Genomic DNA, 288,358 nt, shown 5'->3' on the forward strand with positions numbered 1-288,358 from the left:
TATGCTGTTTGTGAACCTAGAAATAATACAGACTGCAGAGACTTGTATTTATTGTCGTGAAATACATTACCCAGTTAACAAGATAACATTCCTGCAATATTGTAGAAACATACACACTTTACTGCAGTAATGTTGTATTGCAGCAGCGCTCCATGGTGAGCACGCAAGAATGTTACTGCAGTGATGCTTAAAATATTGCAGTGCAACATTACTGCAGCACTGAGGTAATATTACTAAGGACACCAGTCATATTTAAAAATGTCTTTACTATAAAAGCAGAAAAATGAACAAATCTGATACATGTTAGAACCTTTTATTTACAAATATAAACATCATGTAAGATTAATTGCAAAGTAATAATTAAATCAGTCAGATTCTGGATGAGCAGACAGCTAATTGATAGCTGTAGCAAAAACGAAATAGTTAACATAATAAAATAATTATTAGATATTTTGCCATGAAAATCTAATATATCAAAAAAGTTACTTTTCCATAATAACGAATAGTTTATAATTATAAAATGCATATATGCATTTTTTTACCTTGCGTCTGCATTTTAATGGAGAGTGTTTCTAAGACACTCCGCAATGGCGTTTCTGTGGTGTGCACAACAGTTTTTTTATCAGCCAGCTTGTATGCTTCTGTAACAGACAATATTTATACATGCATGTAATATACATTCATGTTAAACAATTTAAAATACTACATAAATATTTATAATATATTAGATAATGAATGGTTGGGGATAGAACTCTGGGTACACCACTATGCTATGTGAATTATCATATTACTGAAAAATGAAAATAAAATCATTACAGTATCATCAGTAGTAAAAAAGCAAATGTATGCTGGATGCGAGCAGAGCCCATAAAGCTGAGAAGTAAATTTCAAGCCACCATGAAAAGTTGATTTGAACTACACTTGTATACTTACTGGCAACTGCATTATAGGCAGACGGGTTTAGGAAGGCCTTCTTCAGTTATCTTCCTTTTAGGCTATACCCTGCCCACGCTTCATCAGTGGCCAGTTAATAAAGCATGCCCCTAATTGTTGCCTTCATATAGCATCCACCCAGTGATGTAAGATATAGCACGTGTAATAAAAATTATGATGACAATGTGCTGTGAAGACAGACTAAAAATTTATATAAACACTTCATACTTCCTCAGCTTTGTAAATAAATGCAATTCATCATATAAAACCCAATAGGCAGACTATACTACCTAGTAATAAATATAAATAATTCTATAATTGAACCTGCCTTGCGATATGTCTGTAAAAATGAAACAGTTTTTCGTATTAAGCTAAATTCACTTTGAAAATATGATGTGTAAACGTAGTACCATTCTTTTGAAAAAATCCTGATCTTCCAATTTGAAATTCAGTGTGTCAAATTCTGCTTGACGTTTTGCTGGTTGAGGTACGACATCTTCCAACTCACTGTTAGCTATCTGAGAGCCACTCCCCACCAGTACTCTATGCATTAAAGCAAGCAACTATCGTTACCTTCTTCAAGAGTACTTGCATCTTTGCTAAGACCTTGTGTTGAAATGTTGCAATTTATAGAATTACGATATATTAATTAGTAATTACAACATATCCACGCTGCACAATGAGAGCGAGACTGTTATAACATTATTCATATATTTTATAGTTTTATGCTATAATGTGCTGAATTATTAATCACTCCCACGACAGATAGGTTAAAATTTTGTTGTGTTGTATACGTAACATAGCTAAATTTATTACTATACTCAACTAACTACTACTAGTAAAATTACTGACATGTTGCAGATGCAGAAGGTATTGATCCTAAGGTGGACGCACCAGGGTCTAGAGACTGCCTCTTGGGAATACTGTTATCTGACGACGAATCCAGTGATCTTTTCTTAGGTTCTAAAACAAAAATGATTCAACTGAATATGTAGGAATGTATGGTAAGAACTGTATCATTGTCTTTATTGACAATATATATTTTTCATATAAATACATGTTTAGATACATGTCTAATTAAGATAAGTTTTGCAGTAGGTATTTTAAGTAAAGCTTTGTGACAGTTCGTACTTGATATTGGTGTAGTGGCTTGTGCATGAGTCAGTGTGCGTCTAGCCTGAACTGGAGGCGGAGACAGAAGTGTTGGAATCTCAAGGTCTCTGGCAACATCACTGTCGTCACCTTCGTTTACAGTTAAAACAAACAGAATTACCTATTTTAATTACAAACACAGTTGTTTTTTCCACTGAAACTTAAATTCTAATATTATGAGCTAGCAAAATAACCTACCATCCCCTTCGAACTCATTGGAAGAGTCACTTAGCTGATGTTGATACCTGACTGGTGGCACAACGGCCCTTGGCTAGCTTTCTAGATCGGTTTCTCTACTGGACGTAAACTGTGCCTTGCTAGTCTTCATTACAGCCTTTTAATAAGAAGCTAGAAAACAAATTGTACAAATATATACCAACATGTATATATTTATCAGCTTTCAGACCACTCAGACTTGATGCAGTATGTAATCATTCAAGACAAAAACATATCGGTTATGACAGTGATAATATTACCAACATGTTCTTGAAGAGAATCACTTGATAAACATTTGTGCTATTGTCATGATGGATTACACAAAACTGATGACAGTAACTTTAGATTGTTTAAACATGTTTTATATTTGTGAGCTCTAAATCTATAACTGTTTGATCAGTAACCTGCATATCCAAACACTCGTCCCTCATACTTTCTCCATTTTTCTTTGTCTGGCATGGCAGCCACCTTTGCTAACTTGTTTTTCTTTGTCACATCTGGATAGAACGTGTGTGTAACCTGTAGAAAAATGGCCAAAATATAATAAATGACAAAAATTAAAGGTAAAGGATAAAAACCAAGTCATGGCGGTCCATATTAAGATAAATTGTGTAGCAGGTTGTTTTTTTATTTAATGCACTAAAAATAACACTACTATATATATCCTAACAGTTTTCCACAATAGTGCAATTTTTGAATCAGAATAACATTCCATCACTTCAAAACACACAGCAGCGGTCCATGTCATGTGCAACAATCAACATGAGTGTAAAAAAGCCAGTTTACCTGCTTTGCTGGTACCACTTTATCCAGCCAACTCACGGGTACAAAAGCCACTGTCCCATTATCTGATCCTTCATGAAACTTAACCACAGCAAATATCTTGGGCTTCTCACAACTCATGGTTGAAAGTGTATTCACAAATTTTTGCTGACTCTGTGTATTTGATTCAAGTTAATCATTTAGCTAATTAATGTAACAATGTTATTATTGTCAATTAACACTACTTGTAAAAAACGTGTACCACTACCCCTACATGCAACTTACCTTATAACTTATCTAATATTGATGGGAATAATAGGTCTCCATTTAGTTCCATCATAATCGCCTGTTGTTGCAGGTCTGTCACAGGAATCTTCTTCAAATATGCGTGTCTTGCTTTGACCTTGTATATTCCAAGTAAGGTGGAATCACAAGGCTTTGTGGGCCAGGCATGACCAAGCGTGTTAAGGCGTACGAGTCGTAATCTGAGGGTCGCGGGTTCGCATCACTGTCGCGCCAAACATGCTCGCCCTTTTAGCCGTGGGGGTGTTATAATGTGACGGTCAATCCCACTATTCGTTGGTAAAAGAGTAGCCCAAGAGTTGGCGGTGGGTGGTGATGACTAGTTGGCTTCCCTCTAGTCTTACACTACTAAATTAGGGACGGCTAGCACAGATAGCCCTCGAGTAGCTTTGCGCGAAATTCAAAAACAAACAAACAAACAAACAGAAGGCTTTGTGAATGCAGGTCGTCTATTACTAAATACATGATATAAGTACAGTTCTCTTACATCATCAGCAATATGAAGCAAGCTATGCACATTATAAACAAGGAATGTAAGTCTATATAAGGATTTTGCCTGCTTTACAAAGTAAATGAAAGCTTAGCAGCATAATTAATATACATCTGAACAAGATTTGGATTGACTAATATTGATATTGTAACTCTTAAAACGACAAAGTTATGGTACAAGTTGTCCCACAAAAGTCCTTTTAGCACAAATTTACTTGTATAAAGCAAAAACTGCCTAAGCTCAGTGGTCTTCCAGTACTTCAACTCTTCAAGACTCCTGGGCTTCTAATGTAAAGGAAACGAGTGCTTGCTTCCTTGATTTATTATGCCGACATTTTTAATATATTTGGCTTACATGTCCACAAAAGCAGCAGCCTTTTTATAACGCCTAAACAAATCTGATGCATATAATCAAATGGAAAACGTTTGACCATGTCAATATGTAAATCTATAAATGGAGAAATTGTATGGTGATGTTCCTCTTGAAACTGTAGTCTGAATGAGTGAACAGTTCTGAGAGACAAGTTATGTCATTCTTTTCACCCTTCTGGTCACACCTGTAACAGCCGTTATCCAGAATACAATTTGACACCTTTCACCATGGTTTTGGCTGGTGCATCGCATATAATGCATTTAAGCTTTATCTGTAAAACTTCACCATTAAACTCTAGTCCATCTGTCATAAGTGACTTTAATTCCTTCACTGTGTTACAGATAAAATCCAAGTCAGTCGGCTTGCTACTGCCATAAGCAAGGGCAACAGGAAACACCTTAGTAGTTTTGACCAGTTTTATGCCACACAGGGTGGGCCATAAGACCATGTTATTGCATTTGAAGAAATACAAACCGTCAATATTTAGAGTGAGGCATAACTTATCACGCACTGTGTCATAATTTTGAATGTATTTAACTAAAGTATCTTTTAGCCCTAGAAAAATATATTCACTTCCTGATTTGTCGATTGGCTGGACAACTCTGAGAGTCTTCAACAAAGTTCTTGCTGTAACAGGCAAAGGAGACTTCACACGAGGCTGCAAGCATTTCAGAAGATCATCTATGGTAGTATGTTTGACATCATGACTTCTGGCCTATTGTGCAAGTTCATCAGCAAGTGATGTTGGTTGGCTGTCATTGCTATCATATTCAGAATCTGAAAACAGTTCAAAATTATTTGACTCATCAATCAATTTCCATTGATTTTCTTGATCATCTGTCAAAGTAAGCTCTGTATCACTATTAGCAGATTCTTGTTCTGCCGTTTGTTCTTCTTTTGACACAACAGGGTCATTGTACTCGTATCCCTGAACATAACTACCGGTTCCAGTGTCAATTTCCTCCCAATCACTATCAGAGTTGTTGCTAACGTTATTTTAAGTCAATGCTTTCCTTGCTGCCTTCCACCTTTGTCTATATTGCAAACGATGGTACTTGCGCAAGTTTTGAAACATTGCGAAATTAATTTTGTAAATGAATAAATTTAAGATTCTTACAACTAACATGTAGATTATTCACTGAAACTAACAAACATGCAATTTTTTGTCAGTGTTGAAGTTAGATCTATACACACCAGATGGTGTCATGCAGCTGATGGCACATGCTTATTCATAAACCTTTGCAAATGAATCCTTTAAAAATGGATCTTATTTATGCATTATGTCATAATAAAGAAATTAAGGGGGTACCATGCTTATGTTCAAGTTATATGAGATTTTGTAAACCACCTTTATGGTTCAAAGATGCTGATTATAGTTACTTTTTTACAAGGATATGCGGATCCTATACCACTTCACGTCTTGCTTTATCATTTATATACTTGGCTAAAACAGGCAAAACGTGACACTGAGCAAAAGCATATTAAAATTTTGCAGCTATTCTACATTAATTCATGACGGATTTCACGCCTTTTACAATATTTATTAGTTTTATAAAGCAAAGATTCATGCTCCTTTATTCATTTAGTGAATAATATATTTAATACCTATATTACCGTCTCCAATTATCACTCATAAAGTTTGCGCCAAAACCCGCTTGCAGTTTCCCTAATTTAATATTATATTAGGGAAACTGTAAGTGGGTTTTGCGCGAACTTTGTGAGCGATAATTGGAGACGGTAATTTTGTGGCACTTTTTAGTAAAGAAATATTGATTAAAGAAAATTAAGACATTAAACATTATCAACTTACTTATAAAATACCAACCTTAATCGTCCTAGTAATGGCTAAGTCAGTATCGTTGTAACAAGTCTGAGTCTGTAATACGTAATACGAACACCTCGCTTGCCGATCCGCAGAGTGTACGCATGTGATGAATGATGTCCAAATCAGAGTGCCCAACTGCCATATATTATTATATCTCGTCTAATTAAAAATAATTATTTATATTATAATTCATAAACGGCTTATATACATATATAATTATATGAAAACAAATATGGCCACACTCAACGGTCTCTGGTATCAGCTGCCAGCATAGCCATATACTATATATATATATTATTGACATGAAATATATCAAACAGATACATATGTAATATATATATGTACATATTATTCTCTGTGCTGCCACTTTAGATATCCTCATTAGCATTGCAATTTGCCTATTTATGTAATAATTTAATTGTGTGTTTCAAAAATACTATATAGCAGCAGCAGTTCTCTGAAATAAAATTTTTAGAAAACTACAAAGAATACTGAAGCAACATTGTACCAAAATTTCTTTGTAATACATTCTCGTGTGTCCTGAACGTCATTCACAGCATTTAATGAGTAATCTGTTTAATATTGAATCAATATTGCTCAAATTAAAACTTGTAATACTGAATTTCTACAATGTTTAGCAAATGTTGCAGGAATGTAACAAATCATGCAACACTCCTGCAACCCTCTTGTAATGTTGCAGGAACATTATGTGTTTGCTGAGTAGATACTTTTATACAAAAAGAAAAGACGAAGGAGAAAATGATAAATTGTTAATGCAGATTCGTGAAAAAAGTTTCTTTCTTTGGAGAAAAAATGAATTAGTTGTGTAAAAAGTACGTGAAGTTTTATTTACTTTTATTCATACTGTCAGTATATTTATAGTTAAGGATTGGTATTACAAACTTAAAAAGTTTTGCTCTGTCGAAAAAGACGCCATTTGATATTTTGTAAAATACCTTGTATCAATGCTATATTTAGATATTTTTTCCTTGGAAATATGTTTGAACTAAATCTTATTCCTGGAAGATGTCCATCCTGAATTAAAATACATTGGAGATTTGGAATTCTTTGATATCATTTTTGGTTTTGTTATTTTACTTCTCAATGTTATAGACCTGACGTTATTATGTTTAGTCAATGAAAAACTCAGTGCGAAACGCTTGTACTGCAAACATTTCACAAGCTGTAGCCATTTGGTGTTTGTATTTACATTAGTTGATTTGTTGCTGATAATGTTTATTTGGAATGTAAACCTTAAACACCAGTTGTTTAATAACATAGCATGGATGTTCTTTCCAATCAAATTTTGTGAACAAAATAATGGCACCAAATTTATCCAACTCGCCAACTTTATGACACCACCGCAAAAACTATAAGAGTACACTTGCTAAGAATAGTTTATAATTTACCAACAGAAATTTATCTAATTAAAATTTGAAATTTGATAGACTGGCATTCGCAAGGTGGCGTTGAAAACCTGATACAATCTTACAATAATGGAACAATGGCGTGATCGTCTAAACACTTACCTATATATGTCAATAAACTATTACGTATAGTGTTGCCATTTGTTACACTAAAATACAATAAGATTTCAAAGTCAGAGTTGGTTAACGAGGCTCGTGAAAGTGGCGCAATTAATTGAATTGCACCTCAAACAATATCCATCACAAAAATTTAACATTTTGACTATCCAAGAACCAGATAGTAAGAAAAATAACTATGATATATGCAGCAACCATTTCTTTATAATCGAATACAATTTTAACTAAAGGTAATTTCCTCACAACAAGAACATGACTTTCTCTAAGACTGTACGTCAGAGTATGATTACATCTTTATTGATATTAATTTTAAATTCAGTAATAGAAAACGGAGTTTCGTTTTATTAAAAAAACTTTATTTTTAAATAAATGGTAGAACGTTTATAATGTACAAGCATAACAGTTTATATTAGTAAAATTTATTAAAATTTAAACTCTGTACATTGAATTATTTTGTTGACATAAATTTTGCATAAGTACAGAGTGCAGTGTGGAAACTTTTGCTTTGCAGCACTTTCTAGACAATAAACAAATAAAGTAAAATACTTTTTAAGAAAATGTTCACTTTTTCAGTTTTTACAATGAGGTATGAATACTACGATTAGCAGTTAGTAACACAAACATCCGCTTGTATGGCACATATGTCAGGGTTTTAAGATGAGTGATCTTGAATCATTTACAGTAGGTGTCTGTGTCTTGTTGGCGATAAATTCGTACAGTATACGGACAGCATAAATCCATTTTTTTTAATAATATATTCAAAATATGCCAAACATATGTACAAACATTCTGTACACTATAAAAAAATCACAGTTTTGTCTAAAACTCCAAATAATTATCTTTTCTTGTCAAAGGCCCACACAGGCTGATTCAATTACTTTAGAAAGCTATTGACAAGACGCACTATTTTTCTTTGTAGTGAATAATTTGCGTATGTTACCCAGTGGGGTACCACAGTTGTATCCTGAATTTCAAATGCTTTTCGTCAATGTCCACAGAGACAGGCTCACTTAGTTAAAAATACCCTTTGAAAAGACAAAATATCCTTTTTTATCTAGTAAAGTGTGAAACTCACGTTAAAATATGCCTGTTAAGTTATAGTTTTCTAACTTTTTCTGATTGAACTTTGTTTTCGCTATTTTCTTCTTTGGTTATTATTCACTTGTGCTTGCTTTGTCGCCTCTTTTTATATTTCGTTCACTGAAGCCTCTAATTTTCTATAACCTACAATGTAAGGTAACGAGAAAAATACCCAAAATTCGAGTAAGTTGGCGGCAACAATACTACAACAACTGAGTCGTACACGCAACGCACGACTCTTACCGAGCTGTACAAACCTGTTATAACTAACGCATTTAAAATAATTACCTTTTGACTCACTTGTTATGAAACGTAAATAATCGTTAAATATCAACTCATAAAATAATTTAATAACACCTGCACCAAACAGTCTTGTTTATTTTACAACATAATAATCTAGATTGAATCGCTTAGTCGTTTTCAGTTCGACAGGTTAGGAAGAAAAGGGACCAAGGGAAAGTAAGAATATCAAGGCCAATCTTATTGAAGTCAAATACACGGATATAGATTGAAATGACTACTCTCCATTCCTCATAAAAACATTTTTAGATGACTATTCGGTGCTTTACAACTTTTTGTCTGAATTTAATGATTTTACCCCAAGATATTCACCTCAATCTAATATGGCTAGCTTTCAATTGTAAATGGAAACAGCTGTCCACAGTAGTATATGGTAATCTTAGTGGTTCGAAAGGCTTTGCTAATGGTATCTAGAGGAATAACCCTTTTGCTCAGTTAGTTAAATACTTGCATGGTGTATCAGAAGTCTAAGGTTTAACTCTGAGACACACCCTAAGGATAAGAGGAGAATAATGTAGTAGTTTAAGCTGAAAATCAAAGAGGTTTACTAGAAGTAACTTGAAATTTAGCCCCTTATCTCAGTCTGTATAAGCCATGAGAAAGAGCTATTTTTCTGAAATAATTTGTTAATATGTTTACCTGACACACTCATTGATGATGCTTCCATTTCTTTTCTTTGGAGTTGTATTTTTTTCTTGCGAAAATTAGAATTTGTTTGTTTTGAATTTTAGATAAAACTACTCTTGGCCATATGCACTAACCATCCCTAATTTGGAATTGATACGTTAGAGAAAATTCAGCTATCAACACCACCTACCACCATCTCTTTACCAAAGAATGCCATCACATAATAATGTCCCCAGAGCTGAAAGGGTAAGCACATTCGGGCTGGGACTCTCAATTTGTGAATCGAGTGTCCAAACCATTGGGTCATGCCAAGTTTCGTTAAAGGCAAAATTTATATCGTTGTTTGCTTGTATTTTAAGCACAAAACTATATAACTGGCTATCTGTGCAATGCCGACCATGGGTATCGAAACCCCGTTTCTAGCATTGTAAATTCACAATGTGACAAATCTACTATTATATATCTATTTTAGTATTAATATTTAAGTTAAATTTACAGTTAGAAATGTACATAACTTATACTGTTAAATCTGTATTGCGAAATTCCTGCCTAGTCACTAAAATTGTAAAAAAATTTCGCGAGTGTAAGAATCAACAATACACATGTATAATATAAACACTGGTGTTTCGTTTGTATTGTTGTGCAGGCTAAAATTTCGAGAAACTCTCTTCGTGCTTATAAATATAAGCAACGTGACTCGCCATGAGAAAGTGTATATTATTGGTTTGCTATAATTCGGTTGCTATAAATCTAGAAAGCTATAACTTTGATATCTGACTGGGGACTTTTATAGATTTCGTATTTTATAAACCATTAACTTCAGTAGATTCCCAGCGAACATTAGTGTTTTTACCACTGGCCCGGCATGGCCAAACGTGTTAAGGCGTGAGACTCGTAATCTGAGGGTCGCGGGTTCGCATCCCCGTCACACCAAACATGCTCGCCCTTTCAGCCGTGGGGGCTATAATGTGACAGTCAATCCCACTATTCGTTGGTAAAAGAGTAGCCCAAGAGTTGACAGTGAGTGGTGATGACTAGCTGCTTTACCTCTAGTCTTACACTGCTAAATTAGGGACGGCTAGCACAGATAACCCTCGAGTAGCTTTGTGCAAAATTCAAAAACAAAACAAAACAAAATTTTACCAAAACGTTATATAACTTCAGAAATGGATAACTCGGCGTGTAGCCGGCGAAGAATACAGAGCTATCTAGCTCCTTGTTGAGTGAATTATATCTATATCAACTCAGAATTAATTCGCTCATTATGAATTCTCGGCCTGGCATGGCCTAGCGCGTAAGGCGTGCGACTCGTAACCCGAGGGTCGCGGGTGCGCGCCCGCGTCGCGCTAAACATGCTCGCCCTCCCAGCCGTGGGGGTGTATAATGTGACGGTCAATCCCACTATTCGTTGGTAAAAGAGTAGCCCAAGAGTTGGCGGTGGGTGGTGATGACTAGCTGCCTTCCCTCTAGTCTTACACTGCTAAATTAGGGACGGCTAGCACAGATAGCCCTCGAGTAGCTTTGTGCAAAATTCCAAACAAACAAACAAACAAACATTATGAATTCTCAATAGAAGACTCAATATTATTTTTGAGTTTATAAAACTTTTCAACATGGATCATTATTTACAATAATCGTTATTGTAAATTGTATTATTGTTTGCATATTAAAATATATTTGTATTAAAAATGCGTGTATCAATCTTGTTGATAAGTATCATAAATTAGATACATATTGACATATATTTAACTTCTAAATCTAAATTACAAAGTTATAGTACGTTACGTAATAATATAGAGACATGTCTGGGATAAGTTGTAACTCGTAACAGCAAGCATACCGCAGTGCCAGTGAACCTGTTGTTTGACTTGAAGACGCTTCTATTTTGCATATCTCTTATATTGCACGATAACGTACTAAGTTATTAATGTTGTACTAATTTTACTGTACTAGCATAAATGCATTTAAAGGAAGACCTTATTTTAATATTAAATTAGTAGGCATTCATATGTGTTGTTGAATAGGGGATATAGTTAGCGAGTAAGATGATCTAAGAAGGTAGAAACGTTCTGTACTTTATTTTAATTAAAGTGCTAACACCCATACCAGTTGTCTTGAGAATACATTTTTATTTCAAGTGGGTTTCTCGTCATCACGAAAAACAAATACAGCAAAATATGGTAAATAAGTTTTGTTTTTCTGTCAAATAATTATTTAAAATGCTTCTCTCGCTAAATAAAAGCTGAAAACAGAATTGTCAAGATATGTGGTCCAACTTTGACATTTTGTATTTAGCAGGTTTATTTGTTGTTTTTCTGCATATATGGTCTTCATAATAGCATTTTGTTGGAGCTTATTCATATACGTTTTCAACCTGCAAGTATTTAAAATTAATAAAATCCTGAAATATTCTAGAGGTTGTTTTCTAACATTTCCTTTCATTTTCCTTTATATATTGTGATAAAAACACTGGTTTGGGTTTCAAGGGTTTCCACTTTTCCAATTTTTGTAGTCTCTATTTACGCATGTCTGAAAGAAATAAACAGAAAATAAAAGTAGTGACAAAATACTTATCTTTAAATCATAAGCATGTAATTTTTTATTATTGTTTCATTTAGTCAAACTTTGAAATATAATTAAAGAACAAAATTTCCTGATAGTATTAAAAGTTCCAAATGTTCTCCAACAGTAGAACGTATTTAAATACATTTCTAGCACAAAAGAAGAAGAGATGAGGTCATTATGAGACCCTGAATTAGATACAAGTGAGTTAAAATACCAAAATATTTTTTGTGTTCTTTAAGTTTTATAATTAATGGAAAAAATCAACTTATTTTATCAGTCTGCAGTTGATTTATTTTTTAGAGTAAAGCATTTATAATGTGTTATAGGTGTCTTTAACAAATTAAAATAAATGTTGGATTAATTGCAATAAACTCACCTTAACTTTCTGATATTCATCAGTTTTATGATCCTGAAAAAAAATATGTGCTAGATGATAACAGTGTTCTCACAGTGGCATGGAAAGTCGAATATAGCAAAACTTTTTACTAATAAGTAATATCCAAAATATAAAATGTGAGTTTTCAATCTTTAAATTTTTATATGCCTGTTTTATTCTTTAAGTCATAAGTGTTTGGTCCAAATAGTAACCTACTTCACATTATTCTAGGCACATAACCTGGGAATGATGCATTTAAGTAACAGTATATCTCAAACTTACCTTATCCCATGTTGATGGTACACAAAGTTATCTGTCAGTTTCAGCATCATTGGCTATCCAGCAATTGTTAAACGTGCTTTGATACTGAGATGTAGAGAAAAACAAAATACGCATGTATTTAACATAACATAAGACAGGAAGAGATCACCGACAACCCATACAGAGCACTAAATGAAAGTATTAATAAAGAAGTTTATTCTAAGAAATATTTAATCTCACTCTTTTTATATTTTTATTGTTTACATTTTCTGTTAATTATTCCAGAGCTTATCAAATTATGCAATGTTTAAACAGTGAGATAAGTGTTGAATGACAATTTTCTTATAACTCTGTGTTACAAAACAGACAATCATTTATTAAACATATTTGTTTTGTTTAGCATAGCATAACAATGTTTTGGGACAATACAGGGCACATTGGTTCATCTTGGCTATGCCATCCTCTAAACATAACTGTTACTATGACAAATAAATTAATATATAAAGTCTGCCTTTATCATTAATATATTTATCATGGTTTCTGTTACTCTCACTTAAATTTACTAAATACACAACATCCAAAGGCAATCCAGTCCAAAAGCTAACTCTTCTATAAGAAAAATAAAAAACCTTGTTAACTAAAGATGACTCCTACTGTCAGAGTTTATATTTGTCTCATAGTTCTACTATTCTCACTGCTAAGTATGAAAAAAGATGATGCATCAACATTATCAGTTCTTTTTCAAATCTTAAACACCTCAATCAGACCTCATCTAACTTCTTTTTTAAGAGGAAATAATTCGATAGATTTCAATCTCTCTTCTTAAGCAACCCTTTCATCCAAAGAACCATTCTAGTAACCCTTCTCTGAATCCCTTCCAACAATTCAAAGTCCTTCCTAAGGTAAGGAAGACATGATTGAACACAATACTTTAAATGTGGCCTAACCAAAGACTCTGCCATAGTTATCTATGGCTCTGTGAGGAAATTTTAGAATGTTAATCAGTAAGTTCCTTTTTGGGCGTATTTGCCTATCTAAATGAAGTGAATGCTATAATGCAGGGTACCAGAGCAACATACTTCAAAGCTCAGAGTAAAATGGAAGCACTTCAACGTAAGCTAAAACTTTAGGGTGAATGTATACTTATGGAAGAATTTGATTGCTTCGAAAATGTCAGTGTTTTTTGTTTACTTATGAATGAAATTTCCTTAAGTAAAGATGCAAAAGTTTCAATCTTGCAGCATATATCTGATTTGTGTACAACTACTGGGGAGTACTTCCCTCCTCATTTGGAAAAATTACTATGGACTCAAAATCCCTTTGTTGACTCTGTAAATACCAATGATTTGTCTTTGAAAGAGAAAGATCAGTTTATAGAAATTTCAACTGATTACACCCTGAAAGCAAAATTAAAGCAGGAAAAAATTATACAGTTGTGGATTTAAATGGCCATGGAATACCCTGAAATAAGTAACAGAGCATCAGATGATTTTCTTGACTTCTATCAGTTTGTTTCTTCTAGATGGTGCCAACAGGAACTTATCTGTAACTTTTATCTGCTGTCCATTGTGCTAAGCATTAATTTAAATAAACATCCTTCAGTGAAGTTACTGCTATCCAGTTAACCTTATGCAAATAAATTACTGCATAGAATATTTTGCATAATATGTGTGTGAGACATATCCCATGCAGATCTACTTTTCTTTTTATCAATTACATATGTTTTTCTAAGAATTCCATTCCAGAACAGTTGATGATGTAGCTGTACATGAAATTACCAATATTTTTGTAACATGTGGAGTATGATTGAAATTTTAGAGGTGTGGTTAACCAGTTTGATCTAATTTGAGCTTGAAAGACACAATTATATATCATGTTTACTCTTTCATACTGCACTCAATGTTACATGAGAAAATTATAATTTTCATATAATGAAAATGTAGTTCCTACAAGTACTTATCACCTTTTATATTAATAGCTATTCTTGTTCAGTATTGCCCTTTATATGCAAAACATTTTTTTGCATATGTCACAAACCTTGACACTCCCACCCATCTGAAATTATTTAAATGCAAATCACCATATGACAGTCCTCCACCAATAAGAGTGCAACATACTCTCTTGATGCATGTGACTTTCTATATTCAATTCTAGTAAATTATCACTTCGAGTTTGGCTAAAAAATGGAAACGTGACAGGGTTAAGTTCCTATTGGAAATAGATTTCAGTAGAGGAAAATTATTACTTTTCATATGGTACATTACTTTCACGTAAGCTGTAAAATCCCACACTGAACATGTGGAAGGGCCAGTGTGAAGAAAAGAAAGAACCATTCGTTGAAATCTTCCAAAGAGCACTCCCAAAGCAAGTCAAAGATCATACATGGGAGGTCACACCACTTCTGTACCAGATAGTTTTTACTCACTGTAGAAAATCATTACAGATAAGGACCTAAATAGAGAATCTATGGATCTGTGACAAAATGTCCCCAAAGGGGAACAAATCCATATAAGCTATCTGCCACTGGACTGGAACCCACTAGGTTATCACTGTTACTGTTGGTGACATGCTCACCTATGTCAAATAAAACGACAAGGTTTCCTCATATAGTAAAAACTATATCTGGTACAGAAGTGGTGTGACCTCCCATGTATGATCTTTGACTTGCTTTGGGAGTGCTTTTTGGAAGATTTCAAAGAATGGTTCTTTCTTTTCTTCACACTGGCCCTTCCACATGTTCAGTAAAGGCTGAGAAGGACTAGGACAGGAAACAGAAACAGGGATTTGCTTCGGCTTCTACTTCAACAAACATGAAACCAAAGAAGAAGGGGTAGTGTGTTGATGCACAGACACCACACGTGATTCTAAAGTCTCAGATATATCTTTAAAAATATAATGCCAAAGAAAAAGGGCCATTCATAAATACCAAAGATAAGAGGGCAGTAAATGAACCTGGGACAAGGCTACATCTTGACCCAGGAGATCCCAATAACAGAGAAACCGTACATGTAAAGAAAGAAAGAGCTGAAGACAACAAGTGAAACAATGTGGAGGTAATTATGGAGAGGCTTTTCTCTGTGGATTACCCCAGAAAGTAGATGGATAGTAGATATATATCATAGAAAGGAAGCAAGGGTAAGAAAAAGGCAGGAAGACTGGGCACAGGGATAAATGCACAGAAAAATAAGGGACCACCTCTCTACACATAGATAAAATCAACTCCAACTACTAAGAGTTGAGAAATAAACAGTAAATCTGATGGTAAGCTAATGCAATCTACTTCACAGCTTGTGGTTGGCAAGGCATGCTAACAGCCTCAACCAATTTTTAAGTAAAGTGCTCAGCATGAACTCTAATATAGTTGAGGAAACCCAATATTGTGATGAAAAACTATCATGCAACAAAAAATGATGAGAATCATAAGAAATTGTGAAAAGGGACTAAAAAATAATATATCTGAGAAAATAAGTCTTAAAAATGTTATTTTAGGCCTAGCTCATTCTGCAGGTGGGGCTAGGGAAGTCATGGCAAAATCTGATGGTGGAAAAAGGCTATCAAAATCCTTGTAAACCCAAACAGGTTTGGTTTGTTCAGGAGGAAGGAGGCAAGTGCAGGAGAAGGAGAATGACCCATATAATAATCAGTTTCATGGCAGATAAATCCAATAAATGGGTGTTCTCCAACTGCAGCTTATGAGATAGTGCCAGTAAGAAGTATGATACTCGAAGTGGTAATATCAACCTCAGAATTCATTTATGAAATATATATCAAACAAAACTGTTTGAGCTACTAAAATTAAAATGAGTAAAAAAAAAAAGAAATTGTGGAAATTAATTTAATTAGATGATGATTTGCATTGATGGGAAATTGAAGGCTTGCATGCGAACATTTTATTTTTGCATAAAAAGGGCAGTAATGAACAATAATAGCTATTTATGTTAGCAGAGGTAATAAACAGTGTCAGAAACAGACCATACCAATTTATTCAATATAAGGCATGGCAGGGATGGGACATTATCCCCCCTTCTGTTTTACCTGTAAAGTTCAAGGGTGAGTATGGTCTGGGATGAAGCAAATAAATCAGGAGAATAAATATACAAGTGATCTTGTGGAACACTCCATTTCTGCAGTGTGCATTTAGTGGCAACAGAATTATAATTATTAAGTCATCATTTATAGTGCAGCTTTTACTAATTATGGTATACCTAAACATGCATTATTCAACACAGAGCAGGATACATAAAGAAAAATAAAAAGCAAATTTGCCCAGTCACACTCATGAAAGAGTGAAGAATGACAACAAGTGGATGATGGTACCCAAAAAAGGAAGAAACAGCTACCCAGAGTAGAGAATGGGACATAAATGTACCTCTAATGGGCAAGAGGTTTGATATACAGAGAAAAAGGAAGGTGTTAATTGGAGTGACGGATGCTGGGATGTGATGATGGGAAAAAAGGAATAAAAGGCCAACTGAATTGCAGTCGTAACATCTTTCTGCCTGTACTGTCATTTCAGCACATTTATACAAGATTGTTATAAAACTAAATTAATAAGTTTTTGAGTTCACAGAGCATATGAACGCATCAGTTTTTAAGGTTATGTTTGTGATTAACTTATCAATATTAGAAAAATATTTGATTAAAAATGCCTTACCTCTGGCACTTGTTAACAAAAGTATTTTTAAATATATCAATAAGGTTTACAAACTGTGATCAACATATTGTGCCTGAGATTGGCAAAAAATATTTGGTTTGGTTTTGAATTTTGTGCAAAGCTACATGAGGGCTATCTGTGCTAGCCGTCCATAACTTAGCAGTGTAAGACTGGAGGGAAGGCAGCTAGTAATCACCATCCACCACTAACTCCTGGGCTACTCATTTACCAATGAATAGTGGGACTGATCGTCATATTATAATGCCCCCATGATTGAAAAAGCAAGCATGTTTGGTGTGACGGGAATTTGAACCCACGATCTTTGCATTGCAAGTCAATTGCCTTATCTACCTCGATATGGCAAAAAAGAGAAAACTTTATCCAACAAACAAGTGTCAATGTCTACTAAATGGTTTTGAATTTGAATTTTCCTGATTTTTCAGATATAAACACCAAAACAATTGTTGGTTTAATAACATATTACTGTATAACTGTTTATATTGGAGCATTCAAAATCCAATGTGTAATGGCAAAAGGTTTATGCTATATAAATGTTATCAGTGATATTTTGTTTGGTATTCCAGTTCTGTCTAAACATACACACACATATACATGTATGGAGAATATGGGTAGGTAAGTTGATTTAAGATATTAAGTGCACATGTGTACTTCTAAATCTCTTCTTGACAGATGATTTGGTTCATGTAGAATGGGACATTCATTAAGTATATTCCATGCTTGTAGCATTTGCCTAATGGCTTAAATGGTTGTAATTTTGTTATACTGAATTATTAATTCTTAGCTTGTCCATTTAATATTGTGCATCTGCTGGTTTATACTTTTTTAATAGAAGCATTTATAAAGCTATTCAATAAGACTTAACTGCAGCAAATCAGCTAGTACATCCATTTTTCTTTTACTGAGTACTATCACATTAATATATTTGACAATGTATTCTGCTTTTTTATATTTTGCTGAAAATCAACCTTTGTTACAATTAAACCTAACATTCTGATTAACAATTTTCACTATAATACCTAATTTAATAATCTGCAATCCCCATTAACTAAGTTATTTTAATTTTGAAAGTTGGCTAATAAACAAAGTTACGTCCTAATCAAGGTCTTTACATCATCAAGTCCAATTACTTCTGAATAAAGCAGATTTCTTCTGTTTCATTTTCTCATTGAACCCTTCTATTTCTTTAGTAATTAAAGTTTTGGTTTGACATAGATCAACAATATGTTTGCTAATATTATCAAGCATAGGGTTAATATAGTGTAATTTACATTTTCCCATTGATTATCTATTTTTCTTTTTGCACATTTTCTAATTCTTGAATATCCTAGGAGGACTGAACTCCAATGTTTGAATACAATGAGGGTTACATAATTGGTTTCAGTTAATTTCAATGGGAGAAACCGAATTTCCCATTTGAGAGTTATTTGTTTATCTTTCTGCCATTTACAACAGTTATGTGAAAACTGATTTGACTCCCAGCCTTCATAATAGTAAAACATTTTAATTTCTGTTGCTCCAATCTTTTTCCCAGTTTCTTCACGGTCACTTATAGTGGGTCTTATCTATTCTATGCATAGATTATGAGAACTACCTAGGTGCCATAAAGCAAACCATTTGGTCCTACACAGTGGCATAAACAAATTTGTAGTGAGGGAGCTGATGTAAGGGCAGGGAAAAATATAGGTTTTTACGTTTTTAGTTTTCTCATTATCTCATGGAGAAAAGAGCAATAGGTAAAGCAAATGATCTGATTGGTAAATTTGACTCGTGGTTCCCTGCTCCCCTCACTCCCATTGGTTATACCACTTCTCACACATTACACAGCATAAAATGCTCAGGATGGCACCTATGGAGCTATATTTACATCCCACAAAAAACTCTCTGTGACTTTAGATAGATAAAGCAGATATACAGTCAACATTAATAACCAAAACACTATAACAATAAAAGTTGCAATAGCCTTTGAGAACAAGCATATCTGAGGAAAAAAAACTGCTTGTTAATTTTAAATGACTGAAAATATTGAAAAAGTTGTGATAAGAATATACTGTGTAAATTTCTAAGAAACAGTTTCTTCATCCTTCTAATTTTATTTTCATATAAGTGAAGGACACAACACTCTTCCCCTACCCCACCTTTCTTTAGAAGATACCAAAAACAAACTAATTACTGCCATGTACACACTTGGGAACCTGAGTCAGTACAGTGGCTGGGCTTAAACAACTATATTATAGCCTGTGTGCAGCATTCTGTATTCTCAGTAACATAATCAACTCAGAATAGTCACACCCTCCTATGAAAAGCCTACTCTGTGGAGGCATAAAGTCAGAGTTAGATTATCAATATATCATCAGGTCTTGGGTACATAATTTGTATTATGTTGCCATTAGGATACACTTGGGATCCTGGTAGAGATTAGTAAGCAATCCCTCCCAAAAATTGTGCTTTCCAGAAAAAATGAAAGAAAACACAGATTCTACCTATACCTACAAAATTCTACTTCTACAAAGTAACATAATTAGGTGGAAGACACACACTTGAATGATTTCTAGTCTTTAAAAAATTATAGTTTACAACAATACCTGAGACAAAAGTTATGCACATCCTGTCTTGAAACTCTGTAAAATAGTTTGATCTGACTTTTCTGATATCCAATATCCTCAACAAAAAACGTCAGTAGCAAAAGAAATTTCTTTAACCAGTAACAGTGATACTGTGAAATTCTTCCACCATTTCATCTTTTTTTTAAAAAATACTCTGCTCTTTCTAGTTATATGGTTTTTCTTGCAAACAGTGTGATACATCATTCCCCTAATGGTCTTTCTATTGAATTTCAGTATATCATTCCCAACAGTGAGACCACTTCCATCTAGAGCAGCTCCAACTAACTAAATTTTACCTGGTACAAGTAATGGTAGTGATTTCTTTGTAAACAGTAAGTTTTCACAAAATGCCTTTTCTAGTTAGATATTGTATATGCAAGGATAAAGGTATGAAGTGATTTGATTATTAAAAATTTGTTTAAGGTTTCATCATTATACCTCAATTTATGTGGAGAAGGGACTTTTATTTTGTCATTTGCAGTTTTATGAGTGTGTCTAAAGAGGTTCCACACCTTCATACTTTTTGCTAGGTGGTTTAAAGAATGGATATTAAAAGTCTTGCACTTTGCACTGTACAGGACTTACATCTTCATAACAAATAAAACATGTCAGCCTGGTTCACATCTGCCTTAGAACTAACTTCTGAAGAATTAGAAACATAGACTCAACACATAGATAAAAATAACTGAAATACTAATTTGAAAGGACACCCCAAAAAGCAAGGCTAAGAAAAGAAGCCAATTGCATTGCTCAATTATCTTCCAGAGCTTTTTTTTTTCTGAAACTGATCTTTGTGTTTGAGAGATAAAACTAGGGAAGTATACTTCTTTCAGATTATTAATGAACCAATGTAGATGAAGTTTAATTTCAGAATGTCAAACCATAATTCTGTTAATTGGATGGTTATACCAAGAAGGATATAGTGCATCTAGTTAAAAGGTAAACCGTGTACTTTTGAAAAATTTGTTATGTCGATGAGAAAGCTTGGTCCTTTGACTTCCCTTACAATAAGACCTTCATCAACAGCTTTTATCAGATCCTGCAACATTTCATTATCAGTATGTTCAGTGCAATTGCATACATCAATAAGATACTTCAGAGTTCTTTCAATGTTCACTCCTGGATGACAGCATAATCCACAATCCATATAACCACTAAACTAAACAGTATTTTGCATGGCAGCACACAGTGGTGCACCAACAGTACAAGAAATACTATTCAACCTACTGTGAACAACATGTTCATTGTTGTACCAAACAACACCTTCAGCTATCAGTGTCTCTGTTTCTATAACATTTTTTTTTCAAACATTCATTTTTGTCTCAGCTTTTCCAGACCAAACACCAGCTGAGATTAAGTTTACTTTTTGCACATAATTTAGGAATAATTTCATTTATCATCAAGTAAATTGGTCATAAAAAATATTTTGAAGACTTATAAAAAACACACCATTGTTATTAAACAGATATGAAAATACTTCAAGAGGTTGACCAGGCTGAGACATTTTCTGGTAAATTTCACCATCATAAATATCCTCAATAAAGTCTTGGACAATTTTATCACTTGAATTCCTGTAAGAGATATCCCTAGCAGGTTTAGGTGTCTCAAACAGAATGTTCACTTCTGATCTTTTTTTTTTTTGTAGTTACAAAAAACTATTCCCTGATATATATTTCACCATACAAAGTCTTTCAAAATGTAAGCAAGGGACATTGTCTGGTCTTGCTTGCTGATATATACATATAAGACTAAAATGATAAAGACAGTTGAGGATACTTTTATGAAATATTTTTTAGAAAAGAAATTTGGTAGAAACTAACACAGTCCATTCAAACAGTTCAATAAGCATTTGAAGTAAACAAGCTAGTGAAGCTGAAAACAATGCATATCTGATAACAAAGGACATTACATCAACAATACTTCTGTATAAGTACTTGTCTTCCTTCCCATGATGGAGTATTGAAGGTCTAATCAATATCAAACACACCCTCTTCATCTGCATTATCGCTAGAGAAGGGAGCATCACAATTACTGTCTGAATCTGATGGGTTAGTGGGGTTGGCATCACCTCTTTCATCATCATCATCACTCACCACTAAACTTTTCTAGTAATTAGAAGTAAAGCCATCATCATTGACATCAAAGTTTGATCCCTACTGTATCATCAAAAGAGATTACTGTGGAGATGGTTATGAGGTTGGCCAAATGGACTGATCCAGTTTTGACACAGGGTGGGGAAAATAACAGATAAAATGTACAGTTTTACAGAAAAACACCAAAAAACGTTTGAAATGTATTTAGGAGGTTTTCAGGATTACAAATAGTAAATCTGAGAATTTTGAGATGAAGATGAGTATTTTTAATCTTAACAGGAAAATTATTTTTCACTCAGTCTATTCAAAACAAATGCCCAATATATTCATGGACAAACCTTTATTGTAGTTTATTAAAAATACTTCACTAAAAATATGATTTTTTGTATGTGAAGACTTATAATGTCAACTGAAAGACTGCTGAATTTTGTGAAGATATGCACATTATACTGAAAGATAGAATCATTAAATCTATAAACACTTTATATTGGTACAATGAGGTCACATGGTCAGTTAAATTTACTGAATCTATGTTAAGAAAACTAACTGGAAAAAATTAATCCTGCCATTGTGAGCCTGTGCTTATATCTAAAGAAAAATAAGTTCTTGATTGACATAATTACAAGCAATTGCAGCTCACTGGCAGATAACTAACTCTTCCCTTTCACACATTTCCAAACTGGAAAAGCTTAATCTAAGAACATATAAAAACAAAGAGAGAGCTACTTCTTTAACTGGTCCAAAGTCAGATACAACTTGTTGGTAAGCTTAACTTTGATAAATTTATTATGACAAGATGAGAGGCTTTAAGCTGAAAAGGGGAAAAAGTCTAAATAAGGAAAGTTACTGGTTTGCCAAAGTCTATAATAATTTAACTTTATGCTTGCTTTTTATTCTTCCTATTAGTGTTTGTTTTTATTATGGGTCTTGCTTTTTAGGTACATCCTTTTAAGATCCCATGCACTATTTTTTTACCTTAAAGTTTGTTTGAGTTTTCATAAAGAAGATACATGAGGGCTATCTGTGTTAGCCCTCTCTAATTTAGCAATGTAAGTCTAGAGGGAAGACAGCTAATCATCACCATCCACCATAAACTCTTAGGGTATTCTTTCACCAACAAATAGTGGAATTGACCATCACATTATAATACTCACATGGCTGAAAGGACAAGCATGTATGGATTCAAATGTGCAACCCTCAAAATACAAATCAAGTTCCCTAACCACCTGGTCATGCTGAGCCTTACCATAAGGTATTCCTACTTCCTAGATACCTTAAGAGATTGTGACACAATCTCTTCATCACAATTTTCTAGTTTGACTTACTAGGTAATTAAACTTTTTGAAGTCTAAGAGTGACTAAGTATCATACATGACAGCTTCTGGAACTAGGAGAGGAACTCCTGAAACATAAAGACAGACCATATGGCCCTAAAAAAATGTTGATTGCAAGGTGAGTTTGCTAATTGGGTGATAATAGAGAATACATACATTCTCAGTCTTTGTTTTACATATACACCATCACAGATTGAGAGATTAGAAACACTATCTAACATTATTCAATTGCTGAAATATTTACCAGAATGGAATGATGCTTGAATGTTTTATGGTTATCATTGTACTTTAAGTTATTACTATCAGACACTTCATTAAGTTAATTTTTATTATAAAAGTTAAAATTATTTTACTAATATGTGCACGTAAAAAATACAAGCTACTGGCAAAAATTTATTTGATTTATAAATGATTGCATTTAAAAAGTGATCAACCTTTTTCTAATAATCAGAAATGAGCAGATAACAAATTATCAACAACTTTCACTAAGCAAGTTATTTTCATAGATCAACACTATTAATAAACCCAGTAATTAATTTAATATAGCACCCAGCTTTAATCCCATGATATTTCACAAGGTTCAGTCATTTAAGAAACTTAGGTGATTCCTAAATGCAAATACTAACCTAAGAATGAAAATAACAGTTTAATCAATATTACACTAGTGAAACCAACACTAAAGAAGCAAAGAATGTATTTCCAACCTTACATACTGATTAACTTCCTCCAGTGTTTATCTGTTTTTTTTCTTGATAGTATCCACTTGTTTGACATAAATGTTTAAAAGTTTATTTTTGACCTAAGTTTCCTTATTAACATTTTGTTGAACTTTCCATCTATAATATTCTTTTTTGGGATATAAAATAGTAAATATTTATATTTGTAAACATTATACATTGTTGTTTTCTAAATATACAGTAAAAGCATAATACCAAACAATTTTCTGAAATTAAATATGACTATTACAATGTAAAAACTGTGAAACATGTTGTGATTTTAGTTGTGATGTAGATATAACTCAAAACTTTTTCTTCTTCTTTTTTATAAATTGAATTTTATATATAAGTATTAGCTGAACATGGAGAAAGGTCCATTATGCATTTATTAACTTATTCAAATACTTGGTTCTCAGTTGTCATTGTTAAATAATGGCACATTTTTTGCTTGAGAAAGCTATGCACATAGATGAAGGACAACAGAGTTCCTGAAACAAGCATTCAAAACTATTTTAGAAAGTGTCAGCATAATATTTTAGAAAAACTCAAATACTAAAACATAAGTCAAAAACAGCTTGACAATGAAGTTCAAGGAAAATCTGAAATTATTTAAAATGGTCATCTTAGTTAGGATGTTTATTATGTAACAATCAAGAAAACCAAAGTTAAAATTTCTACACTGAGAATATATTTCAGATAGGTACTTAGTTCTACTCACATAATAGCTTCTTTCATTCAGTGCTACCCCCTATATGTGCAGATGTTTGCTCACTACTAGTCTTGAAACTCCCACCTACCTCATGTTTAACATGATTTGCTGTGTCTTCTCATATAAATAATTATGCTACAACCCTCCACCACTATCCTGATGCAGGTTACACAGTCTATATAATTTCACCAAACCTTTACTTTGTAAACTGGTACAAAAAGGCACAGAATTTGGAAGGAAAGGTAGGAAATGTGAGTACCTATCAGCTTAGATCTAATCCTTGGCCTTCTGGGAGATGATTCTCATTGGAATAGAACTCTGGATTTGATAAGATTTGTTTTCCATTATGGTAACTAGATGTGAATAACTAAATCCCATGTAATTATGGCATAATCATAAAGAAGCAATAACAGGAAACATTTTGCATCAAGTATAAAGGTCTACATCAAGAGCAAATGGTACTTATACAAAAGAAATCTTCAATAAGACTCTGGTCTTCCTTGAAAATAAAGTTGCTGCTTTTAGCAGTAAAACAGTGAACCCTAATATGGTTTTCCTGAATCAACAAGAAGAACAGAATTGACAGTAGACTGAGATTTATTCAGGGAGACAATTACAATACAACAGAGCTGGAATAATTTGTCATTGACAATGAACCTCTTCTAGTAGAAGATCAAGAACAAACGTACATAAAGATGATTCAAAAGATTGAGAAGATAAAGGTGATATAGCACTTTTAGATGCTCCATAAAGTAGAGGAAAGATATTTGTGATAAATTTGTTACTGACAAAAGTTTGTCAAGAAAGGAAAAGCAATGGCCACTGCAGCATCTAGCATAACTGCCACATTATTTGCAGGTGGTGAATAAGCTCTTTCTGCCTTAAAGTTACTTTTGAACTTAGTCCAGAACAGAAAATCTAGTCTGCAACATTACAAAAGGAACAAAACATGCAAAAGTTTTAGAAAATGTAATTTCATGCACAATGTCTCATAAGCTTGCATTTTAAGCCCTTGATCACACCATGCAGTAATTCAGAGGAGTTAACCATCTGATGAGTGGAATTACATTAATAATATATGGATACTTCCACCAAACTCTTCACATAATTCCATGTGGTATATTAGCAGATTTGTTAAATGCATGCATCAAGTCATCCTATCTCTGAAACCATGTTGTCATGTGCCACCTTTAAACCAGCATGAGAGTCATAATGCATGAAGATTACACTGCTAAACATTATGCTAATGTTGTCATTGAAATTGACAATGGAAGTTTGTCATCTACAGAAAATATAGAAATAACTTTGAAAAATAAAATATATTCAAATATAGCTCTCAATTAGAAGTGTTTGTGTGAGAGAGTGATGAAAGGAATGATGCAGACAGTATAATCAATGAACAACTGCTGAAATAAATCCTAAATCAACAACAACTCTACAAACCCATAGATACAACCATTAATTCTGATGGAGCAGAACAATATCCAATTGAGTTCCTTAATTCCTTACAACCAATAGATATGCTACCTCACAAGAAAACATTACAGACAGGCTATCAAATCATGATATTAAGAAAGTGGATGCATCCAGATTGTGCAATGATACTCAACTTTGTATAAATAGACTAATTCTGATGTCATAGGAGCAATCACACTGACTGGAAATGCAGAGAGAGAAGATACATTCATTCCTAGGATTCCCATCATTCCAAACGACATGCTATTTGAATTAAAATGTTTCCACTTCCAAGTTAAACATTGCTTCGGAATGTCTATTCATAAGTCACAGGGATAATAATTAAAATTAGCAGGCTTTGATAATCTACACCATGTTTTTCCAATGGGCAGCTATGTTGTTCAAGAGTGGGATCGGTCAAATCATTATTTATTCTTGCACCAAAATGGAAAAACTATCAAGGTTGTGTATAACTCAGCATTATAATAAACTATGTAGCCACTATTGTTAGAATTCTTGAAAACAATATATCTTTCTTTTCAGAAACAATACCTTTAAATATTGTTATTGCATTTTAAATATTTATTATATTAAGAAAAAAAATTAAACCACAATTTCTTATTCTTTCTTATAAATGAGTTTGTATTTCACTCATCTAACAGATAGGTGCTCCAGTTCGTAATTCTTATAAAATAGTGAAACTTTACCCTGCTCCACAAGGATTGTATTACAAAGCTTAATATATACATTTGGGTATCTAGCTTAACACCTAAATCAAACACCCACGAAATGGCAAGATGAGTAATTCTAAACTATGTATAGTAATGTTGGAGAAAACTAAATGGAAGTACTCCACTGTGTAAGATGGTTAGGATGTGTCAGACCATACTTGGTTTGTCAACTCTAGTCCAAAACCAGGAATCATTGAGTATTCACAATTCATATCATGATTGGAAGAGAGTCCCTGCAGTGTCTTTACCTGGATGTCTATGAGATGGAAGGGAAGATGCTGCATTCCACCAAATTAGATAAAGCATATGTGCAAATCCTAAACCAACACCTGCCATCCTGGGAACCAACATCCAATTGATGGGAGGAAGGGAAATATCTATATGATGGTTCACTCAAATCCAAAACCAACCAGATACCTGACTCCTGATTCAGCTACATATAGTACTAAAACTTACAAGTTGCAACCAGTAAGTGGTGTGCAGGGATACTCATGCCAATCAGAGTATCTGTCAATCAATCCAGCTGTTAGCAATACCAAACTCCCTAGCCTCAGCTTGATGGAAAAGGTATGTCTGGGGTTCTGCAACCAACTAATACATTGTGTCTATGGTAGAATGAGAGCTTCCAGTCACAACATGCATGAGAACTTATGCTGGCCAGTCCAGCTTAATCTAAATCTTATAGCCTGGGAACTGACATCTAGTAATGGTAGGATGAATGGTCCCAACAGAAGGGGTGAAATGCACTATGGTGGATCAACTCCAATTTCTTATTCTGTGGAAGGACCTACACCAGCAGAATACCACCACCCTACTCTCTAGTGAATGTGACTGAGCACATTTAGGAGGAAACCTCCATGACCCACCACTCTAGTGTCTAAAAACTGGTAAGTGGAAAGGTCTCCCATACTACACAGTCTGGAGACTGTGCAATGGGTGACAATGGTAACCCTATTTTGCAAAGCAGACCACCCTTTATTTATTTAACTGAAAGAACAGCAGGGATAGGCAGCTATCCCCTTTTACTCTACTCATGACAGTCCATGAGTCATTATGGTCTGGTATGAGAATAATTATGAAGCAATATACCATGAACAGAACCTACTAGTCTTATGGAACACCTCATCTCAACAGTATGACTTATACACCTAGAGAGATAGGTGTATATATATTATCAAGTCTGACCCCTGGGATTTCTTTGGTGGAGTGTCCAAGCCAACCACTCTTCTGTTCCAGCTCCTTGCTACATCAGCCTTCAGGTGCAACAGATGTAGTGCAACAGGGGTATCCCAGAAAGTCTATATACTCTTATTATGATAGGCCACCAAGTGTAGATTTTTTGGCTGATAACCAGTAAGTATACCTCTACAGGCACTGCTTTCCACTAAGCAGGATTCAGTATCTGTAAGAGATATAAGTATGCAGGGAAAAAAAGAGAAAAAAAAAGTAAAGTTATTGATTCACAATTGAACTGTAATGTGTAGAAGGGTATCAGGTGAAATATGATATCCAGACTAAGAAAAAAAATAGCCACACAACGTAGGTAATGAAAATTGAGTGTGTTTTGTGTAGTCCACTTGCCCAGTTTGATAATATCTTCCAAATAATGATGCAGATGAGTTGCTAGGGAAAGGTAAGGTGTCAAAGCTAGTGGAATGACACCTAGTATAAACTTTGGAATTAAGATATAAAAATCCATACAGTGGCCTGATAATTTTGACAAATTAAATCATAGAGAGAATGGATTCCATGGAAGAAATTACAGGGAGCAACACCTACAGAAGGAAGCCATGCAGGCAATATAGTAATGAAAAGCATGAACTGGATACAAACGCTTATACAGAAATGAAATGGTGTATAAATGTGCAATGAAAGGATTGGAAATTGGCATAGAGGAAGAGTAATCTCCATGAACTGTCAATATTTTGGGAAGGAAAGTACAATCAAGATAAAGGAAAACAGGGGTGTGATGGTAAAGTATATGAAAGGTTCAAAGGGAGAAAGGGTGAGGGTGTGGAGTACAGTATTAATATTCCAATCTAGCAATACAGTAGGATGAAAAGGATCATAAATATATTAGGTTGTTTAGAAACAAATGTCAGAATTCTCACAATGACACTTAGAAACTGAATATTGAGTAACTTACTGTTGGTTGGTTTAATCCAACATTTGTCACTTACAAGATGTCTTAATTGTCTGCTGTTTCACTCTAGTCAGAGTAAGTTTTGCAATCCCTGAGACAGCATGGACAAGATTTTCCTCTACAACTTCAAACTTGAACGAAAAGTTACTGAAATTACATGGAACATCAACCAGGCATTTTGCCATGGATCTGTTACTGAATGTACAGTTCAGCATTGGTTCCATTGGTTTTGACATGGAGATGAAAGTCATGAAGACCACAAAGGTCATGAAAGGAAGCCATCCTTAAATGAAAACACATTAAGGGAAGCAGTTGAGAAAGAGCCTCACACAACAGTATGTGAGTTTGCAGAAAAGCTAGGCACAAGAAAATCAAGCATTGTCAACCACCTGAGTGGAATTGGAAAGAGGAAAATGTTGGATAAGTGGGTTTCACATGAGCTGACTGAAGATAATGAAATTGGCATTATGAGACCTGTCAAGGATGACGTTCCATAAAACTGAATGAATGGGGAATCGAGGTTCTGCTTCATCCAACTTATTCCCCAGACTTTTTCCCTACAGATTTTCATTTTTTCAAGCACGTTGACAACTTTTTGAACAATAAACACTTTCAAAACCAGGCAACTGCAGAAGGAGCTGTCAGGGAGCTCATTAACCATAGAAACTCTGATTTCTAAAGCAAAGCCATAAACAGCATCATTACACGTTGGCAAAAATGTGTAGAAACAAATGGTGCTTATTTTGATTAAAGCATGTTTTACAACACTGGGTTATACTTCTCCAAACTTCACAGTTCAAAAATGACATTTATTTCTGGACAAACTAATACTTTCAGGTAACTGATAAAATGGAAAGTGTTATATAAGGCTGGTAAGTATTCTGCAATAGAAGATCCTGAGGAATCATGATCAAACAGGCAAGGAATTCTACAACATGAAGTACAGTCAGTCTGAAAGGACAAACCTATGACACAGAAACCATGAGTGAAAAGTCTGCCACTTTCTCTGATAAACCATGTGTAAAGGAAAGGTGAACTTAATGGGATAAAATTGATGCTACATGTGTGTATAATCCACTTTGATGATCCAACCAACAGGAACTGCTTCTTACAGAGCAACTGATGTGTTCATGTGCTAAAGAGGCAGTTGTCCATGTAATAATGGAAGTCTAAATTCTGAGCATGAAGAACTCGAGCAAAACCCCTGACTACTCAATAAAACATATAAGGTATAGACAGAGACAGTTTTATTTGTAACCATGGAAAAGCTTCTTACTCTGTTCGTTAAATGCATTAATAACAAAGTTTACAGTCTAATATCAGTTATATTTGTCTAGATTGATGATTGTTCCTGTTTTGTATGTACAAGTATGTGTTTTCCTTCCAGTAACCAACAGTTGGTAGCATATGGAATTGTACATCAGGTTCTTGACAGGAAGAGTTCTCAACACCATGAATCATCAGAGATGGCCAGTAGCCCCTGTCTGCTCTACTCATGTTAGTCTAGAAGTGTATAATCCAGGACAAATATATTTATGAGCAACAACAAACTGCAAGCAGTCCTGCAAAATATATCAACTCAATGGTGTGTGTAACATGTTATGATACTGTACTTAGATACACAAAAGAGACATAGATGAAACTGATTAACCAGCACCTAGTGACATCTGGAATTGTACATCAAGTCCATGGTAAGAAGAGCCTTAACATCACAGTCATCTAGATCAGAGGTCATACACTGTGGATTTAACACTAAGTACACCTGAGCAAACGACACTCACCAAAGAGTTGGGTCCAAATATGTGATAAAGGCCACTGCCAAGAAATGAAAAATGAACAGAGTACTTACCACCCACAGATAAACAACTACAGCACTGAAGTTTTCCCCCAAGGCAAAATGGAAATTTACAACCAGGTATATAGTAAAATGATAGGTCTGTGGGAAGAAAATATGAAAAAGGCAACAATCATGACCTCCAAATGACCTAAAAGCTTGTCTTTGAGAAGAGGAGGAGTGGAACATAGAAACTGACAGAAGAACAGAACATACTTGAATAATCCACCAAAGGTAAAATAGTTATGGGGAAGACATTCAAAATCGTTTGTTTTTGATTTTCACACAAAGCTACACGAGGGCAATCTGCTCTAGCTGTCCATAATTTAGCAGTGTAAGACTAGTCATCACCACTCACTGCCAACTCCTGGGCTACACTTTTACCAACAAATAGTGGGATTGACCATCACATTATAACATTACCACAACTGAAAGATGAGCATATTTGGTGTGATGGGGATTCAAACCTGCAACCCTTGGATTACGAGTCAAGTGCCTTAACCACCTGCCCAAGCTGGGCCAACATTCAAAATGACACATAACTAAGTGAAATATTCCAAATCCAAATTTATTGATCACTGAAAAATGTGATAACTATCAGCTTGTTTTGTTTGTTGCTTACTATGATTGTGACCTATATGGATTATTTCTGATACTAAAAGTTGTAATGGATTTAACATTACGTATTTATTTTAATACCTATGCTTGCATATGACATGTATTGTTGGATGTAGCAAGCAAGTCCCACCTGTTCTCTAAATTTGTTGAAGATTCTTGAAAGTAAGAATCAACAATATTTCTTTTACAAAAATGATAGTGTGTTTTCAAACATTTGAGAATCTTGCCTTAAATAATATATATATATACCATGCACAAAGAGACAGTTTTATTATTGTCTGTCAGTATACTGTAATCCTCAGAAGTTATAACCATGATTAATGCTTATTAATTGGAAAACTACAGAATTTGACCACAAACATTTAAAGATACCAAACATTACAAACTGTTCAACTTCAGCGAATTACTTTGAACGTTATTTCTATGAAAACATTAAATGTCTTCAGTGGAAAAAAATCATCTTGTAACTGGTGTGAGTCAACTTAAGAAAAGACAGTGGTAGCTTATATGAGGTGTAACAATATCAACTCAAAATTATTTTGCTCATCATGGACCTAGAGCATTGATACAATATTCAGTTCTACACCGCATAGAAGACTCAGTATAGTTTGTAAGTTTGTAAAATTCTTGTATATAAACAAATAACTGTAATAACCATTAATATCAATTGTATTATTATAATAATAATATATTACAATATATTTGTGTTAAAAAAGAAAATTGTGCATATGAATTTTGTTGGCAAATATCACAAATTTGATAAATATCAAAATTCAATTAACTTCTAAGTTAAAATTAAAATTCTCTGCTATTTGAAATTGTAACATGTGACATACATGACATAATAAATCAGAGACTCATCTGAAATAAATTATAATATGTAACAAAATAACAAAGATACAGTTTTAACCACATTTTAACATTCTGTTTCAAGATGTACAGATTAGGTATAAAGGTTGATGAAGGAAGATTCAGCAAATTAATATGTCATGTATCATTGCTTGGTCCTGTCAATTTGTAATTACAAAATTCAGATTTATTTATGAGAGCTGTAAGATCTTTGAGTCATAAATAATGGTTAAATAAAAGAGGACCTTATAAAAATATAATTTGCTTTCAGAATGAATGTAGAATAATTTTTTCTAGACTATACACAAAAATGACTAAATTTAGTATAAACATATAATTATGCTCATAGATGAAGTAAATATTACTGCTTGGTTTTGTACTTCTGTAGAAACATATGGAGTGTATGTCTAACACACACAAATTTATACAAATAATAAAAAAAGACACGCATTATTATGGAATATCATCAATCAAACTACTTTTATGCATGTATAATAGTAGATTACCATTAGCTTTTTATTGGCAAGCTGATTCAACTATGACCTGATTTTAAGAGACTCAGTCATCATATTTAGAAGACCTTGATGAAGATCAAGAAGATGGAGAGTCTGAAACATTCACATATTTCACAGTACATGAATGACAAGACATTGAGAAAGACACTTGCATAGAGGCAGATATAGAATCTGAAATGCTTTGTAATATGGCAACAGTTTTACATGCTTTTCAAGAAATGCATACATTCACAAATCAACAAATGTATTCAATCATGCATCTTTACTAAGAAATTTAAAGTCCAACAATGCAGTACATCTGTCTGAAAGTTAACTGTTATGATTGCAGACATGTCATTTGCTACGTAATAATACTTACGTCCAGTAAGTATTATTTGTATTCAGAAATCATCCCTTCTGCTAGAATTAATAAAGAAAAAATGACTAGAGGATGTTAGTGAAGATATGGATGTGGATAAGGAAGATAAAATATATGACTCAATTCAAGATCATGGGGACATTACGCGCAATGATTCAGCAGTGGCATCTATAGTCCATCGAACTAGAAAGCTGATAAAAATGATACAAGACCTCACTCAGACGTAGATACCAACAAGCAAGCAAAATTCACTGTATCTAAAGAATGCCTGTTTTCTTTGTCCTAGAAGGGCAGTAAATATTGTACCAAAGTAAAACAGAAATTCTTAGTTTATGAGCATTGTGATATATTACATAAAATTAAATAAAATTGCTAACTGCTGGTAATTGGTGCAATACTGACTTTCAACTTGTCTCCAATTCCTCATCATCAGTTAGAACGGAAAAAGATAGTTGTTGTGAGGTATTAAAAGAATTGGAGGATTATCATGTGAGCAGGAGTTCAATCATAGCAAATCTTTTCTGCTCTGAATTTCATGAGTATCATGTAAAAAACACATACCAACAAAGCTCCTTAAAGAAGCAGGTCTGTAAGGATGTTCTGAACTGTACCCTTGTATAGAAACCATTACAAATTATCTTAGATAGAGCTGTCAGAACTCTAACAACCTGAAAATCCTCAAATACAAATGGATATCAGTTATTTACCACATCACCAGTTGCCACAATTGGGAATTTTTCGATCATATTTATAGGTCTGATCATCAACCATTGTATGCTGAACAGTTAGTTCCAGAAAAAGAAGTGACTGACACCAGACTCTGAAGCACACAAAGAAATTAGAGATCGTTCTAAAGAAAAAATTATGTTACTTAGTGATTGATAAATATTGCATAAATAGCAGCTTTTTCCTTCTAAGGCACGATAACAGAACTTGTTATCACTGAATGGAACAACTACTTGAGCAGGCAATAAGCAGAAGTAGTGATGGCATTCTCTGCTATAGAACACATATTCAAAATGCACCTGAGACTGAGTAACAAGACAAATTATCACATCCAAGTTACATAAGTGGAGGAATGAATTGACATACAAGGTGTTCCAGCATAAAACTGGACAAAACACATATCATAAGTCTTGTCAAAGATGCCTGAAATTCCTCAGAATATTGCCACCAAAAGAGGAAATAATTAGGAAACACATAAGTGCTTCAAAACCAAGGTATTTTATTTTATACAAGTTAAACATATGCATTTTCTTGTTATACTTAGGTTTGATACATAAAATATGTTAACATTGTGGAAAAAATAACTGAATAAAAATATGTTAGTAAATTTGACAAGTCTTCATATGGTGATAATCATATTAAAAAAGCAAAATTCTATTTGATCTTGATAGAGTTCAGCTTGATATTAATATAGAGTTATTAGTGAATCTGTATATGGTGAAATGAATGACACTTTAATTTTATAATATATATTCAACTTTGTATGACATAATAGTCAAATCAAATCAATCCAAAACTAATATCACAGGGATTAGTTCACAATCTCTTGACCCCTTACAAATATTCACAAAGTCATATTGTACATAAATCTAATATATAGTACACTGATAAGTATAATTTGATGGATATTTAAAATTCTATTTTATTAGAAAAGTGGTGAACTGTGCAGATAATAATTGTAGAAAAACACTATAATGGCAAATGATTTCCCCATCCTTATGTTATTTCAGTTTCTGAACGTTATTCATAAGAAGTAAGTTTGAAACAACATATCTTGTATTGTAAATTCATGAGAAAATTTCCATTTGGAACTAGAAAAGGATAGCAAGATGTATTGTACAATATATCATTATACTTTCTAAATAAAAGATCAAAGTTGGGTTTCTTCTTCTGATATGCTGTTAATGTTAGTAGTTAATAAAATGTGCCTCACAATCAACAAACCAGATATGTAAAAGATTTTATATAAAGAACTTATCAATAAGAAGTTGATAAAAATATATATATAGAGAGAGAGGGACACAGGTACTTCATTACAATAGTCAGCATGGATATATTTTTCTGATAGCCATCACTACAGAAGAAGGGATTGGTTTTCTGTTTCTTCTTCCTAACTTACCATGTACCAAATAAATGTAATATCTATAAGCAGCAAGATATACATATCTGAAATCAACATTCACTTACTGTCATTATTGTTGTTGTTATGAACAATTCTAAAATTAATTTCATTTGTTTGGGATTGAATCACACATCTATGAACTCTGGCTCAAAATTGTACCCTTGTAATTTTACAGTACCATCCATTTTAACTATCAAACTGACACAAGTAAATGATAAATAAGTAAGTCAGCTGATACACGCCTATTTTGTTACCTCAGTTAAGCACAGGTGATGCCATTTGAAAATTCTGACACCTGATTGGCTTACAGGCTTTCACCAGCCTCAAGCAATAGCATCCCACAGTCCACAAAATACTTTAAAGTTTTCAATGTTTGCTTGTAAGTTATGTGGAAAGATGTAAATTTTTTTCTTTCCCAATGCTTGGTGGTTAATTTATTACAGTAGATACTTTGAGCATAGGTCATAAGAAAAGACACATTTTAAAGGGTTCCTTTAAGAATATATATGTTTAATGAGTTTAAAGATAGAAGCCTTGAAAAAGTTGTGGAAAAATGGCTCATAAAACTGCATTGTAAAACTATGTAACATTTAAAAAATTAAAAGTTCAATATGACATAACTTTGAGAATAGATATTGTACCATTTCCCACTGGGATAGCAGTAAGTTTATGGATTTGCAATGCTAAAGTTAGGTCTTCAGTTCCCCTCAATGGACACAGCAAATAGCCCAATGTGGCTTTACTATTATAAAATCACACATAACACACACAGAGCTGGAAGCATTTATGAATTTATGAATACATTTATCATTGAGTTGCAAATGTGTGAGAAAAGTTTGAAACTTCCATGGTTTAATTGAGAATATGATTAATAAACAGACATGAAAAATGTTCAATTTAGAAATGAAAATATATGTGACATGCCCAGTCTTTTGTTAAGGTTTATTGCCTGATGTGTGTATGGAATGTAAAAGAAAAAAATAATTCCAGCTGACTTTACAATAGTAATAATAGTTCAGTCAAAAAACAGTCTAAATAACAGTGAGGTGGGTTCAATATTCTTAAAATTCTTAGATACAAATGGACTTCATAAATAAAGCCAAGCAAGATTAATAATATTGGAAATACCCAGCTGAAATTAGACATTTATTCATTATTCAGTATTGACTTAATTATGGAGTTGAAAATCTATATTGAAAAGCAAATAACTGTTAGTGATAACAGCACCTTCTGAAGCAAAATACAGCTACCAAATTTATTGTCCATGTCTCCAAATTAAAAGCAAGTACCCATCCCCAACTAAGAAGATAATTTTTTCACATGAAATGGGCATTACAATTATTTTCTAATGCAAAGAGCCATGCATCATGCAGGTAATAGAATATGATAATCTTCCATCAGTAGACTCACTAATCAATTATGTTCACACATGATATTGATAGCAGGAATAGCCAAAAATAATAATACATATATAGTTTGAGGCACTAATTTTGATTAAGCTGAAAAATCATGAATTAATTGAGAATAATAATAAAAAACATAATAGAATTTTTTAAAGTACTTAAACAGCTGGAATAATTGATGTAAACACTAATATTGATTAGCTAGTTACTTTTGTAACATTAATACATTATCAAACATTATCAATTTGAAATATCAGGTCATCCCTTAAGTAATGTCCGATTTTAGGTTAAAAAAGAAAGGATTTCAAACGCTTTAAATGATATTTAATCAATAATGTAGTTTCATTATTATTAATTACTTCCTGCCAACGATTCACGAGCTTCTGAATGCCACTTCTATAAAATTCTTGGGGTTTGGAGGAAAAGAATGTAGAGAGGGTAATCTTAACATCTTCTTGTGTTCCAAGCTCTTTTCCATCAAGAGAGTTCTGCAGACTTTGGAATAGACGGAGAATAAGGAGGACATGGAAGATTTTTCCCAGTCTAGCTCTTCAATCTTTGCAGATGTGATCCTTGCTGTATGAGGCAGTACAACATTCAAGCGCTCTAACTGTTGACAACAGAAGTCTGATGTAATCGTTACATTGAGTAACAGCAATTCAAAGTGCATCACACCAACAGTATCCCACCAAACGCTTAACAAGACTTTCCTATGGTGGAGGTCCATTTTGGGCTGTGCTTTAGGCAGTTTACCTGCACTTAACATTTTTATAACATGCCCATTTTCATCTCCAGTCACTGACCTGTCCAAAAAAGGTAAGTTACGTTCACGTGAGTGCAGAGAAATGCAAATGTCCACTCATGCTCTAAGGTTGGCTTCTGTCAAATCATAGGAGATCAATTTTCCAAGTTTTGATGCCTTTCCAAGCTGTTGCAGATGATGGTGAACTGTTGAATGGGTTGAATTAAGCTTCTGTGCTAGTTCTTCAACTGTTACCACATAATCTTCATCAAGTGCAGTCAGCAGCAAGTCATCATTTAACTTAACAGGACGACCTAAACGTAGCTGTTGTCACCTGATCTGAACTTTTGAGTCCACCTTCGACATTTTCTTTCATTGAGAAACTCCACACCATAAACACCTTGAATGTTCTGTTTAGTTTGTACTGCACTATTTTCTTTTTTAAATTCATAAAGCATTATATGCCTAATGTGTTCCTCAGATACATCCATCTTTATAAGGGTTTATTTGATTAATGATCTGCAAAAGTAGAGTTGGGTTAGTTTCTTTTTTTGTTTGAGCATTTTTATTCATACCTTACTACATATTTTAGTCATTAAAGCTTTCTACAAAGACAGAAATGATGATGCACTTTTTGTATTAAATTTTCGGACACAACTTATGGGATGACCTGATAGACAATTATTTTTCGTGCACCAGACATTGGAAAATATTATCCTGAGTTATTGATTGTAGTGACATAGAAGTTCTGGATATTGATAGTGTCAGTGAAAGTCCTACATTCAGGAGAAAATTTCGCTTACACCTGACAACTCATTTAGACAAGCATCGCCTTTTGATGGATGATTCTCCTTCTTTATTGAATATTCTTCTAGTTGTTCAAAATGTTATTACTTTAATTACAAGAACGTAAGTGCAGTACACATTTCAAAAGACATAGCAAATTCTGCAATATAATCTCCAGTGGTTATGGCATCAAAATATACTCCTATCAACTCTTTGGTATAGTTAAATAAAAATGACTTAACCTGACTTTCTAATATCAGGAGATCTGATGAATATTAACTGAGCCATTATGTCGAATTGAATTGGACTGACCACAATGTGAATATTAAGATGCACAATCTTTATTACAAAAAATGTAGAATACAAACATAATGTGTACACTTGAATTCACGGAAAGACAGATTGTTGCTTTCATTGAATTTTTATCTTTAAGCTGCTTTTCCTTCAATCTTTTAAGGTCATTTTTCAGACCATTTAAATAAAAAGTTCCTTAATTTGCAAGAAATGCTGTATCTATCCAGAGAAAAAAAGTATCTTTTTTTTAACAAACGTCAGGCTATACCCTTTAAATATCACCTTCACTAACACTGAAGGATGTTAGCGTCTTTGCACAGTATTTAATACTGCAGCAATACTCTCTTCTGGCAGAATAGGTGTTATCTACTTCGGAATGCCAAAGGAATAAAACAGGTAGAGTGAAACCAATTTAATGGCTTGCTAAGCAACGTTTGACATGAAACCTATTAATATATATATATATATACAGATTAAATTATACATTCAAATTAAATACCACAGAATTAGAAAATCAAAAAAATACGTAATATAGTTGTAAAAAAGGAATGTTTAGTTTCATTAGCTATATTCAGTATTTGGTTCACTTTTATGTTCTATGCTTTGATCAAAAGTTAATGATAAGTTAATTATAAACAATCTTTCTGTATATTAACATAGATAATTTATAAATTAATTATCGCTTTGAACTTTTAATCTTCTTTGGCTATGTTATAATTAATTTAAAAAATCATTGATATTACAATAAATATATTATAGAATTGTTCGTTTTTGTTTTGTTTGTTTGGAAATTTCGCACAAAGCTACTCGAGGGCTATCTGTGCTAGCCGTCCCTAATTTAGCAGTGTAAGACTAGAGGGAAGGCAGCTAGTCATCACCACCCACCGCCAACTCTTGGGCTACTGTTTTACCAACGAATAGTGGGATTGACCATCACATTATAACGCCCCCACGGCTGAAAGGGCGAGCATATTTGGCGCGACGGGGATGCGAACCCGCGACCCTCAGATTACGAGTCGCACGCCTTAACACGCTTGGCCATGCCGGGCCTTACTTAACCAGTGATGATGGGTGTATTTGAATTGAGAATACTTATAGCTAACACTGCTGTTAGCCTACATTTCTTGTCATTTCTTTCTGGCCAACTAGTGCCGTAGTATTTACATGTGATGCTTTAACAATACTTTTTTAAGGCACTTTGTTTGTTCACCTCAGTCCCGCAGTAGGACAGCGGTGAGCCTTTGGAATCACAACGCTAAAATCAACGGTTTGATTCTCCTTGGTGGACACAGCAGAGAGCCCAATATTGCGCTTCCATAAGAAAACACACACACACATTTTTCTTGAAAACCATTACTGTTAACAAAGTGTTACATCCTGCATACTAGTGACATCCATGTTGGCCTACTGGAGTGTAGACAGGATTTCGATAAAATAGAACATAAGTGCTTTAAACACTGTGGAAGTCTTACAGAATCTAACAGACTACTTAGACTATAAAGTGTCATTATAAAGCAATGTTATATACCAGTATTTTACAAAACAAAACCTTAAGTTATTTAGTTTCTTAATTATATCTCTAGTAATAATAAAACATATCTGTAGGTCTGTGTGTGTATATATAGGTTATACTTTTATGCTAAAATGGGATCAGGATACATACACTATCAATCTAATAACCAGAGTGAAGCCGGCTATTTTCGGTAGTATATGTATATATAGGAGAACGAAAGACTTACTGAACATTTTTCATATAGTGCCTTAACTTCAAAAAGAGAAATTGGATCAAAATTGTGAACATGTTGGTGACTGTCACTGTTCGTTGCCGCTCATTTCACAGTCTGATACCTGGACAGTAATATTCAGTGAGATATATAACAGCAAAATTGAAAAATGAATTAGCAAGTGTAAAGATCAAATCAGTTACACCTTTGTGTAACCACCGAAGAATTCCATTTTCAAACACTTTTAAGTATAAATTATGGAATTGAAGAACTTATTTGGTCTATTCTTGTTACTGCTTCTGCTCTGACATCTATAACTGCAGGATCCTCCTATACTGAACTAAGTATAGCATTAACTCATCAAGTTGCTGAATTTAGTTGGTTAGTTCGACAACTTTGCCTTTTTGAGCGACCAACAGACGGTAGCAGAAAGGTATTACAGGATGCATATCAGACTCTCTTTGAAATAATTTCAACAACAAGTTATTCAACTTGTTGCTAATTGAGTGGTGAATGCCTTATTTCAAACAGGTTTGGAGTGGCACACGAAATGGAAGTTTTCAAAGCAAAGTTTTAGAGTAGAGGAAAGACAAGACATAAGCCTAACTTAAAGAAGATATAAGGAGACTTATTTAGATGTTCCATGCAAAATAATAGGTTAATTAGTGTGTAACCAACTGATGGGAGTCATACTGCATAAGAATAAGCGGTTTAGACTAAAGAAAGTAGTTATGCATTTTTAAGTGAAGCTCACCAGTTACAGATGGAAGTTGAAACCGTTATAATAGCAGATAACAGAAAGGAACATACAGACGTTATGGAATATCATGAGATAAATATTAAGAAAGCATCAACTCTCTATGATATTGGTCTAGAAGAACTGAAAAGACACATTAGACAATTAGTTACATAAACATAAATCACAGGACAATATGTTTTTCAACCGCAACTTAAAATAGTATATTGTCAGACAAAGCCTTTCGTTTGAGAAATCTTCTCTCAAGACGACAGAAGTAAATTAGGGACTGAAAATGTTTTAGTTATAGTTTAAAATAACATATTACTAAACATTTTTTTATTAAATATAGTAGAAGAAGAAAACTGCTAAAAGTATGTAAAGCATAGACGTGGCACCTTAAACTGTAATGAATCAGTTATCGACCTTGTTGGGATTGACGGAAATATTACAGAATTGCAGGATAAAATATTTGGCTTTGTAATGTTTGGCATTCATCCTACTGGAATGGGTCCTAAATAAAAGTATTCTGTGCGTATTGGACCACGGTATATACTCTTCACATTTCAATGTGATTAGCCGGAAAATAAAGGAGTGGGGCGCAGTTGTAATTCCTGGATCAAAAAACAAGAAAGAAAATATGAAGTACAAAATGTTTCGCTTCCTATGATGAAGACATAATTAATATAAAATACAAGCAATGCGAGCCAATCTGTTTCGTTAAGACTGTTCTTGCATAGACAAACTTGAGAAAATTAAAAGTCTAAACCCACTTTTATGTTTCACAAAATTATTGACTACTCTCCTCAACTCCTGTAAAGACGGATCTGTACTATTGCTAAAGGCATCTTATTCCATAAGTCAATCACCCTGCTAGAAAAATTAAAATGTTTAATCAAAGTCGGTCTTTTTCAAATTTTAATCTTGTGTTTTCTAGTCTTATTATATTCAGAATATAGCATAAGCAATTTCTCTATTAATCCTATGAATTTCAGTAACATCACCTTCTGCCTTACTTTTCTCAGTTTTGTGAAATATATTCCTATATAACATAAACTTTCCGTACCCAGAATGATTATAGTAGCCTACTTCTAAACTCTTTGCAATAAGTTAGTATCATTTCTTAGACAAGTATTTTAAAATTGTACACAGCGGGGGCATGTCCATTTGGTTGATATTTGTTTTGAATTTCGCTCGAAGCTACACGAGGGCCATTTGAGCTAACTGTCCCTAATTTAGGAATGTAAGGTAGTCATCACCACTCACTGCCAACGCTTGGGTTACTCTTTTACTAACGAATAATGTTATTGACCACCACATAATAACGCTCCCACGAGTGAAAGGGCGAGCATGTTTGGTGTGACAGGAATTCTAACTCATAACTCTCAGATTGCGAGTCGAGCTCCCTAACCTTCTAGCCAACTGAGAGCCGGGATCGAGAGGGAAGTTGGTATCAGTTTCATTATATTTACTCAACATATAAATGATTGCGTACAAGGTGAGTTAGCCTGGCATGGCCAGGTGGTTAAGGCATAGGCATACTCGTACTACCAAATATAGACGTCCTTTCAGCTTTGGTGGCATTATAGTGTCACGGTCTATCCAACTATTTGTGGGTAAAAGAGTAGCCCAGAATTTGGCGGTGGGTAATGATGCCTTCCCTCTAGCCTTTTAAATGAGAGACGGCTAGCGAATTAACCCCTTGTAGAGCTTTGCGCGAAATTAAAACAAACAAACAAACAAACAACCTTTCCTGTGGGTGACGAAATATAAATCAAGCTGGCCACCATGCACTAGACGCTTAAAACTAGTATAATATTCATACTTTTTTTATGTGTGTATTATTATTACTATTTTTTTCCCTTTTTCCTTCTTTCTCTTTTTCCGTTAAATATATGTATATAAGAAAAACTTTAAAAATAATAAAGTAAAATAAAAATAAAAAATAAAAGTAATAATGGAAAAAAATAAATCATAAATAAAAAAGGGCAAATCAAGACAATATGGACATTGCCCTGAAAAGGGCCGGAGTACTGTGAGTTACTCTTGTCCAAAAGCAGTACAACAACAACATAGTAGTAGTCGATGTGAAAGTTAGAGATGGAGGAAGAGGTCTTGTGCACCTGACCCTCCTGGGTATTTAAAATACCCGCAAAGAAGAAGAAAAAGTGGGTGACGTACAGATACAATTAAAGCAGCAGAAGAGTATTTAAGTATAAGATGATATGCTTTCGTACTGTCTTGATCTACTCTGTGGATATATTCCCTGCCAAAAATTTCAAGAAAAAGAGTGAGTGAGTCACGAGATAATCATGTTAAAAGGTATTGTTTAAATATTATAATACATTATTATTTTGTATTTTAATTAAGTTTTTGTTCTGTTATCCTAGATCCACTATTAGTGATTTATTAATATTTATGATAAATTATTTATTAATATTGGTGTTATGTCTTGACCACACTTTTGTTTATTAACTTTGGAATTTACTTCTAAGTGTTGTTACTGTGAATAAAATATGATTTTGTTGTTCAATCTTGACTGTATGGGCGTGTTCATTTTAGACCGTTTCATTAAGTTTCCTGATATATTTGAATAGCTCCTAAGTTCGAGTAAAGAAGACAAAGGAGGACTGTTAAATCTTCTCCCATAATCTCAGAATGAATGACAAAACAAAACGTGACAGTGAACTGATGTAACTTCGTATCCTATAATCACCTCGTTGAGTTTTTCGCTCTTATCAGTGGTAATTCTAACGCGAAGAACTACAACTTTACTACCAGTGACTATAGGTCTTCACATTTCTGAACATAATCTGGAGTAATCGCTACAAATCTTTAGCAAAGTTATTCTCAAGTAACATTTTCTATGTGAGCTTCGTAGGGAACCATGTATTCACAGAACATATTTCGGTGTATAATAATGTATAACCATGCAACTGTGTAAAGAAGAAGACACAATCTGTATTTCCTGTGTGACAGAACTAATACTACTAAAGAAATAAACGGATTTACATGTCATTTATTATGAATTTGGCATTTATAACTGAGGGCCTCATCTGCAGTAAAAACTGAGATAAGGTTTAACAATCAAATGTTGGATTTCTTTGGTTCAAATTTGGTCTCTTTATTATAGGCTGGGTGGGAGCTAGACCTAACACTTAACGTTCCTATGACCGATAAAAAAATTGCTTCTCAGGTAGGTGTGTCAATAAGCTGGATGTTTCCATGACCGATGAAAAGTTGCTTCTTATTTAGGTGGGCTATAAGAGTAGCCGTCATAGAGTACTGTTCAGTAAGATAGGCGTGGTCCAAAAGTTGAACAAGCGTGACGTTTTATACCTGCCTTTTTTCTATAATCCATCAGCTTAAAAGCATGAATGGTTTATGCAGATAGCCCTTGAGTAACAAACAAACGATCTTATTGAGAAAATATAACGTAAAGGCTAAGGGTGTAGCATTCGAGCCCAGCTCAGATGATTAGAGTACATGTTGAGTAATAAAGCAGGACTATTTTAAATTACACTTCTTAAGGAAAAACAATAAATATGAAATTGAGTGATGAAATAATGTATATTGAAAAAATGAATTATATTTCAAAATTCCTACACAATTAACTGGATATTAAGAAATAAATATAACTGTGAATGATTGTATGTCAAACTATAAATCCTTAATATCGTATTTCCACCAATAACAATTCCAAGAGGTGTTTGTAAAACTTTTCCCAGGTATCATCAACTTAAGACAGTAACTAATTAAACAGGTTGCTGTACTTTAAAACAAGAAATAAATCTTTTAAAGTTTTCTACAACTGATTTTGTGAAAACAAATCGTATTTTAAACATTAAAATATATTTATTCTTTAGGTTTCTCGAAGTTCTTATTCACGTATTGCGGCTGCAAAATACTTATATTATTTTCAAATGGCGTCATCTCAGATATTATTATTCAAAAGTTTAATTCGTAAGTGTTAAAGTGATTCGTTTTTTCAAAAGACGGCTATCTTCAAAAGTAAGGGTAAGAAAACCCAGCACACTTAAAGATGGTGTTTCCCGACAAGAAAAATATCCGAATAAAGCACGAAAAATAAAACTGAACAAGATATTTGATATTTACGATGTATTTCAACACATAAAATTTCGTCGCGTTACTAATTGGTTTTAAATATGAATTTAGTATTTCGCCCATAGAACTCCTCCAACCAATTTGTTAAAATTGTGCACAAATAAAATACACATTTCCAGCTTTTGCAGTTTCGTTTTATAAGATGCAAGGTAAATTATTTTACTTGCATGAAATAACTACTTATTAAAATTCAAAAACAGGTACCTGATTATACTAAGTTAACAGTGATGAAATATTTTTAAATGATACATTTTTCTATCTAATTTTAGGTGTTTCTGAATTTCATATTTCGTATGGTGTGGGATACCTCTAATATTTATGAACTAATTATAGTTTTTATTGATTCGACTATTCCTTTGTATTTGCATATGAAATAGTAGATAAATATTTTTTTAACAAACGTGTTATTTCAACGCTCATTTATGTAAACTGAAAAGTTTGTTTATTTTTAGAGTAAACGTATTAAGCTATCTGCTATGTCTACCATAAGGAATCGAACCGTGGATTTTAGCGTTGTAAGTTCCTGAAGTTACCGCGGTGTTATCTCACCAAGAAATAATAAGTAAAAAGATAAAACCAGGAAAGAGATTGAAAAGTGTATAAGCTCTAGCTGGAAGATTTACGGTTAAATATACCTGACCATTAAATATATATTGAAGCGGTACCCTCTTTAGGTTCTCTACTGTTTGCTACCAGAAGTGAACGTAATTAAACTTGCCATATGACAACAACTATGTGTTTGGCTGTTAAGACATCATTTCAAATTTAATATATCTACACAAAACATTTAAAGTATTCTTAAAGTAAGTGTCGATATGTTTTGAGATTACTTCAACCAAATTTTTGTAAGAGATGCTTCGAGGTTAACTAGGATTACACGAATGTGTATAAAGCATTTTTCAAGAACATCCATCCCAAACGTGTTTAATGAGAATTAAAGCATATACGGTGAACGTGCTAGACATTCCATTTGGCCAATCTACGCTTCTTTATGGAATGTTTTGCTTTACTGAAAATGTTGTGAACAGACGTTATACACAGAGAGAACTTATTGCATAAAAAAAAATTATGTGATAGAAATGTTTTAATAATCACAACATTTTGGTCTAGCATGTATTTTCTGGCACTTTCAAAGTTAAAAATCATTAGAGGAAAGGCGTTCTGCCCCGGAACTCTGTGAACACTAAAACACTTATTCAACATATTTTGTGCTATATGTTTTCTCCCTTGTTATTTAGATTTAATTGCACTGTACGACTTTGCGTCTTGAACCACTTAAATCCACTTCGCAATAGCCTGCTGTAATTGGCCACCTTCCGAGAGTTCGATGTCTTACTACATCATTGAAATATCCGAATATCTTTTCTGAAGTCTAGACTTTGTTTACGAACAAATTTAAAGCGCTTTAATATTTGTCTCACTTAAAGCCACAAATGGAATACGCTTGTATGAATAATAGTTTGTAAAATATAACGCTACTTTCGCTTTCAAAATGAATATATAATATTAAGTTTCTCTTAAATCTAAACATAATCTTTAATTCAAAAACATAAAATAAATAAATAAAGAGTTCTAGCAGTTTCATTGACTGAAATAAATTACCAGAAAAAATTACCTGACATAGCTTTATTTCTAATTTTATTTAAACTCGAATGTTCCTCATTTATTCTCACACTTGGAACTCTATGACTACTACTGACAATGGTTAGAGAAACTTTAGTTTCAGATTATTCCTTACTCTACAAATTCTGTTAGTTGTCCGTGTACTGATTCTTATTTATTTCTAAGTACTGCGAGAATTTTCATAATGGTGAAAAATGATACCATAACTGACAAAACTTCCTAAATAAATCTATGTGTTATTATGAATTAATTGCGTAACCAGTGTATTACTACCTATCACCTATTATAAAGTTAAACCACCTTTCGCTGTAATTATATTTTTGTACTCATTATGGTTTAAATTATGAAAGATGATAGCAGTAGTCTTGTTTCATTATAACTCATTCTTCAAAGAGTACAACGAATAGCCGTTAAACATATGCCAACATGGTTTGCACATTCTCAGATAAAATTAATGTACTGTACCCAGAGCAATGCTAAACAGTTATTTAAAAACAACCCCCTTTTTTCTCCTGGCATTAAGTACTTTCGATAAAGGTTATTTTTCCCCACCAACTAATGTATAACTTTAGCTTACAAATAATTCATGGAGAAAAAGTATGTTTAAAACATCTTTAACAATATTATATTTACTATATTACCTTTCACAATTTATTTTAGCCGTTAAACTTCTTATTTTTTCCCTAAACATATTATGTATTCTCTTGAAAAATAAAATAAGAATCAAATTAGCCGTTAATGAAGACAGAATTGTATCTCTCACTTAGTAACCAAATGTGATTATGTGGTATCTAAGCTTTTAATTATTTATTTTGATTTCACACTTTAGTTTCTTGGATTCTGTTGAAGCAATTCCTAGGGCGTTCATCGTCCTTTAGCCTAACGACAAGTTTTTGGTAGATGACAACTGTTTACTAACCCCCGTTGTCAGTTGCTGCTATTTTTCGATATTGTTGAAATATTCTATTTAAAAGAACTAATTTACTTTCTCTTTGAGTTTGTGTCACGAAGGCAATTTTTATTTTCAACTCTTAACAGGAGAGGTACTCTTATATGAGTTTTTTTTTTTTTTAAGTATTAAAACGACCGGAACGACATTTATAGTAATTTAAAACCCCATGGAACTTGTGACGGGTCCTTTGTTTCACTGTCATTCTGTGTTTGAAAAATCTTCATTGAGGTAAGAGTTGAAGACATGAAACGTTTCGTATATAAGAAAAGTTTTCATCGGGTGTTGTTGTACTGATTGCGCCCTCTGTGTCACTTCCTTCGCTTGAACTATGTTGAAATGCTATAGCACTTCCATTATTAGCTAGCCTCGGGACAGAAATATCTGATGAGGAGTATAACCATGGTCCATTCCTACACACAAAAAATTATGTGATAGTGAGAGACAAACAAAGAAAATAAATGGAGATTAGCAATCTTCAGTAAAAGAAGACATATAAGCTCATCATTTCTGTAAAACCAATCGGTAAGTTTTACATTTCAAACAGGGGTAATAATAATTGTACTTCAAATATACTTAACAATTAACGTAAACTTTATGAAGACTGTATCCTTCTTGTATCAATGAAGACTTTATGAAGACTGTATCAATTAGAAATAATCATTTAATTAAGTGTATCTTTTTTGTAATGTTATTTGCAATTAAATATATTTTACAGATTTTGGGTCTGTAGAATCAACAGTACGACACATCAAGTAACTGGACCAGATGATTAGATTAAACAATTTAATGTGTCTTGAGCTAGATGTTCAAATTACATCTAAATTAAACCATTCTTTGTTGTTGTAACAACCATTTAGTTTCTAGATAACGTGCATTGCTGGTTAATAAATCCCTTTTTCTCTAAACTATCTCTTATTCCTGAAATATAACAACTACTTGGGATTCATTAAAATTACATCCGGGATCTGACATTAAAACGATGAAAAACTCGAACTTCATTGTAAATTGCTTTATTAGTACTAAAGAGTAGCAATAGCTCACAAGAAGCAAAATATGGAAGTATCAAATTAAATAGTTATGAGTGAATACTTTACCTGTCAAAATCGACATTCTCTAACGCTGATAGACTACTGGCTCGATATCGAAGATCATATTCTCCTCCCAGCTGATGAAGAAAAACGATTTTGAAACATAAAACACGCAAAATGCTAATTATTTAGAAACATTTACAACATTTAGTTTCAAAAGTACCTTATTCAGAATTATCTCACTGAGTTAAGAGAGAGTGTGTTTAACTGACTGGTGTCTTTGCAACAGTTTTTTTTTTTTTTTAAAGCTGTTTGGCACGGAAACAATAGTTGTGGCTTGGCCTTGTGTTAGAACTCCGTAATTCAGCCGTACGATATTGGGTCGTAGGTGCGTTATAAGTATGATAATGAATCTCTTAGTGTGGATGGTAGGTGATAGGGTGCTGGCGACTGGCTCTTCTCTTTTTAGTGAGTTGGTTCAAAATTAGAGAGGGTAGCATATAGTCGTATTAGCATTGCCATAAATACAAAATAATGTATAGAATCTATACACTGTTTTCCGCTACATTTATTAAATATATGTAGGAGTTAAACACAGAAGTGTTTCCATATTTTATCCTAGTTAAAAATTTAAAATTATCCGACAAAAAGCTGGCTTACTGACATCAGTGTTAAAGTCTTAATTGGGGGAGATTTGAATGAAACGTTACAATTACAAACATGAGATAAAAATAAATATGTTTCTTAAGGCTACCATTTTTATTCTATAATATACTATATACTTATCTTCTAATACATATCTAAGTTATATAACAAAAAACATAAGTATACTCCTTTTAGAATTTATAACTGTTATTCCTTGGTATATTAATACATGATACACACGTAAAACCGAAGTAATTCAAACAATAACAAAAAATATTTAATGGGACCAGTTTCGTCCTTCATTGTTTATTTACTGTTTGCATTTTATTTACTCAAATGTTCTTCAAAAAGTTAATTTTATCTATAAGCGTGTCTTTCCTATAACATAATTGGATGAAAGAATAGAGGTATTACGTAGATATGTGTATAACAATGGTTCTATAAATACAAACACTACAATATAGAAGTACTTTTGTTCAATGTTATGTTTCTACTACTTAAGGTTTCATTCCACAGAACAAGAGATAAACTCAGCTGTTTCCAGACAGAGAGATAGCTATACGGCTGTATAGAAGTTGAGTCATTTGAATTAAACTATTATATACTTCTTGTAGTATACCTGCCTCCTGGACGGACGTTATGTAAGTTTATGATCAATGAAAGGTTATCTTGGAACATGAAAAGTTTCTTTCCTTATATGTACTTGTAAAAAAACGCAAAAATACCCATAAAAACACAAGATGTGAAACCAAAATTTTGTAAGTACATATGCATGGACCTAATGATCCTTCATACCAATTTTAGTGAAGATCCAAAGATTTGCAAAGTAGTTACGTGGACATGAAACAATCAGTACTACAGGGTGTTCGGAAAGTCACTGTGCAGTTTTGTCTGTTAATAAATATATAAGTGCACAGTGACTTTCCGAACACCCTGTATTATATTTATGTAGATTCAAATGAAAATGGTAAGTTGTACAAAAAAAAATATACGTAAAAATTAACGAATACAATAAGTAAATTTCAACATCATAAGTATTGATGAAGAGCACACCAAAAACATCAGCTATGGCCACACAGTAAACAAAGGATATTTAACTGTTCACGAGCTAAATATCACTCTGTATCTTAGACATTTCCAAGAACAAAATATTTTCAAGTTAGTAAAGAAAGGGAACATTACAACATGTTTGTCAAATATCTCAAACACTAATAATACCCAGAAGTGTTTCTAGTGATTACGAAGGCAATAGCTACTTAATCAATAATAATAATAAAAAAATCACTTTAGTTAAGCTTCAGATATCTTGTACTTGGCAGTGTATATCTTGGTTTGGTAAATAAAAATAAAATCAAGTTATTTTAGTAACCTATAACTAATTATAGGCCTCACTTAATGAAATAGTAGAAAGTGTATTTTGCTAATACTTCATTTCAATAATAAGCTACTTTATCAAGGAAATGGAAAATTTTCTATAATACGACGTTTGACAGACAAGCATCAAAATTGAATGAAATATTATTGCAGATTTAGACATTTTTCATGAAAAAATGTAGTTACTTGAATTTTTGAAATCCAAGTTCCAATATTTCAATGTAAAATATCATTTGAAATTGCTGTTACTAACATTTGTGATCACGCTCCGCAAATCAAATATGCGATTATAAGTCCTTTTATTCGATTAAGAGAAGCAATGTAGGCGGCGGATGTTGATAAACAGTCACCTTCCCTCTAATCTGCAGTTCAAAAATTATGAACTGCTGGTATGGGTATTAGCACTTTTACTAATATCAACTGTCTCCCCGCTAGTACAGCGGTAAGTCTACAGAATTACAACGCTAAAATCAGGGTTCGATTCCCCTCGGTTGGCTCATCAGATAGCCCGATGTGGCTTTGCTATAAAAAAACCACCCACACACTAATACCAACCGTCCGGAGATACATTTTTACTTCATGTGAGTTTCTTGTCATCAAGAATCACGAACGTTAAGAATCGGTATGCAAAAGTCTTGCTTCGAGATACTCGAATATCCTCGAGTAGCTTTGTGCGAAATTCAGAAACAATCAATTTTGCTTTTTCTGATATATAAATAATGTTGCAAATAAATAAAATCAAGACAGTCAATTCAGATGAATTAGAAGAGAGACTTCCAAACGATTTACTAAATACACCAAACAGATTGATGCACATTATAATCTTTTTATTTATAAATAAAATACCATAACTTAAACTTCTATTTAAAACCATTATCTTGTTTTATTGTGATATAAAAAGTTGTGATAAAGTATCTTCCAATTAAATTGTAGTTTTAGGTTAATAACCTCTCAGCGTGTAAGTGATCTGTTACAACTAAGAAAGACCGCATTTAGTTAAATAATTTCTAATTCTATAATGATCCAGAAAGTTCAATGGACATCATATCGGGCGAATATAGAGGCCAGTCCAGAACATTCACATTGTCGCATGTATTAGGCGCCGCTAGTGAAAATACGAAATATCTAAAGGCTTTGTATATTAATTAATGCTTTTTAGTTCTACATATAATGATTCAAAATATTAGTTTTTCAATTTTTGTCCAAACTATACTTTGGAAAAAGAAATTAGAACGTAAATCTTTAACTGCAAACATGGAGTTTTGGTTTTTGACAATTGCTAGAAAATTATCTCGTACATATATACTTAGAGGCATTCAAAACACAACAATGTACATACAGTTAAACAATTTTAATACGCTAGGTTAAACATAAGTTTTGAATGTACATATCATAAAATCATCATGTCTTTGCACTACAAAATATTCAAATTTGATTAGAAACTGCACACAAACAGTTTAATCAGAATTTGAACGTCCAGAACACTAATAACGGTTATGTTCTTCATTCGCCGCCAAAGAGCTTGGATCCTGCGTGGCATAGATATCACGAGATTATCAATCTGCCTCTGGGGCATGATGTTCCATTCTGCCAGAAGTGCTGCACGTAGTTCGGCGAGAGAGTTTGGGGCAGGATCCCGATGACGGATACGCTGATCCAGAAAGTTCAATGGACATCATATCGGGCGAATATAGAGGCCAGTCCAGAACATTCACATCGTTCTCATTCAAACAATTGGTACACACTCTTACCGTGTGCGGACGTGCATAAAGGTGCACCTCAAAGTGTGCCGCGATCCTCAATGGTGTCATCTTTGTCATTAGCATCTCGACCTCCTGATCTCTTCTTTCTTACATCAGCCGTGGAATCTTTCTTTGTGGTGAAATTAAACTTTCAAAATCCGGCATTTTATAGGCTGAAGGAACAGTATGTACTGTATACAAAACTTTTTCCATACTCTCACATTATGTACAACAGCAAAGGATGGGTAAGTTTTGACCAGTTTTAATACAGATACGTGATCACGCTGATTAAATTGATCTGAATTGTTTTCATAGAATACTCATGATTAAAACCCTTTGTACCATCATTGCTCAACCTGTACGAAACAATTCATTTTACTACTTGTTGCGTTTTTAATGCCGCTCAGTATATTTACGAATTAAATAACATTAAAATAAATTTATATATGCAAAAACGGCTCGTTTGGATTGAGAAAATATTTTACGTAGAAGAGCGAACAACGTTTCGACCTTCTTCGGTCATCGTCAGGTTCACAAAGAAAGAAAGAGGTAACTGACCGTAAGCTGACCACATGTTTGGAAGGGGTTGTGTAACTGAGTGTCGGAATGTAGAGGGCGGTGTTAGATGTTTGAATATATAATTTTATATTATTTATTTTATTATATTTAATATAGGTATAAAAGCGTTCCTTTATATTAGTTTATTTTGGGTTTAAGTTGTTGTATAAGTGAGGCTTCTTTAATTTTGCAACTAGATGCCTTCCCTCTAGTCTTACACTGCTAAATTAGATAGCCCTCGAGTAGCTTTGTGCGAAATTCAGAAACAATCAATTTTGCTTTTTCTGATATATAAATAATGTTGCAAATAAATAAAATCAAGACAGTCAATTCAGATGAATTAGAAGAGAGACTTCCAAACGATTTAATAAATACACCAAACAGATTGATGCACATTATAATATTTTTATTTATAAATAAAATACCATAACTTAAACTTCTATTTAAAACCATTATCTTGTTTTATTGTGATATAAAAAGTTGTGATAAAGTATCTTCCAATTAAATTGTAGTTTTAGGTTAATAACCTCTCAGCGTGTAAGTGATCTGTTACAACTAAGAAAGACCGCATTTAGTTAAATAATTTCTAATTCTATAATGGAAATTAATGCAAATATTTAAAACCAATTTAAGTTCCTTCTTTTTATAAAAAAATGTTTAAATGATCTTTTACTACATGAAATAAAGAAAGTGTTTAGTCAATATTTGTTCCAATAATTTATTTTTGGACACAAAATACTCTAAGTGTTACCTGTTCGATTGAATGATAATTTAACGGCAAGTAACGGTGTAACTATGTTATTAATGTAATCTTTAAAAAAAAGATTAATATGTTTCTCCTATTAAATCTTAGTTCACAATTTTCTATTTCACGTAAACAGTTGGTGCCCTACATGTTAATAATGATAAAAATAATTATTCGTTTTAAGTAAGGGACATATCTAATAACAAACAGAAATATTCATATAACTTTAAGCTACAAATAAAGCACTTTAATAATAACTTATACGTTATTTTCTCTTTTGTCAGGAAATTAACATTTACATTTAGAATAAGAAGGAACAAGTAGCAAAATAATTAAAAGAAATAAACTAGACTTGTTCTTTCAAAAATTTCGCACAAAGCTACAAAAGCAGTTCTTTATTTTAAACTGATAAAATAACAGAACTGCTGCCAGTCAACAGCACCCATCACCAATTCTTAGTCTACAATTGTCTTAGAAAACAAGAGAACTTGAGTTTCGCTGGCATATTCGGGCAATGCAGGTTTTATAAGCCAGGAGCAGTGAGCTATGAACTTTCAGATGTACAGTACGAGTACGATAGTCATTAAGCCACACCCGACTTTTATAAACTAATTTCTGAAACTTATGTTAAGAATTATTTTTGACAGTCAACAGTTTAAAACCTGAACACTATGTAATAGAAAGTATAATAAGCCGTCTTCAAAACATTTCTGTGTTATTTTTCTTTCAGTACTTTGGTTCTAGTTATGTTGGAATTAGTTTACGAAGGAGGTAATATCTTAAGTTCTTTATTATGCCTTAAATTTATAGTATTGTAGATCGGTAAAGGTCATGAATTTTAAGATCAATGATAACACAGAAAAATTAAGAGCAAAGAAACTATGATAATTGCGCATTTAAAACCAACTCTAAATCAAAATCCTTCATCGGTTTCATTACTTTCCACGCCGAAGTTTTGTAGTAGAACATACAAGTTAAACGTATTGCCTCATTTCTTGCAAATATAAATTAGTGGCCCAACGGTAAGCTTACATTTCGAAGTTCAATCCATGTAAAATTGCACTGTTCATTTTAAGTAATTGAAAAGGTGAAAGTGGGTGATGTATAATAAATACCTCCTCTTAAAATTAGGAACGGGTATCGCATATAATCCTTTCGTAGCTTTTCGCTTATATCCGAAACAAATATATTGAATACTGAGCTGTCCAGTGAAGGGATCCACCGTATTAAGAGCCAGGAACCCTCCACAACAAAGCATGAAAATTGTTGTTCAATACTAAGAAGAAGCGCCACGAGTCCACTTCATAAACAGACAAAAAAAAAGAGTGAGAATTGGTCGTGGACTGTCTCCCAGAATTGTCTTATCAAGAAATGTTTCAAAAGAAGACACACATACTCTAGAACATGACCAGATAGTCGATGTTACTTAAAACTTAGTTTATAACAAAGAAAGATTGTTTATTTAAAAAAAAAAATGTTATGGAACCTGAATTCATCAATGTATTAAATAGTTAACTTTAAAATATCCTATATATAACAAATACTGTTTAGAATATATGATATTAATCGATACTATAACTGCAAAAAATGTGTAAATAGGGTAGGATAATTATTCTAATGAATATTCTGAACGAAAATAACATGAATGTAGAATGCCTAAATCTATTGTTTATTAATTGTAACTTAATATTTTCGGTTCCAAATTGTTTCAAACGTAGAAGCGTACGATAGAAAAAAGGTAGATATAGAATTAGATAGCCAAATAAACAAAACGTAGTTTGAAAATTGTTGTTTTACCATTTAATTTGTGCAATACCTCAGTCATTGTCGGAAAATCAATTAATTGTGTCCGGTTTAAATTACTATGGCATTATTATCGTAACAACGAGATTATAATAACTTCTAAGGATGGGGAAATTTTTTTTGATGACTTTACAGAAAATGTTTTTCATTTAAAAAAAAAGTGAAATATAATACCAAACAAAAGAAATACAAGGTGCTTAACCACAAAACGTATTTCCTAAACATGTATTAAGTGAAAAGGGGTTGTCTACATATTATTTCTGTCTTACATTAAGGGTGTATTTGAAATAAAAGGATATTTGGGTGTATATTCACGCTACCTTATTTCCATGAAGTCATTTTCTCAAATTATATAAGTTGGTAAAAGAATAGCCCAAAGAGTTGGCGGTGGGTGGTGATAACTGGCTGCCTTCCCTAAAGTCTTTCACTGCTAAATTAGGAATGTCTAGCGCGGATAGCCCTCATGTATCTTTGCGCAAAATAAACTACAATATCTATGTCAAAAACGGATATTTCACAAAGTTAATTTGCTATTTGCAAATTAGTAATGATTTCATCTTAAATTTAGATAATTAACTTTTAAAGAAATTTTAAGTGTTTTATTTTGAAATAAATCCGTTTATAGAATACGATATTTCGGAATTTTATGTGATACTACAGTTACTTTTCAAGCTGTGCCGCTGTGCAAATGGCAAGTGGCTGTAAACCTTTTTTTCATTTCATAGTTGATTAATAAAGTATTTATTAAGCAAGACTCTTTTGCAACATAAAAAGTGAGCCTTAATTGTTCAGAGTGCTTTCTTTACCTTGTTAACATAACTCAATCCATTATAATACCGATTATTATAACTTTAAATGGTTCGTTAATCTACGTTAAAAAGTATTTTGTTCACCTCTGAAACATACCCAGTCAATAGAGCCGATTTCACATTGAATTATATTGGAATTACAGAAGCTTGTTATATTGTGTCTGCTGACACAATACAGTCATTAAACAAACTGGTGTAGTATTAACTATTTCAATTATTATTTGTTAAAGTACGGCTGTACCTATACTAAAATATAAGCATATTGTGACTCGACAGGGCAAATTTTAACTGGGATACCTATTGGATTATTTTGCACAGAAATAGTTATATTAATCAACTGTAAATCAATCATGATCTTTTATAAATGGCTAAAAGAAGGCGTGTTTTTAATAACTTAATGACCTGGTAGTAACGTGAAGGAGCACAAAACAATATGAAAACGTTCGCTGAATATTTGAATATGTAAATCATTCACATTTTAAGCGAACATTCAGTAAGTAATTATTATTTTATCAATACTACTATCAATATAGTTTCTAAGAGATGTTATAAAAGTAAAACGAATATTTAAATTCATAAACATACAATCGTTCTTATTAATTAATTATATCTGATTATTCAAATATATAAACAATGATGCGATTCACATGTCATTTGGTAGATGTAATAGATATTAAAAATAACTTTCATAATTCAAGAAGACAACAAGAGAAACTAATAGTGTGCATCAAACATTAACATCGACACAACGTTAACAGGACAAATTCATGAATATTGTGCAGATTTATATTTTACTTTAATTTCTCCTGGTGAACAAAATGTTTCTAAATCGAGATGTATCCAACTTTGGCTGTAAAATATGTCATTAAAGCTACATGCCTTGAAAAAAGTGCAAAATAATATCACAGCGTCAAACTATACACGTGAATACTATAATTATGATAATTTTGCGAAAGAGTTGGATAATTAAGGAAGTTCTGAGTATAATATCTGGCATATCTAGCAATCATAATAAGTCTGGAAACAACTTCCTGAATCGTTCATTGTAATAAAAAGCAGAACTAGAACTATGTTTAGTAAACTTTTAATAATTTAAAATAACTTTTGGTATTGCGTATTATGGACTTTCATCACAGTAACATTTAAACAAACAAAAAAGGTCAAATGTGTTATATAAAATAAAAATGCCCTCTTTTCACGCGAAGGCAATAAATATTGTATATTTTTTTACTTGCTTTTGGGTTAGGAACACATCCTGACATCGAGTTGCGTCTACCTTCAGCAACTTCACTGAGGAACAGAGCAGAACACATGATAGTATCTACGCAAATAATTTATATTCTGGATACTTTTATTGAATTATGAATTTCCTATTACAATATGTACAACTCTTATAACACACTGAATTAGTTATTTCTACATATCGTTCCTTTAATTTGACTTTTTTAAATTGCTTATAGCTTAAATCAGTAAATTGTTGTCACAATGTTAATTTCCTTTCATTTAACAGATTAACAGGTAAATAAGATAGAAAACAGATTTTTATATAAGCAGCATTTTAAATTCTTCAAAATGTTAAAAGTCCGGGTTTGTGATATCAGTCAAAGTAAACATTATTTATTTACATAATTTGTAAACAATGTTGCAAATACTAGCAACAAAATAACAGACATATTACCATTTCCTAACAATAACACTATAATATTGTTTTAAGCGGTGTCCTCAGCCAGTGGGGAGCGCAATGCAAAAACTTGTCAAACATTCTAGGGGGAGTAGCAGTATTCAGATAATACAGTGAAATAGCGGATTTAAATGCAAAATATACAAATTCAAGTGTATTTAACATTTGTGATTTGGAATCTACTTTTACAGTAAAGTACGGAATTAATCAATCAGACTGCTAAATTAGCTGGGTTTCACTATTCGTAAAAAAATATTTTTTTTATGCTTGTGCGTCTGCATCAAAAAGGTAGGAGGACAAAATTACAAATTTTTGTAAAGTGGGGATTGACCCAAACAAAGGTTGAGAACATTTGCTTTAAGCAATAAAAACAGTTAGTATCGCTAATCTTTCTACATTTTCTAGTAATAATGCACATTAAACTATCGTAAGAAAATAACAAATATACGATATTGGTTAGGCTATCATCGCTAATTTTATTTACACCGAGTTCAGGCTGCAAACACAGAATCACTTCTGCAGCATATCTATTGAAATCTGTATCCTGCATATGAATACAAAAATATTGTACGACAGAAATAAACCTATCCTGATCAGCGCTTGAGACCAAGCCTCTTGTACTTCATCAGACTTTTTAGGTTTATGACTTAACAGCTGGATTCCAATACCTGAAATAGATAACTAACGTTCTATCCCTAACACATAACAACAACATTCTTTTGAAGTAGGTTAAACAATTGTATTCACACAATATACTATCTACACTCTGTCTACCGCAGTGTATCGAACCCCTGGTTTAACCACTGTAAATCTGTAAACGTATCACTAACCCACCGATATATATATATACACACACGTATGCATACCTAAGTAGTTTTTTATGAAGTCATAATTATTTTTATCTAGTTTGAAAAATTCGAAATGATTTAGGGAAAGCAAAGTATCAAAGATAATCAATGGAAACTGCCCCAGATCAGAAACAGTCTCAAAGTTAATTCACCAGGATGCGTATTGAAGGATCCAAGGTTCGAGACGTGATACCGCTAAACAAGATCCATATTTTTAGTTGTGGGTGTGTTATAAAACTGGCCGTCAATCACGTTATTTGATTCACAATTTCAAACCCCAGTGGCGTCAGATGCTACTTACTGCATACCTCTTCTTTAATCAAGAATCCAAAATTATAAATGTCTACATTTAAATCCTAGCAGCCTTGAACTAACCGTTTCGATCATTACACATAAGGTATATTTCAAGTCAAAGACTGTAAGTCCCAGTACAGTAACGTGATTTCACAGTAAAAAATATAATTATAATGTTATGCAAGTCCAATTACAAATTAACTTGTTCGATCCGCCTAGGTAAACAAATGTTTATTTACTTCCGAGGGAGGAGAGTGGATATTATAACTTTTCTCGTATATATCTGTGTATTTAAAACATTTCCATAACTTTTATAATTTAGCAGAAGACAGCTGTAAGGCCACTACAAATATATCAAATATACATAAATATATGTATACATATATATATATATCTTTAGTTTCTAGAAACGATGACTTTTATTTATGATCTTATAGAATTGCAAATATGCCCCACAACTGCAACTTACGGGATTAAACAAATTAAAGTGGCTCTAGAATGAAAAGAAAATAAGCTCTATACAACATTATATAGTAAGCGGACTTGGCAACAGTTAAAAACAACCGTATAACTCTTAGACTTAAAAAACACATAGACACGTTGTAGTACCAGGTTCACACCCACTTGGAAGTATCAAGAATAAAAATACGATACAGATAAAGGTGAAAATAAGGCTTGCTATTATAAATGTGCAGTACAAACACATGATGCATACTACTTCGTATATTAACAATAACATACATTAAAAACACTTGCGTCTACAATATTACACGAGTGTTTACAATCAAAATATTTTTAGTAAAGAAATTGATTAGGTAAACCTGAAAAAAGTACTATTTTTTGGATATGTTTTTACATGTACTAGTGTAACCTGATGATGCACTTTCAATGTGCTTCATTACGTTTTAGAACTTTAGTATTTTGTCGATCGGATCTAATTCTCACATAAGTGCAACATCTTCATGAATAGATTATATTTGAAATATATCACTAACCTAAAAAATTCATAAAATAATATTTTATTTGAAATGTGTATACGTCAATTTGGTCTTGACGTATTTAAATATCTAGACAATAATGTATTTATTAAAAAGATAACAAACAAAACTTGAAAGCACATCATGCATATGGACAAACTCATGCTCAAATTCATACTTTTCACCTTTGTTTGTGCTATGACATTCTGAAGTTAACGGACAAGTTTGGCTAAGATTAGATGTAACAGTACACATGCTTTAACTAAACAAAATTTCCATGCATATGCATCACAAGTACAAAATAGTCAGACTTCACTGGAATCGCAGCAAGCCGCCGGAATAAATGCTAGACTCAGACTTCGATTTTCCATGAAAGAGGGAAAGTCACACTCTACCATAGTTATCACTGTTTTTCTTTGGGGAAGCCGACGTCCACGGGGTCCCCGGTCTCTGTATTTTGTTGGTGTATAGAGACGCTCACCAGAGGGCAGTTCAAGAGATCCGTCTGAGGTATGTCGAACAGTAGTCACCTAAGACATTATCAAGATAATTAATTACCAACATTATGTGTTAAACATAATTCAATAATTATTTCAACAATCGCAACAGTAAAAGACAACAAAAAACAAAAAACATGATTCACGGCCATTGTAATCGAAAATAAGGTCAAAAGCCCATCTCTGTCCACATTTTACAAATTCAAGCCGATGATTTCGGTAATTTGAGTATTTACAATTACGTTTTCGCACCTATACTTCGATAACAATGTCAACATAATTCAAAAGGTTTACGACTCAGTGACATATTTGGCTTTGAAGACGTTGACCCTGTTCGCCATCAGGGGCTTCAGTTCTGCAAGAGGGCTTTCTGCACTTCTCCAGTCCAGAGTTTGTACACTGAGTCTCGTGAACTTCCTATACACCTCCGCCGTTTGCAACTGTCTTTAATATACACTTTAAAACTTTAATCCTCACCACAGTATCTCATCTAGGATTGCGTTTGCCTTCCTCAGTCAGCCATGCTCTTTCAGAAAAGATGGTCTGACACTGTTCCTTTTGGCCTTCGCATCCAGGCACAGTTAGTTGAATTGGATCTGTCCTTGGGCAAAATTGCTGTATCCAACGGTCAGCCCATCCCACCATGGTTTATTACCATCCCCAAATGTGACCTTTCTTTGAGTCATCTGAACTGTACTATTTATACTGATTCGCTTAGCTCTCTACTGACCCTGGAATCACTTCACCTTAGTTCTCGCCCTGTTCTCGTCGATATTCAAAACTGACTGGCCCATTTCACTTTATCATCTATTTTATATCCAGTTAGGCGCAGGTAACCTAGTTGCTTTGCGCCATAAAACACCGAACCAATCTATCCAGTTCTTCTGGATTCCAAAACGAGCGTGAACGAGCTCGCTGACACCGCTCCGCTCTGGTGCTATCATGGCTATGCCTGTCCAATACATGAAGGCAAGGCTCAGCAGTCGACTTGGGGTAAGCAACATGATAACAAGATTTTTCGGATCGAACCACCTACTGAAATTTGGCTGTCTTGCTTCCTTAGGCTAAGCATTGGTTACATTTTTTTAATTCATTGTTTTCTTTTATCTGAGTCTGTTGCACCAATGTGTGGTCTGTGTGACACTCAAATCACAACAGCCCACATTTTACTGTGGAGCTGTCGTTACGACTGTGGGCAGTATTTGAGACATATTTTTACTATGGACTCACCCTTGACGTTGGACAGTATCATGGACGATGGTGACGCTATCTACATCAGTTGCGTTTTTAAATTTTTAAGGGCCAATGGTCTTTTTAATTTTATTTACGTTTTTAATTCGAAAACTGGACATTGTTTTGTTCTAACATGAGTCATTGTTATGTATTTTAATAAATTTACTTTTATTTTTAATTTATATAAGTTATTTAACGTGGAGAGCCTAGTTGCTTTGCACCAATAAACGTCAACCAACCACATTTCAGCAGTGTTAAGAATATGTTACGTAGTTTCATTCTATATTTAAAAACATGAACTTACTTTTACGCATCACTCTAATTATGTCGAAATGCAAGAGGAGACGAAACTAAAAACCAAATTAACAAAGTTTTTTAACAACGACAAATTAAGATAAGTTTTTAGTAACTTTTAATAGCAAGTGAATTTTATATCTCACCTGAAATATTGGGCTGTTATCTGCACTTCGTGGTCTTAAATACTTCTTTTTTTCTCCTTTCATCTTTTTATGGCTAGCTTTACTTTGGTTAAGTCTCTCATCGGCAATCGCTTTATTGATTGTTTTTAGCCATTCTGTCATCTCAGTCAGGGACTCGGCTGAGAACAGGTGCTCTTTCTAGAATTTTTGAAATCAGTTATGAGAATAAGTGCTGCTTCTAGAATATCATAGATGTCAGTAATGAGAACAAGTGTTGTTTCTAGAATATCATAAAAGTCAGTAATAAGAGAAGATGCTGTTTTTAGAATATTATAGATATCTTTAATGAGAACAGACACTACTTCTAGAATATCATATATGTCAGTCAAACATTTTCTAAAGAGACAACAAATATACAGAAACCATAAAATTCACATATTAAAAATGTTGTGTTAGAAAAGACCAACAAGTACTGTTTTTCAAACGCATAACAGACAGCTTCAAAATTTCGGAAAGCAGATAAGCATACATCTCGCACACAAATGTAATTTTATATTCAGTAACATTGGACTCGGTTCACTGATATATGTATAAACATGAGCGATACTCAATGTCATCAATAAATGGAAGTTCTATTTCATAATTTTCAAAATGTTCTACATTCTACACATTTCTTATTTAGGTGCAAATGGTTATTTTAATTTTCATTCTAATAACGTTGACATTTTTATAAAGGCAACATTGTTGAGGCACACCATCTAAACAAGCAACCATCAAAAGTGTTTGTGCCATGAAAAAATGGCCCGTCTGGCATGGCCAGATGGTTAGGGCGCTCGACTTGTAATATGAGGTTTGCGGGTTCGATTCCCCGTAACACCAAACATGTTCGCTCTTTAAGCCGTGTGAACATCATAAAATTATGGTCAATCTCACTATCCGTTGATAAAATAGTAGCCCAAGAGTTGACAGTGGGTGGTAATGACTAGCTGCCTTCCTTTCAGTCTCACATTGCTAAATTAAGGATGATTAGTTCAGATAGCCCTCGAGTAGGTTTTCACAAAATTAAGAAAAAACAAACATGAAAAGATCGGCTAACGAGCATAGATGATCCTACTAGTTACATATTTTTGTGAAAACAGCATCATGTAAAATCATAGGACGGTTTAAAATAGCATCGAGACAATTATAGGACTACTTAAAATAGCATCGAGACAATTACAGAACTGTTTAAAATAGCATCATAACAATTATAGGGCTGTTGAAAATAGTATCAGGACAATTATAGGACTGCTTAAAATAGTATCGTGGCAGTTATAGAACTGTTTAAAATTGTATGATGACAATTATAGGTCTGTTTAAAACAGTATCATTATAATTATACAACTGTTTAAAATCGTATCATGACAACTGTACGACTGTTTAGTATCGTGAAAATTACAGGGCCTAAAAATTTGCTTTTGAAAAAGCATTCTGAAGGATTAATGTTTTTATAGCTTCAGAAAGGAGAACGCAGATACATCTATTTGATGTGAAGTGTTTATGATTACTAATAATAACTTTGATTACTTAAGTTTGCTTTCACATTTTACTCAATATATAAATTACTTGCATTGAAGTTTATGTTAAGAAACTTACATTTATCTTACTAACTTAGCAGCTGTTCGCACTTGACTCTTGCCTGCGAATGCGTTTTATTATGTTATTTTTAATTAGTCCAAAAGTAAATACAAATTAGAACTAGGTTAAAGGTTGTAATTCATTAAGAAATAATAATTTGCACTTGGCATGACTCTCATCATATTTTATAAAGCTTTTACATTTCATATATCCAGCATAGATGACAAATTTTGGCATTGACGAAATGCCTCTTCAGCAGACATTTGTGGTACACATAAAGTAGATCTGAAATAATTTTTTACACCTCTGATTTTAAATCTGTAATGAATTAATTACAAGAAAAGTAACACACGTAAACAATTTTCTTTTTAATTTAGTAGTACCTTCATTTTAGTCTGTGTGTAAAATCTGGTTGAGATTTACGAAAAACGTTTGTATAAGTTGAATAAGTTTCGGAAGAAATTTTCCGTTACTTATATGCAGTTTTAAATGTATGCACGTTGTTGAATCATGATCTTGTTACACAGATGTTGTCAGACGTGAAATATCAAATAATTAACTACTGCACTTTTCTTTAATGCATAGTTGTCGCATATACTGTAATTCCGAGGTTATTACTAAATAAATACATCTGTAACACAAATTGTGATATATAAATCATTGCACTGAATGTCAGCTGGACGTTAAAATATGTGAAGTGTGTTTAATTCATATTTTAGTTTTCATGTAGTGTCACACAGGGGTACGTATCTGCGCATAGTCCTCCCTTACTTTGAGCCGATAGACTATAGTAGGGCAACTGATAACCCTAACTTGAACAAGCAGTGGGGCGGCAGAGTGGTATGTTTGCGGACTTATGCTACTAGAAACCAGGTTAAGATACCTTTGGCGAGCAGAGCATAGATAGTTTTATATGTCGCTTTCCGCTCAATAACAAAACAAATAAGCAAACAAATAGTGGGATTTGACCCTCACGTTCAAAACGCACCCACATTTCTAAAGTGTAGACAGTGTTTTTGTGGTAACAGACAACAAATAACGAACCCTTTGATTTAAAGTTCAAGCAGGCTAACTATACGGCTATATAACCTCAGATACAAACATAGGTAAAACCGTATTACGCTCACAACCGAGCTTTGTGCCTTGCAGTTCAAAACTTAAGGGGTGAGAAAAGGTTTTAAAGATACAGTTTTAATTATATATATTGTAAAGAATGTGTATTAATAACTTTATTTGAAATACTGTACATAAAGCTATAGGTTTGAGTTCAGACGAATTTTGTTGCATGAAGTCAGAAATCACGAAATTTTGCGTTGAGAAAATACATATATTCATTCTATAATGTAATTTCAACTATTATAAATGTTCATAAAAACAAACTTAAATATTCATGGCAAACTATAAACTTTTATAAACAGCTGATAATGAACAACACTTTAATGCAGAATATAATATACAACTGAAACACTTCAACAAAATTCTCAAACATAAATTAGAATATGGTGTTTGTTGGAGGTAAAATACGTCTTTATAATATTACGCCAATGGCAGAATGATTGTTTTGACAGCTTCATCAGTTAAGAAATTATACTACAAACATCATTGTGTGTTAATCTTTACAGGGGAAAACAGTTATAAACTTTACTTTTACTGTTGATACTTATCAAAATTTGTGTAAGGTACTTACATTAAAATATCCCAGGATCGAAGAGGTGATAATGAACACATTTAAAGCTCGTTTGCTTTCCTTAGTCCCTCCTTCCAAACAGAGATCGTAGTAGTCAAGATTGATAACAACCGAAGATTTTTCCGTGCCCTTACAGCCCTGCAAGATACAAGGTCAAAGTTGATCTATTAGTTATTTATCCTTTATATATGAAATTTTCTTTATCGTTTTAATATTGAGAGGCTCGAGTAGCAGACTCTGTTGAAATTCTTTACTAAGTTCATCTTCCTGTTGCAGTGCAGGGCATGGCCAAGTGGGTAGGGCGCTCGACTCGCAATCTGGTTGTTTTTGTTTTCTGTGGAAAGTATAACGCGTCTCCTGGCTAGGTCTTCTAAACATGTTTTAATTTCTAAGGTTGGAATGTACCTAGGTGCTATTGCGAATTTCAGTCCTTTGTTAAGTAGGTGTATCTCGTCTGTGTTTAATTATCGGTCAAATCTGTTAATCATGAGGTTAGTCAACGGTTTGTCGGGTTGGTGTTTTTTCTGTTGTTTGCATCTTAGTTTCTCTAGTTTTTGTTGTGGCAGATCTTTTTGTCCCTGTCGTTCCTAGCGTTGATTTGGCTGATGTTTCGTTATATAAGTCCAAATGTGAAGGTGACTAAGAAACCAAATAACCACAGCCATAAAACAATGCTCACCAGATAAAATTAACGACGAATTAGACAAAATAAAACAATACTTCATTAACATCAATAAGTTTCCACCACAAAGCGTTAAAAACATTATACGCACACACCTAGACAAAAAGAAAAATGAACCAACAAAAATAAATATATCTCACGAATCAAAAAAATCACGAAACCATATACTGCTACATACCATATATTCCCGAAATCAGCATAAAAATAACCATTTGGCAAAAACTTGTAACAACATATGACATTCCAGTTAATACCACATTTATTCAAAAACCAAGCACAAAACTAAAGTCTGTACTTTGTAAAAACTACACTGAGATACACAATGCCAACATTATTCATAAAATATAATGTGATAACTTCCACGACTTCTATATTGGAGAACCAAGTAGAATAAATGGAAACCAGATTCACAGAACACAAAAAGTCACCTTCACATGTTTTCGAACACTGCAAATCAAATAAACACAACATAACCATAGAAAACACCCAAATACTAAATATAGAAACAAACATAAACAAATGCAAAGTTAAAAAAGCCTTACTCATACAACAAATCAAGCCTTGTTTGTTTGTTTGTTTTGGAATTTTGCACAAAGCTACTCGAGGGCTATCTGTGCTAGCCGTCCCTAATTTAGCAGTGTAAGACTAGAGGGAAGGCAGCTAGTCATCACCACCCACCGCCAACTCTTGGGCTACTCTTTTACCAACGAATAGTGGCATTGACCGTCACATTATACGCCCCCACGGCTGGGAGGGCGAGCATGTTTAGCGCGACGCGGGCGCGAACCCGCGACCCTCGGGTTACGAGTCGCACGCCTTACGCGCTTGGCCATGCCAGGCCTAACAAATCAAGCCCAAAATAAACGAATACAAAGGAACGCCTTTATAGCTACATTGATAAATATAATCTAACGTCTAAGCACGCCCTCTACGCTCCTACACTGAATTACACAACCGCCTTCGAACATGTGGTCAGTTTCTTTCTTTATGAACCTGACGATGATCGAAGAAGGTCGAAACGTTTCTCGCTCTCCTACATAGTGCTTTCTCTATCCATACCAGCCGTTTTTACATATATAAACAAACTTCCTGTTGTATAATTGAAATAGATTTTATATTTGTTTACGAAATATATATGTATGTTTGTACTATCCAGTAATTTTGCACGTTTGGTGTGGTTGGGGTTAAGCTCAAAGCTACACAATGGAATATCTGTGCTCTATCATTATTGGTTCGAAACCTAATGTTTCGCGTCTTAAGCCCGTAAATTTACCTCTGAGCCACTATGGGTTAATTTCAAAGGAAAAAAAATTTTTAAAACGTTCAAAAAACATTCATGTATCTCTAACAGGAATCTTGTCTGGGTTGAAACGTATAGATGTGCTTTATTATTCACAAAGACATAATTATTTTTTTTTGTCTTCGTTTTTAAATATTACAATGTTATTGCCATCAGTTTCAAAGTTTTAATATCTCTCTCTCGATTATTGTTTCATAAAGTTTACTAAAACGTCAAATTCAAAAAGCCTTTACCTACACATTAGTAGTTTGAGTTAATTAACAGTGATGCTCCTTATTGAACTTAAACTATTATGACTCAAAATTAAAGTTAACTTAATTTCTCTAACAATTTTCGGCCTACTGGTTTTCAATAATTCACCGGCTTTCGGTGCTTAAACCATAACGTTAACACTTTGTTTATTCATAATACTGTATGAAAGCACAGTTTCTACATACATTATGAATTAGAACTCCAGTACGAGTTTGTACTTTACATAGTACTCAAGCAATTCTGAAAAACCATTTTTGTTGTACACAGTGGCCAAAGGAAGTGGAGCTGTAACAATAAGGTGAAATGAATTTTTTTCTTTGAAATCTACTATTTCTTTTTTTTGTGACCACTATCAACAGTCCAATTTTATTTGTTCTATACGTATAAAAAGAATATTAAAATTGAAAATAAAAAGAATAAAATTCATCATGATTTTACTCGCTTGTGCCGCTATTCAGTTAGCAGTATCTTAGCTAATATAATCTTCAGTATTCACTGAAAAATGAAAATACCAAACGTCCACAATACATTTCCTTTCTTTCACTATTAACAATTCCACTCACCTTTAAAGTTATTCAAATATTTTATATGTACAACAATGTTTTTAGTTAAGTCAGAATTAACTATTTATATATCTAATCTTTTCGAGAAAATCCAAATAAAATAAGCCTTTTTGGCTCTGCTTATAGTTCAACAGGACTTATGTCATCTAAGTTCATAAAATAATATATATTCTTTAAAATTTGCATTTCGTTTACCAAAATAATTTTAATATGAAAATATTTCGAACCCTCCCGGATATTAACTGCAATTGATATACTGAACAAACCACACAATTTATAGCTTTTAAAGTAAGTATGATTAGTTTTTAGAACTGATTCGACGTTTCGATCACTGGTATGGTCATTATTAAGTACATGAGTTTTTACAATAAAGAACGTTTTAGCATTTAAATCAATATTGAGAACCTTACAGTGTAGTTAAATTATAAAACTGACTGAATATCACAGAGTGATATTTTAGGGATTTGGAATAGCAGGTGGTTAAGGTGATCGACTCCTAATCTGAGGGTTACGGGTTCGAATCCCATCACACCAAATATGCTCGTTTTTCAGCCGTAGGTTTACTACAATATGATGGTCAGTCCCCACTATTCGTTGGTAAAATTGTAGCTCAAGAGTTAGCGATGGGTGGTGATGAGTAGTGGCCTTCCTCTAGTCTTTCTCTGCTAAATTGCAGGTGGCTAGGCAGACAGCCGTCGTGTAGTTTTGTGTGAAGTTCACAAAACAAATCAACAAGAAATTTTACGGGTTAATATTAACATGAACAAGTGCCTATTTTGATTAAAGTGAAATCACAAATCATCTATTCATTTTCAATTGTTGTAAGCACTCAAGTATAATAGAAGGTGAATAATTATAATATTAGGTCCTAACAATGTTTTTATTTCTTATACTGGTTAAGACTCGTTCACAATTCATAAGAGGTGAAAAATGATGATAAATAAATAAATCAACCTCATATAAAGAATTTTGTTTTAATTTTCACTTACATAACAGTATTTTGTTTGTATGTATTTATTTCTCTGTATGAAAACAGTATTGTTGTACAAGATAGTAAGCTGAAATATACACTATTATTACGATAAATTAACTAATTCGAATACATAAAAACACTAAAGGCACGTGTAAGAAGCGTATATTTACCTATGGAACGAATAAGTGCACAGTTAATTGAGACACCAAACTAATCAATAAGTTGTTGTGTTTATTATATAACAAATTAACAAATTGATGAGAAGCTCATTTTGTTTATTATCTGTACTTTATTTTCTCCTGTAGAATACAACAACAATGTTGGCCACTTTGTGCTGAAGGGCTTAAGATGTGTATACACCAACAAATTTTCGTTAAAACCTGTTCTTATTGTTTATATGAACTATACCTCGTTTTCGTAAATGTACATCTTGTTTCCATTCAGAATACAGAACCGGCGTTTCCAGGAGCCAGGGAGAAACCATGTACGTCGAATGTATTTCCTCAAATAGCCGGTTTTTCGGGGCTGAACAAAGGATGAAGGAGCAGGAATCTCACGTCGCTATTTTTAGTGAAAAACCATTCAATATTACCTCATTAGGATCAAATTTTGTGACAAAAAGTAAATAACATTACATACGTAGCGATAAAAATAAAAACAGCTTATGTATGTAAAGGAACGTAAAGTATTAAAATTACAGTGGAGCGCCGTTAAGTCGCGGTATTTGGGGGTTCAACCTGCTTAACCACGGCTTAAATGGTCCGCGGCTTAAACCTTTGTGACTGAAAAGCCGAAGTCGCCAACAGCTCCGCCGAGGAGCCTCATCCGGGCTATTGCGTGATCATTATATCGGATTATCGAATTAAAAATAATACTTTAATTATTGATCACTTTTTTTCACGGATTTACCGCGGATTAACTTTAATGTATGGAGAGGTGTGATTCGGTAACAATGGCGGCCTCCATAAAGCTGACATAGAGAGCGATAAGGTAGATTAACGGTCGATTTCTATTGTAATATATTTTATTTATTTCCCAAATTAAAGCAAATCCTTTTTCAAGTATCCCCTTGAAGTTATAAAGCCAGGATTAAATTCGTAAGCGGCGTTTTTCACGTTCTTAAATTAGCGGTGGGCCGCGATAATCCTCGCTCACATCGCTCACAAGACTTGCTACAGCGGCTTAAGCGATTTCGCGGTTTACTGGTCCGCGGCTTAATGGCGCTCCACTGTATTATTACTCAATTTGTTTGAAAATTCTAATATTTCCCTCACTGAATAATCAACTGTTCACAATAGAATAATTTAAAATGAGCATAACATAATAACATTATAAGAGCATAACAATTTTAACATTACTAATCTGGGAGCTGTTGTACATAATTATGTGTTGTTTAGTTGTATGGATTTGCCCCCAGTGGCTCAGCGGTATGTCTGCGGACTTACAACGCTAAAAACCGGGTTTTGATACCCGTGGTAGGCAGAGCACAGATAGCCCATTGTGTAGCGTTGTGTTTAATTCAAAACAACAACAACATTGTATGGATTTATTTTTCTTTTCACTTGATAACAGTGTTATACAATATATCGTGGGACTAGTGTGATTAATGCCCGTCTACTGGCATACCTATTGCGTAGTTCAACTGATATCTTTAAATTAATGAGCAAATAGTCAATACAAATCTTCACAACGATAGATTTTATTCTGAAAATGACTTTACTAATTATTCTTTTTAACAAACACTGCTGCCCGCTATCATTCGGTCGCCATTTTATCTCTGTACCATAGGGAGAAAATGGACAGTCGAACGAAAATTCTTCCTTGAGAGAAAAGCTCTTTTTAAATATACTAAATCAGGCGACACTTGAGCTTGTTAAATGCGAATCTTCGAATACAGGTTTCAAATAGAAGTGTACACCACGTGAAACAGTTCCATAGAAAAGCCTAAGTCTTGTTACAAAAAACAAAAAAACTTTATCAAAGTGTTTTTGTAAAGAAATTGTCCATGCTGTTTCGTTTCTTTTGTCAATAAACACGCCTCTCAAACGGATATGTCACATTCATGAGGTCAGTAAGCAATTACCTTTTCATAAGCGTCTGTTCTCATAACAATAATCAAACACTTTCTGTCAAATGTATATCACGAAAAAATATGTCTTAAATATTGTACGGCTAATTTTAAAATTTTGTTTTACAAATATTATGTTGATGATATATCTTTTTTATTTCCAAAATCGTGTTCTGGCGCATTCCTTCCTACACATTCCTTCCTACACATTCCTTGCCTACTAAATTCAAAATACCCAGATGTTAAGCTCACACATTAAGTTGAAAAAATTTTTTATTCATAAATACATTAAATACGAAATCCTATAAGAGTTCTACCGTTGATTGCTGTCGTAAGCCTTCATTTACTGGTTATATAAAAATTTTCAGCTATTTTCTAGACCTCATAAAATTCAGTTCACCTTTTGTTTTTAACTTAGAATAAACTAATATTGTTTGTTGCTTAGTACAAAGTTACACAATGGGTTATCTGTAATAGTTCAAACCCATGATTTTATCGTTATCAGCCCTTAAGCTTATTGCTGTGCCATAGGGGACGTGAAATAGTATCAAGAAGATATTATAAACAATGAATACTCTGTTCACCTCGTTAATTCAGTGGACAAGATGACCACGGCAAGAGGAAACAGGTCAAAATAAAAAATTATGTAAGGTAAAGTGGTAGCCAACTATTTGTCTTAAATTGACAAATTCTCAAACTAACTTTGTATAAACCTAAAAAGAAAACAATAAAACGCTTGCTTCTTGCTCGGTCATTTTTCACAGTGACGTCATGTAAGAATTCTGTTCAAGTTTAAAGAAAGGGGTACAAAAAATTCAATACTTATTCGATGTCTGTAATTAAATGTGTTTTTCTGTTTTTGAATTTCGCGCTAAGCTACAAGAGGGCTATCTGCGCTAGCCGTCCCTAATTTAGCAGTGTAAGACTAGAGGGAAGGCAGCTAGTCATCACCACCCATCACCAACTCTTGGGCTACTCTTTTACCAACGAACAGTGGGAGTGACCGTCACATTATAACGACCCCACGGTTCAAAGGGCAAGCATGTTTGGTGTGACAGGAATTCCAACCCGCGACTTTCGGATTACCAGTCGAGTACATTAACCACCTGGCCATGCCGGACCAGTTAGATTGTTTGTTTGTTTGTTTTTGAATTTCGCACAAAGCTACTCGATCGCTTTCTGTGCTAGCCGTCCCTAATTTTGCAGTGTAAGACTAGAGGGAAGGCAGCTAGTCATCACCACCCACCGCCAACTCTTGGGCTACTCTTTTACCAACGAATAGTGGGATTGACCGTCACATTATAACGCCCCCACGGCTGAAAAGGCGAGCATGTTTGGCGCGACGGGGATGCGAAACCGCGATCCTCGGATTACGAGTCGCACGCTTTAACGCGCTTGGCCATGCCGGGCCGGACCAGTTAGATGTGTCTGTCTTGTCATACTACATTCGCAATACAAAACGTTAATTACAAAAACATTTTAATATATCTTTAACCACTCTGTTAGATATTTTGTGAACCTTTTCAACCGTTCAGTTTCATATAATGACTTTTGTATTAGCTATTCAACTTACAGTGAAAAGAATAAAAATACAGGAAGCTCCTTTCATCGAAGACCTAAAATCTTCCCTCAACGAAATGTAGAATGTAAAATAATTTCTTAAGCTATGAAGCTATGTCTCAAACTTTCTTCTGGAAAAAGGATTTCAGAAAAACTATATAAGTATTCAGTTACAGAAATGAAAAATTACAAATGCTTAATCTTAAACAATTTTTCAGTTCTGTGATAGTTAATTGTATATAACGCAAATTTCTTCTGAGTCGTTGTAAGTTGAGCAAGCGGTATGCCTCCCTTTACATTGCTATTATTATTATTTATGCGCTGTTTAAGAAGAATCTTAAGAACGCAATTCATGCACATAGGATATAATGCGTGTGTGGTATTAACATTTTCAAGATGTGCGTGTGTTCTTATCACTTATTTTTCAAGTAAACCGCTTCCAGTGGCATAGCGGTATGTCTACAGACTCACATTGGTGGAAACTGGGTTTCGATACCCGTGTTAGGCAGAGCACATTGTGTAGCTTTTTACTTAACTCCAAGCAAACAAATCAAGTAAACTAGTCATGAATTCACATTGTTTGTTTGTTTGTTTTTCATTTACAACGAGAATAGAGTTGAATATTTATACCTTTTAATCTATTTGTAGTTATCGATCCAATTGCTTTTTACGCAAGTGTGTCGTCCTCAGGTAATGGGGGAAGACAATGATACCACTAGGGACAATGAAAGCATAGTTCCACAAAGCGACACCAGAAGATGTGGCACAGGGGGCACGTCGCTAGGCAGCCATAACAGGAGAACATAACAACGAAAATTGTCCGAAAAAGATGTTGCAATTTCCACGAAGTGGAACAAAAGAATGTAATAGTATAATGTACATGAATATGATATTATAGTAACAAAGTCTTAAAGTTAATAATTTAATCTAAATTTACTATGTGTTTACAGATTCGCTTTATAAGTAAATTATTATATACAACTTGCAAAGGCTAACAATCCCGTAAAGCTGCATACTGGTTTCAAGTTATGCTTTTTTTTTATTTATATATTTATTGATATTACATGTGTTTTCTAAAAGTAGGAAATGTTATCAGGGATCGTATACAAATATCAACTTACATTTAACTGCGTACGTTTTACAAAGGTGTTACTACACTTTGATAAGATAGCATGCAGGTTCAGTCACACCTGATCTTATTCTTCATTTACTTTATGTCGATAGGATAATTATGTTACTAATGTTTTTAATACACTTCTGAAAGGAATTTATCATACTTAATATTTTTATAAATATTGAACAATACAGCCGATTGCTCTTGAATGATTTAGTATACATTTAACATACAGTAGTTACCGTTTTAGTTTCTAGATTTTAGCATACATTTTACAATTATTGTTCTGAAAAGAACGGTTATTTAAATATTTTCACTTTCACTAATTTGTCTTTATCCATTTGACTATGTTCTTAACAAAATATGTCATTTCAGTTACACACTTATTACAGTTGTTATGAACCGAAGATGTTATCATTACTAAGGATGATATTAATTTAAGCAGACAATGTTCAATATGACGCCTGTTCGTTTCAATTTTACAAGTCAACAAAACAACCATTATAACATATAAATATATATCGATTATTTGAATGTGACGATTATTATAACCAACAATAGCCGCGATACTTGAAATTCTTTTAGACATGATTAGAGTAAATTAACCTATGAGACATTTTCCTTTTCATTAGCTATATGTGTGCCAGCAATACCAAGTGTTGGATGCATGTGCATGTATAACTAATTCGATTTTATTATCCATCATGATCTCTATCAATATATAGAGTTCATTCTCAAACTGAAATTCTTTGAAGCAGGATTAGAATATACTAATCTATGACTAGATCTCAAATCTTCAAGAGATGATGGACCTATGAGCTAGAAGTTCTTAACTTGAAAAAAACAAAGAACCATTCTTGAGCGACTATTTCATGGCTAACAACTTGCTTTACATAATTTTACATTCTGAAAAGGACAATTGTTTAATTGTTTATATAATTTAACACATAGTTTCACTTTATACTTAAAGGTGTTTTATACTGTGTTTCTGTAGTACAAATTATTTACTATATACACATATAGTAAAGAAAATAGCTTCAAAACTATTATTATATTAATTACATTAGTTGTAAATAGACAGTTAAGGTCGGCCATATAAAACAATAATGAATTTAATATAAATTAAGTCAAAAATAATTTTATTTTAAAATTCCATTGCCATAGTTTCAGTCGTAACATTAAAGTCATAATGGAAATTGTCAATGGTAATACCATCCAAAAGCATTGGGGATATCCTATCTATCAGACAAAATCCAAACACAGATGAAAAACTAGTTAGCATTCATGAAAAGTCAAATAAGAGTACAGTAATGTGTGCTTATAGCCACAACATCTTAACTTTTACTGCCTTTAACTGTGTGCTTGTTATAATGTTCAATGTACGATTTTACTTTGTGCTACAGCTAAATATAATGCCCCCGGTGGCGCTATAGAATATCTGTGGACTTACTACACTAGAAACCGGGTTTTGGTACCCATGATGGGCACATATGACCTTTTGTATAGCATTGTGCTTAACATCAAACAAACAAGTAAGCTAAATATAATAAATGAATGACTTGCTGTTTACCCATAAATTGTATACAGAAATTCACATGGAGATTAAAATTTATTATTCAATAGACCTCGAGATTGTCTGATGGTCAACATACAAATGGCTTGGGCACTGACGTTAACACTGTTATTTGTTAGTAGGTCGTAATGTGGTCACTTATACAAGTGGGGAGGAATATTTGACCATATTTCTGACACATAAGAGTTCAAGGCAATATTAGAATGTTTGACCTTGTGTTCGCCTAAACCGAGCAATATTTTCAATTTAAAAAAAGGAAATTACATTTCCGTGTCTTTCTTTTAAACTTATTAGTTTTCGAAATGTACATAAGGACCTTCTATTATAAATCAAAGGATTATTTCAAAGATATTTGATATCATGAATCATACAATTCAGTGTTTTTATATAAAACTCAAAAAACGTGTTGCTATTTTCATGAAGTGGAACTAGAGAATGTAATGTTATAATGTGGATGAACATGATATTATAGTAATAATGTCTCTAAACTAATAATTTAATATAATTTTATCACCATGTGTTTACAATTTCGCTTTATAAGTAAATCATTCAGTACAATTTAGAAAGGTTTACAGTCTCATAGAGATGCATATGGTGTCTCAACTTATATTACGACTCGACATAAACCAATGCACTATCATACATACTTAACAAAATAGATACTTTAGCTATCATAGCTTATAATTTTTATTGGACAGCTTCCATACAAATTATATTCATTTCAACTTAGTATGTAAGATTTTATATAGTTTATAAATGACTGTAAACAATTCGTCAAAAGTTCAGTTTGATTATCTCATGTTATAATTTCCAAAGACTCAAAAAATACAATTATAGATACGAAACATTATTACAGCTACAACTAGAATCAATGTTTTGCAAAAGTACGAAATGTTATCAAGGATTGTATACAGATTTCAACTTACATTTAACTGCGTACGTTTTACAAAGGTGTTTCTACACTTTGGTAAGAAAGCACGTAGGTTTCAGCATACCTAATGTTATTTTTCATCTACCTTATTTCGTCGTTGTTAGTAGACATAACATCCATTATTTTACTGCAAAGGATGCTCATATATTTTCATGTTTAGCTTTATGTAACAGTTGAGATTAAAATATCTATGTAAATTAAAAATACTGTTGTTACCCTATATCTAGTAAAGCTTGTTTCTTAATAACTGCTATAGATTGTATGTTACTTGGTCTCTTCTTGATATGAGTCGTGTTGGAACAGCTCAATAAACTCTGTTTTCAGAAAATATACAGGGCAGAATGTCAAGTTTTGGAAAAAGCGTGTGACGTCATATGTTGCTAGATGCGTTCGTTTGAATTTAGAGTACTCAATCTATCTCAAGGTTTTACTGAACGAAGAAGGTAATCACCATGGCGAAAACTTTTATGAAAATAAAAGTTGAACAAGACAATTATAATACACTGTTGCTATTTGTGTATTTACATTTTACTTAATATTAAAAATAAACGGTTTAAACTCAACGTAATCATATATTTCCTTTACAGCTTTTGTATGTCACATAATTTAAAAGTCAGTAAATACAGTTATTTTACTTATGTACTGATTCAAAACACTAAATGTGTATTCATACTGATTGGATGTTTACATCTCAGTTAGCATACAAATTCTGGCATACTTTTTACTCAATACTGTCCTAACATATAGCAGACGGTAAAAAATTCAGACTATTTCAGTCTGATAAGAATAATTTTTGAAAATAGAAGATTGACTAAATTCTACTTTTAATATCTACTTAGACATCACTATATGAGATTTCATCATACAAACGGTAGTAATAGAGTTAGTTGCTTCTGTTCAGTCTACAACAAAGTCTAATTTTTATTTTTAAATATTGACAAGTTTCTGATCCCATGGTATACTTATTCATCGATGTTTCAACGTGAAATCACAAACTCTAAATACGATAATTATCACACACAAACATTTATTCACAAAACTAATAAAAATATTAGACTGAAGTATTACACATACTGAAAAACTGTTAACAAAACTTCGAGATACACTAATATACTATTTAAGAAATCATTTTAGTTTATAAGTTACTGATCTATACATGTTTAGCCTAGTATTTTATGATAAATTATACTTCATGAATATCAATTTCTAATAAGTCTCAATTTGCACTTCTTAAAAAAACAACTCATGTTTCATCATAGTGCTACGATTATTATCTGTAAGTAAAATCACATACACTTTTAACATAAACACAAAATCGTTTATTAACATTTATATTTATTATTTATTTATTACCTTTCAAGATATACTAATACACTGCTGGCCAAAATCTTAAGACCAATGAGCATAAAGAAAAAATATGCATTTTGCGTTGTTAGACTCAACCACTTATTTGAGTAGAGCTTCGAAAGATGGAAATAAGAAAAGGGAAAATAAAAATAAAAAACTTTTTTACCATTTAATAGGGAAAATGTGAACACTATGAAATAAGCCAAAATACTAGCTGGTCAAAAGTTTAAAACCACACCAAAAAGAAGTCCTAAACAGGGTAGAAAATGTCCAACAAGAGGTCTCAGTAGTGAGTTGCACGGCCGTCATTGCGAATAACCTCAAACATTCGCTTTGACATGGTCGATATAAACGTTTGCAGAAGGCTGGCTAGAATGTTATTCCAAGTTGTAAAGATGGCTCCACGAAGATCATGCACTGTTTAGAATTGACGTCCATTTCTATAGACTTCCCTTGCCATCCACCCCCAAACATTTTGAATGGGGTTCAGTTTGGGTAAACATGCTGAATGGTCTAAAAGAATCACGTTTTTCGCCATGAAAAAGTCCTTTGTCTTGCGGGGATTGTGGACTGCAGCGATGTCCTGCTGAAAGATCCAGTCATTTCCACACAGAACCTTCAGTCAAAAGGATGCTCTCTCTAACATGCCAATGTAGCCAGCTGCTGTTTGACGCCTCTGTATAACCTGAAGCTCCATTGTTCCATGGAAGGAGAAAGCACCCCAGATCATGATGGAACCTCCTCCACTGTGTTATGTAGAAAATATCTCCGGTGGGATATCCTTATCATGCTAGTAACGTTGGAAGCTATCTGGACCATCCAGGTTGATTTTTTCTTATCAGAGAACGAAACCTTCGTCCACGTTTGTACGTCCCATGTTTGGTACTTCTCAGCAAAGTTTAACCGAGCTGTTTCGTGGTGTGGAAGGAGGCGTGGCCTTTGAAGACGTTTACGGTTTTTAAAGCTTTTCTCTTGTAGATGCCGTCTTATTGTTCTTGAGCTGCATTCTGCGTCCGTAAGGGCCTTAATTTGGTTCGACGATCGGCTGGTGTCTTACCAGAAAACCCGTCGAATCCTCCTGCTCAACGCCGGCGAAATTTTCTTGGGCCGACCACTTGAAATTCTCGTTCCGTATCCTTCAGGGTCTTTTAAGAAATTTGTAACAGCAGTTTTACTACGCTCAATCTCACCAGCAATGGCACATTGAGAGAGACCTTACTTTTGCAGCTCGACAATTCTGCCACGTTTAAACTCTGTTCACTTTTTAGGTTTTGCCATGTTTTTACCCAATGTAACACAGGAGATGACAGTAGGAGATGTTGACCATGCTAATGCTTGAACACAAATGACTAAATTTCGTTACATGTTTACCGATTACCACTTCGTTTCAGTATGGTCTTAAACTTTTGACCAGCTAGTATTTAGGCTAATTTCATAGTGTTCACATTTTCCCTATTAAATGCTAAAAATGTTTTTTACTTTTTATTTTCCCTTTTCTTATTTTCATCTTTCGAAACTTTACTCAAATAAATGGTTGAGTCTAACAACGCAAAATGCATATTTTTTCTTTATGTTCATTGGTCTTAAGATTTTGGCCAGTGGTGTGTACCACAAACATCTTATAATATACTGTATAAGTTTTTATACAATTTATGTATATTATACTCGTACTGGTGTTTCAGTTAAGAGTTTATATTTTTCATTTGTGTAAACAAAGTGAATTTTTCATCAGGCATTTTAACATAGATTTTGAAATAATGTTATGGTAACATATCACTTATTATCCTTTGCACTTATACAAAGAGTATCAAATATAATTTGTTTGTCAGTTACAATCTGTGCTGAATCTCAAATGTTACAGATTTTGTACAAGTACACTCAAAGCTCAACTAAATGTCAAAGATCAGATAATTATTTGTCTAGTTTAACTGTTTTTTATAAATTTGAGAGACAAGACAATTGAATATTTATGAATGCTTCTAAAACATATACATTTATCTCAACATACACGAACAATCATAAACATCAACGCCATTAACAAATTTTGTTTCACTAAAGAAGAGAAATCTTAAAAATCAAATAATAATTAATGGTGATACAAATAAATATATAAATGAAAACAAAACATAAGTTGAGACCCGTATGGTCAGCTTTTGTAAATTGTATTTAATGATTTACTTATGCAGCGAAACTGTAAACACATGGTTATGAAATTGGATTAAATTATTTGTTTTAAGACATTCTTACTGTATTATCAGCGCAGATAGCCCTCGTGTAGCTTTGCGCGAAATTGAAAAACAAACAAACTATAATATAATGTAGGTCTACATTATACTCTTTCGCCTTATGGTTTCACTTCGTGGAACTAGTAATGACTGGACATTTCTTGGACAACTTTTTCGCCATGTCCGCCTGTATGGCAGTTTAGCAACTTTCTTTCCTCTTTGGGCGAGAGGTACTTCTATAATAGGGTTTAGGATTTCGAAATTGGCAACCAGATTACAATAACGTATAGGATGCTATAAAATATCTCTCCACACATAAACTTTAAGATGTTAGTACATTATAAGTCAATCCATTCCAGTGGGTGGTAGGGTGCTACTGACTGGTTGTCTTCCATCCGCTCAGTAGTTCAAAATTAGAAGCGGTGAGAGATAGTCATAGTAACATGTTATAAATATAAATATACCTTCCTCTTTTTCTTGATGCAGTTTCATCAAACTAAAAATATTTTAAGTTGTTTTTCCATCTTTTTTTCTTAAGTGACATTTTCTTCATGAGTGAGTTATAAGTATTCACTTTCTAAACCGGGCGACTGATTTAAGAATTGTTAATAAATTAATGGTTTTTCACAAGCAAAAATAACTTTTAATTAAATAGTGAACCAGATTTCTAAAATACACGATCTTGTGATTAAACTTTTTGTCTTTGAAAAGAAGTAATTCAATAACCGTAGAAAATATGATACCAAACTATGAGAAGAACTGCATGGAATACTTGAATGAAATAAAGAGCTTAAAATATTAAAATAAAATTACTGAATTCAACCTCGTAAATAAGAAGACAATTGCAATATTATAAAAATACAGTAAATTGTTGATATATATATATATAAAGAAATATATATCAACAATTATTACTCCGAAAAGGGGAAAGAGGGCACCTGGAGAGGTCACCTGTTTAAATCACTCGCAACACTACAGAGTAGTTGTTATCTGTCAGCCAGTCAGTCACGGCCCGGCAAGATCAGGTGGTTAAAGCGCTCGACATGCAATCCGAGGGTCGCGGGTTCGATTTCCCGTCACACCAAACATACTCGCCCTTTCAGCCTTGGGGCGTTACAAATTGATGGTGAATCCCACTATTCGTTGGTAAAAGCGTAAAAATTGTAAAAGTTACAATTTAACATTGTAAATCCGTAGACTTACCGTTGTTAGACCTGGTAACAAACTATCCTCTTTTATATATATATACGTTGTTAATCAAATTTAAATCGAAACTGGTCTAAATGTTGATATGTTCTGATCCAGTAACATAATTACATATTTGGACTTTATTGTTTGAGCAGTAAAATAGCCTGATTTTGCGACTTTGTGAAGCATTGTATATACAAAAAAGTTTTTATTTTTTCCTGTTTATCAGAATCTGCCAAATCTTTTAAGATATATTTACTTTTATGGTTTTGTCGTCATACAGAATTGGAAAAAGTTTGTCACAACTTGTGTTCCTAAAAGCTTCAGAATACACATTTCTTTCAATTCCTTTTAATCATTAAACGTTATATTGTGTTTAACTTGATAATGTTTGATAACTTTTTGTTATACATATGTTTTTAAAATGGTGTATAATTTATTAATACTGCATATTGGCTCGGCATGGCCAAGCGTGTTAAGGCGTGCGACTCGTAATCTAAGGGTCGCGGGTTCGCATCCCCGTCGCACCAAACATGCTCGCCCTTTCAGCCGTGGGGGAGTTATAATGTGACGGTCAATCCCACTATTCGTTGGTAAAAGAGTAGCCCAAGACTAGCTGCCTCTCCTCTAGTCTTACACTGCTAAATTAGAGACGGCTAGCGCAGATAGTCCTCGAGTAGCTTCGCGCGAAATTCAAAACAAACCAAACTCTTACAATACAATTTTAAGAAAAGCAATGAAAACAGTATTTAGCAGCTTCTAAGAAGAGTAAATCGAGTAGGTTTTTCCTTTAATCTAAAATACATTTGAGTCTCAAAATGAAATTTTCTTAAATATTATTACAAAAAAATCACTTATTGAAAATAACATTCTAAAAATGTTGGCACGTGGTGTTTTAGAAAAGTACAATTGAGTTTAAGAGACTTCCACAATGTATTAATCTAATACGTTAATGTTTGAATTTTAATATACCGCATTGCCCCTAATTAACGTGTCTCAGGCCCACTCTAATTATAGTCCCTTGCTGGGACAAGAGTAAGCCTTCAGATTTACAACGTTAAAATCAAGGGTGCGATTCCTCTCGGTGGACACAGCTTGTTATGGCTATCCTATAAGAAAAAACACACACAATCTAATTATCGCCCCTCCCCGTTTTGTTTTATATTAAAACATACCTTATGTGATAATAATAGTAATTCAACATATAATCCTTTGTTGTAATCCAATTTATTACTATAATTTTGACAGCAATAGTCACCCTACATATAATCCACTTTTATTACAATAATTTTGATTTTAAGAAAGAAGAAAACAAACATACATACACACTTATTAGTACTGAAATCAACAAATCACATGTGAAAAATCAAATCTGGAACTCCATAAATTCTATAATTAGCGTGGCCCCTTTACAGTTTGTAGCGCCCCAGGGTGATTAATTATGGGCAATACAGCATATTTTTGGTAATAAAAACCAAATTTTCAGAGAAAAACATTTTAATATTTTTTGAGAAACTAATTGAAAATGAAATAATAATAATAATAATATATATGCAAGATTTTAGTAATTAAAGTCATAATTAAAGACTTATTAATCAAACTTACACAATAGGTATGGAGCCCCACTTGCTGGCGTTGAAAGTTCTCAAACATACCGCTGGGAGTGGCAGATAAGAGTATGAAAAACTTCGTTTCCTTAATTAATTGAAGTTCGCATTTTCTTTAGAATTAGAGTAACGGTATTGAGAAAAAAATGCTTAAAAGTTATTTATTTCCTCGTAGGTAGGAATGTAAGAAAATTATAATTAATTAGATTATTCTGATTGTCAACTTTATATTTAGTTTCGTGTTCAGTACAAAGGTTGCTCTGAGCGGAATTTAATATTACTTACGTTTGTTTCACGTATACAACTTTACAAATAATAAATATGTCAGACTGCTAAAAGTGTGTGAAAAGTAGTGACTACTCAGTCACTACTGAGCAAAATGCTCAGTACTTGGCATATGCAGTTGACACTTGTTTCCAGTGTTACGTGCTTGAGTCACAACGATCTCAAACGATCTAGTGTTTTGCGAAAGTTACATAAATTACCTCTTAAAAATCACGTGATGGCTAATCAAAAGGGAACTGGGATTTCTCTATACGTTTATGTAAAAGTGTAGGATGTGTGACACGATGTTACTTATCGACTTCGTTGGACCATCCTAACATCAATATGGTTGCAACTGCTTTAATGTAGACACTGTTACTATAACAACGCGACAGACTTAGCTGAAAGAAATGACATCGGTTTTCTTATTCATTAAAGCAGTTCATAGTTCTTGATGCAGAATTTCGCTGTGGGAGTAGGATTAATACTTTACGCAGGTGTATAGATAATTTAAAATATGCGAATCAAACCGGATCACCTACATAGAATTTCTATACCAGTTACCACGTGTCATGTATACATTTTAAGAGCGTGTTTAAACTAAATCGGCCGAATCATTCTTTTTAACGTGCTTCAATAAATAATACATTATATATATATATATATACACACACACACATATTATAGCATAAATACACAAGGAAAAACAAGCCATACTCACTGTTTTCTGCATGGCAAATTATTATATTTCCTAATATGCAGCATGTTATGTTAAAAATTCACTAAACTGTATGATTTATGAAGACAGCCAGTTGTGTTTACATAGCACTTCATACATAGGTGGTTACGTAACATTAGGCTCAATGTAGTTCTATATGAGATGACAGTCCAGATTATCCTAACGTAGCTTGAAACACTGCTTCACATCGTCCATAATACACTATCGTTCAATTTAAAGATACCGCTTAATAATATTGATCGGGAATTCAAGTACAACGTAAATTTTCTGTTAAAAAAGGCTCGAGCTTTTTTACACTAATAAATGGGTCATATTTAAAGAAATAAACGGATTTTGTGTTTAGTAGAACACCGGAAACAGTAAGATATTACACACCATCCAGGTTACCGTCAGTAACAACGGAAGCTAGCCGGCAGAGGAAAAAGGATATTAGTCAACCAATGTGTGTGTGTGTGTGAAAAAGGGGGCTGTAGACATTTAGTTGCGGAGGGGTGCACGTTGTGTAAGTAAGTGCTGTGTTGCACGTGTATTGCTTACTGTTCAGTGCTTGTGACGTAGATAGTTATTGGAAAAGTTTTTTGTCAAGCTGCTTTTCGTATTTAATTATGAATTTTGAATACAAAAGTATTTTGAATCATATTTTGAAATGTAAAAGAAATATTAATTAAACCACGATTTATTTATTCCGAGTCACAAAATTTTAAAAACTACATAAAAGCTATGTTGGTGAAAATGCACGCGGTTGGATACATAAGTGAAAATTTAATAAATATCAAGCGCCAGTTTATTGAGTCCATTATCTTCTAGTTATTCGTCTTCAGTCTCATATACTTACAAATATAACAGACATTATGTACCATTCTAAGTCATCATATCCTACAGTTGTACTAATATTATTAAAAATATATGTTACTGAACTCTTTGTGTTTTGATCTATCCATTTATGTATTCGCTTAAAAAACTCAATAATACACAAGCTTGCTTTAGAAACTGTAGTTATTTCTTCAAAATAAAGATAATTTATACGATATTATCTAGAGTGTATTAGAATTACACAAACCAACAAGAAAAAGGAAATTAGACAATACATTTCTTATATCAAAAAGCAACTTCAGAGTTAAAAACCGAGTGTTTTGTCACAAAAAGTAGATTTCAAAGTAAAATCTAGAACTCACATATCATGATGAATTACGCTTCCATACTCTATAAAAGTATACTAATAATCCGATCCTTTATACTTTTGCGTTTATTTTGGTACAAATGCATAGAACAATTTATAAGGAGTTCGAGTACGTATGAAGATTTTTATCTTGATGCCTATAAGTAAGTGTGTTTCTTATACTTGCCCAGAGGACGTTCCATCTACACAAATGTTCACAGAGGTAAAATAAATAAATAACTCGAAGGCTTTACAGATATTGAGAAAACACTGGGAAATAAGGGTTAGGAAAACACACTTGCACTCGACAAGAAAACAGCATGGAAATACTTGTTCAGACGTTACGAGGCTAGTATTGCTTTGTTCTGGACTGTAAATGTAACGTGCAAGTCAAAGAAGCATGACAGACACATTGTCAAACTCGCACAATAAGAAAACCTACTTATTTCCTTTATCTGATTATCGCTTTTAAACAAAACGGTTGAACTCAACCTCGAACATAAGTAGCTTTCCAATGCAAGGGTTAATGCAGAGATGTGACTAGAGTATCTTTCATACATTTCATTTATAAATATTAAAGCTACTACTTTCTAAAAATATCTATCACTCTTTACAAAATGAACTCTTGAAATATAATGTAGTTATATGAACATATGTGAAAATTCAAATAATATAAACTCCAATTCATGAGATATTTGTGCACAATATTACAACACAAAGCTGGCGTAAAAGCTGGTTGATCGAACTCTAACAATTATTCGCTTAAGTATTGATTATTAATTGTTAAACGGTTGTTTCAAAATTAACTACTGTTCTAAAACCCTAAAGTTTAAACGATATTTTACCGTAGGAAATAAATAAATGTATGATCAAGTTTTGCTTCAATAATTTCTGTTTGAACATAATCATACCGCCCACCGCTAATACAGCGGTATGTGTGCGGATTTACAAGGTTAAAATCAGGGGTCGATTCCCATCGGTGAGTTCAGCAGATAGTACATAATCATACTCTGCCTTTTACTTGTTCTCTTGAATGACGATTTGGTGACAAACGAGCTTGAAGCTGTGGTGTAGAGGTAAACAATAAGTTATGCTGTAATACTCGCCAATAAACTTGATTTTCTCCTATAATATTTGGAACCAGCAATACAACTGTTCCTTTGATGTTTTTTTTTTTTTTTGTACGCACGAAATCAGATACAAGTTTAACATTAACTGTTATGTGATAGACGTATTAGCTATTATGTGAGCTTACTTTTACTTGGCCCGGCATGAACAGATGGTTAAGACAATCGGCGGGTCGCGGGTTCTACTCCCTGTCACACCAAACATGTTTGCCCTAACACGTCATCACGCTGATTAAATTGATCTGAACCACTGAATTGTTTTCATAGAATAATCATGATTAAAACTCTTTGCACCGTTATTGATCAACCTGTACGAAACAACTCATTTTACTACTTGTTGGTAAGTATGCAGTGTTTGGTCTAAATTTTAGCTGCGCTACCGTGATCTTTTTTTTATTGTTGTCTGAATTACAATATTTTTAGTTGTGGTTTTTATATAGGTTCGATACATGTAGATTGAATTAAAAAAAAACAATTGAAATTCATAAAATCGTTTCTCTATAATACCGAGCCTGGCATGGCCAGGTTGTTAAGGCGCTCGATTCATAATCTGAAGGTCGCGGGTTCGAATCCATGTCACAACAAACATGCTCGCCCTTTCAACGATAAGAACGTTATCATCTTTTAGTCAATCCCACTATTGGTTGGTAAAATAGTAGCCCAAGAGTTGGCGGTGGATGGTGATGACTAGATCCCTTCCCTCTAGTCTTACACTGCTAAATTAGATAGCCCTCGAGTCGCTTTGTGCGAAATTCAGAAACAATCAATTTTGCTTTTTCTGATATATAAATAATGTTGCAAATAAATAAAATCAAGACAGTCAATTCAGATGAATTAGAAGAGAGACTTCCAAACGATTTAATAAATACACCAAACAGATTGATGCACATTATAATATTTTTATTTATAAATAAAATACCATAACTTAAACTTCTATTTAAAACCATTATCTTGTTTTATTGTGATATAAAAAAGTTGTGATAAAGTATCTTCCAATTAAATTGTAGTTTTAGGTTAATAACCTCTCAGCGTGTAAGTGATCTGTTACAACTAAGAAAGACCGCATTTAGTTAAATAATTTCTAATTCTATAATGGAAATTAATGCAAATATTTAAAACCAATTTAAGTTCCTTCTTTTTTATAAAAAAAATGTTTAAATGATCTTTTACTACATGAAATAAAGAAAGTGTTTAGTCAATATTTGTTCCAATAATTTATTTTTGGACACAAAATACTCTCAGTGTTAGCTGTTCGATTGAATGATAATTTAACGGCAAGTAACGGTGTAACTATGTTATTAATGTAATCTTTAAAAAAAGATTAATATGTTTCTCCTATTAAATCTTAGTTCACAATTTTCTATTTCACGTAAACAGTTGGTGCCCTACATGTTAATAATGATAAAAATAATTATTCGTTTTAAGTAAGGGACATATCTAATAACAAACAGAAATATTCATATAACTTTAAGCTACAAATAAAGCAGTTTAATAATAACTTATACGTTATTTTCTCTTTTTGTCAGGAAATTAACATTTACATTTAGAATAAGAAGGAACAAGTAGCAAAATAATTAAAAGAAATAAACTAGACTTGTTCTTTCAAAAATTTCGCACAAAGCTACAAAAAGCAGTTCTTTATTTTAAACTGATAAAATAACAGAACTGCTGCCAGTCAACAGCACCCATCACCAATTCTTAGTCTACAATTGTCTTAGAAAACAAGAGAACTTGAGTTTCGCTGGCATATTCGGGCAATGCAGGTTTTATAAGCCACGAGCAGTGAGCTATGAACTTTCAGATGTACAGTACGAGTACGATAATCATTAAGCCACACCCGACTTTTATAAACTAATTTCTGAAACTTATGTTAAGAATTATTTTTGACAGTCAACAGTTTAAAACCTGAACACTATGTAATAGAAAGTATAATAAGCCGTCTTCAAAACATTTCTGTGTTATTTTTCTTTCAGTACTTTGGTTCTAGTTATGTTGGAATTAGTTTACGAAGGAGGTAATATCTTAAGTTCTTTATTATGCCTTAAATTTATAGTATTGTAGATCGGTAAAGGTCATGAATTTTAAGATCAATGATAACACAGAAAAATTAAGAGCAAAGAAACTATGATAATTGCGCATTTAAAACCAACTCTAAATCAAAATCCTTCATCGGTTTCATTACTTTCCACGCCGAAGTTTTGTAGTAGAACATACAAGTTAAACGTATTACCTCATTTCTTGCTAATATAAATTAGTGGCCCAACGGTAAGCTTACATTTCGAAGTTCAATCCATGTAAAATTGCACTGTTCATTTTAAGTAATTGAAAAGGTGAAAGTGGGTGATGTATAATAAATACCTCCTCTTAAAATTAGGAACGGGTATCGCATATAATCCTTTCGTAGCTTTTCGCTTATATCCGAAACAAATATATTGAATACTGAGCTGTCCAGTGAAGGGATCCACCGTATTAAGAGCCAGGAACCCTCCACAACAAAGCATGAAAATTGTTGTTCAATACTAAGAAGAAGCGCCACGAGTCCACTTCATAAACAGACAAAAAAAAAAGAGTGAGAATTGGTCGTGGACTGTCTCCCAGAATTGTCTTATCAAGAAATGTTTCAAAAGAAGACACACATACTCTAGAACATGACCAGATAGTCGATGTTACTTAAAACTTAGTTTATAACAAAGAAAGATTGTTTATTTAAAAAAAAAAATGTTATGGAACCTGAATTCATCAATGTATTAAATAGTCAACTTTAAAATATCCTATATATAACAAATACTGTTTAGAATATATGATATTAATCGATACTATAACTGCAAAAAATGTGTAAATAGGGTAGGATAATTATTCTAATGAATATTCTGAACGAAAATAACATGAATGTAGAATGCCTAAATCTATTGTTTATTAATTGTAACTTAATATTTTCGGTTCCAAATTGTTTCAAACGTAGAAGCGTACGATAGAAAAAAGATAGATATAGAATTAGATAGCCAAATAAACAAAACGTAGTTTGAAAATTGTTGTTTTACCATTTAATTTGTGCAATACCTCAGTCATTGTCGGAAAATCAATTAATTGTGTCCGGTTTAAATTACTATGGCATTATTATCGTAACAACGAGATTATAATAACTTCTAAGGATGGGGAAATTTTTTTTGATGACTTTACAGAAAATGTTTTTCATTTAAAAAAAAAGTGAAATATAATACCAAACAAAAGAAATACAAGGTGCTTAACCACAAAACGTATTTCCTAAACATGTATTAAGTGAAAAGGGGTTGTCTACATATTATTTCTGTCTTACATTAAGGGTGTATTTGAAATAAGAGGATATTTGGGTGTATATTCACGCTACCTTATTTCCATGAAGTCATTTTCTCAAATTATGTAAGTTTTATTGGATGAGAAACTGTATATCTGTTTTAACAAAACATTGTCACTTTTCCAATTATTCATGTTTCACTGATCCTAGGCGAAGTTGCTTGTAGCACTGTAGAAGAACAACAAAACACTCGTAACAAACTGCTGAACGTCGAGTGAGATGTATGTATAAACAGTCACTGAGAATAGTTTAACAATCATGAAATAATGAGCTAGTTTAATGGTTTTCAGTCCAGATAATAAGATAGTTAAAAACATTAGAAACATTGGTTTATTCATAACACTAAGTAGAATCATAGAAATACTGTTACTCAGTTGACTAACTGCAATATTTTTTTAAAGATCTTTGGACATGAAGAGTGTAGAACAGTATTCTTAGCTCAAAGTAAAGATATATGAAGTATGTTTATTATGGTTTAATTATTTTCTATGATCCAATGCCTTATTTTAAAATATTTATTGTCTCTAGCATTTATTTTACAACTACATGGATTAAAATATAGGTTAAGATACGAGACAATTAATTATGAAGATAATCAGATAGGGGTAGTGCATTAGTATGACTTTCTTGTATAACTTGCAATGAAAATATTTGAATACTTCTATAGGAAAAACTAAGACGTTAATAGGATAGTAGAACTATTAATTTTCTGCCAATTAGGAAATGTATATTCAGCTCAGTAACTACGCCTACTATCAAAGAAAGACAAAAGCTAAAACATTTCTTCAAAACGACAATAGTTGATATTATCTATGTAAAACTGTGTTTTATTTATTAATAGCTTTATTATTATATATTTAGTTACAACAGTCTTATAGAAAGTTATTTTTTCCTACAACAAAACGATAATAATGACAGAATGTTTCATTTATTATATACTAAACATTTTAGAACCATTCCAGGTTTCAAGATTTTTCAAATCTTGACTCTTAAATTCATTTCTGTGTACATAAGAAGTAAACTGTATTTAACATTTAACTATAGCATCTGAAACAGCTCGAAGTATTTTCACGCTTTATTGCCTGTCTCGTAGATATAAATCTTTGAACATGATCATCTTAAACATTATATTTTAGATGCAGTTTTCTTCTTTTTTTTTTTGCAAAGCAAAGATGTGAGGTGTTTGCAAATATTGATAATTAATAATTTGAACACTCTATAATTAGTTGAATCAATATCTTTCATATTCAAGGTGTTTTCAACAAATTCACAGATAAGTTTTCCGCCTGTAGTTGTCTGGCGACGAAGTCTAAGTTACGGGCATCGTTCTATCTCTAGGTGTGACGCGTGGCCGAAAGCTCAGGTAGTTTGCTGTATATATGGTCATACCATGATAGACTCTGATCATCCTGGGTATTGAAAAAATGTAACATGAGAATTTTAAAGTTAATCTGTTGGATTAACACTAATATATTTAACATTACTAGTGAAAGCCTGCCAATAATAAATCTTATAAAATACAATTGGTTAACGTGTTCAGAAAGTATGTAATAAGTAATAATATGGAATCCTTGGCGTATAATTTTAGTCCCCCCATTTTTGTCTAATTAGGGAATAAAGGAACACTGCATGGAAAACACAAGCCTACAGTATTCGCTAGCCTACAAAGAAACTCATAGTTACATCATGTTAATAACGGCCATTCGTAGTCAAAATCTGAGAAGAGTTTTTCAAAATTTCTTCCTTGATTAAATATTATACATTTTGCACAACATACAAAGTTCTACACATAGATATTATTAAGCGTGTGTCCCATAAAATCATTTCATTGAACAAAATCTGTGACTTAAAAACAGCAAAACAGTGAGCTCTACGAACCTATCATGATTACAGATATTATTCTTCCAACTTTCAGTTGCCCGTCTTTCTGAACGTTCAGAGATATAAGATGCAGATAAACTTTGTTATTAGTTGATATTGTATGTTAAGTAATTTGGGAATGAAGACTAAAGCTTAATGATATAGTGGATCAGTCCTGTGTCTGTAAGCTTACAACGCTACAAACAGGATCTCGATACCAGTGGTGGGCAGAGCGCAAATAGCCAATTGTATAGCTTTGCTCTCAAAACATTTACTTATATATATTTTTTTATTTATTTGTGGTGGCTGATAAACATATATTAATATGAGAACAATACGTATGTGTATTTTTACAGCCAAGCCATATCTAGCTGTCTCCTGTATCCATCGAGAGAAACCAAATATCTAATTTTAACATCGTAAATCCGTAGACTTACCGTTGTTAGACCTGGTGACAAACTATCCTCTTTTATATATATATACGTTGTTAATCAAATTTAAATCGAAACTGGTCTAAATGTCTATATGTTCTGATCCAGTAACATAATTACATATTTGTACTTTATTGTTTGGGCAGTAAAATAGCCTGATTTTGCGACTTTGTGAAGCATTGTTTACTATTATTTAGTGTTATATACATTCTAATAAGTCACACAATAAACTGACACATAACAACCACCACTTTACTATACGAAAGCTGTCAGGAAACCTACATCTGTGTCACATCAAAGAGGACACCTAATTTCGAGAAATGATTTCTAGGAACACCGAATAACAATATTCTGACCAACTAAACCTTCTTAGTACGGTATAAGTGACATCTCACCTGCCTTGTGTTTGTTAGTGAAGCCAGTCAGTGCCGCTATGTGATCGCCGAGAAGACCCCATATTTTCCAAGCAGAAAGATATAAAAATTCGTGGTTTGCATTTCAGTAGAAAAGAGTAAAGAAAAAGCGTCTTTAGACTTATGAGTATTAACATATCAAAAAGTTGGCAAACAACGATTTATAAACACATCAAAAATGGTTTACTATTGGGGGAGTGTGTTTGTGTGTTTTCTTATAGCAAAGCCACAAAGGGTTATCTGCTCAGCCCACCGAGGGAAATCGAACCCCTGATTTTAGCGTTGTAAATCCGAAGACATACCGATGTACTAACGGGGGGCTGCTATTGGGGGAACATAACATGTTTCAACAGAATGTTCTATTAAAACGTGAAATATGTTCACCTCTTCCCCCAAAAAAATTACTTTATCGTGCTTATAAACAATTCTTTATCAACTTAACATAACGTACTACTTTACTTGAGTATTACAATAAACCTGAAATATTGTATTAGATTTTCTAACTAAGCTTCAAGAATGATTACAATCTCCTGGAATACAATGATTTCATGTTAATTCTACACTTCTAGTTAAATACATATAATATTTATATTTTCTCTGGACATATCTACAATTACAGGATTTTCTGATGAGCTACAAACATTTGCAGACGTTTCTTATGATAGCTAGTGCCTTTCTCATATTCAAAGTTGTCCGAGTGATGATGATGCAACATTGGCAGTTGAGTTGTAGCCACGGAATCGTGCTAATGATATAGAACTATGGAGTCTTAAAGAGCGACAAATTGTTTATATCTGACATTTTATTACGAAAATCGGAGACTATTTTTATAGTTAAGCCCTGTTTACATGACATTTATCACGATAAAACAATATATTTGATCTTTTAATTTTTAATTGGAATTTGTAACTGTAATGTTAAACTACTTCCAAACTTCTTGCCAACAGATACAGGTGCAGCCAGTTTCGATATGTAATGCAAGAGAGAATAGGACTATCACGTATTCTATACTCCAAATGTGACCTTTGCCATATAGTGAAACTGATCAGTACGAATGCAGAAACTACACATCAATAAATCTAGTGCTGACCGATCAGGAGAGATTCACTTAAATATCAATAATACTGCTGTCTGGAACATTATTAGCACTAGAGATGATTATTCACAATTAGAAGAAGCGATGTGGTTACTGAATACTTCAGTTATATTTTCTCAGATGTACTTGAAACATGAAGACTAAATGTAAAAAGTAAATTCATGTACAGATTGTTTCTATAATTCTTTTATTAGTATAACTTTTATTTGTACCCTGTAAATTTACTCTACAGGTGCGTATACAATGTAGCTCAGTTAGCTGTACATTGTGCGAAACCATCCTAATAAACGAAAAGCGAATGAGTTTATTTTGTTCCATATAATTTTCAACATATAATGACATATGCCTATTTAACTGAACAATAAAAGATTTAGGCACAAGGACAACATTTCCATTTAGTTGTCTCATTTTCTTTATAAATGTTTTAATGTATTTCCGAAATAAGAAATTTAAAACTTGCACGACTGTGATGTTAATAAATACCCATTCTTTATTCAAATAACTATTTACCCTCTACAGACATGATTTTCTGCCCACAAGTGATATGTTACCGATTTTACTGATATGGAAAAAAATTGTTGGTGAAGCTAATGGGAAAAAACGGTAAAGCACAAAGACAATTAGCTTTTGAAGCAGGTGATGTTGATCTAAATAAGACCCTATACATTACAGTCATTATTGATAGTGGCTAGTCAGAACGATCCTATGATCATTGCTACAGTGCAAAAACATGATCTTAAGTCATTATTGATCAACATACTGGGAAGCTTCTATATCTAGGTATTCGTAACGTGTTTTGCACTACGTGTGTTTAATTTATTACGGTGGAACTAAAACAACATGTTTGCTGGAGGAACTTAAATGGGGTCGTATATAATCGTTAAGGGCTTTTGATGTGGAGAGCACACACATGAACTGAGATACCAAAAATAAACAGAAAAAAAACTTAAACGTCTATAAAACCACCCTAGAAAAATGGAAGAACAGTTGAAAAACGGGAATGAGCAAACAATGCTGCCATGTGTTACACAAATTCGTAGATTCTCATTATTTTACAAAATATATAATAATGAAAAAGGAAAAAAAAGTGCCAGCAATACAACTAAGAGAACAACCAAATGGTTCATGTGGTTTTAGATTTCTATTTATTTTAAACTGCAAATAATCCTAAATTATTAAAACCTTTACTTCCTAGAAAACTGTCTCTTTATATGTTATTTTATCTGCATTACAAGTTCCGACCGTATAGAAGGCAGGTAAGATGTAATTTGTAATTTATAGCTTACGGTATTGCTGAAAAACTTGTTTCTGTCATGTTTAGTAAAAGCTATTTAATTGTTAAACTTTAGGCCCAGCATGACCAGGTGTTTAGGGCAGTCGACTCGTAATTTGAAGATCGCGGGCTCAAATCCCTGTTTCACCAAACATGCTCCCTTTTAGCCGTGGGGGCGTTAAAATGTGACAGTCATTTCTACTATTAATTGGTAAAAAAGTAGCCCAAGAGTTGATGGGAGGTGGTGATGAGTAGCTGCCTTCCATCTAGTGTAAGCACTGCTAAATTAGGGACGGCTAGCGCAGATAGCCCTCGTGTACCTTTGCGCGAAATTCAACAAACAAACAACCAAAACTTTAGTGTAATTTCGTGAATTCTTTATTTTGATGTATGTAGAAATAATAATTCAGAAAGTTGAATGTGTGATATATGGAAAGCTGTGTAGCTGTTTGTTTTCACTCACTAGTTTTCCCAACAAGAATGTAATTAATCATCATTAAGTTAGCCTATCTGGTAAATAAGGATAAGTAAAATAATTAAGAATAAAGATTTTGTATTATTTATTTATTTTCTTTGCTGTAGTTTAAGAAACTTTGTGTATATTCCAGGGTCCACATTTTTGTGGATATTAAGATTTAGATATAACTGATTGATATCAGTGGATCGGAATAACACAACAATACAGAACTCACCTCTAGAGTTATACACAAATAAAATGCAACATTCGTTACGGTTCATTAGTAAATCATAAATAGGTGTTTAGGTATTGGGTAAAGTATCATATTTCTACTTGTGATCATCAGTTGGTGATTGGAAAAAGTGTTGCATTTCCACGTCTCATATTTGGAAATGAGTAAAATAATAGGGATTTTTAAACTCATTATTTAGGGACAATTTGAAACATGAGTATGGAAAATTTATAGCAAGGTTTATTTCACGTGATTTCATTTTAACAAGACTTTTTTTCACCGTTTGCCTTAACTTAGATTATTCAGTATAACATTTACGCCGAATCTGTAATTGTGTTAGGAAATAATAAGGTTCTAGAGGAATTATGTTACACCGTTCGTGAAGTACCGGGCCTATTACTTCAGATAACAGTTGTTGTTGTTTTTGCTTCAATGTCATAGTCGAATGATAAAAATGAAAACATCGTGTTTGTGATGAAATACTTTACTAAGTGATTACAAATATAAACCGTCCCAAGACAGGAAGGATAAGAACTAGTTTATGGATTTATCTCAAGATGTAACATTGAGTTTGGTCAAAAAAAAACCTTATGAAATATGTAGAAGGATTAAAACAAATGTTCCTGTATTTTTTCAGACAGAATAGTAAACTCTTACACTGTATGGTGTTAAATCAGTTAACTCTGTTTATGAATATGAGTAATAACTTAGACTAGATTTGCTGCTAGTTCTCTCGGTCTGCAGGACAGACGTACATGAAGCTATTCTCATGTTAGGTTTGATGATTAAGGTTCCATTAAATATTCCAAAAATTACATTTAAAGAAGATTAGTTTTAACCAAACTTACAAATAATAAATTTGTTATCTGAGAATCACCGTTGACTGTTCACGAGTCTGTTAAAATCTGGATTCAATAATAAAATAAAAAGTTAAAAGTTTGAGTTTCATCTTAAAACTATTAAAATTAAAGTCACAAAGAGAAAGGCACATCTCAGTAGTTGAACTGGCAAAAGGTACGTGTAGCGATAATGGAAATGGGTAAAGTGAGAAAAGTAATTTATTTTTCATAGCCTGTTGCGAGATATCGTGGAAATGATCAAATTATATGAACATTCCACGAACAAGTAATATAGAAACGAAATATGTACCCTTTATGTGATCCCTGATATCGTGGTGGCAGGAGACTCTCGACAACTTGATTTTAGGAAAGAGAAACAAACACAATTTCAGCTTATGTGAAAGTGAATTTTGGAGATCAGAATAAGAAAGCCTGGTCTCAGGACTAGTTTCGATTTTAATGATATTGGAAGAATGTTTTAGGGCAGCGACACGAAAAGTAGAGAAGAAGAAGCCCTGATGCACTAGATTATTTGAAAAACTAAAATTTTAATATGTGGTAATTGTAAAAATTGCTTAATGAATTTTACAATTCAGGAAAGAGGCAATGTTATCCTCTAGCGTTTCCTATTAGTATTAAGAAATATGTGTTATGTAGAACTTTACAGTAACTTGATTTTAGCGCAGATATCCATAAATACTTTGTTATTAACAGTAGCTGCTTTGGCTGATAATTTTAATCTAGCAAAATACACTTTATACACTTTAATTTGTACTTGAACACATGTTAGGAAAATTTTTAAAGTTTATGTTAAGTGTCAGACTATATAAACTTAGGTGTTAAAGCGTGAGAAAGATAGAAAGAAATATTTTGTCCAAAGATTAAGTTAAGAATGATAATATTTTATACAAAAATTTTATACTCGACATAAAGATGTTGTTTAGTGTATACAAAGGTCACCTTTCACCTTGAAAAACAGATTGAATCTCGAAGGTTTCATTAACACGTGAAAAATCGTACAAAGTAAAGACTGGAAGGGGTATAAATATTTTAATAGCACAATAAGTTTTAGAAATACAATCTCTCCATCCAATCCAGTGGATTTACATTAGAAACTGGTTTGCGATACCGTGGTGGACAGAGCACAAATGATCCTCAGTGTAGCTTTGTGCTTAACTTCAAGCAAGCAGAAATGCAAAATTCTCATCGAGACCAGAACACCATCACTAAGCATTGTTTAAAATAGGGAATATGAGAAACAAAACTGAACTGTTCAACATTGTTTTAGACATAGGATAAGCGCACCAGAAGCGCTATCACTGAATGTTGTTTGAAACATGGGATATATGCACACGATTATCATAGAAACCTTTGATTTCTGTATTGTTGTATCAACATACGCCACTTCAATTTTGTTAAATGACTTTAAGATGTATTAAACAAAGTACACACATGCTTTCAGCTTATCAGACTCTGTTAAAATTGCATTGTATCTATATAAAGCCTTACTGCTAGTGAAGGTAATTAGGTTTGTGCAACATCATTAGATACTGCTTATTGCATTTTTGCAATGTAAAGTAAAAATAATCCACCTCTTATTGAGTTGAGGTTTGTATTGTAAGTGTTTATTATTCCAAGGGGGACAAAATGGCATGCTAAATGCAACAGTCTTTAAAAATATTATAAAATGTCGATGAATTACAAAATCGTGTACCTTGTAAATAAAGTTGATACTACATAATCTAACGTAGAAACGTCAAAAATAAAACTCATTGGTTTTATAAACCATATCAAACGCGGAACTTTCATGTACGATTATGAAGTCAATAGTTTATTGTTGTTGACAGTATGACGTGTTAATTTGATTTAATACACTTACGCTGTGACTAAGCATTCAGGATACAATTCCTGTAAAGCGAAATGCAACGACAATATGTGTTTTTTACATACAAGAAGTAAATAAGATGTGCTTAATTTTTCACTAGGTAGCGCTATTTACTTGCCTCTGTTAGAATAAATAATGAAATTGCTCTAAAATAAACTTCGTAATGTATAAGATAAAATTTCAATACAATAAAATTGATATTTCACCAATCATTTGCAATAAAATTTAATAATAATATATTCAGTTCGACAACTGGGAGACTTGTGTGAATTTTAAGATACAATTAGTATTAGAAAAAACATATTTTTCTTGTGAATCGATAGATGGCGAAGTCGTTTGACTGTGAGACTGACTGTAAAGACGCGTTTTAACTTCAACGCGCGTATGTACGAAGTGCCTTTTAAATTTTAGTAGAGTAGATTTTGCTGTTGTAGTTGGACTCATGTTATAGTTTGAAATCTTCTTTTATTTGTTTATTTGTTCTTTATTGTAGGAACTGGTAAGTATTTCTACTTCTTCAATATACATCTTTTATTGATTCTTTATCAGGCTTTCATTTCTCACAGCTTCCACGTCATTAAGCCACCACTTTCTGGTTGTTTGTTTTAGTGTTCATTTAAGTGTTTATTTTTTACATTATATGTTGTAAATAGGAAAACCATACAGACACAGTTGAATTTGGTAATTAACCTAAAATCTAGTAACGAAGAGCAACATGGAACAACACGGTAATGATTAAGAATAAAATTTATTATTTTGAATATGGTCTGCAGAAAACATATATACCACACTTCAATTTGTCATTCCCGAACTTTTCTTGCAAATTTCTCGATCAAACGCTACGAATTTCACATCGATATAAAGGCCTTTATTCAAGGAGTCGGTATTACATATTAGTTTTTCTACTCAAAATCACCTTATGTGGTTTTTGCACAGTCAAACTTTGTAATGCGACCAGTATAGTACATGAGGGCACAATGTTGTTGTCATCACGTGAAAACTGGTTTCGATTTAACTTTAGTTTTTATTTGCATTCACTCTGACAACACTTAACTCGCATGTAATCTCCTGAACAAAATTTAACATAGTACTAAATAATATTTCCTTGGACTTTCTTGTCTTATTTGTGTCTAAAATACGCATGTACACATTTCTAGTCCATGAGCTTATCACTTTATAAAAACACATTCAGATATTTTTGCACGTCAACGAAGATTTTCTTCACTACAACTTTGTATTGCAGTAATTTAGCTTCGATTCGTTTCATAGACTGATATAAACATCTCTTAACTATTTATTTTCATTATAATGTTTTTTTTTCTTATTTTTCATGTGTGCATTTGTTTCAACACCTGAAACTGTCATACAATCAAAGCTCAGAACTCTTTCATATTCTGTTCACTAATATAAATACCATTAATATACTTTTATTGTTTACCTTACGTGTAGTTTTATCAAATAAACCTACATCTACGTGATTTTATTCTCTGATTGCGTAAATTCTTTTTCAAATAGATCAGGCTTTATCGATCTAACAATAATGCTTGCATATTCGTAAAAGCTATTAACTCTATATCCATTCGTCATTTTGATATAACCCTACAAGTTATTAAATCTATATCCATTCATCGTCTTGATATACAAAAACTGATAAATATAATTGAATTAAGATTTGAATTTATTTCGAATTCGTCTCTGATTCAGATCTCAGATACAAACCCGTAATTTATTGTTACGTATTATAATTTATTTCGGACGATTTCTATGAGGACATCGTAGAAATGGTAACTGCTCAAAGTAATTCACTGAAGTTGAACGGTGTTCGAAATCTATAATCGTTCCTGGCCAAATTCTGTTGTTTTCTGATTATTACACGTTAATCACAATTACAGCTTCCTAGACCGATACCACATTGACAGTAGCTGTCCAATAATAAACTCTTTCTGGCTCTCTCTATCTGCTTTTTATGCAAATCACGCAAGACTCTAGAACGTTCACCAAATTTCGCTTGACAACAATACTGTAAATCACTACTAAACTGTTGATTCTTACACTCAAGAATCTTATACAAATTTCGAGAACAGGCAGGACTTGCACATTACACAGCTAATAAAATATGTTACAGGCAAGAAAGAAAACTATACTAAATTAAATGTACAAGAGTAAATCTGTTACAACACATGCAGATTATTAAATCTAATCCATTGATCACGTTAATATAAACATACGTGTTATTAAACATTTAGTCCAATTAAGTACGTCATTATTGACGTCATTATTTGCGTTACTTGACATGTTTTTACAACCTTTTGTTTGAATGTGCTTTATTCTGGTGAACAACAATTTTCGACCCTTCTGCGTGAAGAAATTCTTTGTCTAAAGTTCGATATATTATGACCTTGTCTCGATGTAAACATTTACGAGTTGTAATATAACTTCTTACAATTGTTTGCTTTTTGTGTATTATATCATTTACGAGTCTTTCACTTTAATCCATCACTACGACAATATCCATTTGAACAAGGAAAATCGATTAAGAACTGTAAAGTGTAAATCGATGAGGGCCTAACCAGTAATATTACTGAAGGTAAAAAAGAAGTGAGAATATTGTGCAACTGAAGAATATATTTTTAGAATTCAAATAAAATATAAAAAAAACATATGTAGCAGTGTATTTCACCAATTTGTAAGGTGAATGCATTTATAGGAGCATTGACACTTTTAAAGCTTTTTCTAATGGAATTAAAACATTCTGTTTTAAAACAGATAACAATTTATAAATCTTCTTCACGATTATTTTTAGGGCCATATTCTCTCAAAATATCCACTTAGAGTATACTCAATAAATGTCTAAATTTGAAAAATAGGGATCGGGAAAATAGTAACAGGTTGTAATATGAAACTATACGCTATACACCACGAAAAACAACGATTTTCCCAGTGGCTCAGCGGTATGTCTGCGGACTTACAACGCTAAAATCCGGGTTTCCGATACCCGTGGTGGGCAGAGCATAGATAGCCTTTTGTGTAACTTCGTGCTTAATTCAACAACAACATCTTTCCAATGTGTATCGCCCTCGTTTAAAAGCGTAAATGAACACTGCCTTCACTAGCCTATTTTTTCAATTAAAAGTTGTAAAAATAATTTATGAAAATCCCATAAATCCTATTAAAAACCAGCCCTACGATGCTTGAAAATTATTATGTAGGAAATTTTCTATAAAGGCAGTCTTTCATATTTTTGTAACTGACTAAACTGAACCATTTACATGAACACATGAAACGTTGTTTTATTTTTTAAATCATTGCAACGCAACAAAATATATAAACTCACAATTATATATTATTTTTGAGAAAGATATTAAAACACGATTAGCGTCAGTTTTGGGGGTGATTACGTTATTATTAATAGCTTTAAAAATTGATATTGCACCACGTTTTTGTGATGAAAAGTAAAATGAACACATTTTCTAAAAAGATACTCTTTATAATTCATTTTCATGTCAACGATTAGTTTATTCTCTAATAGATTCGACGAAATATATTTTTTTATTTTTGTAAAATTACAATCCTAAATGATATTAATTCAATCTACAAAGATATTTTAGTCTACATCAGATGGAGTAATGTTGATACCATAATGTCTCATGCTTGTTAAACACAAGCAGTGTAACACGTCAGATTGTCATTGTATTTAAATAAATCGTAAAACTTACATTGAAAATAATCGCAAATGGACATATAAAATAGAGGACTATGGTATCAGAGAAAAAATTGCAGAAAGACTAAAAGCTAGGTTTTTGATGTTGGTTTACGTTATATTTTCATCATGTTTAGAATAAAAGGTTCATATTCCTACTTCATTTGCACATGTTTCAATTGGATTAATTTTGAAATCTTACGCATATCGTTCTTTGTGTACATTCTAATAAACTGATGTTTAGTTTAGTGTGTTTCTGTGTGTGTGTGTGTGTGTGTGTGTGTGTGTGTGACGACTGCACATGCACAGTTTGGTGAAAATATTCTAAAACAGCTCAGATAGTGTAACTTATAAAATAATTTCCGAACAGGGTGTTTTAAATTTTTCGTACTGTTACTATAATTTCCAACTTTGTTATGTTTGTTGGTTTTTTTTTCAGAGTTTTCTTCCAAATTATACCTGTTTGTGTAATTTTATGTGTCTAGTACTTAGGCTTCCTGGAAAACAATAAACATAAAAGGAGATCAAATTATATAAGAGTCAATGTAATTGAAGGATGTGATCCTTTTACAAATTTGTCAGTGACATTATGCTAAAAAATCACTTAAAATCAAGTGTAAATCTATTAAATAATAACAATATAGTTTTTTTCAATTTTCAACTTTCAATTTTCATAGTATGTGTAATAATAATTATTTAGTTTATCCAGCATTCTCTCCTCCTACTGGAAAAAAAGTATTTTACTTTTAACAGCTTGGTCCTAAGAGAGTGGCTGCAACTTTAATCTACGAGGGCTGTTCAAAAAATACACGGACTGACGTCATAAAACAAAATGTACTTTATTTAAAAGTTACAGGTCTGGGACCCCTTCAAAGTACTCTCCTCCCCAACGCACACACTTATCCCAACGGTGTTTCCACTTGTTGAAACAGTCCTGGTACGCTTCTTTTGTAATGTCCTCCAGCTCCTTCGTCGCATTTGGCTTAAACTCGGGAATCGTCTCAAATCTTCTTCCTTTCAAGGGTCTTTTGAGTTTGGGGAACAAGAAAAAATCGCAAGGAGCAAGGTCCGGTGAGTAGGGGGGGTGGGGAAGAACAGTGATCGAGTGTTTGGCCAAAAACTCAAGAGTTCTGAGGCACAAATTTCGCAGCAACGCGGTGCATCTTCAATTTCTCGGTCAAAATCTCGTAACAAGATCCAACTGATATCCCACACTCTTCAGCAAGCTCCCTGACAGTCAGACACCGATTTGCTCGCACCAGGGTGTTGATTTTGTCGACGTGTGGGTTGTCAGTTGACGTGGAAGGACGTCCAGGACGCTCATCATCTTCAATGGACTGTCGACCATCCTTAAAACGTTTATGCCACTTGAAACATGCCGTACGTTTCATAGCAACATCACCGTAAGCCGTTTAAGCATAGCAAAAGTTTCAGTCGCAGATTTTCCAAGTTTAACACAAAATTTCACAGCAAGTCGTTGCTTCTTCAGGTCATTCATTCTGAAATCCGCCAAACGAAAAAATCGCACTTCACTTAAAACCGCGTAACTAATACACAAATGAAGATATCTGCAATCGGAAAATGGCGTCGTAATCAGCTGATCTGTGCAAACCTAGCAACACCAAGCGGATTCCCCTGGAACCAACTGGAGCCGTGCAATTCAAACAGTCCGCGTATTACTAAGAGAAAAGTGATCAGTGTAATTTGAAATGATATGCAATTTGAATGTGTGGGTAAGTTAATACGAAGTTCTTACATATCTTGAGTTATAAGGAAAATCTTACGGCGCATATCTTTAAAACATGTTTTTCACATTTTTCTAGGATTATGGCAATAAATAAAGTAAAGGTGAGAGTTATACAGATTGAATTATGATTGAAAGTCACACCTGCTCATTTCTGTTTGGGAGGAGATAGGGGAGAGTTAAAAGCAAAGACTATGCTTTGGAGTTAATTTTGGTTTATGTAAGCATAACAGTATAATAGAGACAGAATGTAGCGTCGAGAGATTACATAAAAACTATGTATAAGTATTTATTTTCTATAAATAAAAGGACGGCTTACCATACCAGGTACTTCACAATAGCGCTCTTATTTTGCTATATTAGATGTTTTTAGTAAGACGATCAATATTTTAGATGAAAAAAAATAAAATTTTCACAGTATAAAATGCTGTAAGGTAAAGTAAGTAAAACATGAAAAAATTTGTGTTCGTTGTCAAAATATGAATTATCTTTAAGTAAACAAAATCTTGGAAAGGTTGTCAAAATATTTATTTACTGTCAGTTGAGTTGCAAACGTCACAATAAAATCCTTTTGTAATTTTTTTTCCTAAACAGACAAATGAACTTTTTTCTACGAAATACCATTAATGGAAAAGTAGGTTTAAATTGCTTTCCCAGAACTTTACGTGGAAACTTTATAAATAGAACAAAATATCGGAAAATTGCAACATTTTAAAATATCTCGACAGTTGTGAGTGTCCGAGATGAGATTGTCAGGTGTATATGGAGTTTGTTTGTAATAATTGTTGTAAACGCTTGCTACATATTGACTTACGAAAAAAAACACACACACACAAACCTACCAAGAACAACATTAATTGGAAATTTCCTGTACTGTTTCAAGAGATTGGCGTGTTTGGCATGTTTTGTATTTTTCAAAACAGCGTAATGTCTGCGTTTGATATCTTTAACTAAGAGAAACAGATTAGTTACTAATAGTAAACGTTTACATTTGTACTACATGTTGATTACTGTTGATACTGAGATTACAAACAAACATTAATATATTAATGTATACTATACAATTAGTCGAAACTTTCTTATCTAAGCTGCAAATAAACTAAAGCTTTCGGTTTGTTTAGAGAGCAAACTGCGATCATTGAATAGCTATAAATGTGTAATGGGGTCAAATGAGTCACATTTAATCTTTTTTTTTTCTGAAGATAAAGTGGAAACAGGAAAAAAACTACAAATAATTGACTCTGCTTGTCTTATTCTAATATTGCAAGAATGGTGTGGGTCACGTTCTGTTTAGGAAGGTGAACAACATTTTTACTGATAATATTCTTCCATCAAAGTTGTATGTATTTCCACACTGATTTACATGAATTCTTCTAGTACGATGATGTCTGTCACAATCCATTTCCCTTTTATTGTCCAAAGTAAGACATTACAATGGCTTCAATTATCTTCATTGATTAACGCGGTCATAGAACCTCAATTTTATTGAATATTATGGAGGTGAACTTTAACTTTGTATTCCTGTACATAATCTCCTACTGACATTAATGAAACAGTTATAGGCCACACTTCTCGATGGATCTGTACAAAGTGTATGCATCCAACTCGAATACAGCCGATTATCGCGGCGAAAATTGATCAAACCTAATTTTAGGTGATAGTCCTAATAAAGTAGCCAGTAAATTCACTGTCCATTTTACGATGCTCAAGAGCTAGATAAAAGTATATCATGCTAATTTAAACTCAGCAACATAGAAGAAAAACGCGCTGACATATGGTATTATTGACTTGGATTCTTTTCTGTCAATGTTATGCTTTTATGATTTTGTGTTGATGTTTGGTTTGGTTTGAATTTCGCGCAAAGCTACACGAGACCTATTTGTGCTAGCCGTTCCTAATTTATCAGTGTAAAACAATAGGGAAGGCAACTAGTCATCACCACCCATCTCCAGCTCTTGGGCTACTCTTTCACCAACGTATAGTGGGAGTAGGATTAGTACCCGCAACCCTAAGATCACGAGTCGAGTTCGTTTACCACCTGGCCAGACCGGGCCGTGTTGATGTTAAGACGTCGCCATTTTATTATATCAGGTCGTCCCTTAAGTAATGTCCGATTTTAGGTTCAGAAAAAGAGAAAGGATTTCAAACGCTTTTAATGTTATTAATCAATAATTTATGTTCTGTTATTATTAATTACTTCCTGTCAACAATTCACAAGCTTCTCAATGCCACTTATATAAAATTCTTGGAGTTTGGAGGAAAAGAATGTAAAGAGGGTTGTCTTTACATCTTCATGTGTTCCAAGCTCTTTTCCATTAAGATAGTTCTGCAAACTACGGAATAGATGATAATCAGATGGGGCAAGTACTGGAGAATAAGGAGGATGTGGAATTTTTTCTCAGTCTAGCTCTTCAGTATTTGCAGATGTGATACTTGATTATGTGGCTGTGCATTATCCTGGTGTAACGCAACACCTTTACGATTGATCAAAGCAGGCCTCTTTTCTTTCAGTGCAGCATTCAAGCTCTCTAACTGTTGGCAATAGAAGTCTGATGTAATCGTTACATTGAGTGACAGCAACTCAAAATGGAGACTTTCCTAGGATGGACGTCCATTTTGGACTGTGATTTAGCCTGTTTACCTGCACTGAGACATTGTCTGCGGCCCTTAACATTTTTATAAAATACCCATTTTTCATCTCCAGTCACTGACCTGTCCAAAAAAGATTAGTCACGTTCACGAGAGTGCAAAGAAGTGCAAATGTCCACTATTGCTCTAAGGTTGGCTTCTGTCATATCATGGGGGACCTATTTTCCCATGTTTCGACACCTTTTCAAGCTGTTGCAGATGACGGCGAACTGTTGAATGGGTTGAATTAAGCTTCTGTGCTAGTTCTTCAACCGTTACCACATAATCTTCATATAGTGCATCCAGCAGCAAGTCATCATTTAACTCAACAGTGCGATCTGAACGTGGCGCATCACTTGAGCCATAGTTACTTGATCTGAACTTCTAAAACCACCTTTGACATTTTCTTTCATTGAGAGACCCCGCACCACAAACACCTTGAATGTTTCATGTAGTTTCTGCTGCACTGTTGCCTTTTTTAAACTGATAAAGCATTATATGCCTAATGTGTTCCTCAGACACATCCATCTTCATAAGGGTTAATTTGATTAATGATCTTAAAAAGTGGAGTTGGGTTAGTTTCTTTTATTTGTCTAAACATTTTTATATACGTCTTACTACATGTTTTAGTCATTACAGCCTTCTACAAAGACAGAAATGATGATGCACTTTTTGTATTAAATTTTCGGACATTATTTATGGGATGACCCTATAGTTCAGTTTTACCACAGAAATAATACTTGTATAGTTTCCGTCATTGTTTGTTTAATCTTTTAATTACTAATATGGATTCATCTTGTATTATCGTGTTATGATTAATAATGAGCTTTTTCATACATGGGAATGTCTGTATTTTTTTTAAACAATAAAGTAAAGTATACATAAATCGTGTTCGTCACATATCAAGTTCAATGCACGTATTGAAGCAGAATGAATAATATAAGATTTTCTTATCATATTTTTCACGCGAAGCTACATAAAGGTTCTTGATAGGCTAATAAGAAGGCAGCTAGTTAACTGCACCCACCACCGATTGTTGGGTCACTTTTGTCTTACTGAATAGTGAGATTTAACCGTCACTCTTATAGTATACCCATATCCACAAAATGTGCAACGCGTTTTTGCGGTAACGTGTTGCAAATCGTGAGTACTGACATTTACAGTTTGAAATAAATATTTTGATACGAAAATAAAACCGTAAAATTACTTGAAACCCTTGAAAACAAAGAATGATTGTTTGTTTTGATATTTGCGAAAGCTACACGAGGGCTATCTGCACTAGCCGTCCCTAATTTAGTAGTACAAAACCAGAGGGAAGACAACTAGTCATCACCATCCACCGCCAACTCTTTAGCTACTCTTTTACCAACGAATAGTGGGACTGAATGTAACTTTATAACTCTCCTTCATCTAAAAAGGCAAGCATGTTCAGTGTCTGGGTATCTTGGCTGCGTCTGTTTTAACGTTGTTAAACTCAAAAGGTTCTTGTATAACTGAGTCACGCTTCGTCATACAACTAGTAAAGCGGACTGCAGCTATAAAATTCATTACCGTCCTACTCAGTTTTAACATAAATACATAGCTAGTGCAAATATTAGAATTTTGTACAAAATGTTTTACAGAAACAGGTTGACAATATTCGCTGTAGAAGATTTTACATCTGAAGTCGATAAACCATTCTATCAGTCCTTAGCACAAATTAGTATTTTGGCACAATACTAAAGAGTAAAGGTTTTGTCAAGGGAGGCTGAAGCCCCAACGGTAATCAATACCATTTGAGCAACGAAATACGAAGATCTATTCGAATAGGTAAGTTTTAAAATTCAAACCTTCTAGTGGTATCCCAAGAAATGCCCCCACCAGCATTAATTTCAACACAAGTTATGTAATAAGCCTATAGCTCTGTTAGATGTTGACTTTTCAACACAACGCTTTCCACAGTTAATGGAGAAGAGCTTTATTGAGTGTTAAATGTTCAATCCTGCATATCCTACAATAGAGCAGAATTTTGTTAGATGTTGACTGTTCAACACTACACATTCTTAACATAAAATGTGTTGATAAAGAGCAAAGCTTTGTTTTCTTAGGTGTTCCAGTTAAACAGAACACATTCTGTATAAGGACAAACAATAGTTAAAGGTTAAGGTTCAACGCAGACTATACTGTACAACAGTAAAACTTTAGGCATTATTCGTTCAATACAGTACACGTTGTAAGAGAATAAATATTTGTTCTTTGTTGAATGCTCTTTCCTACTCATTCTATACCAGTGCAAGGCTTTGTTAGGTATTAAAAGTTTAACACGTCATATGTTGCACAATAGTAAATATTGTTAGCTATTGATTAAATATTTAAAGCGACATTTCAGAGTAAAAATGATTTTACAAGTTGAAGTATTGGTATGATACAATATATATAAGAAAAAAATTATTTAGCATGTTATTGTTAGTTAGCTTGCCCGGTCTCCGAATTCAAAGATTCGTAGCTTGCGTTTCGTCGCTATAAAAATGTACTTTACCCTTTGGAGCTGTTAGTGCACTGTAAAAGTGATGGTCGAATTCTACTGCTTGGTCAAAAAGAGTATCCAAAGAGTTAGTTGTGTTTTCTTTTCACTAAATGTTTTTCTTTCAATCTGCCAGTTAAAAAAAGAAACTCAGACATACACAATAAAACCGCCCATGCTGACGTCTTAACATGAGAAATTTTGTGCGAGTACTGTTAAGTGTTCAAGATTCAACGCAGAAAACACAGTATTGTTAGATGTTCAGTATTTAGTATGATGTATTATTGTAAAAGTAAAATGTTATTTCTTGTTGAATGTTCAACATGGTTATTATTATTTAAGGATAAACGTATTCTGAATAAGAGTAAATTATTATTATTATTTGGTCTTTCTAGGGTGTACATTTTATTTGGTATTTACGTATAGAGGAAAAGGCTTTCAATGGAATTTACCAAGCAGATAACAGAAGATTTTCAAACTTTGTTAAATGGAAAGTTATATGTAAAATGAGAAAAAAAAAGAATAAATAATATTGAAGGAAACAAAACTGTTCAAAGTTGTTCCCATTATAATCACAAAGTGCAAAACAGTATGGGGAAACAGAACACAAGCTAGAAGAAAGTATACATTATACTCACAAAGTGCAAAACAGTATGGGGAAACAGAACACAAGCTAGAAGAAAGTATACATTATACTCACAAAGTGCAAAACGGTATGGGAAACAGAACACAAGCTAGAAGAAAGTATACATTATACTCACAAAGTGCAAAACGGTATGGGGAAACAGAACACAAGCTAGAAGAAAGTATACATTATACTCACAAAGTGCAAAACGGTATGGGAAACAGAACACAAGCTAGAAGAAAGTATACATTATACTCACAAAGTGCAAAACGGTATGGGGAAACAGAACACAAGCTAGAAGAAAGTATACATTATACTCACAAAGTGCAAAACGGTATGGGGAAACAGAACACAAGCTAGAAGAAAGTATACATTATACTCACAAAGTGCAAAACGGTATGGGGAAACAGAACACAAGCTAGAAGAAAGTATACATTATACTCACAAAGTGCAAAACGGTATGGGGAAACAGAACACAAGCTAGAAGAAAGTATGCATTATACTCACAAAGTGCAAAACGGTATGGGGAAACAGAACACAAGCTAGAAGAAAGGTCGAAAATATAATCTCTTGTTAGAAACAGATAACACTAGTAGTGAAGAATCTAATTAACAAGAAATGCAACATCTCAGCCATATCGGTTCTTTACAACTTTAACACCTACACCTGCTTTTTCTCCTGACAAACTGTTTGCTTTGAAATAACTTGTAAATAATGCTGACGTTACTCTTTCCGTCTCAGTAAAAGTACCAATGTTATCTTTATCTAAATAATAATAATTACCTAAAGAAAATGAGCTACGTCTTACCAATTGTAGACAATTTAACACAAACGTTCTTAGCATTACTCTTCGACGAGAAGGAAAATTTCAATGTGTAAATAGAATTTTAAGAAACGTCTAACACATTTTCTCAAATAACTTTTTATACAAATTACCCCTGTGGCTTCCAGTTATATTACATATTTTTTCTAAAGTAGAAAAAAATCAGGTCTGTCTACCAGACCTATTTGTTTTACTGTCGGTACAGAATTTCTTTCTACCAAATGGCTAAGCGTCTTACATCCTTTCTATAACCCCTTAATGCTATCAGTTTTTATCAACAACAACTCTTTCCTTAATAAAATTAACTCTCTCCACACCTAGGAAGATTATTTTATAACCAGATTTGAGATAATTTCACTTTTTCGCAACATCCCGTTAATAAAATTATTAACATCTACCTGTATAACCTTTTTTCAAAAATGATTTGCAGCTATCAAATGGTTTTAAGTCCTAACAATTTCATCACGACACAGTTTTACTTCTCCATTTAATCGCATATGTTTTTAAAAAAGCTCAAATTTAGTTTTAATTTTATTAGCAGATTCCTCTAGAAAATATAGCTAATTACCATCTTGATCAACTAATGTACACACATAATTCAATAAGTCACTTATTTCGTGTTGACGAGAAACCCATTTGAAGTAAAAATGTATCTTATGACGGCTGGTATTAACACTTTTACTAATAAAGCAGAGAACAACGTTTCGACATTTCGAGGTCATCTTCAGGTTAAGAAAAGAAAATTATTTTTATTGAAAGAAACCTTAGATGGGACGAACAAATTTTAATGATTTCAGATAAACTTGCAAGAAAAAAATATACGTAAAAACGACTCGTTTGGGTTGAGAAAATGTTTTTACGTAGAGAACGTTTCAACATTCTTCGGTCATCGTCAGGTTATTTAAAAATCTGAATATTTGGACTAACTCTGTTTTCAGCTTATTTAAGTTCGATATTTCCTGATATTTGTGTTCATCTGGAGTAATGATTCTGTAAACCATTTTAGGTTATGTACTTTGTCACTTATCCTACATGGTTGTAACCTTGAAAAACGAATAAAGAGAAGCAGGATTTTTCCCACATTTTCACAATAAAACTGCGAATACATTTATCGTTCTCTCTATAGATATGATTAAGTGTTTTATTTATTAAATTATATTCATTTTAATATTACGTATGCTTGACTAGACTGCAGCATTTTTCTGATATATTAACAGAAAATAGCGTATTTAGTAAGACACCTATAAATAACTAACCAAAAGGCTATTTTTCTTACAGTTACTGTACGAATAAAGATTTTTAATCTTTGTAGACAGCATTAATGTGATTTTTACAATTTGTTTGGTCAAGTAAACATGTCCATAATATGTAAAATATAATTAAAGAAATGAAACATTTGCACCATCCTCTTTTATCTCGGATTTTAATTTTTGTTGTTCTTATATTAGGGGTGATCGATGAAAAAAATTTACTCAGTCACTTTCATTTGTTGTGAAAGTTTGTTTAACGATGCGTTAAACGGTTGTGGTCTGTAATCATTTTCATGACTGATGAGACATGTGGATGCGGGTACACAAATGAACGGATCTTTCCCTATTCACGCTAGATCGCGTGTCGTGATCGCGTCTTGTTGACTAAAAGCAGCACCGAGATTGTCGGTAAACTGTTTCCGGGGTCTGTATGATAACTATAGTCTGAATACTTTTATTTGTCTTGTTCTTTCACGGACTGGGCGGTTGGTCGGTATTAGTGTACCACGTCCGAATCATGACATAGGCAAACATGTGCAGCATTTGCTTTTCAACGTTATTGTAACATCAATAAAGCATATCCAGGAACTTTAATATCGTTTAACAATTAATGTGAAAAAACATAACCCTACCTGGGTGATGTTTTTGAAACAGTTTAAAGGAAAAAACAAACAAAAAATATAGCACGAAAGTAGTAAAGTAAAAAGAAAAAGAAAAAAAGAACTGGGGGAAGGGCACTCAGTAGAGCACATATCTCTAGAGATCTCCACCACGCAGCGTTCATCGTATTCGTCGCTCAAAAAATACAAAACTGTCTATATGTCCATTGTTATCAACAGAGATGGACCACTTTTGGCAAAAAAGGAGGAATAGTATTCTACATATGTACACCCAGTTTCTGTGACTGATCTATAGAGCAAAAGTACTGTGAAAAATTGGTTCCCATGTTAACAGATAGGGATTTTTTGGATTTTCGCGACCTTACTGTGACCTTGAACTCTGAGTTTAACCTTCCAAAACCTAACCACTTCTACCTTGTTGCATAATCCAAATATATATAACATCTTTCGTTTAAATTCATTCACATCTTTTCAAGATATCATGCTGAAATAATATACCACAGCACAGTCTATTACAGTAGGTACAAAACAACCACGCTCAGAGTGTTCACCTGTCTGCCCATAGTTTTACAGTAGCCATCACTTCAAAAACTAAAGGAAGTGTCTTTCATTATTTTCTAGATTTTACGATGAATCAACAAGAATCTAAGGCTGAGTTACGTTGTACCAATCTCGACGGTTCTAAGCAATCTTGAGGTTGAGGTATAGTTAGTATATATCACTTCTTCCAAATAAGCCACACTGGCTGTATAATAACGATACTGTGAATTTGTTGAACATATGACTTCTAACATGGCCCGGAATAGCCAGGTGATTAAGGCACTTGACTTGTAATCCGAGGGCCGCGGGTTCGAATCCCCGTCACACCAAACATGCTCTCCCTTTCAGCCGCGGAAGCGTTATAATGAGATGGTCAATCCCACTATTCGTTGATAAAAGAGTAGCCCAAGAGTTGGCGGTGGGTGGTGATGACTAGCTGCCTTCCCTCTAGTCTTTCACTGCTAAATTAGGGACGGCCTCTTGTAGTCCTCTTGTAGCTTTGCGCGAAATTCAAACCAAACTTATAACACTTTAATTCTAACAACAGAAAATTTCTCGATGCAGTAAGAACTGCAGCAGAACTAAACAAGTTTAAATGTTCTGTTATTATGTTCTCGATATCTTTCAAGAGCGTTATTTAGAGAAGACAGATCGTAACCAAACACTGCAACTATTTCAGCAGCTAATAATTCTTTACATGTAGGGACTCTGTACGCACTCTTACATTGGTAATGTGCACATGTTCCCTTCCAGGGCATGAAAGTTGTGTCATATTTCATGTTTAAATGATATCTGGATATATTTTATTAATTCCTGCTACTATAATGTTGATTTTATTAGATCTTGTTTGTTTTTACGCAACAGATTTATTATTCTACTTAATTTTAGGTGGGGGGTATGATGCATACAATCACTCCCCTTACAGTTTGGTCTGTTGAATTGTTTTATTGCATCACAGACCTACAAATTGTGTGTTTGTTCTTGTGATTCTCATGTTTTTACCAATCGAATTCAGTATCAGTCAGTAGGCCTGAGTATACATTCAAAGCTTGCAAGCACTATCACAGAATCTACCTACGTCTTGTACGTAGTGTAAGATTAAGTAAAATTTTCATCACAACAGATTGAACAGAGCATGAAATTCGAAAATATTCTCCCAAGCGTAAACTTCTGTGATCTAGATCTGGCAGGCCATTTGTAGCTTGTAGCTGCATCAATCTTATGCGTATATTGTTCGGTTTTTCTACGACATTTGTTCTTATGCATGTCTAGTCGGTTTTATTGTCGAACGCCTTACTCTCCTTAGCTGCCGACGTCGCTGACCATAGTGTACGTTTAGTGTACAGTTAACGACAGGTTCAGGCCGCTCCGATCCAGACGCGCCCTACATCACTCCTCTCCGCTACCTTTAGTCTGGGCCTTGAGTTTACAACAAGGCACATAAGACCTGTGTTTGTGGCCCTCATTAATCCATGAAATTTCAGATCATCACCGCCCTCTAATAAAGTGCTAGTGCTTTATGGTAAAAGAACAATATATTCTCTCATCATAGATATTAAAAATATTGTATTTTCTTGTATAATTAGAACACAAAAGGAGCGATTTCAATAGCCTGAAGCCTCTACTCGAATTGTATTGCTAGTTTTTGTTTAGGTAGTTTTATTTAATAGACGTGCTTATAGACATTATATCACCACGTGTTTGCCTTTTGATGAGCTTTAACAGGAATATAATGTATTTGTGATTGTTTATTTTTCGAGAAACTTGCAATTACTTGTGTTGTAACTAGCACACATTATTGTCCAGGCGGTCAGTCGGCTCGGTAGTCACTGTAAGGTTCGTGCGTTCGACTTAAATACATTGTACAGTTCCGACCTACTTCTATTCTGTTCTATCTTCGTTCGTTGTACGTTAGAGTTTTTCAATAAAGACTGTATTTTAGCCTGTTGAGTCATCTGGGAAACAGATTCCAATTATGACAAGGAAGCGTCTGAAAGTTTCCAATATTAGACAGTTTTGCAAGCCAGTTACTAATACTACAAGTGACAATGCAGATGCAGATAATCCAACAACCTCAAGCAAAGGAATAGAAGCTTACCATACAGAGGAAAAACCATGTTCATCAGAGGACGAGTCTGAAAATGCTTGTGCAACTATTGCACATCATGAACCACCAGATAGTTGTGAAACAAGTTTGTGCAGTAATGAAAAATCTGACACTCCACAGATACAGTGTGGAAAGCCATATCATCCAGACGCACAGAAAGCAAAATCTCAAAATATCAACTTTCAGGGCAAGTGGTTTGATGAGTTCCCATGGCTGCACTTCGACAATCAGACTCAAAAAGTCATATGCTTTCATTGTGCGAAGGCGGAAAATAGAGACCTTTTTACAGGGAAATTGGAAAGGCCAGTTGAGTATACCTTCATATCCACCGGTTTTTGCAACTGGAAAAAGGCAAAACAGAAATTCAGCGAACACCAATCCTTCTCTCAGCACAGATTCGCTATATCTCAAGAAGGTTCACTTGATGTAACTCCAGTGACTGTCCAGCTACATGATGGAAAAAAGAAGCAGCAGGAAGAATGCAACAGAAGTCTAGCCAAAATACTCAGAAGTTTACGTTTCTTGCCGCGTCAAGGTTTATCATTACGTGGACATACTGATACGGAGGAGAACTTCTTGCAGTTAATGAAGCTCCTGGAAGAGGAAGATCCTGAGTTGACGGCCTACTTGTCAAAGAAAACCACATTCGCATCACCCCAGGCTCAGAATGAAATAATGGGGATGTTCAGCCATCAAATACTGAGGAACATAGCACACGAAGTGCAGCAAGGTAAACTCTTTGCATTAATGGTTGATGACACTCAAGATGTTACAGGTACCGAACAGGAAGCAATATGTGTACGATACGTAGATGAGAACCTCGACGTCCATGAGACATTTCTTGGCTTGTACAGTGTTTCCAATACAACTGGTGAAACAATATACTCAACTATACTTGATGTACTGACTAGACTTAATTTATCACTGTCAGGATTAAGAGCACAAACTTATGATGGAGCCGCTAACATGAGTTGTGCATACAGTGGATGCCAAGCAAAAATAAAAGAGAAGCAATCATCAGCTTTGTTTTTCCACTGCGGAGCACACAAGGCTAATTTAGTAATGCAACATGCAGTTGAAGCTTGTGAATATGGTCGAGATTCTATCTAGTTGGTACATGAACTTGGTGTCTTGCTTCAGAGGTCAGGCAAATATGCAAGACAATCTTTGAAAATATTGTGTGTCAGATAGCCACAATGGTCCAGTTAAATACATCCGCCCACTGTGTCCAACATGCTGGTTGTGCCGCCTATCTGCAATTACATGTGCTAATGATCACTACAGTGACATTGTTGATTCTTTGTCTCAATTAGCAAATGAAAAATCAGATGTAGCACTGAAAGCACGAGGTTTGATGGACAGATTTGACAAAGGAAAGACAGTTTTAGGATTGTTGATGGCTCAGCATCCTTTACCAGCATTATAGGAACTAAACCGTGCATTCCAAGCAAAATCAGCGACAGTATCTGGCATGATTGAAGCATCTGCAATGACAGTTGAGCAATTGTGGGTATTGCGAACAGAGGAAAATTACAACAAGATATTTGATGAAGCTGAGAAAAAGGTAACTTCCCTGGATCTGGTGCCAATTGAACTATCACGCATTAGCAGACCCCCCAGAAGGATCACAGGTGATGGCTCAGCACAACATTCTGCAACAGCTAGAGATTACTACAGAAGCCAATATTTTGAATTTGTGGACACAGTCATAGAACATCTGACCACTAGATTCAATGCAGATAACAATGACTTGAGGCAATATCTGACACTTGAGAACATGATTACATCTGGCAAGATTGACAACTCGGTTATAAACTTCTAACCAGAAATCTCTGCACAACGGCTCGAGTTTCAAAGGAACAACAAAAGCAGTATCTCTGAAAGGTGCAAAGGATGCTTACTGTAAAATGCATGAAACAAGCCAGCAGATATTCAGTGAAGTGTTTCTTCTCAAGAAAATTTTGCTTGTATGTCCAGTATCCAGCTGCGAATGTGAACGCAGCTTTTCTGCATTAAAACTGTTGAAGACGCGGTACAGGTCAACTATGTCTCAGTGCCGCCTTAACCATGTGGCAGTTTGTCACACTCACAAAGATGAAGTCGACAAGATAAATACAGAAGAGCTTATGAAATAATTCACAAACAGATCATCACAAAGAAGGTCTACGTTTGGGAACATTTAGACTAGAGGACTAAATGAATCTTACTTCAATGAAAAGTATGAATAATTATGTGCTACATTGTATTGATGTGTAATTTTCAAGTGTTCGCAAAGACATTTTAATTATTTTTATCAAACAACATGAACAGTTTTTCAGTAATATAAACTTATCAAGGGTAATCACTAATTTTATTAATATTTGAAAACGTAATTCATGCAATGAAAGTTATTAGTAACCTTGTCAAGTATAATGACCATCTTTTATACTGTGCAGTGTGCAGGAATAAATTCATGTGGCAGTTAATTTGTGACACATTAATATTTTGAAAACTGTTCACAACACCTTACTTATACAAACCTACATGGAAACCTTGAAGTATCGTGGCAACAAGATTACTCTCTGACTACATGTTTACAGCTTTCAGATTCACGTAATCAGAGATTACCAACTTGCAAATTGAAGAGTCCACATAAGTGGTTGCAAAAATCATCCCCCACATCGGGTGTAAAAATTCTACGCCCCTGGGTGCCTGTGCTCTGCCTATCACTGGTATTGAAAACTTATTTCTAGTGCTGTAAACCCGCAGAAATATGTGTGTGCTACTGAGGGAGTTTAATTCTCAAACTAATATCAAAATTATAAAATATCAACCAAATTAGGAAGAAAACGAAACCAAACAAAACTTATAACGAAAATAATTGAATAAGAAAAGTAGTTCTTTTTACAAAAGAAGCATTATATGGTATATTCCATTATTTATTTGAAGTCCACACAAAATGGACTCGAGTACGATCAATTACATCATTCGTATTAACCACATTTCTCTTGTAACATTACCAAATACGTCAGATTTCTTGATAGCTGTTCTCTATTCTAAACATATTTTTGTATTTTGTTTAGTAAATCTTAATAATAGTTTTCAAGCAGATTTGTTTTCCTGTTTGATTTCATTGCCTATGTCCCACTTTGTGAGTAGTAGGTAAGTTTATAGACATTCTACGCAAGAATCCAGGGCTTGACTACCCCCGTTGGACAGAGTAGAGATTGCTCATTGTGTATCTCTGCACTGATAAAACAATATCATAACTTGTGATCAGTGATGTCGAGAAAACCCACTTGTAGAGAAAAATATATATGTAAAAATGGCTCGTTTGGGTTGAGAAAATATTTTACGTAGAGGAGCGAATAACGTTTCGACCTTCTTCGGTCATCGTCAGGTTCACAAAGAAAGAAAGAGGTAACTGACCGGAAGCTGACCACATGTTTGAAAGGGATTGTGTGACTGAGTGTTTGAATGTAGAGGACGTGCTTAGATGTTTCAATATATAATTTTATATTATTTATTTTATTATTATTATATATTATATAGGTATAAAGGCGTTCCTTTGTCTTGGTTTATTTTGGGCTTGAGTTGTTGTAAGGCTTCTTTAATTTTCGTTTGTTTATGTTTGTTTCTTTATTTAGTATTTGAGTGTTTTCTATGGTTATGTTGTGTTTATTTGAGTTGCAGTGTTCGAAAACGTGTGAAGGTGACTTTTTATGTTCTTTGAATCTGGTTTTCATTTTTCTACTTGTTTCTCCAATATAGAATTCGTGGCAGTTATCATATTGTATTTTATAAATAATGCTGGTGTGGTGTTTGTCAGTGTAGTTTTTACATAGTATAGACCTCAGTTTTGTGCCTGGTTTTTGAATAAATATGGTATTAACTGGAATGTCATATTTTGTTACTAGTTTTTGCCAAATGTTGGCTATTTTTCTGCTGATGTCGGGAATATGTGGTATACAGCAGTATATGGTTTTGATCTTTTGATTCATGAAATATATTTACTTTTGTTGGTTGATTTTGTTTTCTAAAGAAAAGGTGGATATTTCATTTCTCTTATTTATAACTGTTCGAATAGGTTGCTTCAATACCTGCTGTTTAACGTCAATAAATGTGCATGTAAGTGAGTGTCCCTCACGAGATATTTTAACTTCAGTGTATTTGAGAAATGTTTCTATTCAAATGAGTGGATTTATTTACTTCTTTAATTTATTATGTTTGAAGTTGAAGACATTTCTCTTATCACACACATCGACCACTCTCATTTCGTTGATCACGTTATCCTGTTTGGTTCCAAAGAGTCTATATAAAGTTCAATCCAGACAACGAATTTAAATATCGAACTTGATAGACTAGTTACTAAATCTCTCTAAATTGCTTTAACGCTTCATCAACTCCGGACCATGGGCAATAAACGGTAATGGCACCGCTTCCTGGAAAGCGCTTATTTGATATGTAAACACACATCAAAGATCCGTAAATTTTTGACTGCATATCTTCTGGAATATTACGATGGCGCACTTTCAGTGACGGATAAGCTAATTCCTGCCGTGGCTGTACGATACATTAACTCATCACGATCAAGTAATCACTTTGGTTGTCGGAAGGTAATGGTAATTGGTACTATAGAATAGACCAAATAACAAAATAATGTCTTAGTTTAAACAGTAGATAAAACCTATATTTTATTTCTACACGTATTTCAACTTAAAAAAAGTGGAGTTTTATTTAGTATCATTTATTGCCTGATGTTTGATGCTAAAAATACGAAAGCTAAAATCATTGTACTTCGACTTTATTAGAGGTGTATGTAGCATTTGAATGAAATAGTTTTTAAAACAATACCTGACATATTGGTCACCTGTGTAATTTGTTGACAATTTTAGGCTGGTGTAACTGAAAATAGATTCTGAAATACATCACTTCAGATAATGCAGTCGCACACTGTCAAGAATGCGACTATTTATCAAGATAATCCAAGTAAACTGGAAACGACAGTAGGCGAGAATCTCGACAAACAAAATACTTTTCAAGAAATAAAATAAAAAGTCCCCAAACGTTTTCCTTAGTAAGACTTTAAAGACATTTTGGTTTTTAGGATAATAGATGACAGTGTCGTGAGAAGTTTCTTGTTTCCTAGTTATACTTTGTGAGTCTTTTACAGATACTTAAAAAGCTTTCAAAGTAATTTATGCTGTAAGTCTGAAAAAACCCTGTGAGATTGTCATTATCATACCCTAGTGGAAAATACTGGGATGAAAAAGCTATCAATTTGTATTGAGAATAATGGACCCTATACGTCTTCCATTATTTTTACTAGACTTAAATCTTTTGTTACCCTTCTTATCAGTTAACTAACTAAGTGGAATATTTGACTTAATTTTTGTTTTTGAAAAGTTTAATATTTAATTGTGTGTTATTTACAAAGTTAAGATGAGTATATTAGTATAATCGAATTAATCGCACATAGGCACATGGAATTTAAATACTGACGAATAAACCTGCAAATAACAAGGCGTGAATCTAGTTTTTAATTTAATGGTTATATATCTGCTTACATTTTTCAGATTGTTGAACGCTGATAAAATAATCCGACTTAAACAAGTGATGCACTGAGTTACAACCTGCTCAATTCTACAGTTCTCTTTTTATCATTGTATCATTCATGGTTAAATTTTGATGGTCATTATTTATTTAATGTTATTATTCTAACTGAATGAAATATGGATGCGATGGTCAAAAATTTGGGATTTGCATCCTTTTCTTATTTTAAAAGCTGAAATGAGAATAAGGATTCATTTTACTACAGAGTAGAATGTATTGTCTTTAACATATCGCTCAGTGTAATTTTCAGCGTGTTCGTTCTGCATTTAGTTCCATCATTTACTTTACTGTTACATAAGCTTGACTTAAAATTCTTAAACAAGAATGTATACTTATTACGATATAAAAGAACTAGGAGAAAAAGCGATAAATTCGATCAGCATAATCTGACAAGAATAATTAAATTCTTAAAACTTTTACAAGTGAGAAACTCCATTTTTCACATGGGGAGAAACAGGCTTTTTAGACAATAGAACAGTGTTTATAGTAAAACTATTTCACTTAAGTATTGACATTAACAAGAAACAAAAATATTTTGGGGGCTATTATAAATATCTATTACACGTGTATAATGTTTAACACATTTGAAACTAAGTTGTTAATCTGAATCACACGATTTTATTATCGCTTCTTCTGAACTCTTAAGAAGAAGTATAACTTTTATGTGACTTTGCTTTTCGATTTAGTATGTTAAGTCATCTGTTTTTCTCCTGGTTTGACAATTTGACTTTAGTTTATGGCTTCTGCTTAGAAAAAAATGTTAGTATTAGTTTTGCAGTTGTGAAATATGAAATTTATTGTATGGATGAAACATAAAGTTAATTTTCAACAAGTTATCAGAAACAAATATCTTTAAAAGTAGAATATTGATAAAAGTTGTTTACTTTATCACTTGACTAGCTGAACCATCTTTAAAAAAAAACAATTTAATCACACAGCACACTTCCTACTCTGTGAATTAAAAACTAAGAATAAAATGAATACTTCATAAACTAAAATTAGTAATTCTAAATAAAATTCATTCTTTAAAAACACAGGCGAATAAAGTAATATTCATAACTAAGATTAAGAAGTAAATTTCCTACGTGGACAACAATCGTATAGTGGTTATAAACAGAACATTCTGAGATGGTAAAATAAAATAACTTCATTGTTTAGTTATTAATCAAATACTACATAAGTACTAAAAACCTGACTAAAGGCTTCCTAATATATTTTGGTCGTCTAGAACATTAAAAAACTATATTTCACGTGAAACACTAAAGCAAACTATATTTCATCTGGAACACTTAGAGAAAACTATGTTTCATCTGGAACACTAAGGGAAAACCATGTTTCACCTGGAACACTAATATAAACTGTATATTTTTCTGGAGTTCTACTAAAATTTAGATTTTGTTTGTAGAACTCATGGAGATTAACATTTTCTGAAACATTAAAAACTATATATAATTTAAGACACTAAAGATAAACTCCCAAAAACTATATTTCTTCTGGAATATTAAAGGAAGCTATAATTAATTTAAAGTAATAAAAGAAACAAGTTGGAACATTAAGGGAAGTTATATTTCAATTCGAATAATAAAAGACACTTTTCCAAGTGGAATTTTACGAGTGGAACATTTCTTTATCGCGAAGTAAAAAAATATGTGTTTAATTAATCCATAATCACGATCCTAAGGAAATGAAAAAAAATCTATTAACACATTTTCATTAACGAGTTGCTTGTTTTTCTTTTAATATTTTGATACTTGGCGTTTTATATTAATTTCACAAGAGGATGTTGTGTGCGACCTTTGCTTCAAGTTGGGACACTAAAACTACTTTCCTTTCTTTTCAAGACTGAGATACTGTAAAGTGTTTAAAACGTTTATTCTGTTATATCAAATTGTAATTAAAACTAGTTTAATTTTTTGAATAGGTAACAAATAATTTAAGTTTTATGATCTTAGTTTATATTATCTTTCGAAACGAAAAAGGTTAACATAATATGTTCTCACATAATTACATTATGTATACCATCAATGTATCGTGTTCAAAATTTATGTATGATGTCTTAACGGCGATGTTTTAATAAATCACAAAAATATTTCAGTTTTGGATCTCTTTGCTTCAGTACAGGAATTAATGTGTTGGTTTACTTATTGCAATCTTGTCATTTAACGAATTCGTTATGATCCTTCTGACACTTTTACATAAAGAGAAACTATTCTTACATCTAGACAGTAACATTATTTAAGAAGCTTTTTCTCGTGATTCTTTACAGAAGAATACGTCTAATATTCAAAAGGTGTTCACAATAAGTGTGGTGATGTGGAATAAAGTAAAAATGTAAGTCTCACATCTGTCGTGTTTCTCCTGTGAACTGTTTTCTAGAGACTCCTTTTTTTAGCAATATGATGTCTTTTAAGTATTTTGAAATGGAATCACTTCATATTATCATGTGTAAAGAAAGAGAAGTCAGTGACGAAGCCTAATGTAGACTCATGAGATGGAAGGAAAACATCAAACATTTTTCTTTGGTCTTCTGCAACTCTGAAAATTTCTAGTTCAGAGTTTTTGAATGTGAAAAACAACTTTCTTAGCAGCAGTTTACTTATCCTCTTTGGTTGGCTTTAAAACTGCTAATTACAACTAATTAAGAAATAGCGAAAGGTTTAAAGTGAGAAAAGTCATATATATATGGTATTTGAATCTTTCAACTTTCTACTGGTCGAAAAAATAAGTTGGAACATATTTACCTGTGGTAAACTTATTATTTTCATCTGTTAAAAAGTGTATATTCTAATATTTGCTCTGATAGTTTATTGGAATTCCAACAAAAATAATTTAATGTTTTTATTCCATTTTACAAGTCACATGAATAATTATATCCCTACATGTTTGTTCCTGAAGGTCCGTCATGGCCAAGCGTGTTAAGGCGTGCGACTGGTTCGCATCCCCGTCGCGCCAAACATGCTCGCCCTTTAGCTGTGGGGGCGTTATAATGTTACGGTCAATCCCACTATTCGTTGGTAAAAGAGTAGCCCAAGAGTTGGCGGTGGGTGGTGATGATTAGCTGCCTTCCCTCTAGTTTTACACTGCTAAATTAGGGACGGCTAGCACAGATAGCCCTCGAGTAGCTTTGTGTGAAATTCAAAAACAAACAAACAAACTTGTTCCTGAAAAATAAAATTGTACTCGTATATACCTTTCTTGTACTAAGTCGTCTGTTTAATGTCAGCATTCATAAAATCATGATTCATTACCATGCTACAGAATTTTGTTTAATAATGAAAAGGACGCGAGAAAATTTAAGCACTATGTAGTAACGTATTTTCAACCGATAGTTTCTACTTATAATAACGTTACTTCTACTTAATAATCACCTTTCAATTAAACAATTATTTAATATTTTTAAATGTTTCACTTACACAAAAAGTTTATAATTATTGTAATTTTGTCTGTTAAGTTTCTAACAAAGAGAAGTTTCATTATTTTTATAAAATAAAATACATAGTATTTCTTTAGAGACTGCCAAACTGAAATCCTGATTTTTTCTCTTATTCTTTCGACCAGTTGCTCAACGCAAAACAACATACATTACAATACCTGTATTGTTTCAAATTGTGGAACAGCAGAATTGCCAAGATATTCGATAGAACGAACAGAATTACTAAATGAACACATCAATTGACCTTTTAAACCTTGTGTTCCATAAAATATATGAGTTTGTTAACGAATTCTGGGGTTACTATTGGCCAATGACGATCACGTAACATTCTCGCTGCAGTCACGTATAGTGGGAAGTTAATTGGTATTCCGATCTTAGCCTTATCAATAAGTCAGATACAATATTTTTCACTTAATATAATTGCTTTGAATATAATCTAACCAGATCATAAAATTCCTATATAAGTCAAAGCACAGGCTGAGTGATTTGTTTTATCTCCATTCATACCGTAATGAGTAAAGATTTTTCATCAAATGAATGACAAAGGTCGAGCTAGTTGATCATTTTCTTTAAGTACTGAGTTACCTACTAATTTGTATTTGCATAATATTTAAATAACATTTAGTAAAACCGTACAAATGTCAGAAGTCAGTGCTTCTACTCTACCCTCGTTTTCTTTCCTGGTATATGTTTTTGACATTTAATTCATCGTTAGTGTTTTTCATTAATTTATAACTTAAAAATTTCAAATTAAACCCAAACTGCTAATACACGTTTCACATAAGTCATTTTAAAACTGAAAGACGAAATACTATTTTCTAACCAGTGTTTTTGTGAATTTTGTATCTTGAGTTATGTTTGCTCCTAGTTTGAGAGAGTTTTACGTAATTTTTTTTTTATTTCTCGAGATCAGATAAAGCAATAAGTACAAACGTGAGTGAGGTGAGACTGTACGCTTGTTTATAACGAGTAACTGGTTGCTATGTTAAAATGACGAACAAATATGTAAAGCGAAATGTTTAACACTTTCTCAAAAATAACAAATTTCTCAGATTCTTTCTCTAGAATTTTCATTTAAAGTCTTTGAAAGTTTGTAATATTTGCGCCAAAAGTTTTACTATTTGCTTATTAACCCTGTAACTCTTATATAAATCTCTAAAGTTTCTGTTTGTTGAATATTTATGCCCAATAAGTCACTTCACGCTAAGCTGCGGAACTGCTACAAAAATTCGTTTATTTTCTTTATTTGTATTTCGATATCTGAACCTTAACGAATAGATAATGATACATAGAATCAATATATCTCACTCGATATACTTGGACACTGAATATTTTGCGTATAATATACAAAGTACGAGTGAAATATTTGTTTCTTAGGAAGCACAATTTCTAACATAGTAACGTGTAGAAACCCAAGAAACTTTTACCACTTACTTTAGAAGTTAAAACGCAGAGAACAAATGATTTAATGATTATAGGTAATACAAAGTTTATATTGATTTTTACTATAATAAACAAAACTGATATCTGAGAAGGATTACTCAAAAATTAATTTTTTTATGATGTATCATACCCCAGATACACTTTCTCAGAGAAAAAAAAATCAGTTTTGTGTTTGTTTGTGTGTCAGTGTAGGGGAGGGGGTTTCGTAACCCAGGACTGCCTATTGACACTAGCCCTATTGTATGAAAAATCCTACAACTTTCTATTTCAGTTGTGGATTTCATAAAAGTAAAGATTAAAATACTGAAACACTATACAATGGGTATCATTCAATTAGGTAACTAAAACAGGAAGATATATTCATTGCTATTTCTTTACTACCTAAACGTATATGAGAGTACGTGTGTTTCTAGAAAGGGAAGGGAGAGGGGCGTTACCATTAGAATAACATATGGTTGAATATGATTTGCATTTACCAGAACAACACTCTAGGTTGGTATATGATTAATCCATCTGTACTTAACTGTTACGGTCGCCTCTGAACTATGAAAAACTTTGTGTTCTACACTGGCAACAAAAGCAATAACCGTACGCAAACTAATCAACATTACAAATGCATAATTTCGTGTGAATCCACAATATCTTTTCAAACACTTGAATAGTCTATAAAATACGTTTGTACACTCTTGCACTAAATTCGTGTAAAAGAAACAACGTTAAAAAGTTTAAAGAATCTTTTGTGTCTGTTCCTTTTAACAAAATAGTTTACTCCAGAAAATACCTTTCATCATGAGTAACACTGCATAAAGTAAAACATTATATTGATCTGGTTTTATTTTTACCTAATGAATCTCAAGGTATTTTTATTTCATTCATTTTGTTTATTTGATCTTCTTACCGGTGGCGATATCTTTAGACTATTTTACTTGCTTATTGACAAGATACTTTTACTCGTCCATAGAGATTTCGTTATAAAAGTTTAGCAATATAAACAACTATCAAGCCTTAGGTTATTCTAATCGACTAGTTGCACTATTTTGCCCTCACGTCTCACTTTTTCTTTAATCTGCTGTTGTTGTTATTTTGAATTAAGCACAAAGCTACACATTAGCTAACTGTGCTCTGCCCACCACGGGTATCGAAACCCGGATTTTAGCGTTGTAAGTCTGCAGACGTACCGCTGAGCCACTGGGGGATCTTTAATCTATGATAGTTGTACTGTAATTATTTGCCAATAAGAAATGTAAATTTTTTTTTGTATTATAATTTGTTTTGAAATTTTAAGACAGAAAAAATCCTATTAAGCCTATTTTTCAAAAAATATTTTTTTCGATATATACATATGTGTGTGCGCGCGCGCGTGCATGTGTGTTTATGTATCCGTAACATTTTATTCTGCAGTATTTGAATGCAAATTTTCAGCATGACGAAGAAAAAACATTCTGGTTGAAAACACTTGTTTTGTGTATCAAGGGATCTATTATATAGCACACCTAGTAGTGACGAAATAAAATCGTTCTTAGTGCTAGTGTAATAAGCATGCCCCCATTGTACAGGAACTTGTAAAATGCATTTTAAATATTCTTTACGTTCCACATTACAGAAGCGTGCGCCCGTGTTTGTATACTCTTTTAAAATTGACAGTACATAATAAGATAAAAAAGAGAATGAACACAAAAATTGCATAATATTATTTCAGAAAAAAATATCAGTTTACTGTGTTGGTTTAAAAAGAGATGATTTTAATTTGAGAGAAGATTCAAAACAAAAACGAAACATCAGTATGAACAAAATACAGCCTATTCATAAGATCTAATATATCTTTGCTGGGCTCTGGTTTGCTTCTGTGCAATTCTTCGGTTTGGATTGGTCGAGTTCGCTCATATCGAACTGTGACGACACCAAGATATCCAGTAGTGTTTGTTACCTTTTTACCAATTATTTAAAGATCTTTAAAATTACTAATATATATATAACATATACATACACATACACACATACATATATATATTTATAACTTGGTTTTCAGCATTTCTAAGTATCTGTATTATTGCAGAATGTTTTATAGAGATGCTCTATGTCACATGTTGCATGTTGTTTTGTTGCATGTAGATGATTAACGTTAATTCTCACTTTCCAGCTATTTGTGACAACTGTCATTTTGTGTTTGTAATTTTGACAAAAGTTTACTATATGAACAAGAACACCTTTATTTTTGAAGTGTATATCATTGGTCCCAAGCCTAATATTCTTCTATTGTCGATTCTTCATCCATCTCAGGTTCTCTGTTTTCATGCAGCGCTCGTTTATTATTTCACCTTATGGCAAATAGTTCAAAATGAAGAAGAGAATATGCTCCAAGCAACAGCCCGTTAATGATAACTAGAATGAACTGGTCCTTCCTGAACCTTCCTTAAAATGGACAAAAAATCACGACTAATAAATATAACTACTTATATAGTGTTAATATATAAGACTATATATAATATATAACATGACAGTTATATAACTTAATCAATAATTTTAATATCGTCAAAAATTAATATAACTTAAAATAATTAGCTTTCTTTTGTTTGTGGACTTACAACGCTAAAAATCGGGTTTTGATACTTGCGGTGAGGAGAGCATAGGTAATTAGTTCATTGCGAGTGTATTTAATGTTTTTTGTTTTTACTACTATGGCTATTTCTTTCTTAAGTAACATAAAGGGAAACACCGACGTAGAAGTGATCACCAAAGCAAGAATATCAGATGTATTTTATGTTTTCAAAAAGTACTGACAACCACTGAACTAGAAATATTGTTCCTAATTAACAAACGTAAAATTCAGCAGAAGTACCTCAAACTATTGAACAAATAACAAAAAGTAAGTTTTAGATGTTGTAACAAAGAGGCAATTATGTCCAGTAATAAAAACGTTTTGTGATATTTTTAAATATGGTTGTGCTTACTATTTAAAAGACATGTAAAGCAAGAGCTATCAAGCATATTTCCTGCGACCATAACACAAACCTGAAGAATATTTACAGCAAAAAGCAACTTTAACACCAACCTTAAGCATATTTCAAACAGAAAGTAACTGTGGCACCAATTTCGAGCGTATTTTCAGCAACAAGTAGCTGTTACAACAGCTTCAAACATATTCAGCAAAAAGTAACTTTAACACAAATCTAAAGTATACTTCAAACAAAAAGCAACTTTAACACTTGTATCAAACATATTTCACACAAAAAATAACTTTAATATCAACATCAAGCATGTTTCTAGCAAAGTAAAAATTATAACAACTGCAACACCAATAAAAAGCAACTTTAACACTAATCTCAAGCATGTTTCCAACAAAAAATACCTTTAACACTAATCTAAAATTTATTTCCAACAAAAAGCAACCGTAGGCAAAGTAACCTGACTCGGACACAGGAATAGCTGGTAATCTAAGTTTTTTTTTATGTTTCTAAGGTGCACGATATACCACTAGATAGTAGATTATTCTACTAAACCAACTATTTTTAAAGTGCTTTTGTTAATTTATACACAAGTACAAAGTTAAGGACATAATAATGTTGTATATATAGTTCACGAATTCTGTACAAGGGATGTTATATACAATACAAAAATATCATAATCAGAGTTCTTTTTATTTTCATTGGACAATTTAAAATGTTCAGATTTGGAGAAACGACTGTAATATGTAAAATGAACAGTTTATTTCCGCAATAAACCATTAGGAGGCAGCAAGTACAAACAAATGCATAAATCATTGAGTTACTGTATCGCTTTAATAATTCAGAGAAACTTCTCGAACTTTTTACATATATATACTGTGTAAAAAGAAGTAACTCTAGAAAATCTATTTATCCCTAACAGAAAATTTTAAGTATATTTTTACGTTTATATGTATTTTTGCTATGAGGCTTATTAATTTTATATATTAATATCAAAGATAACGTCTATCTTCCGTTGATTTCTATAGCAGAAATTGTTATTTAGACTAAAATACAAAAGCCTGAATGAACTTTTACTTGGAAGAAATGGACAGACTATTCAAGTTATTAGTGAGTTAGTAAGATAAATTATAAATAGACGATAGTTATACATATTTTTGGCGTGTAGAAGATCAGAAGTTAAATCAAATTTAGTTAAATTAAAATCTTATTAGACACGTACTGTTGTTTGTTATACATGTATAAAGCATACCCATCCACATAGGTATGCAGATTGTGTCTTCCACGTTTTATTTCTCCTTTTTACGTATTATTGATTGTCAGTTTGAAAAGTGAGATCATAACAGTGGTAAAGAGATGCCTAATGTTTTCACTTGAACAGCAGACAAGAGTGACGTACAACGGTGTAAGAAGCATTCTGCCTGAACTGTTTACTCTCCCTTCACGACACTTTTCGAAACATTATCAGTTTAACTTTAGATCTTTCACTCACACAAGTCACATAATGTTTAGTAAATAAAGTCGCCAGAATTTCTGGTACGGACTTCCGAACTAAATCACTATGCAACTGAAGAACAGAATTTTGATTTATGCAGGCAACATATTAACCGTTTATCATTACAGATAACACGCTATTTTTATCAAACAGCTTTAATGGCAATAGTAGTTTAATAATTTGCATTACAATGAGAAGTTACAATGAGAAGTTACAAAGATATATTTAATGAAATACTGTTTTGAGTTACGTAATCTGCTCCTCCACACACTTTGAACGAGATATTCAAGTATTATAATTTACGCGCATAAAATGTCACGCCACAAGAAAGATATGAAGACGAGGCTTTATGGAACAGTACCGATTTATCGGCTTACTCGAAAACCAGAAACTTATCGTAATAACGGCTTAACAAACGGAATAATTAATACGATGCAGGTCTTGACAAAGTAACAGCAGGCGTTCATCGATTTTCGTTGGGTCTGTTGAGAACTGGCCATAGGCACGGGAAATCTTTTGCGAGGTTCAGCAAAAATATCTAGCCCTATTATAAAGTTGTCAAAGTTTTAGAGTAGTTTGTTAGGAGATGGGATAAAGAAAATATTTTTTCTCCGTGACTTTATCTACTTGTTTGTTTTTTGTTTTTGGAATTTCGCACAAAGCTACACGAGGGCTATCTGTGCTAGCCGTCCCTAATTTAGCTGTGTAAGACTAGAGGGAAGGCAGCTAGTCATCACCACCCACCGCCAACTCTTGGGCTATTCTTTTACCAACGAATAGTGGGATTGATCGTCACATTATAACGCCCCCACGGCTAAAAGGGCGAGCATGTTTGGCGCGACGAGGATGCGAACCCGCGACCCTCAAATTACGAGTCGCACGCCTTAACGCGCTTAGCCATGCCGGGCCCCTTTATCTACTTTTGCACATTTTATTATTAAAGGCATAAGTGTACATTATTATATTTTGACTGATAGAGGTTACAGTGATTGACAGAGATTTCTAAACGCGTAGGTCTATAATGAAATGGTTGTTTACAAAAATCTTTAAGATCAGTTATTCGGAATTCTCTTATAAACTGATTTATACAACATTAACTTGCTTTGTTGAATTATACATTGAAAAATATACACTGGAACTATAATGGTAGTTTACAAAAATCTTTAAGATTAATTATTCTGAATTCTCTAATAAGCCAATTTATACCATTTTAACTTGCTTTGTTCAACTATACATTGGAAATTATACACTGGTACTATACACTTAACTTAAAGTTAAGCTGAAACAGTTTCTACGTTGTTATTTCTTGAATTCTGGACAATGGGTTAAAATCTTATTTTTGATTATAATTTACTTACTTGAAAGATTAAATCTTTATTTCAACTTACCGGGTAATTCTGGCGAACTAGAAGAGCTATTTCTGTCATTCTTTCTTGTATGATCGTTGAACTTGCCACCTTTTATCAATATACAAAACTAAGTAAATAACTAAATTAGAAGTAACGTAGTTGATAGCAAGTAAAGACCAATTACACATTTGATGTCACATGCTGTCATAACTCAGTCTGGGTAAGCTTAAGAGAAGGTTTGATTTTGATTTTTGAATTTCGCGCAAAGCTACACGAGGGCTATTTGCGATAGCTGTCTCTAATTTAGCAGTGTAAGACTAGATAGAAGGTAGCTAGTCATCTCCACCTACCGCCAACTCTTGGACTACTCTTTTACCAACGAATAGTGGGATTGACCGTCATATTATAATGCCCTCACGGCTGAAAGAGCGAGCATGTTTGGTGTGACGGGGATTTTAACCCTCGACTCTCGGATTACGAGTCGAGTGCTTGTCCACCTGGCCATGCCTGGCCCTTGAAGAGAAGGAAACTTGTTAAATGATATACAGTCGGTGTTGACAGTATGGGTAATTTTGTCCATTGCACTTTTTGATATGCAAGTATTCAAGATATTAATAACGTTTTAAATGAGTTTTCTGAAGTTTCGAATTTCAAAAATCCGAAAAGAAGTCAAGAATTTCTCAGTGTAGCGCATTCAACAAATGTTTTGTCTTATCTTATTTGACCCGACATGACTAGGTGGCTATGGCGCTTGATTCTCAATCTGAGGAGCGCGGTTTCGAATCCATCTTACACCAAACATGCTCGACTCTTTTGGCGTTTGGGTGTTAGAATGTCGCACACAATCCCACGGGATTCGTTGTAAAAGAGTAGCCCAAGATTTGGCGACGAGCAGAGATGGCTAGCTGCCTTTCTTCTAGTCTTACAGTACTGAATTAGGGACGGCTAACACAGATAGCGTTTGTGTGTAGATTTGCGCGAAATTAGAAACAACAACAATCAAACTTATTTTATCGTATAAAATATGTAATAACTTTAATATTTCTTATAGAAAATAATTATGGTCATGAGTGGAAAAGCTAAGATTTTTACTGTTATATCTTACAACCGAATTAGGACTACGATTCATGCATAATCTTGAAAACCTTGACTTATTTGTACTGTTAGTTTCAGATACAACATAATCCTGGTCCGGCTGACTTATTTTTATCCTTTTGTTTTTCTTCCAAAGTTTCATCAAAGTTGAGATTTAGTGTAAAAACAAAAGAGCTGTCACCAGCCCAGATTTCATGAAAGAAACATTACATAAACAATAAAAAGTCACATATGCTTGTGTGATTATGTCCAGCCCAGATTTCATGAAAGAAACATTACATAAACAATAAAAAGTCACATATGCTTGTGTGATTATGTCACAGCTTTAGAACACTCAAGTTGAAAATGTAGCAAGCAAAACCACATAAAACAAACTCGAACAAACTCGTAACTGGGAAAAACGAATACTTCCTGATAGTAATTTAGTTTTTAAGGAAAGAAAATTTTCTCAATAGGGGCGATATCCCCCTTCGTCCCGTTCCTGCTCGCGATATTGTTTTGTTATATTCATGTGATTTTTAAATTTTTGCTGGAGAAGGTTGTACGTTGCTAGTGAAATTAAAGGCTTATGAAGATAACAGAGAAGCAGAAACAAGTCTGGGAAGTTCCAAGGCCCCAGGACAGAGGCAAGGACCAAGGTCGTTTGTGACGTCGTTGAGAAGAGAAGAAACAAAGCAATAAACATTCAAGAAAGCACATCCCAGCAGTGTCACGGGATGGCTGGCATCTGTAAATCCAATTGTAACTTGAAGCTAACCTCGATGTAAAGACATCTGTTTTGGTCTTCTCTTTCTTTTTTTTTTAAAGTTAAATAAGGAAATTTTCCATGAAACTTATATCGTAGTTTGTAGAATACTACTGCTATAATATCGTTTAGTTAGGTCCAGTTTTGAAAGTATTAGGACTAAAGTATATGATTTCATGTCTAAATCAGTAAAATATAAAATATAATTACAAGAAAACAATTACTCCTTGTAAGTTGTGCTACATGCTACTTTCAACTCAGTTGTTGATTGTCTTTTGATTGAGATGACACATTTTGCACCCGAGTCAATACCAGTTAAAATATCACATTTTGTATGCAAGCGAAAATAATGTGAAACAAAAAGAGTTATGCGGGAAAGACGTCAACAACAAAATTAAACAGTGAATAGAAGTAATAAGCGAAGTGGCGTAAAGTAAAAGAGAAACATTTCGTTGGTTGAAAATGTGATTTTACCCTAAAAATAGGGTAAAATAATGGTCTAAGAAAGTGTCATTGAAAATAAAGTTACGAAACAATGCAGTTAAAGAAAACCTGGAAATTAAATTAGAAGTTTTACTACAATGAACAATAAAAAAGTAAAAATGAAGGAATAAAACTTTTTAATCAGAAAACCAACAATATAAATATTGTTGTATTGCACATCAACACATAAAGTTACGAAGAAATTAAATAGTCTAAAATTCAAAATAATATTTTTTTATCTACACTTCAAAAATAAGATCGTGAGTCATAAATAAAATAAAAAGGTTTTAAAGTGAATCCTTCTGAGTGTAGATTTGAATATCTCGACAGGAAATCTGAGAAACGTTAAAATTTAATAGAAAAATATCACTCTTACAAAGAAAATTTTAAAACCGCGAGTAAATAATAAAGTAGAAGAACCAAAAGATTCAAAATAAAAAAGTAAAATTAAAAAGTTTAAATATATTATTGACAAAACAGCTACAGAGTATAAAATATAAAGGACGTTTAGGTTTAGGAGCAAAGTAACATTTCTTTTTAATACAACAACTTCAAGAGGTAAATTATATATCAGTTCGACCAGTATATTTAATATTATTCATTTGCAATAAATCTTTAATTTAAAAAATTAATTAAATTGATAATTCCAAATCAAATACTTGCAAATGTTTCGTAGGAGCAAAATTACTTCACTTACAACATTTTGTAAAATATAACTTACATAGCATCACTTTTGGTATAATACAACAATATTTGAGGTTGTGTATATATACAAAATAATATCTTCAGGAAGTATTTCGTTAAATGGGATTAATAATCAGAGAAAATTTGAAAGAAACAGAAAAAAGAATAAATTAATAGGCACTTAAAAGATAGTATATTTCTAATACCTTTAAATATATATAAGTTAGCCTGGTAGCTTATGCTATACCTGAAACACTTTTTCACTGTCGTTCTTCTTAAAATTCATATAAAACCTACCACTTAAACCAATGGAACATATCTAGCATGGTTTTCTCACAGAATTTACTAGATAAAAAAGTATTTGAAAACTTAAATATTGCACGCATGGTTGTTGAATATCGTCTTTCCACTGACTACCGCTAGGTGCTCTAGCTAAGTTTCTCTAAGATATGAATTTACCCCGTCTATTGTCGGCGCCGCCCTCAACCGAAAACGTTGGTTTACCGACAGTCAAGTTATTGATCCATTGCTTTTTTCCTGTAATAAATATATTACATTTTTTACTCACTTATTTTTTCTTATTAAACTGACAACATTGAATTTGTTTAAAATGTATCTTCAACAAAATGACATACCTCTATAAAAGCAGTGTGAAATTAATAACTTATTACTCTTTTTCGGTGAATATTATTGAACATATTTATTTTAGTAACTAATTATTCAATAAACTAGAATAAATAAAATTTCAATTGCACTTTACATCGATCCAGCTGAACACTGAAACTTGAAACTACGGTGCGAAACTGATTATGGCTTGGAATACGATAATTACCATAAGCAAATACGTTTCACACTTCAAATGAATTTGTACATAGACAAATGTTTATCTATTACGTTAGCAGCTGTGTTTACTGCGTAACCAAAAGTCATACTTTATTTGCTCTTTGTTCACCCAACACAACTTATATACGTACCGTTTATACTTTGTAAGAAAGAGGTTGATAGTTCACCTTCATCTTGAGAAGAGAGGTGGATTTCTGTGAAATAAAGACGATGTTACATTGGTATCGCTATTTTTATTATGAGCTTTTCATCTACGTAACTGAGGTATGTTACATATTACACTAAATAAATGTGCATTCCTTATGCTAAATATAAGTATTAAATCTAAAAACTAATATGAGACTTAAAACGGAGAATTTAGAGCAAAAGATATTTCTCCCAAGACCTAATTTGACTTCATAGTTTTTGACAGCATTTTAAATTTAATATTTAATTTCAGCTTTCTCATACATCAGTAGCAAGTCTACATATCTCAGTACGTCTTGTGGTAAAATTCAAAAAAAGAAAAGGTCACAAATTAAACATCCTAAGGGTCTCTTCACACCAAACATGCTTGCTCTTTCAGCTGTGGGGGAGTTTAAAATCTTTACATCCACTGGCTATTTCTCTAGACCAATCATGACGTGAAAATTTTATTGATCGTTTTAAAATCCATAAGGAACACTCAGCCAGTATATAAACTATAAAGAGGCCGCATGACGTGTCGTTTCTGGAAAGTATTTGTTTGTGTGTGCACTTTGACATTATTTTTTTTCCATATTATTTTTTCATTGATATGGCAACAAAAGATTGTATAGATGACCGAAACTTATACTGTTACATTTCTAATAAAACTTTGATTGACTTCGGATAAATAGTATGAAAGAACAATGAGGAAAGCTAAAAAAGAAGTACAGATTGCCTTAAAGATGTTATTGACATATTTTTGGGAAACAACAAAGCCCCAAATTACGAAAATATTATCAATAACATTTTCAATAAATTCAAAGAGCTGGGGCATAATATGAGCTTAAATGTTCATTTATTACACTCACATATTGACTATTTCCCTGAAAATCTCGGTGCCATCAGCGACATACAAGGAAAAAAGTTTCTCAAGGCGCCAGGAAGATGGAGAGGATGTATCAGGGAAGGTGGAACATTACTGCTGATCATTGAAACGAGATTGCACAGAAAGGATACATAAAAGAAGGACCACAACACACAGTTTGAGACTAAAAGACGCATAAACTTCACACAAAACCAATTTGTTCATGGTGGTAAAGGAAATAATAATATAATCTAAGCCAGAGTTTAAATTTTCTTCCCGATTTGTAAAAAAAAAATCTCACGTAATAGAGAAAAATGAATATTAATTTGGAAATTTGCATAGCTGATTTATGGAAAGTATATCATTAAAACTAAAACAGCTTTTATAAAGTTTAAATTCACAGGCCTGTGTAATCTATCAGTTCAGGAGTTGATTTAAAATTCACTTTCATTTTTGCCATCCCAAATATAATAAACTTTAAAATGTTCTGATTTAATATTATTTAAAAACTGCAATAACCTTTTATGAAGATAAAAGACTTCTTGCGAAATCAATAATTACGGCCATTATTGAAGTCATCATATATATATTACTAGATGTGCATTGCTTTGAAAATATACATATTCCTCTTCAATAAACTCTTCCTAAATATACATTACAACAAAACATATGAAATCTTACAAGTACGATGATAATTTAAGATGAATCAACTTCATAGTGGATACATAATATAAATAACAGAATAATATTCAGATAGGTGTTTTCTCCGTTAGTTAACACTGTTTTATTCTACTAATACACATTTTGGTTATAAAGGACAGCACTGTTATGTTGATAATAAGTAACATATAAAATCTAATGTATTTAAAGCTGTATTAAGTTGTATAAAGAAAAAGTATAATAAGAGAAATGATGTAATGCGGTGTTTTTCATCGTTATATTAGCTTGATGGTTTTTCGTGAAAAGAAAGCAACTAGCTATTCGCGACAACGTATTTAAATAAGTGGAAGGCACCGAAATAACACAGCCCTCAGTCTGATGCTATTGTAAGCATTTATTCTGTGAGACAAAAAATATTGGCATTTAGAAAAGATAAGTACTTGGTAAATAACTGATAATTATAAACACCTGTTTTATTCATGTTTAAGGTAACCATTTGTAAATAAAAAAAATATTAATTCATATACAAAAAGAGTTTTTGGAAACTACAAAGTAAGTTCAAAAAACGTGACATAAAAGTATCAGCTTTTAACATTGTTAAAGGTTCATGCTTGTACATTGGATATAATAAAACGTGAGATTCATGCCAATTCTTATTTGTTACTTGTCAGGGCTCGGGATTTCGAGTACGAAATTTGTATAAACTCGCTGAGGACAATTTTTTCTACCTGTTTTGCATTTGTTTACTTGTTGTTTATTTTTAATATGGTATGCTATTGTTATACATAAGAGGTAAAAGTTATTAATGATCTACATTCCTCTCGTCCTGTCTTCTTTTATGACGCTACGTTATAACAGTTATAAATCACGAACTCAACTACAAATTGTTTGTTTCGTGTGTCCAAAACGGTTATAATTCTCACAAAATTTATTCCATTTCTGACTCTTATCCACAGATGAGCTTTGAATTCAGTTCGTAACAAAATTATTCTAACAATCCGTGCTAATTATTTTATTCATCGCACAAGATATTCTTCTTTATTATTTTATCACATTTCAAATGATGTTAATTTTTCAAGATTAATTACCGCCTGCCACGCTAACTGTCTACAAGAAATTAAAGGTTAAATCATATACTCTCATTGTATATAATATACTCTTCAAAAAAAGAAACGCAAAAGGCAAAATATGAGACAAATTGTTAACAAGTTTATTCCGGGTAGTTCTGTATGATGTGTGTGAAACTTTGCACATTTACTTCTGAACATCCAAAGTCTGCAAAGGCGAAGTCCACGTTCACTAGGTGAAGTTTAACGTCACTCAACGTCAATAAAGAGTATGCCCTTCGTGAGCATCAATAACTGCTTGGCATCTCCTGCCCATGGAAGCGATGAGATGACGAATCACATCCTGTGGAATGGCTGTCCACTTAGCCTGAAAAGCTGCTGCAAGTTGAGGTAGAGTCTGCGGTTGAGGTTGTCGCCGTCGCAGACGTCGGTCCAACTCGTCCCAAAGATGTTCGATGGGGTTTAAATCTGGTGATCTGGAGGGCCAGGGAAGAACGTTGATGTTGTGGTGTCTCAAGAAGACAGTGGTGAGTCGGGCTGTGTGAGAACGGGCGTTGTCATGTTGAAAAACGTCGTTGACGTTCACCATGATGGTTTGCACATGGGGCCTAAGAATCTCGTAGACGGTTGCGTACGATCTGATCGGGAATCCTACGCAGCCCTGGTATGGTTGAGGCAGTAGACGTCGCAGTGGTGGTCTTATCCCGAAGGTGACGTAACCTGATGTTGCGATCTTGTGCGGGCGTGGTCACACAAGGTCTGCCAGATCGTGGACGGTCACGAGTTGATCCATGTTGTTGGTGACGATTCCGTAGCCTTGTGATGGTGCTTGGGTGGACATTCACAGCTCTGGCAACATCTGATCGAGATTTGCCTGCTTTCAAGCGACCAATGGCGTTGTTACGTTGTGCTTCAGTCAGTCTTGGCGTAACTGTATTGCGTGTCGGTGGCTTAACACTGAGCTATGGAAACCGAGAACCCGTCACTTTTATAGGGATTTTGCACATGTTGCACTTGCAGAACATGCAGATTTCTCAAACAAATTTATTGGACACGCATGCGTTTTGGCGAAAAATCCGAGGTTTTCCTCCGTTTTCAAAGTGCACAACTTTTATTGTCATTTTGGTCTGACAATCATTGCCTTAACACGTGTAACATCACATACTCTGAACTTGTAACGTTATTACATATATTTCTCTTTAAAATAACAAAAATATTCCTTTTGCGTTTCTTGTTTTGAAGAGTATATTTAACGAATATCTGTATCTAATCGTGATGCTTCTATGAACGTTAAAGTATACTTTGTTTAAGATTTTTTGTTATTTAACTTGTTACAGAGATATATGTGTAGAAAAATGTAAATACACACACATAGATATAGATATATATACACAGAGGGAGGGAAAGTTAAGTGTTTAATGTTGAACAATATAAATAGTGTTACGTATTATAATTTATCCTGGACGAACCCCCAATTTTTATAAAGTATTACGATTTTAAATAGCTAGAAATTTGAATCTGAATATAGAAGTTAACTGAATGTCAATATGTATCAAATTTATGATATTTTCCCACAAGATTGATACACACAATTGTCTTTCTTAACACAATATATTTTAATAAGAAAACTAAATTTTTAACTGAAGTTAAACAGTTCGTATTGTTCGAAATCTATAATCGTTCCTGCTCAAATTTCTACACTTTCCCAATTAATAAGCGTTAATCACAATTATAGCTTCAGAGGTTTATAGTACACTGACTGTAGCAAACCAACATTATACAAAACTGTCTCTCCGCGTTGCGTTGGTTACCTTTTATAAGCTTCAAGGCGAGGTTCTTGAAATATTAGTTGGCAAAAATACTGGCAATCAATAGTATTAAACATACGTATAATACATTGCTGATTCTTAAACATGGGAATCTTCTACAAATTTAGACAACAGGCGGGAATCCGCAACACATATTTAACACTATAATTTGAATGCATTTATAAATATATACTAAAGTGGAGCAAATATAGATATTAAAACAAATATATACAATATGAAATATGTTACAAGCGACTGAAACTTTGTAAATAAAACCCTAATCCATTTTTCTTTTGTTGTTAATTGCTTTAACTCTCATTGATTAAAAAGTGCATAATATTTTAATTATAATACATTTGAAATTATGAAGACTAACTGCTACTGTGAGCTTAGTGTGTAGAGTTAGGACTAATCTAAACTAACTTAGTTGGCAGAAACTTGAGATTTAGGAAGAAAATATTACTAACATATAGTGCATTCAAATGATGATTCGATACCATCTAATCACTACAGGTTTAGACTGCCGGCTACTTAGCTTATAAGATTTAGCATTTTTAGTTAGTTTCTTTCTTACAACGGATCGTTTTTATTAATGCATATGCTGATTTGAATTTTTAGTTTTCCTATTTATATATCTGGCATACACTTGATTTGAAGTTCTTAATAATATTATATAACTTGGGTATGATAATAAAATAGTACAGATACTGGAACCACGAGAAACTGAAATGAAAAAAAAAACACTACAAATTTAAATTGTGACTTTAGTCAAAACATGTTGAGGACAAGAAAAGTTTTATTACCGTACAGGCGAATTGACCCTTCAGTTTCTCCGAGAGAATTTTTAGCGAAACATCTGTATTTTCCATAGTCGTCAGGCTCCACGTTTCGTATGGTTAACTTCATGTAAATCTTGTAAGATTCTTCTACGGTGCCACAGGTATATTTCATGTTTGATACAATCATAGCACCGTCTTCCTTTGTCCAATAATTTATTGGCGTTGGGAAAGCTTCAGTGTGACATTCTAATGTGATGTCACTTCCTAGAAGCGCTCCGACCAATTGATGAGGAATCCAGATTAGTGGTGGGACTATATAAAATCCAATAAACTTATTGTAACAGAAAGTCTGCGAAATGATATCATTAGAACTTAAAAATAGCAAAGATATAGGCATGATCACAACTATAACAAAAACACAATAATAGGTATAGTTTGCCGGCTTATTAGCTTATAAGGTTTAGCGTTTCTAGTTAGTTTCCTTCTTATAACGGATCGGTTTTATTAATATATATGTTTATTTAATTTTTTAGTTCTCCTAGTGAAATCAACACCATGACGATTTGCTTATTATAAGCCCCATTGCAGAGTGTTGCAGTATGTAAAAAAATTAACGCATAGATGGGTAGTTTGTATATGCAAGATTAATTTTTGTCATGTTGTATATAGGTGTGAGTTATATTATTCTCAGTAATGCTACTCGAAACAATATCTTCATAAACAGTACCATGCAAAAGTGTAAGAACAAGGAAATATTTTGTCATTCTTTCTATTTTATGGAACTAATTATTTTATGTCATTAGGTAATGTAAATTTTAACACTGTCTTAATACTTCACTGATCTTTGTTGATAGTTGAATGAACTATTCTTTAGAGTTACCATATACTTGAACCAAGGGCATGTCATACGGGTTCTGCTTGATCATACTTACGAAATATATGGTCTCAAACAGGTGTTATGGTACACCATGCAGTGTTTTAACTATATAAAAAAAGCTAGTAAGGAGCTAGCATATGGTACAGGTATATGCTAGAAAAAACCTATTTAATAACACTTCATTAATAAACCTTGACAAAAACAGCGTTTAACAATATATGTTAAGTTTTGTTGTTGTGCCAGGGACCAGAAAGCATAAAGAATTGTCTATAGAAAAGAGAGTTTGCATAAAAGTTTCATGTGATGCTGGTTGGACTCTCTGACAAATTGCTGCAGACTTGAAATACTCCCCTGTCAAGTTTGAAAAGATCCTGAAGTCTAATATTAGACTTTGTTTTAACACTTTTGCACAGTACTGTATATCTCTGTGTCGGTGTGTATATATATATATATATATATATGTATGTATTTCATTTTAAGAATTGCAGTTTTCATTGCGTAACTGGTTTTTAGTTCATATTTGATCCATATTGTGTGTAAACATATACGCACAAATCTAAACACCAGTAATATTCAATTATGGATACTAGGTTTTAGTTTAGTTTAATACCACTAGCATAAAACACCTGCACCCCACAAGCTAGGGTGTTTAAAGATCCCATTATGATTGACAAAGATCCCAATGTACCTGTAAAACCCATCCGTTATCGTTAATTACGTCTATAGCTACAAAAGGAGTCTGACCCCAAATATCTATTCGTTAGGACATTCGTCTATGTTACCCACTCACAGACCTATATCGAGTCTAGGTAAACTTCTGGATGCGGTTTAGTCCCCTCTACTTTGTACCCCAAGTAAATATGAATAGGGTAAAATGCCATATAAATAAGGACATTCCCGAGACTACCAGTTACGTTTGTTTTTGTTAGCTTCAAAAGTGTGAGAGATGTTTGCTGACAAATGCATTCACACAAAAGGTGAATTAATACAAAACATGTCGAACTAAAATTTTCTATAATATTTGTTCTTTATACCACATAAAATTATTTCATGCGAGTAAAATAAAGATCATTCTCCAGATCAGTTTTTATTTTTACTTGTGACGAAGAAGTCAAAGCGATCTGAAAGCACACATTCTGAATAAAGACAAAAATATATATATATTAACGGTTTTTATAGTGCGTTTGTGTGTATATGTTTTGTTATAGCAAAATCACATGGGGTTATTTACTGTGTCCAACAAAGGAATTCAAGTCCCTAATTTTAGTATTGTAAATCCGAAATTTTATCGCTGTTCTACCGGGTTCCGATTTCCATAGAGACATTTACTTTAATACTTATTTAATTTATTAGAACAAATATTTTTTATTATTATTTTATACAACATTTCATTACCGAGGGTTGATTACGCTTCATAGAGACATGTTTTAGATTTTGTAGTGTTCAGACTGGCATCCATAATTACACATTGTTGTTAGTCATCATAACTTTCCTGTAAGTTAAATATATAGATACTGATGATGTCCCCCATAGTGCTACGTCTCGCACTGTAGTAACACGCCTCCGAATTAAAGTGTAGATGTTGTTTTTATAAAATACGATTAACCTTCTATGTTTTTTAATTACAAAACGTTACTATTCAAAAATCCTGTCATGACAAACAAACTATGGTATTTATAAGTACAGTGCACCCTCTTTTCATGCGAAAATAATTTATTCAGCATCTCATTAAAGACCACGAAAATGAGTTTCAATTATTTAAAGAAAAGATAAAGCATTTACAATTCGATAATTACTAAGAAGGCTTAAAGCAATAAAGTGAAACAAAAAGTCAAATATATCAGTGAAGCCTGCTCTCTAGTAAATATTATTATTTTTATTTTAAAAGTTTAAGACAAAAACAAACAAACAAACAGGAAGTAGACTATGAGGATAAGTTTTGTTGTTCTTTTATATTTTGTGAGTAACAATTTTCATCACTTACAAGCAAATGAATTTGGCAAGTAATGAGGACCATAAGAAAACACAGATCTGTAATGATTTTATTCTATTGAAATGTTTACATGTTCTACAGTACATCTTGTCCACTAAATCTGAAAATGGTATTCATTTTTCTCCATCACTTACAGATTTTTCACAAAATGTCTTATGTAATTTTACCTAAGTGAACCATTTTCGTTAAACACCAATCGCGACTTGAGAATTTCATTGATTGTTTTAAAACCCACGACGAACACTTCGCTAGTATATAAACTGTTAACAGGGCACATGATGTGTCATTTCTGGATAGTATATTTTGTGCGTGCATTTCACATTACTTTTTCTTTTCAATATTATTTATTCACCGTTATGGTAAAAAGATGCTCTTTAGATTACCCAACTCAATCTGTTATATTTCTCTTAAACTTTTGTTAGGCCTCAGAGCAGGAAACTGACTTTAGATAAACAATTCGAAAGAACAATGAGAAAAGTTGGAAAATAAGCATAGATTTCCCTTTAAAATGTTATTAACAATTTTTAAGAAACAACAAGGATTCAAATTATAAAAATATTGTCAATAACATGTTCGATAAATTCAAAGAGTTAGGTTGCAATATGCACTTGAACGTTTATTTCTTACATTTACATATTGACTAATTCCCTAAAAATCTCGATACTGTCAGGGAAGAACAAGGGGAAAGATTTTATCAAGACATCAGGGAAATGAAAATGAGATATTAGGGAAGGTGTAGCATCGCAATGATGACAGATTAATGCTGGTTATTGAAACGAGATAATCCGGACGGAATACATAAAAGAAAGACCACAACGTAATTTGAGACCAAAAGTTGTAGATTTCACAAAAACATCAGGATGGACGAGGTTGCATATTCATTTTAATATGCTATCTATGCCAAACAGCCGTTAAAAAGCCAAAAAGAAATAAAATTACAAAAAGTAAAACGAAAGCAAGCTGAAAGCTAAAAATGCCCAAATATCAGGTAAACACTAAATAGATTTTGAAAGGCCAATGGCCCATTTAGATCTGAAAACACAATCAAACTGAACAGTGGCTTCATCGCCAATGACACTGTCCAACATTAGGGGGAAAACCCTTAAAAATGTCTAAAACAGTGCTGCCACTCACATTCGTAACGACGGCAAGAAAGTAAAACGTGATACATTCTGACTCTAACTCAAGAATAAGTTCTTTTTTTACTCTGTACACAACAACTTTTACTCTTTGAAATAACAGTAAAAATAATTCAAATAAAAGGTATATACCAGTGACAACGGACACTTGGTGTTATGTTTGAGCACGACTTTTACGTCATAAGACAGATGGACCATTTTACTTTATATTGAAAATTATTACTGAACCGATCATAAAAGTTACCTAGTTACAGCACTAATGTGTATGTGCTTTCAGTTATTCAGCAGAACGAAATGATAAAACGACCCTAAGTAGCCACCTACCGTTCTGCATCAAGAACTCAATACATTAACCTATAGAGATGAAAAACAATAGGAAAGTAGTCGATATTTAATACTGGAATACAATTGGCATATTATCGATTAACTTGCAGTCTCCTCACACAATGTTTAAACAAACGTTACTGGAACAGGAGCATAAGAAAACTGCACTTCTCAAGTAAATTATTATTATAAAATTTTAATTGATAAATAACAATTATTTAAAGATATGTGTGTGGGGGGAGGGCAATTTAGTTTACTTTTAAGACTCAAGCTACGTGAATTGTGTGTAGTTGATATAACATAAATTCAGCTTAATTCTTATTTTAGCAGAACAATAAGAGTAGTTTCACGGACTAGTTACAACCTCAATACTCCAAAAAAGAAATCATATTCTACCTACAAGTCGTAGAATAAATAACATATGTACAAACGTTGTGTATTCTTATTCATACCTAAGAATTGTTGAAAGTACATCTTCGTAAATTGGAGGTAAATATTTAAAAAATAAGAAAAGATATGTTGCTACTTAGTGTAGAATTGAACTTAACTTATCACTAAAATAAGTTACATTCTTTTATCGTATCTTAAATAAATTTTAAATAAGACCGAAATAGGATAAAAACAAAATATTAGTTATTTTATCTGCTTCATTACGTTGATGTAAAAACTGAAACACAGTTGTTAAAAGTTTTCTGTGTATCTTAATTTCAAAGAGCTGTTATTTCTACTGAGAAAAGAAAATAAGAATTTAGGCTAAAATTAGCTCTAGTAAAAAAGAAAAAGGTTTAAAAGTATCATTATCAATTTAAAATGCAAGATCGAGAAGTATGTGATAATTTTGTTTTAGCTGTAACATAAAACTTTCTCTTTTATAACTGATTTTAATATTAGAAATATTTCAACATTACCTAAGAATATTGTTCGTTTCTTTGTGCTCCCTCCACCACCGGCTGATGTGTCACTCAACAGGTTATTGCCACAGTCAATAATTTCTTTACCCACACACTTAACTTTTGTTTCTTTTTCAAGATCACACTTTCAAATAATTTGTTCATCCAGTAAGAAAATATTATGATGAATTCAAATTTTGCTTTAAACATTATGAAGACCCCCCTACTCTTACTGATTTTGTGTCTTATTTATGTTATTTCTTAGCCTCCCTTCCCGTCGATATAAACATAACCAAATCTTGAAATTATTTATTTCTTACATCTTATTTTTTTGTTTTTTGCATAATTTTCACCCCATAATATTTCCTGTACTATAAGAATATTATCTTCTTTCATTTGTGCTTTACATTTATCAGTCCCGTCAGTTTTTATTATTATTTTTTGTAGTTGAGCATGAAACTACACAGAGGGTTATTTGTGCCTTGCCCACTACGGGTATCGAAACCCCGTTTATAACGTTATTTATCCTCAGATATACCGCTGAGTCCTTGGGATATTTTTTTGCATCAACATAGTACTTTGTGGCAACAAAATAGAGAAATAAATCCACTGCAAACCTGTATACAGCCACTTATTTCTAAGATATTTTTTTCATCCGGTTATAATAAAGACTGAAGTATATAAAGTTTCTAAAGTCTGGAAGACTTTGCTCCGACTACACCGCTTCTGATGAAATGGTTGAATTTCTTCTAAAAATTGGCTTATCTTATAGTGTCTTGTCTATATCCAAGTCAGGTGCTTTGAACACTTCACAAAAAGACATTCTCTACATCAAGTGTATGACAACAACTATATAAACCACTGGAGAACCCCGTAAATCTAGTCAACTTCAAATCTTGATTTTTATTTCATTTAGAAACTTCGCTGTTTTTACCGACTTATACTCTTTGTATTTTTCTATAATCGTTGTTTTCTTGGTTACCTGTCCAAGCATTTTGTTTTCGCTTCTGCTTTACATTTCTAGTTCATCAGACACGACTTTTAAATCCGGTATTAAGCGATTTTTAAAGTATTTCACATGCTGATTATGCGATTCCATCATAATTAATAAAAGTAGCACAAATAAGAACAAATTATACTCAGAATATAAAAACTTAACTGCACTTAAAGAGTGGTCAGAGTGCATTAACCTGATCACCCTTGGTTAATAGTTAATTCGTAGGAAAGAATTGGATTAACTAATTAGTATTCTTCTAACATCACACAGATAATCCGATCGTTGCTATTAGATAGATTATGGACTGTGAAGCGTGACTGCTCTAGGTACCAATGTCATCCCTAATAAATAAATATATATATATATATATATATATACATGTGTGTGTGTGTGTGTTACTAACACAAATAAATAAAACTGTTTTGCCCTAAGCACTCGAAAAATTCGAAGGAATTCTTAAATTTATCAGCATTTGTTTGCCATATTGTCATATTTGGTAAATTGGCTAATCGAAGATCTAACACAATACATAACACATACAAAACTTACAACAAATTACTACATAAAAAACAATAACAAAAAAACAAAAAACACGTATATCATGACCAATTCCTATATTAACCTATTTATTTCAATACATTATTAAGTCAGAAAGCAGCAATAAACTACACAATTTTTTTATAACTAAGGGAGTTTCAAACCGCCTATATAATACAAAAATATAGGTTTAAACACTGATCAAAATCAGAAGTGTTTTGATACCAAGTGCTGCAAAACATGAATAAATACAACATTTTTATTTGGAATATAGGAGAGCCCTGTTACAAAGTATGTTTAATTTCTTTATTTTTCATTATTTGCAGTTCATAGAAACTATAAGAGATGACATAAAATGAACTTACAGTGAACCTGAAGTATGATCCTATGGCTTACTGAAGGCGGAACTCCATTGGAAGCGATGCATAAGTAGGCTCCCATGTGTAAGCGGCTTACTTTGGTAATGTTTAGTTGCGCCCCCTTAAGAACTTTTTCTGAAAGAGATTGGTCTTCGACAAACTCAGAAACTGGGTAGGTAAAAAAGCACGCTAAAATAGTTTCAAATGGTGATTGATCCCTAAAATATACAGGTACGATATCTTATACGATATACAGAAATTGGAGACCTAAATAATTAGAGGTCTATGGAGCAACCAAAATGTTCAACTTATTTCACGTTTTTGGAGGCTTTGTACTTTCAGTTTCGGTTTATATTTTAATGAACGCTCCTGAAGAAACTGTAAAGTGAAACGTTGTGTGTTTAATTAAATAAAAATAACAGTTTGGTGTTATAAGATCGTTTTTTTAGTATTTATGTATTTTTATAAACCAACATGCACTACGAAAATTAAATATTTTTAATATTGAACAGAGTGTAAGTAAACAAATACAAAGCCTTGCATTCAACACAATAAAAACTTAAACACGTAAGTTCGAGCTGTATCTAGTAGCATATAATTCAACAAATTTCAAATTTTCGTTATTCAGGAGAGCACATTTAGAACATGACGAGATACTCTAACTGTACAACAGGATTTTATCTTCCTTTACAATACTTTTATATATGCCAAATATTATACTTAATTTACACATTAAGCACCTAAAATTTGAAGATTTTGCCCTTAATCTTTTGGGATTATGAAAATCACATTGGTCACTCTTTCAAAATTTCAAATATATGCAAAACCACCACGAATGTGTAATAGTTTTATGAGTTATTTTGTTATCAAACTTTTCTTATCGGTTAGGTTCAGACGTTTTAGTTTACTTGTCAAGAAACCCACCTTTTGTCAGCAAATAACTAATGAAAGCTGATTTGTTAAAGAATTTAGATTGTCAACGCAAAAGTTTTAGTGTTTTTTATAATTTTACAACTGAAATAAAACTGGTTATTGATGCTATGTTTGAGGGTTGTTATTTTAGCCGGAAATATTTCGATTGTTTATACTGTAGGTTTTTCTAGACTTGTCTCAAGATGTGAATCATGTGGGTGTCCTGTTTTACACACAGAATAAATAAATGACTAACAAGTTTTTTAAATTCAAAATGATTAATTTTTTGTACATATTTACCTTGAATCATGTTATTAATTATTTGTACACATTTACCTTGAATCATATTATTAATTATTTGTACATATTTACCTTGAATCATAATATTAATTATTTGTACATGCTTACCTTGAATTATGTTATTCTGCCAGTTTCCAACAGCTAAAGGCTCTCCGTCTTCACGTCTCCATGTAATCGTAGGGGTGGGGTAACCCTTCGATCGGCACGTGAGCGTCACATTAAACCCCTCGCGAACCATAACATCGGAGCTACTTTCGGCTCCAATGATTTCTGGGGGCACTAAAGAGAAAAATAGGCTGGATTAGAAGTGGAACATACTTAAGTCTTAAGCTCTTCGCTAAGTTCACCAATAACCTACAATGGCGTTCATTCATATCAATATAAGATTACACGGGATTATATCATCACACAAAACGCAAGATAGTTTTACCAAGAAACTAATACAAACACGTTCTGCAAAATCACGACTGTTCGTCGAGGTACAATAACAAATATCTAATTTATCAAATAACAAGACACTCACCTCAATTCATGACGTCTCTTCGGATATAGCAAGATTATTATCAATAAATCTTAGACATCTTTATAGGTTTTGTACTTATATTTCTTTGTTTTAGAACATACCGACTTCAAAAGCTAAGGGACAACATTTTCTTTTATTCACGGCAAAACGAAGATCACATCCTGTAAGTTTGGCGAAGGTTTACTCTGAGTAGTTCATTAATTGACACTGAAACCGGATGTAATTAATGAAACTAAAATGAAGATAGATGCAAGTATACTATATTATTATTTTTAAGAGTTTAATTGTGAATGTATTTTTGATCAGATCTCTTCAAAAATTCATCTATCACTTTTACCTTAAAGTATTGTAAACAGCATATCTGAAACTTAACCATAATCAAGAAAGATCTCTTTCCTGAAATGTGTCCAATTGGGTAAGGATTGACCGAGATAAGACTTGAAGTCATACCTTTCGTTCAATCGTCGAATTGCCAGACGCAGCTCCCGCAGATTTCTGTGCGATTGGACTTCCCAACACTTACAAATAATAAAACTTTTTAATTCCATGAAGTTTCTTTAACATCTGTGTTTAATATAGTTCTTATTTAGTGTTGGATAATGTTTGCTTATGTAATCATCATAATATTATCAGGAAAATGTTGGTAGTTTTTTTTTGCATAACAATACGATAGTTTGTGGAGTTAGAGGATACAAATAAGTTGACTGAAAACAAAAAGTGAACATTAAACGTTACTTAGTGAAAAGTCCGATTACTGATACGACTTTCTAGAATAATAGTTCTGTTTGAATTTATCTAGTCTATCGCATCAAATAACAACAGAACGCAATCATATGTGACGCGTGTACCGTTAGAAACCAGGCTATCCATTTTACAGGTCTATTGTGGTATGGGTGACGGAACGATTTTTTTTTTTAATTTTTAATTTGATAAGACTAAAATTGAATTACAGATTGCCCAAAATTGTATCTTTGTCAAAGAAAGTTTGTTAAGAGGATACGGGAAATCATTACACTGTTAAGGTAAACAGAAAGCGATTACATTCGTGTATTTCTATTCATGGCAAAGCTACTATGGTCCGTTGTCGCCAGAGAGAAGGTAGCTAGTCAATAGCATTATAAGATCAACTATTCATGTTAAGAGAATGATTGTAGCTCATATAACTTACTCACAGTATAAACAGTGATTAATATCAAGCCATCCCATAAGTAATGTCCGAAAAGTTAATACAGAAAGTGCATCATCATTTCTGACTTTCTAGAAAGCTGTAATGACTAAAATATGTAGTAGGACGTGTATAAAAATGTTCAGACAAATAAAACACTAACCCAGCTCCACTTTTTCAGATCATTAATTAAATAAACCTTTATGAAAATGGATGTGTCCGAGGAGCACGAGACATATAATGCTTTATGAGTTTAAAAAAGACAATAATGCAAAATAAACTACATGAAACATTCAAGGTGTTTATGGTGCAAAGTCTCTCAATGAGAGAAAACGTCGAAGGTGATTTCAGAAGTTCAGATCAGGTTACTACAGCTTAAGTGATGCTTTATATTTACGTCGTCCTGTTGAGTTCAATGATGACTGCATATGATAAAATTTGTGCTGTAACAGTTGAAAAACTTGTACAGAAGCTTTATTGAACCCATTCAACAGTTCATTGTCATCTGCAACAGCTTAGAAAGGTGTCAAAACTTAAAAAATGGGTCCCCCATGATTTGACAGAAACCAATCTAAGAGAAAGAGTGAACGTAACTCACCTTTTTTGGACAAGTTAGTGACTGGAGATGAAAAATTGATATATTATAAAAATGTTAAGCGCCGCAGACAATGGTTCAGTGCGGGTAAACTAGCTAAAGCAAAATAGATTTCCACCCTAGAAAAGACTTTTTAAGCGTTTGGTGAAATATTGTTGGTGTGATCCACTTTGGGTTGTTGCCACTCAATGTAACAATTAGATCACACTTCTGTTGTTAACAGTTAGAGCGCTTGAATGTTGCACTGAAAGAAAAGAGGCCTGTTTTGATCAATCGTAAAGGTGTTGCGTTACACCAGGATAATGCACAGCCTCATACAGCAAGTATCACATCTGCAAAAATTGAAGAACTAGACTGGGAAAAATTTTCACATCCTCCTTATTCTCCAGACCTTGCCCAAGCTGATTATAATCTATTCCGAAGTCTGCAGAACTGTCTTGATGGAAAATAGCTTGGAACACATGTAGATGTCAAGACTACCATCTCTAAACTCTTTTCCTCTAAACCCCAAGAATTTTATAGAAGTGACATTCAGAAGCTTGTGAATCGTTAGCAGGAAGTAATTAATAATAATGGGACATACATTATTGATTAAATAATATTAAAAGCGTTTGAAATCCTTTCTCTTTTTCTGAACCTAAGATCGGACATTACCTAAGGGATGACCTGCGCCAGATTATGTATTCAGTTTTACAGCAATAAAACAACTTACCAAACACATCGAGGTAGCCAACCTGGCTCTTCATTGGGACAGTGTTAATCTGACACATGTACCCTCCCCTGTCAGATTCTTGGACATCCCGGATGTGCAGTATCCAGTTTTTGTGGTCGCTGTGACTGAGATTCACTCTATAATTCCTTGTGATCACATTCTGGTGGATGGTCAGTATAGTTTTACTCTCAACTCTTAGCCAGGCCACCTAAATAAATAGTCCAAGATATCGTAAAAACCTAGATTACATCTTGCTGTGAGTTTAACCAAATACTTTTCTAACTTATTAAAATAATTCAAGCTTATCTTTATTAATTTTACTACAACAACAAATATTTACAAAACATAATGAAAGTAAAATATTATCAAACTGAATGAGCCGAGTGTGGGTTTTAGCAAGCATCACTTGTCCAGACTGCGAATCTGAGAATTCACAGCTTGTAGCTCTTGCCGTGAATATGCGTTACACACTTTGCAGCCGGAGGTGCACTATAAGGATAATGATCAAATTTCATCAGAAAAAGAGTATCTAAATAATCAGTTGATTTTTCTGTGCGCTTGGACTATTGAAATGATCACTGTAATATGTTGACCTAGTACCCTATATTAATTATAGAAAGCGTGGTAAAAGTAGTAATGTGCTTTGAACATTGTTTAGAATGTTTAATATACTTGCATTTCATTATTATAACAATTAGTTTATATTATTACCTCAGTATTTGGATCTAGGATTAACTTCAATTTCGTAATCTGGCACATGCACCAGCCTGAAGGCGGTAACAGGTTACTACTAACGAAATGATATTAAAATTAGGTTACTGGCTATACAATGATTCGCATTTACAATATTGCTACAGCTTGCACATTATCAGTCTTATGGGAATGTACTAATATATATCGCATGAAGTTTTTCTAACCTAATACCTCACACTGCAGTTATCTAGGTCATCATATACTACATGAAGCTTATCTATTCCTCCACATAGTTTCAAGAGAATATCCAACATGATGACTATCCCGTTACGTTCACAGAGAATCATGTGACCTACACTCATTGTACCATAAGATAACACTAGCCTCCCGCATACTCTTCAACACGAGCAGTACAAGTCAGTAAAAATATCCACCAAACTACGATTGATTAATTTGATTTTTACTGTAGTCTCTGGAGCCTAGAGGAGTTTAGCACCAGTCAAAACTCAAGAGTTACCTCGCAGTACGTGTGTCAACCCGTTGTTTCTCATTCCAAACCGTCGGCAGCAATCATTTTAACTTTTTTACTTGGCCTGGCATGGCCAAGCGTGTTAAGGGTCGCGGGTTCGAATCCCGGTCGCACCAAACATACTCGCCCTTTTAGCCGTGGGGGAGTTATAAAGTGACGGTCAATCCCACTATTCGTTGGTAAAAGAGTAGCCCAAGAGTTGGCGGTGGGTGGTGATGACCAGCTGCCTTCCCTCTAGTCTTACACTGCTAAATTAGGGGCCGCTAGCGCATATAGCCCTCGAGTAGCTTTGCGCGAAATTCAAAACAAACGAACAAACAAACTTTTTTACTTTATTATTGTTTATTATTGATATTTTATTTATTAATTTATTTTATATTTGTTTTCAAGTACCCAATGTAAATAACAATATTGTAATAGTATTATATTCAGAGGAGCTTAGTGTAGACTTTGCTCCTTCTAATAATCTTCTCAAGGTTCCGTAGCATCTGTTATGTCCAGTATCTGAATGACAAGGACAAATTACTAAACCGAAATTCTTACTTTTTTTTTCTAAAACTATACTTTTAGTTTCTAAAACTAAAATTATACATTAAACTACTCATGCTATACTTTATTACACATTAAATATTACAGATATAAAAAATAACATATTGTTGAGTAGGTCTAAACACTTACGGAACTATGTATCTACTGTATTTACATAATAAAAATCCTATAACCTTAACAATGTAAAGTACAAACTAACTATGCTAAAATATCGAGAATTACTTTAGGTTTTAATGATAAATAAATTACTAAATGCACCATGAGGGTATTATTACTTATCTTATCCACGTGTGCACATCATTTAAATGAGACAAGCTAACGAAACAACACATACTAAGAAAGGTTTGGTATACACACACTAACAAAGATATCTAGAATATATCAACCTAATAACCTGAGCAAAGTCAGGCACTTTCATTAGTGATGAAATAAATAAATAAATTTAAGAAAGTAGATGAAATACTTTAGAATTCTAATATTCCTTTTATTTGAATAAAATAAGAACAAAAATACGTTTATCACCAGCTTACCTACTTATAATTTAACCTTATTATTATTAACGTGATAGTGAACATTTAAAGAAACCACAACAAGACTGATTATAAACTGGGAATTCTATAACATGTTGATATAATATACATCATTAAAATTGCCATGCGAAACCACATGAGTATTACCAGACTGATGACGCATTTTTTATTACTACCGCAAAAACATCACTAGTTTGGTGACGTTTCTCGTCTAACACAGAAAAAGCTGAAATACCTGTCAACTAACGGGGAAGGGGGTGTTTAAACTTAATTAACACACTTTACATTTAACAGTGACCGTATAATTAGAAGTAATAACTTGAGCATAAATTTCATCTCAGAATTTGAAAATATTACAAAATTTCTTTGTAAATAACATTTACAATCTGTTTTTTGTTTAGCAACAACTAAACATTTTTAGGTAATCCCACCCTACATCTCACTGACCATGGGAAAGGGGTATAAATTCAATTCTGACCCCTTTATGACATTTTCCATAATTCATAGTGCTTATATACATAAATAAAACTCTTCTTTCACCCGTTTACCAGATACTTTTTCTTTATATCGTGTCACGTTTATCATCAGCTTTGTGACTATTTTCTTAATATGGTTTACACCACACGGCAGAACAACAACAATCGCATACACACTAAAAAAGGGCACCACTCTGCTGACACGAACACGTACATCTATCTATGTAAGTAACACTCCTGTATTTTATCTGTCCAGAAATTTTCTCTCAAATGTCTCGATTAAATGCAATAAATCTCATATCGTGAGAAAGGCTTTTGTCCGAGAAGACTGGATTGTATATTGGCTTTTCAATTCAGAATCACTGTACCTGTTTCTTGCTTGGTCAGATTTTTAATGTAACGAACATGGTACACAATGGTACAATGCTATTGTCATCACGTGACGGTTGGCTTCGATTTCAACTTTAGTTTTTTTATTTACAAAGTTGTCCACAGAAACAACGCTTAAATCGGGTGTAGTATCCTAAAAAAATGAGCATTACACCAAATACAATTGATACACCTATTTAGGTTTAAAATATGCATACACAGTTCGTTCAAAACAAAATGCTTATCATTTTGGAAACACGCATTCAGATGTTCCTGCATATTTAGCTACGTCTGCCTTCATTACAACTTTACATTCAGTTTACTTTGTAAGTATACTTGTTTCGTTTCATAGACTGCTATAAATACCTGTAACTACATTTATTTTTAGTACGTATTTTGCATATATATATACTGGTTTAAGCACGAACGCAAACGTTTAACTTAATTTTTCTGTAGGATTGACAGATATTTAAAAATGTTAATACTCATCACCTAAAGTTTGATCTTGCGTTAAGAGTGTTTACACTTACCTTATCAAGGATGTAAAGTTACTGACAGGGGCGTAGATCCTGGTGAAGATGGAGGGTATACATCCCCCCTTCATTTTAGGTGGGGGGTATGGTGCATACAATCATCCCCCCCTACAGTTTGATCTGTTGAACTGTTTTATTGCATCACAGGCCCACAAATTGTGTGTTTGTTCTTCTGATTTTCGTTTTCTTACCAATCGAATTAAATAATTAAACCTAGATGAAGGCTTTTTCAGTAGCCGAAGTCTACATCTTTAATATAGGCGTGCTTCTAAGCTTTTCGATCTAAGCGATAGTTCTTAAGTATCAGTCAGTAGGCCTAAATATACATGCAAGTATCGTGGTAACAAGATTACTCTGTGACTGCATGTTTACAGTTTTCAGATTCACATAATCAGAGATTACCAATTTCCAAATTAAACAGTCCAAATAAGTGGTTGGAAAAATCATCCCCCCCCTCGGGTGTAAAAAATATACGCCCCTGGTTGCTGATGCATTTCAAAGTGTAATGTTTTTAGGGCTTATATTACAGAATTTTGGAAAAAAATTTCAATTTCTAGTGAACTAACTCATGATCACCAACTGACGGTATGAATATTATGCCTAAATCAGATCAAACATTAAATTCACGAAATATTTTTCAGATGTCTCTACGAAAATAAAAACTTTTGTAAGTTCGTAACTACGTGAAGGAAAAACAAAGCTTCATAACAGATAATAAACTGGTTGTAAAAGAGGTATGTATGTATTCTCAACCAGCTTAAGAACGAATTAGTATATTAATTAACCATTGATTAGACCTACATAGTCAATGAATCTGGCTATACATTACAACAATAATACAGGAAAAACCTATGCAATAATTGCTCTTGTTCACAAATGTAACAGTTTAATTTAATGGAAGTTACCTCAATGGTGTGGAAAAAATGAAAACAATTTGATTGGATGAAGGAGATATAAACATATATAGAACTATCTCCTCCCGCACACATTACAACTAAACTAATATTATTAGTTTTATTAGAAATAAGTTTCTTAAATTAAACTGTGTTTTAAATACATTGTATTTTAGATTCTTAATAGAAGTCTTAGCGTTTTTATCATTTTATCGCACTATTTTTATTCTCAATTTAGCGAATGAAATTATTGTTGTTGTTTTGAAGTAAGCACAAAGCTGCACAATGGACTATCTGTGCTCTGTCTACCACGGGTATCGAAACCCGGTTTTTAGTGTTGGAAGTCCGCAAACATACCGCTGAGCCACTTGGGGTGCGAATGAAATTATAAAGTAGGTACATAGTAACAAATTCGATATTTTATAAGATACGTTTTGGAACTAATTAAATTCAAAACTATGCTTTTTACATAAAATTATTGTTCTATATGTATTTCTATTATGGAATATAGTAAAATGTTTTATTGTGACACATCTAAGTTTATCTATTGCAAGGTGATTTTTCATGTAAATTAAATAGAAAAAAACCTCAACATTATAATGAAAGATTACTCTTACCAATAACTGTTTCCTACAGGTGATAACACAAGTCCTGAGATAAATATTAAATCACGACAAATCATGTGAAAGAAATTGTTTAGAGTACCTGGTACAAATGTAAAACTTTGTTTAAGACGATAAAACTGACGAATGGTACTGATGACTTGAACTACTTACATATCATAAAATCAGAAATATCAATGTGAAATAGTATGATAAAATATCTAAATAACATTATATCCACATATATGGTAAAGAGTGTTCTGATATCATTGCACAGGTGTTGTAAAAGACACCCAGTTCATAATCTAATTTCAACGTTTATTGTTTAGTTAGGCTAACTTAACAACATACAAACAGAAATGGTACAAACTAAGCGTAATATTCTGCAATGCGTGGTGCAGTTCTAGTAAATTTCACAGAATTGTTTTCAATGTTGTTTACAATATACCCTCTGGATAGTTGTTTATTTTTCATTTCAAAGTTATATTGTCATTGTTTTCACATTAATAACACAGGTACATAACTTTCATTAAAAAAAAGCCCCTAAGCGCTAATTAGTTTTCTCCACTTTGCTATAAAATCACCCCAAATAGTGATCACATTGAAAAAAATAAATAATTGTTTAAAGAAATATTGTGTTGTAGTTAAATGTTGCTGAAGCAGCAGTTACAAGGAGAGAAAGACGTAGGCTAAGCATGTATCATTCTGTGGTTAAACGATTTCTAAATATTTCAAAAAAATGGCACATTATCATGCTTGATTTTAAAACAACATTGTAACATTTACAGATCACAAGGTAAAATAAGTTTTGAAGAATACATCACTCGAAATATCTACAAGATAGGTAAGTCAACACTATTCTTGCTTCTGTTAACGTGAAAGCCAGTTGTTAAATTTCTGATGGTTTAGCGAAATGCTTAGAAACAAATGTCAATTATCAAACAAAAATCTAACTTTCAAAAATTCAACATCTTTAAGATAACTGTTCAGGAGTTTTGTTTTGTTTGGAATCAAGTATAAAGCTATATAATGGGATATCTGTGTTCTGCCTACCACGGGTATCGAAACCCGGTTTATAGCAGATTGTGTCCGCAGATATACCGCTATGCTAATAGGAAGGGAGAATAAAGAAAAGACCGTTGATCCAAATTTATCAATATTATTGTTTTCCGTAACAACTGTTCGTGGGAAAGAATGGCATTAGGTAGCAATACAATTGTTTGGATATTAAGTGTGTGTCTTGTTATGTATTAATAAACAACACAGGTGGACATTATTGAAACTATATTCACACACCAAGGGTGGGAGCCTGTGTTTTTTCTAGTTTATTGGTGGAAGTCAACTCAGGTGTTGTAAATAGATGTGGTTGTCGGCATGCTTTAGACATCTGTCATCTGCTAAGAAAGCAAAGTATTGTTTATAAAAAGATCTTGGTATAAAAGCTACAAGATAGAAACAGACGAATGGAAAACATACTATCTAATAAAAACTGCATAGATATATATTTTAATAAAAGTTTACACAAAGAAGGAAAAGGAGAAATAATAAGGAAAGAAAGTAAGTTCCCGAAACCAAGAGACTTACCCGGTATGTTCCCAAATTATCCACAACACAAAGAAGTTGTGCAGCGCGACCCACAGCGACTGTCATATTGCGGACTGGTTCGGCGAATTCAGGTTCTTTGTTGAAGCCTGTGAACAGAAAGTTCCAATTATTAAAAAATCAAATTATAGTGAAAGGAAACAGCGATGTGCAAATACATACACACACATATATATATATATAGATATACTTCCTTGTTTCGTATAGTGTTTATATGTATGTAGGACAAAGATAATAACACTAAAAGTTTTCCCCAATGTACAGGAATACGCGTCTAAGAACAGAATTAATATTAGTAATACACAATAACTTTCTTTATTATTTTAATGTTTGTCTTAATAGATACGTACATATATATTTTTGTCTAACTAAAATGAGATAATGCACAAAAAACGCTTATTTCAGAAATTTAGGTACAAAACTATAATACTGTCAATCCTGATACATCAGAAAAGCATCATAGGAGTTTTAAAGTCATATAATGACTGATAACAGTTTGAATGAACTCTCTTTCTAAGTATTAAACAGCAACAGCACACAATATATATATATATATATACAATTGTAATAGATACTGAAATATGAAAGATAGTTTTATACAGTCAAACTGAATTACTTATAATTTTCTTTCACGTTCTAACTATATTTTATCATCGGTACTTCTAATAAACACAGTCAGCTTACTTTTAGTCAATTAAGACTTTTTTGTTTATTACATGTAGCTAAATAGGTGTATGAACGATTTTTAACATAGTCTTCAACAAAATATAAAACAAATGTTTAACATTGAATAAAATACTTAACTGGTAATGGAATTTTTCATCATATTCAATAGCAAATAGTGTTGCAACACCTGAGCCACTCAAGTAGTTTCAGAAACCACCGTTAGGAACAGTGACTAATTAAAATTCTATTAAAATTTCTTTACCCTCTGTACGAAACACATGTTTATATTGATCTGAAACACTGTGGATCACAGCTTTTATTGCAATTTGAAGAAGTTATTGCTATTTTCCCAAGAAATCTTAAGTCTTTCTATCTTCTGTAGCACGGTCCGGATGTGTTGAACTGAGATAATCCACTTCATGTGTGTACAAAACAACACTGTATTCAGCACCTTCTGGTGCGAAATATTATTTTATTTAGCAGAAATACGATAATGGTATCCTGTGAACCAGAATTGTCTTCTTGTAGCACTGGTAAACCACTTAACTCCTTCAACGTGGTGTAGGTTTGCAAGTACACAAAAACTAACACCAGCCCCTTCGTTGTTGTACAGGTCTGAAAGGCAAGTACACAAAAACTAACATCAGCCTCTTCAATGTAGTGCAGGTCTGCAAGTCTACAAAAACTAACACCATCCCCTAACATAGGTATATCTCTTTCGAAAAGAGCATCTTATTCAATACGCATATTTCTGTAAAAACTACCTAAATTATTTTAAAACTCTAGTACAAGGAGAATGAGGATCCTTCAGCAGAGCAGCATAAATAGCTCTAGTTGTCTATTGTCCTTTCGACTCGTTCAAATGCCAAGGTCAGTTGTGTCTTATGATAAAATTGTAAAACATGGTCAGTTTTTTGTCTCAATGTAGACTAATTGTCCCAAGTTTCTTTTCTTGGAGAGGGGGTGGTCCTGGAGAGTACAGGTAGTGAAGTCGCTGAAATTACCAGTCAATAGTTGTTTTATTCTACCCAATTTTTTGTTTTCACTTTTACGAAAAACTGATTAATTAACAATGTCACAGAGTTATTTAGTCCAATTTATACGGCTTACATGCAAATATTAAAGTTTAGCATTTCATTGAAGATTTTGATAATCAATTGCAGAAGACATAATAGATAAATAAGATTTAAAAATTATTTAAGTTTTCAACGTATAACAATCCATCATCATGTGATCATACTATAAACATACAAAGTATGCATTGTATGATTTTAGCACAAATTTTGCCTAGTATACTGGGGAGATTTCCAACATTTTTTGAAGTTATGCTTAAATGAATTAGTGTGTTTTCTCTCTCCTGCAAAATATTGTTTGTAAAGCTCTTCTACGATGCCAAGCGTGGCAACTGCCTTCACAAACAAGTTACATTGATGCGATTTGCTTCCCAACTTTGGAGGCAATATTAAATTAGTTCATACCACATGATCCGCTCTCAGACAATCACAGTAAAGGCTATTGCTAATGGGTAGAATAATACGTATTAGGGACCAATTAATAAATCCATCTAAACTCTGATTATCAAAAAAGTAGCTTTTTATTAGATAAGGAATATTCTGGACAGTATAGAACTAAAACCTCTCTTGTTGGATATGATATGCAGTATTCATCATATATTACAATATTGAATACATATAATCATTCACATAGAAATTCATCAAAAACATGGCAAAATTGTACAGAATTTCACAATACAATGTATTTATCGCTGATTAAACACTTTTTATTGCTGATATGACACAGTGAATATTTACTGTCAAACCCAAAATTATTTTTTTGAAATAAACAATAAATAACAGGGTTCATCTTTCCCCATCGTGATTTTTCTAATTTTCTTTACTTCTATGTAAACGCTCGAAGCGTTACAAGTATCACTACATTGCATTAGTGACTGTAATATACGACTTATATGCTTGTAACTATCTGAAACTCACTGCAAAGTATGTTGGTCTGCAATTTTGAATTTTCAGTGCAGTTCTGGGTGATAAATTTAATACTAAATATGTGTGGTTTCGTTTAATAAAACATTTTCAAAGATTGCATGGACCAAGAAGTGGATAATACTAAACCATCAGGTAGATATTCCACATTAATTCATTCAGAGGTCCTCTGTTTCTTTAGTACTTGCCATAAAGGGTACAGTTATGAGTGTAGGTAGGCTGCAATATTACTAACACTCGTACCACTAGTGCTGCATGCAAACATTTCCCTTTTTAAATATCGTAAGCCCTTCATGAGATCTTGAATCTTAAACTACACACCATCAAATTCATAAGCAAACGATTACTGACGAACTGATTACTAGTGATATAAAAAAGTTAAATTATCAAATTGTTCGAAAAACAATACAACTTGGAATTTCATAATACTAGAGTAATACAATAAGATTTAACACATGTACTTAATTTCATCAAATACTTTGTTGAGCTCATTTAGGGAAAATACCTGTTCATTTGAAACGTATTTTATTCATCATCTCAAAGTGAGGTATAATATAGAAACGAGTGTATTTTGTAGTGAGGCCTAATTTCAAATGGTTTAATCATGAAACTAAATGCTTGATTTTAATACATGTAGTATACAGTTTGAAGTAAATTTGTTTCACGTGCATTTAGTGTTTCTTTACAATCTTAAGGACAGAGTAGAACAAGAATTACCAAGTAATAATAAATAAACATTACAGTTGGAGTGTGTTTTTGTTATAGCAAAGCCACAAAGAGCTATCTCCTCAGCCCACCGAGAGGAATCGAACCCCTGATTTTAGCTTTGTAAATCCGGAGACATACCGCTGTACTAGCGGGGGCCTACAGTTGGAACCTCACTGTATTTAGAATCTGTTCATAAACAGAACCTTTCTAGGTCTACTGAATTTAAAGTAAAGAAACAAGTAAAGAAAAACTAAAAAAACAAATTAAATATAAGTAAGGCTAATATCAGTTGTGCAAAAAAAAAACAGTTCAAACAATATAGTAGTGGTTGCATTTGCATTATCTTTATAACGGCACAGTTAATAATTAATATATAATAGTATATATAAAAAATATTCAATCACAACTCGGTTTTAATGTTTATTAACACTCTACTACACTGTGTGCCTGTTCTATTACGCAGGGGTGAAACAAGTGTCATTAGTAATATCTTGTTTGTATTATCTTTGATTGATATTAGCCATCCCCACATTTGCTTCCTCTTTTGATGAGTTTTTCTTTCTTTTAGAATACACATTAGACCATGCATACTCTAACCAGAGTACAATTTCCTAGATATCAACGGATCTTTAACGATTGTAGTTTATATAGATATTGTTACTTTTTTGTCAAGTTGACGTAAGTTAATGTACTGTTCTGTAGGAGTACTTCTCCTAACTCGAAAACTTATTATATGAAGAACTTCAATCTCTCATGGTGTTAAGTTGGGTTTACTTTGCGCTAGCCGCCCCTAATTTCGTAGCGTTGAATTAAAGGAAAAGCAGTTAATCAACACGATCCACCGTCATCTCTCAGACAACTCTTTTATCGACAAATATTGGCATTGATAATCATATTATAATGCCACACGACTGAAAAAAACGAGTATATTTGGTGATGGGAATTCGAACTTGTGACCTTATACTGCGAGTCGAATGTTTTAACTGTCAGGCCGGGTCTCTCATTGTGTTAAGTAACCTATTATATCGTGTTATTTATTATTTTTATTTTGAATGATTTCAACGATTTGAAGTACAATAAAACTGTATACTCACCAATGCACGCTATCAGTGGATAACGAACATTTTAGCGTGAATTAGAATGTGCAGTTTACTGTAGTTCGTAGCCTATAATCAGCTACCCACTACGTGAGACACTGCATGACGACGAGTTGCACGAAAACTTTACTGCGTCACTGAATACCCTGAGATACAGTGTTTAATAAATATATAGCATGTGTAAATAATTATTCTGTGCATATACATTTAACACAGTAACATTTCAAATATTGCGATTTTTTCAGTGCATCATGGAAACAGTCAATTGTCAAAAGAACAAGACAACTCCAGTTCAAGTTATGTGTGCAAGCTTCTGTGCCAAGAATAAAATAATTAACAAAACAGTTGCTCTAAGGTTAGAATCGAAATGAAACATGACTATTGCTTCTGTAAAATAAAATTGGATACAGACAATTGCATCAAAACTGTACTTATAAATCATAAAACTGATGCTAAATTTCTACTAGATGTACCACTCGTATAAGAAAACATGTTTGAAATACGATAAAAATAACACATTTCTAACAAGCAAGAGTGTACTGTTACAGCTAGAGCCTATTTGTTTCCCTAAATCATTAGTTTAATGCGATTCGTTTGAGTCTACCAAAGCCTATAAAGTGCACCTGACGACAGAAACCCATTCACGATATTTTCACCAAACTACATGAGCTTTTGGGTTTCATAGTTGGGCAAACTTAATACTGTGTATATTTTCGTGTGGGGAATGTTCAATTTGATTCAGCTTACAAATTGAAATTCTGTTAGGATATAAACGACTAAAGATTATCGAAGCTTCTAAGAAGAATGTTAGAAGATATGTACCTCAATGTCACAGCTCAGTAAGTCTCTATCTGAGCTCTGCAGTAAGTTTCTATATATTCTTTTAAACAAGTTACGGATCAAACTCTCAATATGAAAATGTAAAGCAGAAGAAAACACGGTTAGAAGATTAGGCCAAAATCTTATATTGAACTGAAACTCCTATTATTAACAAGTAAAAATCAATAGATAACGCTCTGCCTCACAACAGTGTTTACAGTGTTCTTATACAAGAACAAATTTTAAAAGTCAGTCTTTCGTTAAAAGCTTCTATTTTGTGTAAAAATACGCGTATATGAAATATTTACATGTAATTTCCTATTGCCTTCTTCACATTAACTCTCAATTTATTGATATATATTTTCTTATTGAATCAATACGTTACATGAAAGCGTAATGAAAACAAGAACATTTAGTAGACACATATTACGTTCCTGATCAACAGTAATAAACATATAAAATGCAGACGTAAAGGATTTGTATATCAAATGTTCTCTGTCTGGGTGATATAAAATTGCTTAGGTAGATTACTAAGCTATCAATTGAAAACTAAGATCATGAATTTATAACTGATTACGCCCTATGATGTAAATGCTTTTCTACTGCTTTAATAAAAATTGTATGGATTTTAATTATAAACTGAAAAAAAACGTTCCATAAGTAAAGTAACCATATTGAACTTGGTTCTTTTTTGTTTTCCATATATTGGATTAGAATGTTTCATAGCCATTGGTGTCAAGTAGTGCCCATATAAATTGAACTTAAAAAGGAGGACGTTATCCTCGCATACTAAAATAATATTCTAATGATTTTAAGTCCTATAATATTCTAATGATTTTAAGTCCTATAATATTCTGATACCTTAGAGACTAGCAAAGGCCAATCGACGTTTTCTTGCACTTAACTTCATAACAATTATACTTAGGATTAACTTCCATATATAAGAACGTGCTGCCCTTGGAGACTATACTTCTTCCATCGTTTAACGTGTTCATTCTAATGGGCATAGTTATGTATTATATTATTATCAGGTCATCCATACATCTATTTCTTCCATGTACATGATCACTGGCTTTTAAGACCACGTTTACACAGGAAGCGGCACAAAATAATCCATTAGAGCTCCTTCTAAAAAATTGACAGGTAAGTGATAGAATGTCATTGTTTCAATAATTACATTTTTATTTAAAAATACACCGCTAATTTAGCGCTAATTAATGTATATATTAAATGTTTTCCTCCATTAAGATTATGTTAACGGCAGATATACATTACAAGCCAAAGTATGTTATTTTGATGTTTAATATTCTTTAATATCAGACAGTACGCTCAGAATGAACACTTTCATAGCAATTATCAATGAGTTTTTACCCGTCTAGAGAGCCGAGTATGGTCTAGTAGTTATTATGCCCAATTATAGAGTTGACGTTTCGTGGCTTGCTTATCACTACAAGCACAAAGGAGAACAAAGAAAGAACTTGCTCTGAACCATAAGCTCATCGGTGCGCAAGAAACTGAGGATAAAAATCTAACTATTTGTTCTGATTAAAGTATTCAAAGAGTTGGTAGTAAATAGTGTTGGCTAGTTCCTTCCTTTTAGTCGATCATTTTAAACCTAAAGATGGCTAGCGCATCTAGTCCTTGTGCAGCTTCGTGCGAACTCCAACAAACAAAAACATTTTGTCTATAGCTGAGTTTTTAGATTTTAAAGCTTTTTCTATCATAGTACAACATTTTAGTAAAAGGTGCCGTACCTATGTTTGATACCGCTCACAACACCCATATTACGTCTTTGTGACTTACTGAAAGCCACAGTTTGAACCCAACGTGTAAACGTGATGAAACTATTCAAGAACATCTCACCATCTGTAAACAGTGTATGGTTGGGATTGGTGAGATATTTCACCCACAACTGATCTCCTGCCTTCCGAGAAGTATCATGTTTCACGTATGTTATGCACTTTGAATACCATCATATTGCAACATTTTTATCCCTTACACTCCAAGAAGTATCGTTTATGTAATCTGTTACACCTTTTTTAGAATACAGATGTATTAACGAACGTAGCATTCGTTGGCCGAAAGCACTAACAATTATGTTTAATATGATCGTTTGTAGCTTCCAGCCGATGTTTCCTGTTTCTAGTAATCATTTTTAAAGGTATATTTAAAGATAATATTCTATTTTTGCCAAAAAATTAACTAGTTTCAAAATCAAACCAGCTTAAATACATGATCTGATAACCGTGCTGTATACAGAGAAAGGGACATATTTTTTAAGCTTCTGAGTTTTAATAATTTTTTTTAAATCCCATCTTCGATATATATTTTCTAGAGGTTGAATTTTAAGGATACGTGCTTTATTTTATTGTTATTTGTTTGTTTGTTTTTGAATTTCGCGCTAAGCTACTCAAGGGCTATCTGCACTAACCGTCCCTAATTTAGTAGTATAAGACTAGAGGGAGATTTGTTTGTTTGTTTTGGAATTTCGCACAAAGCTACTCGAGGGCTATCTGTGCTAGCCGTCCCTAATTTAGCAGTGTAAGACTAGAGGGAAGGCAGCTAGTCATCACCACCCACCGCCAACTCTTAAGCTACTCTTTTACCAACGAATAGTGGGATTGACCGTCACATTATACGCCCCCACGGCTGGGAGGGCGAGCATGTTTAGCGCGACGCGGGCGCGAACCCGCGACCCTCGGATTACGAGTCGCACGCCTTACGGGCTCGACCATGCCGGGCCCTAGAGGGAAGGCAGCTAGCTAGTCGTTACCACCCACCGCCAACTCGTGGGCTACTCTTTTACCAACGAATAGTGGGATTGACCGTCACTTTATAGCGTCCCCATGGCTGAAAGGTCGAATATGTTTGATGCGATCGTGATTCAAACCCACAACCCTCAGATTACGAGTCAAACACCTGGCCATGTTGGGCCTATTATTGCCAATTCAATATATATTTTCTAGATCATGAATTTTAGGAATATCTGCTCAATTATTTTTTTTTAGCTAGTTACGGAAGAACATCTATCGCATTTTATTATTGTCAGTCTTATGTTACTTGCTGCAGTTTTTTTTCAAGCTTTACTGAGATAAATCACAAATAAAATAGGCATATTATTCCGTAATTTGTTTTTCATAATAGTTTACTGGTGTTATAAGAATGAAAAAAAAATCCCTTTAGATGATTGATAGAAGTTTTTTATTTCTAGAATTACAAATAAATTTGTTTTTTATACATATTTTCCTTACATTTCTAAAAAAAATCAGTAACTCAATAAACCTGAAATAAATCGATTTCTTTATACATATCAGTTTAATCAGTATGCATAGTTTAAAAGATTAAAGTTAATAATTTTCTTAATTTCAACCGAAATAAAGAAATTTGTTTAAAGTATTTATTGTTTCGTTATTTTTGTCTCAGAATGATGCTATCTTGAAGGTGTACATAACTTAGTTTAAACTCTTTAAAGTCTTCAAATACACAACAATTAAAATATATTTATTTCAGATCCACCTTACAACTGATGTACTTAGAGGCAATTCAACTTACTCCCTGTGCATCTTAAGGGAAATTGTCTTCAAAACCTTTAAATTAAATTAAATCTCATTTACCCCACACTCACTCAGCGGTATGTCTGCGGACTTACAACGCTAAAAACCGGGTTTCGCTACCCGTGGTGGGCAGAGCACAGATAGCCCATTGACTAGCTTTCTGCTTAATTCAAAACAACAACAATTTTACAAATTACGTGGTTAAAGGCAGTTCAACCCAAATGTATTCCTCCCTTTACCTCTTAATTTAAAATTAATCAAAAACCTTTATTGGGTGTTAATTAAAACTTATTTATTTCGTGCCTGTCTTGGGACTGGTGTGGTTATAAATAGCTCAGCTCAACTGACTTCCTGCTGATACAACTTAACTCGCAAAGATTATTGCAGTTTTATTTTATTTTATTTTTCTTGAGTAAACTTTATGACTTGTGCAATTCTCAGATTTTTTACATTCACTGTTATTTTGATTTTTAGAAGTTTCTCTTGTTTTTCTTTTTTATGTACTATCAAAACATGAGGATGGTGTCCGCTTTCTTTAATTTCAAGTAGGTTTTTGAAAGTTAGCGAAAATATTTTTTCCTACCTTATGGACATATGTTAGGGATAGTAGGTTTATTAAGCTTAGCATGTTCAAAAAAGATCCATTTTCGCTTGTTTTATGTACAAGCTCTATTTTTAATGTACTGATTTCTTATCCTCTTTTAAAGAATCACCCACTTAATTATCAGACGTATATAAATGTTTTTAAACAGCTTTTGGTAGAGATACACTACATGGCCAAACGTATGTGACCACCCGACCATCACACTAACATGTTCTTGTTGAGCATCTCATTCCAAAACCATGCGCATTAATATGGAGTTGGTCCCCCTTTGTTGCATAAAGGCTTTTCACTAGATTTTGGAATACTGCTACGGGGATTCACTCCTATTCAGTCACAAGAGCATTAGTGAGGTCGGGCGAGAAGGCCTGGCTCGCAGTCGACGTTCCAATTCATCCTAAAGGTGTTCGAAGGGGTTGGGGTAAGGGCTCTTACCTCTGCAGGCGCCAGTCAGGTTCTTTCACACCAACTTCGGCAAAACATGTTTTTATAGACTTGTCTTTGTGCACTGGGACATTATCATGCTGAAAGAAAAAAGGGCCTTCCCAAAACTACTGCCACAAAAGTTCGAAGCACACAATTGCCTAGAATGTCACTGTATGCTGTAGCATTAAAATTTCCTTTCACTGGAACTAAACAGCCCCAGACCATTATTCCTCCTCCACAAAACTTTACAGTTGACACTATGCATTCAGACAGGTAGCGTTCTCTTGGCATCCGCCAAACCCAGATTCATCTGTCAGACTGTCAAATAGTGAAGCGTGATTCGTCACTCCAGATAATGCGTTTCCACTGCTCCAGAGTCCAATGGCGATGTGCTTTACACCACTCTAACCGACGCTTGGCATTGCGCGTGGTGATCTTAGGCTTGTGTACGACTGCTCTGCCATGGAAACCTATTTCATGAAGCTTCCGACGAACAGTTCTTGTGTTGACGTTGCTTCCAGAGGTCGGTTGTGAATGTTGCAACTGTGGATAGACGATGTTTACGCGCTACGTACTTCAACACTCGGCGGTCCCGTTCTGTGAGCTTATGTGACCTACAACTTCGTGGCTGAGCTGTTGTTTCTCCTAGGCGTTTCCATTTCACAATAATGACACTTACAGTTGAACAGGACAGTTGTAGCATGGCATGGCAGAAATGTGATGAATGACTTGTTGGAAAAGTGGCATCCCATGACATTGCTACGTTGAAAGTCACTGAGCTCTTCAGTACGACCCGTTCTACTGCCAATGTTTGTCTATGGAGATTGCATGGCTGTATGCTTGAGTTTATGCACCTGTTAGAAATCGGTGTGGCCGAAATAGCTGAACCCACTAACTAGAAGGTGTGTCCACATACTTTTGGTCATGTCGTCTATTTCATTTATTTGGATACAGCTTTTCGTCAATATCGGTGAAACATGATCACATAGAATACTGACTATATAAAGAAATATACATCCAGTCAAATAATCGTATTTAAAACAATACTAACCTCATCTGTTCTTTTTGTAAATAATTTAAAAAAGATATAATGCTGCTCATTATGTTTTAACTACGTTGAGTTTTAATTCTTGCTTACTAAGGTATTCAATTTTTGTTCAGAATTTTGCATACATGTAGTATTTTTACATGTTGAAATATATTTTATATTGGTATTCAAGCATATGTTCATAAGCATTTGATCAGTTTTGTTTTCTGTGTTTTTCGCATCTAGTTATTATTTTGCTACTTGTTTCTCCTGTATAGAAACATTTTATATTATACTCTGTGCCTTTTTTATATATATTCTTTATTACGATATAATAGGAAACTTTTAATATGGGTTCCTGGTTTAGTTGCTATTTTATGTTTAACTTTGTTGTACACCATAGGCCGTTATGTTTCACTAATAACTTGTAAAAGTAGTATTGATCAATAAATACAGTTGCTTTTATTTTTTGTTTCTATTCGGTGTTTATGGTCACTTTTCTTGTTGTCCTTGTTTTTGCCATTTGTTTCTGATTTATGGCTTTCTTGATTGTTTCATCGATTATTTTGGAAGGATTTATTTTTTATTTTTGTTTTGAAGCATACTTCTATATATTGAGCTCAGTTTTCTATATTCCTGTTGGTAAACTTTAAACTTTTCAAAACGTTAAAGTATCAACTTACTACAACTAATTCACTTCACATCGTCTTTAGAATTGTTGTGGTTACAAGTAGCTCAAATGATATGTGTTCCTTTCAGTCCTTCTAAAATTATTGATATATAAGTGAATATTATGGCTTCAAAGTCAATGTTTGATATTTATTCTAATCAGTGAAATCGGGCTCAAATCAGAAGAGCTTCAGAGACAACCATTCTTCAGAGTTTATAGTGTTTATTATTATTTGGTCTATTTCCTTCGATTTTAAGCAAAATTTGTAGAAATATTCTTGCAAGTTAATCAAACCATGCACGACTTACAGCTAATATATTGTGCATTTAATCACTATTCAATTTGCATAGTTTGTTCGGAGCTATCAAGATATAGATTAAAGCACTACGAACTACATAATTATTTCTATATTTCCTACAATATCACATAATGTTTCTGTAGAATCTAAATGAAATTCTCTTAGTAAACTATATGTACTAACTTTCATAAAATAATGCAGCTTTATTAGAGCATACACACAAGAAATGTCATAGAGTTCAATATATTCTTCCACTTTACCGAAATTAATTTGAACATAAAAGACAATTATGTCAGTACTTTATTTACTAAAATGTAAACAGACATTGTTCTATACACGTTACTCGAGTTTTTGTATTGTAATTTATTTTATGTCTGCCTTATAATTCAATAAGTGAAAATCTAAAAAACGTAAAACTTTAGGAAAAACTAATTACGGTTTTCACGTAATGTATATCTTGGTTAAGCTCAACGTCATACCATGGGTTATCTGTGCTTTACCCACCAGATGTATCGAAACTTGGATTTTTAGCTTTATAAATCCTGAGGTTTGCCGCTGAGCCACCGGGTGAGAGGCGTAGAAATTTCAATTTAAATACTAAACAACTTTTTGGATACAGAATATTCCTTAATATTGATCAATAAATAAAAAGAAGAAATTATTATTTCAAAAAAATAACTTTGGATATGGTGCGATTATTAAATGTTCTACTACTTTCTTAATTTTGTTTTTCCTCATCTCATTGTAAGGCTAAGAAAAAAGAAGGTACAGTTATTAGTGTAAGAAATTATATATTCTTGCAATGAATAACGTAATCTTTACCAAATTGCAGATTTATATTTAATTTTATTATTTTTATAAATACTACCCCTATTGTTTTCATAAAGATTTCTGTAGAACAATAAAATTTTTTCGAATTGTTAAAGTAACGAAAGGAATCAATCACATTTGTTTTGCTCCAAGAGGTGCACTTGATATTAAGATTTTATGAAATCATGCCCAGACGCGCATTTATGGTTCTTATGTTGAATTTTGCTCAATGATACTAAAGAGCTATCTGAACTAGCTGTCCATAATTTTAAAGTGATATATTAAATGGAAGGTAAAATATGTGGAAATGGCAAACAGTGGATTTACTGTTCTATGGACCAGATAAAATGTCTCGAGATGTTGCACAACAAAGTCATCATTTAATGTTAACTTTAGAGAACTGGATAAAGTCCTAGCGCTTTTAGCAGATGGACCTGTATTCATCAGGGTGAATACTCCTGATGATAATAAGTCCACTACTAAAAGCGCTAATGATTTAACTGTTTTTGTTTGTTTGTTGATTAGCACAAAACTACACGATGGGCTCTGTGTGCTGTGCTCAGAGCGATTTTCAGAATCCGAGTTTAAAAGCTCTAAGAACTACCTCATGTTTTTACCAATATATTTGATCTAGCGTAAACTAAGTCTATTTTAAACGATTTTAATTTGTTTTCCATGTAGAATGGTGGAAATTACTATTTAGATCTAAACAGAAATAAAATTTGTTAGTTTATTTTGAAACCTTTGTTTCAATAAATCATTCTTTCTGCTTTGGAGAAGTTGGTCATTTTCATTAAGCCGAGACTTAAAATAATAAAGTAAATGTTTTATTTAAATTGTTTAATTCAAAGTTTAATACCATTGCAAATATATATATATATTCAACAAGAGCCTAATTCACTCTTTTACACGAATTTGTTGCTATTTTGTTGAATTTCGCGCAAAACTTCTAAAGGGCTATCTTCTATAGCCGTTCATAATTTTGAAGTGACAGACTAAAGGGAAGGTGATTAGTAAATACCGTCAGCTCATGGGTTACTTTAATGAAATAGTACAATTTTACCGTCGTTCTTATAATGGATTCACGTCTACAAAGAACGTAACACGATTTTTTTCCAGTGGTAACGGGACATGAACCATGTATCCACTCTACAGAACGCTAACCACTTAGCTTAAAAAAATTAAAATGTTTAGTTTTCCAAACTGTATGTCTATTATGAGAGGTTTGCGGTTTCTATATTTGAAAGTCATTGTTGCCATCGGATAGGCACACAAAATAAAGATTTAATTGTTATAGAAAAAGAAAAACGTTTTATCTTTCATGTATTCGGAAAAAAAGCTGCTTCCCGCTAGTACAACGGTATGTCTCCGGATTTATAACGCTAAAATCAGGCGTTCAATTCCCCTCGGTGGGCTGAGCAAATAGCCCGATGTGGCTTTGTTATAAGAAAAATGCAAACGAAACAAAATTATTAAAGGTTTTTATTGTGAAATTATTTTATTCTACAATTAACTTTAATTTCATATTGTGCGCTGTTCTTGTGGCTGTATGTTATTACATACTCGTTTGTTTCAAATATTATCTCAACAACTAGCTTTCATACAAACAGGTTAATTTCTTTTTACGGTATTGTTGTTTAGTTTTTATGTTTATGTTACTTAGCAGATGCGGTCATACTATATAGATAGATTTTGCCATAAAGAAGACGCACACAATATGGATATCATGTTCAGTTCGCTATTATTTTAAGTTCTGAAAAAAATTTTCTGCAAAAAAAAAGCTAAAAATGCACTTTAGTTTCTTTCAAGGCCATCGTGAATACACTTATAATTACATCCATAACCATCTAAATTTCATTAAAATAGTAAACGATCAATTTTATATAATATAAAATTAAAAGTTTAATGTAAAACTCATCAACGGTCGTAAAAAACGCAGTATATATATGTTTAGAATCATGGGAAGTTGGTAAATAATATCTACGTCAATTTGAAAGATAAAGAAAATGTACAAGTCTTGAAGTCGACTTGGATGTAATTTGTAAAATTGACAAAAGAGGTTAAATTGTCTTCCAAAATACAAAATATTATATCAATAATATTGAAGAGTTGCTAAATGAAGGTTTATATGAAGAAGTTAAAAATAATTCTCGTAACAATATTTTTCTATCACCATGAATTACGGGAAATTACGGGAAAATAATGTGCCAATCACTGAAATTTTGGGCATGATAAATTTATCAAATTCTCGTGTGAAAAATTCTTTTTTTTAATAACAAGATCAATCAACAGACCGAAGGCCTAGTTATGTGTTATCCATTTTCTTCCTAGCTGTGTGATCTTTCCATGGATAAATATGAAACTGATCCTTTACAAAATATAATGCTAAACTTAATCCAGAAATATGGGTTAGATACATCGATAATACTTTCGTGATGTAGCGACATGATAAAAAGAACTTGCTGGTTGTTGCTATTTACCCAAATAATCTTGAACTCGTCATCTGACTTATGAAATATAAGAAAATAATAGGTTACCGTTTTTGTGTGTATTAGTTTAAAAAACAAAAATAAGTTAGAATTTACAGTCTATCTTAAATCATTTTCTCCGTTTTCAAGCCACCAAACCAATAATCCTATCGTACAAAGTAAAAAATGACAGTTTTTACCCTTATTATTACTTTATTCGTAACTGTTTAATTTGATTTTAGCACTAGTAGTTTATATGTATTAATCTATTTTGAAATCCACAAAAGAAGTTATTGACACTAACTACGTCTTCTATTAGAATTTGATCTTTAAATACAAATGGAAGTAAATAAAATAGCAATATTTATAAAAGCAAAATGTATCACGTATTTCACTATATCGTGTTGAAACATATTTCCTGAATATTGTGAACGTATTATCAAAATATGTCCAAAGACTTGCATATAAAGGATTTAGAGAAATATTAAATTTATTACTTCTTAACTGTAAGGAGCTAGTACATAAGTAAAACCTACAAGATCTGTGTATGTAGGTGGTATAAATATATATACATTACCTTTTATTTAATTCTGTGCAACACTACTCGACGACTATTTGCACTAACCGTCTCTAATTCTGAAGTGACAGACTGAATTGAAGTCTCCAACATCCTTAGGCTACTCTTTTCCAAAGATTAGTAGATTTGACTGTCATATTATAACATCACTACTACTACTACTTGCGTCCTAACCATCATGTCATACCATGTGATATGGAGATGAAATAAAGAATGACTAACTAAAATTTAAATCAAAATATATACTCTTAAACCGTGTTGTTGTATTTAAAACAACTAAAACAAGAGAACGATACAGTTGTTTTTAAAGAACAAAAGAAAAGAACATAAATTTGTGTCTAATAAGAGCAAAATTTATTTTCTGCTACAAAAAAATATAACTCTTAAAAAGTATTGTTCTACTTCTTGTGTATGCTGTTGTTGATCCATCACTTCTTTCCATTACTCACAGTACTGTAGAACCCAGATACAATACGTGACAGTCATTCCAAGTCGTCATGGATTCTTGAATGTAATACTGTGCAATAAAGGTATATATTGTGAGAAGATTCCTCATGCATTGTTTAACGTAATGCTGTACAACAAACTATAAACTTCAAAAGATATTCGTAATCCCTGTAGACTGATGAATGGAATTATCTTCAATTGAGATAGAAACTTAAAGCCAACATTAGCGGTTACAATAATATCATAGTTATCATCAACTACTCATCCTGTTAAGTGATGGTCAAGGAAAAGAACACATTAACCCAGCATCTTCCTTCACCCAACTTTCATTTCATTATTAAATCTCTTAAACAAACAAATTAAATTACTGTTTTCTTCCTCCCAAGTGCGTAGCCCACGGAAATCTGTGACTGTCAAAGCTCATTAAGAAAACACAAAATAATGTTATGTATGCAGGTATGACTAAATATACAAAACCAGTCTCAAACCACCGTTTGCAAGGATTCACATTCAATTTAGTCACAAATCAAGATATAAGAAAAAATTTCAACCTCATTTGCAGTGTACAATGAAAGCAAAACTGTAGCTTCTATAGCACAACACTCTTATCTTTCATTCTATGAGTAATTACATAAAAACCAAAGTCAAATATTCTGCAGCAAATGGCGGGATCTTGAGCAAGTGTACATTTTAACAGCGCCAAGAGGAATTATTTTTATTCAAGCTGTAATAACGACCCGGTCCGGTATGGTCAGGTGGATAAAGCACTCGACTCCTAACCTGAGGATCGTGGGTTCGAATCCCCCTCACACCAAACATGCTCGACCTTTCAGCCGTGGAGGCGTTATAATGTGACGTTCAATCCCACTATTCGTTGGTAAAAGAGTAGCCCAAGAGTTGGAGGGGGGTGGTGATGACTAGCTTACTTCTCTATACTCTTACACTGCTAAATTAGGGACGGTTAGCGCAGATAGCACTCGACTAGCTTTGCGCGAAATGCAAAAAAAAACAACAACGGCCTATTTTCCACTATAAGACAACAGGACGTGTGCTTTTGTTTTTCAGATAATTAAAACTTCAAATAGCCTAACAACATTGATGTATACTAACTCCGTGACTTCTACTAGTCTCAAGAATCGGTCAATAAGCAAATATAGTTACAAAATATATTTAATTAGCTTCATATTGCAAGTGACCTTCACATGACTTTTTCTGTGCAGCAAACATATTCATTCGAATGAAAAGTATCTGTACTAATATAAGGGAGATAGGTGAAAGCCAAACCCTGAACATTAAATTGAAGAACGAACGTGTTAACACATATTTTTTCTTCACAATATTAATATTTTGGGTTGAAAAACAATAACAATTAAAACAAGAATCGATCAAGAAACTAAACACGTTATGATGACTGAAGAAAAGAAAGACGATATAAATGTATCTGAAATTTTGGAAAACGACAAATATATAGTACAAAACACATATATACAAACGCGCACTCACACACACACACACACACATATATATATACGCAATTAAATGGTGACTGTGTTTTCTGCGCCTACACATCTGTTATATATTTCCTTGCCTTTCGTTTGACTTCAAAACTGTTACTTTCAACTTTTCAGAACTTTGCATCTCTGATGAAATATGTCTTTCTGATATTTTATATTAATGCGATGAAATTTTGTATTACAAAAAAATTGTAATTTTCTCCTTTGGCTAGTGTGAAAAGTCTTACGTGACTCAGATATAGAAATTACATTATGAGGTTATACATACATTTGAATACTAGGATTTATATTTTAAGATTAGTGAAGGTTTAGGAAATAATATAACCAAAAGTAAAAAATATATACAGTAATAAAAATAAGTATGAAAACACTTATGAAATATATTGTATCACAAGAGAACTATTAATTTTATATAAGCATAAAAGCTTATTTAAGTCTGCAGACGTACAATAGGCTAAACTATGATGACAAAATATAAGTATGTAACTGCATAAATTGGTATCTGGGGTGTAAGTTCTTTATTTTTTTAAGCAGGACACCTGATAAATATGCAATACTCGGCAACACGCTACAGAATTTTACAAGTTACTTGTCTATCTTGTGACCTCTTTTCTATCCAGACAGCCCCCTATCCCGTCACCGATGTGAACTCTAAGCAGGTCAAGATAGAATTTGTGATATTCCAACTGCTTGTTTCCTCTTCTGATGGGATTTTACCATGTGTGTTAATATGCTTAATATCACGCTGAGCAGAAACTCGTGTGAAATTAGGAGCATTTGCAATGGAATATCATAATTTATTAGAATTTGTCTGCACTTGCTTTCCATTGGTGTAACTCTTATTTTACTCAGTCTTTGACAATTCTGCAGGAGATGCTACCCCCAAAAAAATCCATATATTCATCCCTCATGTCTCTTTGAAGGTATCTTACTTTGGTAGTAGTAACATTTCCATTTCAGTCTTTAAATAGACGTAATTTATCATTACTGAACACCTCAACATTGGAGTCTGTAAATAATATCTTCTATCAAGCGTGATTATCACTTTAAATCACTTCCATTACCATTTCAGCCTTTCCCTTTGGTTGTAGACCATGAACAGAGGTATCCATACGGCTACGTGTTCATTGAAGCTGCAGTAAACCAAATTATTTCTTACTGTTTTCGGGTGATTTAGACATTTCTACTTGAAGCTCTGGTTGAGATGTATCTTATCTTGCAGGAAGCACATTCTGAGATTCTCGAAATTACTAGTGGAAAGTTTGAGCTTCTTTTCCTGACTGAGTTTGTTATTAACAATGTCATTTTCATAAAAATTAATACATGCAGTTTCACTTCAGTGTATAGTATGATATCATGAGGTATTTATTCTATTTTTGCTAGTCATGAATTGTTCAACGTAGTACTGATGGTCATATGAATATAATCAGTAAGCTGGTGTGACACTCACTGATTGCGTGGATTGCTTTTAACCATAGAGTATCTCATAAACATAGCTTTCCAACATACCATGAGTCGGTAACTCTATAAAGGAAGAATTTTCTTTCTTTTCTAAAACCAAAACATTTCCAGAGCTGCAACATGACTTAACCGCCTACCAAGCGTTACGTTGTACTTCTAACTGTCCAATAAAACTTCGGCATATCCGCTGACATTTCACATTTAAATTCTAAATGGTTGACTGTTGCTAGTTTTTTTATTTACAAAAAATATATTAAAACCTTTTAAAGCAATAAAGCAAATGTGATATCATTCAATTTGATTAAGTCTTTAATTTTGTTATTCTGGCAAATTAGAAGTTACGTTTTCTACTTTCAAAGGTAATATTTATAAAGGGCCACATGCTACATACAATCACCAACTAAATAGTCGTGGAAATATTTGTTTTGTACAATACATGATTGGCATTGAATTTTTGTAAGTTCATTCTATATCTGCAAATATGAAAAATTTCTAGTAAAAAGCTTAAGCGCCACACATAAAAATAAAAATAAATTAACGGTCAATCCCACTATTCGTTGGTAAAAGAGTAGCCCAAGAGTTGGCGGTAGGTGGTGACGACTAGCTGCCTTCCCTCTAGTCTTACACTGCAAAATTAGGGACGGCTAGCGCAGGTAACCCTCGAATAGCTTTGCGCGAAATTCAAAAACAAACAAACAAAGTAAAGAAAATTCTCTATTTCTAGTGTAATAATTTTTGATAAATATATATAAAACTCCTATTATGTTATCTTAAAATGTTATTGTATTTACAATCAAATATATAAAAAGGTACCATATAGCAGTGAGCTAATTGTCGTTGTTTTACAATAATTATGTTTCGTTAGAAATATATACGGTTTCATAACTAGCTGTAAGCTACGAAATGTAGATTAGAAATGTATGTTGTGTGGTTTGGTACGTATATCTGCTCTTAATAGTATTTAGTATTTTTTATTTTCCATATTTCAGGTTTGTGAATAGATGAAAAATCTAATAGACAGTGTATTTATACAAGAAGCCATTGCTTAGTTAAAAGAATCTTCTCTTATTAAGGTAAATTTTACCACATTATAGTTTGTACTTTACTTTTTTTTCTGTGTGAAGCTTCTTGTGTATGATCTTATTGTTTAAAAGTTATATTAAAGTACCATCAACAGTAAAGAGGTGTTATTTTATGCTATTTTTGTATAGATAATAAGATTAACGCAATTTTGTTTTTATCCTCTTGTTTCATTAACAAGTATACAGTTAACTTAGAGTTCCAATACGAATTTACATAAACTAACAATGTGAACTTTTTTTTGGATTTTACTTACTGAGGAAGTATATTTTATTGTAACTGATATCTTTTACAATAAGTAAGATTAATTTTAGAACAGGTACGACGTTGCGATCATTGGTGCAACCATAATCCGGTACATAAGTTTTGACAGTAAAGAAAAATAACTTTTATACTTGATAATAATTGAAACATCTATGATAATATCAACACGGTCTGGAAAAATTTGTTTTTAGTCTTTCAGAACATTCACGCAAGTTACATAAAAGTTATCTGCTCGTAAAAGTCTCTACTTTTGAAATGATAAACTTGAAGAAAGTTGGCTGGTCAACAGCCACTTCTTAAACTTGAAGAAAGGTAGCTAGTTAAGAGCCACTTCTTAGACATGAAGGAAGGTAGCTCGTCAACAGCCACTTCTTAGACCTGAAGGAAAGTAGCTAGTCAACAACCTCTTCTTAGAATTGAAGTAAGGTAGCTCTTCAACAGCCACTTCTTAGACTTGAAGGAAGGTAGCTAGTTCACAGTCACTTCGTAGCCTACACCCTTGTGCAAATTATTGAAACAAATGGTCATTTTACAATATTTTCAACATGGCGGCCGGTGTAGGCTCACTGGAACTGCTGATTTCCTTTAATAGTCATTTTTCACACAGACGGTATCATTAGCTGTGTTTTGCAGTACGGTCGATCTATTTTTGGGATATATGACGAAATTTTCAGGAATAATTCGTCATTCGAAATTGCGTTAGAAGGGCAAGGAGACCAGTCAAAAAACAACTTCTTACCAAATCAATGAAGAAAAAACGGTATCAATGGGGTCTGAAATACAAGAACTGGACGCAAGAACAATGGAGGAAGGTGTTATTCAGTGATGAGACTCATTTCTTCGTACAGGGTCAAAGAAGTCTGCACGTTCGCAGATCTCCAGGTGAGAAACTTCGAGAATCTCACATCAATCAGTTCGTAAAACATCCCTTGAAGAAGATGTTTTGGGGCTTTTTCAGCTACTTTGGCGTCGGAGGCTTACATATCTTAGAAGGTACGATGCGAGGACCACAGTACATCGACGTTTTGCAGAGAAGAGTCGTTCCAGAATTGAAAAAGAGATTTCCAGATGGATCTGGCATTTTTCAGCAAGATCTGGCTCCGTCCCACACATCGAAACTTGTGAAGAATTTTATGACAACAACGCAAATAAAGGTGCTGGACTGGCTTGAAAACTCTCCAGACTTAAATCCTATTATAAATCTTTGGGCAACTTGTGAAGAAAGACTGTACTATGAAAGATAAGCTAATTGAGGCCATAATTGAGGTGTGGTACCGCAATCCAAGAATTAGTAAAGATTGCAGTCAACTCGTGGACTCAATGACAAAGCGGATTAATGATCTTCTGAAAAATAAAGGGGGTCATATCATGTATTAATTTGTGAGTAATTTCTGGTTTTTCAGAAATAAAACTCAAAAAATTTAAAAAATCGTAATTTTCCGTCTTGTTTCAATTAATTTGCACAAAATTGTACATTAACCGAACAGTGACAGCTCACCCTTGATCTTAGGATGCAACCACAGACTACGAAACTCTTTCTTCCCCTGCTGCAACGGGACGCAACCCATGACCCTTGCATCTTTCATTTTTTGTGATAACTAGTATACTACGCCCGGCCTATATCCGTAAATAAGGACGACCACTTATGCCAACAGAAATCTTGTAATATTTTGTCATTGTTACAGCACTAAACATGGGACTCTACTGGAGCTATACTTTGTTCTTTACCTTCTATGATCCAAGAACTGGCATAGAAACATAATCCGAGAGTTTTGAGTTCGATTCTCCGTCATACCAGACATGCTCGACCTTTCAGCCGTGGTGGCTTTATGGTGCAGATAAAACAAACAAACAAGCAAAGAAACCTTTTAATGATTCCTTTCCATTAATATAAGAAACGGCCAAAGACATTTAATCATGCAAAATGTTTACAATGCCATCCTTTTCTATGTTTTTATATGATTACAGAATCTACAAACTGTTAGGTTTCGAACTTTAAACATTTCTGTTTGAGTTAGGAGAGAAACTCGCCTTTGTCTTCTTGTTTCGAAATAATCATTCACGGAAACAAAGCCATTTTACTAAATTCGTAATTTAAACTATTATCCAAACACAAAACATTGTGAAATTTAGATTCCTTAGTTATTGTACAAATAAATAATGCTTCATACTCGATTATTTAGTAATTATCGTAATTGCAAAAACAGCTGTGTGATGTATCCACTGATTTATTGTTTCATTCTGTATGATATTTTGAGTATTACATTCATATTAAATATTTCAGAGTATCCAACAAGTAGGTGATAGGCATAAAATATCTTTATAAAAGCACTTTTGTTGATATATTATATAATAAACATGGCTAAGACAGTTGTGAACAAGTGGAACCAAATAAAAATTTTACGTAGAAGCTAATAGAAGGAAGAAATGGAAATGCACTTTAATTGAGACTGAACGGAAGCTTTTATAGTATGAAATCATTAACTTTGGCCAAATACTACTAATACCACTGGTACATAAGCCCGTTAACGTTGGCCTTATATCAATGGTGCACAAAGCAAGGTTATTAACTTTGGCCTAACTTCGGTTCGTTGGTTGGTGTTTTATAGCGCAAAACAACTAGGCTCTCTGCACCAAACAACCGATATGAAATTAAAAATAAAGTAAAATTATAAAAATACGTAAAAAATAAAGTCCAATTTTTGAACTAAAAACTTAAATAGTCTTATAAAGGTCAATGGTCCTTAAAAAAAAAACTAAAAGCATTTTAAAGGTGGACATTGTCACCATTTCCAGTGACAATCTCCAGCTTCAGGAATAAGCCTATAGAGAAAACATGTCTAAAATGGTGCCATCCTTCACAGTCCTAACGATGGTTTGACAATAGAATGTGGATTATTGTGACCTGAGTTTCACATAGACCATACATTGGTACATCAGTCCCACATAAAGAAAACAGTGAGTTAAAAAACTGTGACAAATGCGCAGTAAGTGAGGACAACTTCTTTCTGATCCCAATGGAAGCAAAACGGCCAAAATCCAATAGAGGGTTTTATCTGGAAGAGCCTGTTGTCAGATTACTCACTTCAAGTCGACAGCCAACCGACGTGAACCCGAGCCTTGAATACAGGACCATAGTCCATGTATAGAACAGGCACAGCAGTGATAGTTCCAGAGTAGACAGCTGTGGTGTCAGCGAGCTCGTTCCGCGAATACCAATGTTGCCTGGTATCCAAAAGAATGGATAAAAATAAATGGGCCTGTCGGTTTTGAATATCGGTGATAAATAACGTGAACTGATTCCAGCTAAGCGGGTAGGAAAGAGGGCAATAGAAACGGCGTACTGTTCGGTAGTGAACGTAGAAACTGTAGAGGGTATTCTGTGTGCAACCACTAAACCACAACAAGCCACGGCAGAGCCCACAGAGTCACCACATTTCGAACCATCTGTATAAATGGGAATGGAAGAATAGTTCGAAAAATGTTCGGTACTTCCAATCGGGAATATCCACCTTTCTCAGGAGATTGTAATAAGCCATAATGGGATAGGCTGGCCTACTGAGAAAGGAAAGACAGTTGCAAACGACGGAAGTGTAAAAGAGGTTTATGAAACTCAGTGTACAAACACTGGACTGTGGAAGTGCAGAAAGTTCCCGTACAGATCCGAAGTCTCTGATGATAAACAAAATTTTGCATCCTCATGGGCGAGGTCCTGGTAGAGCCATAAATCAGAGATCCTAAAGATGGCATTAATCTTTATATTGCAAAGTGTGACAATCAAAACACAGCCCTGAGAGATTTCAAGCTCCTGTAGTAAATAACAGGAAAGTGTCGAACTTACACGAACTTGTAATCGCACGCTCGTAAAAAACCTTTTAATAAAAATGGAAAAATGGCCACTCAATCCATTTGAGGGGAGGTCTCGCAAAATGCCATACCTCCATGTAGTATTGTAAGCCTTCTTAAGATCAAAGAATTGGTTGGTTGGTTGATTTAGTAGTTTATGACACAAAGCAGCTAGGCTTTATTACGGATTACGAGTCGCACGCCTTACGCGCTTGGCCATGCCAGGCCAATTTCAATTGAATTAGATGAACTGTGACAGCAGATGACGTTTAGTTTTGCCATTATAGGAGGCCTTACGTGTAAATTTTAAGAAGGTGTTTATTATGGAAAAAGTGATGTATGCGTGATATGAGTTTAAACACTAACCTGAAATATATTTGGGGGTATTGTCGATAAATTACACGATTAATTTTGACTTTTTAAATTTAATATTTATTTACCAATGTATGGAATACAAGAGAACGTAGTCGTAAGTTTGGGTTCAGTTAGTAATCTAGGTGGGTTTGTGAGTTTCTTAATTATAAGGGTATCTAATTTTTGTGATAAATGTTGTGGATGGCCGTTACATTTTAAATTATCCTGTATAAGGTAAATTTCTGAGTGTAAATTAAGGTACGTAGAACACAGGTCATATGATTTGTTTAAAAAAGAACGTAATTACAAGAACGTAATGCAGGATGTTATAAGATCAGGTAGTTTCACTGCTCAAAGATTTTAGTATACTTGGACTCACAACATCGTGTCATAAAATTCACTTGTGAGATTTAATATAGTAATAATTTACCTCTTTAAACCATTCTCATTAACTATAATATCAGTAAATCTGGTATATCAGTATATGTTTACTGGGCGTCTTGTACATTTTGACAGCTTTATCTCGTTCATGTACAAAATAAATTTTGTGACAGTATTTATTTTAAAAACTGCTATGAAACCGAAGCTTTGTTGATCTGTTCAAATTCAAATTAATAAGTATGTTTTAGATACGGTACCAATAACAATGAATATACATTGTATTTGCTGTTGCTTTGTATATATATATATAAATTAATCATGACTTACCGACAGAGCTTATGATGGTACACTATTAAGAATAAGCTCCCAACAATTTGTTGTTATTGTCTAGGAAGGCAAATTTGAGTTATTTGCTTGAGAAACAACGATATTATTGGTCTTATTAATAAGAATGATTAATTCAGTCACCAACTTCGATAATTATTGATAAACAAAAACATCACAGCCCTACGACGTTGGGAACAAGAATTTTTCTATTGACCATCTTATGTAATACACTTGTTAAGAGGACAGTTCGAAGACTTTATAGTTTAGGCATGGCTCTGTTTACTTTAGAACTCTTAACAAGACGGAAGTGAGGTGGACCAATGAGCAGAACCGAATAGCGGAAGTAAAGTTGACTATCACTTGAAACTCTCCTAAAGCTAAAAGTGTTGAGCGTGTATCACAGGCTCGAACCTTGATCCTATAGATCCACAGCTCCATACGCTCCACACTATATTATCCACGTCCATCTTAAATATAATGATTATTATAAAGTGATAACTTTCTTTTTCTGCACTAACAATGGAGATAATGACTTTTTTATATATTAGTAAAACTACATTGCATTAATTCCTGGTATATATCAGTAATTTGTGCCTAACCTAGTATTACAATCAAGAAACTGTTCTTCGTAAGACAGTATTGGATTTGGAGTTCAAATTATGCTTTGAATGTCAAACGTGATCAATTGATTATCAGTTGTATCAGTCAAATGTACTGACATTATTAGTACAGAATGATATTAACCTTACTTATCATGAAATGAAGAGCTTACATATAACTGGAAATAAAAAATAAACATTATTAAGTTATAAAATAATTATGGGTATTTTTATTTACAATGGACAATATCTGAGTACTGACATTCCTTCCCCTGGTGGGCCTAGCGCGTTAAGGCGTGCGCTTCGTAATCTGAGGGTCGCGGGTTCGCGCCCGAGTCGCGCCAAACATGCTCGCCCTCCCAGCCGTGGGGTCGTTATAATGTTACGGTCAATCCCACTTTTCATTGGTAAAAGAGTAGCCCAAGAGTTGGCGGTGGGTGGTGATGACTAGCTGCCTTCCCTCTAGTCTTACACTGCTAAATTAGGGACGGCTAGCACAGATAGCCCTCGAGTAGCTTTGTGCGAAATTCCAAAACAAACAAAAAGAAACAAAAACCTTCCCCTGGTAGCTCAGCGGTAAGTTTGTAGGCTTATAAAACTACAAATCGGTCTTCGACACCCTTGGTGAGAAGCGCATTGTACAGCTGTGTGCTTAACAATAAACTTACATCAGTACAATTAAGATACTTAAACATGTATATTTTTTAAATTATCATAAAAATAGATTTTTAAAGGTCTTAAGATTTCTATAATTGAATAAAAAGTGATAGATTGTAAAATTATTTGTTTCTTTTTGTGGTTTCATAGTAAACAAACACTCTAACATTCAATCTTTTACGACTCCTTTAACTATGTTTGAATTTTAGAAATTAAAAATTCAATGCTAGTCTGACGTAAGTTAACAGGAATTGTTAGCGTTTAGTTATAGTTGTTCATACTTTAAAACTACGTATCATTGCAAAGACAACCACATTCACAAGAATTTTATGTCTGTCTCTGAAGCGAATAACATAATGACTGTCATTCTTATAACTTTATAACGCCCCATGGGTGAGCATGTTTGGTGCAACGGGGATTCGAATCCGCGACCCTCAAATTACGAATCGAGTGTCTTATCCACCTTGCCATACCAGGCCTAGTAATGAGAAAACTTCTTCAATAATCTTAATATTATATATTGACAATAGTGTATAGTTAGAATGATGTTGACTTACTGTCTGTTTTGGTTTATATGCGCTTATTGAACATTTCATTTCAAAACCATGGGCATTAATATGTAATTGGCTCCCTCTTTTCTGCTATAATAACTTCCACTCTTCTGGGAAGGCTTTTCACTAGATTTAGAAACATGGCTGCGGGGAGTTGCTCCTATTAAGCCACGAGAGCATTAGTGAGGTAGGGCACTGATGCCAGACGAAAAGACCTGGCTCGCAGTCGGAGTTCAAATTCGTCCCAAAGATGTTCAAAGGGGTCGAGGTCAGGACTCTGTGCAGGCCAGTGAAGTTTTTCGACACAAACCTCGGCAAACCATGTCTTTATGGATCTCGCTTTGGGTACGGAGGCATTGTCATGCTGAAACAAAAAAAGGCCTTCCCCAAACTGTTGCCACAAAGTTGGGAGCACACAATTCACTAGAATCTCATTGTATGCTGTAGCATTAAGAGTTACCTTCACTGGAACTAAAGAGCCTAGCTCAAACCATGAGAAACAGCCCCATACCATCATTCATCCTCAACAAAATTTACAATTGGAAATGTGCATTCAGGCAAGTAGTGTTCTCCAGACATCCACCAAACCCAGGTTCGTCTGTCAGGCTGCCAGAAAGTGAAGCGTGATTCGTCACTCCAGAGAACGCGTTTCAACTGTTCCAGAGTCCAATGGCGGTGTGCTTCACACCACTCTAACCGACACTTGGCATTGCGCGTGGTGATCTTAGGCTTGTGTGCGGCTGCTCGGCCATGGAAACCTATTTCATGAAGCTCCCGACGAACAGTTCTTATGTTGACGTTGCTTTCAGAGAAAGTTTGGAACTCGGTAGTAAGTGTTACAACTGTAAACAGATGATGTTTACGCGCTACGAGCTTCAGCACTCGGCGGTCCCGTTCTGTGAGCTTGTGTGGCCTACAACTTCGTGGCTGAGCTGTTGTTGCTCCTAGACGTTTCCACTTCACAATAGCAGCACTTACAGTTGAACAGGACAGCTGTAGCATGGCATGGCAGAAACTTGACGAATGACTCGTTGAAAAAGTAGCATCCCATGACAGCGCCACGTTGAAAGTCACTGAGCTCTTCAGTACGACGTATTTTACTGCCAATGTTTGTCTATGAAGATTGCATGGCTGTATGCTTGATTTTATGCACCTGTTAGTAATGGGTGTGGCTGAATTAGCATAACCCACTAAATAGAAGGGGTGTCCATATACGTTTAGTCATGTAGTGTATCTGTGTGTTTGTGTTTTCTTATAACAAAGCCACATCGGCCTATCTGCTGAGCCAACCGATTGGAATCCAACCCCTGATTTTAATAATGTAAATCCATAGACTTACTGCTGTGCTGGCCCGTCATGGCCAGGTGGGTTAAGGCGTTCAACTCTATCTTAGTTAAGGCACTAGGTTCGTAATCCGAAGATCGCGGGTTCCAATCCCTGTTACACCAAACATGCTCGCCCTTTCAGCCGTGGAGACGTTATAATGTGACGGTCAATCCCACTATTCGTTGATAGAAGAGTAGCCCAAGAGTTGGCGGTGTGTAGTGATGACTAGCTGCCTTCCCTCTAGTCTTACACTGCTAAATTAAGGATAGCTAGCGCAGATAGCCATTGAATAGCTTTGCGCGAAATTCAAAATAACAAATACTACCTTGCTAGCAGGAGGCTGTAGTGTATCTCAAAACGGATTTATGGTTGTGGTAATAATATTTACAAATAATAATGGACATATATGGATGATGAAAATTAAAGTTTAATCACACCGTAAAATTTATGAAGAAAATCAACATATACGTAAACTTATTTATTTCAAATTTTAAAAGCAGGTCTCTTTTAATGCATATTTATTCTCAGAGATGTGTAAGTGTAGATATTACTCAGACAGAAGGATTTTCTAAACGAATGTTTTGTTTTATTTGGAAACAAATAAGATGCACTTAAATGTGCTACTTATAGTATAATTGCTTCACAGTTTCTGTTGTTTTTAAGTTAGAGTTTTTAACTTTATCTGCTTGTTTGCTTATCTGCACAGCGCATTTTAAAGAAGTTCACTTTTTACTACGTACATATGTATGTAGAAACGGCTCGTTTTTTTCTCTACAAGTGGGTTTTCTCGTCATCACTTTACTACGTATGCATTTTCCCTACAAGCGGTAGCTCCAAGTACGGAACAAACTTACCGTGAAATCGTGGTATCACAGTGTCTAGATCCTAGTGCACGAGAAATTGACATGAATGTCACGTGCGTTTGACAAGATATCAAAATAATCAGGACAACAAGAGCTTAATATGTATAGCTAGATGTAAAGTCCTGTTGAGAGTGATGTATTATTCAAAATGCTAAGTGCTAGTGACGAAAAATATCTTCCGTCGTTAAATCCTCAAAACAAAGAAAGAGAACAGGAGTGAAAAAAATGTAATAATATGGAACTATACAAATAAGGATAAGTCTCGGTTGCATCAATAATTTGTGGAAAATTTCTCTTTGTTCAGTTATGAGAGAAGAATCTGAAATCCCTACTGTTCAACCAGACACTCTCGCAGTCATATTCACAAAAATATTCAAACCAAAGTATGTTACACCGAGACTAGCCTCCCAGTAACACAGCGGTTTGTCTGCGGACTTACAACGCTAAAATCGAGGTTTTGATACCCGTTGTGGGCAGGCAACAGATAGCCTTTTGTGTAGCTTTGAGCTTAATTCTAAAACAACATCAACTACAGCCAGACTATTTATGTTCTTATTTTATTTTCAATGAAAATAATGCGAATTTAAACTTGTGGATCCAAGTTGACGATTAGAACACTCCACTCGCAATATACAAGTCGCGGGTTCAACTCCTAGCACTGAACATGCTCACCCTTCCAGCCCTGAAAATGTATAAGGTGATGCACAATCCCACTTTTTGTAGATGAAGAGTGCCCAAGTATTGGTGGTATTGCGTACCATTGACTAGCTACCTTTCCTTTAGTATATCATATATAAATTAGGGTTTCTGTTAGCTCTCTAGTAGTTATTCACGAAATTCAACAAACAAACAAACCAGTTATCGTATTGACATGCCAATTCATATTTGACAAACCTTATCACTTCTAGGTAGAAATATTACAAATAGCTTTTTATATATTTTTATCATTGATTTCAGTTCCTCCTATTTCTGTCGATCAATAACGAAAGCGGTTTTCGTAGGTATTAAATTATTAAACGTATAAGAGGGATGGAAAACCTATAATTTCTACCAGGGTTTTTGAGAACATGTTAATTTGACTGAGTAATGTAAACTGTTTTCCTAAATATTCTCAAGTGTTTTTCTCACATATTACAGACTGGTACGATATTTCGTTCCTCCTACAAACAAAAATAACTTGTAAAATGATACGAAATAAAAAAGCATCTAATCATGCACATAAGCTAGCTAGAGTGACTTGTTGAAATGACAATAAAAAAACTTGAAATGTGCCACAACCGAATATATTAATCAAGAGTGTAAACATGTTACTTAATATACATATTGTATTAAATTATTTGACAAACGACCCAAAACAATGAATGATTTCGGTAAAACTTTTGAAAAAAATTTAATTGCGTTTCTAAAAAACCTTTATTTCCTACAACCCTCCGATGAATCAGCAGGAAGTCTGAATCCCTACCACGCCAAATGGCCCGGCATGGCCAAGCGTGTTAAGGCGTGTGACTCGTAATCTGAGGGTCGCGGGTTCGCATCCCGGTCGCGCCAAACATGCTCGCTCTTTCAGCCGTGGGGGCGTTATAATGTGACGGTCAATCCCACTATTCGTTGGTAAAAGAGTAGCCCAAGAGTTGGCGGTGGGTGGTGATGACTAGCTGCCTTCCCTCTAGTCTTACACTACTAAATTAGAGACGGCTAGCACAGATAGCCCTCGAGTAGCTTTGTGCGAAATGCCAAAAAAAAAAAAAAAAATCACGCCAAACATTGGGTTTCGATATCAGCTGGGGGAAGGACACAGCTACCATTTTCTAGCTCTGTGATTAATATAAAACAAACAAAATTATTTCAAAACTGTACGTTCAGACTCATAAACAGCACGCCAAAGTGTAAGGTGCCTGTATCTATTGCGTGAAGTCACCTTACAGATTTATTTGTTGTAAATTTGTAATAAATTTGTTTAAAAGTAAATGGTAGTTTGATTCCTTTTTCTAATTGCTTGTCTGTAAAATATGAGAATACAATTTATGTAACTGCTTAATGATTACAATGTGTGACTCATATATTTTCGAATTCTTGATTTATTTTTATTTTCATCATAGTAATATAATAATAAAACTTGGTTATATTTGTAAACGTTGGTAACACAATAACTATAGAAAAAAAGGCACAAGCTGATTTGGAATTATCCATTGCGTAGTGAAGGAAGAATACTTGTCATGGTTTACAAAATCGCAGGAAATTTGTGAACGTAGAAAGATTACAGTTTGTGCAAAGATTAAACTCTGCGTTCTACAACAAACTCAGTCTCTCGAAACAAAATGATGGAAGTTGAACATATAAGCTGAACAATTCAGTCACATAGCACTCAGTAGCGTTAAAGATAAAAACTAGTCCGTGTTTCCAGCCTCCACCATGACTGTACTGGTAATAGGAACAGGCACACCTTACTCTATTTGTTCCGTTGATGTTTTATATTATTTATTTTATTATTATTATTTATTATATTATTTTTAATATAGGTATAAAAGTGTTCCTTTATATTGGATTATTTTGGGCTTGAGTTGTTGTATAAGTAAGGCTTCCTTAATTTTGCGTTTGTTTATGTTTGTTTTTTTATTTAGTATTTGAGTGTTTTCCATGGTTATGTTGTGTTTATTTGACTTGCAGTGTTCGAAAACGTGTGAAGGAGACTTTTTATGTTCTTTGAATCTGGTTTCCATTTTTCTACTTGTTTCCCCAATACAGAAATCGTGGCAGTTATCACATTGTATTTTATAAATAATGTTGGTGTGGTGTTTGTCAGTGTAGTTTTTACATAGTATATACCTCAGTTTTCTACCTGGTTTTTAAATAAATTTGGTATTAACTGGAATATCATATTTTGTTACAAGTTTTTGCCAAATGGTTATTTTTATGCTGAGGTCGGGAATATATGATATCTAGCAGTGTATGGTTTCGTGATTTTTTAAATCGTGGGGTATATTTATTTTTGTTGGTTCATTTTTCTTTTTGTCTAGGTGTGTGCGTATAATGTTTTTAACGGTTTGTGGAGGCTCATTTTGTCTAATTCGTCGTTAATTTTATCTGGTGAGCATAGTTTTATGGCTGTGTTTATTTGATTTCTTAGTATGTTGAGTTTTTGTTTTGTTTCAAGTGCTGAGTCCCAAGGAATGTATAGTCCAGTATGGATGATTTTTCGTTGGATTTCTGCTTTAAACTGTCTATCGGTTCTTGTAATTTTGAGGTTAAAAAATGATATTTGATTGCTTTCTTCTTGTTCACATGTGAAGTTGATGTTGGGATGTATAGCGTTAATGTGACTGAAAAAATTAAGTGTGTGTTCTGTAGATGTGAATCCCGCAACCGTGTCATCTACATATCTGTACCAGTATAGTGGTGGATGTAATGCTGTGTTAATTGCTTGCGTTTCAACTTGCGTCATAAAAATGTTGGCTAGAACTGGTGATACTTGGTTGCCCATGCTTAAGCCATTTGTTTGTATATAGTTGTGGCTGTTGAACATGAAGTTTGTCGTCATCATAGTGAATTCTATAAGGGTTGCTAATTGGTTGCTGGGAATGTCTATAGATGGGTTAGGGTTTCGAATATAGAGTTCTAAGGCTATCTTGCAGACTTCAGCGGTTGAAACTTCTGTAAAGAGGGATATAACATCGAAACTGGCCATTAAAGGCTTTATGATTAAGTTGATTAAGAAGTTGATGAATGAGCTGGCTGAAGTTACATATTTCGAGAATGCCCATGCTATGTGTTTACCAAGATTCTAATTAAACGATTTATATATAGACATTATTTGTTATAATGGACAATCTGGTTTATGAGACTTGGGGATGCCGTATATTTGTGGTGTGCGGGAGTCGGTTTTGCGTAGGTGGAAATAAAGTATTTGTGAAATTGTGCTGTTTTTTTCATTTTTAGTAGTATTTTGTTTAGTTGCGTTTCGTGTGTACTGTGCATACCATATATTCCCGATATCAGCAGAAAAATAACCAACATTTGGCAAAAACTGGTAAAAAATATGACGTTCTAGTTAATACCAAATTTATTCAAAAACCAGGCACAAAACTGAGGTCTATACTATATAAAAACTACACTGACAAACATCACACCAACATTATTTATAAAATACAATGTGATAACTGCAACGATTTCTATATTGGAGAAACAAGTAGAAAAATTAAAACCAGATTTAAAGAACATAAAATGTCACCTCCACACGTTTTCGAACACTGAAAGTCAAATAAACACAACATAACCATTGATAACACTCAAATACTAAATAGAGAAACAAACATAAACAAATACAAAATTGAAGAATATTTACTTATACAACAACTCAAGCCCAAGATAAACTAATAGAAAGGAACACCTTTATATCTATATTAATAAATATAATGAAACTCATAAGCACGCTCTCTACATTCCTACACTCGATTACACAACCCCTTTTAAACAGGTGGTCAGCTTCCGGTCAGTTACCTCTTCCTTTCTTTGTGAACCTGACGATGACCGAGTAAGGTCGAAACGTTGTTCACTCTAAGTAAAAAAAATTTCTCAACTCAAACGAGCCGCTTTTACATATAAGAGAGATTTTCATCTATTTGACAAAATACTACTGTCTTTACTAATATTATAATATATCTGTATCAAAATGAGCATAAATTACAGTTTTTAACGAATAACTTTTAATGACTACAAACACCTAGAAATCCTGATGGTGTTGTGAATATTAATTTGGTGAAAGCAAGAAAAATGGCCCCTCCATTATTAAAAACTGAACAACTTGTGAAATTTAAAACAGAGAAACAGATTTATTTGTTCGTGGTCGTGTGTTCTGTGACAATATAGGATTGGTTTTCAAAACTTAAATGCGAGATTATTGAAAAATTGAGCCAAAGCAGCATCTAACTAATGGGTTAGTGAGTATGTGAATAAGAGAATGAAACCAGGAAAAAGTATTTAATTAAGTCACGCATAACTGTCATTTTACAATGCTTTAAGTCAACGTTCACCAACTGACAGTAAGATTATGAAAGATTGGCTCAGAAAATGTTGTGACATTCATCCAAATGAGCTACAATAAAGTGGATCATGATTAACTAGCTTCAAAGCATATGTGGGTGAATAAAAACTGTGACATTACTTGATTTCTCCATCTATTTCTAGAATTCCATTGCAACTTAGCAGTTCAGATACCAAACGTTACATGCTGCTCCAAGACGAGTATCCAATAATCTGTTATGGATTAAGATGCAACCCAGAGAATGTGATAAGGGGAGACTACTTCTCACGTAGCTCTTAACATACGTATACGTACTTACGACGATAGAAACCAGATTCCAACAGCCTTAATTGGCAGAGCACAGATAGCCCATTGTGCGGCTTTGTGCTAATAACCTTCTTCTTTCAATATTACAAAGGTAACATAAGCTGGGATTCAACTGGCGAAAATGGTGAGTTTGACTAAATAACAATACTGTAGAATTATTGAAGTTCTGAAAAGATTATGTGAACCCATGATGTTTCAAATAAATACCGTGTAATGTAATGCTCAGGTAATATCTATGCTGATATTTTGTCTGTTCATTCTGTCGAAAGTATCATCATAATGAAATACTTCCATCTATCATCATATGAGTTGATGTATAATGAAGACAATTTTTTTCTGCAACTGTTTCAGATTTATTAATCACGAAAAATATATTCTAATTAAATTATAGGTCCGACAGATTAGGAACCGCCATTTTAAAAATCATAATGTAATAAGTATATAATACGTCACAAGCAAGATTTTATATGTAATAGATTTTTTGTAAAATATCATCCGAAATTAATATTGACCCCTATTGACATTAACGCTTTATACGTTTCAACAAACTTGTTTTTATAAGTAATTTAATGTCATTATTTAAAGTACTTTTGAGTACAATATGTACTGCATATTGTGTATATATACAAATATATCAAATGAAATTATCTTTTATTTTCATAAGTGTAGAGACTTCAGATTTAATAAATTATTTTATCTAAAACTAATTTCACTGTCAACTAAAGTATTTAAATTCAAAGTGTATAAATTTTGAGAATGAGATGTAAAGAGTAACTGGGAAATTAATTTGTCTGAAAATAAAATAAACCTGCAAGTTTATTCATACAAACGTTGATCCTTCCATTCCAAACACCTGGAATAAATGTTTTAATTAAAAAGTAATCTGGAACAAATAATTAAATCAATTCTAAGACTTACTTAGTGTAAAAGTTACAATAACATCTGACATCGTGCATTTGTACATTTCGAAGAGAATTCGCTAAATAGAAAAACATAACGAAAATAAAGAGTATTTTGTGATTTATGGGAGTGTTATAAAAATATAAATAAAGATGAATCGTTGAAAAAATTCACGTAATATACCTAGAATCTTGTTTCAGATAAGAAACGTATGGATATTTTAGAACCTTTTTCAGTTGAAAACCATAAAGCCTCCTAAGTAAACAATCTCACTTGATATCATTTCAGGTCCTGAATGCAAAGCTTTAACAAGTATCGGTATATTGACGACAAATTAGAAAAACAGAATTAAACTGTAGTCACAATTAATACCCGGAAAGGTAGCAGAAAGAAACATTTTGATGTCTATTTCTCTGCGGTGTGGATCTGCTTACAGTAGGTTTGATAACTGACTGCGGTTTTAATATGATTGAATTATAAAGAGTGTATTGCAGAAAAGAGAAACTAAATAAATATACGGAATGCATAAAACAAATTTATATAAACGAAATAAACAGTTAATTACATTATCATACGGAAAGTAAAAAAAAAACGTATTATCTATATATCTTCCTTTATTTGATTTGTGATGGTCTGCAACAAAGTTCTTGAAACTTATAAATTAGGTACTCTTTAACATATGCAAATAAATTTCTCCTCAGTCGCCTTTTGGTGTGATGCGTGTAGAACAATTTCATTGATTTACTACACGTGAGTAACCACACTACCTTCAGTAAGGCGACAAGTTCAATCTGATTTTCTAATATTGCTAGAAACTTTAACAATACAATAATGATTCGTATGTTATGGATCCCGTTCTTTCTCAATCCCTGTGCAGAATAGGTATAAACAGAACATGTCAATAAGCTGGAAAGATTCACTTTAAATTGATAAAAATGCTTTATTTTTTCTGAATCTGTTTTTTTTTGTCTTATTCTCTAAATTTTATATATAACGATGAAATATTATATTTCAAAGTATCATAGTTAACAGCAAATTACATGTAAATAAACCGTAAAAACGTTCAAAAACCTTCTTTATCATTTAGTGCTGCACTTGACTCGAACTGAAAAAATAAAACTTAATAGGAAGAAGTTCTTTGAAACGTTTCATTCTTTCAAGCAGTTTTTTTTTTTTTTATAATTCAGAACGCTCCATCCTTTTATTTATCTTCACATAAGGTTAATCACTACCTGAAACACAAGAACCTACATGTCCAGCAATTCTCAATCATAGTAAATTTGATCTTAAAATGGTCCTTGAGACCGGCATGACACACACTTAAATGAATAAAATGTATTGGAATAGACTCTATGGTCATAACATTCTAGTCTTGTGAGTTACTTCAATGCGATTTTCTAAAAAGATGAATATGACATTTTATTAAAAAACAAAATAAGAAAACTCTTGTTAAGAATTTTAGAAGTCAGTTTGGAAACGCAGTATCTCAGTAGAATATTTTAAAATTTTAAATCGTTTACCGGAAATTTAATTAGAATCAAATAGTTACTTTGGAATTAGAATATTCGATTACATACTTTTTTAACATATAAACTTCGCCTCGTACGAGTCATCTGTTGATTATTAAACTGAATAATTTTATAACACTGAATCATAATGGGAGACCAATGTTTGGTCGATAACAAGGTAGCTTTTCTTCTCGTGTTCCTGAATAAAAATCATTTGACATTTCTTCATAATGAGAAACCCACTTGAAATAAAAATGTATCTTAGAACGGCTGGTATTGGCATTAACACTTTTATTGATGAGCAGAGAACAACGTTTCGACCTTCCTAGGTCATCTTCAGGTTAAGAAAGAGAGAATTTGATGTGATCATTGACGGACACATGTCTTAGGAACGAGAGTATAAACGTGTACGGGATTGTAGAAGACATTGCAATTAGATGTTAGGTTATTAATAAGTATAGATATAAAGATGTTCCTTTATATTCGTTTAATTTTGGTTTTAGTTGTTGTACAAGTAGAGCTTTTTTGATTTTGTGTTTGTTTATATTTGTTTCCCTACTTAATATCTGGATGTCTTTTATGGTCATGCTATGTTTATTTGATATGTGTTCTTTGAATCTAGTTTTCATTTTTCTGCTTGTTTCTCTAATATAGAAGTCATTGCAGTTGTTGCATTGTATTTTATAAATAATGTTGTCGTTGTGTTTGTCAGTATAGTTTTTACATAGTATGGACTTTAGTTTTGGATTTGGGTTTTCAATAAATTTTGTGTTTACTGAAATGTTGTGTTTTGTTGTACGTTTTTTTCCAAGTGTTAGTTATTTTTTCGCTGACGTCGGGAATATATGGTATGCAGCAGTGTAAGGATTTCCTAGTTTTTTGTATTCTGGGATTTATCATTATTATTTGTTTGTTGTTGATTGTGTTGTTGATTCAGGTGTGTGCGTAAATTTTTCAACGGTTTTTGGAGGAAATTTGTTGATGTTGATGAAGTGTTGTTTTATTTTGTTGATTTCATCGTTAATTTTATCAACTGAGCATAGTTTTATGGCTGTGTTTATTTGGTTTCTTAATATGTTGAGTTTTTGTTTTGTTTCATGTGTTGAGTCCTAGGGGATGTAATCCAAATGTGGGTGATTTTTTTGTGGATTTGTGTTTTGAATTGTCTATCGGTTCTAGTTATGTTGAGGTTTAGAAATGCTATTTGGTTAGTTTTTTCCTGTTTACAGGTGAACTTAGTGTTGGGAAGAATCGAGTTAACGTAGATGTGAATCCAGCAACTATATCATTAACATACCTGTACCAGTATAGTGGTGGATGTAAGGCTGAATTAAGTGCTTGAGATTCAAGCTGTATCATTAAAATGTTGGTTAAAACTGGTGACACGAGATTTCCAATTTATTTGTAGGCAGATTTGGTTATTGAACATAAAGCTAGTTTTAGTGTTAGTGAATTCTGCAAGGGTTACTAATTGGTTGCTGGGGATGTGTATCAATGGGTTGGAGTCTTAGATATAATGTTCTAAAGCTATCTTGCAGACTTTAGAGGTTGGGACTTCTGTGAAGAGGTAGATTACATCAAAATTGTCTATTAAAACTTTATGGTTTTGTTTATTAAAAATAGATGTAAAGTTAAAATAGTCTTTGAGTGTTGTATTTCCATTCGACAATAATTTCTTTTTCTTTATTCGCTTTATTTACATTCAACCACATAGAGTGAAAATCCGAAGTTGTGATAAAATATGTCTCTACATGTACCATCATTATTAGTCCTATTTCAGTATTTTATGTTTTTTTTGTTCTTTGTAGGTGCTGACGCGCCTATGCTTCGGAGATAGAAATGCCACGTACTTTTTATTTTGCTAAGAAAGGACTTAAATCGGTCTTAATTGTACCCAAAGTCTAGGCCTATTAACACCAACAACTGTATCATCCACTTTCTAATTAGTGACTTTATTGATTTTGACATTTAACGTTAACTTGGTTAAACTGAGCAGGGATCGTTAGTTTATGAATGTGTCATCGTATATATACAAAGTAGTTAAGGTAGTTGTTTAATTAGCTTCCAATGATCATGTATACACAAGTGCTCATAAAACGGGATTCACCATTATTGTCCCACTTATAAATAATATAGGTATTCTTTACTATATCTGGTGTCTTAGCTTTTCTGTCACTTAAGTTCTGTATGTTATTTGTTAGTATAAAAACAAAATAATTAGGCATATTTTATGTCAAATGAGTCCTATTACATTATAACTTTTAAGAAAGGAAACTCTTCCTCCTTACGAACATGAAATCCTCATTTCATGAAACATTTTGCAATAAAAGATATACAGATAAACTTTCAGATGGTATGGCATTCACATGGTAAAAAAAATTAATTCATTATTGTTAGTATCACATAAACGTTACTTAATCCTGTATGAATCAGTTATGTTGTTGCAGCTATATTTTAGGACTGTTTGATTGTAATTAAGCACAAAGCTATACAGTGGGCTATCTATGCTCTGCCCACCACGTATATCAAAACCCGGTTGTAATTCAACCATTGAAGTGGTTTTTAGAACTATCATTTTAAAGTGATTTTCTTGTTCTTAGATACAAAAAACAACAACAAATGAACAAACACTGCAGCCAAAATAAAGTATTCTAGGGTTCTTAAAGGAGATAAGAAAGTGCATAGATATGGATTGTATTATCCAGTCGTGTTTAGTTTCTAAAGACATGTAACGAATAAAGAATTAAACTTACTTACTTAAACTGTGATTTTTTGTTTAAAGAATAAAATAATTTAGGTAATAATTTATTTGTTACTGTTGACATTGTTTTGAGGTAATTAGAATTGTTACGCAGGTTTATAATTTATTTTAACATTTCTAAAGTTTTATTTCCCACCAATAAATATATTCTCCTTCACGAATTCGCTATCGCAACGTATTATTCAGACAAAACCACCAATACAGTTTCATTCTATAAAACAATTAGCTTTGTTAAGCGTGTATAAATTATTCGTCTATGACAATCTTCTTGCTGTCTCCCTTGCCTTTTAAGGAACACAGACTATCCTGGTATTCACTTACCAGTACAGACTGTTTATTCGGTATTTCTTTAAGCGCTAACTTAAAACTAAAAACTTAAAAATCCCATCAAAGATGTTAGTTCAACATGAAATGTCAACCAACTATCCACTCATGATGTCTGACGTACTGAATTCAGCTGGAAAAGTGACCTATTTATAAAAATAGTTTTTCTTCTTTTAAAATCATACAAAAACATTATGATCAAGTGTTTTATTCCTATTATTCTTTTTCTTTTTGTGTTTGAAGAAAAAGAATTCACACATTTGCAATTCTTTCTGAAAGAAGTTAAAGTCTCCAGACCGAGCAAAAGTCCCAACTAAAAAGCAGTCTTTTTCCTATCTGCGCTCCTCTCTGAAAGAACATTAGTTATTTAAATTCGCAGATCATCAGTTGTAAAGTTACTGAGTCAAAAATATAATCCAGACAGACAGTTTCTACTTAGTTATAATCAGGTCTGTACAACTGAACCTTTTTCGAGAAAAACTAGGGTTTTCTGTCGCATGTCTCTTAAGCTTCAATATCACCTCGTGCGACAGTTTCTCAATCTGATCTTTCAATAACCATTTCGCAACATCTATTATCTAAAGAAATTAATTCTTGTTTATTTTATCTATGCTTTACCCGTGACGTAGCTCTGTATTCGAAAAAAAAAAGTCACAAGACTAATTTATTTTCTTGGAGCATGTTTCAAGCTGAATATATTTCAGAGTTCATGTCATCCAAATAATTCAAAACGTTACTACACTGTGTCATCTGAATAATTCAAATCGTTACTACATTGTGCTTTCTCTATTCAGTTCTTTTGTATTCACACATTCTCGTTGTTATTTCAAACATTTACTTTATCCTCCCATGGCTGTGGGTTATTTCCCAGTTGATCCAAATTATTTAACTTTTCAGTTTGTTTATTGCTATTGCTCTTTTAATTATAAGTTATTAATTCAAGAATTTTAGTTTTGCGAATTGATCAAACTGGTATTCTTACTATTAGTTTCCGCCTGGTTAAAAGAAGGTCAAACCTGGAAAACCCCTCAATACTAATATTCAACATAGAGATAAAAGCATCACACACTTCTTCACTGTGGTAGAATATCTCAACTCCAGTACAATCTTCTCAACCTAAAACTATTTTAAAATAATGAGTTTGACAAAATCATTAAATTCTATATATCTAAACATCATGAGAAAATAAAAATGATTTAAAGCTATTTGCTTCATTTTTGTTGTTGTTAAGCACAAGGCTGCACAATAGGCGATCTGTGCTCTGCCTATCAGGGGTATAGAAGTCTAATTTTTAGTGTCGTAAGATTCCTAACTTACCTGTGATCTACTGAGAGTCGATCTGAAGTTAAACAGACTCATAGCTACATTAAACGTAGGTCTATCTATATATACATATAGTGAATACTACTTAAGTAAAGAAAACTATATCAAATTAAAGTTCCAGGCAACACATAAAAACTGTGCATTAAAAATGTCCCCCAGTGCCATAGCACTACGTATGCGGACTTAGAACGCTAGAAACTATATTTCGATACATTTGGTGGACGGAACACAGTCAATCCATTCTGCAAGCTTGTAATTAACTTCAAACAAACAAATCTGTTAAAAATACCTTGAACTGAAATCTAAGTCGTAATAGTCTTCTAATATAAAACACTACAGGGTTTTTATTCTAATGATAACGTTAACTGTTGTTCTTGGAGAAAAAATTACTCGTAATCTCTATAAAAGCGATAAAAGATCGAAACAAATAACTTGAGAGGTACATGATTTAGAGTTATCTTTAACTAAACACATAATTAAATTACTATCGATAACTTGTGAGTTTAACATAGGATTTATATGAAGTCATGACGATACACTATTTTAGTGGGTATAATACATTCTCTTCATACAGTTCGCTTGATATTAATAATGTATTAGATAAATTGTTCTTAAGGTCAAACATCGAGGTAAAGATATGTACGTATCATTATTTAATTTTATTGAGTTAAATAAAAACATTTTAATTACAGTTCATAGAACTACAGCGTCTAGCTCTCCTTCTAAAATAGTTTAAAATCTCAAGGCACTCTTTTGAAATAAACCCAATTTAGTTAGTATAACTTAATTACTATAAGCCGTCAGTTGCTCCGGATGTACCGTTTTTGTATAGATTATTGTCACTATTCGTTTGATCCCAAATTAAATGTACTGGTGGAGACTTATTCTGTCTTGCTAATGTTGCTGTTGGTCGTCCCTTAAGTACAGCTATAAATTATGCCACTTTCTAATCAACAAATTAACAATAGCATACTACTGCTAATTATTTATTGAAAACTACTTCCACTACTACGATTATCGAAAAAAAATACATTTATAGCATGGTTAAAGATATTTAATCGAACTTACACTTAGCTGTAGGCTTTTAATTACTATTTGAAAATACGAACGTAAACCTATGTATTCAAACCGATTTTACAAAGAACTTAAAAAGATTTTAAGATGATTAATTATTTTATCCTTTTATCAATAAACCGTTTCATTCTCTTCCATGTATTACATGGATAAAAGTTTCTTTCTTGGGAACTAGTGTCTTAGAATTATTTGTTTTTGAATTTCGTGCAAAGCTACACGTCTAATCGTTCCTAATTTGGCAATGTAAGACTAAAGGAAAAGCAGTTAGTCATCATCACGCATCGCCAGCTCGTGGGCTACTCGTTTATGTGTTTTGTTGAATGAATGCTCAAAAAGACTTATACAGATCAGAATAACAACATTCTCTGTTGGTATTCAAGCATTTGCTCAATAACTACTTCATGTAGGCAGTAACATCAAGACAGAAAAGTAGGCAATCATTTTGGCCAAGACTGTAGCTATATTAGCTGTTACTAATTCTGAGATGGTAGATAAAGCAGTAAATTGACACTACTGTTATATGTATGGAACTCTCAGAAATTCCAGTAAATAAAACTAGCGTTAGTGTAAGTGGGTACTAATTACTTAACTGACACCAATTCGTGATGACGAGAAAACAACGTTTCGATCTTCTTAGGTCATTTTCAAATTAACAAGGACAAAGTTTGCAACTGACCGTCTAAGACATGTGCCCAGCAACGCTCATTTGTAAACTCTCTTTTTGTTAACTAAAGATAACATACGAATATCGAAATGTTGTCCTCTGCTTTATTTTGATAAAAGTATTAATACCCATATCAGCCATCGTGAGATACATTTTAACTGACACATAATTGTTTATGACAGCAGCATAGAATTAGAACATTAAGCTTACCTTCACCCTGTAGTTTGATAAGCAATCTTTTAAATATGACAGAACAAAGCATCACTTATTCGTGGTCATCGTATTAAACATGCTTTGTCACATCTTTCTATCTCTTGTCGCTTCTATAAATATTAAATGAACTTCTACGCTGTTTTGCTATTTCAAAGTCAAGTTCAATGTTTCCTTGTGTAGAGAATACGCAGTAATAAAACGTTTGCATGATTTACTATGACTACCAAGGTAAGCTTGTAGTGCATAGAAGGGAAGTAAACTTCAAATTCTATTTAACTAAATTATAATTTGTGATGGATGAGTGGACTGTTGTTTACCCAAGTTGTTTAGAAATGCCAGGCTTCATCAAACACTTACGGCATGCAACGAACAGAAACAATAATACCTCTAACACTTCAGTGAATACAAGGCAAATTAATCGTCGTAATTGGTTCTTTATGGTGGGTATATCAATTGTTTATCTACATTTAAATTTTTTTCTTCTCTTTGAAGCATCCAATAATAACCAGGATATTTTTGTGTGAAGAATGTTTCAGAAGTGTCAGGTCTATTATTTTCACAGTGAACTAAAACGTTGGCCGAAATTCCTCGGAACAAATTAGCCTACTACCACCGTTAATAGCATTCTGCATGTATCTGTCAAATATAGCATCATATAGATGCAAGTGAGCTCCAATATGAAGCAAAAAATTCACAAATGTATGTGCGAGGTAACTGAATGTTTAAGTTAGTTAGTTAGTTATCACCATTAGATTCCATCAAGGAACATAGGGCCGCAATTGCTTGCGGATTCTTCAACAGGTATTTAAGTGAGTAGGTTGTTAGCCCACCGCACCGAGCCGTCCCTAATTTAGCAGTGTAAAACTAGAGAGAAGGCAGCTAGTCATCACCACCCACCGCCAACTCTTGGGCTACTCTTTTACCAACTAATAGTGGGATTGACCGTAACATTATAACGCCCCCACGGCTGGGAGGGCGAGGTTTGGCGCGACGCGGGCGCGAACCCGCGAATTGCGAGTCGCACGCCTTTCGCGCTGGGCCATGCCAGGCCCACTGAATGTTTTGGCAGTATGAAACTTGCTGAAACAAATAGTCGTGTATCTGGTTATTTCCAGTCGTGGTCTTCCAGACAAGAAGAAGAATTCCTGAAACAACTGGTTACTTATCTTTTACCAGAAAAGTAGGAGTCTTGCAGAAACAATGGATTACTTATCTATTACCAGACAGGTAGGAGACTTTCTGAACAACGTGTTTCTTATCTATAAGCAGACAAGTAAAAGACTTCCTGAAGCAATGAGCTACTTATCTATTACCAAATAAATACGAGAGTTACTGAAATAACAGGCTACTTATCTATTACCGGGCAAGAAGGAGACTTGTTGGAACAAGAGAATTACTTATCTATTACCAGGCAAGTGAGAAACTTAAAGAAACAACGGGGTACATGTATAACCAAACAAGTAGGAGACTTGCTGAAAAAACGAGCTACTTATCATTTACCAAACAATTAGTAGACGTACTGAAACAAAGGACTACTTATCTATTACCTGACAACTATGAGACTTTCAAAAACAATGGGCTACATATGAATTACAAGACATGTAGGAGACTTGCTCAAAGAACGGGCTACTTTTCTGTTACCAAACAAGTAGAAGACTTGCTGAAACAAAAGGGATCGTCTCTATTATCAGAAGTTGAAGACTTGCCTAAATAAGGGGCTACTTATCTACTACCAGACAAGTAACAGACTTGCTGCAACAACTGGTTGCTTATCAATTACAAGAGAAGTAACAGACATGCTGAAACAACGGGCTACGTACCTATTACCAGACAAGTAAGAGACGCAAAAACAACGGGCTACTTACCTATTACCAGACAAGTAAGAGACGTTGAAACAACGGGCTCTTACCTATTACCACACAAGAAAGATACTTGCTGAAACAACGGGTTACTTATTCATTACCAGACAAGTAGACGTTTTTGAAACAAGGTGACTTATCCATAACCAGACTAGCGGGAAACATGATGAAACAACGGGTTACTCATCTATTACCAGAAAAATTAAAGACTGGCTAAAACAACGGGGTATTTATCTATTACCAGATGAATGGGATACTTGCTGAAACAACAAGCTATTTATCTTTTACCAGACAAGTAGGAGAGTTGCTGAAATATCGGGTTACTTATTTATTACCAAAAAAGTAGAAGACTTGATGAAACAACGAAATATTTATCTATTACCAGAGAAGTAGGAGAAGTGCTGAACAACGGGCTATTTATCTATTACAAGAGAAGTAGAAAAGTTGCTGAAAAAACGTGTTACTTTCCTGTAAAGATACAAGTGAGAAACTTGCTGAAACAACGGGTTAGTTATCTTTTACAGTAGAAGTAGTAAACTTTGTGAAACATCGGGTTACATTTCTATTTCCAGACAACAAGGACAGTTGCTGAAATAACGGATTACTTATATATATTACCAGACAAGTAGGACAGTTGATGAAACAGCAGGTTACTTATCTGTTACCAGACAAGTAGAAGACTTGCCGAAGAAACTGATTGCTTACGTATTACCAGACAAGTAGGAGACTTGCTAAAAAAACCGGATACTTATTTATTACCAGACAATAAACAATGTTTTAGTTCTTTATTAGGAGATAAGTAAGAGACTTACTGAAACAATGTGGTACAGTTCTATTAACTGACAAATAAAAGACTTGCTAAAACAACGTATTACTTAACTATTACCAGACAAGTATCAGACTTGCTGAAACAACAGGCTACTTATCCATTACCAGACAAGTAAGATACTTGCTGCAACAATAGGTTACTTATCTATTACCAGACGAGTAGGATACGTTATGAATCAACGTGTTATTTATATATTACCATACAAGAGGGAGACTTGCTTACAATACGGGTTATGTATCTATTACCAGACAAATAAAAGACTTTATGAAACATCGGTGTACTTATCTATTATCAGACAAGTAGGAGACTTTCTGAAAGAAGGAGCTACTTCTCTATTACCAGAGAAGTAGGATACTTCCTGAAACAACGGACTACTTATCTACTACCAGCCAAGTAGAAGACTTGCAGGGGCATGGGGTCTCTTTTTCTATTACCAGACAAGTAGGAGTGTTGCTGAAACAACCATTAATTTGTATCTTACTTCACCAGTAGGAGTCTTGCTGATACAACGGGATACTTGTCTATTATCAAATAGGTAAGAGCGTGTGTGTGTTTTCTTATAGCAAAGCCACATCGGGCTATCTGCTGAGCCTATCGAGGGGAATCGTACTCCTTATTTTAACGTTGTAAATCCGTATACATACCGCTGTACTAGCGGGAGGCAATAGGTGAGAGACTTAATGGAACAACGGGCTACTTATCTATTACCATTTAAGTTAGAAACTTACAAAAACCACGAGCTGCTTATCTATTACGAGACAAGTAAGAGACTTTCTGAAACCACGAGCTACTTGTCTATTACCAGACAAGAGCTTCTGTTGACTTGCACATTCAGTAGGAATGGTTTATGACATCTGTAAGAAAAGATTTCTCCCCATAGATTGTGATCAAACTGTTCTACCTGTCTTCAAATTTCCTTCTTGGTTTTATTTATATTCTGAATTATGTAGAGAGAAAGAAATGGTAGAACGGTGTTTTTCCCAGTAAGAAACAGCTGGAGTATCATTATTTCTCTGTAGATTCTGTAACTTCACACGTAGCTTGCCTTCTACTGAAAATACCATCTTTTCCTCAACAAATATGATCAGCTTCTTTGTCCACAAAATAGAATCTTGAATAATATTAATTGTCAAATCTTAATTGTAGTGTTCTTTAGATTGTTGAAAGATGTATCTGTATCGGTTAAGTGAATAGGACTTTGGTTTTCGTTATATTACTTCATTTGAAAAGCGGAATTTCAATATTCAGAATTAGACATAATTGCATAAGTAACTTTTTTCAGCCTTAAATTTCTCTGTAATATTACACAAGGTATATCAATATTCTTTTTTACAGAGTAACACCTAGTGCATTTATAAACATCTGAAACACTTATTGTTGGTATGGTAGGTTTTTCAGGGATTCAACTTTTCATGTTTAATGGTGAGAAATGATTACGTTTTACTTTAAAGTACAAAAATTCTCGAAATTTTTATAGACAATAGTGAGAAATGATTACGTTTTACTTTAAAGTACAAAAATTCTTGAAATTTTTTATAGACAATAGTGAGAAATGATTACGTTTTACTTTAATGTACAAAAATTCTCGAAATTTTTCATAGACAATAGTGAGAAATGATTACGTTTTACTTTAAAGTACAAAAATTCTCGAAATTTTTATAGACAATAGTGAGAAATGATTACGTTTTACTTTAAAGTACAAAAATTCTCGAAATTTTTTATAGACAATAGTGAGAAATGATTACGTTTTACTTTAAAGTACAAAAATTCTCGAAATTTTTCAAAGACAAAAGAGTTGAGCATTGTATCATTTTAAATAAAATTATTTCATTAGGTGTTTATGTAACTTAAATAAACATTCTTAGTGGCAAAAACTTTGTATCTAAATAAACCTTTTATCCCACGAACAGCTGTTACAAAAACTTTATGTCTGCTCGATAATTACGTGGGTACGTCAAACAAACACAGTAATATAATGTAAAGGAAAACTTTTGTTCAAACTAACTGGTACGCCGCTAGAAAAATATATCAATAAACATTGTAACAATATAAAATGAATGATATTCACTTACCAAAAGGAGTTATTTGTAAATGAAATGAACTCTTGTGTTTAAATACAATTTTATAAACATATTTATACTTTTCCAGTAAATGATCTTTTGCTTATTGTCACACTGGTAAAGAGGAAAGTTTATTGGCTGCTTTTAAGTACAAAATTATTCAATGAGCCATTTGTGTTTTGTCCACTATGAGTATTAAAAAACTGTTTTTAGTGTCATACGTTCAGAGCAAGACAGTACCTCAAGTTCTCTAAAGAAAAGCAGATGTCACGAACTAACTTCCGTCATCTGATCATAATGAACTACAGCTTTTACAAAGCGTCAAAAATTTGTTAAATAGTAAAAACTGAAACACGTTTTACAGAACAAAAATTAGATATTTGTTTTGAAGTAAATGTTTTCTTCCAGTGTTAAAATATAATAAACTAATAAAAAATTCTCATGTCAAGAATAATTAAAAACTAAATAGCTTTACGGTGTAAAAATTAAACAATTTTCATAGAGACAGAGCTAAAGGTTTCCCTATAACAAAAACTATACACTTTCTACAAAGAAATAAACTGAATATTTAAATATCTAAATTTTTTTCTTAGATGGATAAATACTGTTCACAGAATAAAAAGTAAACCATTGAAAGAGTTGAGTCAAACTAAAATATTTTTCATATAAAAGATTAAACAACTTACAGAGCAAAATTTCAAAATGATTTTCAAAGAATAAGCCCAAACACTTTTTCAAAATAAGAACTGAATATTTCACAGAGTAAAAACAAAGTTCTTTTTTTAAAGTCAAAATATTTTGTAGAGAGATAAACTAAACGTTTTTGATAAAGAAATATTATAAGCTTTTCACCGAGTAAAAATTTAATATTTTGAAAAAGTAAAAGAAAATAATTTGCACTTGGTAAAGGTTAAAACACTTTGATGGAGAAACTTGAGCATTCTTCACACATTGAATACTAACATATATTTTGTAAGACTGACCTTTTTCCAGGTGTAGAAAACAAATTTGAAACAATATAATGAAATATATTCTGTAATATGATAATAGAAACTGAGTTGACGCAGAAATGAATGAAATTAAGAAATTACAGAATCTAGCGAAGTATTAGAAACCAAAAGGCTATAATAATATTTGTAATAATAAATATGAAAACTACTTATATTTATTTTTTCCCAATGGTTGCCTAATTTGTTCATTCCGGATTGAAAATCAGATGCAATGACTTATGAGAGACAAAATATAATTAACATTAACTTTCCATCAGAACAAACTACATATGTAATTGGAGGATAAAAAGTAAACCTGGTAACGAATGTAACTAATTAGATATATGTTTCTTACGTTCCTACTTATAAAAGCTCTGAAATGCTATCTTCAGACTTTGGAATTGACAAATTAACTTTGTTTGTAGTTAAAGACCAAAGTTACGCAATTAGTTATCTGTGCTGTGCCCTCCCCGAGTATAAAAACCCGGTTTTAGTGTTATGAGTCCGCTGACTTAGGGCCTAGTCACTGCGGAGATGATGGGAATTTAAGCGATGTTGTTTGTTTTGAATTTCGCGCAAAGTTACGCGAGGGTTATCTGCGCTATCTCTCTTTAATTTAGCAGTTTAAGACTAGAGGAAAGGTAGCTAGTCATAACCATCTACCACCAACTCTTGGGCTACTCTTTTATCAACGAATAACGTCCCCACGACTAAAAGGGTGAGCATCTTTGGTGTGATGGAGATTCGAGCTTGCGACCTTCAAATTACGGGTCGAGAAATGACCATGTGAAATGAGGAATGTGAAAAAAAATTGCAGTTCAGGTAATATTATCACAGAAATGTTTAAAATGATTTATTTAAAGAGTGTTAACTAACTAAAGAAATGGGATTTTGTTTAAAAAGTATATACTTAAGAATTGTTGTTAAATCTTTGAGGTTTTTTTTAATTTTAAGACATTGGATATTACGCGTTGACTAAAACAGATGAGAATTAGAGTTTTTATTGACAGTTTATGCAAGAAATAAGATTTGTTATCCTTAGGATACTGAAAGTTTTTGAAACGGTTTAGTTTGTGCATATTACTAGCAAAGCTGACATGTTAAATAATGGACCTGAATAGACTAATTAAAGTTGCCTTTAGTAAAAGTTCCTTTGTTGCGCAAAATACCGTTCTAACATTGTTATTTATAATCCATACTCCCTTACAAACTTAGACAAAACAATTTTTAAGTCCTACGTTTGACATTATGTGAATATAACACCTTACTGAATAATTCTTCATCATAAAGCTGGTATTTCAATTCTCAGGTTTAGTTAATCGAACTTTCTGAGATACATTGTTTTGTAGGTTTTAAATAATATGCTATTACTTATACTAACAGTGATTTTAATTTTAGCTTTTGGCACACGAATCAATCATTTATTATTGAATTACACAATGACTTAATTTGTTTTTTTTTAATTAATTTATGTCTAGCATATCATGATTAGCTTGTCAGGTTGTAGATCGAAATGCTCGAGGTTTGAAACGATGGTATTGAATGAGTTCTGTATTTCAATTCTTGTTACTTTATAAAAGTGACCGGGAATGCTATTATTTGATTCAAAAAGCTAGATAAAGCTCTATAGTCGGCGGATGTTTCTGGTTCCCTACCCTCCCATTGGTAAGTAGCTCGTGTGTGTGTGTAATATGCAATTCGTGTTGTAAAATGTAGTATCAGGAAAGAAATTAATTATAAGCACAGCAGCAATGTTTTTTTTGTTTTAATTTCGGGCAAAGCTACACGAGGGCTATCTACGCTAGCCGTCCCTAATTTAGCAGTGCAAAACTAGAGGGAAGGCAACTAGTCATCACCACCCACCGCTAACTCTTTGGCTACTCTTTTATCAACGAATAGCGAAATTGATCATCACATTATAACGCCCCAATGGCTGAAATGGCGAGCATGTTTGGTGAAACGAGGATTCGAACCCGCGACCCTTAGATTACGAGTCGAGTGCCTTAACCACCTGGCCATTTTAGACCAGTAGCAATGGACGAAAACATATTGTGATTAAGCAAGAAAACGTGGATGAGAAAACACTAATAATAGAATAGACAGTTTATTTTAATATTACGTTAGTTAGTTTGTTTGTTTTGAATTTCGCGCAAAGCTACTCGAGGGCTATCTGTGCTAGCCGTCCCTAATTTAACAGTGTAAGAATAGAGGGAAGGCAGCTAGTCATCACCACCCACCGCCAACTCTTGGGCTACTCTTTTACCAACGAATAGTGGGATTGACCGTAACATTATAACGCCCCCACAGCTGAAAGGGCGAGCATGTTTGGCGCGATGGGGATCCGAACCCGCGACCCTCAGATTACGAGTCGCACGTTTTAACACGCTTGGCCATGCCGGGCCACTATTACGTTAGTATGCTGTGTAGCGATACGGCTGAAACTTAATGTGAATTCTTTCAAAACTTTTCTACATATTTCTCCAATAAAGAGTATAAGAAATGATTATAAAACTATTATTATATATAGCCCAAACAAAATGGTTTGAACAATTTGGAACCTGTATAATGTGAGAAAAAATAAATTTTGGTTATATGTTTTGGTTACAACATTTTCACTGACCCTATAGTGTCCATCTTTCTACTGTGAACAATATAAAAATATCGGAAAATGTATAACGGTTTGCTTAAAAAATATTACGTCATACAATTTACCTATAAGCTAGAGCAGTAATATTAATGTTTTGCGTAATGACAGACTATAAAACGTACTGTAAGAGCAAGGAAAGCCTCGTTGCCTTTAAAATGTTCCATTAACCTAATATGTTGTTCCTGTTCTTGATGTCGAAGCTAGGCAGATTTTAATGGAACTGACTGCAAAAGCTGTACCTGTGCAATAAACAAGAATATGCAGAATTACTCAGCTGCATGCATATGGAGATTGTTATTTATATATGCTTATAACTTATGTTCCTTGAAAAGTGCGTGTAGGATCACAAAAGTCGTTACGTCTCAATGAAAGAACGTTCATGACACGGTTCTGTTTAGAAGGTAGATATGATTATAGAACTAATGCACCATTCTGTTAATTAGTTATGATAAGATTAATATTGATGTTATATTTAATTATGCACTAATTAAGCGTGATATCATTTGGTGCTTTATACATTTTATTCAAAATTACCATAAAAATAAACAATAACAGCCATGAGGAGTTATTAGAATAATAAGTTTGAACAGAGGAGTTATTAGAATGCTAAGTTTGAACAGAGGAGTTATTAGAATGCTAAGTTTGAAGAGAAGGATTTTTTTTTTTTTTTTACGGTAACCAAAGAATTCGGAGCAAGTGAAACGTAATAACGAAAGCACTTTCGAAGTGTAAACTTTCCTACTTTAGAGGTTAATTTAGCTTCAATTCTACCTTGAAGATGAAACAAATTAGCATCCAAAAATATCCAATATATGAGATTTATTGTGCTGCAATTTATGTCTTTGTTGATAGTGGTTGTTTCCTAACGCAATTACTTCTATTCTAATTAACCTTTCAAAAAATGAGGCATTAATTGTCGTTTTCTTGATAATATTCTGGATAAAAAAACAACAACTCTACTCTTAGCAAACTGCAAATGACATTTGAAACAACCATTGAAAACTGTGTGTGTATATAAAAAAGTTTATGTGAAAGTTTCAGTTGATAATGGAAGTTAGCAATTACTCATTTGAGATCATTTGTAAGACAAGGGGTTTGTGCTGTTAGAATTTCAGTTGATTCTTGGAATGAACAACTATTTTTTTTTAGAAATTTATGTAAGGAAGACCCATAAGGTGTGCGTGTGTCAGACTTTCAGATAATACTTGAAATTAGTAATCGTTTATTAAAACAATCTTATTCGTAAGACAGGCAGTTGTATATTAGAAATGCAATTTATAATGGTGGAATAAACATTCACACATCAGAAATCCAGTGACAATATTAATCAAGGTAAAGTAATTCACAACAATTTTTATTTTAGAATTATTTATTATTCCATATTTCTTTTTACATTATTAATAAATATACACGTTTTGCTTGGATACAATAACAAATCGTTTTATTGGCAAAATAAACGTTTTATTCAATTACCAGTAATTTGAGACAGGCAAAATACAGACAAAGAATTGTGATATATTTATAATCCAGTTTCTAACTGTTTCTTAATAGCACAGCGACACGTCAACAGACTTAGAACGCAAGAAATCGGGTTTCAATTCCCATAGTAGGCAAAGCACATATAGCCTATTGTGTAGTTACTGTGCTTAACTTCAAACAAACAAAGAATTTGTAACTAGACTTACCGTAGGAGGTCCGTCCTAGCACACTATTACTCTGAATTATCAATAAGAATGCAATAGTTCCAGTTAAGCGCATATTCATTGTTTTACTTCCTGAAAGTAATTACTGAGACTATCAAATTTTCCATAAGCATATCGTCGTCTAAATGTAGACTTGTTTGTGCTCAACTGTGAAAGCCAAGAGTTCCTTCAGTTCTTTTCGACTACTGCGGTAATTTTATTTGTAAAGTCTTACCAACGTCTAACTCAGGTGAGCGCTGACGGAACTTTGCACGAGCATTTTGCTTCGCACACCAACCTTCTGAAATTGGCACGTTAGTATATGAGCTTTAGTGTAACGTATGAGAAGATTTTGTCAATGCTGACAGTGTTGTGAGCTACAGCAGTGCCCCCTAGCCAATATCAGAAGAAGACTGGGATAGTAAGATAATGGTAAATATTAAATGGCTCAATTTTCACCGAAACAAAACTATTCTGCATACTGTTTTCGAGATCATTTCGAGAGATATTTTATGAAACAATGTCTAATTAAATATAAAAACGTCATAAGTTAAACTTTCCCTAAAATTGGTTGTGACATGAAGTTGTTTTACTCGTCAAAGACATATTCATATCATTTGACGGGTCACAATTCTTATTTATAATTAATGCAATTAAGTTGCAAACTCAAAGAGATTTTAGCATTACTCAAAAATCAAGTTAATCACTAACCGTGTGGTTTAGGTAACAATTATTTTCTTAATCTGTAATTCAAACATTCAAATTAATATAATGTTCGCTATGTTGAAACTTAAAAACACTAAAATATCACGTGAAATAAAGAGAATAATGTTGTCTAATAATAGATTTCCTCTAAGTGGTTGAATTATGCACGATATATTTTGAATTAAATCTGAGATTCCTGGTTTGAATATATATATATGATAAAACACATGATATGATGACACTTTTTAAAAGAAACATTATTGATTTCTGTGCGTCACAGAATGCAATGATACTTTTTAAAAGAAAAATTAATGTATAGGTTATCTAAAAACGGAAAACATTATAGTCCAATAATAGTGTAAACCGATATGGTTAAGTAATATGTAATATACTTTAAGTTTCAAGCATATCTTTTTAATAATTTAATAACGTTGACAGGAAATTGTGCGAACTCACTTATTTTGTTTTGTAATTTTAACACGTAAAGGAGATGCTTAAAACTATCTTTCACAGATAGCTATAATTAAAGTTTACTGAATGAACATAATCAGATTGTCTGTTTTCTTATACATGAGAAAGTAAATATATATGACGTTTAAGAGTCAACCAGTTGATATACTATACTCTCTGTTTTAATTGAATTAGGAATATTCTGTTTGCAAGCATCTATTTCACATGGAGAGGGCTATTTTCTTTGTTTCAGTTCACTACCATAACCTTTTCTTTTTTAAAGGAAGCCGTGAATGTTTTGTTTTAGACATAGTTTTACACATTGAATAGTAACATTATATTTAATAGTATGTTATTATAACTGTGTTCTTGCAGTTTATACTTGCTAGTCATTAAGGGAATTAACATGTTTCATAAGGTAACCCACGTTGCTATTCGCTTTATTTTTATATCAAAGTATATGGGTCATTTTACACCAGTAATATACAAGTTACCTATTAAAAATGCTTAAGACTTAGTCGAGTGAGAGTGGCTTTATAGAATATTTATAAGAAATAGAATAAATAAATAAATCTTCGTTATAAAAACTTAAATGTCTTTTTTTATATGTCTTTGTGAATCATTTTCGTTACTACATCTATATGGTGAAGCATATCAAAAGAAAATATAAATGGCAAATACAATCATATTCTAAAGCTTGTCTAATTTAATTCTAATGAACCTGAATTTGGAAGGACGGGTTCCACGGTAAATTTACTTTCTCAGTTATTTTTATAAAATGAGTTGAGTCATTTACGTTAGAAGAGTTTTGGTTAGTTGTTGTTAAGCGTAAAGCTACACTTTGGGCTATATGTGCTGTACCTTTGTGAGTATTGAAAGACTACTTTAAGCATCTTATGCTAATCTGTTTGATACAGCCTGGTGGTTAGGGTGGTCGATTCCCCAAGCTATGGGTTCGAATCTTCGTCACTTAACATGCTCGCTCCTTCAGTTGTAGGGGCGTTATAACGTTAGGAGTGATGAAGGAGTTGGGGGTTGGGGGTTCTGACAAGCTGCTTTCCCTCTGTTTATCTGGCCAAGCGCGTAAGGCGTGCGACTCGTAATCCGAGGGTCGCGGGTTCGCGCCCGCGTCGCGCTAAACATGCTCGCCCTCCCAGCCGTGGGGGTGTATAATGTGACGGTCAATCCCACTATTCGTTGGTAAAAGAGTAGCCCAAGAGTTGGCGGTGGGTGGTGATGACTAGCTGCCTTCCCTCTAGTCTTAGACCCCTAAATTAGGGACGGCTAGCACAGATAGCCCTCGAGTAGCTTTGTGCGAAATTCTAAAACAAACAAACAAACAAACAAACAAACCCTCTGTTTATCACTGCTAAAGCAGAGACATCTAGCGCAGATAGTTCCTGTGTAACTTTGCACGATTTTAACTGAGCCACTTAAGTGTATGTTAGAAGAGAGAATATCTTTCATGCGGTTTTCTAATAAACAAAAAGGTTCGCAATAGCCCTGTTTGTGTTATAAAGTATGAAACGGCTGGAATGATTAAGTGTGTCTATTATTATAAGTATGAGGTAAAATCTACACGGATAAGTATTGGAAAAGTCACTTTTTTCAGCCGCGGCACAACGGCTTATAGAATGGCTTTGAATTTTTGTTGTTGTGTTTTTCTGAATACGAAAAACCCACTTGAAATAATAATGTATCTCAAAACAGCTGGTATGGATATTAACACTTATATTGATAAGCAGAAAACAACGTTTCGATCTTCCCAGATCATCTTCAGGTTAACAAAGAGGAAAATAGAAAGGTTGTTCTCTGCTTATTAATAAAAGTGTTAATATCCATATCAGCAGTTCTGAGATAAATTTTTGTTGGGTGTTCTTTTCCAAATACAATTTTAGCTCCTAGCTCCGTCATTTTTTGACTGATTTGAGATCTAATTGTAGTGTTGGATTCAGGGGATCAAACCTTTTCGACTGGTGTATTTGACCACGCCTGAGGTCTCATAGGTTAAGTTACTCTCATCCTGTCTGAAATATTTTCAATTTGAGGGTAGAATGGTAAACATCCTGATGATTAATAAAATCAAATCAGATAAACGCTCGCCGCATGCTTTGTATTGGTGGCTCAAAAATATCAGCACCGTGGAGCTTCAGTGATATAATATTTTTGCTCGAAATTATTATAGTCTCATCGTTATTCACTTGTTTTATTATAATAATTGTATTAGATTTAAAATTACTTGGAACAATTTCTTTTTTCTGGTTCAGGTTATTATGACAATGCTGGGAAGAATTGAAAGTTTGTATTATGTTATTTTCTATAGCTTTAATATAATTCTCTAAATGTTGTCCTCCGGTTAATAAAAGTGTTCAAGGGGCCTCTTTTTTGAAAATAAAAGTATTTTGGTGAGCACTAAGTTACGATTTGTTGAAAAAAATTAGCAAAGTCTAAGTGTTTGAAAGAACTAGTATACGTTGGAAATAAGCTCAGGTTCGTTAAGAAAGTTATTGTTTGGACAAAAACTGTTTTAATCATTGATTATGTTGGAAACAGTAAGTTATTTATTACTTTTAGGAATTATAATATCACTGTTATTGTCCTCACGTGTGTTAGTTTGAGACTGTTCATAATTAGTTAAAAATTAAATGTTTTGAATAGTTATTTCGGATGTTCATGATTACAAAATAATTAAGCACAATGCTACACAAAGGGCTATCCGTGCTTTGCCCAAAGCGGGTATCAAAACGCGGTGAAATGATAGCTTTGGGTGAGATACTTACTATTATGGTGGCATCTTTATCAAATATGGGAGGATTATTGAAAATGTTGTTAGAAGCATTCATAGTTTATAAATTGATTTTATTTCTAAATAACTGGTTTCTGTTTTTTTCAAGAATGAAGAAATAAGTTCTCTGTCTAATTTATGAAATACTTGTTATGCCAGTGAAAGGAGCAGAGGTGAATTTTATGTGATATTTACTGATCTAGAATACTAAAATAACTCTAACAGAGATTTGTAGCACCATTTATGAGTTCTAAAGAGATGTTTTCGGGAATATGCTTCTATTTGTTGCAGATATTTTGGTTGTAAACTCATATAATTATTACTGCCTTTAATACGATATATGAGGATGTGTTTCTATTTTGTATATTACAGAGTAGCGATTTGGCATAATAATGGTATCTGGTGCCTTTCTCAGAAGTCTAAATTTCAGAAAAGTTTATTATTTACTACAGTTTTCACCTAGTTTTATGAGTAAGAATGTCGCGGTAATGGTCAGAAAAATGAAAGAGAAAAATTCAAGTGAAGGAAGAGTTAAGTTACTATATTTTTCAGAAAGTGTTGGACGATTCCTAGTTATGTTAGAATGTTTAGATCTATAAGATCCTCTTGTGCCAAAAAAAAACCAAAATCTATAGGTTTTCCAAAGTATCAATAACATATTTTCTGTGTGACAAAGTGTAAAAATGATTTTCATCCTTTCTTTCGAGAAAATCAACAAGTTGTAAAGTAATATTAAGTTTAAAATTGAAATACTAAGGAAGTTTGGTGACGAAAGCTCTACAAGGAAAGTGACTGTGGGGGTCGATTGGTTGGAGAAGACTGTAGTTTGGAGCAATTAGTTGTAACAGTGACATTGGTTTTGAGTAGTTTCAAAGATAGAGCATAGATGGTAAAGGCGTTGTAAATTGGAAAGAATAGACAGCAGAGGCGTACAGAAATGAATGTTGTTAGCTCCAGAACTAGATATTGAAGAGAAAATGTGATGTGGTGGGTTTGTTTTGTTAGATGACCCGAAAGAAGAATTATGGCGAATGCTGTAAGGTGGAGAGTTATTAATTGGAGACTAGACTGTGAAACGTTGGAAGTGGTCGATTTATGTTCTGTAATATTTTCAAATTATCTAAATTGATTGAAAAACTCATGTTTAAGACATCATTTCTTTGAAACTACATTCAGCTATCAGATTCACAATAGTAAAAGGATATAAAAACTTTGGTAATTCATATTTAAAGAAACACGATGAAACTCGGCCTTTCAACAGATGCATCTGTCATTTTAGGAGTAAGATCTGGAACGAACAACAGGTTTTTCGACTTTCTTAGAACATGTTTCAACTATTATATGATGTGTTTAACATATAAATACTTTGTCCAAGAATGGCCAACCCATCTTAATTGGCATTGTATAGAATGAACATGAAGTAGAAATAGTTGTGAATTCAATCTAAAATGTATAATTAGAAAACAGTACACATAAACATAAAATTTGTACATAATGAGTAAAACTTTGTTGCATTCATATAATTTTTACCTCCTATTCACACAAAGTAAATAAGTAAAAATACCAAATTATATTAATGATTTATTATGAAGCTTATTTGCTCTGTACAAGCTTATACTAAAACCACTTTAAATTCTTGTAAAGATATTTAAGGTGCTACTCTGATAACCTCTCTAAAACGTTTTTGCTCGTAAACTGAAGAAACTTACTATGCGCTATAAACCTGACTTTATATTAGTCACTACACTTGTTTATAGTCGCTCAATTATTATTGTTTTTGAGCTTTCAAAAACTATATGAAATTAAACCCCATTATTATATAAAAATATTACTAACTGGCTTCTGCTGAAAATATTATATGTAAAATTATGGTGCAATTTATCAAATTTTCAGTGGGTGGAAGGGGATAAAATATTCAAACACCGAAACCTGTTGGCTGGCTGTGACACATTTGTACTACACAATTTAAACAGTGAAACAATCAATAAATTACTTACTTATACCGAAACGACTTTTAAAATAATGTATATTCAAAATATAAATATTTTTATACGAAATGAAGAGCTACTTACAAAAACTACATACGCAACTAAATATAACTTAAATATCACTTGTGACAAGTACTTGCTGTGTCACCCCGAGCAATATCAAGAACCGAAACAACAATAAAACAAATATTGTACATATTTTTTATAGGGAGTGTTAATTTAATTTTCAGGGAGAAGATAATTTCATTTCCTAGGGGATGGCAATTGAAAATACAGTCTCAGGGATGAAAGAAAGCAAATTGGGTAAATTCCCACCACCCTCAACCCAATCAAATCACATCTAGTGTAAGCTCATAACTGTATCAGAATTTAAAATTAAAACATCATTGTGTCACTTATTTTGCTCAATGTCTTTTATGTTGCTTATTTTATATCTCTTATGCTTTTGTTTGTTGGGATTTTACTAAATAGCTTTAACTGAAGAGTTTGTATTTGTTTCTTGATAATAAACAAATCATTCCAGCTCTAATTATCAAAATCTAAGTGAAACCATTTTACAAAAGAGTGTAAATTTTACGCAGAAAATTATTTGTGATTAAAATAAGACATTCTTTATCCACACATTTAGAGCAACTACAAAATATTTCCACAAAAAACAAATTATAAGGGATAAGAACTGCTAATTATCCTAGTTTTAATCATTTTATGTATTTTGTAGCAAAGGTTCGAATTATTAATGTGAAACAGCTCTCTTTTTCTCTGTAATACTAAACTGGTCATGATACGAAAATACATTCTTTAAATAGTCTTAATGTACTGGAATTAGAATTTTAGTTTGTGGCTTATAATCCACAAAGTTTGAACAGACACAAGCATTTTATATTAGAAGTGTGCGTTCTGAAGTGCATTAAAGTGATATTTTGTATGTCCGCTTAGCCGAATATCAACCATTCTACCCATAAAATGACATTTATTTGAACAATTATGTTTTCCATACACTCTTTGTTAAGATGTTCGAATGCTATTTGTAATTCAAGGGTTCGAATCCCTATCATCAAACATATTCGCCCTTTCAGCTGTGGGGGTGTTATAACGTAACAGTCAAATGTGCTTTTCACTGGTAAAAGAGAAACCCAAGAATTGATAATGGTTCGGTTAACTGGTTGCTTTCCCTCTACTACATCAGTACTAAATTATGGACGGTTGGTACAGGTTATTTTGTGTGAAATTCAACAAAACAAACAGTTTTAATAATCACATGTTAACCATACTTTTTCCATTAAAATAATGAAAGTTGTATAAAATAATGTATATAGTGCAATAATTTTGCAAATTAATTTCGAAATTAACATCAAAATTATAATAATAATTATAAACATTAGTTTTACTTGTTTTCTATAGAGACTGTTGTTTTTCTGTTTCAAAAATAGTTTTCCACGAAAAAGCGCATTAATTTTTAGATTTTGAATTTAAAGTAATTTATTTCCTTGTTAAAGGAGCAGATAAACTCTCATATCAAAATGCAAATAACATGTTGTATTCGTGGAAGATCAATAATAGCGTGATGATTCGAAATTATAGTATTTTTGTTGTTTTAAAAGAGATCGAGAAGTACATTACAAAATATTCGACTGTACTTTGTCAAATTATTCAAATTTCGCGCTTTGAAACTGATATAATAATTACTAGAAACACTTTTTTATCAAATATAAAATATTATAACAATTGTATTTAAGTAGGTTTCTCAATTTTGGGTGAAAATTCGATATTTATTTCCAGTTCGTATCAATGTAAAGTCATTACATTAAAACTTTCATTGATAATCATTATACTGTTGATCGGAAAAAAGAAAAACATTCTGTTTCTGATTTTCATATTCGTACAAAGTAATCTATGAGCTGTCTGGGCTTGTCGTATCTAATTTTGAATAGATAGATTAAAATGATTTGTTTTTTGTTCTGGATTTCGTGCAAACCTATGAAAGCGCTATCTGCGCTAGCCATCTCTAATTTAGCAGTGTAAGACTAGAGGAAAGGCAGCTAGTCATCACCATCCACCGCCAACTCCTGGGCCACTCTTTTACCAATTGATAGTGGAATTGACCGTCACGTTTAGCGCCTCCACGGCTGAAAGGGTGAGCATGTTTGGTGTGACAGGGAGTTGAACCCGTTAGATTAAAGTCAGTTAGTTAACAGCTCTACATAAGAAAACTTTCATTGAATGGATTACAGACAAAGTTTTTATTGAGTGAGTTAAAGAATTAAAGAAATGGCACTTAGTTAATAAAAATGAAAATAAAAATAATAATATAATTTGAAAAATCGGACGCCAGAAAATATTTGCATAGACACTGCGCCTTGTCAGAACAGCTACTTTGTTGGGAAGTGACATATAAGACAACCGTTAACCAGGCAAAATAAATAGTCTTGTTGGTAAATTTCGGAATTTTCCAGGTTTATTAATAACCTTCTATGACATAAAAGGTCGCTTAATATGATATTTTCAAGTTTAAGCGTGAGAAAAATTAAGCCTAAAACAAACTGGCCTTTTGGGAAGATTCTTGGATAAAAGTCTAACTTACGAATGGAGAAGTTAACAAAGTTTCAAACAAGTTTAAAATAATGCATTATTGTGTTTAATCATTCACGCATAAAATTGTTCTTGTAAAGGTATTTCACCACTCAGGCATCTAACCTATAGGGCAGAAGGAGTACGTGTCAACTGTCTTTTCCATTTAATGTACCTAGTCTATATCTAACAATTAGTGATGACGAGAAAACCCACTTGTAGAGAAATATATATGTAAAAACGGCTCGTTTGGGTTGAGAAAATATTTTACGATGAGGAGCAAACAATGTTTCGACCTTCTTCGGTCATCGTCAGGTTCACAAAGAAAGAAAGAGGTAACTGACCGGAAGCTGACCACATGTTTGAAAGGGGTTGTGTAACTGAGTGTCGGAATGTAGAGAGCGGTGTTATATGTTTCAATATATAATTTTATATTATTTATTTTATTATTTTTAATATAGGTATTAAGATGTACCTTTGTATTGGTTTATTTTAGGTTCAAGTTGTTGTATAAGTAAGGCTTCTTTAATTTTGCGTTTATGTTTGTTTTTTTATTTAGTATTTGAGTGTTTTCTATGGTTATGTTGTGTTTATTTGACTTGCAGTGTTCGAAAACGTGTGAAGGTGACTTTTTATGTTCTTTGAATTTGGTTTCCATTTTTCTACTTGTTTCTCCAATATATAATTCGTGGCAGTTATTACATTGTATTTTATAAATAATGTTGGTGTGGTGTTTGTCAGGATAGTTTTTACATAGTATAGACCTTAGTTTTGTGCCTGGTTTTTGAATAAAGTTGGTATTAACTGGAATGTCGTATTTTGTTACTAGTTTTTGCCAAATGTTGGTTATTTTTCTGCTGATTTTGGGAATATGCAGCAGTATATGGTTTCGTAATTTTTTGATTCGTGAGATATATTTACTTTTGTTGGTTGATTTTGCTTTCTGTCTAGATGTGTGCGTATAATGTTTTCTACAGTTTGTGGAGGAAACTTATTGATATTGATGAAGTATTGTTTTATTTTGTATAATTCATCGTTAATTTTATCTGGTGAGCATAGTTTTATGGCTCTGTTTATTTGGTTTCTTAGAATGTTTAGTTTTTGTTTTGTTTCACAACCCCTTTCAAACATGTGGTCAGCTTCCGGTCAGTTACCTCTTTCTTTTTTTGTGAACTTGACGATGACCGAAGAAGGTCGAAACGTTATTTACTCCTCATCGTAAAATATTTTCTCAACCCAAAAGAGCCGTTTTTACATACATATATATATATATGTATCTAACAATTATATTAACTTAACTTAGCTCCTCTTCACCTCCTATTTTTTAACGAGGGTGGTCTTGCGTCACCAATCATAAAAAAGGATCTTGTATAAATGTAAAATATTTATACTAGATGTAGACTGTGTGTTTGTTTTTTTCTTCAGATCTTTGTTATCCTTTTCTAATTATAGATTTGGAAAAATTTTCCCTACTCATGAACATGTAAAGATAAACAAAAATGATACTTCTAAAGAATATAATATCATTTCTAGTTTTCTGCACAATGTAAAATTTGAATATTACATTAGATTATGCTCTTTACTCTTCGGTATATTGTACTGTATTTCAACTCGGCTGACAAATTCCATTAACAACATTTACATGTGGATGAGTCAAACCAAAATAATTCCCTCTTTCCTATTATTAAAGTTGATTTTGTTTAATGAGTAGTGGTTGGTTTTACTATTATTAGCATAAGATACTATGCATTATCTCAGTAATCAAGTTTGCAGACCATGGTTTCTTCACTTAATATTCGTTCTTTTTTATTATTATTATTATTCAACCAGTATCATACATGACACAACAGACTGAAATTATTCCTAATCATCTGAGCGTAATGAAATTTTTATAAACAGTCAAAAAGACTGAAAATTACGACACGTTCTTCAAGTTGAGATGAAAAACCTCGAAACCGTACCAGCATAATAAAGAAAGGTGGATAGTGTTGTCATCTCGAGATAACAAAAGTTGTTCCAGCCATCAGCTGTGACACTGGGCTTAGTAAAGAAGTAGACGAGTGAATTTGTTTGTCGTTTTGCTAATAAATGAGCAGAAATAATTGAACAAGAAGAGATATCATGGTAAAAATACACTCAAGGACGACACATACACGTTTAATATTTATGTTAAGTTTCGTGATTCACAATAGGATGATAATTATTGATATTTCGTGTTTAAAAAATTGTGATAAGTAACGTTAGTTCTTCTATTATATTTTTTCATATTTTAAATAATGTTATAATTCCATTATATTAAAGCGCTTTTGATTCTGTGTGTGTGTGTGTTTAACCTTGTTTTAGTTTCAAATAAGTTACCAATTACAGAATTGACTATTACAGCAGAAAATGTACGTTTTATTAACTATTATTCTGAGCTTTTTTGATCTTTATTTCAATCATCGTGTTCCTCCATATATAAAGTTTAGTTGTAAATATTCTGTTGCCTTTTATCATACATTTTTCAGTTTACTTCTCAAAGAATATGAACAACCTGAAAATATATAATCAACTTAGTTGTTTCTGTTCTAATCATGATAGTCTTTTCATCTTATCCATAAAAACTCCTGATCAACTTAATTTTTTCTATCTAGCTGTGGTATAATGTTCCTCTTTTGTAATCCTTCCAGTAGCACAGCAGCATGTCTGCAGACTTAAAACGCTAAAAAACTGAGTTACGATACCCGTGTTTGCCAGAGTACAGATAGCCTGTTGTATAGCTTTGTGTTTAATTTCAAACAAAACGTTTTGTATAAACATAATTTATACGCATAATTATAATTTTTTTTTAATTTCACAAAAAGTAATAGTAAAAAGAGCCGAAAAAGGTCCCAATACTTTTAACTTCATTTTTTACTTTAACATAATATTGAAATGTCTGCGGCAGTATTTTTACTGACTGTATTTATAAAATGTCAGTTATAAAACTACCCACGTGGCATTGTTTTTACTGTTACCGTATTTATAAAGCGACTTTTTTTCAAGGTAGCAGATTTGGAATGATTTTTGGTTAAAAGAAATGTAATTTTTCTCTTTCTTAATAGGAAAGTAATCTATAATATCTCATAAAAATATTAATGAAATATCACTTAATGGTGAGAGACGGACTGATATGGATATGGATAAGGTGAACATTTAATTGTTTAAAGATAAGTGAAATAGATGAATTCAGAAAATTAAATAATACACACAAGAAAGTAGGAAAATGGAGCTTGGATTAAATACACAAAATATCCGTGTGTCGCTCATTAACATTTTTATGAATTATAATTTATTTCGGACGAGTCTCTGATTTATTATGTTACGTTTGTTAACGTATTACTATTTCAAATAACCAGAAGTTTGATTTGAATTTAGAAGTCAATTAGATATTAATATGTATCAATTATGATATTTGCCAGCAACATTGATATACATAGAATTTTCTTTTTTAGCAAAAAAATGTTAATATATAAACAAAAAATAATACAATTTATAATAACGGTTATTACTAATGGTTATTACAAATGATGGTTTATATACACGAGTTTTACAAAATATACTGAGTCTTCTATCTGATTTATAACTGTATATATTATCGATGGTCCAGGTCCATGACGAGCAAATTAATTCTCAAATGATATTGTTACACCTCGCTTAAGTTAATGTTGTCTTTTCTTTGCTAGCCTCACATTCTTACAAGCTCACTTCTTCCTGCGAAAATAAATTATCTTCTGATAAAAATAACGTCCGAAGTAATTTACCAAAGTTGAACAGTTTGTACTGATTGACATCTATAATCGTTTCTGGTTAAATTCTGTAGTTTTCCAATTAATAGGCGTTGGTTTTATACAGCAATTACGTGAATTCATCAAAGTTTTAACAACGTTCGAGCAGGCCTGTGTATTCGTAAAACAAGTATTGTTGATTCTTACTGACTGGAATATTCTACATATTTCGAGAAAAGGCGGAACTTGCGCAATACACAGTCAAGAATATTCGTCATATGCAAAAAAAAAAAAAATTATACTGAAACAAACGTAGGTATTAAACTAAACATATAACGGCAAATCCGTTATAGTATTTAAATTTCCTGTAGACAATTTATCAAAATATTTGTCGGTTCGGAGTCGACATCAGTTCATTTTCTAAACACATGTAGTACAGCAAAAGGTTGTGTGACATCTGCACCAATATAACGAGATGTCATTGAGATTTAAATCAGGCACTGTTTCCAACATAGAGCCGTTCCGTACTCGCACTTAAGTATTTCACTGAAAGATCCTATAGGTTAGGCAAGATATAATTTGTGATCAAGGATTGGATTCTATAGACAATTACACCAATATGTTATTGTATTGACTAAGTATTGAGGTCTCAGTTAAAACACGATGAATAAGTGATGTAAAATGTACTTCCACATCAAGTAATGTCACTCGTACACAATAAAAAATCTATCGTTTGTTAATAATCTTGTAAGTGACACTCATTTTTCAGTATAAACTAGGGTTGTAGTAATGCGTACTTAGTTCTTCTTCTAGGTATTTTTGGTAATAGAAATTTTGTTCGTTATGGAAATTAGTGGAATTCTGCCATATTGTGGTATCAATAATACTTATCAAGTAGCTGTTGTTGTTTTCATGTTTGAGCGAAATGGTAACGGTTAGGATCAATTCATACAGACTTGAAGTCCCCAAATGTCACTTAATCTATTTCATAAAATAAAACTACCTACAGTATTTTTCACTCATTTTTATCTTCATTTTGAATGCACAAAGTTACAAATGCTTAAAGTTTGAAATAATCAAGCATTGATAAAACAGAAAAAAAAAACAGAAGAGTTTCCAGTATTTCAAAGAAAGACACGATATTTTTGCAGTTTCAAAAAACAAATGTAAACTTAAACTTTGTTTCACAACCAATGCGCTATGAATATGAACGTAATATCATGTATCTCGTCCTGAAAATATATTCCGTAAAATCAACAATCAACCATGGTCGTTGAATTTCAGACTTTTGAACATAATAATTATTCATATCAGATGAGCTGGCATTCCTCTATGTGTTTAAACTGAATGTTATGCATGTTATGAATTCACTTTGAGCACATTAAACTTTGAAAATAGTGCGAGTACGAAGAAACAAACGTAAATATTAAATTAAACATGCATACGTTAATGAATCGTTCTTAGCATTGTAGCTTTTGTTTGTTTTATTTGTTGTCGGAACACATGTAGTTTGCTTATGAGTCGTAAGCATGGGAGGTAATACAGGTAGTGCAATCAGAACGTTTCTCGATGATTATCATTGTCCATATACATTACAATAGTATTACTTTTCCGTTATATACTGAACAAAATCTTTCCAAAACGTTTCCTTTTCAGTTTTCTTACTTTTATAATATTAAACAATTTTGTTTTCAGAAAAAAAATTACAAGTTGATTCTGAGGTAACTTTGTTTTTTCTACAAGCGCGAAATTTTATCCCCCAAATTTTTATGATAACACCGATAGTCGTCAGCTTCAAATGGCATCAGAAAAGTGCTCACTTAAAGAATAACCATATTCGATTATATTATGTTCCTATCTATCGTTAACGTACGCGTCTGCAAAACTAAGTCTCTACAACAACAAGAATAAAACAGGTCCGAGTATTACTTTAACTGTTGCTGGCAAAATGTATCTAGAAACGCGATATTAACCGTTCAAAAGAATTGGAGTTTTCAAATTCCTTTTTATTTCATTGTTACTTTTACTCTTTCAGTGCAGGAGTAACCAACCGTGAGAATAGTGCTATTACTCTAGGTCAACTGTCTATAATTCACTTTACAAAGACAGTTTAAGTACATTTAGACGGCATAGCGCACTTTTATGGACTAATAAACTAAAAGATTGTCACATCACTTTTGGCTGCGCTTAAAATTCCTTGAGAGGTGTTTCCTTAGTTCCGGTCGAAAGCTTAGCTATCCACTACAAATTCATGTTGCCTTTTATAACTTAGATATTTTAATCATTCATAAACGACCTTTCACTGCAATATTAATATGTATTCCCGCTTTGAACGATTGAAGGAATGAGCGTGTTAGTTATACAGGAGAGTTGGTGTGTATTAGTATACAGCATGGCCCAAAATTCTTTCCTATTTTAAAAATTTAATCTATGATAATAAAAGTGTGTATGTGTGTGTGTGTGTGAGAGAGAGAGAGAGAGAGAGAGATCGCTGTAGTTCCAAGAGGAAAGATTTGAAACTTTTCATGCATACTAATAGGATTCTGAAAATGTCCAGATGAATATATTTTACATTTGACTCAGAACACTGGCCCTATAGTTTAGCCCTGAAGCTCTAAAATTCTGCTTACCGAAGGTCTGCAGAAAATTTATATTTTTTCTAATTCTCTTTTTTTTGAATAAACAATATGTGGAGGTTTTCTGCTAAATACTATTTAAAAAAATAAAAATATGCTAAAATTGGCCAAATGTTGGAAAAAATAGACATATTTTGCCAAAAATGAAAACAACCAGTTGGGGTCAAATATTTCTTTGTCAGTTAAAGGCAACATGCAGGAAAACAAAAGCATCAAATCATCACAGAACACATGAAACAGATCTTCAGTATGCTAGAAAAGGTTTAAATAATCAGAATTCGAAAAATCATATCAAACTAAACAGTTAAATAATTTTGGCACTTGAAAAGACAATAGAGTTTTTTGTTTTTTATTTTCTTAAATTTATACAATCTTCGGCTTATCAGCTTTAGACTATACACGAACATTTAGAAAACAGGTCTATTTTACAAAATTTAAATATGTAACTTTACATTTAATTGTTAAAATTCAGAACTACGACAAAACTAGAATATAAATTGAAGTTTTTTAGCTGTATTGGTGGAAAAGTTTGTTTGTTTTTAAATTTCGCTTAAAATTACACGAAGGGTATCTGCGCTAGCCGTCCCTAATTTAACAGTGTAAGACCAGAGAGAAAGCAGCTAGTCATCACCTCCAACCGCTAATTAATGGGCTACTTTATTACCAACAAAAATTGGGATTGACTGTCGCATTATAACACCCCTACGGCTGGAAGGGCGAGCATGTTTGGTGCCAATGGGGCTATCAATTACCCAACATAATTTCTCAATTCACTGGAATCATCGGGTGTGACACCACACAATTTAGAGATCAAGACTGGTACACCCATCGTACTTCTTAGTAATCTAGACCAATCAACATCCTGTCAAGAAGCTAATGCCACGTGTCATTGAGACTTAAATGATGATTGGTCCTGTTGTAGTGCAAGATGTCTTCATTACAATCATCCCATCTGACATACCATTTCTGTCAAGCAGCTGCAGTTCATAGTTTGATTCAGCTTTGTCGCAGGAGCAATGACTGAAGGTTGTTATTCTTTACCTGTAAAGCCTTTTATCGTGGTCAACTTTGTGTTGGTTGCTCCAGGGTTAATGATGGTATCTTGGCACCAAATGGGGAAACAACCAACATTGTGTATCTCGAGATACTGCAAGGATAAAAAATACAGATTGGAAAACGTTGTGATATACAATCTCTTCAGTTTAAAGAGAAGGCAGTCAGAGTAAAAGATAACTAGCCACTTAAAATGTGCAAGTGTTGATAAAATACGAGAAAGACCACAATAATGACTTTTAAAAAATAAAAGAATGGTAAACATAGTGGTTAAGATAATTAACATGTAACTGAATTAACAGCCTAATGTAACGAACTGTTATACTGCTTTTATTAGCTATTACCACTTTTAAAGTAACTAAAAAAATTAATTGCCACATGAAATACTGAAAAGAGGTTTCGAAATTCTGTAAAATATTTACTCTTATAATCGGAAGCAAGAAGATTGTTGAATTCACAATAAAATTAAATATTATATTGAAAATGTGGTAACATAAATTTAAAAAATTAGTTTCTTAAATATCAGTAACATTGTGAAGTCTTGTAATGTGAAAAAATATTAAATTGTATATATTAAGTATAGTAAACCATGCAAAATACAAAGTAACTTACTGGAAATAGTTGTAATCGGAAGTTTAAAAAATGTACAACTTTAAAATTAAAGGCAGCTGTTTTATTCAAAATTTTTAATCTGGCCGTTTTATAAGCGATTCATACAGCTATGTCCAGATTTTGTTTTCCGTTTGATGTTAAATTCATTTTTATCAAGATTGAGTTCTGTTTAATAAATGCGCTTAAAAGTGTTAGTGTAGTTTTAATAATCTGGTATGAGAATGTCATCGCTTTACCTACAAGGTCGACTTTCTAGGATTTGTTATTAATGATGATATACATATATATAAATTATCACCAATAGGTATTTTGTTAAAACACATGTTGGGTGAATTCTACAAATGTGTTGCCAAGTAAGAAAGATTAACAGGTTGTAATAATTCATTTGTTCTGAAACTGGTTATTTTTACGAGTAACCTTGTCACATATAAAATGATTTACGTTTACAAACTCAAAGTATTCAGTTCCCATAATTGTTAAAATCTCCCGAATTTATAAACGAAAAACCATTTAACTTAATCAATAAAAAGACAGTGTAAAGATCACTAAAAAATATTATATCGTTATGGCCTCAACATTGTTTACATTAAATAGAATTACCGATTGTAATTGAATGTTTCTTTACTGATTCTAAATTGACTAAAATTGGTAACTCCTTACCAGTGTCTTTCTTTATCACCATTAACGAACCTCTATTGATACTTATATAATTTTGATTTTATTATTAAAAAAGCATTACTTTACAAGTTTTTTTTTTGGAATGAGCGAAAATCACACGTGTTTTTGCGTCCAACTTTCTTTATCGGTTTTATCCTCATCAGATGTAGATTCAGTAAATTTAACCATGTTTACCCATTCTGTAAAATAAGTTTAATTTACTGGCAAATAGTCAAAAGGCAAAAAGAAAATCAATTTATTATAATTCTTTGTTTTTGTTTGAGTTTCGCACAAAGCTACTCGAGGGCTATCTGTGCTAGTCGTCCCTAATGTAGCAGTGTAAGACTAGAGGGAAGGCAACTAGTCATCACCATCCACCGCCAAATCTTGGGCTACTCTTTTATCAACGAAGAGTGGGATTGACATTCACATTATAACGCCCCCACGGCTGAAAGGGCGAGCATGTTTGGCGCGACGGGGATGCGAACCCGCGACCCTCAGATTACAAGTCGCATGCCTTAACACGCTTGACCATGCCGGGCCTATAATTATTTTCTCATGTGTTAAATCATTTCATCTTTGTATCAAAATCGTTGTATACCAGAATGTTTATTACTTAGCTTAACGTAATCTATATATCACTTTAATTTTTGTATATTATGTACATTCTGATATTATTGGTTTAATCTATAAGGCAGAAGTATTTAAAATGCTATTCCAAAGTGAAACATTTAATATAGCTAGAGATAGAAGAGGAATAAACTTGTAAACAACCTTTGTAGAAGTACTTACGACGACACTCCACTTCATACAACCTTTGTAGAAATAAATACGACGGCATTCCACTCTATACAACCTTTGTAGAAATAAATACGACGACACTCCACTTCATGCAACCGTTGTAGAAATAAATACGACGGCACTCCACTCTATATAACCTTTGTAGAAATAAATACGATGACACTCCACTTCATGCAACCGTTGTAGAAATAAATACGACGGCACTCCACTCTATACAACCTTTGTAGAAATAAATACGATGACACTCCACTTCATGCAACCGTTGTAGAAATAAATACGACGACACTCCACTCTATACAGCCTTTGTAAAAATAGATACGAAAACACTCCACTTCATACAACCTTTGCAGAAATAAATACGACGACACTCCACTTTAGATTCCCAATGCACTGTTTTATTACTGTGTCTGAAGAGTTTTGGTATAAGCGTTGATGGATAAAACAAAAATATCGAATGGAATTCATATATTCCTTGGTTAATAAGATATCGATGAGGGACGATTGAAGATAATATTTCGAATTTCAACTTGTATCATTATAAGTAAGTATATAAATTTTAACTCTGTGTAAACTTAAACGTCTAATACTAGGCAAGCTACATTAATGTTAACTATTTTAACCAGTGACTAGACAGATCTTTTAATTTTTTTCAAATATAGCATAATTATGACAACATGTTTTAAGTTGTTAGCCATCTGTTTAGTGTGCAAATTGAAATGCTAGTACATAAATCATTGTACTTAAATTTTTAACAGTAACATCATAGTTAAATATTATCAAAATTTAATTCCATTCATGTTTGTTCTTAGTTTCCTGTTTAAAAATTTGAATATTTCAATACCTAGACATTTAACGAGCTCATTTAGCTTAATTGGCCAAGTCTATACCTAAAGGAAAAATATCATGTTTCATTTCGTTGATTTGTATAGTTAACTCTACAAACGTCTCGGAAAAATGCGTAACATACGTAAATGATCCGTAAAAAAACGTTAGAGCTGTTTCAATTCATTTAGATAAAAGAATGACACAGTCTAAATGAATTAATAAAAGTCAATTATTTTTACGAAACCTATATACGTTTATGTTATGATGAATAGGAATATGCTTAGCAGGCATAAGGTGTCCCACTTAATATTTTTTTTTCTAAATTTGCAATGTTCACAACAGCAAAAATGTAACTTACAAAAATCAGCAAGTTTTACTCAAATAAATAACATGAAGGAATAAAAAGATAAGTAGGACCCACATTCAGGTAGGAATATCACGTCTACCAATCACAAGTTTCGTTCGTTGGTCACCCATGTTAAAGAAAGAAAAATAAACAATACATAAGTTAGGAGAGAAAGATGCGAGGACTAAATCCCACAACGTCCCAATTTATATCACCCTTCACTACCTGCAGGCCGTTCGAGTAAGATGACTAACTACTCAAACTCTTTAAAGAAATATAAAATGAAAGAAAAACGAAAATAAAGCCTTACTAATGGGAGTAAGTGAAGCATTTCAGCACCCATTATGATAGAAAAGCGCGGCGTTAATAAGTTAATTAGTAGATCAATAAACAAATTATTCTAATATAAAACTCCAAAGCTCCACCCATTAAATCTCGTCATACAATGTAGCGACACGATTAATTATTAGCCTTTATCTACCATTTATAAGAGTGTGTGTTTGTGTGTTTTGTGTTTTTCTTATAGCAAAGCCACATCAGGTTATCTGCTCAGCCCACCGAGGGGAATCGAACCCCTGATTTTAGCGTTGTAAATCCGGAGACACCGCTGTACTAGCGGGGGCACCATTTATAAGAACTTTCATATTTATGTGCACCAATGATACATGCATAAAAATATTGCCAAATTGCTTAAACGAACTTATTAAAATCTAAAAATATTTACCAAAAAGTTCATGCAAAAACCGTTGAATATTTAGTTGTCTATATCTATGTAATACATGTTTGTATTTTCCACGAAATATTGTAATAAACGTACTTACTAGATACTTTGTTAAATCTATTAAATAATAATTTCAAATAAGTATTTCAATATCACTAACAAAATGTTGTAACTTATTACAAATTTTACTCAATCTGAGCAATTATAAAGTTAAAATAATTATAACAGAAGAATAAGGCATGTTATTAGGAGAGGGTAGGCCTTATATCGGAAAAGATTTTTTTCTTTTAGCAAAAGAAATTAAATTAATATTGTGATTAATTATTTTAATTTCTACATCTAAATGATGTGCCTCTATTTCAAAATAGAAGTGTTTTACTAGATAAATAGTGTTAGTAAAACTTTGAGATTTATGACGTTTACAATAACCTTATTTTCACAAAACTATAAGTTAGTTATACAACTAGAATTGTTAGTTTTCATTGAAATTCGCTCCCCAGTGGCATAGTGGTATGTCTGCGGACTTACTCACTACAAACCAGGTTTTGGATGTCCGTGGTGGGCAGAGCACAGATAGTATAGCTTTGTGCTTAATTCTAAAGAAACAAACAAAACCATTGAAATTCTTATCACTTGCCGAAACACCTGATTTAAAAAAAAATATGTAATTATTATAAATACTGAACTTAATTTTTTTCTGAAGGCAAAATTTCTTTCTTCAAGTACTACATAAGGATTACAGTATTATTTTATTAATAAATTCACAAGTGAACTTAAATCTTTTATTAGAATTGTCCTATATAGAGTGGTGAAATCAGATGTTTGAATAGTTTTCACTTGTTCCCAGTTATTAAAAATATTCTAAAATAGAGAGATTATTTTATGCTATACTAAACGTATGATGTTTATTGTTTTTACTATTTAGATTTTTAGTTCTATCAAATAAGTTATCAAGTAATTCATTTGATAAAATGCACACTTGTTTAATAATTTTCAATTAAGTATGTTGTAAGTTACAAAACCCACATACATCTTGCTCTCCTATTTTGTTTTTATTTTACTTACTTATTCTTTGATTATTTTTCTATTTTTAACATGTCAGCCTAGCGAAAGGAGGTTAAGACTTGTAGAAGGTGTATCCCACAACGCAGTGTGTGTCATATTTCCGCAGTCACCTCAAAAACCTAGGGCGCATCTTATGTCCCCCGTGCCCTGGTAATGGTTTGAAGTTATATAATTTTTGTCTTAGTTTTTGTGTGTGTGGTTAATAACACCTGTTTTGATTTTTGTGAGTGTATGTGTTTTCTGATAGCAAATCGAATCCCTGATTTTATCGTTTTAAATTCGAAGACTTACTGCTGTCCCAGCGGAGGATACTTTTTTTTTTATCGCAGATTTAGTCTTGCTAATTTTAACGTATTCCTTTTCTACAATGCCGATATTTTCTTGAGTACAAGTATGTTACAAATGTGCTTAAACTTCAATACAGAAATAAAAATTAGTCTAGCCAATCATGTATAACCAACTAAGCTTAACTTAGATTTTCTTTCTATATGTAAAAATAATCAATCTTCTGATGAATAAAACAAACATTTAGTATTACCACCAAAAACAATCAACCAGTTGTTCTAATTTCGACTGAGTAAATTATTTCAAAAAAATTTGAATAAACAAATCAGCAAACCACGTATCGGTATAAAGTCGCAGTGGAATAATATGTATCAGAAAAAACATTATGCCATTGATTGACATTTTTAGTTTGATGTCCCCACTTATGGAAAGGAAATGTAACACTTCTTTTGGACACATAATACTAATTTCCACTAGAATATCACCTTACTGGTTAAAATAAAAGAATATTAGTAGAAAAAATTTCGACACAACAAGAAGTGAAATATTTTTTCTTTCAATTTATAATTAGTGAAAAGCAGTATCTATCTTGAAACATGTTTCTCAATATCTATCTTGAAACATGTATTCTCAATATCTATCTTGAAACATGTTTCTTTTTTAATAAATTAAAAAAGTGCAAGTTCATAACTGCATTTATAAGTAAAATAGTTGATTTGCTAAATTAATCATTATTTTCAAACTTAATAACATCTTGTATTATACATTCTATAAATGACCAATGAGAGATATCTATAGGTTCAGCCATAGAAATATCTAGTTTAGAGCTGGAACAATTCTTGACCAAATAGCAGGATTGTCCGTTCCAAGTGCTCCCACTACTAAAAGTGCCAATGTGTTCAGTGACATATCGTGACTCGAGCATTGAACGTGCGGATCTGCGATAATTTATATTAAACATGCTTTCGCAAACAGCAATCTGTGTTCTTTATAGAATAAATCATAATAATTAAGTGTTATAACATTAAAATATTTATTTAATATAATGAACTAACGTATGCGGTTGAGATTTCAAGTACCGTTTATGAGGAAGATCAATATTTTCAACATATTATATATTTTTTTCAGTTTACGCCATTTTATTTCTTCGGTTCACCATGTTGTTAATAGTAGTAAACTCCATATATATCAAGAGTTTTGAAATTCGACCTGTTTCATGACGCTATTTAAAACACACTATTCTAGGATGTCAGAATTTTGAGTACCAGAAGCTCATTACCCTTGATGTTTTACAGTAATTGAGAAATGGAATCGCTCAATAGTATTCAAGTTTTAAAGTAAAGTAATAATATAAATTGAATAAAAAGTAAGCAAAAACAACACATATTACAGTTTTGTTCAGAGAAATGGTAACATTTTATGATATTCAAATATTTATTGTAAATTAGTCAGTTACAGCTCGCTAATCTGCAGTCCGCTACGTTTGCTCTGAAAGAACGTTGTGTTGCAGTCAAAGGATATAATACCCATTTGCTCATCGGAAAGTCTGAAAACTTATATCTCTAAAAACTGGGTTTCGATTCCCGTGATGAGAAGAGCTTTGTGCTTAACAGCAAAAAATAAACTTTTGTGACTCCCTACAATGGCATAACATCCGGTCATGTAGAAATGAAGTAAACACCAGGGGAAAATACAGTTTATTATTATTATTATTATCTGAGATCAAATTAAACTTCTTACGGTTCAACTGGGTTCTCACTACTTAGCACCCAAATCAAAGATACCATTTTTTCCTTTCCCCAAAACACAACTTGTAAGAAAAATACAAAAGCAAATTAGTTTTCAACTTGTCATTAGCAGCATAGATTTCCCCTTCTATGATAGTTGGTCCGGTATGGGCAGGTGGTTTTAAAGTGGTTACAAGTCCGAGTGTACCATTTAACTACTGGTTAAGATTTAAAAACAACATTAGTGACAGCTCAGAACTGACACTAAAGTGTGTTTCACTTGTTTATAAGCAGGTTCAAATTATTAATTATACTTGACTGTTAATTACTCACTGCTTAAACAAATCTGTCAAAAGTTGAAAAATGTCTTAATAACATTCGCCTTTTATATAGATTTTTATTTCGTGTTTAAAAATTGATATTTTTCGCTAACATGATTTATTTTAATACCACTTATACTAAAAGGTTAATAAATCATAAAATGCATACCATTTCCCTATATGCAGGGACATACCTTTGGTTCAAAAGGTAAGGGTTGGATTAAAAGAGGTTGTAACATAAATCAGTTACGTTCCATATTGATACCGCCTCTTATACGTAACTATACCAGTATATTTCAGTAATGGATACTAAATGATTAATAAATTATAAAATACATACAATTTATTTTTGAAAGCAGATAAATATAACATTATCGAATCATTTATATTAATGAGGAAACAATTCACACTAATTTTGTATAATGTATACAAGAAACAATTCATTCTCAAGTTATTATGTCTATGAAATATAAAGAAGCAATTTTTCGCTGGGATCCTTACTGTTTATATCTTAAACACATTTCTTCTATATGCACCACGATTGCCAGGTGTAATTGTTTGGTTTGGTTTGGTTTGGTTTGAATTTCGAGCAAAGCTACACAAGATCTATCTGAGCTAGCCGTCCCTAATTTTGCAGTGTAAGACTAAAAAGAAGACCGCTAGTCATTACCACCCATTGCCAACTCTTGGACTTCTTTTTTACTAACGAATAGTGTGATTTGACCGTTTCATTATAACGTTCCCATGGTTGAAAGGGCGAGCATGTTTGGTGCGAAGGAGATTCGAACCCGCAACTCTCAGATTATGAGGCGAGTGCCTTAACCACCTGGCCATGTTCGGTGGTGAAACATAAAATCGTCCAATCTATAAATTATATTTTTATTATCTAGGTATTATCTAACACCTGCACATATAAATTTTGTTTATACGTAAAACAAATATTCAGTATTGCGTGTAAATGCTTATATGATAGTAATTAAAGAAACTAGTTTTACATTTTATACAATCAGAAGTACTAAAGAGTGAATCTCCTACAAGTAAGGTAGTTCTGTATGCCTACTATACTTATACCACTTCTTAACTAAACATTCCTTAAGTAAGAAACGATATCACCAAGCTTTAGGTTTACATTTTGAGTAAAATTAATACTATTTGGTCATGTACAAATTTCTCAGACATATCCAAACTTCCTTAACAGCATTGACTCGTTAGTAAACTTATATATTCACTCCTCTCTCTATTTAGAATTTTATACTAACAGAAATTATCTTCAGAAACACAATTATACAGAAAGTTGGCTGAATTACAAAAACATTTGTTTTTAAAATGTAATCATATTATGCTCATCACATCACTTAAAAAGTCACATAAGTGACTTTTGTTTTCTCAAAAATAAATTAAAAACATTACATTTAGCACTATAAAATAAAATTATAATTTAAATGTGACTCTAGAAAACAGTTTGTTTTGTTTTTTTCATATATTTGACATTAATTCTTCAGTTCTTTCAGGATAATATAGTAGAATATCAAAAATTTTTCTCCAAAAAATCCCATCACAAAAACTCCATTGTAAGTCTGGTATCTTTATTAATTCTAATAACTGTACTTTTTTAAATAAAGAAATATAGCAATTATTTTCTTCTAAAGCAAATGAATTATCCTAATGAACCTGGCATTCCAATTATAAAATAAATAATTCAAGATAAAATCGGTTCTCGTTGAACTCAAAACTACAATTAACAACTATTCTTATCGAAGTCATTTTTCATTCGATTGTGTAGATTTTAATGATTGTTATCTTTTGACATTTCAATATACTTTAGGAACAGTTTCATACACAAACACAAAATCAAATTTATATATTGCTTAATAAGGCAATTAAAATTTATATGCATATTAGGATAAAGTTTGAATTTGTTGTTCTTAGGCAATAGTGTCTACCTTTTCTACAAATATTCTTTAAAGAAACAAAGTTAGCAAAACCATGAGATAAGACGGTAGTAAGTATAAGAGCTTATAATATTAAAAATCAAGTTTCGACATTCTCGATTCACTGAGTACAGAAAATCTATTGCACAGCTTTACACTTAATAATGATAAAGTAACAAACCAACTCAATATAAAATAAAATGAAAAAAAACATAATTTCTGCGTTGAATGTTAGATTTATACGAAATTTTATTATTTTATTTAGTAAAACTAAATCTGAATATTTAATTATTAATTGGAGAATAAAAATTCCAAATACGTAACTTTTTTATCAACTAATACAATTGCTGACATGGTTACCATTTGACCAGCAAAAAATAAGGTTCAGCGAGTTAAATGAGCTTTCTCTACTCATTTCTGCTTTACTGATAGTAGGCATAACATACCTATAAAAATATGTTTAAACTTCATTACCAGGATAGTATTTGGAATAAGGAACAATATTTGCAGTACGTTATAATGAACATGTTAAAAGGGTTGGTATTAGATATTCAATAGTTCTAAGACTGAAAAAGTTCTTCCTATTTCTGAAAATAGTTTACTTTAAACACAAAATATCAAATAGCGAAATGTTAAATTAAGGTTGAATTAAGTTAAACCAATAATCTTTAAATTCATTTATCAATGTATTTAAATTTTGATGTTTCTTTTTGCTTTGGATATTGTAAGTTCCTAGTTATGGCATAAGTTTGTTGTTCATAATTGTATATTTTGTTATTTTCTTCTTCTCTATTAATTATAAAATTATTATTTATTCTCATAATAAAATATCCCTCTTGGTTTCTCTAACCAGTATAGTTTTAATGTACACATTCATTTCTTTAGATGGTGAATATGTGTTTTTATTATTCTCCTAATTACCACTTATTAATTTTGCATTTCACAATAAGACTGTTATTTTTATTTTTTCATTTACTTTTACCTCGCGCTCTTCAAGTGGTTTGTGTCTCTGTTACAGACTTTGATGCATATCTATATAATATATACAGAGAAATACGAAATTCCCTATGATATCTTATTTTCTAAAATTCGCACCACATGTTTCTCTTTCACCCTTTTTTAAAAGTTACCGAATACTTTTCATTATATTATTAGTTTCATTTAAAAGATTATACATTTATATGTTATTCCTTTTATTTTTCATAGTAGCTATCACTTTTTGTAGAGAAAAACTGAAACTAATATTTCCTTAACATATGTATAGTGTTTGCGATTGGAAGCCTTTCCATTTCTTTCTTACCAAAATTCATAATTTTGATGGTGTGACAAAACAACTGTATTTTATCTTGTGAGCTTGATTTGTTTTTGACCTAGAGAAGGAAATTATCGTAGTAGTGAGTTCTTATTTTACACAAAAAACTACAACTTCTTCAAATTTATTTTAAATAGTATGTTTTCCCAAGTTATTGCCTTATGTTAAAAACTATTGACTAAAATTCAAGTTCACTCAAATGTGTACAAAATTTTTACCATCACCTCTACTAAAATCTTTCGCTTGCTTTTAATGTTTACTATTTCACTTCGTCCCTCTAATTCTATGGTTGGATACTGAACTTTAATCAAGTCTACAAAAATATGCATTTTATTTGCACAACTCCAGAATACATTGTATTGAAGGGACGTGTATATAAAATATGTCAAATTTCAGCCCCCCGCTAGTACAGCGGTATGGCTACGGATTTACAACGCTAAAATCAGGGATTCGATTCCCCTCGGTGGGCTCAGCAGATAGCCCAACGTGGCTTTGCTATAAGAAAACACGACACATTTCAAATTTCTAATGAGTTTTTGACACCAACATTTTAAATTATATAGTATAATATTTTGTGTTGTAACTTTATGATGGAACATTAAGTTGGAAACCTTTTCGACAAAATCTTTATCAATTAAAAGTTCTGCAAGTCATTAGTGTATATTAATGTGCTTGCATGCTACATATTATACGAATAAAAGTAATAGTTTGAAACAGCGATGATTATTACTGAGGAATTGTTTTTACATTGCGTGACATCTGGTGGTTGGATTTGTAGTAATCTTGAGGGCTTGCTTTTAACACTAAAAATCAGATTTCGATACTAGTGGTGGATATAGTGTAATTGGCCCAGCAACTACGGTCATAAAACTATGGATAAAGTAAAATGTGAGGGTGTTTTTATTGTTAAGAAAAGTCACATTAGCTCATTTCTTTTACCCAGCGAGCGAAGTCGAACCATTGATTTTAGCATCCTAAACCCACAGCCAGTGAGTGACATGTATATGAAAGTAGTGTGAATAAGAAATATGAGCTACTACATTAAAAAAAAACATTTAGATACTTATGGTGAAAAAAAAACTTTGTGAAATGAGGAAGAAATAAAAAACAAATGCAAATAGTTATGCTATCTCAGGTACTCGGAATAAAGAATAATGCGTATTTTAATAACTGCAGATAAGCCACTCATTTAAAACATTAATGAAATAAAAGATTTAGCGTATTATACTTTAGGCTATTGTTCGTATGTTTGGTGAGTTTTTCGGGTTGTCATTGTTGTTTTTACATGAGATAAAAGGTTTGACGTAGATTTTTCGTTAATAAGATCGTAACTTTCTAAACATCGTAATAGAAAGAAAGCACGGGTGTGGTTTTAATGTAAGTTTTACGAAGCTGTAAAATAACAAGAAATAAAAACAATCTTTTTTCTGGTATAAGTTCACCAGCTATTTGACGCCTGTCGGAAGGTCAAGCGTTTTACGACAAGTTAGAAAAAGAAACAGAAAACGACCATTATGTTTCTGACATATGAAAAACAGGAAATTTTTGTTTTCTTCAGACTCTCGTATGCCGATTCCACTTAGTGTTATTTTGATCTGAAGTCACACCCCTTTTTCACTTGTAAAAATCTACTTAGGGACAATGTTAATGCCATGGGCAGGCAAGAGCGTTTTTAAAAAATCCCTTATAATCTTTCTTTGTCTCAGTCACGTGAACATTTATTAAGGTGTATTGTTCTCAGCTAATCACTTAGGGTGTATAAACCATATGCGTGCGTTTTCTCACTTAAAGGCTTATACATTATAAACCATTCCCGAACATAAAACATGTCTCATGATGAGCTTGCCATCGCACACAATAGAGGTTTAGGTGGGTCACCTTGTTTCTCAGCTTAATTCTCACAGAGTTCATTGAATTGAGCAGTATTTTTCATTAATGGGCACAGTTCCTCAATAAGCTACATTTTATCGATCCGAAATTAAGTCAGCTTGACAGCTTTTGAATCATTTTTTGTTATTGTGAAATTTACATCCGTATGCGACATATATAAGTTCATCCAACGTCGCGCTCACTATTTCTGGCCATTAGAAACTATTAGTGTTAGTGCTGAAAATATTACTGTCGTTTTTGTTTCCATTTTAATACTTGCTTGGAACCTTATGTTCAAAATATAAAAGGCTTTGTTTCGAGTTGAGCATATTTCTGTTAAGATTATTCATTTCTGCCCTTAAAATCAAGATTTTAAATAAATGATTAACTAACAAGTAAATAATAAAAATATCAAAAATTAATGACAGTGTTGTTAAAAGAATATTTGAATTCACAATTCTTTACAAGTAATTTATATAAAGTTCGAAAACGGCTTAAATGGCTCATAAAGAAAAGTATTACAAGTTTAACATAATAAAAAATGAAGACCGTTTAAACAAGTTTTGTCATCATCGGATACTTTTTGAAACATTGTGAATTTGTTACAATATTACACTTGTAATAAATATTTCTTTCGTTACCTGTTGAAGCCGCCTCTAGACTTTATTAGCCGTTTAAAGGGTTCATCGTCTTCAACGGTCATTTATATATGTTAATTTCTTTATCTGGTATTCTTGTTATAAGGTACGCAGATTAAATATGGAATATTGTATACGATGTACTTATATAGATATTTATTTAAAACAACTAAAATAATATCGCGTAAGTTTAAAGCGAATTGTTTTAAATTAGTAAATCAGTAGCCTTGTTAAGGCGTCCAACTTTCATTCTACTTTATCTTTTTCCAAAATTCCAGTCAGTTATAAATATTTTAATTTTTAGGCATGCTCCTGCCCCTAGCACACCTTCTCCGTATCCAGAAATTGAGTGGGTCCTGTATCTTTTAGGGTTTAATTTACAAGTACTGTAATTAATTAAAAGTCTTCCTGATTTATAACTTAGGAACATTTACAAAAAACAGACCATAGTAGGTAGTTGCACTACATCAACGCTCCTTTGTTCACCGTACAAATTTTTTTATATTACAATATTGTACTACTGGAGAAATTATTCATATTTGATCATATGTATTGTAGGCTTGGTCCAGCTTAAAAATATGTTAGCTGCTCATTTTACCAAGATTATCTGCATTTAAACCAAGCTTCTAAGGCCAAGTCATGAAAGTATTAATATTGGTTAATTGCTAAGCTCAAATCTACACACTGTGTTATTTGTGATCTGTCCATAACCAGTAACAAAACTCAACTTTTAGCGTCAGAGTTACCGCTAAACCATTTTGGGGTAAAAGTGTTCATGAAGTTAATAAAATAGCCAAAGTTGTCCTAAATTTTATCAACATAATATACATATCATGATATTTAATCACCAAATTTACAACTAAATTTCAGTGAAATTATAGCTTGACATTTAGTTTGAAACTAAAATTATTGGTATTTTAACCTTTCCTAAATTACGAACTCATAAATCTTATAAATGATTAATTTATTAACTTTTAGAATTATTTTAAAGTAAATCACCTGCAAACTCGCTTTAAGCAATAAGACTATGTAACACAAATTTTGTACCTGAATAGTATGTGTTATTTCTTAATTGCTTATGTTGTAAAAGTACAGAAAATGGCCATTATTCCCTTCAAACTTTCCTTTATAAACTGGATAATGAAATTTAGAAATTAACCTATTTTCTTTGTAAAATCGGGCAAATTTGCACATTTTCATTTACATAAGGTCTGAATAAAACAACATATGGATCAAGACTTACATGTATTTATACTAAAGTTATACAAAAATGTTTAGAAGTGGTAGTTTTTCGAGATTTGCGACTCACTTTCACGTATCAGCCCCCAAATATAGTTTCTATCGTGTTTTCGTTATACGCTCCCAGGTTATAAAAGCAAAGTTTGAAGAGAAAAATAGGTATTTTCCATTTACTTTAGGCATAAGCAATTGGGAAATAACACTTTCTGTCCAGGAACAAAAAAAAAAGTAAAAAATTTGTTATATAGTGTAATCTTCTGAGCTCATTTATAATTTCTTTCAAACTGTTGTCAGAACTCTTAACAGTTTTCTCGGCCGTGGCTCAAGGGTAGATCTGTTTTCTACAATATTTTACTGAATTATTTAGTTTATTGTGGAACTAAGCTTCTCAGAATCTAGTAAGCATAAAGGAATAATAGTTTTTGTGTTGATCGACACAAAATTAGACTCTTCATCAAAGCACAAAATTTTGGATGCGCTCAAAGCTATGATAGAAATGTAAAAAGTAAAAAAATCCCATAGAGACAAGCTACAGAAAGCTAATACCAAAACCCTACATGTGATGTTTTCTAGCAGTCTCTGATTGGGTGAGTCTAGGTAAAAAGCATGCTGACCACGGCCTGCCCAAGCCCACTTGTAGTTACACCACAACTTCTGATTCACTTTTACATTCAGAAACAGAAAGTACTACTGCTCTAAATATTCAACGAAATGCATTATACACTGAAGAAACAACTGTGTATGTTTCAATCGATCATAACATTTCAACCCATGTGTTTCAGCCAATGGTAGAATTCCAACTCATTATCTCGTCACGATATATAGAACACTGAAAACAGTAGTTAACATGCACGAACATCAGTCTGACCAGTTAGCAAAGTACATACTTTTTACTCAGAAATATAGCAAAATGCATTTTATTTTAAGCGCAAAAAGACAAGTTTCATGTTAAACATGAAGCTGTATTATACGCTACCAGCGCTGAGTTGAACTCAGAAAGAGGAACCCTAACTTTAGTTATATAACCTCACAAGATTATCGCAGACCAAAAAACAGCAAGATAGTAAAGTCCCTTAAAGTTAATTAACTTTGCTAGTAATCTAATATAATGATAAGATTCACTATATTTTATTTTATAGTTACCAAGTGTTTCTTATTTATACATATATGTTAATTTATTTTTACTAACAAATACACCTATTAAACCTTAGTTAACTTACCGACATAACCAGGTACGTATAAACAAATCTTATCTATTAATTTAATGATATCCTTCGCAATAAGCTTCGTTTTCCTGTTAGTGTTAATAGAAGAAATGAAAGCATTATTTTATTATTCAAAGTTTACAGATGAAAGAGAATTCATTGGTTAGGTAACACAACTCATTACAGTAAACGTAGGTTAAGTCTTGTAGTGTCTTCGATCTTGTAATCAAACTTATTAAGCTTCAAGTAAGAAAGAAATTAAAGCGAACTTTAATAGAGTCTTGTTACGAAACTTTATTTTGTGTTTTGTTTTTATTACAGCAACAGAAGTTCTTGTATGAAGATAAACTCTTCACAGATCTTAGTTTCGTCTATTTCTGTGGCTTTCTTTAATCACACATTATGCCAGTAACTTTCAGAGTGCATACAAAAAGTTAAGTTCGATATTCTCTTACTAGAATAACGTGATATCGCTTGTGACCGTATTGAAAATAAAAAAATAAAAAATATCACGCACACATAAACATAAAATACTAATTGCAGGAAATGCAATTAATGTGTTTTGAATAAGTAGCTTCAATAATTATTAGCAGACCTTTGGAGATCTTAATACCTATTTTAGATGTTGTCCGATATTAAAACAATTAAATTAAAATTGAAGTGACCAGTCAGATAAGCAATGTGACAATGAATAGGGATATAAATAGAAACAAAATAAAACTGAAATAAAATACACGTATGATCAACATATATCAGGTGTGTCCAGATATAAACAAGATTTTTGCTCTACGTTTCATATGTATAAACATTATCAGATGAATGATCGCGGTCATAGATTACTCTCCGTCCGTTGTCAGGTATCTTCTTGCACAACGTAAAGAACCTTCATTGCTTGCTCTAACAAAAGACGCTATTACTATCAAATTTAGGTTCTGTTTGATAAATTTTCAGTGATGTCTTATTCTAACAACTTACCCATTTTAAGCAGCATCTCAACTGTTCCCAAGTTACTTTTAACCTTACAATTCACTGAAGATTGACTGATGATTTTTGCTTGCTTATTTTTTGTCACGCCATTACTAAGTAATGATGTTCAAGTTTGTTTTGAATATTCTTATGTAGTTAGAACTAGTAATCCATATAAATGCTATATAAATATGTTCAACTACGAAGATAAACTTCAGAACACGGTTATATTTACTTCACCCAACTTTATGTTTCTGTAACTTCTTCAGGATCGTTTTGCTATTTAAACTCCTGGAACACCAATGGGTAAAAAAACTACACACCTTTACATTCATACTAATGTAGAATATGGAACAAGATCACGCAAATAATATTGCTTGTATTAAAATGAAACAAAATATACAGCAACGTCAATGTTTAAACGAACGAATGTTGATGTATAGTCTAAAATTGTAGTGAAAATTATTTGAATATTGACATAAAAATATGTTAAGCATAAAATGCTTAACATAAAATAAACAAATTATAATTAAAAGAAGAAAAATGTTTGAAAATATTTTACACTAAGGGGTAAAAATTAAAATATAATATTGTTCATCTTATTCCATGATTAATTTGTGGTTTTAATTTCGAAATCAATAACACTTCTTTATATTTGTGGTCAATTTGTAATTCGAAAGAAATTAAATTCATGGGACTGACAGATGTACAACACACGCTCAGACTAAATTGTTACTCAAATATTTTTACATTTGATTCATTAATAAGTGCGTCAAGAAAGTAAAAGTGGAAATTTTACTAGTTACAATCCGTAACTATCCGTAAATTATCCACGGATAATTTTGCGACTTGGATCATCCAAGACACTATTGATACACAGTTCAGGATTACCAATACGTCTTATACAAAAACAAAAAAATACTAACACGCTCTGCATACAATACAAATAAGACTTGAAAGAAAAAGAAATGCTTTGCTAAAGACGCAGGAACAAGGGATAAACATACGATAAGCATGTTTTTGGTAAAGTTAGTTGTAGAATATCCAATGAACTATACAATGAAGAAACATTTTGCTCATTACACGACAGAGTTTTTAACACTCCAGAACCATCAGTCAACTTAAAGGTACCAGTAACACAAATATCAATGTTTGTTTGTTTGTTTTTGAAATTAGCGCAAACCTACACGAGAGCTATCTGCGCTAGCCATTCCTAATTTAGCAGTGTAAGACTAGAGGGAAGGTAGCTAGTCATCACCCCACCTATCGCCAACTCCTGGGCTACTCTTTTACCAACGATAATGGGATTGGCCGTCACTTTATAATGCCCCACGGCTGAAAGGGCGAGCATATTTGGTGTGACGAGGACTCGAACCCGAGACCCTCGGAATAAGAGTCGAGTGCCGTAACCACCTAACCATGCCGGGCCAGGATCAATGTAGAAAACCATGTAAACTGCTCTTTATAAGTAAATCAGTGTCACAGTTAATGGTTTTCCTGACCGCGGTTGTAAAATAAAACTTACTTATTTCGAAGTCTAAGCTACAAAGTAACTGTGACAAAAGACGAGCATTATGATCATATTTATTTGTTCTCTCCCTCGACTTAACTTCCCGTCATGTTTTTTATTATTTTAATTGTTTTGTCAACATTTGTTTAATTTTATGTTCAGTATCTCTTTAAGTCAATATTAGGTTGCAAACATACATTCATATTAGAAACTGATTTCGCTGTATGACCTTCAACGCCGTCAATTTGCCTATAGGTTCTAGCAATGTAAGTAGTCAGGCGCTCCTGGAGAAGTTACAGAAACGAAACGTTGAGTAAAGTAAATATAATCTTATTCTGGGTTATATGGTTGATTTTTCAATATACAAAACGTCCAAGTTATCCAGCCCACACTTTATATTAAAAATACCTAAAAAAATATAGTGACCATATGTTCTCGATTTCCGGAGAAAAATGTCCCGGAAAGTATCCTCAATTCTAAAATTCGACTAAGAAACGTTCTTACGTCTCATTTTTTAGGTTTATTATAACGTATTTAACAGAAATAAAATAGAACTAAACATTTGTCTTGTTTTTATCAGTAGTAATAACTTAGACATAACTTTACCATGTGAAGATAGTGATGTAACCGCCATACTTATGACCTTCAATATGTGATAGATTTCGTTTGTTTTGAATTTCGCGCAAAGCTACACAGGGCTATATGCGCTAGCCGTACCTAATTTTGCGGGGTGTAAGACTAGAGGGAAGGCAACTAGTCATCACCACCCACCGCCAACTCTTGGGCTACTCTTTTACCAATGAATAGTGAGAATGACCGTCACATTTTCAGCCCCCACGGCTGAAAGGATGAGCATGTTTGGTGTGACGGGAATTCGAACCCACGACTTTCAAAATTCAAAAGCAAACAAACATTTCATTATACAAGGAAATGTAATTAACGTTCCATTTACTTAAAGTAATGAAAGAAAAGAAAATATCAGATAATATTTTAATATTATCCTTAAGTTCGCATTTTGTTCCTTCTCCTGCTCCTCATGTGTACGCATGATTCAGGATTAAGTTATGGGCTTATAACACTAAAATATGGGATTCGAATCACCGCGATAAACGTTCATATAGTTTTGTGGTTTTAACAAAAAAACGAAATTGTTTCGTCTAACTTCTCTTCACGATATTTAATGTCTTCTACGGTCCCCTTAGTTACAAAAATGCTCCTGGAATTATTAAAATTAAATTTGCAAACTCATACTAAAGACATAATCTTGTTAAAATACAAGTTATATCTAAACTACTTGTAAATTTTACCAATCCTGCAATGTTTTTGCAGAAATATTTTAAAGCTATTATGTTTGTGCTTCAACATTGATTAAATAACGACCATAACATTTCTATAGCAAAAGAAACTCTGCTATCATGCTAGTTTGACAAAATTGGTCAATGACTTACATGTTTTCATACTTGCTTGAGCATGTGGAATAAAGTATAACTGTATAAGGAATACTTAAAGTAATTACTCCTTAAATTTTGTTTTATGTACATATATTTTTTTAAATATAAACTGAACATTTTGTAAAATACGTTATAATAAAATTATTAGATTATCTTTCTTAGCTTGTGTGGATCTTCTATTTGCACACATTATGTACAATGTTAACACTCCTCTTCATGAGGGTCTTTTATACCCTAGAATTAATATTATTTTCTGATTAGACCAAGCTATTCACTTAGAGTGAAAATTAAAATGAACCAAGCCGTCATTATATCTCATTAAATTTCATTTTTTTACTTTAAAGATTATAATTCCTTTTATTCTCAGTTGAGTACCCTCGTTTTTGACAATATTTTTCACCATTTTCAACTAGTTTAGTAAATTTAGATCAGTTCTAGTTCCGTAAATTACACGAACAATGTCAAAAAGTATTTAAAATAAAATTACAATAATAAACAATAAATATCAATATGACAGTCGATATGCTAAATACTATAACCAGGATTGTTAATGAAAGTAAGTATGAGTAAATATTATAAGGCAATATACCTAGAAAACAAAAATAGTAACTGTCTGCTTGAGCTATTACCATAGAAGAAAGCCGTTTTGAAAACATGAACTTAGTATAACATAATGACGTCCTTCGACCAAGGAAAACACAGTAGCTTGTTCCCATGAAGTCCCCCGCTGGTACAGCGGTAAGTCTACAGATTTACAACACTAAAATCAGTGTTTCGATTCCCTTCGGAGGACTCAACAGATAGCCCGATATGGCTTTGTTGTAAGGAAAACATAAACACTCTCCAGCAAGGAAGTGGCGCTTCTATCGGCACATGCTACTAATTAAAGTATGTTTAATTTCTGGCATTAATTTTCTCATAGTACAATCAAAAATTAAAAATTAACATAATACCTGAACTGTCCATGAAATATTACAATGTTACAGGTAGTACAAATGATAAAGGTTGGCTTTACATTTTCTCAAATTTATTTATTTAACAGTTTTAGTCTAGTTTAAAGAATGGGACAGGCGGGATGGACTTAAAGGTCCCTTGTTGTCCTTAAACATTATTTTATGTTATATGTTAAATAAATTAATATGATAAACATAGTAGGTCGTACGATTAGCAAACTAAGCCACTTTTACTTTAATTCTTATATCAAATACAAAGAGTTGGTTACAAGAAGTAATAAATTATATTAAATTTTCTGTAAAAGCCAAGAAAAACATTATAAGTCTCTACAATATAGTTAAAATAATTACACTTAGGAAGGAAAAATACAATAGTCGCTAATGTGACAAAGAAAGTAATACCATATAAAAGTAAAATGTCACTGAACTAATGACTTAATATCATACTATATACACTGCTGGCCAAAATCTTAAGGCCAATGAACATAAAAAAATATGCATTTTGCATTGTTAGACTCAACTACTTATTTGAGTAGAGCTTCAAAAGATGAAAATAAGAAAAGGGAAAATAAAAATGAAAAACGTTTTTAGCATTTAATAGAGAAAATGTGAACACTATGAAATTAACCTAAATACTAGCTGGTCAAAAGTTTAAAACCACACCAAAAAGAAGTCCTAAACAGGTTAGGAAATGCCCAACAAGAGGTCTCAGTAATGAGTTACACGGCCGTCATTGTGAATAACTTCAAACATTCGCTTTGAATAATATAAGCGTTTGCAGAAGGCTGGCTGGAATGTGATTCCAAGTGGTGAAAATGGCTTCACGAAGATAATGCACTGTTTGAAATTGACGTCCATTTTTATTGACTTCCCTTGCCATCCATCCCAAACATTTTCAATGGGGTTCATTTAGGGCGAACAAATTGGATGATCTAAAAGAATCAAGTTATTCGCCATGAAAAAGTCCTTTGTTCTGTAGGCATTGTGGATTGCAGCGTTGTCCAGTCATTTCCACACAAGCGAGAGTCTTCAGTTAATAAGCATGCTCTCTCCAACATGCCAATGTAGCCCCTGTATAATCTGAACCTCCATTGTTCCATAGAAGGAGAAAGCACCCCAGATCATGATGGAACCTCCTCCCCTGTGTCGTGTAAAAAATGAATCCAGTGGGGTATCCTTATCGTGCCAGTAACGTTGGAAGCCATCTGGACCATCCAGGTTAAATTTTTTCTCAACAGAGAACAAAACCTTCGTTCACGTTTCTACGTTCCATATTTGGTGCTTCTCAGCAAAGTTTAACCGAGCTGTTTCGTGGTGTGAAAGGAGGCGTGGCCTTTGAAGACGTTTACGGTTTTTAAAGCCTTTCTCTCGTAGATACCGTCTTATTGTTCTTGAGCTGCATTCTGCGTCCGTAAGGACCTTAATCTGGTTCGACGATCGGCTGGTGTCTTGCCGGGCAACCCGTCGAATGCTCCTGTTCAACGCCGGCGAAATTTTCTTGGGCCGACCACTTGAAATTCTCGTTCCGTACCCCTCAGGGTCTTTTAAGAAATTTGCAACAACAGTTTTTACTACGCCCAATCTCACCAGCCATGGCACGTTGAGAGAAACCTTGCTTTTGCAGCTCGACAATTCTGCCACATTCAAACTCTGTCAACTTTTTAGCCTTTGCCATGTTTTTACCCAATGTGACACAGGAGATGTTGAAAACACTAATGCTTGAACACAAATGACTAAATTTCGTTACGTGTGTACCGATTATCGCTTCGTTTCAGTATGGTCTTAAACTTTTAACCAGCTAGTATTTAAACTAGTTTCATAGTGTTCACATTTTCTCTATTAAATGCTAAAAAAGGTTTTTATTTTTATTTTCCCTTTTGTTATTTTCATCTTTCGAAGCTCTACTCAAATAAGTGGCTGAGTCTAACAACGCAAAATGCATATGTTTTCTTTATGTTCATTGGCTTTATGAGTTTGGCCGGCAGTGTATATATATGAAACTTATATGGTTAATGATTTAGCTATATAATATATAACAATAATAGTAATATAATAATAATTGCTTATTCTTACGGGAGGAAAAATCAATGGTGGTCAATAAAGTTGTTCTCTATCATTCTAAACAGTATCACAAGCAATAAAGCGGAAAACGTTTACAAAGGTCGTGATACTCTGTAAATTATTAAAATCCATCCATGATATGTAACAAGAACACTATTAAACTTTCCACAAAATTTAATAAAGCTTGTGCTTCAAAAGAACATTGAAAAACTTTGATTAAGAAATACCAGTTTCGAGCTTGAGCACCCACATCTTGCTCTCCTATTTTTAATTTCTATTATTATCATTATTTTAATTTATTACATTTCTTTATATGAGACTGCTGAATGGAGGTTAAGAATGATAGATGGTGTATCCCTACCGCAATATGAATCCTACTTCCTTTGTTATCTCCAAAACCAAGAATACATTCTATATTCCTCTTTATAGACTGTACCCTAAGATCCTTCTAAATGATGCAACGTTTTTTATTTTTGTTTCGGTTTGTTTTTATTCTAATAAACTATATACTCATATAAATACATTTACACACACACAGACATATATACATAGAGAGAAACAGAGAAAGGATCGTGAATATACCTGATTGGTCAATATGACACATATCATGCAAAAACTGTATATGTGTCTTCACAAATAATAAGATAGCATGCTTGGAAACTAACATCAAGAACTTAAACGTGCTTTTGTAACTCCAAAACTCAACTGACTTTCTTAGAAATATAAACACATAATACGAATATCGAGAATGTCTTAGCAACAAGATACGGAGATGTCGGTTTACAAGATTGAAAAACATGCAATTATATTATCGAACGAAAGTTTAAACAAGCTTGTCACACATTCAAGCTAACTTTGTTCATTTACTTACAGTAGATAATAAAGTATTCGCGAAATAAAACACAAAAACATGTGAACTATTGTATTTTGTTCGAGTTGACGTTTTGTTTCCGTTTGTTACACTTATCATTAGTTAGAGAGAAACAGAAAACAAATAACGCCATATTCCGTAATATATAAAATTCGCGCCACAACAAAATACAAAATCAATAGGTCCACTTAGCTAGCTGCTCTGAAACTCGTGATACGGCTTTGAACTGAATATCAGAGAACATAAAATCAATGGCTCGTCCCCAAAAAACACAAATTACTAAATAAATAAATACGATGTAACATTATAGTTTTCTATGAAGTAAATAAATATCTAAAGTCAGTAATACTAGAACGATGGTATAAGAAAAACATGCTAAAAACATCAGTTTAGTTCCATTCCAAACGTTTTGAAAACTGTATACATGATACGTTTCAGCTTGTTTTTTGTTGTTGATTTTTGTAGTAAACAGCTAACAAGTGTCATGACAAACGAATAGTAGTCTACATGTCCTGTGTTGTGTTTCAATGTAAGTTTGTGTTCATATTGTAGGTCATATTAGTAATAACATAGTGATTGTTTACCTACCAGCTATTCGTTACCCAATATCTAGAAAATATTTTAATCTCAGACATTAGAATGAAAGTATGAAAGTGTACAATTTGCGCTTATAGATTTTTTAACTTAAATCTCAGCAATTGTCTCTTTTTCAACGATACTTGGTAATAGCATCAGCAATAAAAATGTAAGACAAGAAAATATGAAACACAAAATCTTCAATTGCTATGACAATTAAATCTTATAACTGTTTAAAATTGTTTGAGAAAAAAGCGTGAAATTTTAATATATTCGAGATTATGCTTCTTTGTTTTTTGTTGTATATGCTGTTGATGTGATGTTAAGTACAAAACTACACAATGAGCTATCAGTGTTAAGCTCACCACGAATATCAAAACCCGACTTTTAATATTATAATGTGTTTTTTCTCTTTTTATTTTATTACTACAAAAATATTTTGTTCGTCTTCATTAACTATTATATTTTTACAACTATGCTTGAAAATTTAGAAATATGAACAAACATTTATATATAATGATTCTTTTCTTATGTCACACTGTACAATTTTAGGTAGGGTTAGGCCGTTTAATGCTCTTCAAGTTATGCAACATAAACTAAAAACTGAGTAATTTTCGTTCTGAGGCACACCTGGCGGTTAAAACTGTTCATAACACATACAAATAAGTAAATTTTTATACACATAGCTATATCCAATCACAAACTAAAACTATTTCCAGGATTAAATAAGTTAAACATTTTAACCACATGTAATGTCTCATTTTCGTCACCATCATATGATTTTATTTAATTTTGAAGCATTTTGTTGGCTGTTCAGTATCATTATTTAATTGTTATTTAAGTTATATACTTACATCTGTACAAAATACATGTATATATAAATGCTGAGTCGATTACGAAGCACAATTACCGTACTAAGGGCTAATTATTAATTACAATTCATGGAGTTTTTTGTGACAATTGTTTATAGTTATTATTCACACATCTTTATGCATTAATTACACATCGTATCGCTATTGGTTCTGATATTCGAATTTTGCCAGATTCCTCACACCATCCAGTATTTTTTCTGAACCCAAAAACTCTCCAAGTAAACAAAAAAATTACATATGAATAAAAGCATGCGCAACGTTTTGTGATTCAAACCCAATAATTAAGAGCTGAAATTGATGAAGGTAACTTTATTTGACTGTTAGAAAATCTGGGGTATTTTTCTGACTTTACAATTATTCGAGCAATACAGCTTTGCGTTTTTATTTCTTTTTCCAGTTATATGTTCACTCTATGGATGTCAAGGCAAATGTTCTCTTTGTGAAACGGCATGGAATGAAAAATTAAGTTTTGGTTATTCATATGCAGTTAACATCCGCTATAATAGTGAACATTTGATTGTAATAGAGAAATAAGAGAAGGAAAACAACTCTAAGAAATGGAGAAAAGCACAGAAATAATGGAGAGAGTGAGAGAAAGAAAAACAGGAGACGACTGAGATAAAGAACACGTATATTTGAAAGGCTGAGAGAAAAAAACAAAAAAATGTAAACATCGACCTTATGTAGTAGCGTAGCAGGTGAAGGGTCGGTTGGCATTACGGAAATATATTTGATTTGATTTCTAAATAATAATTTCTTTAACAATAATAATAAGTGCAATTCTTCAAATAATGGATAAAAAATGCAGATTATATGTTGACTGGGTAAAAAAATATTCTGGTTTTAAGGTTTTTTTAGAGACAGAGGTACTGAACCTAGATATTAATAAATACCTTTCTATATCCCGTCATGTTTCTCTAAAACTAGAGGCTGAGAAATTAAGAAATTCTACAATAATGCGGCTAACTTTAATGGAAATACAGGTCAGACAGAAGGTTAAGCACTTTCCAAAGCTGGTTCAAGCTTTCATGTGGATGATTGACCTTCAGTAGTGTTTGTGAAGAAATGTTATTCAGCAACTAAAACAATGTAATTGTACGCTACTTTGCAACAAAGAAAAAGTACTTGTCTAAAGTCGTTCGGAAACTGTGTGTGTAAGTACGTCTGATTGTCGTTGAATTCTCGATGTACTTGGAAAGTTCACAGTTAATATACACTAATGTCATATTACTGCACTGTACGAGGGAAGCATGAAATTGCATTAACAGATGTTTCTAATGGTGCTATCGCAAACAGTGTCTCTACTGCTTTGTTGCTTGTAAAATCGTTACAGCAATGTGAGAAAAAGTCATCTGATGTTATTACCATTGTACCTGATTCTGCACAGTATGTTCAAAAGATGATGGACTGTCTATGTGCTGGTGAAGGTATCGTTAAACTCCTGCATGTTAAAGATATGGCACATTTAATTCCTAGTTCTACACTGTCCTTAGCTGCTCTACAATATCAAAGCTAATAAAGTGATTATCAAACTTGGTACCTTATTTAAATATGACTACAAAATAGAAAACTATTGTACAATAAAGATTGTGCTAAACCGGGAGTTGAAAACATAAAAAACCTACTAAATGATTCAGTTTATTTGAAAGTCTGTGTGTTGTTATTCGCATATGGATGGAAATGGTTGCTCTTTTGAAGACGGGGATATCATGAACAAATAGATATCTGAAATTAAAGGTATCATTCCCGCTTACCAACAGCAACAAAGAGCTTAATCCAAACTTGTGTTTCAAGAAGAAAAACTTAAATTGGTTTTGATTATACAGAAAGAGTTTAAGAGAGATGGCCCAAACCTACATACAATTTTACCACTTGCTTCGAACAGAACACAGAAGGTGTATTAACAGAAAAGTGCAGTATACTTTTGGGAATCCTGTCACCTAAAGATTCAACTTATGTGATACAATCCATTAGTAAATTCTATGTAGTTCTGAGTGAAAAAAAAAATTGGAAAAACAACTGAAAAAATGTAGCTACCACTGTAAAGAAGCTATTAATTCAAACAAGAGAGATGGATCAAATGAGAGTTGTGAGTTTAAAAACTACTAAAAAATGTTTTCCCTAGCGGAAGATGTAACATCTCCTAGCTTATAATTCAGTCAATATATAGTAAACCTCTCTCCAGACAATCTAAAACTCACAGTACTGAAATTCTGGAAAGATGTTGAAACAAGATACCTACTTTGAAGCTGCAAATGCAATAGTAAAGCGTTCCTCTGGTAAACTGTGCTATATTCAAAGACCACAGAGCAGAAAATGTCAAAAAATACACTTAAACAGCAAATGATAATGGCTAATGGACATTTATAACCAAGTTATTGCAGTAAACTGTTTTATGCTAAGCAAAAGACAATACAAGCTGGTGGAAAAGTAGGAATTTTTCTTTGAAAGTTTTATTTAGCTGTGCTTAATATGTTTCACACTGAGAGAGTGCCTATTTGAAAATATATTTGGTTGGTGTTCATGAATGATAGTTATTTGTAACGTAATACAAAATGTAAACTGGTAACAAACAAAAAGACCATTACACATTTTTGTAATCTATATAACTGTATTCTAGTTTTCCTAATCTGCTTTCGGATTTTTAGGTTTATGTTGTAAATAAAGTAGGTGAAAAGTTGAAACACTGTAAACTCAAAGAAACTTCATGGTATTTGCTGTAAGTGTGCTCAGCTTCATTGCTGAGTCGTAAAATCGTACAATGATGAGAAAATAAGCTACTTTAAGTGTCCAACATATAGTAATGAAGTTTAACTTGAGTTTAGATACTTTATATATTTTTCTAGCAGTTTTAGTCCATGGCGAATACTTTTTTTGCTGAAACTCACCAAATAAAATTAACTAAAATTTCAGGCTATAATAAAAGATTAAACCTGTTTCTAAATAATAATAGTCAGCAAATATAAAAAGATGTGCAAGTTATCTTGCGATAATGATAACAAAAAGGAGAAAATATATTATTTTTTGAAATCAACTTAAAAGCTACCTTTAAAATAGTTAGTATTTCTTATACTTGTACAAAATGTGCATGAAAATACACAACATTCTTGATTTTGAAATATGAGCAATTATTGTGTCTCCTGGAGTAAACGATTAATCTTATTATGTCAATGAAAACTAAATTTTATTCAATCAAAAGTACTGATTTCTCTCTCCTTTAATAAGTGTATTTTTATGCTCACGTATTCTGTTGTGCCATTCAGCAAAATCCATTTTCTTTAAATACTTATCTCTCTAAATCAAATGTAACCTATTGGTACCAGAGGGCGCATTCATTGCTTTTCCTTTATTACTGCTTTTATTGAGAAATTTAAAGAGTTACTAACTGTTCTATTTACATTCGCAAGAAATGTGTATTAAGATAATTCAGAAATGTTTATGTACAGAAAAGGGAATATGTGCTCATGCTTTGTTTAACTTTGAAGGCGTGACTTTACATCTAATAAGTAGGTAAATTATGTCATAAATCATATTTACTCGACCAAGTTTGATCATTCATTAGTCATTCTGATGAGGGAATAAAATCACACGAGTACTTTACCAGAGCCTGCCTGTCTCTGTAAATGGTAAGAGAACAACATAGACGATAAATCTTCAACATTTTAGGACAAATTATACTCTAAGAGCAAGCAGTTGTTCCTTAAGTTACTTTGAACTACTGTCTTCTGTGAAACTGTTGACAGCCAAGCTGATACGATGAAAATTGATTGAGAAGTTTCACTTTAGCTTTCTGTTTAAATATACATTGGAAATTTGAGATCTGTTAAAATATTTGACGATAGTGAAGTGTTTTGAGTAAACAATTTCCGCGCGTTTTAAAATTTTATTTTGTATAAATATGCACATAACAAACACACACATGTATATATATATATATATATAAGACTTTTATAACTTCCACTAAGATATACCAGATTCTTGTTGACAGGTGAGGTAGAGATAGAAGAAAGACGACAATTTAAGCTTTATTCTTGTCTTAGCGCAAGTTGCCTGCGCTTTTCTATCACGGGGAATCGAAACTAGGATTTTAGCGTAATAAGTCCATAAACTTACCGCTAGCTCACCATGGGAGAAACGTTATAAAAACTATAATTTTAATGGGGTTGGAAGGATCAATGCATTTCAATATTTTAGAGAAAAATTAATTAGCAATGTCATGAGGGCAGTTTTTGCATTCATATTTAAATTAGGCCCAACATGACTAAGTGGTTAAGGCGTTCGAATCTTAATTTGAGGGTTGCGGGTTCAAATCCTCGTCGCACTCAACATGCTTGCCCTTTCAGCCGTGGGGGCGATAGAAGGTTATAGTCAATCCCACTATTTGTTGGTAAAAGAATAGCCCAAGAGTTGGCGATGGGTAGTGATGACTAGCTACCTTCCTTCTAGTCTTACACTGCTAAATTAGGGATGGCTAGGGCAGATAGCAAAACAAATAGATTTAAATATATAGATCAGGCAGAAATTAAATATTTATGTTTATGGAAAGCTATTTTTGTATAAAAAGATGTGGAATTAAAACCGTTTATGTGACATGTACTGCCATTACTGTCGTACAGTCTTGGTCTATGGATACAATGATGCTCAAAAGCTGTGATTCCAGGGGGTGCGAAATAACATTTCAGTTGTTGTTGTTTTTTTGTTTATTTTAAGAGTACTGTCCTATATATTCAAAAATTACGTTCGATTTTTATTTCTTATTTTTCTTGTTACAGACGTAGCTGTAATTATGGATCATTTGGAAATACTATCAAAGTCATTTGATGGATATTTTAGAGGAGAATTGGAAACTTTTGAAGAATGGATTATGAATCCATACTCCCTCAATTTAATAATATGTCAGATGGTGAAGAACTGAAGGAAGATCTTATTGAACTGCGCACAAATCGAGTTCTTGAAATGCAGTTTAAAAGCAAAATTTTGGAACAATATTAGTGTTCGGCAATGGACATGTTTCCAAGACTTTGTGAAAAAGCACTAAATGTGCTCATCCTATTCGCGACGACATACTTATGCGAGTTTGGATTTTGTGCCCTTTTGTCAATCAAGACAAAATCTGGAAATCTCTTGGGTGCACAGGCAGACTTGCAGACTGCTATCAACAACAAAGTGCCACGCTTTGAAAAACTCACATGAAATAAACAGGAACAAAAGAGTCATTAAATTTACATTGACTTATAAACATTTGAACATTTCAAATTCAAGGAAATTTCATTTCATGCATGGATGAAAATTTATTTTTTTGTAGGCGATGTAGGGTTTATGCAATTTTTAGTTTGTTGTAATAATTTTCCTTTTACAAATGTTTCGTGTTTGTTTACATATCATTAAAACTAATTATAAAAATTTGTTTTGGCCACGTTCACCTTTATTCTTAAATAAATAATAACTGTGAGGGGTGCGAGAATATATTAAATTTTTTTAGGGGTGTGGGGCATAAAAAAGGTTGGGAACCACTGCTCAAAAGTTTCGGAATTCTCATTATCATAACATGTTCTAATTAAAAATTTACAAATAAGTCTTAAAATATCAAGCAATATTTAATCGCTGTCTTGAACACATAGTGACGTATATTGAAATTATTTTGCGAAAGTGAACTGATTCTCTCTCTCTTTTTTTTTTTAATCGTCATTCGCAGTTTTACGTACAGATCAGAATTTCATTAACTTAAATTACAACGTGAAAACTAAATCTCCCACACAGTACGGTTCTATGTTTTTGTATTAAGCGGGAAATTAGTTAAACAGTAAAGAAGTACATTATGTACCCAAACAAACTGGGATAGTTTTCTGGGGAAGAAACACACGCGGTTGTTTAAGTATTTCTCCATTTTTACTTTATTTACTTTTTGTATATTTCATAATTTACTTAAAACTAAAAACGCTTTCCTTCTGTTCCGAACCTCATTGCTGAATTATCCATTAAAACTAAATATTAAAAGGTATGAAATCTAGGATTTCTGACAAAGCACCCACACTACACCCCAACAGAACAAAAATTATATAAAATATCACCAAAACTCGTTACTCTACCAGCTTTGAAGAAAAATTCAGCACAGAGTTTGAGCGGGAAAAAATACACAAAGAAAAATAACTCTACCATGATAAAAAAAAAACTGCCAAAGACATTCCTGGAAAAAGGTTAACTTACGGTCGTACCTTTGTTGTTTAACTTCCGAGTTTTTAATGTTTGGAAATTTTAGGCTAAAATATCATGCAAATTACACGGAAAAAGTTTTAAATAGAAAACAAATTTCAGTTACAATATAAACATTAATTTATGCTAAAGTGCCATACAAATGAGCAAACTTTTTTATATCCAAATGGTTTGCTCATCATTAGCCTATGATTTGAATGAAAGGCTACGTCACACTCATCATGGGTCCACTTCAAAGTATGTACTTGATATATTTTTTCTTTCACTCATGTCAATAACTGTCTTGTAGTGGAATCCATATATCTTTTTTTGCAACATAAGCGACATTTGTTATATTCAGTGGAAAAATACTACCTTTATACATATCTGTAAAAACACTACAGACAGTATTATGATAAACTTACATTTAATAACGTTTTCAGCCTTTGTCTCTGAGATATTCATTTAGTTTTTTTACCCAGATATTTTTATGTAGGTTTTTTAAAAGAGTTTTGTGAAAATGTAATTTTGTAAATATCGCTTAAATAATTTAAAAACCTGACTTAATCAAAAACTATTCACGTTTTATAAGTTTTCACCAGTCAAACTAAATTTAAGTTTCTCCAAGTAGAATTTTTATAATGATGAAAATTGTTTGTTTAAATACTTATTAAACTAAAAGTTTACAAAGTGCTATCTATGTTGTGTTTATCACAACAGTCGAATCATGAACTGTATCACTGAGCCACTGAAAGTGAAAAACATTACTGTTTTACTTACGTCTTCATCGAATATGTTTAAATTATCTGTTTTTCCTTGTCTACGAACATTAACCACGCCCATTCTTTGAGAGCTTACTGCATCTTATTTTAAAAGATAAAAGAAAAAATTGTCTCAAAAATAAATCTAATAGTCTCTCCAGTTAAGAATAAATATAAAACAAAGACTTCAGCCGTCAGTTATATTTATAAATTTATTAATTTATAGTCGGCTATGAAGGTACAAGCAGCACTCTGGTACATATAGTTCCAATGATCTTTATCAAAAAAATTGCCCGGCATGGCCAAGTGTGTTAAGGCGTTCGACTCGTAATCCGAGGGTATTGCAGATTCGAATCCCGGTCGCACCAAACATGCTCGCCCTTTCAGCCGTGGGACTGTTATAATGTTACGGTCAATCCCACTATTCGTTGCTAAACGAGTAGCCCAAGAGTTGGCGGTGGATGGTGATGACTAGCTGCCTTCCCTCTAGTCTTACACTGCTAAATTAGGGACGGCTAGCACAGATAGCTCTCGAGTAGCTTTGTGCGAAATTCAAAACAAATAAACTTTATCAAAATTCACTTACGCTCATTGCATGGCTTAAATAAAATTGTTGCGCCACCTAAAATGTTTGTATTTAAAATAACTGAGTCTTCTCCAATATAGCAGTTGTGCAAACTCACAAGATATTTTAGAACATATTAACGGTGTTTTTTAATATACTAATTTCATTATTTTTCTGTACTACGACTTTTGGTGACATCAGTATGGCTGGAAATCGACTTGTTTCTAGGAAACCCGAAGGTAAATCAAAATTATCATTAACATTTGATCAAAAGAAGTTACGTATGTAGATCACAACTAAAAATATCCCAATAAAGGTTAAATTGCATTTATTTGTAAGTTGGGTAACCTAGCTATTAGCGGTAGATTTGGCCTAGATAATTCATATTAGTCCTAAATACATAAATGTACTAGAATAACAATACAAAATAATTATATAAAATAATAAATATAGAAAAATATAACAAAATAGAAAAAATAGAAAAATATTTATATATATCAGGTCATCCCATAAGTAATGTCCGAAAATTTAATACAAAAAGTGCATCATCATTTTTGTCTTCGTAGAAGGTTTTAATGACTAAAATATGTAGTAGAACATGTATAACAATGTTCATACAAATAAAAGAAACTAACCCAACTCCACTTTTTCAGATCATTAATCAAATAAACCCTTATGAAGATGGATGTGTCTGTGGAGCACATTTAAGCATATAAAGTGCTTGAGTTTAAAAAAGGCAACAATGCAACAGAAACCACAGGAAAGATTCAAGGTGTTTATGGTGCGGAGTCTCTCAATGAAAAAAAATGTCAAAGGTGGTTTCAAAAGTTCAGATCACATAATTATGGCTCAAGTGATGCGCCACGCTCAAGTCGTCATGTTGAGTTTAATGATGACTTTCTGCTGGTTGCACTTGATGAAGGTTGTAATGTAACAGTTGAAGAACTAGCACAGAAGCTTAATTCAACCAATTCAACAATTCGCCGTTATCTGCAACAGCTTGAAAAGGTGTCAAAACTTGGAAAAATAGGTTTCCCGTGATTTGACAGAAGCCAACCTTAGAGCAATAGTGAACCTTTGCACTTCTCTGCACTCGCGTCAACGTAACTCACCTGTCGTTCAGTGACTGGGGATGAAAAGTGTGTATTTTATAAAAATGTTAAGGGCCGCAGAGAATGGTTAAGTGCAGGTAAACTGCCTAAAGAACAGCCCAAAATGGACCTCCACCATAGGAAAGTCTTGTTAAGCGTTTGGTGGGATATAGTTGGTGTGATCCACTTTGAGTTACTGTCACTCAATGTAACGATTACATCAGACTTCTATTGCCAACAGTTAGAGCGCTTTAATGCTGCACTGAATGAAAAGAGGCCTGCTTTGATCAATCGTAAAGGTGTTGCGTTACACCAGGATAATGCACAGCCACATACAGCAAGTATCACATCTGCAAAAATTGAAGAACTAGACTGGGAAAAAATTCCACATCCTCCTTATTCTCCAGTACTTGCCCCATCTGATTATCATCTATTCCGTAGTTTGCAGAACTATTTTGATGGAAAAGAGCTTGGAACACATGAAGATGTAAAGACAACCCTCTTTACATTCTTTTCCTCCAAACTCCAAGAATTTTATATAAGTGGCATTGAGAAGCTTGTGAATTGTTGGTAAGAAGTAATTAATAATAAGGGAACATACATTATTGATTAAATAACAATAAAAGCGTTTGAAATCCTTTCTCTTTTTCTGAACCTAAAATCGGACATTACTTAAGGGATGACCTGATATTAAACATTAAAGAAAGAATAGAATAGGATCTACTTACTATATCGGATTTACTGCTATATATTTATTTTAATACCTACGTTTATTTCAGTTTGATGCATTTGACGTATATTGTTGGATATGTATTGTGCAAGTCCCGCCTGTTCTCTAAATTTGTAGAAGATTCTAGGGAGCAAGAATCAACAATATATGGTTTACAAAAATACTAGCATATCTTCAAACATTGTTGAACATTCGAAAATCTCGCTTTTGAGTATATAAACCAGCGCGCCGAGAAACAAAGTTCAGTTACAATCAGTACACTATAAGACTCGGAAGCTATAATTATGATTAACGCTTATTAATCGGAAAGCTACAGAAGTTAATAGATTTTGAACTTTACGAACCGTTCAACTTCAGATAATTAACTTCGGACATTAGTATTTCTATCTTCGTCTGTGAACGTGATCTTGTAAACAGCGTTAGGCGAAACAAGAATATAGCTTTGGTTTGGTTTGTTTTGAATTTCGCGCAAAGCTACGCGAGAATTATCTGCGTTAGCCGTTCCTAATTTTGTAGTGTAAGACAAGAGGGAAGGCAGCTAGACATCATCACTCACCGCCAAATCTTGGCTACTTTTTACCAACGAATAATGGGATTGACCGTCACATAATAACGCCCCCACGGCTGAGAGGGCGAGCATGTTTGGTGTGACGGGGATTCGAGCCCGTGACCCTCGGATTACGGGTCGAGTGCCTTAACCACCTGACCATGCTGGACCTAAGAATAGAGCTAGCTAGCGTTCGCGTCAAATGATGTATATTTGCGTATCAACATAAAAGTACTTTGAGCCTCGCAGACCTGGACAGTTGATAAAATATTAAGTTTCAGACCAGACAGAAGACTAAATTTTGTTTGTTAGTTTGTAAAATTTTTGTACCTAAATCATTATATGCAATAACTGTTATTATAAAATGTATTGTTGTTTGTATATTAAAATATATTTGTATTAAAAAAGATAATTGTGTGTATTAGTCTTTTTGTCAAATATCGTAAATCTGATATATATTATTAATATTTAATAACTTCTAAATCCAAATTCAGATTTCGGTTTATTTGAAATCGTAATGTGTAACACTTACAAAATACATACAATTAGCTGTTTAGTGAATGCACTATCGCCGATTTCAAGTCCTTTGAAAATAATGTTACTATTATCCGTGAAAAAGTATGTAGTTGTCCCAACAATGACAAATGGCGAATAAAAGGTGTGTCTAATCCTGTACCTCACACGTACATAACGAGTAGTTACAGAAAATGAATTATGAAGTAATGAATAAAGTTAAACCCGCAGAAAAAGAGTTATCATAAAATTCAAGATACAGGTAAATCATGTATAATGACAAATAACTACTACGATATATATAACAATTAAAGTAATTAACAGTGACTGTAATGTAACTATCCTAACGCCGTAATGGAGAAAGTAATTATTCGAAAGCGCTTCAGTTTTGAGTCTCGTCTGAAATCATCGTAATATAAGGAAGTATTATGTAGCTAAAAATGTTTTTTTTATTTATAGTAACTGAGTATGTCCCAATACAGCAGCTGTACAAACTTATGTATTTTAAAATATAATAACGGTGTTGTTGAACGTACTGCTTTGCTCTAAATTAAAAACAAGAGAATGTATATGTTCATGTGTGCGTTCATGTATATCTAGGTTTCTAACACAATGAAGTAAACCTGTCGTACAAAGATCTACTAGAATTATATATCGTTCTTGCATTGACAGTCTGCTAAGATATCAAATGTATGCAAGAGCTAACAAATAATTATAAATAAATGAAAGAAATATTCCGCAGAAAAAATGTACACATACATTATGTAAAAGACATAATGAAATTTTGAAACGGAAACTGAACACTTGATTTCAGAATCTCCTCTGATCATTCCTGTTTTAACATTGAACAGCAATTACTCAACAGTAGCAATATGTTTAATGTTTAAAACTCTGACTGTCACCACTCCTCGTGTTCGTATTCACTGGACATTTTTCTTATGAAACAAGTTACACCTTTGATTTCGTCACAACCAACCGAAACAGCTTATATCAGATCTTTTTCGGTTGAATAATTACATACTTCACTTAGTTCACTACGTGGTGAACCCTACCTTCCATTTCTACTAAGGAAACTGAACTATCTCTAACATATGCCAAATATCGCAAACTCTCATTGAAAAAATTTGTTTCCGTCCTTAGGCGTGTTATTATTATTGAAAATTGTTAGTTTGTTTCAGTTACTATACTATTAACCTCGGAATCTATAACTGTTATAAACGCTTATTAATCGAAAAATTACAGATATTATTTATATAAACCAGGAACGTTTATAGATTTTGAACATTACAAACCAATTAGCATTTCTACGAGTACATTGTACAACTTCGACTGTGAAAGACTTTTATTGTAAACCTTTTGTACATAAATCATTATTTGTAATAACCTTTAATATAAATTCTGCTGTTGCTTGTATATTAAAATATATTTGTATTAAGAAAGAAACCCGTGCAGATAAATTTTGATAAACATCAACAATTTGATACATTTCTACATTTAATTAACTTCTAAGTTTAAACAATAATTTAACTCAGTTTCAGGCTATTTGAAATCGTAATACATAACGAAGGTTATTCACAGTGCAGATACGTATGTATAAATAGACAGATACAGACGCTGCAGAAAACTAGCATTCGTTTAGTTTCTATCACATTTTTTTCATATGTTATGCTACACTGGCTTCCAAACCAAATGTTCCTAGTGGCTCAGCAGTAAATCTGAAGGCTTATAATGCCAAACATGTGCTAGGCCCACCAACACAGTTAAACATAGTTTATCTCTGCAGAAATAAACACAACGAAAAGAAAACTCATGTAAGAAACTGGTTTAAAATATTTTAAAGCTTATGTTGTGCACTAATTAATATATTTGTTTAAATAAATACAAAAATTTATTTATTTATTTATATATACTTATATGTTGTCCTCCAATGGTACAACGGAAATTGACAGTTACAAATGCTAAAATCAGGGTCTTGATTCCCACCGGTGTACACAGTATATAGCCAATAATAGGTTTGCTATACAATAAAAACAAGCACACGTATATGTATATCTAGTTTCTCAACGGAATCTGAAAAACCTGCAGTAAAAAAGTGTATTAGAATTATATATCTTTCTCGCAATGACAGTCTTCTTAAGATATCAAACGAGAAGACGCAAGAATTAATAAGTAACTATAAATAAACGTAATTAATATTCCGAAAGTATTAAGAAAATGTACATATATATTCCATAACTATGTAAAAGACGTAATGAAATTGTGGAGCGAAAACGAACAAACTCGAAATAATCCTAATCACTTTACAACATACAAATGAGTCCGATCGAGCATTTAGGCACACTGGATTAAATCAAGGCGTTTTTCATTATTGGTGGTGTTGTTATTTTGCTCAGAAGATAAGTGCAAAACAAACAAAGGTGCTTCGAAACAAGAGCGATTATTATGTTTCAAAAATTTGACTTTGTTATGCTCTTTCTTTATATCTAACTCAAAAATAGCACATTTGTAAAATACGATGTGGCCAAGAAAAAATACAACTAAAAGTATTTATTTAAACCTAAATTGGCGGCCAAGCCAGTGCAATAACGCTGTTGAAAACAATGAAAACGTTAATAATGACAGTTCAGATAAACATTATATTATTTACTCCATGATTCACTTACGAATCTGTAACACAATGTTCACTTGAAATGTCATTATTAAAATTTTCTATTGTCATCAACATCATTGCTACACTGACTTGGTCGCTACCTTTGATTTCACATACTTCAGTCATCGTATTTTTTTCTTCGTCTTCTTATTAGCCACTCCTTTCTTTTTATCACAACTGGGCTGGTTTTATTTTAGATATAATTTCATTTAATGAAGCAGAATGCAAAAGTGATTATAGGGAATATCATTCCACCTTTTTAAATGAGCTATTATGAATTGTATGTATTTTACACACACTTACTACACGGATTTTTTACTTCCGGAAGCATTTGGCCTAATATCAGTAAAATGAACAACATGCGGAGAAGCTGTAAAATTTTTATTTGTTTGTTTCGAATTTCGCGCAAAGCTTCGCAAGGGCTATCTGTGCCAGCCGTTCCTAATATAGCAGTGTAAGACTAGAGAGAAGGCAGCTAGTCATCACCACTTACCGCCAACTCTTTGAGCTATTCTTTTACCAACGAATAGTGGGATTAACCGTCATATTATAATGGCCCCACGGCTGTAAGGGCGAGCATGTTTGTTGTGACGAGGATTCGAACCCGCGACCCTCAGATTACGAGTCGAATGCCTTAACCACCTGGCCATGCCGGGCCTAACTGTAAAATATAAACAATACTTTCAATGAAACATGGTACAATATTATTACAGTAAAACCTGTCTAAGGCGGAATTACACGGGACCGAGTAAAATTTCCGGCTTAGACAGTGAACATGCATTTCCTTAATTACATGTAATGTTTGACCGGAACGTTATACTTGCTTGACTCAAGGGAAGTAAGACGTTTGTGAATAAAATTATTATAATGTTTATGCTATATTTATTACATTAAGAACAAAAATAGACATTCAAAATATACATAAATACACAAAATTTTAACCAAATTTATTTGAAGAAAGTGTCCAATTTCAACTATTTCGGTTTTTTTTTTAACGGGCTTTCTCATGCGGTGAAAAGGGAACGCCATTTCTACGGCCTTTTCATGAAGTTCATTTTCCTCCTTTATTTTTGCATGCAATTTGATAGTATTAATATAGCTTAACACTTGCATGGAAGTAGGAATTTCTGTTTCCTCACTATCTTTTCCATTTTGTTCATCTTCTAAATCTCTCACACTGTTAGCATTGTACGATTTTATTATAGATTTTAAATCAATGTCATCAGTTTCTGTTAAAACATTCTTGTCAACGTTCACAAAATTTTCCGCGTTCACAGAATCATCTGTACCAATCTTCTCAATCAAAGTTTGGATTTCACTAGAATCATCATAACAAATAACTTCTCCATAATTTCCGCCATTATCAAGAATAAATCCACAGTTTCGAAAGCACTTTATTAAGTATTCATCTTTTAGGCATTTTACTGAATGACTTAAAAATGCAATTGCATCTAACACGTCAATTTTCATGGTCATTTCAGATGCTCTCTTACAGTCGTTCATGTTTGTAATAATATGCTGAAGCATCAATTTTCTGTATTTCAATTTTATACACTGTATAATTCCATTATCTAGTGGTTGTAGAACTGATGTTTTACACGGAGGTAGAAAGACTAAACGAACATTTGAAAGCTGAATTTTTTGGTGACAAATTGCATTATCTACGAAAAGTAGAATATTCCTATTTTCTTGTTCCATTCTTTTGCTTAATTTGTTCAAAAATTACTCGAATATAGCACTTGTCATCCACGCTTTATTATTCGCTTTCCATTCCACAGGAAGTTGATTCTTCCTTAAATTTTTGAAACAGTGCGGATTTTCACTTTTATCTATTAAAATCTATTTTATCTATTTCTCTAGTTTTCCGTCAGCACATGCGACCAAAAGTACAGTCAATCGTTCTTTCGAATAGCGACCTCCGGAATAATTATTAATTAAACAAGAATTTATTAATATTTAAACAAGTTATTAATTAAATAAGAAATTAATATTTAATCAAAAACATTTTTTCCGCCTTACTCATTACTCAGGTTCTAATCCTACTTGTTGATAGATGAGGTAGGTGAAAGATAGTAATTTCAGAAATATTTCGTTTACTATTTGTCCTGCAAGTCTGATGAAAAATTATCGTTTCAAAATCAATGCGCTTTTTATTGCAGCGCCTACACGAAACGTTCTATAGACGCAGAGTAAACGATATATTAAACCTGTACCACATTTCAGAAAAAATCGAATTTAAGGATTGTGTTGCTTTTTTTTTTACATTTTAGAAATTTCGTACAATTTGATGCGTAGAAAAAGAGGACGAAGAAAATAAGACAAATCGATGTCTCTATTGTGGCTGCGCCGGCGTTCTTAAAACTTGGAATGTGAGGTAAGCAAACTGGCAAGATATACATACGAAATATTTATGGAAAGATTACTAAGTTATAGATTATTGACGATCGCAACTCATTGGTTCCTGTAAATAATACACTGTGTGCTGTGCGTCTCTATTTTTTCTGGTAGCCGTATGTCTTGATTTGCGACGCTGTATACCAAATATTAGAAAACTGTTCTTCAGGTTTAATAACTTAATTGAATTAATATATATATATATATGAATAAGATTAAAGTAAGCAGATAGAAGAGTCTCATTTGTTATTATAATAAAATGAATAAGAAAATATGAAACAAAGGAAAGATTTAAAGTAAAAAATGTAAATATTGCATTGTTAACTTACATAATAAATTGAATGTAATAATGAAATCCAAATTTACTCTTTATAATATAGTCCATCAAAACTAGTAGCTCATAAAGCATGTGAATCATATCAGAAAGGATACTAATAAATTCCTGTTAATTAGTCTTAATCGATTATATTCTTCTTTGGAACTTGAGGCAGAAATGATATGGTAGGTTTGAAAACTTTAATGGACTGCAACTATCTATTAAATGAAAAGAGGGACATGTTTCGGCTACTATACAGTATAGAAACCGAATTAAATTCTTGTTTGAAAGAACTGTAGATCAAAAACGTTCTTTGAAATTTAACTAGGGCGATTCATTAATGTTGTAACCTTTCGTAACAATTACTAGCGCAGTAATTATACACATATCGGGTTATAGTTATTTGTTAAATACATTTTCTTATCACTCCCTGTTAAATATTCATATAGGAAATGTTAAAAAAATAAGCCATTCTGATATTTCTTCATGCAATTATAGGTCATATTTTGAGTTAGTTACAAATACATAAAATATTTAAAATGTTTTTAATTGCATATTGATATTTAGATAATAAATGTTCTTAATGTTTTAATACGATAAGAAAGATACGTTTATACGGAACTGAAATGGTTTGTAACCGATTTTATTAAACCCATTTAGTGCAAATCTTAAGGAAGGATATGACGTATTTCACTGTTTTATTTGTTCGAGCTTTAACTTTAAGTAACTTCGAAATGTATGTGTATTTATCAAAACCTTTCCTATAGCAGTTTGCAAATAAATATAACAACTCATACTTTTCTGTAATATCATGTATTGGGAAGTTGTTTGAATCACACCGTTTATACTTTTATGTGATACATAGATTATTGTTTACACATTACTTTAACATAGCATGATCTTATAGTGCAACATGTTTTCATGATTCATGAGTTTCCGTGACATTTGAAATCGTTTAAGAACATCCATTCTTACATTTCCTTCAACCGTCGTTTACTAATAGTGAGTGATACACTGAACAATATTATCAAACATTATTTTATATTCCCAGTATCCACGGTTATTAAGCCCCGATTTATGACTTGTCAGGAGCAAAAGCGAGAAATCCATCATGAGTGTGGTAATTGTTCACAGATCTACCTAGATTAAGCGTTTTGTTATCTGTGATAAACGAGATGAGGAGATGTCAGTACTGTTTAGATGAATTTATATCAAATCATTCAAAATACGTAAAAACTATTAAAAATAAATTTAGAAACAGAATAACAAAGAAAATGAATAATAGACAAGCTTATTTTTTAACTGATATTTGTCACGTTTGTCGAATAGTAGCCGAAAAATCGTTACGTTTTATACCGGTATAATTTTTCAAAACGATAATCAAAAAAGAAAATCACTTGAAGGGTAAGCGGTAAGTTTGCAAACCCACAATGCTATGGTTCGATTTCATGCGATGAACAGAGCGCGCATAGTGGTGAGCTAATAACAAAACACGAATTACATAAAAAAATAAAGTTTAAACTCAAAGAGGTAGAGTAAACTGTCCAAACTTAACTAATAAGTCTGTTTATTAGAGAATACAAAAAAACCTTATTCGACATAGTTTTCAGTTCAAACTAAAACTTTATTATTCCACTCAAACGAGTGATAACTAGTGTGTAAAGATTAGATCCATCTAATAATATAAATGCCTGTTATGAAGAGATCGATACAATAGGAATACTTGCTAATTAACCATTACTTTTAATCGCTCATTTCATCAGCACAGTGACGGGTATCGAACGAATTCTTGCAAGCAGCTTTAGCTTTAGAGTAACTGTATATTCATATATGCTTCAGACTTATATGCAAAGACTTAAATCAGATTAGAGAGTAGGAAAGGTTATATGTAAGTTTATAAATATTATAATCTTTACTGGTTTAAAAATCGTAACTGAATAAAATGGTAAGAACGACTTCATCTTTTTGTGTTTTTTTCTTTTTATTGCGTTTTACAACTTTAATTCCTGCCTTAGCTTCCCTATTAAAGTAAAGAAGTAGACGAATTGTAGCCAAACTTATATTATTTGATAAACTCTTTAAAACCATAAATGTTAAACAGTGTTCTATTATCAGAAATTAGAAAGTCTGGAAATTTCCCACCGAGCAAACCTGTTGTTTAAGCGACAGTAAGCCACAAAAGTACTAATTTGCATAATGAACACATTTTAAATGACTAATATAATCATACGTTACTATAAGGTAACGTCGTTCACAGAGATCTTATGCTATCTTCTTCCAGGAGTCTTCTCGCAAAAGAGTGGTGATGAGGAACTGCTTCCTCTGAAAACTGAAATTTAGCAAATTTACTATCAATTGTACGACTAATCTTGGACCACCAACCACTTAAATTAGTAGGAGCAAGCGATTTTTGTCGTCTCACACGACCTGAATGGATACAGTTAAAAACTGGTTCAAAAACAATAACGGATTATGATCAGTGTAAACAGCAACAGATTTTTGTGACATAGATACATACACATTGAAATGTTTTAAAGCTAACGCTAAAGGCAATATTTCATTTCCACAGAAGAATAATCGTTTTGATGACGCTCCCAATGGCGAAGCGGTATGTCTGCGGACTTATACTGCTATAAATCAGGTTTCGATACCCGTGATAAGTAGAGCACAGCCAGCCCTTTTTGTAGCTTTGTGCTTAAAAATAACAACAACAACATCTTTTAGTTACAATTAATTTTTAGAAAAACATAAAACAGGGTGTTCAGCACTCCTTATTGTAATACAAAAGCACCAGCACCATAATTCCTAGCATCAACAGTTAATGTGAAAAGCGTATCAAAGTCACGTGCCATCGATATAGGGTAAGTGCACAAAAAATTTGACCTTTCGAGAAGTAGCTTTGCGCGAAATTCAAAAAACAAATAAACGAACCCTTTGATAAACAGATTTACATTTTTCAGGCCACCTAAACTTTTTGTTTGTATTCAGTATGTTTGTTCATAGTACAGTGATGCCAATAAAATGTTTACAAAACTTCCTGTAATAACCAGCCATTCTTAAAAATCTCATCAGAGTTTTTTTTTTTTTTTGATAGGAGTTGGATAATTCACGACACCGTTAACTTTCACATGACTGAAGAATTCTTTGAAATTTGAAATAGGTTTGAAAGAAGAAACACGAATTTTCTGTTAGGTTTTGCAACCAATTGATAGGTATGAGAAGTTCTAGAAAACTGAAAAATATTTTGCCTAATTTTTGTCCAAAAGTAATGTCTCATAACTTTATCGCATATCTTGTTGACACGCAAATGAAACCCCATGGGGCGTTCATGGGCAATTTTTAATATTTCAGAACAATATGATTTCGGAAGAGTTATTTGATAAACTACAGCTCAGCCTTTTGAAGCTATCACATCCAATGGCTCTCACTTCCTCGTGAGCACACCATTTTTTTAAAAATATGACCATTTGGAACTTTCTCCAGTTCACCTTTTGTTTTGGGAGTGCGTATTTATATAGTGAAGAGATCTATGGATCTTTTTCTTGCTCAGTGAACAGATTATTTTTAGCAAACAGAAGTTCACCAGCTCAAATTGTAGAAGATCAAAATTGGTCTAGCTCAAATTAAGATGACATTATTGGTGTAATATGTAGAAGATAATTTACATAAACCGTTACCGTATTATGCCTAACGATTTTGAAAAAAAGTTACATTAACAGTTTTCCGAAAAACCTCTAATTCGGGAGAGGATATGTCTATTACTGAAATCGAGTCCTTGAACCTTTAAAATATATTTCTCACTGGTCAACAAAAGTCTTTGCACAGTTTAATTTGTTATTTAATGCGAGCTAAATCCTTAATGATCACTACAACCTTGACTGTTTGTTTTGAATTTCGCGCAAAGCTACACGAGGGCTATCTGCGCTAGCCGTCCCTACTTTAATAGTTTAAGAATAGAGGGAAAGCAGCTATTCATCACCACACACCGCTAACTCGTGGGCTACTCTTTTACTAACGAACAGTGGGATTGATCGTCACATTGTAACGCTCCAGCGGCTGAGAGAGCGACTTTATTTGGTGTGACAGAGATTCTAACCGCGACTCGCAGATTACAAGTCTAGCGCCTTAACCACCTAGTACACAATTCTATTAATAATTGATATAATATAGATAAAACATATTCCTTCTCCCTAGTCTTTCACAATTACTCCATGACTCATCATAATTAATAAAGGACGGTGCAACGTTGAATTCAGATGTCATAACACGCTAATAATTATTTGTATTAATCAGCAACGGATTAACATTTATATACATAGATAGATAGATAAATTCTATCACGTTTATTTTAGTTTTCCCTCGAGTTTTCGTCGACATATTATAAAATATCCAAGTTCTAGTGACGTCAGTTTTGAACAGTTCAACGTCTACTGCTTTTCTCTTCACAATAATTTCATGCGTTTTAGTCAAAGCTTATTGTTATTATTTGTAAAATCCAAAAACATCTAAAAGCGTATTCGTGTTACAATGACAAATAATAACAAAAGTTTAACATTTCCTTCAATGTCGCATAACATCGGTGAACATAAAATTAAAGAAAAGGTCATATAACATTGGTGAAATTAAAATTAAAAAAATGTTGTTGTTTGTTTACTATACTCATGTATTTATGTATTTGCAATACACATTATATATGCCTTACCTGACTAAGGCTGACGTACTTGCAGGTGTCCCAAAATTTTGAAAACTATCAGATGTTTTAGATCAGTTGCATTTAGGATTATTTCCAATATATCTAATTGTTTTTCTTCCCATACTAGTTCATTAAAGCACGCCTACCTTACCTCCTGGAATACTCGCACTTTTCTTTGAACTTGGTAATTGAATGAGAGTCAATTTATATCTTACGTGCACGTGTTTTGTTATATCTTACGTGCACGTGCTTTGTTTTTTATAGATAGCTCAAAGTGCTGAAAGATCTTCATGTTAAACAAGAAATATATTGATCTGCTTATTTCTTTCAACGTGAGTGTTATGCTTCGTGAATAAAAGAAGTTCAAAACAAAACGGCACCCGCTAGTACAGCGGTATGTCTACGGATTTGCAACGTTAACATCAGCGGTTTGATCCCTCTCGGTTAGTTTAGAAGATAGTCCTATGTAGCTTTGCTATAAGAAAACACATAAGCAAATCACTCTCTATTAAGTTACATTACAAAGCTTTCATTGTTATTGTGTATTATCAACAAAAGATGAAGGTGTGATAAATTTAATCAACACTATCGGATTTATTTTAAAGAAACTAAAATTCACCACAATGCAAACATAATTATTTCTCGTCATTAGTGTTCACCATCAGTTTTTTCCGCTAACATACTTTCGTTCGTGTTCCTTCCTTCTTGCAAATAAATTCTACCTGTAGTAATACGCATATATTTATGTACAGACATTACAACAGAGAGTTTGGCGTAGTTTTCAGTTGCTTACGTACCTTGCTGGAACAGTGTAAGTCTTCGGATTTACAACGCTAAAATCAGAGATTCGATTCCTCTCGGTAAACAAAGCAGCTAGCCCGATGTGGCTTTGCTATAAGAAAAACACATACACAGTTGCTTACGAGTGAAAGATAAGAGAGGTGACTATTACCCACTGCAAAGAAAACTTTAAAATTATGCCTTCTGGTGCGGGTTTTGTTTTTTTTGCACACATGATCTATAGAAATTAACTATACAGTTTACATATAATATTATAAAAATATTAGATTTCCATTACTAGTGGCCTGGCAAGGTCAGGTGGTTAAGGCGCTCGACTCGTAATCCGAGATCCCCAAGTTCGAATCTTCGTCACACCAAACATGCTTGCCCTTTCAACCGTGGGGGCATTATAATGTGACGGTCAATCCCGCGATTCGTTGGTAAAAGAGTAGTTCAAGAATTCGCAGTGGGTGGTGAGGACTAACTACCTTCCTTCTACCCTTACACTGTTAAATTAGGGACAGCTAACGCAGATAGCCCTCGTTTAGCTTTGCGCGAAATTAAAAACAAACAAACAATCCACCACTGGCATTTTTTTCTAAATTTTGTTGGAACATAATTGTTTGTTTATTTTAAAAGCTACACGAGGGCTATCTGCGTTAGCTGTCCCTAATTTAGCAGTGTAAGACTGGAGGAAAAGCAACTAGTCATCATCACCCATTGCCAACGCTTAGGCTACTCTTTTACCAAGGAATAGTGGGAGTGACTGTCACTTTATAACGCCCCTACAGCTAAAATAGTTAGCAGGTTTGGTGTGACAGGGATTCGAACTCGCGACCCTCAAATGACGAGTTGAGCGCCCTAACTATCTGGCCATACCAGGCCTTGTTGGAACACAAGGAACAGATTAATATTTTATGTCAAAGAAAAATGTATCTTCAAATTTTAATGCTACCAATGTACGTAAGCCCCTGCCTTTAGCATTACGTACGTACCTGAAACTTCGAGTGATAAAAATATATCAACCTTCGTAATCAACCACCCAGTTGGCTGATGCTCACTGTAAACGAAGATATATTTAGGTCTCGAAGTTTCTATCAGTGTCGTAGTCGAGATCTCAATGTTGAAGATTGCGACCTTAGAGATTGAAGCCAGGTAGACCTTATAATATATTACACAATGAAAAATAAAGCAAGAAGAAGGAAAATGAACTCAAACAAACTTCATTAACATGTTAACCGCAAACCTTTTGCACGTTAACCACACAACAAAATCCTTATTTTAACGTCTCCTCCTAGTAACAAAAAAGTGAAAATAATAATAAATGAATAAAAATATAATGAAGGTCAGCAAATAAAACGTAAGAAAAAGATAAACTCTTGTTGTTTTTAACAGTTTATGACATCAGTAAATTCTTTACGATCGTTAAAGTCAACAGGATTACAGCAGATTTGTCAGACGTGTTGAATAGCAGAGATATCGCTCACGTTTAATGTAAATACTACGTATACCAAATGAAACTGGTGCAGATAGCCTAGCTGCTTTGTGCCATAAAACACCCAACCAAATGAATTTCATACAAACTTATAGCAAGCAATGCGTAATGCAATATATAGTAGCAATTATTATTTTTAATAGCGCATATTATAACTGTGGATTAACGTTGATGACGTAACAGAAATAATGAGGGCGATATACAGGTCACTTCAAATGTGTAGTACCAAATACGAAGGAGTTTTACTAGTAAAGCATTTTTGACGCAAAACCGAGCTTTCTATGAACTTCTGCCAAATCGATAGTTAGCAATTAATAAACCTGAGTAGGTCTAAATATCGATAAAACGATAGTTAGCACTTAATAAACCTGAGTAGGTCTAAATATCGATAAAACGATAGTTAGCACTTAATAAACCTGAGTAGGTCTAAATATCGATAAAACGATAGTTAGCAATTAATAAACCTGAGTAGGTCTAAATATCGATAAAACGATAGTTAGCACTTAATAAACCTGAGTAGGTCTAAATATCGATAAAACGATAGTTAGCAATTAATAAACCTGAGTAGGTCTAAATATCGATAAAACGATAGTTAGCACTTAATAAACCTGAGTAGGTCTAAATATCGATAAAACGATAGTTGGCACTTAATAAACCTGAGTAGGTCTAAATATCGATAATATGCTTAAATTTAGTCCCTCTCGTTTTCAAGATTATTAAAACATTAAGACCCGAGAATGAGACCTTCAGAATGGTGTTCTCTATATCGATTTCGAGACCAACAACAGTAATTCCTAGTACTAGAAACCTTTGAATACATAATCAAAAAGGAAAAAAAAATTACAAAAATATCACTCTAAGTTATTTAAAGTACGTAGAAACTATATAATAAGAAAAAAGCGTATTTTATTTTTTTGAAATTCGCACAAAGCTACACGACGACTATCTGCTCTGGCTTTCCCTAGTTTTAAACTAATAAGCTAAAAGAAATGCAATTATTTATCCATGGCTCTAAAATACGGAGTATGTTTTTTATTATTTTTTGTGACTATGTGAGTAATATAAAACCTCACGTTTACAGCGCAGCATGTTAAGTGCTGGGTATGTATTTGTATCTCAGAACGGCTGGTATGGGTATTAACACGTTTATTGATAAGGAAAGAACAACGTTTCGACCTTCCTAGGTCATCTTCATGTTAGAAGATATAATCTTAATCTTAATCTTCAGGTTAAGAAGATGACCTAGGAAGGTCAAAACGTTGTTCTTTCCTTATCAATAAAAGTGTTAATACCCATACCAGCCGTTCTGAGATACATTTTTATTTCAAGTAGATGTCTCGTCATCAAGAATGGAGTTTGTGTTTGTTTGTTTTATTGAATTTCACCAAAAGCTACTCGAAAGGTATCTGCGCTGGCTGTTCCTCATTTTGAAACAATAGACTAGGATGAATGCAGCTAGTAAACATCAACACCACCAACTCGTGAGATTTTACCATTATTCTCATAACGCACCCACAGCCTTTCTGTGTGGAGAGAGATATTTCTATTTGTGAGTAACGAGATGCGAGCCATGGAGCCGCGGATCCACAGTCCGAGATGCTAATCACTGAGTCGTACTAACAAAACGTGTAGAACTAGGTTTGACCTTTGATTCATTTGATATGTAAAAACCAATAGTAATTTAAGATACATATTGTACATTCATTCTTTTTTTTTCAGCCCTCCGGTGGTGTAGTTCGCGGACTTATAACACTAAAAATTGAGGTTTCGATACTTGTGGTAGAAGCAGCACAGATGGCCCATCGTGTAACATTGTACTTAGCTATAAACAAATTTACCGACCTGAATTTTATAACTGGCTTGTCCATAAAGTTAAAGACACAAGATTTTAAAAAGTTAGTGTGTTAAAAACACGTTAAATTATTCATTAATTAAACAATAACATAAATATTTATCAATAATTTCTGTTTATACTTAATAATTTTCCAATGAAAAATGAAATTTCGATCGTATATGATCGTATATAAATATAAATTATTCAACTAGTTATCTCCGCCATCTGTTGACAATTTAATGCTTTATGAAATCGTTTGTTTGTTTGTTTGTTTGTTTGTTTGTTTTGGAATTTCGCACAAAGCTACTCGAGGGCTATCTGTGTTAGCCGACCCTAATTTAGCAGTGTAAGACTAGAGGGAAGGCAGCTAGTCATCACCACCCACCGCCAACTCTTGGGCTACTCTTTTACCAACGAATAGTGGGATTGACCGTCACATTATACGTTTATAAAATCACAACCTTAAAGAGATTCAATTTTCTAAATTAAAGGCTCTAAAGTTAATTTACACACTATAGAAATGCTACTTTACAATAATGTTAAAGCTGCAGAATAATGAATTTCAATGATCGGAATTAAAAAGGTTTAAAACACATCATAGCTTGTTTGATTTTTTAACCTAATTAGTTTTAATCCGCCATGAAAAAAATTATAATAAAAACGATTATCCATACGTTTTTGAAAAAAAAAGTATGATCGTACACCTTGTAGGTGGTTTCCGTAAAATATCGCTTTAGAGAAATTTTCAACGGTACTTTCTTCGTAATACTATACTTCTTATAAAAACTACTCAGTGGAGCATTATGAAATATAATTCACAGGTTACTGTTCAAGAAAACTTGTAGATTTGACACAGTCATAACAACGTGTGTAATAACGTAATAAATTACAATTTGTCTTTGAATTTACCTACTGTTAAAATAAAACCAACTATACAAAACGTTATCTCTTTTTTTCCTTAGACAAAATTAAGATAAAAGAAAAATTTATCGTACCTTCGAAATGGTAAACTTCTTGAAGTAACTCTCTAGTGACTGGAATCAATATGACTGTAAATAAAACGAATGAATAACAAAACATAAAATGACAAACCAATAAAAAATAGTGTTATATATATATAAGCCAAATCGAAGAACTTTATATAAAATAATAAAGAAGTATGGAAGTGTATATTTGACTCAAGCACCCCGAAAAGTTAGAACTGGGTATAAACACTGCATAACTTGTCTCTTGAACCTCATAGTTCATATGCTTGTAATATACCTTCATGCTCTTCTTTCTGTTTATATGTTTGTAGGTTTTATTTTCTAAACTTAAAACTTTACAATGAGTTAGTTGTTGTTTTTTTTTAATGTATTTTGATGTGTGGTAGAGTGGGAAATAATAGAACGATAACATCTTGAAACGTTGTTGTTACTAATTAAACAAATATAATTATTCTTCAGTTTCCATCAAACAAATGGATGCCTCAATAACAATAAATGGGAATGTTTGCCAAATGGAAAAAGAGAACAAACAAAAGTGGAAAGCTCGCATTAAACCACACAACTACACTAATGTAAGTCAAGTTGATTTCAAAATATATGACAGATGGCGCTTGTAAATTATTATAGAAACATTTGTATTCTAAACCAATAGATGACGCTTTACAAACCATATTTTTTTCTCTTTATCTATTTGAACATTATTTGTGTGTTGTTTTGATTTTGTCTAACATTTACACTATTTCAAAATTGTATAGCTTTCGCTAACTTTTAACGACAGTCTCTATCCAGAACAGTTTTTTTATTTCGTATCAATACCAACAAAAAATATATATGATGAATTTAGAGTTAAAGTTACTTTCCCACCCAGTGGCACAGCGGGACGATTGCGAACTTACAAAGTTAAAAACCGGGTTTCCATACCCAAGGTAGGCAGTGCACAGCTAGCCTTTTGTGTAGCTTTGTGCTTAATTTAACATCAACAAATTTACTTTTCCTTATAAAACAGGTCTCTAACATCTCGCTTTTCTAAATTTTCTCAAGTTAATCATATTTAATAAACGTATTTTACCAAAGTTGCACTGATCAACAGTTACACTCACACATAGCCCCAAAGTTGGTTAGAGATATCAAGTCACATAAATATTAAATACAGCATTAACATATTTTATGTAGCAGTGTTTTAAAATGTTTGTTTCTTTCGTACTACTCATAAGTTGTTTGGATGAAAATACCTTTATTTATGATTTGTTTTGACAAAAAAACAACAACAACAACAACACTACATATTTTACTGTACAATATTAAAGAATACCTAACACTAACATTAAAAGTACGGGTTTATTACGTATTATTATATGGCATCACTTGTATTAATATTAAATAAATGTTTCTTATGAGTGCGCTAAACACATCTTTAGTTGAAACATTCAGTACAATGTGTAGCTTAAGCAATACACATGAAATATGATAAAACAAATGTCATAGATTCAGATTTTTAAATACTCGTATTTGACTGACCTGACATGTTTGCTTGTTTTTTGAATTTCGCACAAAGCTACTCGAGAGCTATCTGTCCTAGCCGTCCCTAATTTAGTAGTGTAAGACCAGACGGAAGGGAGCTAATCATCACCGCCAACTCTTCGGCTACTCTTTTTACCAACGAATAGTGGGATTGATCGTCACATTATAACGTCCCCACGGCTGAAAGTACGAGCATGTTTGGCACGACGGAGATGCGAACCCGCGATCCTCAGATTACGAGTTGCACGCCTTAACACGCTTGGCCATGCCGGGCCGACCTGGCATGAAATACTACTTCTTTATTTTGACTGTTTAAGTTTTAATATTTATTCAACTGTTGTTTAGATTTATTCTTGACTACTGTTTAACGATGTAAATGAACCAGTGCCTGATTAACAATGGAAAACTTGGGGCCCATGTCCCAAAACCATCCACACCAGGAATCTCGGACAAAACTCAAAGTATATGTTATAATAAATTAACAAACTTTTACCACGAACAATATACTATTTTTTTAAAGAATGGCAGCAAGTCACATGAAACCATTTTTAAATTAACCTTTTTTTATATTTTCTACAATTTGAATCAAAATTGAACATTGACAACGCATAGTTGATTATTATTGATGGTAGTTGACTGGCAAGTGTATGACAAGCGTCTTTTTTTAAATATTAAGCTGATTAAGAATGGTCGTCATTCTACTATGAGGCAGAAAAGAATGGTAACTTTGACCATTCTCTCTAATGATGTAGATATCCTGGGGGAACATGTCACAATTCGCAAAAGCAGCCAAAGCTAGAAAAAAATAATCTAATCAATTAGAGAAATTATGAAACACGTTGAACTGTTGTTAAATTGTACTCTCAATTGTAATAAATTTAGTATTAAATGTTTCTTTTATTACTTAATATGCATACAGCTAACTTTTTGTAATATATATATAACAAATAATTAGCTCAACATAATAGGGGCTCTCCACAATTTAAATGAGCAATAACTATTTACAAGATAGCTTATAAAGAAGAAAATGACAACTGTTGTTTACAGACAACGAAATAAGTCGAGGATTTCGTTCAAGAATTTACGATGCTGTGACATTGCACGAACTGCTATAACCTTTATGTGACATCACTTTCGAAATTGGATGGCTTTAAATGGCGCCTCATCTGTTGTATGGTTTACTAAATGTTTTATAATATTTTGATGATGAAACATTCATAGATATAATCATAATTCAAGTACAAAACATACTTCTTCAACCTCCCAGTGGCACAGTGTATGTCTGCGGACTTACACTACCAGAAACCGGATTTCGATACCCGTGGTGAACAGAGCACAGATAGCCCTTTGTGTCTAATAACAAACAATATTATTCAACTTTACTTCTGTATTAAATTAGCATCTTTTGTCACAATTATTATGTTACATTGTTTTCATTTCAAACCAAATAAACTGGTTTAAGATACTTTTTTAAAAGATTGTTGTGTGCATAATTAACACATTTGTTTAAATAAAAATAACAGTTTACAGTATGCATATATATATATATTAATGCTTCATATTTCATAATATGTGTAATCAAGATATTTACGTGTAACTGTTTTGTAACACAAATTACCCCTGTTTCAAATCACTTCTCCTTTCCACGACCACCTGACTATAAAATCTTGCCCTTTTTCTGAAGGAGTTTTGACATAACTTATACTTCCCTCAACACTTTGGTTGTTGCCGAAAGAACGTTGGTTACTTCCACCCGTGCAGTATACACCCTTGTGCAAATTAATTGAAACAAATGGCCTTTTTACAGGACCCGGCATGGCCAAGCGTGTTAAGGCGTGCGAATCGTAATCCGAAGGTCGGGGGTCGCATCCCCGTGGCGCCAAACATGCTTGCCCTTTCAGCCGTGGGGGCGTTATAATGTGACGATCAATTCCACTATTCATTGGTAAAAAGAGTAGCCCAAGAGTTGGCGGTGGGTAGTGATGATTAGCTTCCTTCCCTCTAGTCTTACACTGCTAAGTTAGGGACGGCTAACACAGATAGCCCTCGAGTAGCTTTGTGCGAAATTTACAATATTTTCAGCATAGCGGCTGGTGTAGGTTCGCTGAACCCGCTGATTTCCTTTAATAATCATTTTTTTTTCACACAGACGGCATCATTAGCTGTTTTTTGCAGTATGGTCGATCTATTTTTGGGATATATGACGACATTTTCAGAAACATTACGTCATTCAAAATTGCGTTAGAAGGGCAAGGAGACCAGTCAAAAAACAACTTCTTACCAACTCAATGAAGAAAAAACGGTATCAATGGGGTCTGAAATACAAGAACTGGACGCGAGAACAGTGGAGGAAGGTGTTATTCAGTGACGAGACTCATTTCTTCGTACAGGGTCAAAGTCTGCATATTCGCAGATCTCCAGGTGAGAAACTTCAAGAATCTCACATTAGTCAGTTCGTAAAACATCCCTTGAAGAAGATGTTTTGGGGCTTTTTCAGCTAATATGGCATCGGAGCCTTACATATCGTAGAAGGTATGATGCGAGGATCACAGTACATTGAAGTTTTGCAGAGAAGAGTCGTTCCAGAATTGAAAAAGAGATTTCCAGATGGATCTGGCATTTTTCAGCAAGATCTGTCTCCGTGCCACACATCGAAACTTGTGAATAATTTTATGACTATAACGCGAATAAAGGTACTGGATTGGTCTGGAAACTCTCCAAACTTAAACCCTATTGAAAATCTTTGGGTGATTTGTAAAGAAAGACTTCGGGGAAAAGACTGTACTACGAAAGATAAGCTAATTGAGGCCATAATTGAGGTGTGATACCACGATCCAAAAATTAGTAAAGATTTCAGTTAACTCGTGAACTCGATGCCAAAGCGGATTAATGATCTTCTGAAAAATAAAGGCGGTCATATCATGTATTAATTTGTGAGTAATTTCTGGATTCTCAGGAATAAAACGCAAAAAAATTTAAAAAATCGTAATTTTCTGTCTTGTTTCAATTAATTTGCACGAGGGTGTATACTTTAATGTTTCAGACGCAGCCTCGTCAGCAAGTTAAAGATGTGCAAGTTGAGCGAATTTATTTATGTCTTAGAAAATATATACCTTTAGATATTAAATGTTGGTATATATATATATATATCAATTTGAAAACCTTTATTACATAATAACACTATTCTTTAAATATTTAAAACTTTTATTTGCTTTTACATAGTTGTTTTTACAGACACTATATTCACTTTTTGTAAATTCATATATCTTTAATTAATATTATCTGTGACATCGTAACATTTACATAGCAGATAGTCTTTCACGGGAAACTGAAAATGTATACCTTTCTTTGGGTAAATAGCTTTTTTCATAAAATATATGCCCACTATTTTACTTGAAACATATCACATATTGACCATATGGAAACTGACGAACCTCAGCTGAATTGTTTCTCATATATTAAGTTTATAAATACGTTTTTTCACGACCCAATATTTACTTCTAATGATGATTAAAACAATATATAGGCCAAATAGAAAAAGCAAGCGTACAGAAGAAATCTAATTTTACGAGTGACGTTGTTTAATTATTTTAATTTCATTTCATTGTATTGTTTATACAAGATACATATCCATTACAGGGCAGATACTTCATCATTAGATCTGGAAATTCTTGCCATAATACGGTTGATACCCAATCAAATCTGACTGTGTTAAACATTTCACTGTAATAGCATGTTCTTAATTTTCATTATTTGCGTCGATCGTAAAAGTATTTAGAATCGTAAAGTACTAAACAGAAGTCTCAACCTTCATATAATTTTTTGTAAGCATGCATCTAAATTGTATATATTGTACTTATTGACATATTTGTTGCAGATAGCTCTGGTACTTTGCGCCATTAAACCAGAACTACTTATAATATATACTTACCTACCTACTGGACTCGGCATGGCCAGGTGGTTAAAAGGCAGTAGACTCGTAATTTGAGGGTTGAAGATTCGAATCCCCGTCACACTAAACATGCTCGTCCTTTCAACCATGGGGAGCGGGCGTTATAATCTGACTGTCAATCCCATTATTCGTTGGTAGAAGAGTAGCCCAAGAGTTGGCAGTGAGTGGTGATGACTAGCTGCCTTTCCTTATAGTCTTGCACTGCTAAATTAGGAACGGCTAACGTAGATAGCTCTCGTGTATCTTTGTGCAAAATTCAAACAAACCAAACCTACCTACCATACCAAGATCTTAACTTTTCATTACAGTAAATAACCATTTGATTACTAAGTGTAATATCTATACAATTCTAAATAAAAATAAAAATTTTCAAGAAAATACATTATTGATATAGCGTTTATTAGAATGGTTGAGTATTGAAAAACGCTTTTTTTAATTAAAGTGAAAATACTTCTAGCTTATCGATTTAACTAAATTCTTAAAAAAATGATAACTTGCAATTTCTCATGAGACTTTTAGTTTGACTGTGTAGTACAAAATAAGCTCTGGCTTTAATAACAGATATTATAATAATCAGTGATGTCGAGAAAACCCACTTGTGGAGAAATATATATATATATTATGATCATTTACTTTTAAATACTTCTATATACGCACGCACACACATTCATAGTAGGAATTTTGGTTTGAGGTCTAAGTTCTATGAAGAACTTGAAGCTTGAATGATAACCATGAGCGCTCGGAGACTGCAGCATAGCTTCATCCTGAAACGGACCGAAACTTCTATGTTATAACTTAGCTCGAGGTAAACGTACTACTATGATGTCAGAACATGACGTTATGACGTCACTAATCGCTCAGAGCGGATAAATGCGAGAAATGGTTTACTAATGTTACTTGAAGTTCTACGCGTTCAGGGTCCTACACGTGTGGAGCGAAGCATGGGTTAACTGTACAGTGTACGTGGACGTAGATATATCATATACTATAGCAAGATTTATTGTTTGTTAAATGACTATAAAATTATACAGGGATGCCGGCTTAATTAAAAATCTTTAATTAATTATGGTCCAAGTTGCTTCCGAAGAGTCGTCATTTGACAAACAGTTTGATGTTTTTGAGGAAATCGGAAGGTAAGTACTTCGAATTATTCAATAATCGCACAAACTATATTAGAAAAAGTAGATGGACAGGTTACATCTCGCACTGTGTAGTACAGTTACAACCCTCCACCACCGTGTGATAATGATTTATTTAAAACAAATGCTGGTTATTTGGTATAACAGTTAACTTACAGTGGCATAAATTTAGTCCAACAAATCTCTTCGGCGCTATGAGTTTATTTACGGTACGCGTAAGAATGTTTATATTATTGTGAAGCACGTGTAGGTGGATTTAGTGCATATTGTATATTCGTGTTAGCTCGTAATATGTGGTCTAATTAGAGACCATTATGAAATATAATATCGCAATAATCCTTATACCTTTTAAACCAAAACATTTCGAGAGATAGATCTTAGTCATTCATTACAATTTCACATTACTAAAATCTTCAGATATTCATTCAGAGCTCGTATCTAAGTCTTTATCCCCCAGTATAACACAGCATGCTTTTTCACACAATTTCAAACTTTGGTATTAGACCACAGAATATAACTAGCACTTTTCAACACTACAATACATTGGCTGTTTAAGTGTTTATGCATCAGAATTAATCTCCATTATTATAGGTATTTTAAGAATATGGAACAGCATTAAGGTTGCAAATTAATTTTTGCTCCACCGCTCAGTATACCTACAATTTCCAGAAGTTTTTGATTTTCATAATCACCAAAATATTTGCCTTTTGGATCTAGAGATAGAACTGTCTGCTTCAGACCTTTTGGTAAAGCATCCTGTATTGCGATACTGACGTGAGTCTTCCTGCTTTTAGTTTTTTGGTGGAATACTGTTAGTGAAGTATAAGAGACGCTGTAGTTTTATTAACTTGATCCACCTCTAAATGACATTATTTCAGTGTTTTGTTCTCCAGTAATTGATATTTTATCAATATCTGTAAATATTCTGGATAAGATTGGTCATGCTTCCTCTCAGGTCTATTTGTTCTTTGGCTGACAATGTAAAATGTTCTTGTGCACCTGAAATTACAAGTCAAAACTTTCTCAACCCTTTCAGTTAACTGAAGCACATGAATATTTCTCTTGCTATGTATATAAGGAAGTGTTTTGAGCAACAATTTTGAACGCTGTAACATTTTTATTTAAGATGAGCTGTGTATGGGTACACTGTTTTTGATTGGCTGAGTGAACTTTTCAAGTTAACTGGAACCTAATTACAGGTTATGTTGCAATTTGTTTGTGAATTATTTGGAGGGACTGATCAGGTTTGCTGATCTTTTGTTGTTTTTAATTAAGTTCTGCAGCAGTCATTATTGGTTTCTAAACCAATAATATAATTACATCTAGCTAGGGATTTAGTGTATTTTTTACTTTTTATTAAATGTTCAGTTTGGTTGTTTAGTGGGTAAGTAATTTACAAATTATATTACTGTAATATATTAGTATAATATGATCATTTCAGACTTATGATACATTACCTACTTTTAGCTTTAGTCTTAACCAAAAAAGGAAATGTTATATTTTGGTATTTCATTGGCAGAAACCATTTAATAATATGTTAAAGGTGTTAGACAAAGGAAATTGATTGTCCAAAAACCTTATTGTTCTTTATTTAAAGGCTCATTGCTAGTACAGAGGTATGTCTCCAGATTTACAATGCTAACATCAGGGGTTCGATTCCCCTCAGTGGGCTAAGCAGATAGCCTCATGTGGCTTTGCTATAAAAAACAAACAAACAAACTTTATTTAAACCTTGCAAATCTCCTTTAAGCCAAATGATTAGATTTAGTGATACACGTTTTTTTATAAAATGTTACTAGCAGTAGGGTTGAATGGAAATCACTTGCAAGCTAAAGCAAGAATCATAGGTGAGGAGCATGGTTCATGCATTGAAACATCCATGTAAGACAATGTATTGTACAGGGTCTTTTAAGCTTTGGCTGCTTTTCTTTACTCTTTCTCTTGGCTGAGTGAAGACTCAAGTTATCTTCTTGCATACTATCTAATGTATTTGGATCTGTGAGTTGTTTAAAAGTGAGTACATGGTTGTCTGTATCAGTTTTTATTATCTATACTGCTTCAGGCCATTACTTCAAGCTAGTAAAGAAAATATACTGATGTCATATATAAGGTAATATTTAATTACAACATTTTCCTAACAACATAGTTTAAATAACTACTTTTATTTTACATCTTTCTCCATTTTTAACTCACAAGTATCCAGTATCAATAGATAAATAAATAATAAGGTTATTATTGTCATATAGGTGCTATAATGCAGCCTGTTTATTAATGTTATATTCAGCCTATATCAATTAATAGAATTTTATGTTTTTAAAACACCGTAGTACCATGTATTTTACATTTAAAACATAGGGTGACATTAATATTATATATATCTATGTACAGTTTTCCGAGCCTGAAATAGAAGAAAGAATTATGAATAAAACTAAGATGTCAGAAACTGGGAGACATAATATCACATGCATTTATACAGTCAGGGCAACAAATTATTCATCACAGTTTAATAAATTAAATTTGATATTAGAAATATTTACAAATTACATTGTTGTTTGTTCTGTTACAATAAAACAATTAATCACATGCACATACACTCATTAATGACACAGAGTTACTTACTGTTGGTTTACTGTTAGACCAGGTCAGATAAAACACCCTGCAAGGTTGTCTACTTCCAATTATATTGGGTTGAGGAATAATTCGTGAGCGTTTTTTCAAGTTAAAAAAATATATTCATAAATGAAACGCTTTCGCAAAATATTTCATGTCATTTGGTAGATAATTTTTTGCTCTAATAGATGGTGTGTTTGATTTTCATATGTCTTTAATATTTGCTTTCATTTTCAGCTCATTAAATGAAATGTCAAGTGGACAAAATCGAGCATTTTCGACACCATCTGCTTTTCGCATTTAATTTCTTGCAATTTCATTTAAAACAATGCATACTATATACCTAGGTATTATATGAAATAAAGTATCATAATAAATGTTTTGGGTGTAATGTGTTCATACAGTGAAGTATTGTATAGTCTTGCATGTAATGCCTGAATGAAATTATTTAAACACGCTCACAAATTATTCCTCAACCTAATACATTACATGTTTTCCTTACTCTGACATTGTTTCTGATTTTAAAAAATTCTCTTAAAATGCAATATAAGTAGGTGAGAAGGTTAATTAGCTTAGTACATTATAAAGATGTATATTGTACATAGACCAGAATTTCCTGTGACCTGCATGTAAAGATGTTAAATTTGAGAGGAAAATAGGGCATTTTTTATTTTTTTACTTTTCAGTAAGGTTGTAGTATGTCTCAATAATTTTTATATAATTTTCAGTTTTGTGCTTTAGTGTAAGGTATATCAATTTTGATTTGGAATATTTTAAGAAATAAGT

General features: G+C 32.8%; 2 protein-coding genes, 2 long non-coding RNA genes and 1 pseudogene across 13 annotated transcripts in view; 2 read left to right on the forward strand and 3 right to left on the reverse strand.

Annotated features, from left to right (window-relative positions):
* The first annotated feature begins 11,413 nt into the window (after positions 1-11,413).
* On the forward strand, positions 11,414-13,033 carry LOC143248332 (uncharacterized). Its single transcript, XR_013026918.1, has 3 exons — positions 11,414-11,784; positions 12,320-12,369; positions 12,777-13,033. It is a non-coding gene; the product is annotated as an uncharacterized LOC143248332 (long non-coding RNA).
* On the reverse strand, positions 11,794-12,965 carry LOC143248333 (uncharacterized). Its single transcript, XR_013026919.1, has 3 exons — positions 12,828-12,965; positions 12,546-12,578; positions 11,794-12,133 (listed from the first exon to the last, which is right to left on the reverse strand). It is a non-coding gene; the product is annotated as an uncharacterized LOC143248333 (long non-coding RNA).
* A 34,060-nt stretch (positions 13,034-47,093) lies between the features above and the next one.
* On the reverse strand, positions 47,094-85,787 carry LOC143249117 (uncharacterized). Of its 7 annotated transcripts, none has more exons than XM_076498465.1 (7): positions 85,471-85,787; positions 70,088-70,240; positions 65,910-66,047; positions 62,627-62,803; positions 60,852-60,986; positions 49,047-49,117; positions 47,112-48,362 (listed from the first exon to the last, which is right to left on the reverse strand). In XM_076498465.1, the coding sequence occupies exons 2-7, from the start codon at positions 70,106-70,108 to the stop codon at positions 48,173-48,175; spliced, it is 732 nt and encodes a 243-aa protein (XP_076354580.1). In that variant the 5' UTR covers positions 70,109-70,240; positions 85,471-85,787; the 3' UTR covers positions 47,112-48,172. The 7 variants fall into 7 exon arrangements, with proteins under 7 accessions (XP_076354578.1, XP_076354579.1, XP_076354581.1 ...); XM_076498461.1 differs by lacking the exon at positions 85,471-85,787 and adding an exon at positions 73,321-73,371; XM_076498460.1 differs by lacking the exon at positions 85,471-85,787 and adding an exon at positions 83,291-83,736 and having other exon boundaries at positions 47,113-48,362.
* A 41,343-nt stretch (positions 85,788-127,130) lies between these two features.
* Positions 127,131-212,386, reverse strand: LOC143249118 (lachesin-like). Of its 3 annotated transcripts, none has more exons than XM_076498469.1 (10): positions 212,063-212,386; positions 158,474-158,580; positions 151,716-151,923; positions 148,829-148,999; positions 147,515-147,643; positions 140,417-140,704; positions 135,180-135,242; positions 134,665-134,742; positions 131,238-131,306; positions 127,131-127,821 (listed from the first exon to the last, which is right to left on the reverse strand). In XM_076498469.1, the coding sequence occupies exons 1-10, from the start codon at positions 212,139-212,141 to the stop codon at positions 127,724-127,726; spliced, it is 1,290 nt and encodes a 429-aa protein (XP_076354584.1). In that variant the 5' UTR covers positions 212,142-212,386; the 3' UTR covers positions 127,131-127,723. The 3 variants fall into 3 exon arrangements, with proteins under 3 accessions (XP_076354584.1, XP_076354583.1, XP_076354582.1); XM_076498468.1 differs by having other exon boundaries at positions 147,515-147,658; XM_076498467.1 differs by having other exon boundaries at positions 147,515-147,676.
* A 72,334-nt stretch (positions 212,387-284,720) lies between these two features.
* LOC143249120 (death-associated protein kinase 1-like) overlaps positions 284,721-288,358 on the forward strand; it is a 159,731-nt pseudogene continuing 156,093 nt past the window's right edge. Inside the window, exon 1 of the transcript XR_013027563.1 lies at positions 284,721-284,956. The product of XR_013027563.1 is annotated as a death-associated protein kinase 1-like (transcript). The remainder of the gene's footprint in view (positions 284,957-288,358) is intronic.

Source organism: Tachypleus tridentatus, chromosome 4 (assembly GCF_004210375.1).
Source record: "Tachypleus tridentatus isolate NWPU-2018 chromosome 4, ASM421037v1, whole genome shotgun sequence".
NCBI lineage: Eukaryota > Metazoa > Arthropoda > Merostomata > Xiphosura > Limulidae > Tachypleus > Tachypleus tridentatus.

Bases quoted from the DNA above. Each gene is read 5' to 3' on its own strand.
- LOC143249117 (XM_076498460.1), bottom strand. From the start codon at position 83,338: ATGTTTGAGAACTTTCAACGCCAGCAAGTGGGGCTCCATACCTATTGT. The intron at 62,804-65,909 runs GTAAGTACCTTA...CAAAAATTCTAG, and splicing joins CGATCCTGGGATATTTTAAT to AAAGAGCACCTGTTCTCAGC. The intron at 48,363-49,046 runs GTAAAGTATTCA...TTTTGTGTGTAG, and splicing joins GAGAATGTCGATTTTGACAG to GAATGGACCATGGTTATACT.
- LOC143249118 (XM_076498467.1), bottom strand. From the start codon at position 212,141: ATGAATATGCGCTTAACTGGAACTATTGCATTCTTATTGATAATTCAG. The intron at 149,000-151,715 runs GTAAGTTGTTTT...TTTTCTCTTTAG, and splicing joins TGGCTACCTCGATGTGTTTG to TGCCCCCAGAAATCATTGGA. The intron at 131,307-134,664 runs GTAAATTCATAT...TATTGATAAAAG, and splicing joins CGGCGCCGACAATAGACGGG to GTGGCAAGTTCAACGATCAT.